A 288,358-nucleotide genomic window follows, 5' to 3' on the forward strand; every position below is an offset into this window, starting at 1 on the left:
ACGTCCGTTAGTTCGAACTAACTTTGTAGTGTAGACATACCCATGGGGATGCAGAATGAGGTTATAACTTATTAGACAAGACTGTGCTTTCAAAATCAAACAGGTAGAACTAAGGCATTCATGAGGCTGCACACAGATCTATGGAGATCTTTAGGAAAACGGGTGGTGAATAAAGTTAGAACCTCAAGAAATATTATAACTAGGAAAACCATCATTTAAAGAAATTCTTCCATAACAAGACATTTAATCTAATTTGTGGGTGTGTATAGACCAGGATTTCTCAAAGTGGTCCTCAGACCTACTCTGAGAAAGCTGCTACCGGGCCTCTCTGGTTTGTTCACTTACTGGCTCTGCAGCCACAGAGCCTCACAGCTCCCATTGGCTGCGGTTCGCCGTTTGCAGCTATGGGGAACCGTGGGAGCTGGACCACTTTGAGAAACACTGGTCTGGGGAAACAGGGGGGAAGATAAGGATGGGTAAGATCATAGAAAAAAAAGTTGATATAGGCTGATGTTACAAAACTGCAGCACACTGCTCACACTGTATGACACAATTTACAGTTGCTCTGGAAGAAGCTTATCTCCAACTGAAATAGCAGAGTGGCAGTGTCATGTGTGTTAGCTGCAAATGCCGGGGGAAGTACTGCAACTCTAGTTGTCCATATCCTTATTAATAAAGGACACTTTTGAAAATGTCCTTCAACCCACCACTGTGGATGCCAGGCTAATCAGGGTAGTGAAGAAAACTTTTCTGAGATGCTTCTACTGATTTGTAGTGGCCTGTTGTGATGAGTGCTACATTGTTTGGGGTTCTGCTTGCATGGAAAATATGGAACTGTACACTGACATCTGTGAGCTGTGCATACAGTTGAAATGAAGATTAACTTACTTTACCTTCCATTTACTTAATAGAGTTGTATCTCACTGGTGGAACCACAACTCTGCATTCTATCCACTTTTATCCCAGCAGGAAAACTGATGTTGGGTTTTGGGAAATGGTTGGGAGCTTTGAGATTGTTGATATTTAGCACACGGGAAGCATAGAATCATGACAAAAAAAATCTGGTAAGTATCACGATTTCTGCTTTTCTATATGCATTCAAAATGGAGCTCTAGGAAAACATTTCCTGGGATTTTTTGGGGGGTGGGGGTGGGGTAAAAAATGGGGCAATTTGGAAGAAAGCTTTAGACAAATCCTAGGGCTGGTAGAAAGTTTTATTAGACGTTTGGATGGAATATTCTTCAGTAATACCCATCTATAGCGTGTTGGGTGTTAAATAATGAAAAACAATGCCTTCTAGCCTTTGTTCGTTACTTGTTTTAAACTCTTTTTCCCTATGTGTTGGTACAGCAACTAGCACAATAGGGCCCCAGTCCAAATAGGGGCCCCTGGGTAACATACAAATTTAATGGTAAAGATGATGGAGTTCAGACTTAAGTTTTGTACTGTTGGACAAAGGAACAGACTTTGGTATAGGGAAGGGGAGCTATTTGAGCTCTATCTGGTAATTCAGTGTTTTGCTTGTTTTTTATATATGTTATCTTCCTTGACACCACATTGATGGACACCTAAAGACATTAAAGAAAATAAATAGCACCCATCACTATGAAATTAAGAGGGCCTGCTAGAATTTCTTAGAATTTTTTGTCTAAAACATTCAGAAGAAAAGTTATGGATAGCAGTGATGGTATAGTAAATTAAAAGGTTATCAAAGCAACAGGCCAGGCTGTCCACAAATAAGGAAGCTGTGATCCATAGCACCAGGCAGAGCCATATGAATGCAGGCGTGCTCTCCAACTGTTGAAATGTCAATAACACGATTTTCTTAAGCAGCCCATAGGAGAAATAGCTTGATTATATAGATATTTTGGTTTGTTTGTGAAGAAATTATTGAAGAAAATATAATTCAAAGAACTGAGTTTTGCAGCTATTTTTGAAAAAGGTTACTTTTGTAACTCTTTCCTCTTGTGGGAGTCAGTTCTGTACTCTGAATCCAATTCCCATAAAAATTCTATCTTCCAATGAGCTTTCTATAAAGCCCAACAAAGGGCTTTGAATATAAGGATAGAGACTTTTGATTTGGACTCTGTATTCAAAGACAGGCAGGGTAAAGCTCAGGGGCAGTGTTCACCATGATGTGCATGGCTAAGCAGATGGATTGCTGTGCTCTGTAACCGTTGGAAATTTTGTAGGACACATGGCTTCATTTCTAGATACAAGTTGTAATAATTAAACCTGCAGATTTGTGCTTGGTAGGCTAGGGAGAAACCTTTTGGCCAAGACCAATCAGAGGGGGGCCAGCAGGGCCATTTGGCCTGAACCTCAAGTTCAAAAGGGGTATCATACTTAGACACTTGTTCATATTTTGGCATTTTATAAGTTTTGCAATTTGTTTTTATGTGCATCCCTATCAGATCAAAATGTGACCCACTTTAATGAGGCTAGGCCCTAAGGCCAAAAGGGCCATAGAGAAGTCCTCCAGGCAGCTAAAGTAGCTAGGAAGAAACCAGCCAATCAGGGGCCAGGAGGGGATATAGAAGAAGCCGCAGGACTAGAAGCAGCTCAGTTGCATCCCAGACCTGGAAGGGAGAAGGTCGGGGTGGCTGTCTGGCAGAAATGAGAACAGCTCAGAGAGGAGAGCTGTTGAGAGACTGAGGCAAGGGAGAGGACATGTCTTCAGAAGGGGAAGCCCTGGAGGCACCACTCTTGTTCAGACTGAGGCAACAAACTGGGGGAACAGGATTGAACTGAGACTCACTCTAGAGAGGGCACTGGGATGGGTTCCTGTTATAAGTGTACCCTGGAAGGGGTTTGTGAACACACAGAGTGTATGACTCAGCCAGAGGGCTGAGTAGCCAGAAAGGCTGAAGACTGAGGGCAGTGCAGGCACACACACTTGTCCAAATGGGGGCGCTTGCAAGAGATGAGTGCCACCCCATTTATACACACTCTCAACTTAGAGCTGCAAATTTAAGCAAATAAGAGATGTGATTTGGTAAAAGACATCTTTTTTTGTTAAATGCTACAGATTTTGTCATATGAGTTAAAATGTTCATAAATATTAATAAAAATATATTGGTTCTGATGGCACAGGATTAGACCTTGATAAATGTGTCCTCTCTGATCTGCTGATTATATTAACAAACTGCTACTAGTGGCTGGTGCTGGATCAGTGTTGTCAGTTTTTGTTTTCATTATGGGCAGGGGCCTCAAAACCTGGAAGTAGCCCGGGTTTCTCTGGATCTCACAAAGGGCCTGCTTCTGGCCAGTCATAAATGGATATTTTTTGCTTCTGTGACTACTTGGGTGTCCAGTAGCACTGAGGAGTCCCAAAGGATCCAAGGCTCTAGGCTGACTTAGCAATCTTCAGGCAAAGGCCCTAAATAACGAAGGATATTACAGATGAAATCCAATTTATTAAAGGTTTTTCTGCTTCTTTCCCACATTGCTCCAGCTATGTCCTTCCAGCACTGCCCCAGCCTTGCCTGGCTTTAGCCTGAGCCAGCTGATGGTTTTGGCCAAGCACTGAGAAAGCGTGGATACAGATGGTGTTTACATTTGATGTTGTAGACATGGGAAGATGCATACGACAAGTTAGTCAGCCCACACTGTCTCTGTAAGTCTCCTAACAATTTGAATAATGTGTAGGAGAGTACTGAGCCTTATGGAATTCTGCAGGAGATCATTTGGAGGTGGAGGAACAATTGCCAGTAATAATACTGTGGATTCAGTCTGAAAGGAAGGACATGAGTCGTTGGAAGGCATTTCCATTTGTCACTGCAGCTTCTTAGGGATGGGACAGTAGTACTACCTGATAATCAATAGTACCAAATATTGCAGAAAGGGGTGTGGCTATACTTTCCTAGATTCTGGAGACAAAGAAGACATTTACTGTTGTGCCTTTTTTATATCAGTCCTTGGCCTGAAGCTTGGCTGAAAGGAATACAGAACACTGGTGGTGTTAGCGAGTATGTTTGGCTACCTTCTTAATTAGCTGCCTACAAAAGAGAGAAACAAGACTGGTCTTTCACCAAAAGGAGTTGGTCCAATAAAAGATATTACCTCAGCCAACTCCTCTCTCTAGAATCCTGGGCCCAACACAGCTCCAACAATAGAAAAGGGAGGATTGGACTATTGTAAATTTTAGGGTAGATTCACTTTATCGATAAGGATCGAAAATGATCTCCTCTTAATATTCTGATGTGAAACCAATCTAACTCCATTGACTTCTGTGGAGTTACAACAGAGAGACTGGAATCAGGCCTGTGATAGGCTAGGGGGAGAGAAAGAGAATACCACCACAACAAACAACAGACTCATAGTAGACAATTCTGAAACAAATAAAAATAATTCAGGAAAGGCCAAAAACTCAAAAAAGCTAGAACTAATAATAAAACAAAATAGTTAGCTACTTGGACAACACAAGTTATTTTAACTACAGAATCATTTATCCACTTTCTCTCTCCGTGTGTATGTGTATGTATTATATAATATTGTGGTTTATATATAAGTAACCACAATATTTAATGTCCAAACCACATATGTGCAGCAAAGAAGTGATTCTTTGTTCTAACCTTTTACTGTCTGTGCCCTGGACGCCTTGCTGGGTGATTGGCTGGCTGACTGCTAACTTCCTGATGATAGTCTGTCTCCCTTTAGGCTGACCACTGTCAAAATATTTGGCAAACTGGCATCATTCCTTTCTTGAAATTCAGAAAGCTTCTTATGTGTGCTTATGACATATAATTTTAAAACACACTTCTTATTAATTGAGTTCCACGTCCAGTTACAGCACAAAATAATTAAACTCCAGCTTCCACAGCAACAATGGCCTTGGTTTTGTTGTCTCTTTTTTCCTTCCATTACTTTGCTTTGTTTCTTCCTTCTTCCCTGGTTTGTGTTTCCTTCACTTTCTGCTGTGTTTTCTCTGCCTTCACAAATCCAGTGGCCATTTTCCATTCACCTCTTTAGTATTATAGTTGGTGGGCCAGATCCTCAGCTTAACAGCTTGGACTACTTAACTTGATATAAAGAGAAAAACTGCAGAGAGGAACTAGCAAGAGATTCCAGCCTGTAAGAGCATCTGCAGAAGCAGCGACCTTCAAAAGTTCAGAGAACTTTCTCTCTAGTCTGGCACCCTCAAGACCTGACCGATGCTGAACCAGAAAATTTGCTGAATCATGGGAGGTCAATATACTAACAACATTACCAACACTTTCACTGCTTATTGGGCTCGTAGAAGACATGTAGGGGTAAATTAGAGCTAAGTAATAGCACAAAACACTGAGAGCTAGGATTGCTGGGTGTAAACAAACTTTATAGGATCATGAGAAATTTGGCCACCCCCTGATAAGTGGACATCCAGCTAACTAAAATCATACTGGACTATGGATGTTACCAGACCAGAGAGTGCCAGACTAGAGCAGTTCAATCAGTATTATGTAAATTATGACTATTAATTGATTATATTAACATTATTCATAATTTTTAAAAGTTTAATTTATGTTTAATCAAGAAAGTGTGATAATTATTGCTTATATTGTAATTATATTAATTATAGAGCCCTGTAAAAAAAGTTTGCAACTCTGATGTCACAACCAGAAATCCTCCTTATGCCACAGATGTTTGAAAAATGTGGCATTTTTGCAAGTGAAAACTAGTGATGGGTGAACTTCAAACCTTGGCATGGGGAAGCACCAAAGACTTCATACTCTCATTTTAATCTTAACTTAGTATTATAAACTTCCTGTGTATCACTCCCTTCCCCCCTGTTGGGCTGCCTTGACTTGCTTTTCCTGGGTCTGTTCCTGAACTCTTGGGCTACGTCTAGACTGGCCCCAAATTCTGGAAAAGGGATGCAAATCCGGTAAGTCAGCATAGGGAAATCCGTGGGGGATTTAAATATCCCCTGCGGATTTAAATAAACATGTCCGCCGCTTTTTTTCCAGCTTGGGGAAAAGCCGGAAAAAAAGAGTCTAGACTGGCGCGATCCTCCGGAATAAAGCCCTTTTCCGGAGGATCTCTTATTCCTACTTTCAAGGAAAAGCCAGTCTAGATGCTTTTTTTCCGGCTTTTCCCCAAGCCGGAAAAAAAGCGGCGGACATATTTATTTAAATCCGCGGGGGATATTTAAATCCCCCACGGATTTCCCTATGCTGACTTACCGGATTTGCATCCCTTTTCCAGAATTTGGGGCCAGTCTAGACGTAGCCATGATGTCTAAAGGCACTCAAGTCAGCTTTTCTGCTTATCAGATGTATGTTTTGCTACTACATGTGGTGTTTTCTGGTTCTGTGTATGGATTTCAAAACCATCTGCTGGATATATACAGGGCAAGAAATAGGGCCACATTTTTTGCTGCTAACTCTATTAAGAATGATTGGGAATGACAGTTAAGATCGATGGCCACGATCTACCTATCACACAGAGCTTTACATAATTGGGTAGTATTATCAGACAAGATGGAGGCATCAGAAGTGATATCCTGAGCAGACTCAGTAAAGCCAGAAATGTCTTCATGAGTCTGAAGGCTGTATGCAAGTCATCACAATACAGCATCCATACCAAACTGAAGTTTTATCAAAGCTGTGTTTTATCAACACTATTATGTGGATCAGAATGCTGGCGGATGACAGAGTACGACCTCAATAAATTGTCAACTTTCCACACCAGAAGTCTTCGGAGGATCCTCCATATTTTTTAGCCAAGAATAATTTCTAGTCAGGACTTGCTTGCACAGTGTAAACAAGATGACATGGCAACCATCATTATGAAAAGACGCTGGAGATGTATTGGGCGTGTGCTCAGGAAAGATGGAAGCTCCATCACAAAGACTGCTGTGCACTGGGCTTCTGAAGGGAAGCGGAAACAAGGATGACCCAAAACAACATGACGCCGGATCATTGAAGTAGAAATGAAGAGCAAGAATTATACTTGGGGCACTATTGAGAGGCTGGCCAGAGATAGACAGAAGTAGAAGACCTTTGTTGCTGCCCTATATGCCAGTGTGCGTGAAGGATGATGATGATGATGAAGTAGTTTATGTCTGGGTACTTTTTTGGCTCTGTCAATCTGCTTTTTCACTTTTCCAGGTGGGTATTTCAGTTCTAAGAATGATCTATATAGATCCTGTAAGTGTTTGTCTCTGTCTATGGGATTAGAGCAAATCGGGTTGTATTTTAGGGCTTGGCTGTATACAATAGATTGAGAAAGGTGTCTGGGATAGAAGCTAGAGGTATGAAGGTAAGTGTAACAGTCAGTAGGTTTATGTACAGGGTGGTGGAAATTTGTCCAACATTTAATTGTACTGTAGTGTCAAGCAAGTGGATTTCCCGTGTGGACTGATCCAGGGTCTGGTCGATAGTGGGGTGGAAGTTGTTGACATCCCTGTGAAATTCTTCAAGGGTCTCTTACCCATGAGTTCATATGATGAAGATGTCATCAATGTAGCATAAGTAGAGTAAAGTTGCTAGGGGGCGAGAGCTAAGGAAACGTTGTTCAAGGTCAGCCTTAAAGATGTTGGCATATTGTGGGGCCATGACAGTTAGTTAGATAGCTGTGCCGCTGACCTAAAGATACAAATTGTCTCTGAAACGGAAGTAGGTGTGGGTGAGGACAAAGTCACAGGGGGTATGTCTGTACTACCCCGCTAGTTTGAACTAGCGGGGGTAATGTAGTCATCCACACTTGCAAATGAAGCCCGGGATTTGAATTTCCCAGGCTTCATTTGCATGAAGCCGGCCGGCGCCATTTTTAAATGCCGGCTAGTTCGGACTCCGTGCCGCGCGACTACACGTGGCACGGACTAGCTAGTTCGGATTAGGCTTCTAATCCGAACTAGCTGTACGCCTCGTTAGAAGCCTAATCCAAACTAACTAGTCCGTGCCACGCGGCATGGAGTCGGAACTAGCCGGCATTTAAAAATGGCGCCGGCCGGCTTCATGCAAATGAAGCCCGGGAAATTCAAATCCTGGGCTTCATTTGCAAGTGCGGATGACTACATTACCCCCTCTAGTTCGAACTAATGGGGTAGTGTAGACATACCCAGAGCTCTGTAACCTGGTGTGTGGTGCTGTCATCGGGGATGGTCGTTCCTGATAGTCTGTAATCCATCTTCATGAGGAATGTTGGTGTAAAGAGCTTCTGTGTCAATGGCGGCCAGGATGGTGTTTTCAAGAAGATTACTGATGTTTTGTAGTTTCCGCAGGAAGTCAGTGGTATCTTGAAGATAGATAGGAGTGATGGTAGCATAGGGTCTGAGGAGAGAGTCAATATAGCCAGATAATCCTGTTGTAAGTGTGACAATGCTTGAGATGATGGGTCATCTCAGATTTCCAGGTTTGTGTATCTTGGGTAGCAGATAGAAAACTCCTGGTCAAGGATTAGCAGGGATGTTAGTGTAAATTTGGTCCTGAGCAGCATCAGGGAGCTTCATGAGCAGTTGTTTCAGGGTTTTTTTGGTGTTCTTTAGTGGGATCACTGGAGAGAGGCTTGTAGAATCTGGTGTTGGTGAGTTGTCTGGTCATCTCCTGTTCATAATCTGTTCTGTTCATGATGACTACAGCACCCCCTTTGTCAGCCTCTTTGATTATGATGTTAGAATTGTTTTTGAGGCCATGTATAGCATTGCATTCTGCATGACTGAGGTTGTATGTTATATGTTGTTTTTTTTTAATGTCTAGTTTGGATTTCTCTGCATAATTAATTGGGGTAGGTTATTTATCCACAGGGCAGGTTGTACCTGTCATTTCCTGAGGTCTACTCCCAAGTAAAGGGAAAATAGTAGTCTCTGTGCTAAGGGGTGGTGTGTACAATGACTGTTCACTCAGTGCTCCACAGAGGAATGCACCAGGACCCAAAGAGGAGTGCTGTGGAGGAGGAAAGCCATGTGTTAGCCTGCAGAGGTAGTGGGTAGAAAGAACAGGCTGTACCTTCCTTAATGATGGTGCTGCTTAGGCAAGCCACAGACACATCAGGAAACTCAGCAAGGAGGTAAATATCTTATTCATTGCTCCCCAGAGGCACCTCCACACTGTTTCCCCACTTCCCCAGCCACAGAGGAGCAGAGGCTCCGATCCTGCAGAAGCTGACATATGCAAACAGTCCCATTGAACCCAACGAGGGTACTCATAAATTTACAAGTCAGTGGGAGTTGGGAGCTTACCTGCCATTTGCACCTTTGAAAATCTCCCCCTAAAGCTAACTAATAAGGACTGTTTCACTTATAAAATATAAAGGGATCTGCAGCTTTTATTAAAATAGCATGTTAAAAGATGCCATTAGTATGGTTTCTAGATGAAGATATAAAGTGAGTTCCATTGTTGGAGAGTATATCACAGATCTAGAAATAAACCATGGACATTTATATTGCAGGATGCTCTCAGATATTCTGTAGGATATTTCACCATGAGGGCAATCTACAGTTCCAGAGACTTCTTCCTTTAAGGATTTTGTGAGAGAAGACTGCTTATTAACTGGTCCAGTATGAGGAATTAACGTACAATGATGTATTATATTTTGCCACGCTGTAAGCTTTCGATAGTCTGTTTAAAAAAATCAAATCCGTGCCATTTTTTAATATATAATGGCTACTATAGCAATAGTAGAAGGAACATTTCTTGACTCACCACCAAAAATATATATATATATATATTTTGAAGATGCTGAAATACTAATCAATAATTCTTTGGTTTTTGTTTTTCATATATATTAAAAAAAGTTCAAAGTGAATGCTTGAATCCCCCAAAGTCTCTAGAAAAAATGAAATCTTCTTCTCCCAGACCACAGTGTGGTGAAATAAATTAGTATAATGATTTATGTTTACGGTTTTAGTCAATTCTGATAGAGATTATAGAGACAAAATGACAAACTGCCTTAGTGGTAAACTTAAATCATGTCAGCCAATCTTTAGTTTTTCCTTACTCTAATTGCTCCTCCTGTTCATTTATCTTCCTATGCAATCTTTAGAAGAAATACTAGTTCAATCAGTGCATGTGCAAACCACCAGAGATAAAAAGTTTAGCCTAATTTGTCTCACTAAATTGTAATGCCTCTAGTAAACAAATCTTGGTTTGAAAGAAGACCAAAGAAATCTAAATAAACATTGCCACAAAATGTTTCCCTCCTATATTTCCACATAAATTATTTGTTGATGTTTTGTATATTTTTTGCCTTTTGATGCAACACAGAATGAACACATGACTGTACATAGAAGCATGGATGCTATTAGGATAGCTGCATTCAGCTACTTTTGTCATTCTGACAAAAGATAATGAGTGGAATCATGGAAAAAGAATGCAGTATATCACAATAAAATGCTCTATTCATAATATTAATATTACCTAATTACACAGACTTCAACTTTTCTTTTCACAGTTGAGGAAAACATTTTGTTTTACAACCTAATTTAAAGAAGTAATCTCATTTTTAATCTATTTACATCAAAGTACAGTCAGACAAATCATTCATTCCACTGAAGTCAATGGCAACTTTTTTGGCTGGCTTTGCGGGAAGCAGAATTAGCCCTTGATGCCACAAAGACACACATGCTGATTGGAGGACTACTCACAGTGTTTAAGATAAAGCTGATGCATTTTTGCAGAATTGAGGCATCAATTAGTAAACTTAGATTAGTAGCACATACTGCTCCATGTAGGGTTAAAAGCATCCTTAGTACAGGCAGTCCCCGGGTTACGCGGATCCGACTAATGTCGGATCCGTACTTACGAATGGGGCTTTTCTCGCCCCGGAGGACGCGGGTGGCGGGACCGCCCAGACGCGCCGTGGTCCTGCCGCCCGCGTCCTCTGGGGCGAGAAAAGCTGCTCCGCGTCTCCCTGGTCTGCTGGGGGTCTCCCCCAGCAGACCAGGGAGACGCGAAGCAAAGCCGCGTCGGACCCGGGCAGCGGGACTGCGGCGCGTCTGGGCAGTCCCCCCACCTGGGTTCTCCGCGGCTTGCTCCGCATCTCCCTAGTCTGCTGGGGGAGCGGGGGCAGCAGACCAGGGAGATGCAGAGCAGCTTTTCTCGCCCCAGAGGATGTGGGCGGCGGTCCCGCGGGGTCCTCCGCGGCTTTTCTCCGCGTCTCCCTGGTCTGCTGGGGGAGGGACGCAGCTAGTGCACCCCCCCCAGAAGACCAAGCTTTTCTCGGGACGCCTGTGGTAGAGCAGCTGGGGCGCTGCCGGTTGGTCCCACAGCGCCGCTCTTGGCACTACTGGACCAACCCGGCAGCACCCCAGCTGCTCTGCCCCAGGCGTCCCCAAGTCAGCCGCTGACCAGCGGCTGACTACAAAAAGCCTGAGGCAGAGTTGCTCTGCCCTGGGCTTCCTGGAATCAGCCGCTGATCAGTTTCAGCAGCAGCTGACTTAGGGACACCTGGGGTAGAGCAGCTGGGGCGCTGCCGGTGTGGGGACCTACCCGGCAGCGCCCCAGCTGCTCTGTCCCAGGCGTCCAGATTCAGCCGCTGTTGAAACTGATCAGCGGCTGATTCCAGGAAGCCCAGGGCAGAGCAAACTCTGCCTTGGGCTTCCTGTAGTCAGCTGCTGGTCAGTTTCAGCAGCGGCTGAATCTGGACGCCAGTTCCGACTTGCATACAGATTCAACTTAAGAACAAACCTACAGTCCCTATCTTGTACGTAACCCGGGGACTGCCTGTATAAACAAATGCTGCTCATTTGACTTCAATGGAGTTATGACCCTGGATTTAGCCCAACAGCTGTGCTTCTGCAAGAAATTGCTGTGTCTTTTAAAGGGTCTGATCCTGCAATCCTTTCTTAGGCAAAACTTCCATCAATGGGAAAAATCTCAGCCAGATAGATTCTGCAGATACACTTGTGTAACTTGACTCATGTGCATAGTCCTATCACTTATCAATGATTAGTCATATGAATAAACTTACATGCAGTTTTAAGCATTTGCAGGGTATGACACCACATCTCTCTGCAACCAGTCAGGAGTCAACTAGACTATTTTCAGCAGAACACACAGAGAACAACACTACTCTATAAAATGTGTTTCCATGAATGGTGCTCATAAAGAAAGGGGGAACATTTTAAGTCAAAACAAAATCATCACAATAGTATTCGTAATAAGGGCATTGCCTGGGCTAGCCTCTTGTTAGACAACATGCTTGCCAAATACATATGTGCCGGGTGGAAAATACGTTTTCTTTGTAATTCAGAAATAGAGAGTTAAAGATAAAAAGTGAGAGCATCCCTGTTTCTGGACGACAGAGACATAACTCATGCCAGATACCTGAATTCTTATCACTTTCTCATTATGCACATTTATCATGGTCATTCATCTACTTATCAGGTCTGCATGATGGCGTGCACATCAAAAAGCCTTAACTGCCCCAAGACTTCACAGACAGCCTGACTTTGGGCCTGACCTTTCAAAATGTATCAAATGTACATCATGTTTCATCTATTAGACAACAAATGATAAACATTCTGCAGATTAAAGATAATAATATTGTGTGAAAAAGTCGATGCAATAACAACATATTTTTAAAAAATGGGTTATTTCTGTTTGGCGCTGGCTTTGATTTCCTGTTACGCTGTATGGAGCCAGATTCTCAGCTCTGAGTTCTATTAAAGTGGGGGTGGGCAACCTTTTTTTGGGTCAGAGGCCACTGACCCACAGAAAAAACAGTTGACGGCCACACACCAGAGAGATGCAACAACAAAACAAAAATAAACCTCTTACTGATGTGGCCTCCCAGCTGAGAAGGAGAAAGATACTCCCCACATTCCCCTCGCACACCAGAACCTACTAGGGCCCTGGCTAGTAGATTTTGTGTGCTCCAGCTTGGTGGGGGAGATGGAGCATCAGCAGGCTCCCCAATGTTTGGGGGTGCTGCAAGCCTCTGGGGCTGGATCCAGGCAAGCTAGGGGCCACATCTGGCCCCTGGGCCTTATTTTCCCTACTCCTGTATAAAAGCCTCAGGAACTATATCAGGCAAGACTCTGGCCCATGGTCTTTATTAAGAACAGATATGGCCATTTCTATCCTCTGTCACCCCTAATACTGTAAAGAGATCTGTGTAAATCCAGAGCAACTCCACTGGAAATGGCAGAGCAAAAGCAGTGTGACATCAAAAAGCCCTAAACATTTTGCCTAAATACAAATAAAACCTCTGTAAACCATTTTTATCTCTGTGATCAGTTGCTGGCCAGGAGCTCTTAAACTGACTGCACAGAAGACACAATAAGCAGGGGATGTCAGGTTTTGTCAAAGGATCAGCAGAGTGAACAAAAACAGAATGATACCCACTGAGACAACAACAAATTCCAGATAAACCGTATTTCCAAGAACCTTTGACTCCTAACTTTTAGAATTATTAACCCTGAGTACAAAATTTACTCATCAGGTAGATTTGAAATACCAAGTAAAGCTAGGAGAGAATTTTACAGTCTCGCTTCATATGCTTTTAAACAAACTTTTAGTGTAGGAAATGTGTCCGGGGGTAAGAGCAAGGGACTTTACAGTAGGATTAAATCCCATTTCCAGCACTGCAGCTGCTATGTAACCTCACACATGTTCTATGCATTAAAAACTATTGACAGATGTTGCCCTTTTTGCCTGATTACACGTTGTCGGTAAAGAGTTCACAACTTAAACAAAAGTATTGTTAAGTCAAAATTGAGAGACAAATTCTTAGGCTGCATCTACACCATAGGCTGCACTACACTGTACTGCTGCAGCTGCACTGCTGTGAGATCCTCCCCTATAGCCGTTCTATGCTGGATGAGGAAAGCTCACCTGCTGTCATAATGAAACCACTCCTAATAAACAGCAGTAGCTCTGGCTATGTCTAGACTGCAGGCTTCTTTCAGAAGAACCTTTTTTCAGAAGAGATCTTCCGAAAAAACTTCTTCCGAAAGAGAGCGTCCACATACAAAAGCGCATTGAAAAAACTATCTGTTTTTTCGAAAGATAGTGTCCACGCTGAATGGACGTTAACTTGCATGTAAGCTGTGGTTACTATGGACAGAGTAGCCACCAGTGCTTTTTCCAAAGAACTCCCTCTTCCCCGTCCACACACGCCTTTTTCTGAAAGAACTCTTTAGGAAAAATGCCAGAAAACCCCCTCTGTTCTTTCTATTTTGGAAGAACGTGATTGCAGCAAGGACGTAACTCAGGTTTTGTTGGAAAAACAGCGCTTTCCGACAAAACTCTGTAGTATAGACATACCCTATGTGGCCAGGAGAGTGTCGCCCACTGACATAGTGCTGTCCATGTCCACACTACTGCTTTTGTCGGTGAAGAGTTTGTTGGTGAAGCTTTTGTCAACTGGGGAAGTGTTACTTTCATACCTCTGACTGACCAAGTTTTACTGACTAAAGTGTTAGTGCAGATAAAGCCTCAATGGGAATGAACTTCAGGCTAGCAGATACTTGTAAACTGTTGCAAAATTCAAGTATTTGATACTGATAATTAAGGGAAAGTCTATACTAAAAGGGAAGGTCGACTTAAGATACACAACTCCAACTATATTAATTATGTAGCTGGTAATCTGCACCACATGACATGGTTTCTGTTCCCTTACTGGATAACTTAACCTTTTATAAACATGAGTAGTGACCAGAGAACTCAATGGGACTTAGCTACTTTCCTATGGAGGATGGGAGCACTTGGGGGAGGAGGAGAGAGAGAACAGGAGATGATTTTTAGGAAGTTTTAAAGTGTTTCCTTTCATTTTATTACATAGAACAGTGTTATATTTGTGTGTAGATACTATAAAAATAATACCCCAGTTCCCTGATTTTGAGAAAGATGGACACGAGCAAGATTAGTTATTTAGCAGACTTTACACTTAATTTTTCTTTCTTTATTCAATCACTGCATTTGTGTATGGCTGCACCGTCCTGTTTGCCAAGGGTTGGGCACCTTTTTCTCTCTTTCATTTGAGCAACTGCCTGTGTGAAAGGGCTCTAAACAGTTCCCAACCTCTCTGGCGTGCAAGCGTACATGGATTTCCATCACTGGTCTCAATGTTTAACATGCATTCACCAACCACTCACCAGTCATTAGCTGGGTGTAGAGGTACAGTCCTATTTGCCATGGGTGCAACTGCTTATCTTTACCGTGCTCATCTGAGTAACTGCCAGGCCTCTGCAGTGTAAGTGTCTCATCCCATCAATCCCTTCCCATAGACAACAGCATTTCAGGTCACTGCTAAGTGTACCTGCTGAATTTTCTGACACTGCTGTCACATCCATTACAGCCCACATAAAACAATTTTATACTTACCTCTGTCTGCTTGCCCAGTTCTGTTTTCAAGGAGTGCTCCGTGGTTTCTGTAATGGCAGATGAACCAGGCAGCTGAGAAAAAAGAGCATCCTTCAGTTATATTAACATTAAGCAGCATCCTGCATGGACCATCATCAGCAATCACAGGATGAAATCATGCTTGAACGTTGAGTGGGTGCCCTCTCCCTGCTCTTTGTCTGCTGCATAGAGGCAGGGCACAGCAGGAGCATTTCCTTAGTGCCAGGACAAGAGCTACGATAGTTTCACTATACCATCAGCGCTATCACCGGGCATGGGGCTTTCCACCTGCTGTGGAGGGGAGCATGGGATGTGCTCCCTGAAAGGATGGCAGAGTGGTTGTGCTCTCCGGAGGTGTTCGAAGCCTGGTGTCTCAGTGAGGGACAATGCCCTATGGGGTTCCATCTGAGACAGTGCATCTTGGTACACAGAAAGCAAGTGTTGTGCAGCTTCAAATGCGACATTTTGTGATGGAAGAACAAGTAAATGTTTTCACCACCAGGGCCCCACTCTCCTGCCTCACCCCACAGCCTTCTCCTGTTTTCAGAACCCCTAATTTTTGGCCCTACCATAAATCCTAGGGGCCCGACAAAAGAGTTAATCCAGACCTGCAGCTGAGGCCTCACCTCAGTAGACAGGACACTTATCTCTCATGCCATATGTATGAAACTCCTGTTAATACACCCCCAAATTATATTAGTCTTTGTAACAACTGTCTCACATTTTTAAGTCAAATTCAACTTGCGATAATTAAGGATAAAATTATGTCACGGAGGTCATGGAGGTTATGGATTCCAGAGGCCTCTGTGACATTTACCGCTTCAGCCCTGGGATGCTGGAACTGAAGCTGTCAGCCAGCAATGGAGGGCCCCCATATGTGTCAGTCACCATGGGCAGTGGAGGGACCTGGAGCACTGAGCTACTAACCCTGCAGCTCCTGGCCATGGTGTGCAATGGGGGGCCACTGCAGCTCTGAGCTGACAGCTCCAGAGCCCTAAGCTGCTCTGGGTGATGGTGGTGGGGTCCCACAAATCTGAGCTGCCAGGGGCATTTCTAGCAAGGGGGCCCCACATCTCTGAGCCACTGACCCCAGACCTGGCAGCTGCTTCAGGCAGCAGAGGGACCCTGCAACTCCCAGCTGCTGGCCCAGGAACTCAAAGCTTCTGTGTGTGGTGAGGGGCCCCATGAGCTCTAAGCGACTGTGACCAGTGGGGAGACATAGAGCTCCCAGGTGCTACAGAGCTATCAGCTGCAGTAGTGGTGGGTGCTGGACCTCCCCCTGCCTGCCCTGCAGCCATCTCTCATCCCTCTTCCCCCATCAAATCCATTTTATCACAATTATTTGTATTAAAAGCCTGGAACAGGTCACTGGTTCCCACAAAGTGTTGTTTATTGCCTGTGACATGTCCCTGACTTTTAATACAAATAACTGTGACAATCTTAACCTTAACTCTAACCCTCAGACCCTTTTAATGAGTACTAATGTCTTGCCAGTTATTTCCCTTTCTGTAGCTGAACATTCATTTTTCCTTCTTAAGTGTGGTATTTTCTACTTGTCTTCGCTGAATTTCCTCCTATTGATTTCAGATTAGTTCTCCAATTCACCTAGGTCATTTTGTTTTGTAATCCTGCCCTTCAAAGTGCTTGCAACCCCTCCAAGCGTGGTGTCATCTGCAGATTTTATCCACATGTTCTCCACTCCATTATCTAAGTCATTAATGAAAATATTGAATTGGATTGGACGCAGAACTGACCCCTGTGGGATAAGTCCTTTTGACAACAAACCATCGATCATTGCTCTTTGATTATGGTTTTCCCACCATTTTGCATTCACTTTATAATAATTTAATCTAGACTACATTTTTGTAGTTTGCTCATGATAATGCCACATGGGACTATGCCAAAAGCCTTACTATGCCATGTCTATGACTTCTCTCTTATCCCCATGGCTAGTAACCCTGCCACAAAAGGAAATTAGTTGATTTGGTGTGATTTGTTGTGGACAAACCAATGCTAGCTATTACTTATCACCCTCCTTGGAGGAAGTCTTGGGATACTGACAGTTGGGTGCGGGGGTTGACATGAAACTTTTCACATTAATTCAGGGATTGATGGGGAGTGCCTGGGGAAAGGACTGCTGGAGGAACATGATGGAGCTTTCCTAATTCTACCCTTCCCGCTAAACCTTTTCAGTTTTGCTTCCCACTTTGTCCGTTCCACTTCCTCATACCTTGTCCTAAGACCAGTTCACCATTTCTGTTTTTATTTCCCAGCCAACTGCCCCCCAAGCTACATCTTTTTCCTTGGCTGGATCCAGAACGGGGAGCAGAGAAAACAGAAGAAGAGAGGTGATCTGCCTGCTTAAATCCAGCTCAAACTGCAGTCACCAGCAACTGCTTCTGAATATAAGGTATGATGAGTCTGTGCACTATATGTCTGTCATATCAGGTGCATAACCCTTGTTGGCAGCTGTGACGCCTCAGGCCGCCCCGCGGCGTTTGTCCCGAGGCCTCCCTTCTGTCTTAGAGCTCCGAGTTCTTCAGTTTTCCCTGTTTGCACGTTTTATCTTTGTTTTCCCTCTCCCTGGCAAGGCGGGAGGGGAAGGGGGGCCCGGGCCCGCCCACTCTCACGGGCCCCAGTCCAGGGCCCTAAGGGTTCTGGTTCAGTTGACCCGAACCCGGCTGACGGGGTGCGACCCCTTAACGCGTCAGCCCAGCAGTCAATCCTGACTCTGCCCTGGGCTGCTTCCTTCCCCTCCGGCTCCAACGTTCCCCGACACCCCTCGGCCTGGCCCAAACCGCTTACCGGGCTGAGTGCTGCTGCCGCTGCTCCTGTCGACCGGGGCGATCCACTCCGTTCCTGCTCGTCCTTCCCTCTCTCGGTGCTGCGGGGCCATTTTAAAGTTGGCGCCGGGGTCGCGACCCCGCCGTCCCTGGGCGACCCCGCCCCTCGTGACGGGGCGTCCCTCCGTTGCCGGGGCGGTGCGACTCCCGTCTCCCCGGCGCTCAGATGACGTCATCCGGCACGTCTAAGGCAGGCGCGCTCTGTGCTGCCGCCGAACACCCCGGACAGAGCCGGGCGGCGCACGGCCTCCCGCTGTACAGCGCGGCTTGGGCGGGGGCCCCCGCCATGAGCGGGGCTGCCCCGTCACAGCAGCCCAGTCTGCACCATCACCAGTGTATGTCAGTGATGAAGTGGCGTAGTCCAGCTCATAACGAACAGGGCCGGCTTTAGGAAGTGCGGGGCCCAATTCAAACCAACTTTTGGTTGAGCAAAAAAAAAAACCCCAACAACCCAGCACACAGAGAGTCCCGTCTTCCAGCCAAACCCATGGGCCGACTCCCGCTCCCTCAGTGCACAGTCGCCACGCTCCACCTCCGGGGCCAACGCCCAGTCCCACAGCACACCCGGCACACTTCCAGGTTTAGGGCGCGGGGCCCTCTGGCTTTAGGGCACGGGGCTCTTTTAGGCACGGGGCCCGATTCAGGGGAATCGGGTGAATCAACCTAAAGCTAGCCCTGATCATGAATAGCCCGTGTTGTCCTAGTAAAAGTGGAGATAAAAAGCCAAGAACAGAGAAGTGGTCATGGAAGTGTAGCAATAGGACAGTAGCCAGCCTCTTTCCATGGATATAAGACTCTATTGTTATGGTGTTGCCAGCTTTTCTTCTTCCTGCTGTACTCCCTCTGGGGAAAGATCCCACTCTGCTACTCTGGACTGGAAAAATCAGTTTGAGGAGTGAGGCCATGCTCAGTCTCCAGGATCCAGGGGCGGATATAGGGCAGGGCGAACGGGGCGGCCGCCCTGGGCCCCGCGCTTAAAAAAGCCCCGTGCATGCCCCGTGGTGCTACCGCGCATGCGCATGGCGTCATGGCGCATGCGCCGTGGCAAAGGGGGGGCCCCGCGGAGTTATGCTGCCCGGGGCCCCGCAAAACAGTCATCTGCCCCTGCCAGGATCTCAAGTCCTCAAGCTTCTCACTGAGCGGGACAGTGAGTGTGCTAATACTGATGGTTGCTTTTGTTAGGTGGTTACTTTTCTTGGTTAAACAAACAAAAGGAAGTTTTTCTTCACTCAGTGCACGGTCAACCTGTTGAACTCCTTGCCAAAGGATGTGGTGAATGCTAGAACTTTAACAGGGTTCAAAAAAGAGCTAGATAGATTCGTGGAGGTTAGGTCCATCAATGGCTATTAGCCAGGATGGGTAGGAATGGTGTCCCTAGCCTCTGTTTCTCTGGAGGTGGGTAACAGGGGAGGGATCACATGAGGTTTACCCATTGTGATCCCTCCCTCTGAGGCATCTGGTATAGGCCACTGTCAGCAGACAGGATACTGGGCTAGATGGACCTTTGGTCTGACCTACTATGGCCGTTCTTATGTGGACATATGGCCACTAGAGCTGGACTAAATCTACCACTTCTTTTAAATAGCTCACCAAAAAACCATCTTACAGTAATTACTTTCAGTCACTAGAGAGCACGGCACCATACCAAATTGAAAACCTTTGTTTCTATTACCAATTCCTCAAGCCCACACAACCCATAGTTCCTGTTTTCAGGCTTTTAAAGGATTTGGGACTTTAGCCTGGGATAATCAATGCAGATACTGAAGTGCAACTCTGAAACTATCCAGATAAAAACAAACTGACAGTCACAAACAAATAATACGTGTATTTCAAAGAAAGACCTTTAAAAGGACTGGATAGAGGGGTGGTTTCACTTATCCAGACACAAAGTTAAAATGCACAGATAGGAGACAGATTACTAAAACTACTAATACAGACTTCTATACCTACAAGCTGTTTTTATTAGACACAAAACAGAAAAAAGGTTAAAACAGAAACAGTTGGGGTTAAACTCCAGTGTTTTAGACTTTAATGCCTGGACAGATGGGCAAGCATTTGACTGTTCCACACCCTCTTCAGGAAAGTGTATGATTTGTAAAAAATAATAGGTTAAAAAGAAAATTGCCTGAATGTGATTGTATAGATCAATAGTTTTCTTCTCCCTCATTTTGGTTTTTGCTTACACTGTTAGAGAATATGGCACCCAATCTGTGGCATTTCCCAGAAAACAGCCTAAGTTTTTTAACCTAAACTCCAATAAATTACATTATAGCTAGAAGAGGTTTAATGAAGAAAAATAAGCTTTAACGTGTATTTCATTGAAGTTTTTCCAAAGCAAGCGTTATGTTCTCTAATGCATTTAAGTGGATTTTTTCAAGCCCCAAAATGGAGGATGCTTAGAAATGTCATGGCTGTATTAATGGCTTAACCATATTAAAAACAAAACCTTTTGAGAGTCTAAATTGTAATTTTTATAATTCTGTTATTACCATAGTTGCAGTGCCCACATTACACATACTGCGTCCCCTAATTTTTGATTCCTGAAGGGCATTTGGTGTCTTTAAACATTAGTCCTACATAGAACTTAACCAGTGATTGAGAAGATAACTATAAAATCATAGCTATGTAGGGCTCGGCGGGGCCTCAAGAGGTCACCCAGTTCAGCCCTTTCTGCTCCAAGGCAGAACCAAGTTTATACCTAGATCATCCCTGACAGGTGTTTGTCTATCTGTTCTTAAAATCCTCATGTGATGGGCATTCTATAACACCAATTGCAGTACTTAGCTATCTTTATAGCTACAAAGTTTCTCCTAATTTAATTCTCCCTTGCTTCAAATTAAGCTGACTATTTCTTGCTGCACCTTTCCTGGATATGGAGAACAGCTGATCATCATCCTATTTATAGCAGCCCTTAACATGATTGAAAACTTTTATCAAATCCCCCCTCATTCTTCTTTTCTCAACACTACCCATGCCTTTTTTAAAAAAATCTTCCCTCAATAAGGTAGGTTTTTAAAGCCTCATCTTGTATGTAGTGTCTAAATTTAAAAAAAAAAAAATGTAGTAAAAAGAAAACCACCAAATAGCAAACTTAATCCATGCAAAACATCAACTGAAATAAACTAACAGTCATACCTGCAATTAAATCTGGTAGGGAGATAGATGCAAAAACTGAACTGAAAAAAGATTCACAGTTGAACTAAAAATGTACAAGACAATATTTAATCAAAACAAAATTTGTTTGGATATGAAATATTCAACATTCAAAATTAACACCTGGAGATTGGTACAGGCATATATATACCATGGAATTTAAAAATAAATGCTATTTTGACCAGTGACTGAAACCCTCAGTTGTTGTGGGCAACAAAATGGCATAACCAATATAGACAAAGCATGATGGGGCAATAGATCACGTTAATAACATTTGCAATAAACAATAACAGAACAAAACAGACATCTATAATAATCCCACGAGGAATTTGCCTTATCCATAATTTTTCTTTACATTAGAGAAACTATGTCAGGGAAGGCCATTACATTCAATGGCACCAATTAATTTCTGCAACTTTTAATGACATCTTTCTGAGTAAAAACCTCAGATAATACCCCAGGCACATGATTGATAGAAGCTTATGTTTGATTTGTACTGGATTCTTGATTTTTTTACTATTTTTAAAGAGTCCCACTGCAGCCAATCAAGCAATCAACATGAAATACTCAGATCCTCTCTTGTAAAGTAGAAGAAAACAGAAAGACAATGTGATTTCCTTAGCTGGGTTGACATACTGTTGGTGATTTTATTTAAGTAATTTTCTGGATGATGGATTACAGGAATTTTTATTTCAAGAGCAAATGATAGACAAAAGGAAATGTTCAATTCTCTTTCCTTTCTGGATATTATAATGACCTTTAAAAGACTATTGAAATGCAGTGAAGATAAATATAATTGATTCTGAGAAGTAAAACACATAATAAAATGTTTGGTTTTCTGTTCTTTAGCTATCTAGCAGACTTCATGTATATGCTGTAAAATTCACTTTTTTTAAAACATAAATCTTCAGAGAATTTTAAAAAATTCAGAAGCAAAGCAAGCTAGACTCCTAAGGTCCATGATTTTCTACAGGAGTTAAGCGCCTATCTTACTTAGGCACTTTTGTAAATCCTTCTAAACACCTATCTCCATCTTTAGAGTGCTTAATATTTTTGTAAATTTGCCCCAAATGCCCTTTTTTTATTACAGTAGTGGGTATGTGCTTTCACCATTTCTTTGAGTAGACCATACACAGTGTCATTTTCACAGAAGGATAGTAAGCCTTTTCAATGGTAATCTGTAATTCATGTGTATTGTTTGTTTACCACCTTCAGACATGCATGGGGAAAATGCATGTTGTTTGTGAACTGCCCTGAATGTTTGCTGGTAGCATACATCTTACTGAATTATTTTGAATAGCCTTTTTCATCTGCTAAATCATGTTTGCACTATTACACTAACAAGCATAACTTTGTCACTCATATTTCTGGCCTCCTGATGACATGCAAAACCACACTGTAATAATATTTTTATAGATGACTATTGTACTTATTATATTTTATACATATTATATTATATACATTTCTCTATGTTAATGTTCCTTTTTTTCAGTGAAGTAATAGTAATGATACCTTCCCCCATAGGATTAAGCAATCGAATGGCAAATATTAATTCATTTTAAGTATTTTCATCTGCAATTCTATTAAATATTGTAACAGTTCAATGTAGTATGCTTAATTTAGCAAAATAGTAAGCTGTGGGGGAGTCTTCCACAAGTGTATAATCCACAAAATGATAATATTTCATCCCTGTTATGTTTGAACTTCATGACAATTGTTCTGATTATTTTGTTAAAATGCCTTTCAGTCTATGTTTCTGATCACTCCTTGAAAGCTCATACAAATCAGACACTGACCCTTTATCTTCTGTTTTACAGCAGCCTTGCAAAATTGCCACAAAAACTTAACAGACCCATTCCCCACTCCCCAGAACTACTCACATGCCACCCACTATTGTGATGAAGATAATGAACAAAAATTACATTTTTACTTGTGCACAGACTACTGGCTCTGGACAAAGAGAATTTTAATGGCTGTTTTATGGTGAATTTTTCTTTCGTTACAGGAAATAATAATCATAAATACATTATTATCAGGCTACATTTACTCCTATTGCCCATCATTCAGCTACTATATAACTATACTTATATTCAATGCCATGACTTTACCTTCAAGGCATGTGTTTTGTAAGAACACTCAAATTCTTCCCATCCCAAGAACTTCCCTCTACAGATTCTTCAATGACAACCTTAAGAGGTGTAATTATTTATTATATGAAATAATATGATACAACAAATGTAAGAAGAGTTGGAGATATAAAAAATAATTCCGTTTATTTTAACTGGCAGAGTTAATTGAAAGAATCACTCATGAGGTAACCAGAGCACTGATATTAATTACAGTGTAATAATTAGGAATGAGACATATTGTACACAATGGTCTCCTCCCTCTTTACTCTCCTGCCATCTTGTGAACAACTGGAAATGCTCAAAATAAAATGTGTATGTCATGGGTACCTTGAGTAAGCATGCGTATGTTTTTTGAAAAAGTTGAGTTTCATCCCAGGGCCTAATTCAGTAGATTTATCTGCTACAATTACAGTGCTTTGATCACTCCAGAATAGGTGGTGTAGTGCGGGGTGTAGCTGTCCTTTTCCAATTCACTCTCCTTATCAGGATACATGTCTGTTGATTTGTGGGAAGCTGGCTGTTTTTCGTTCCTGACAAACTCCAGTGATTAAAATGTAGTGGCTTGCTCTTGTTCCCCTGATAAAGGTGACAGCTGCAGAGTTTCCAGTGTTAGTGGATATGGTCCATGCAGATTGCTTTTTAATGAAAGCAATATATTATCTTACCTAGAGACCTTGCAGCCTTACCTTGTTAATGCATTTTAGCTTGGCACCACATTCATCTATAAATTAGTTGTATTAAAAATGCTTCTTACTATTTATCCAGTCTTTAAGGAGTTGTTTTAGTTTATTTTGTTTCAACTTTGCTTCACACTATTACTACCACCACCATATACAAGAATGCCTAGTGCCTTTGATTTCTCATAAAATATTTCTAACACTGAAAAATGTCATCTGACACACCTCCATACTTGATGAGTTGATAATCCTTCTAATTTAATCCTTAAAATATGCACTAAGAGATATGAACATAACAACCTTTGATAAAACTAGCAACATCTGCAAAGGTTTTCCTTTTCCAATGCAAATTTATGATCAAAATAATGAAAATAATAGACAAATATAAGGAAAGTGAAACCATTAAAATCCAACTGTATTTTGTACATCAATATCTCTTTTCAAATTGTCTGATTAAAATGTTTAATATGAAGCAAATTGGAAATCTCCGTTTTGCAAAATAATGTAATAAAAGCTTGCAGATTCTTTAAACAGTTGTATGCCTAATTCAAAATCACTGTGAATGTTGTGATCATGAAATATCAACAGTACATTCATTGGCAATAATTTCTATTGTCTCGTTAAACCACGCTGGTTTAATCAGATGTCCAGAAATGGATTGGTGAATGAATATCACCTGGCAAACAAATTTTGCTCTTCTTCTATTGAGATTTAAAAAAAAAATCCTGGGCAAATATTTTATCTCAATATCACTACTAAATGATGGGGAGGAAAAGATGGAAATTTAATGACATTCTTAATCTGCATTTGTAAAATAGAACAGGAACTTAATAAAGTAGGACTAAAATTATCTTCAAATCTGTATATGAATCAAATTCAAACAGTAATAAAAGGGATGTACCAATTAGGAAGAACTATAATTATATCTGTTAATATCCCAAAAAGCATGCTACGAAGATCAAAACCAAAATACAATCTGTCCAGTCCTAACATTTTTAACATGTGTGCGCTCTACATTTTATCTTTGAAGGAGCAGTATTCAACTCTCTTAGATCTTGTATATTTCTTCGCCCTATCTGTATCTTTGTTGACCATGCACACACACTGGGGCATATAAGTAAAGGATTAGTAAAGGATTACAGGAAAGCCCTTGGTTTACATACACTATAAATTCTGCCTCTGCAGTTAATTTTTTGAATTTTTAAGTTTTCTTAGAAAGATAACAAAATGCCATAACTGATTTTTCTCTCTAAGCCAACATTGCAGTTTTCTTCTAATCCGCGGCTTAGAAAATAATTCTTTGTTATCTAAAAGAAAAAAAAAGATTTGTAAAATTAGGAATGCTCAAATTTTTTCTATATAATTCCTATTAGAAATTGCTTTGGTGCAAGAGATCTATGTATCTCTATTCCCCTCATTAGGTTTTTTGAACTATTCTTAGACAAATTTGGAATGGAGAGAAATATTTTTCTTCTTGTAATAACACTGTTTTCAGTTTTGTTCCTTCACAGGGGGAAAATCTCTAAATTTATAGTTAATTTATGTTTTTCAGTGAGTAAGAAAATACAAGAATAGAAAAAAGGACACCACAGGAACATCTAATTATGGAAAGGGAACAGCATTGTGTCACCAAGGTCTTCCTATCACTTAACAGGGACATACAAATCCATAATCTAGCTAGTAACTCTTCTCTTGTACTCCCTTTTCTCTGGTAAAAGTTCTTTGCTAAAAATAGTCAGTCTCTCTCTCTCTCTCTCTCTCTCTCACACACACACACACACACTCACACACGATGTAAGCTATATTAAAGATATATTTACCAAACATTTGTTGAGGAACACTACTTTGTTCTCTGTTAACTTCCCTGTTCTTACTGTAGGGCATGTATATGAAAACAAATTCTTTGTTCCTTTGCTGATTTTTTGTATCTGATGTCATAGTTCTCTAGTTGTGACATCACAATCGCTTCTAATTCAGATTTCAAACGAGGAATAAATGCTAGGGGTGAAATCCTGTCCCCATGAAATCAATAGGAATTTTGCTCTTTACTAAGATTAGGATTTCATGCCAGGAGCAAAATGTTTGAGAGATTATACATATTGTTTTCAATTAATGTTTGTGTTCCTGTTGGTAAATTATGTGAATTGCACATTCACAAACATAACAATATCATTAGATGATACAAAAGGATGATAGGATGGGCATATACCTCAGCAGAAGTGTTTGTAAATAAAATGATGTTATTAAGCGTCAAGACTGTTTCCTTTTCTCTGATGCTTAATATTACCAATGTTACTCTTAACACGTGATCCATATTTAGTAGAGAATATGTAGAATTAAAAATCCAACTTTGTTCATAGTTCTAAAATGCAGCTCTCATTTTATTGAACTCCAATGTAGTGTTGGCTTGCCGTAATTAAAAATATCAGTAAATAAAATGGTCAATAAAATATGTGTAAAAGAAAGGTCTATTACAAAATATAAAGGTTGTGAACATATATAAAGTGAACAGGAAGAGAATCTGCTTTTATAATGTTTTGGATCAAGATGCCAAAACCCTATCTTTATCATTCAGGACCTTGCTCAGAACAAATATTCTCTGAAACACTGTGGCTACGTCTACACTGTGGGTTTTTTTCCAGCAGAAGATATACAAATGGAGTACTCATTTGCATATCTTGTGCTCTCATTGCATATCCTCTTCTAATCCTTTTTGTGGAAGAGGTTTTTGCGATAAAAAGCCCCATGTAAACGGGGCCATTTGTTGGAAAAACTCCCTTTTGCACAAAAGCCTGTAAACCTCATTTTTTGAGGAATAAGGGATCTTGCGCAAAGGGCTTTTTTTCTCACAAATGTCCCTGTCTACATGGGTTTTTTTAATGGCAAAACCTTTTCTGCAAAAAGGATTGGAAGAGGATATGCAAATGAGAGTGCAAGATATGCAAATTAATGCTCTATTTGCATATCTTCTGCCAAAAAAACAAAAAACTGCACAGTGTAGCTGTAGCCTATGGGGCAGATGCTTCCAGAACAGTCTGGCCCCTTTTTAGTGCTTGAGTGGTATAAAGGAAGGAACCACAAAGCAGCCAGTCTTGGCAAACCAAGAATTCTACTAGTGTGCAAGGGCAGTCTGCTGGTGCAGAGCAAATGTAGCTCCATGAGGGCAGGGGACTGGACTTGATAATTTCTCCGGCCCCTTTCAGTTCTAGTATTCTATGATTCTATCTGCATTGCCTGCTTATATGTCACCAATCCTGGCCAGAGTGTAATGAGAAAGTCTGAAGTAGCAAGGAATTGGGGTATGACTCCACTATCAGGAGAGCAATTGGAAAAATACAAGAGCTCACATGAAAAAAAAATCCACTTTGTGATCATTAATCTTTCAGACAATTATGCAGTTCCACAAAACATATGCAAGTAAGTCCAAAGAGCGCTGACTGCAGCACTTGTTCTTACATATAACCAACCACTACTTTCTGAACTGCCTTCTCCAATATATCACCCTGTAAATAATCTGTGTGAAGTAAACATATGACTGGTCTCTAACAGTCATTCCTTGCTATCTTTTTTGCTATATTCCTGTTGCATGAAGACATTTTGATTGACAAAATGACATACTGATATAAAACAAACATGGATTTTGTGATGTAAATCACTAGGGAAAGGAAAGATTATCAGGGAACTAAATAATGCAACCTACAGCAAAATATATCAGTAAATCATACAAACCAGGGTAAATTAGATAACGCTGTCCATATACAATTACACTGTTTGGCTCCCATGACAGCCTTTAAATCTGACATGTTATTTGACATGTATGCAATTAGAGCTTAAAATCAATGTTTTCCTATTTCATTTAAAATAAAAAATGTACCACTTCCAAATCAAATGCTACCTTTTGAGTCAAGACAGACAAAAAGTAAATATCAGGTTAGGAGCACCGTATTTGCAGTGTGGACACAGACCAATAAGGATCAGCTTTATTAGAGTTGATGACAAAAGAGATCCTTGGGAGTAATTACTACTGTGTGTTATTTCCTCTCATTTAGAATCACTACTCATTTTTCACAGGCTTTTAAAAAGCCAAGAATTAGAGGAAACAATGCAGTAAACTTGAACACACAGTAATGTATATAGAATGGGGAATGCTAAAGGAGATTCAACAGTTTCCAAGCATTGGAGTATCTTCCTACCTCCTACAATACAAGCCCTGTAGTATAAGAGGTGTGATTCAGTATAAATGTATTGAAGAAGCAGCTTGGTGCCTTGTTGTTACAGCATAGTATAGGGAATCTCGTTGCTACAGACTTGCTGTTTGGTGTAGGATATGTCACTTCATTTACTTAGTTCTCTCATTTGTAAAATGGGGATAATGCTACTACCCTATCCACCTCTCAGGAGCATGGGAAGAATTAATTAATGTCTGTAAAATAATTTGAACATTTAAGACAATATATAAGTGCTCAGTATTATTACTGGTATCATATTGAAGGACAGGAAATTCCTCTTCCCTTAGACCTACGGGCTACGTCTACACTGGCCCCTTTTCCGGAAGGGGCATGTAAATTTCAGCAGTCATCGTAGGGAAATCCACGGGGGATTTAAATATCCCCCGCGGCATTTAAATAAAAATGTCCGCCGCTTTTTTCCGGCTTTTAAAAAAGCCGGAAAAGAGCGTCTAGACTGGCCCCGATCCTCCAGAAAAAGCGCCCTTTTCCAGAGGCTCTTATTCCTACTTCAAAGGCTCTTATTCCTACTTTGAAGTAGGAATAAGAGCCTCTGGAAAAGGGCGCTTTTTCCGGAGGATCGGGGCCAGTCTAGACGCTCTTTTCCGGCTTTTTTAAAAGCCGGAAAAAAGCGGCGGACATTTTTATTTAAATGCCGCGGGGGATATTTAAATCCCCCGCGGATTTCCCTACGACGACTAGTGAAATTTACATGCCCCTTCCGGAAAAGGGGCCAGTGTAGACGTAGCCTCAGAGTGCTGTTTGTATGGATACTAAATAGCAATCATTCTGGTCTGTTAACAAAGGTTCAGATATGAATCCAGAATGTGTACAAATGATTCAGGCTTCCTCCTACACCAACCTCTACTTGTCCGTTTACTTCCTCCTCTTCAGCCTAATCAACAGTTTCCCCAGGTTTCCATCCCAAGATGTCACCATCCACAATGCCCCATCTCCCTTCACAATATTTCCCTGTGTAGTAGGCCCCAGCTTCCAACCCAGCTACCTTCTGTAGGCTCCTCCTCCTACATGATTCCTTCACCACTGAAGACTGCACAACAGTGACACAGTCACAAGTCAGTGACCCCACTAATTAAGTGGAGTTGAGACAGATGTCGTATTTGTAGAATAAAAGAGTTCAGATTAATACACATAGTTCATAACTTGGGCAGACAAGAAACATGGCTAATATTTAGAGATTTGATAAAGTAGTTAACAGAGCCCAAAGAACTGTGTGTGTAGTATAGATTATGAGTTTCCTGGGTTGTAACATGCTGCTGTCTCAATTCCAGCTCGGACTCCACGTAAAATTCTCCTCTGTTGCAAGGAATAGAACTATGGCCTAGTTGCCCAAGCAGAGGGTTGAGACCCAAGGAAGCCCAGTTTGTAATCCTGGTAGTGACATGGATTTACTGTGCAATTTTGGAAAAGATCTGTAATCTTTCTGTCTCAAATTTCCCATCTCTTAATGGGGGACTAAAAGAGTATTGTGAAGATTAGACAATGTTTGTAAAGCACTTTGAGTTTCACTGAGTTTATTACAAGGCAAGTTTCTGTCCTGATAAATATACTGGGATGCAGTATATGCTGATCAATTGCAAATTAACACAGTTCTAGTGATTTCTCCAAAGGGAGAAAAAAATAAACAAGAAAAAAGAATGCCTCTATTCCGAGTAATTACCTGAAAGCTATGATGAAGAAGTGTATCAGCAAAGTGACGCTTTGTATTATAAACTCAAAATATAAATTAAATGGGATTATCTATTGGACACTTTTATTCCCTCTTCACTGCCACCCCCCATCCCTGTAGTATCTGAGCACAAAAACAAGCAAAACAAAACAAAATACACACACCCAATAGCACCATACTGTGACAGACCGGGCTGTGTCTGGGCACAACTGAGGGCGTCCGCTCAGGGCGAATTGCTCAACTTTGGGGCTCCTTACAATCCCCAGACTGGTGACCTCTCCAAACAGGCCACAAACCAGTCCCACAGAGCGCTTCAGCTGCCTGCCTGAAGCCTCACGAGCAAAACCTCTCCGACACCCCAGCAATATCCGTGCCCCAAATGGCCCCGGGCCTATACACAGGTGCGGGAGGGTCCTAGCACCCAATCCCACCTACCCCGAACAAGTTCTGTCCAGTTCCAAGAAACCAGCCACAGATCCCTGGTCAATTTACCCTCTGGATCTTACCCACAAATCACGCTGGGCCAATCCTTTAGAATCTATATCTAAAGGTTTATTATCACAAGTAAGAAAAGTATGAGAGTAAGGTTGTTAAAGAATAGTACGTTATATGCACCGAATCTCCCAGTCCTCGATGCAGGCTCTAGCAGAGATGTTACAGCTGCTGGTTTAAAAGTTCTTGTTGCACATCCTAGCATCAGGATGGGTTCACAGGTCTTCCGGGTTCTTCGATCCCTGCAATGCTGCCTCTGAGATGAAGTGCTGAGCTGAGAACAAAATGGCATCGACCACATGGCCTCTTTATACCTCCTTCCTGGCCTCTTCTTGTATGCAGCCAGTCACCTGGCCCTCAGCCTCTCTCTGCTGGCAGCTCTTAGGTCTCTGCCCTCATGCTTTAGGTGTGTCCTTGGCCCATCGAGTGCCATTGTCCCACAGGGCCTCGCTAATCAGCCTGTCCATAGCAATGCTCAACCACATTCAGAGAAATATTCAGCTTTCACACAGATTACAGATTCCTACCTACACACACAGACATTATACACTCACATAAATAGCGTACACAGGATCAGCAAACAATAAGCTCCCATTCAATACCCCACATGGCCCCCTTTTATATCCTTGTTGGGGCCAGCAGCCCCACCTATGGGTGCAGCCATGACCTGGCTGCTTCCCTCAAATTCCAGTAACATGACACAAACAACAAAGTACTTTGCAAGAGAAAATAAACCAATTAAATTATTTTTCAAACCATCCATGCAGTTTTAACATGGAGCCCTCTTGAGAAGGAAGCCAGTGAGAAGTGAGACATTTGCTTTTGAATGGACAGATAACAAAACAAGACCAAAGAGCATGGAACTGCTACAATGTTTGCTATAGACACTTTGTTCACGCTACTTGTCTGTTATATGCTTTTACCCTGCCTTTTCTCTGTGTTTTATATGTAGCTCTTTGGGGGCAAGGACTCTCTCTCACTCCATGTTTGTTCAGAGTAGCACAATGACTAATAATAAATTGTGACTGTTCTTTCTTTTGTCCCCCTACACTATATTAAAAACCAGGAAGAAATAGCTTTTATTTAAAAAAAAAAAATCTATGTAGTACTATAGGTCTACACGGCAGAATTTACAGAATTTACTCTGCACCCTGTTCACGTTAACGCCACAGCAACTGTAAGTGTTTGTAGGATCAGGATCAAAGATAAAACATGTCCTCTGCCCCTAAGTGCTAAATGAATTTCTCTCCTTCATACCCATCTTTTTAAACTATGACCTTGAATGTATTTTTTACTTATTACTTTTTCTGGCAGTAATTAATCTTAGTGTTTGACATCAGTTTAGAAAGAAATTTTGATTTCATTTGGTTGAAGTAAAATGTGGATGAGATATATTCTGGAAAGTTCTAAGTGTAAGGAAATTGGGTTTTTTTTCTCACAAAGGACCTGAGCATCCTTAACTCCCAAGGGAATTAAGAGGGTTGCACTTGCAGGCACTGCCTCCTTCCCACCGCTATTCCCATTGGCCACGATTCCTGACGGTGGAGCTTGCAGGTGAGTGCTGCTATTGGTGATGCATACAGCTCCAGTCTCAGGATGGGGAATGACAGCTCACAGAGATGCCTCTCTCCCCCCTCCCTCTTACAGGCAGAGTTGCAGCTGCAAGGGGCTGCAGCCCCTAAAACCCTCTTCATATTATGTCCCTGCTAATCGGGAACTCCAGCCAACATAGTACAATAGTGGTACCTCATCTCCAAGGGGTTAAAAAATCATGCGCCATTCACTGGGATACTAAAATATTGGGGAGCTTCTTGTTTCCTAGCCTCCTGTTGCTCTGGGGGAGCATAGCTGCTCATGCTAATAAATTCTGCATAGATGTTAACATGTCTTTTAAAGATATGCAAGGGACAGCTCTCCGAAGAAGGCAGGAATTTGGGGACCACTTGATCCCAAGCCACTAAAGAGTTTGTGTGCATTCTGGTGAATCTTAGAGCAGTTCTTGACCTACTTCAATGAATAAAACACCTGAAATATTCATATTCCCAAACATTGTTCAGATAAAATAGTAAAGTAGTTAGCTAAGTTGGCCAAAGCCACAGGGATGGGGGAGGGAAGGGGGGAGGAAAAGTCAGTGGAAGAGCCCGGATTAGCATGCACAAGTCCCATGTTCTTTGTCTCTTTAGCCTATTAGATCACACTGCTTCCTATGCTATTGAGCTGGCCGCGCTTTGAACAGAAGTCACATCTGATGCTCAGCCAGAATACAACCAGTTTACACCAGCCTTTATGTCTTTTTTCTATGTCATCCCCTTTTAACACTCCAGATACTGAGCTCCTGAGGCTACTCTTATGAAAAGGGCTCAGAGTATTGGCAAGCAGAGGGAAATGACTACAATATGCTTTTGCACTGATATTATTTCCTTATTCTGATCAAGGTAAGGGTGAGCAAGGGAAAAACATTTTCTCATTACATGGCAACAGCTCCCTCTACTGTTTTACTAGGGGAAATTTGCAAAGGGGTTTCATTGTTAAAGATGACACCTTGGGATGTGGGGTCTTAAATTGGTTTAAATGTTTAAACCCCCTCCACTGACCCCCAGAAATCTACCCTGCCAGTAGTATGAACAGGCCACAGAATTGGCATCACATGTTCCATGGCAACAGGATGGTATCAGCTACCTAAAGAGAGAAGCAACATACGTGACCTTTTTTCTGAGAACTCAGGGCAGGAACATACCCAGTTCCGCTGATGGGGGTATCCAATCTTATGAGACTGTGTTTGTTTCTACCTGTCAGAAACACTAAATCTTGATTTATAGAGCAATGCTGGTTTGATTTCCTGTGCCCGACATGTGCAGGAATAGAGAATCTTCATTTGAAGATTCCCTCCCCTCAATCCACTTAATAGCTGGAGCACCCAACTAGTGTTTACTAACAACTGATACATTTCACTACAAACGTTACCTTACAATTATAATGGCAGCGGAGTTGCTCTAGTGTGTGTGTGACAAGTTTCCACATAAGGAAATTAAGTTCTAGTATCAAACTTGCTCATTTCATTCAATGGGCTGGGAGTGCTAAGATCCCTCTGCTCAGAAGGGCCTTATGACACCCCAGTGCTTTGCTGTTGATGCTTGCAGTAGTCCTGACAGACTCTAGTCTGGGGGGAGTCATATCTAGCTCTCTTCTACTAGAGTAGGGGAAACCACAGTGTAGGGCTGTGGTTGGGACGATAGGTCTTTCAAAGGAGTCTTTCAGAATGACTGTAGAACCACCCTGTAGAATTAACTTGGATTAACTGAAGGGCTACCACACTGCACCAAGAATATAGTGCACCACAAATCAGAACACTCTGTGATGATGAATGTTATGGGGAGACACAAGAGACATTGCTTACCTGATGGCCTAGGCCCTATTTTGCCTACATTTCAATAGGGCTGTATTGTAGGGCAGAGATGACTAATCACTTCAAAGGCATTTTATTAACAATTTATAAATTTAATTAAAAAACCACCTTATCTGGCCAAGACACAGTGCCCTGATGTACAGGTATACATTACTCAACACCCAGCCAATACCAAGCAGAGAAAACATTTTAGGACAGGTGTGGGGGACCTCTTTTGGGTTGGGGGCTGCTGACTCACAGAATACTCAGTAAGGGGCTGGTGGCTGTGGGGAGGTGGCAGGGCAGCTGGAATGCCAGTGCGGGTTCCCCAGTGCTGGGGGAGGCCCTAAGCCTCAGAAGCCAGATCCAGCAACCCAGAGGCTACATCTTTTTACAGCTGGAGTCAGAAAGTTAAAACTCATCACTGCAGTTCCCAACCCCATGATTTGACATAACTGACTCTTGAGGCAAAACATTCATACTAGGTCACCAACAAGGCGGGCTGTTTAAAACAGTCAGATCATCCTCTTTGCCCAGGAAATGAGGACACTGATCTTCAAATTGTAAAAATATTCTATTCCCTATCCTGCTTTCTTGTGTTTGTTGCTGCATTTACTCACTGTGTGACATCACATTTCCAATGTCCATTCTTACTTATAGCAGTTGGCGTTGGGTGCAATTACCTGTTAAACACATAGACAAGGACTTGTGTAATGATGAAGATGGTTCCAAGGCTTAAAGAAAACACCTGCTACCCTGGGTACAGGTTTACCAGGAAGCAAGATATGACATACTGAATTTCTACCTTGGAACAGGTTTCTCCCCATTGCTGTTGCCATGGGATGGGAATGTTTCCAGTGCTCACCATTGTTCCTCAGCTCCACCAGAATGAGAGAGAGCTGAAAATGACCTCTTCTACTGAACGTAGCTTCTCAGAAGGCTGAGAGCAGGAGGCGAGCTAAAATAGCACATTACTAAAGAGCATCAATATAGGGTCTCAGACCACAGCCAAAATAATATACAGTGAGAGTCATCACCTCCACATTTACTCTTCTCCTTCTGCTTACCTCCAGTGGTGTTTTTTCCCCTCTTCCCTTCAGTTTATACCTCGGTGATTTATATATGCATGATATATGAGCTTGAAACATTGCGATGGACATTAATACAACAACAGGACTCAGGAGCTGCCCCGGGACCGGGTGGAATATGACTTTTCTGCTTCTTTGTTTTACCCCCATTAATTATCTGAAAAATAGGAGGCAGGGAGGAGGAAGACATTTGAAAAGGGATGAATTTCAGATCAAAGGAGGAATTGCAATGCAACATCAATAGTGACATAGGTACATCTTCCTACACTTCTCCCAGCTCCTCAGTTTGTGAATATCATCCAGCCCTTGGAAAGCCACATTCTCTGTGCTGGCTTCAGCAGATAAACTGTGAGGGCAAAGTAGAAACATGAGTTGAATGTCCTGATTAGAAAGAGACCATATAAGAATGTGCGCTTTGTCCCTGGCCAGCTAACCACGATGAATTTCTGCTCAGGAGAGATCTGGAATCAGATTTAAAGGATGAACGCTTCTCAGACAAGGGTCCTTTACACCTCTTTTTTTTTTTTTTAATTTGTTGGTCTCAGTGTGCTTGGATATGACAGTAATAAGCTCTTTACAAATGCTGATACAATTGTTGGTAGATTAACAGTTTTAGGCAGTGTGTGTGTGTGTGTGTGTGGCCATCAGAGAGGCTTAAAAAACAGAAATGCAGATATTGTTAATCCATTTTCCAGGAGCAGGACTGGTGGATGTTTCAAATAGGAGCTGCTCCCTAAACATGTGGCCAGAGTTTCAGAAAGTTTCACAGAACTTTTTTTTTTTTTAATCACACTCCTGACTCTGTCCTCTACCAATTACAGGCCTCTTGTTGTGGGGTAATCAGGTAGCGTCCTGTCATCATCCATTGTTTCATAATCTTCTCTGCAGATTTTATCAACTTTTTTTACTCCTGCTTTGCACTTTTCTTTTTGACACCGAGTTTTGTATTTATCAGTACAGAAATCGAACTAGGTTTGCAGAAATACTCTATTTGACAACCAGTTCTCGGTCATTCCAATCAATTAAGATTAGTAGTTCATGATTGGATGAAGTAAAGGACCTGGGCTCAGGGGCTGCAAATGCCAACAGGGCCCCAAAAAATTCTCTTGGCAGTCTGAGCTGTGAGCCATTTCTATCTGATTACATTATTTTATTTTTAAAGTGTGGTTTGCCTCATAGATTTCTTGAGTGGGAAGGGATGACTTGGATTATTTTATAATGTTAACAGGTCTTCTACTAACCTCTGGATTTCAGGAGGGGAAAGTGTTGACAGAGAAGAGTTGTCTGCCGTTTACCTAATGGCCAAATTACAATCCGCTTCACCAGAACATGGTATGCTATTATTATTCAGTATTTTTTGCCTGCCGATTATATTGCCAGCCTAATGCAGGGCATCAATTTATTGCAGCATCACATTAAAATAGCTAATGTCGGTCACTGAAATGGTGCATAAGGAGAGATTAGTACCTACAATCTCAAAGAACTTGAGGGCTGCATACGTTAGACTCAACATCATGATTGCTCCAAGGTTCTAGAAGCAGATGGGCAAGTAATAGCTTGCAGAACACAGGCAGAATCTATTCATATAGCCCACTCCATCAAGCCATTAGGCTGCCTTATTCGGTACAAGTTCAACTACACAGGTGGTCTTCCAAAGTAGCTCCAAGTAGAGTGCTATGCAGTAGTGATAAAGACAAGAATGTCTGGGATGAGGACTGAATCAGCAAGAGACTACAATCTCTTAGTTTGATGGAAAACAAGTGGTATAAGTTACCGCATCACAAAATCAAGAGATGCCATGGTTCCTAAAAACTGTTGGACTGCAAATATCTTTGGCAACAGGAAGAGCTACTCCACCAACAGACTGAACAGTCACAGTTCCACATGTTTCTTCTACTTGATTCTCCCAGCATCATCTCCATTGTATACCAACTAAGCTCTGGGCAGTTTGTCTTTATCTAAAACATCCATGTCCTTTATATGCCAGACCAGGTGAAAGTTCACAAGTGAAGACCCTGTGCACCTCTCCTCCTGTTCTGATATTGCTACCAGAGAAACTGCCAAATCATTCTGGAGCCAATCAATCTTGTCTATAAAGTAGATTGGAAACTCCCCTTACTCAGAAATGCTTGACTCTCTTACCAAGTGAAGATGGTATGGATGCATCAGGATGCTCAATACATAGAACAGCCCTTCTGGTCTGAACTTCACAAATGGCATAATGGATCGGAGAAAAATACTTGCCCCCTTGTCAAAAACACAACGAAGGAATGCAAATTCTCTCAGTGCTGCAATCAGTCAGTAAGCGCACTTACAAGCATACATGCAGTAAGTACTGTACTCGGAACTGCATATATTACATGGATACATGGACAAGCTGTCCTTTATAACAGATTGTAACAGAATGTCATTCACTTTTTAAAAGCCAAATGGCTGGAAATTCATTTATGGTCCCAACTTCTCTGCTTCTATTTATGTAAATAACCTTTCAAAAACAACCAACAACCCCAAAACAAGCAAACAAACAATTCATTCCACAGCTCCAAAACCCCTAGGGTGTTCATAGGACTGTGAAGATGCCTCTGACTTAGCACTGAAAGGCTACGTCTACACTGCAGGCTTCTTGCGCAAGAAGCCTTTTGCATAAGAGTTTTTGTGCAAAAACTTGCACAAGAGCACATCCATACCTCAAAGTGCATCGCAAAAGTGATATGCTTTTGCGCAAGAGAGCATCCACACTGCATGGATGCTCTTTCACAAGAAAGCTCAGATGGTCATTCACAGAATGGCCATCACAGCACCTGTGCTTTTTCCCTCTGGTGTGTCCACACTTGCCTTTTTGCACAATAGCTGTAACGCAAAAGGGAGTTATGCCTCGTAGAAGGAGGTTTACCTACACCAGCAAAAGCCCTGTGTTCTGCCGTTTTACTGTGATTTACTAGCGCAAAAGCACATTTGATGTGTGGACACTCCACAGGTTTTTGCACAAAAACGGCCATTTTTGCACAGAAATCTTGCAGTGTAGATGTAGCCTAAATGTATTTTCTCCTGGTCCTAATAGTTTCGTTACAGATGCAATTAATTTTCACATCCTCATGAGTCTAAGACCAATATGCTAAGATCAGAATCTAATCCTCTGATTTTGATCAACTTTCAGTCTAATCATGTTTCTTTTCTTTGAGACTCATCTTCATAGGTGTTACTTGATGTTACAATTTACAATCCCACTAGAACCTGACATTTTCATAATTGTTTTTTTCAAAGCAAGCACAGTTATTTTTTTAAATGACAATTTATGCTTTTGCATGACTAAATCTATTTCACCTGTTCTTACTTCTTTTCTAGTGAGGAGGAAGAATACATGCACTTTATTAGCCCCTTATTCAGTTTCAATAAGTGTTAGCTTGCTTATTTGTTCAACAAATATAGGGGCCTCATTTACCTTTTACAGAAACAAAAACTGAAATTATTGATTACCTGTTTCCTCCAGGACACATTGTTAAACTGCTTCACTTCCAAACAAGAGAAACTACACAAAGAAGAAAATCCCCCTGAAAATGTAAAAAGGTCAATGGTGCATTTGATGACATATGTGCTTATAAAGCCACATAATTCATCATTTGTTACTACGGAACTTGTTCCTGGGGGGATCAGCATTTGCCAATAAATATACCATATGGTGGATTCTGTATGGAGATTTTTTAAAGTTACCTTCCTAAATCGTTAAGGATTTCCCATGACAACTATGACTAACATAGGCCAAGCCCACCAGGGTTTCCTAGAACAGTAATGCATATGGATTAGAAGATGAAGTCATGTCTCACTCATACACCCATTTTTCAGTGAGCCATTTACAATTAAAATACTTTGCTTCTTATTTGTCTTTCAGGAAGAGCCATTACTCCTACTTTTAGATGTCAGATTCAAAAGTTGAAAACTCCTTTTAAAACACACAAGAAAATGAATCAGCAATTGAATTGTAATTAGTGACCATGACAGCTTGGATTTCTGGCCTAGATCTGTGAAAAGCTTTAAAAGGGGCAGCTACAATAATCTGACTTTTCTCCCTGTCAAGCAGTCAAAGGCACCATTTTATGTACTTTCTAAACCAATTTGACAGGTTGTGTAAAAAGCTGCTTCAATTATTGATGCTAGACTCTTCTAGGAAATGTTCATGATTTGTACTTTCATTCCATCAAGGTTCTTTGCCTTAGCAACAGCGCTTAAAAGTGAAGAGAGAGAGAAGGGGATTTCCATGTACTTCACTTACACTGTGACAAGAAGCTCTGTATAACAGATAGAAGTATTATTTCACTCAAGCTCTGTAATGGAGTATGCCAGTCAGTCAGGAAAACTGACTTACAGATGACAAGGGAAGCATCATTCTGCTTCTCAGTATCCTTCCTCTGAAGTTTTATTTGGAGGCACCTTTTTTTTTTTTCACTTCCCGTCCTGCACTGTTAAATGGTGTTGCTCTGCACTATAAAAATCTGTGCTGGGCAAGGTACAAATCTCTAAGTAAAGAAAAATACAATAGGAGAGTAAATTGCAAAGTTAAATGGAAGGATTGCATATTTTATACCTTCAAAAGCATTCATTCTTCGAGATGGATTTTGTTCTTAAAATCCAGAACTTTGCACTGGTGTTGGAATTTCTTAAATCAAAACATATTGATGTTGGCAGGAGAGCTCCCAACTTGCCTAATTCTAAGAGGCTAAATGTATTTATTAGCTAAAAAAAATCTAATTTATTTTCTTTATTTGCAATGTACAATTGAATTAGGGAGAAACACAGCAAAGAGGGAACGCAGCAATCTAACAAGAAAGGAAAGTTTATTGATCTTGGGGTTTGTTTGTTTGTATAACCTAATTCTTTACAACTAAAACTTTTCAAGATCTCCCCTTTAATAATGACAAAAAGCACTGAGATAATACTATTGGCAAGGGGAAAGCCATGACTGGAGAACAAATGATTCCTATACCCACAGTGTGAGATGCCATAGTCAATATGGTGGATGGACTAAAAACTAAGGTCAGGGTTACATATGAAGCCATCTTTTGATAATAAATTAGAGTGAATATCTCATATTACAATGGTTTTTCCCTAACTCTGAGGAAGGAACACTAGCCACTGGCTAACTATTTTTTTCTTTCCAGTACATATTTTAAACAACACATTTTATTTCTAAGTTGTTAATAGCCATGGTAACATTTAAACTTTTCATTTACTAAATAAAATTTAAATAGGACTATTAGGAATGGATTACGTTCACATTCCTTTAAGAAATATATTATTTTTAATGTGGCTTGGAATACAATATACGCTTAAGGTTCGGCACTAATTGCTACTCTGAGAAATGATGTAAAAATTGGCAGTGAATGGGATTGGAGCTAAATCTGGCTGTTTGAGAGGCCCAACCCAGCAATGAGTTTGCAAAAAGCCAAGTCTTATCTCTAGAGGGATTTAGGAAAAGAGCAAGCAGGCCATCAAGAGTCCCCTAGCTTATGTCATTGCCACTAGTGTGAGCAGACTTCATGGAAGTAATATTCTGTGATGCAGGTGTAGGACAGCAGTGTGACTTGCTAGTCTAGAAGCATGCACATTTAGAACATTGGAATAAGATTGTGTCTATGTACCCAACACTTAATATTTAAGGGCAGTATTATCAGATAAGTAGCTGAGTCATAAGAGACCTAATAAAATGCTGATTCAATCTGTCAGGGTACGTCTAGACTACATGCTCTGGCAACAGAGGCATGTAGATTAGGCTACCGGACATAGTAAAATGAAGCGGCGACTTAAATAATCGCCGCTTCATTTAAATTTACATGGCTGCCGTGCTGAGCCGACAAACAGCTGATCAGCTGTTTGTCGGCTCAGCGCGATAGTCTGGACGCTCCCCTGCCGACATCAAAGGTATTTGTCGACCACCCAGGTAAACCTCATCCCAGGAAGCATACCTGGGTGGTCGACAAATACCTTTGATATCGGCAGGGGAGCGTCCAGACTATGGCGCTGAGCCGACAAACAGCTGATCAGCTGTTTGTCGGCTCAGCGCGGAAGCCATGTAAATTTAAATGAAGCGGCGATTATTTAAATCGCTGCTTCATTTTACTATGTCCGGTAGCCTAATCTACATGCCTCTGTCGCCAGAGGCATGTAGTCTAGACGTACCCTCACTGTATACCAACATTTCTTGAAACAGTAAAACATTAATGTGTGTGCTAACTTCTATGCATTCAAATGTTTACTTCACATTTAGTCAAGAAAATATTTTCAATTTTACCAACATGAGTTTTCAAATTATACATTGTATTTCTGATAGCTAAATTGACATGTATATTTTTGTTTCCCTGTGCTAATGCACAAGTTATAAGATCCATGCAAACATACTTTTATATTGTTGTATAACATGAACATATTTCTAGTTCCTCTTACAAGTAAGAAATTGAAATTCAATAGCATTATAAAAAGGTTGTGAATGTGATCTGGTCTCTCTTTATTACATCCTACTATTAATTAAAATCCAGTTGAAGTATATTAATCCTAAACAACAAGGAAATAAAGATTTTACTTCAGCAGTTTCTCTGTGTTACTCTGTTCTCTTTGTTGAGGCCTTAATACATAACATGCAGTCTGGTAAGTGCCATATTTGGATTCAGTATACTCTAGTCTTAAAAAGACTTGTTATCAATGTTTAATAAAAATGCCTCTAATACCATTTTTGAAACTGTGACTAGAGAAGAAGGAAGACGAAGGTATTAATTGTGTGGGGAGTACAGATGAATTGTCTGTTGTGAGTGAAGGGGGAGAATTTAATTATTTTGCAGGAGGGCACAGTTTTCCTCTTTAAGTATAATAATATGACAGACCAAAAATCAAAATCCATGGAACTCACAACAACGTACCTCCTTTTGTTTTTTTCTTGGCTGCCAGTCTTTGCTGACAGAAATGAATAGTTAGTCATCAAATGTCAAACACTGGTTAAGTGTATCATATTTTTACTTTCTAACTCCAGGGGTGAGTTTAGTGGCTTCCTCATATAATGGACCGTACATAAAGACATCCATATGCCATATATGCTGTGATGTACACGTTATACTTTCTAGGGTGCAACATTTCTTATGAGGCCTGGCTATGGTTTGGAGTTTTTGGTCAATGGAAGTGCTTTTGGCAGTGCTTTTACTAATATGCTCCTATATTTAACTGAGCAAGGAAATGTAAAGAAAGCCATGTCGCCAAGGTGAGATTATACTACCAGTGAGTGGGCAGCAAGGAGGCATGTGTGTATACAAATATCAAACTGTCTGCTATATCCCTACTGCCAGTATACCTAGAGCCAGAACTGGACTCTCTTAAGGTACATCTCTACACAGCAGCGTTATTTTGGAATAACTGACGTTATTTTGAAATAACAAAATGCGTGTCTACATGGCAAGCCATTATTTCGAAATCATGTCGAGCTGGAGGATTTCTTACTCAGACTCTTGTCACCCACATTTTACAAGGAGTAAGGGAAGTCAAAGTCCTTCCAATTAATGTGGCTGAAGTTGCATAGCTAAATTTGACCTCATCTCATAGTGTAGATGTATTCTTACAAAATTTCAACAGCATCAGTAGAAGTTGTGACTGTGGTATACAAATATAGGTAAACATACTTTATTTTAATGCAGGATTTGAATGCAGCTTTCCAGATGTGAATCACTATTAAGCTACTCATATCCTTTCATAATGATTTTTAGATGTCAGTTATCCTGATGACAACAGATAAGATACATCAGTAATAAGGTTGCAATAAGCTGCTTTTGTTTTGTTCTGTCAAAACAAGTGATGTTGCATAACTATTCCGTGTGGTCTGTGTCCCTGGCCTCTGAATGCTAAGCTTCTGGAGTTTGCTCAGCACATGTCTACACTGACTTCTTATATCATATTCTAACATGTTAGCTAACATGATTAGACGACAGGCCATGAATATTTGCCCCAATGTTCTTTTTAACAATACAATATTCACTCTCATTCATTAACATTTATTAAAACAATTAAAAATCCAATGTAGACCAGTCTTTATGGCAACAACTAGCAAAAGGGTGTATAGAAATGAACACTATTACACTTATCTAACTCTGTCCACCGCTAAACCCTAATCCAACCTTACATAAATGCATGCATATCTTTCAATTAAGGGGGCTTCAAACACGTGCTTAAGCATTCTGCTGAGTAGAATGGGACTGCATATGCGACATAAGTGACTTGCTGAATTAAGACCTATCTTCTCAAAGATGGGTTCTCATTGCACCCAGGAATTCTCTCTGTTGCCAGGCCTCTTGTCTCTTGCAAATGCACACTGATAAAATGGACAATTATTATACATTTCTAATTACATATTTCTAATAGTATTTAATATGTGGGCCTCTTAGAGACAGCACATGGATGGGCCCATTTCTATCTCGAAGTGTGAGGTCATCGGCCTGCAATCTCTTTGAGCTTTCCTTGCCACTTTATTCTTAAAGCTCTTTTTTCAGTTCTGAAATGTTACAAACTCTGTCTCCCTCCGCTGGTCAATTGTGCCATATTGCAGAAAGCTTCTCAGTACAGCTGCAGTCTGTCTATAGCTCCTTTTCTACATTCAGAATGCAATTATCTTTTTCTTGAATGCTCAAGGATCTGAAAACCTCTCTTTACAAGCCATGCCACATAACAAGTCAAACCCCTGCAGTGCTCAATTTGTTGACATGCTGCTGAAATAGGCTTCTTTAATGCTCAAGATTGGGCATTACATTCAAAGTTATGCCCTACAATAATAGTTGGTGCAAACTGCATACACTGAAAGCACCTGGAATACAGAAAATTAATTCTCTAAAGGGGAGATGCTGTATTGATGAGCATACCATTCACTTATAAATACCAAGATTTAAAATCTCTGTCAATACTGTTTTGTCCTTTTTAATATTGTTTGGATTGAAAAATCTTTCTTAAGTCCTGTGACTTGAAGCCCTAGATATATCATTAAGAAAACTCTGGTTCCCATAATTTGGGAGAGGATAGTTATTTGAAACACTCATTCCTTCTTGTGTATGATCAGATATGGAGGTTTCCAAATCCTGGAGAATGCTAGACAATGGGCACACAAGTCAGTTTGCAAGTGCCATGTATATCCCACCATAAAGATGGTTCCAATTTCTTTTTCAGTGTGGGGAGTGGGTGAAGGAGAAGGAAACTAGTAGCCAGGGAGTAGGCCACAGAATCCAGAACTACAAAAAAAAAAAAAACCAAAAAAACAAAAAAACAACAACATCCTACTTTTATAACGTTATAGCTAGCACTTTCTCCCTAGAATAATGTGAGTTACCTTGACTATAATTCTGATCTTTAAAGTACAGCTAGTAACAATGTTGGATTCTCTCATATCTGTGGCAGCACAAAATTAGTTTGTATCCTGTAGTTGAAAGCATCTTAAATGTGTGCTACAATTCATGGCACTCTGAAAACACCATGCTGGGATCCACTAATCATTGTTCAGAGCATGATTGGAGCCATCATACTTTTGGAATGTGAACATACTCATCTTCCCCCTCTAGTCAGTCTGTGTTGTAAGCACAGAACATATCCATCCACTTCCTGCATTTTGCTTTTCAGCCTGCAAGATGGCAATCAATCCCCATCGCAAAGCTTGGAAATATGCCTCTCCAGGAGAAATATGAAGTTGCTGTCATGCAATACCTTAGGAAGCAGCCATAGAGATTCTCCAGCAGATTTACATTTATTTTATTTTAATCAATCCCACATTCCCTTCTCCTTTGTCTGTGTCACACACTAACTGCTTCTTATTTTAAAGACTGCTCTGAGTAGATAGCACTTACATTAAGAACAGTCAGTTTCTGGAATTCAAGTTTCTGTCAAAATCTTTCCTCCATTAATGTTACAAGCTGGAACTGAAGAAATGATACTTCCCTAGAGATGCCCCTCTATTATTTTCCCTATGGTGTAAGAAATTTTTTTACCAAGAGAAATTAGGAATCTTAGAAAACAAAAGAGTGATTTTTTTTGGGTAGTGTGAGAATGGAATTTTATAAGAGCAAACACAGGATTAATTTTATCCCCATCTATATGTTTTACCTAATCAGTGTTTGTATCATGAGGTAATGTGGGTGTTTTATGGTTGTTGATTCTATCCCCTCCCTTTGGCTTGATCATTTGTAAAATACTTGTGTAGCTCCACAGATTGGTGCAGTTTTGGGGAGCACTAGTTCCCAGGGTTCCTGGGGCTGCTGGCAAGGCATGAGGAAATGGTGAGCACACCTTTCTGTCTTGTTCCCTGATAGGCTACAAAAAATAGTCTTACTTGTGGCTGCTGTGTTCCCATGTGGCCAGGCCAGTGACCAGCTGTAACTCCTCCTTCTGTTGGGTCTATCACTGGACTAGGTTTGTGTCTGCAAAATCCAGGACTCCAGAACTCTTCAGTCAGAGTTTACTATGGCTCTCACTGCCACGAACTGCACTGCAGGGAACTCAGGGATCAAACTCTGCCATCATATTGCAATAACAAAGAGTGCAGGGAATGCAGGCCAACTTGAACAAACAGAACCTTGTTGAACCTTGTGGGTTGCTCTGTCCATGAGGTGAGTTGCTTCCAAACAACCTCCCCACAGTCCTTGTTTTCCTGACAATAATGGTCCTTCTAGAAAACATGGGCCCTCTGACTCATGATATAATGGAAACCTGAGCCACCTCTTCACCCTCAAAGTTGATCCTGCCAGGTCATGATGTGGCCTATTGTTGGAGTAGTGTGTATAGGTGGAAAATTCCCTCACCAAAAACCCTTACGTTGTCCGTGGAGTTTTGATGGTCAAGGTTATGTTTAAATCCGCACTTCAAACTCTTTCTAAATGAGATTCTGGTGGTTGAATTAAGCACCCAAACATACTCATCTTACCAGCTAACTGAATTTCCTAACATATTTACTTAGGCAAATATTTACCAATGTTGGCTTTGGAAATATGTACAAAGTAGGATTTTTTTATTTAAAAAAAATTTCCTAACAGTGTTATACTTTCACAATATACACTTAGCAAACACCCACCCCTGCACACCTCTACCTCCTCATCACACTTGTCTGCAAGCACAGAGCCTTAGTTCCAACCTTGTAGACTAATAAAAGTAGTAAGCCATGTATAGACTAAATGACATAGTTTTGTTCTTTTTAGGAGGAATTATAAGAACATAAGAACGTCCATACTGGGAGTCAGACCAAAGGTCCATCTGTTCTGTCTGAGGACAGTGGCCAATACCAGATGCCCTGCAGGGAGGGAGCACAACAGGTAATCCTCACGTGATTTGTCTCCTGTCATCCATTTCCAGACAAGCAGAAGCTAGGGACACCATTCCTACCCATCCTGGCTAATAGCCATTGATGGACCTAACCTCCATGAATCTATCTAGCTCTTTTTTGAAACTTATATTTGAACTATAGTTTGAAATAGTATTAATAGTTCTGCTTGGTGAGTCAATGGTGTGTTTCAAGAATGGGAATGTATGGACAGCTAATGTTGTATTACTATGAATTATGTGCAATGAGATGGAAGTAGATGTGCTTATTAAGATAGATCTTAGTCTGAAAAGGTGATGTGTCTGGTGGCAAACTTACTTTGTTTTTTTTTCTGGTTATAAGTGGGAATTTGGATGTGGTAGTTGGTTAGTTAAAGTTGTGTGTTTGCTGGCTAGTCCGATGGAGTTAGTAGTTATGTTGTGGGAAGCTGATGGGTATTTTATTCTTGGGGAAATACTGCACACAAAATATATTCTGTACTAAAAAATAAAAAATTCTGTGCACAATATTTTAAAATTCTGTATATTTTAATTGTCAAAATTATACAATACAATCACAACAATTTCAATTATTTCGGTAATTTATTTCAAAATACCTTTCAACAAGTATGCCTATAATAAAATAGACGGCAACAAAAGAAATCGGGAATTTTTTTTGTGACGAATAGGTTCCTTCTTAGCTTCAAGGGGTAGTTGAGTTAGTCTGTAACTGGAAAAACTTAACACACAACAAATAGTCTTGTGGCACCTTAGATATTAACAAAACATGCAGATGGTATCATGAACTTTCATGGGCAGAAGCCACTTCTTCAGATGAATGGAGTTGTTAAAAGTCCAGTTTCTAAATAAATAGGGGATGGGGAGAGAAGGAAAAAAAGGGGAAAGAATTAGTCAATTAGAGTGTCCATGCTACATGAAGCTGATAGAGAAGGTGCTAATTGTTCTTAAGTACCCATTGTTTGTTTTTTTATGTCATTAGGAGGTGGAATGTAGAGGGCCATCCAACCAATATCTTTATTCATACCTATCACAGAGGGCCCTGCACCTACACTCAGCCATCCCCCGTCCCATCCCCATGTGACCCTGCACCCCTACCACTCAGCCATCCATGCCTTCATGTAACCCTGCACACGCACTCAGCCTCTCTCCCACTTGTCCCTACACCCCTTGCCTGCCTCACATTTCCCTGCATCCCCACTCCCCTACCACTCTTGGTTCCCCATATGTCCCAGCACCTCCTCCCCAATTTTCATGTGGCCCTGCACTCTCCCCCCATTCTCATGGGTCTCTGCACCCCCACTCTGATTGAGCCCTCCCCCAACTTGCTCACCCTAATAGTGATTCTCAGCCTTAGTCTGTGCCCCCCATTGATCCCCAAGTGTCCCAGATGGTCCATCCCCCATATTCCCCTCCTCCTGACCCAGCCTCATAGGCAGGGCACTGTGAAGAATGCAGCCGTTTTTGTTACCTATCTGCAGCTGGAGCTGCTTCTACCCAGAAAAGCTGCTTTCTGCTCTGGTGCCACAGCAGTCCCTGGTGGCCGAAAGGCATAGTCATAGAGCCTCTTTGGCAGAATGGATTGTCTGTGGAGGAAAAAAATCTTTGAGAGACATGAATTCTGCATGTGCGCAGTGGCACAGAAGTCCCCTGGGAATAATATTTGTATATTTGAGAAAGTGATATGAAAGAAGCATTATGTAGGATGGGATTACCCAAGGTTCATGTTGATAGTTGTTGCTCTTCACCAAATGCATCTTTGCAGCCTTAACTTCATTTTTTCGTGTAAGACAGAGGACTTTAGTTAGACCACATGCACTGCACAAGTGAAAATATTATATGATTTTTTGGCACAATTACGTAATTAATTTTGCTATTCTGCATGTTTCAAAATACATTTTCTAAAAATATACCATGATTTAGTCATAGCTCTTGTACTATAGCTACACCTTAAAACAGGTGCTGGTCACATTTGATGAGCAGCTAGAAGAGTCTTTCTATATCTTATTCAAAACTGAGGACAGAAAATGCACCTTAAAGCAGAGAACTTATTCATACTATATTTTGTCATTGGGAAATTGTTGAATGATAGAAATTTAAGCCTTGTAGTAAAACATCTTTTATAATATTAATTCAGTGACTATACCGTAGATCAGTGCTTTTCAAATTGTGCTTCGCGGAGCCGCAGGGCTCCGCGAGACATTTCCAGGGGCTCCACAAGGTTGACAAACTGGAAACATCGATAGATTCAACACATACAATCAGTGGACCGCTGGGGCTCCACATACATTTTTACGCATGTAAAGGGCTCCGCAGCCCAAAAAGTTTGAGAACCACTGCTGAGATAATTCTGTTTGTCAAATTTCAGTCAAATAATTTTTAAAAGGTTAAGAAACATTGCCAGTTTGTAAGGGTAGTAGCATCTGTGTCTTATTCCACAATCAATAGACAAATACTCCATCAGCACTAATTTATTTACTAACACATTAATTTATATTCAGCACATAAGGTGCTGACAATTTCAGTTCATTTAACTCTGCTGCTTTGCTGTATTCTGAAATTACTTCGCTTGAAAGGTATGACGAATGCTCTGAAACATCTTTTAATAAGCACATTTCAAGCCAGTTACTAGTGTCACAGATAAATGGATGCTTGAATATTTTTATTGTTATGCTGCCATTCATATTTTGTTGTACCATTGATCTTATGTCAGACTGATGGTACAGGAAAGTTTTTGACTGACAGCTCTTCAGTGGAACAAATGTTAAATTTAAACTGATGCTTTTTTTGCCTTTTTAACTTGTCTTCTACAGTTCTTTGAATTAGACCTTCACAAACTGATTGTGCTGGATCTTGTGTGTTTCATTTATTTGTAACCTACTCAAACAAAATTTTTTTTTAGTGTACAAAGACAAATAAATGATGTTATTACCAAGCTGCTTTGCTGATATTCCCGAGAGAAGAGACACACTGATAACACTATCACCCCACGTCTACCCTACCAGTCCTCACCTCCCCGAATCCCTCAAAACATCTGTAGCAAACAAAGCAGCTAACCAACATTTCTAGCAGTGTTTTTAATATCTGAAAGACAGGAGAGCCAGAGTTTACATGACTTCATGACTGCTATTTGATTTTGTATGTCAACACTAGGGCTGTCTACATTTAAAACTGGGGTATGATTCTCAGCCCACAAAGATGTACCTATGCCAATTTTGCTCCAGTTAGAACACTGAAAATAGCAGTATAGGCAGGGTAGCTTAGGCAGTACCTTGGCTTAGCTGCTATACCCCAAGGTCCAGGTAAGTATGCACTTACTCAGAGGGGCTAGTCCACGCCACTGCCAATGCTGCCCCAGATTGGCTTACTAGGGATATTTCAGGGAGCTGTGCAGCTTTACAAACCCCACGCAGAAGGGAATGGGGGCAAGAATGGTATAGATGGGCAGGAGAGGATTTTACCCGCACAAATTTCCTTATCTCTTCCATACTTTAGGGACACTCATCCTTACCAAATTCCTAGGGTTCAGGGCATAACTTCCTGTGAGTCTGCAGGATCTTTTGTCACTGAAATAGCCTTACACAGCAATATTCGTATTGTCTATTTATTGACAATAACCAAGCAAGCAGCTTATCCATGCTAAGCATGCAGTGCTATGCTCACCAATCCTGATCAAGGCAGGCAAACTTCCCATTGGCTAGGCAAGGTCAGCCTCTCTGGATCCTAGTTGCTGCACGTCATGGTTATATAGAGGAGTTCTGGCAGCTCTGGTCTTAGGCTCTGTCTTGGAGAGTTCTTCCAAGTCTTTCCTCCTTCTTCTTCTTGCTGTTCTTTTCTTCCTTTCCTCTTTTTGTACCGGTCTTCTTCTTGGACCCCAATTTATATAGTGAAACTTGAGCCCTGCTTAACTACACCGTAACCTATTATTTTAGTATAATTTTACTAACCAACATAACATACTGTAACAGAATTACATAATTATATACCCCGCCACCTTATTTGATTTTCACCTAGCAAAATTAATTACACAGCAGAGAGAAACAATTACAAACCAGACAGAGATCATACAAACAATAGGAAAGTCAGGACCATAATCCTAGAATGAGGATTCCACAACTTCAGCTATTGATAACAGTTTCTTGCCAGACTAAATGCTGTTAAGCTAAGTTTTCTCTACCCATCTTGAGATCTATTTCTTTATCTGGTGTCATTGGGACAGGATTTCCTTCTAACAACCTGGTGTGACACCTATTTTAATGCAATTTAGATAGAATGTGAATGTGACTTTGAGCTTTACAGCTAATGGTTGCTGGTTACAGTGCTTCCAATATGGCTACAGAAAAATCATATTGTTACAAGGAGGATGGAGTTACTGAAAACCAGACCATCAGTTCTCTTCCCGTATAGCCCTATTACTGATATGTGACGGAATCAGGTAAATTGTTTCCTCCTTCTCTAACCCTTCTACCAGATAAGAAGACAGAAATGGCCTGAGAGATGTAGAGCTTGCATAGGATCAAAAGGATGGGCATACAGGAGTGGGACTGCTTACTTTGTGTAAGCTTAAGGCTGACACAGGGTACTGATTTCTGCCAAGCGAAACAGCAAATGATAGCCCAGTTACTCCTACCTTTGCCACACACAAGCATATGTCTACACAACAGCGTTATTTCAGAATAACTGATGCTATTTCAAAATAAAGTGTGTGTCGATACATCAAGCCATTATTTTGAATTGATTTCGAGCTGGAGGACTTCTTACTCTGACTCCTGTAACCCTCATTTCACAAGTAATAAGGGAAGTTGAAGGAAGAGTGTTCTATCTTCAACTTCCTAATGTGTAGACAGCACCAAAAGCTGAGTTAAGCTATTTCGACTTTAGCTATGCAATTGACATAGCTGAAGTTAGGAACATGGAATAACGTATGAAGTGTATGAGGGAACCACCACCCCAGCTCTTCTCTACCATCCCCTATGATCCAATTATCTCAGCCCCTTTAAAACAGCAATAGGCAACCAAGGCTAGTAAGCGAGTTGCATGATTGGCCCTCCATCTCTATGGCCTGCAAAAGTGAAATCGGACATGTGCACTAATCATGACCCCAACAATAAGATTAAATAAATTGCATTTGATTTCTTTTTCTTTATCATGCCTTTTCAACACAAAGTGATCCATTATCGGGCGAATTCCCAGCAAAAGTAACAAAGAAGCAGTGAGTGTGCATGATTCTCACAATGTTGTATGCAATCCGCATGCACATCACATATACCCCTGCTTTCAATGTGTGTGTCACTTCTCATTTTGCCAGAGGTTACTATACTCCCCCCCTCCATGCCCCACCATCACTCCACTCCTTTGCTCAAACCTCAACCGGGCCTCTTCCCTCTCCTGAGTGTGACCTATCCTTTCTCCTCCCCCCACCCCACTCTTCTGGAGCACCGTGAATCAGCTGATTTGCACCCGTCTCCTATAGCTTGAAAGCCACAAAACAGCTGAGAGGGAGGGAGAGGAATAGGTAAGTGTGGGGGCCCAGAGCATGATAGGCACAGAGGGAGGGGCAGAGGAGGGTACATGGGCTGCCCATAGAACCTGAAGGGCTGCAGCTGTCCACCAGTGCGTTGGAATCATCTTCTGCCAGAACTACCCATAGGATCCTTCTAATCAGAAATCCTGAACAACTCAAATCCTAGACCCATGAAATTTAGCAAATCGCATGTGGTTTTGTAGTACGCGGGTAATTTCAGTTTACCGTGTAATGCACCTGCTTTCTCCAAGATACAGATTGCAAAGATCTTTACTGTGAATTGGAAGCTGACAGCCAGTGTCCTCTAAAGCCAGTGCCCAGAATACATAATTTACTTCTCCCAGTACTTGACAATATTTACATCGTACTTGCTAAAATCCTTCACCGAGGCTCAGCTCGTCTCCTGCTGCCACAATATGTTATAGATAGCTGCCATGGGTTTCATATGCATCAAATCAGTCAAGAGAGTGCTACACATTTTAATCACTTTTTGGATGCAGTGTCCCATGGGAATAAAACTGTCCTTCAGCCCTCTGTCCATCAAATACTCATGCCAGGCATTCTACCTCTAGAATTTCAGACCTGTCATCTTTAAGTGCAGTTATGGTGCAGTCATTGTTGAAGGGTAAACATTTTAAACATGCTTCATATTTAATTTTGTTTCAGTTGATTATTCATTTATCCTTCATAAGCCACGTTTCATTTGTGTGCTTCTTGATGTTCACAAGACAGTTCACACACTTCACATTCTCACAACCACAAATCTGTCTCAAGAAATCCATGCAGATACAGAAACTGTGTTTACCCTTTTGCTCAGACATTATCTTTCAACACTCAGACAACTGGAGCACACAGTATCCCTTTACTCTTTGCATTTTTATTTCTCATAGATAAATGGAGGATTGGAGGCCCAGTCAGAGGTATTGCTATTCCTGGCTTTCAGATATTTTGGAGGTTTCATTGTTTTCTTAAAAACCGCATTTCAGGTCAGCTGGAGTGCTAACTTTGTTACTTCTATTTGAAAATAAAGTCATTGCCAAATGGAAAATAAGAACTGGGGATATTGACACGAACTCCGAATTTTACTTCTAAATTTCACTTCTAAATGTGCTTGCTTTTTACATTTCAGTTTTATTTTTCTGATCCCTCCATCAGCTACCTTCTGTTTGACTCTCACTCCCTAACACTCTTATTCTACTTACACTACATCGATGACATCTTCATCATATGGACCCACAGGAAGGAGACCCTTGAAGAATTTCACAGGGATTTCAATAACTTCCACCCTCAACCTCAGCCTGGATCAGTCCACACGGGAAATCCACTTCCTTGACACTACAGTACAATTAAATAATGGACACATTTCCACCACCCTATACCGTAAACCTGCTAACCGCTACACTTACCTTCATGCCTCCAGCTTCCATCCCAGACACTTTTCTCAATCTATTGCAGGGGGTGGCCAATCGGCGGCTTGTGAAGAAAAAAATTGCGGTTTCTGATGGAACTGGGATGGAACCCGGAACCGCTCAGGTCAGCTTCTCTCACGGCCGGGCCGCTGTGAGCCGCATACGTGCTCACGGCCCCCAGTGCACTGTATCATATCCTGCACATGCAGTCTGGGTTGCACACAGCATCCCATCCTGCACAGGCTAGCAGCTGGCTACTGAGCACAGGCAGTGGCAGTGGCTCCAGATGCGGTGGCAGTGCCAGTGGCGGCTCTCGGACCTGGGCATAAGGTTAGTGGGGGAGGGGAGGTGTCTGGCTCTGAGGGAAGGGCAGGGGAAGGCGGGTGGGGGGGTGCGCACGGTGTGCCAGCTGCTCAGTTCATGTGCCGCAGCAGTGGTGGCAGCTCTGGGACCCAAGAATTAGGGGGAGGGGAGGCTGCCTGGCTCTAGTCTGGGGGAGGGGAGGAGTAGGGAAAGGGGTTGGGTTTGGGGGGAGCGGTGCGCACGGCATCCCAGCCAGCACGTCTCAAGGCTGGCTGCTCAGTGCACGCGCCCCAGCACCTGGAGGGAGATGCGTGTGGCTGCAGTGGCGGCTCCGCCTCTGTGACCTGAGAGTTACGTTAGAGTGGGGGTGTAGGGGTATTGGTATAGAGGGAGGCTGGTGCCTGGCTCTGGGGGGGATTGGGTTAGGAGTGTGTGTGTCTGGCTCTGGGGAAGGGGATTGGGTTAGAGGGGTGTGTGTGTGTGTGTATGTGTGTCTGCCTGGCTCTGGGGAAGAGGAGGGGGATTGGATTAAAGCAGGGGGGGTGCCTGGGAGAGAGTAGGAGAAGAGCAGCCAGAGCGCTTCCTGAGACCCAGGATCCCTAGATACTGGTCCCAGCTATCTCTGTCCCCTCCTCCTGGCCAGACCGCCCTCCCTCCCCGCCCCGAGTACCCTGCTCCAGCACCCACCAGCACCCTGTCACAGCAACCTGTCCTCTGTCCCTACCAGCACAGTTGGGGCCACATTAGTGAGGCTTGGGGGCTTTTGGAGTGGTTATTTTTTTGCATCTCACTTGTGTGGCCCCGACTGACTTTTCTGTGGGTCAGTGACCCCGACTCAAAACAGGTTCCCTGCCCCTCTCATAAATAAAGACAATGCTGAAACATTTGGTGTTTGACATATTTAATTTAAAAATGAATCCTGGCCAACAAGCCCCCAATTGGGGCCAAGCCCCCATCTGGCCACAGCATCATAACACTTCTGCACCCCCCACCCCCAATCTCCAGCATACCATGTACTGGAACCCCCTGTCCTGAGCCGCTCACGTCCCCAAACTCCTGCACCCAAACATCCTCAGTCTTCTGCCACAACACTCCTGCACCATCCACACACTGCAAATCTGTGTCCTGAGCCCATCATACTCCCAGCCTCCCTGTCCTGAGCCCCTCATGCACCCCAACCCAAACTCCTGCACCCTCACAGCCACAAGCCTGAGGCTTGTTCAGCACCCCAACCCTCCATCTGACCCCAACACTCTCCAGCCTGGAGCCCTCTTCCTGAGCCAGCATCCTCTTCTCTGCTTCCTCCTGCACCCAAATTCCCTCCCAGTTCTTGCACCTCTCACCCCTTCCCAGAGCTTTTTTTGTGAGCCAGAATAGCAGTGGAGATAGCATGAAGAACCAGGACAAAGTTGTTGAGCCAATAAATAAACAAATAGATAAATAAAAGGCAAGGCTGTGAAGACCCGGGGAAAAGTCATGCCCTGGGACGTATGTACCAGCACCTATTTTCCCCCAAGCGCAGCACTTTTTTTTTTTTCCCTCAACAACTTTGTCCCGGCTCTTCACGCTGTCTCCACTGCTATTGTGGCTCTTCATCTGGAACGTATTGGCCATCCCTGATCTATTGTATACAGACAAGCCCTAAGATACAACCGGATTTGCTTGGTTCGAACCAAGAGATACAACCTCTTGTTTCGAACTAACGTTACTCCTCAAAAAATTAGGAGTAATGTTAGTTCGAACCAAGGGGTTTGGTTCGAACTAACGTGTCCCAGCGCACACTTCCTGCTTTGAATCAGCAGTTGAGTGGAGTAACGTGCTGGCGAGATCATGCTACTGAAGCGCGGGATATTTAAATCCTTGCTTCATTAGAAATTTTGGTCACCTACATTTGCATCCCTAGCTCGAACTAGGGAGCAAGTGTAGACATACCCTTAGAGACAACCGTCTAACCTCAAACAAATTCTTTCCAATAACCACTCAACACACCTCCATCATAATCATCCAGGAACCCATCCCTGCTATCAGCCCCGGTGCCAACTCTGTCCACACATCTACACAAGTGATTTCATCATTGGACCCAACCACATCAGCCACCAAATCAGAGGCTCATTTAACTGCACATCCACTAATGTGATCTATGCCATCAAATGCCAACAATGCCCCACTGCATTGTATATTAGCCAAACTGGACAGAGTCTATGGGAAAGAATTAATGGACACAAATCAGATATCGGAAAAGGCAGTACATGAAAACGTGTTGGAGAACACTTTAATCTTCCTTGACACTCATTAATGGATCTCCAAGTCGCCATTTTGTTTCAGACCAATTCCACAAGCCAAATACACAGAGAAGAGTTGGAACTTAATTTCATTTACAAGTTTAATTCTTATGCAAATGGTATGAACTGGGATATCGGATGGCTCGCACATTATCTTCCACATGTTAATGACTTAAACCAAGAAACCAAACAATGATAGTGCTAATGGTTCTTGATGTCTGTGTAGAATCTGGTGTTGGTCATCTTCCTTTCCAAGAGCAAACTAATGGTTATCAGCCTCTTGTAACTATTTAGTCTTTAAGGTGCTACTAGACTATTTTTTTTTTAGTTTTTCCTGTTACAGACTAACTCAGCTATCCCTCTGAAGCTTATCTACTCACTTTCTCTTTTTTTCTTCCTTCCCTCCATTTTTTCCTTCTTCCTCCTCCTCCCTCCTTCTCTTATTTATTTTTGGATCTGGACTTCTAACACTCCTGTCATCTGAAGAAGTGGGTTGTGCCCACAAAAGCTCATGATATCATCTACATGTTTTGTTAGTCTTTAAGGTGTTACTAGACTATTTGTTGTTTCTTAAGTTTTTCCTGTTACAGACTAACTCAGCTACCCCCTGAAGCTTTTTATATGACAGAACTGCTGTGGAAAACCAATAAGCAATGCAAAATGGGGTTAGCCACTTATCTCCCTTAAGTCAGTTAAGAGTTACACAATAAAACACTTTTGGAAAACTGATCCAAACTCACTCCATTTTGCTCCATTAAGCCACACCCAGATTTCTCACATTATCTTACCTGTAAATCACACAGTAAGTGATGGTAATTTGTGCGATTTCAGTGTTGCAGCTTGTCTGCTACCAGGAAACCACCTATGGCTAATCATCTCTATATTTTATTATGCTGTTTGGAGTCTATTGTCGTAATAAGATCTGTCTCACCTAGTCCACGTAGCACAATTCATGAAAAATAGGGGTGAAATGCATCATTTAACCATTGCTTATTATTCTTCTGTAGAACTATATACTGCAAGGAGTGCCAAATGGAATGGTTTGATAATTTATAAGGAATCTAGAAGAGAACTGAACGAGAAACTAAAAACTCACTTCTTCCATGAGGTTGCTAAACACTAAGGGTACGTTTTAGACTACATGTCTCTGCCGACAGAGGCATGTAAATTAGGCTACCCGACATAGTCAACAAAGTAGGGATTTAAATATCCCCTGCTTCATTAAAATAAAAATGGCCACCGTGCTGTGCCGGTTCAGCTGATCATCAGCACAGCCTACAAGTCAAGACGCGGATCGGTCAACAAGGGAAGCCTTTGTCGAGCGCTCCTGTAAACCTCGTTTCATGAGGCATAAAGGAGTGGTCGACAAAGGCTTCCCTTGTCGACTGATCCGCATCTTGACTCGTGGGCTGTGCCGACGATCAGCTGAGCCGAGCTGGCACAGCGCAGCAGCCATTTTTATTTTAATGAAGCCGGGGATATTTAAATCCCCGCTTCATTGACTATGTCGGGTAGCATATTTTACATGCCTCTGTCGGCAGAGGCATGTAGTCTACACGTACCCTCTCAGACTAAAAAAGCCACTGTATACAATGCAGAGCAGGAGACTAAAACAACACCCTTCTCTAGGTCTGCCTGTATGACTTGTATTACCAAAATTTGTCTTTCAAAGACCCAACTGACTCTGCACATTTGACTCTTTGCATGGAAGTGTAGGTGGTTGTTAACTGCACTGATGAAGTATCATTCAATACTTACTTTAAAACCAAAAATCCAGTATCAGAAAGAAATAAACCACAACCAACTCCTCCCCTCTCCCACCAAAATAGTGAAATGAGAAATATCTGGGCACCCTCAGAGGGCATATTGTTATTAACACTGTTTTTATTTCCTTTTTACAAAAAATAGAAATAACAGACAAAAACGTACTTGACAAAAAAAACCAACAACAAAAAAACAATGCTATTGCCTTGGTCTCATTGAGGAGCTCAGCAGGCAGAGTCCTGGCTGAAGTTTTTACAGGATATGTCACTGAGAAAGGGAAATACAGACATAGTACAGTATATCCATGCAATAGACGAAGTACAAAACATATTCAGGGGCCAGATGAACATTCTGGAGGTTGCCTGTGTCACTGCAAATTCCAAACCATTACTTTTGCTCACCCATGCCTTTGAACAGAATCTCTTACAAACAAGTTACAGACACACATATAGCATAAAAACATTTTGTATATGGGCTATCTGCTACAAATTTAAGGCATCCTAACAGTCTTGTTTTGCTGGTGAGAGTTACATCCCCTACTAGTGTCCTTAAAAAATTATTTCAGGCATTTCAAGCTATGTCTGAAGGCAGATGAGACACCATGAGATGTGATTTACAGGAAGAATTCCTGCAGCTCTGGCTCTTCAATATTTTTTTGGCTGTAAGATTTCAGACTTTTCCTATTGATGTCATTATGCCTGTGGAGAAAGAGAAGATAATTATCTATGATCGTACTCATGATATGGAGGGTTTTGGTCTTGTTTACCTGATTTTATTCAGAATGCAAGCTTTGTGTAGTGAATGCACCTTTCTCCACAGCAAGGGTGGGGAACTTTTTTTGGGTCAAGGGCTAATGACCCACAGAAAAATCAGACAGGGGCTGCACAAAAAAGTAAGAAGCCAAAAACAAAACAAAACAAAACAAAAAACCCTGCCCTCACTTACATGGCCCCCAACTGTATAACCTTCATGGCACTCTAGATGGTCAGATTCTGGTGTGTAGCCAAACTTCACAGAGCACAGGTCAATGGTGCATGACTGAAGAGGTGGCTTCAAGCTCACATTTGCACAACTCTATCCTGCTGCAGATCTGTGCAGCCAGACAGCTGCTTTAATTTAACCCAGGCTAGAGTGGCCTCAAAGGGCTGAGTGCAGTCAGGGGTCAGCCTGGTATAGGGGCATTGTAGCTATACTCTCCCTGTGGTTGGTTTCATTATCAGAGGGAACTTATGGGACATGACTGCTTTCTTAAGAGCTGCTAGTGAAGATGATTGGAACAGGGTATCAGAGACCAATTTTAAAAGCCTCTTTTCACTGCTTGAATGCTGCTGGCCAGTTCCTCCTCATTGCCTGTGCCGGACATACCAACAGAAAATAGGCTTTGAATAGAAAAAACAAGAAACATCTTTCTGCGGCAGACTATTCTTCAACTTCTCTCAGCACCTACCAGTAGCACTGACCCCCAACAGTCTGCAAAGCATTCAGAATGTAACCAGTTTAAAGAGTGCATCACAAATGTGAATGAAGACATTTTGGGATGACTCACTACTGCTCTGTGCCACTTTTATGCCCAGGGTACTCTACTGGAATCTACTGATATATTGAATCCCTCAGCTTCTCTCATGTGAACGGCCATGCAGAGCCCAAAAGAAGCCATATGGCTGAAATACTATCCATGCTGCAGCTCTATGGGAAGGATGTAGCTTTGCTAGAGGAAGATGTCATCCAGAGGAAGACCACCAAACTAATGGCAAAATACTATTCATTCCTACCTCTCCTCAGTGTGCCGCACAATGCACCATTTTCTATGTTTTTATATCCCTTCACGTTGAGGGATGGGAGGAAGTGCTTTACTGTTCCCAGTTCCTGACAGCCTGAGGGGAAGATTTGCATAACAAGTTTCTACCATTGGTCCCCTGGCTGGTGGTAGAGATGATTACCACTGTGCCATGAGACTAGTGCACTATGGGGGCACTTACAGGGCAGTCACTGATGAATGGCCATAACTTATCTTCAGTCACTTTATGCTTAGGAAATATAACTAAATATAGTTAATTAGTGGTCACTGGATTTCATGGTGCCAATGTCTATTTTTATTATGCATTTGTAATTTTAAAAGGGTGGTCTATTTAATAACCAGGGACACTATGATGGTGGATTCTCTATAATGCACTAGCACAGCCAAACAAAGTACTTCTAATTGCTGATGGCTAGCAGCTAACACAGAGCTTCCTACTGATAAGCTGAACCAGTGCTCACTTTAATGCATTACAGATTTCAAATGAAAAACTGTGGGAAGTGAACAGTTCATTGGCATCTAAGACACAAGTAATTGCAAACATTTGTTTGGACTTATAATAAATAAAAAGTGAACCAGTCCTTTCAAAGAGAAAAAAAATAACCCTCCACATTGAAATCTCTCTTCAGATATTCAGAGAAAGGGTGAATCTAATTTTATAACGGCCCTGGAAATTTTAATAATTTCTTCACCATCAAGCTGTGAGCAACTTGGAAAAGCAAACCACAAGCTGAACCCCTGACACAGAGGAGATTTTTTAAAGTTGGAGTTGGATGGGGATGTTAGTTGATTCCAAGTCTATCTCAAATAATTATTCACCATTTGCTAAAACAAATTACATAGGCATAGGTTAGAGTTAGAATGAATTTGAGATGTCCAGACAGATAAGCCAGAGATTATAACAACAGCACTGTTTCTCAAAGTGGTCCGTGGATCCACACTGAAAACCAGCTAACTGGCTGTGCTGGTTTGTTTATTTCACAGCTCTGCAGCCACAGAGCCTTGCAGCTCCCATTGGCTCTGGTTCACTGTTTGGAACCAAAGGGAGCTGCAAAAGGTTATAAAGGCAGAGGGAGCACCCTATCTGAAGGGTGGTTCTTTTTTGAGAAGCATCTGTACGATGTTTCAATCAGAATTACAGTCTTCCAACACATTCCAGAGGGGGAAAAATCAGACTCTGTTCAGAAAACATTTGTAATGGGAACGATGCTGATACTTTCCCCCAACATATTAAGCTGCACAGGTTACGCAACACTAGGAGGTAGGGTTGCAGCTGAATGGGAGAATGACAGGAACAGTCTTGCCAACCTTGAATGTTCCAAAATCATGAGAATCACCACCAAAAAAAAAAAAAAAAAAAAAGTTTGACTTGAACATCACGAGAAGCTTTTTAATTAAAAAACAAACAAACAAACAAAAAACACCACACTTCTTTTAGGTCTGGTTTCTGATTTCTGACTTGTAGGGTTAATTGCCCCTTTTTCAAATTCAGGAAACTCTCCTGATATACTCAAAAACACACACCTCAACTGGGGGACCTCCTCTCTTTTACTCTTGGTGAACAGGGGACTTGTCTACAAAACCATCCCTTTCCGAAGCATCAATCCACACCTCATTCTTCCTTCTTCTGCTAGACACTGCCCCAACCAGCTCTCATGCCAGGATACTGTTCCCTACTCAGCTCTTTCTCCCCTTCACTGGATGCTACCCCTTGTGAATAATCTGAGTGAATGCAGCCAAGTTGACATTGGCTTCCTGAAGACAGGAGAGGAAGAGGGAGACACCCACCCACTGAGCCATCCACCCACTCCATAGATCCTTTTTCTAAATCACATACCACTGCCTTTGCCTCTCTAACCCCACTCAGTGCTAATTAAACACTCTCCGTAAACTGGTTCCCTGTTTCTCTCTCTGCTTGAGGGTCCAGGAAGTATGAACGTGATCTGATTCACTATGCAGGAAATAGCAAGGAGAACAACAGCATCTGGTATGACTTGAATTGCAGTTCAACATCTGCAGCTCAAACAATGAAAAGTTCTGTGGCACCTTAAAGAATAACAGATTTATTAGGACATAAGCTTTCGTGGGTAAAACCCACTTTATCAAATAAATCTGTTCTCTAAGGTGTCACAGGACTCCTCTGTTGTTTTTGCAGATACAGACTAACGTGACCACCCTTCTGAGACATCTGCAGCTCAGTCTCACAGTAGAGGCCTCTCAACAACTGCAACACAATCTGCGCACAGCTACGGCCTAGAAGACATCCTCAGGACCATATAGATAGTATATATTGTGTGGATGCATAGAAAACATATTGAGAGTTGCATATGCAGCCCCACAATAGTGAATAGATTGAGAGCCACCAGTCTGAACTATAAAAATCAATGTGGGTATACGTGAGAACAATTCAGATGGTAAGGCACAGACAGTTACCCCCGCGCATATATATATATATATATATATATATATATATATATATAATCTCCTGACCTAAAAAACTGCTGAAGTCATTCAAATTCCTAAACTGTTAAAAGATTACTTTCAAGCTTTCCCTAAATTTGCTAGCACCAGGTCAAAATAACAGAATAGTTTAAGGAATATTTTCTTTTAAAACAAACATATATCTTATCAAATGCTGCATTTTGCTGCATTCATTTATGGCTATTGAGAGATTGTTCTGTCTGCATGACAATCTCATAACACAGTACATTTAAATAAGAAAGATTAAACAAATGGTCACAATCATGAGACTTTGTTTTAACATATATTTCTTTTGAAGTGCAAGGCCAGGTGAAAAGAATAAGGAAGGGTGAACGCAGTACTTTATGTTCAGATTATGACTGGAGGTTCACTTGACCTGCTCATGAGAGGAAATTTAATTTCCATTCTCATCTGGTATTTGACTTTCATTCAACAGAGACCGAGTGCTATGCCAAATGGAACTAAATTGTGTGGTGGATTTATGACTACGACTACTTTTATGCATGCTCAGAGCTGAAGCCTCTAAGCTAATTCACCTGTGACATTAGCAGAAGTCCATCATAAAAGAGTGTGTTTTTTTATTTTTTTAAGGAAATCAAATATTTGCCCTAGTTTTTTATCCCTGGCACCAATCACTTCATTTATCTCCGCTGTGAATTATTTTAACAAGCACATGCAATTAGGGGGAAAAAGCAACAATAATGAAGCCAAACAATTCACTCTGCATCAGCACATACCATGCATAGTTATATAGATGTTCTTCAATCAGCATGCTAGAGGAAAGATTGGTGTAGCTGGAGTAAGGCCCCTAGGGAAGTGCAATATATAAGTCAGTTGAAAACATGCAATGAGCTTATCACATGCATAGTTCACACAGACACATTTATAGTAATTGTGCAGCCAAAAGGTTACAGGAGCATTTTAACAGTGAAGACTTTAAAAAAATATATTTTAAAACATTATTAAGCTGTTACTTTTTTTAAAGCAGAGAAAGCCCATTGCTGTGATGTATTTCTGAGCCATTGTGAAATAACATTTCCAGATGAGTTTGGTGTTTGACAAAGATAACATGCAAATGTGACATCTGACATTTAACAGGGTGACCTCTCAAGGTCCCTTCAGTCCTAGGATTCTATATAGAGCAAGTGTCAATACTGCAAGTAATGATTGATAGCATTAGAATTTCCTTCTCAACTGTTTAATCTTCCTAAGTGAGCAAAGTAAACTATTTATGATACCACTTACTGTCAGTTTGCAGTGTTGTAGCTGTCTTGATCCCAGAATATTAGAAGATGGGTGAGACAGTATCTTTTACTGGACCAACTTCTGTTGGTGAAAGAGAAGGCAAGCACGAAAGCTTGTCTTTTTCACCAAAAAAGTTGGTTCAGTAAAAGATATTGCCTCACCCATACGGTCTCTTTTTCTGCCAGAATATTTTTGAAGACAATTCTCTCTCTCTAATATCTGAATCCATATTTTTGAAAAATTTCACTCTGATGGTATAAATCACTTCTGTATTTCAATGGCAGTCCAACTATTAAAGTTATGACAATCTACAAGCTATTTGAAGGCCCAAATCTGAAATCTTTAATTTAGTGTAATAGTTCTGAGCAAATAGAATTAAGAGTACCCACTCCTCTCCCTCTAACCTATCCTCTTTAATTTACATTTTTAAATTTTCATTTAATGTTTTGGCACTACATGGTCTATTAATAATAGAGTAACATGTAATCTCTTATGAGATTGCTTTTTATTTTTGCTTTTGCTTTATTCTTTCCTTTATTCACTAGTTTTCACTGACTGTATATTTGTATGCATCTTTTCCTCCTCTTTTTCCATTAAATTATATTTTTCTAAGGTACATAGTTCCTCCATTTTTCTCCCTTGTTTTCTGATGTTTTCCTCTTCAGTTCCTTCATCCTTTTCTCATCACCCATTCATCCCTTATCTCTTGTCCTTCTCAACCCAAGAGACCCTGACTCATCACTTGTACTCAATAGGGATGTTAGTGTATAATCGAGTAAACGATTAACCGATAAGCCTGGACATACTGGTTAATCCTATTGACTACACACACCTCCTCCCATCTTGCTGGCAGCAAGGGGGGGATTGGGAGCTGGTGCCCATTAGGAACTGCTTTTAAATCGGATTCTCACCAGATCTGCCTGCCCCCCATCCTCATGCTGTTGTCTCTGATAGAGTCAGCAGCGTGGAGGTTGAAGGGGGCAGGTTGGAGCTGATATGCAGGGGGAGCTGGCTTTCAAGCCAACTCCCCACATGTATCGGCTCCCACGGACCTGCCGCCCCCTCTTGCTGCCTCCTACAGAGGCAGTGGGGGCAGACAGGCAGGAGCCAGTGCTGGGGAGGACCAAGCTTAAAAGCCAGTTTCCTCCCAAAACCAGCTCTGCAGTGCTGCCTGCTCCCCCAACCCTGTGCTGTTGCCTCTATTAGAGGCAGCAGTGCGGAGGGAGGGCAGGGGAGGCTGCTGTGAACCAGCTTCCATCTATGTGGGAGTCCAAGCTCCTTATGGACATAGGCTGTTCCACATCTGGCCTCTGTCCATGGGGAGCTTGGACCCTCCATGGACAGGGGCTGCTGCCACCCCACACTGCTGCCTCTGTATCAGAGGCAGCAGCACAGGGCAGCTGGACTGTGCAGGGAGCTGGTTTTTAAGCCGGCTCCCTTCATGGACCAGCTCCTGCCTGCCGCCCTGCACTGCTGCCTCTTAGAGAGGCAGCAGCACAGGGTGCAGGGGGCTCCCCGGGAATGGGGCCAGAGCACACTAGCTACCGGCTCTGCTGCCAGGGACTAGCAAATAGTCATGTAATCACTAAAATTTCATATGGTTGCACAACTATTCAATTATACAATATCTAACATCCCTAATGTTCAGTGCTCCACCATGTCCTGTCACTCACACATTCTATTCTCTTCCTTGCCAGACATGCCTGTTGCTCCTTTAAGCCATCACCTGCACATACAAAGTGCATTCAAACTGCAACCACATATACATTTCTTTCTTTCCCTACTCCAGGAGGAATTCTTTCTCCCTCCTTCAAACAAGGGAGGTGGTTTCTGAACAGACACATCCTTCTTTCCCCTGGTCATCTCAGGAGGGGCACATATTTGGGTATCCAGGCCACATGCAGTGATTATGGCTCAGCTCACTCTGACACAATGGCACTCATCAGCTGCTCTGGTATGAAGAGGAGGGAGTGTAGGGGAAAGAAGGTTACAGCGGGAGGGTGTGAGGAGTTCACTGAGCAGTGGCTGCTCAGAGGGATCACTATAGTGTAGAGCAGTGGTGGGCAACCCATGGGTCTCGACCCCCAAGGGGGTCGTGGATGTCTTCCTGGTGGGTCGTGGTGCTAAGATCCAGCCGGCCAGGAGTTGGGCCTGGCTGTTGGCGGCCACGCGGCGCTTAGATCTGGCTGGCCGAGGGCTGTGGTGGAAAAAAGTTTGCATACCACTGGTGTAGAGAGAGGCAGAGACAGGCAGCAGCAGCAGGAAGAGGGAATATTTACATTATTTTCTGGCACCCACTCAATCCTGTCACTGTAGGTAACCAGATCTATAATATTGGGGTGTCCCTGAATGTATTTATACCTTCAAAATCCAAAGGTTTTTAAGTTAAAGGTCTCACTATCACCCGTCACCCACAATAAGTTTAAAAATTAAGCTTAAAAATTTATTCTGGGTGAGATTCGCCTCTGAAGAGCACAGAGCCAATGCATCAATTAAGAGCACTTGTGGACTTAAACGGTTCCTAGATTTTGTATTGACTCTCTGCACAGGGGGGAATTTCACCCTCAGCAATTCATCCTCTTTCCTTAAATCTTCAAATAAAAGCCAACTATGATCTGCAGCCTGCATTTCTTTTTACCAGTTAAGCAGAGCATATTGTTATGGTTATGGGGAGGGAAGAACACGAGGTTGTCATTCTTAATAAAAAAGAAATTGTTCATTACTTAAAAAGGAAAAGAAGTGAGAAGGGGTAAAAAGGCTTCCTTCCCCACACCCTGAAAGTACTCACTGTCTTATGTTTTCCTTTAGTAGGAGCTACTGGATTTCCTTTGCTGTCCGCAGCCTTTCTTCCTAATGAGGTAAAGGGCAGTGTTGATGAGGTTTTTATCAGGTTTGCTGTTTGACAGTTGTTATTGTTGTTCTGGTTCCCACTCAGAGTCTCCATTATAGATCTCAATGTTCCAAACGGCCTTTTCAGCTGATCGCCAGGTTCAGCGTTGGCTGGAGCCCGCGGAGGCCCTTTGCCCCGGTCTTTGTCTTTTTCCTCATTAAGTTCAGTCTCTGTTTGCTCCATCTGCACTATGGGCTCCTCAAAGGTCACTCGGAGTTTTAAATTCTGGGAGGTTCTGCGTTTTGAAGAGGGAGATTTGAGGGCGCTCTTAGGACTAGTAGCAACCTTTTGAACAGCGACACTGTCAGTGCTGGACTGAGAGGTATCTGCAGAAACTTGGCTCTGAGAAGCAATACCAGATTGATACTGGGATTCGTTATCAGGATCGCTGCTCTCTGAAGAGGGAGATGCGCTGTGGCCATCCAGAGATTTGGAAGCCCTAATGCCAAAAGGAAACCTGCGCCCTGCTGCCGAAGTGTGTTTCTTAATCATCAGATGCAAATTCTCAGTATTTTCAACACCTTCTACTATGGGTTGTGGCCTAGGTTTGTCTGTTCTTTTCACAGGAGTATTCTTCAGATCCTCAGAATTATTTGAGTCTGTATCAGACTCGCTGAGGGATCTCTGCATAAGATGCCTCAGTCTGGCTAACTTCAGCTCCCTTTTCTCTGGTAGAATCTTCTTCACATTCTTGGAGGAATCATGAAATTCCAACGTAAGTTTCTCCTGCATACAGACATTCTCAGAGAGTTCTTTTCCCAATAATTGGCGCAGGATTTTATCTGAGTCCTCATCTTTCGTCTTGGATTGAGTACAGCTGGAAGTTCCCATGCCACCAAGAATCTGAATCCCATCTTGGGTATTTAATTTTCTTTTGGGCAGAGACAAATCATCTGCACCAGAGGGTTTCCACTGAGATTTGCCAGAAGCAGGGGACAATGGTGAACTTAAAAGAAAAAAAGAACAAAATGTTCAATACAGGATGCCACAGTCCAATATGTATAGATATAAAATTCAGTGCTGCCATTTCCAGAGCAAGTCTGTCTGAGCACACTGCCATTCTTTAACCCTTGATCTTTGTCCATGTAGAATGTATAATTATGGAGTAACTGCAGTGACTCCACAATGAGGGCTCTGTTTCCATAGCAAATTAGATTTTGACTTCCTTTCTTTCCTAACTTTCACAAATAAAAGCCTTTACAGCCTGAAATTGTGTATGGATACTTGAATTCCAAAAAGAGTTTGACAAAAAAAAGTTGAAAGAAATATTTATTTTTTTCAGTTATAGGTCATACACATTTTTCAAAAAGGTAAAAAGTCACTTCTCTTCTCTGTTTGCTCATAATAAAAGGACAGTTTGTTCTAGTTACCACAAACACACCTTGGCTATTTCTACACTGCCCCCTCTTGTGCAAAAAATATGCAAATGAGGCAAAGCGTGGAATATCGCTGTGCCTCAATTACATAATTAATGAGGCTCCGTTTTTGCGCAAGAGGCTTTTGCGCAAGAGTTGTTCTTCCTGAAAAAAAGAGGAAGAATGGCTCTTGCACAAGAGGGGTTTTTTTTTGCGCAAAAATGGATTAATTATGCAGATGAGGCATGGTGATATGCCATGCTCTGCCTCATTTGCATATTTTTTGTGCAAGAGGAAGCAGTGTAGACATAGCCCTTATGTTAGCTCTGGGTGCATTTCACACATATTAGATTTCACCCACCACTAATAATATACCATGTAAGACTACATAAAAAGCTAGGGCCAGTCATCCCCCTTCACTTATAATTAGAATACTGAAAAGGATGTAAGTATACATGAAGTTCAACATTATTAGGACATTAAACTAATAAAATGAATCCAAATACTGGAAAGTGCAGAAATGCTACTTTAAGTCTGGCTTGCACGGGATTTAGGTTACAGAGCCCCTTCCCAGAGGAATGGGTTAGGGTCCACAAACTCCATATCCTAATTACAAACCACACAGCACCCTGCTTTTACTTACAGCTAGATGCAAAAGGACACAGCTATGGTTAATTTGAGGCAGGGTGGGAGTGAATGTTTCCTTTTCAAACAACTGTAGCTTTAATCATATTTCTAATGTGGTTGTACTAAATTAGTATACTATTATTTATCACTTCATCATAATTAAGAATTTTTTGACTGGGACTATATATAGTAATAAGTGAAATAGACAAATTAAAGCTGCTTCTGGCCTGCTGAGAAATGTGCATGCAATAAGTATTTGGGTCTAGCATTGAGATTCCTATCATTTGGGTGAAAGAGGGTTAGGTTCTCATGATCTTCCTTGGCTCTTGGAATGTGTGTTTCATCCTAACCCACATAATAAAGAAGAGGTGAGTCGCTAGAATTAGTGAGTGATGAAGAACATCTATCTTCCTCTCTCATTTGAAAAAGATATAATAACCAAGCAATCCTCAGAAGGTGTATTTGCACTATTTCTACTTCAGAAAATAATATATATAATAATGATTTGCACTTCTATAATTCCCTGTCCAGTGTACTTTACAGATACTAAAGATTGCTATTTGTTTCCTGTAATGTACTAGATGCTGCATAAATAGTGCTCTAAGGGTTTAATCCTAAAACCACTGAGGTCAATTGATTTTAGTTAGCTCCATAATACTCCTGTTATGTATAATCTCAGTTTTACAGATAAAGACATTGAGCGAGAAAGATTAAGGGAAGAACCTGCATATATTTTAAGTATGCGTGTTACTTTGCTTCCTTTTACAGTCCCACTGAAGTCAACTGGACTGACAACTAATTAGAGGTAAGCACATAAGGTTTTGCAGGTCAGGATATAATTGGCTTGGCCAAAAACACATAAGAAGTCTGTGGCAGGGCTGGAAACATAAAACAGCCTGCATGCTCCCAGTTTGTCTCCTTCCTCCGTAGTGCTATTCAATTAATGTCAAGCGAACTATTCTAGCGAAAGGCGTTGATCTACTAAATTATATGTTTCTGGTTCTGTGGCTTTTTTACACTAACTAGGGTTGGCAAAACACATGATGAGTGTGAGGAGCCATATTAGTCTACACGCTTGTTTTGTTAGCAACTGGTTTTATGAATTATAGCCAGCAAGAGGTTACAATGGATCACATAAAGTGAAGCTTTACAATTTTGCCAAGTGTTTCCAGTGTTAGCTGTGATTCATCTTATACAAAATGTACTCTGCTTCCACAATAAATCAGATTTTACACTGGTGAGGAAAAGGCATGATTAGTTCTGCTTACCTTTTTCTAAGACCGTCCAATATTTACACCTCATTACAATATGACAACTTAAAATATGTGAACTTTATATTAACAGTGAAATAAATGTATTTAGTTTTAGCAGATGTTTTACTATTTTTAATGTGTGAATGATTAGACATACCATGACCCCTCATGATAAAAGTTATACAATAAAAAGGCTCCAAGTTACACTACTTTAGAATTCCACTCCTATAAATTCTGTTACCTTGGGGATGTTGGTAGTGATTTGCCCTCTGATCTCTGGGCTTCTAAAAGCTGCTGGAGTTGATTCTGTAATGTTACACGTTCTACCGTTTGCCTGCAAAGGAAAATTAAACCATCAAATCCATTTTTTCTATACATGAGAATAAATGACACCACTCATTCAACATCTCATTCAGAAGAAAGGCTCTGTTCATCTGTAACTGAAGATACAAATAAAGAGCATATAAAAATATTAACATGGACAAAGAGATTCTGTGCTCCTGTAAATTGCTTCTAATACCTGCGATCACTGGATAGCACCTTCTGAAAGCTGCCTAGTTAATATACATTATTTATTACTACAGGTTGTACCTCCCTTAATCAGGACTCCCTGGTCCAGCAACATCTGTGGTCTGGCATGGACCACGGATGTCCCTGGACCACAGAGCGCAGGAAGAGGGAGGTCTGGTTCAGGGCACTGGCGATGCAGCTGGGAGCCAAGAGAGAGACAGACGGGGGAGGGGGGGAGAAGGGGAGAGGACGTGGTGGAGAGTTCTGGCCCTAGCAGAGCTCCCTGGTCCCAGAGGCTGGGGAGCTCTAACTTACCTGCGGCCATGCACCTCTGGCCCCATCTCTGGCCATGGCGCTCCGGCTGCATTCTGGTTCCAGCAGCCAAGGAACTCTAGCCCCAGCCTCAGCCAGGGAGCTCTGGTCCAGACCGTGGAGCTCCAGCCCTAACCCTCCACCCCGGATGCAGAGCTCTGGCCCCAGCCAAGTGGCTGCAGAGCTCTACCTTGGCTGAGGAGCTCTAGCTGTGGTGCTCCGGCCCCGGAAGCAGCTGGATCAGGGAGAGCCCCAGGGGGGCTGAGGCAGCAGCAGGGGCAGGGTGGAGCCCTAGTCTGGTGGCAGCATGGCCACAAGTGGAGGGACCTTCCCTGTTCTGGCAAATCCCCTCGTTCAGGACCAGTCAGGTCTTGAGGGTGCCAGACCAGCGAGGTCCAACCTGTAGTAGTGACTGCTGTAAGCTGCAAGTTTAAAATTTTAATGTGCAGTTTGCTGAAGCTGAGAGATGCAACTATTATCATAGAATCATAGAGCTGGAAGAGACCTCAGAAGGTCATCAAGTCCAGCCCCCTGCCCAAGGCAGGACCAATCCCAACTAAATCAACCCAGCCTGGGCTTTGTCGAGCCAAGACTTAAACACCTCTAGGGATGGAGATTCCACCACCTCCCCAGGTAACCCAATCCAGTGCTTCACCATCCTCCTAGTGAAATAGTTTTTCCTAATAGCTTACCTAGACCTAGACCTGTAACTTATGACCCTTGTTCTGCCATATGACACTACTGTGAACAGCCTTTCTCCATCCTCTTTGGAACCTCCCTCCATCCCTTTGGAACCTCTTCTCTTCTGCAGACTAAACAAACACAAATCCCTCAGGTCTCCCCTCATAGGTCATGCGCTCCACTCCCCTAATCATTTTGGTTGCCCTCCGCTGAACCCTTTCCAATGCGTCCACATCCTTTCTATAGTCGAGGGCCCAGAACTGGACACAATATACCAGATGTGGCCACACCAAAGCTGAATAAAGGGGAATAATCACTTCTCTGGATCTACTGGCAATTCTCCTCCTAATGCACCCTAATATGCCATTAGCTTTCTTGGCTACAAGGACACACTGTTGACTCATATCCAGCTTCTCATCCACTGAAATCCCCAGGTCCTTTTCTGCAGAACTGCTACTTAGCCATTTGGTCCCAAGCCTGTAACAATGCTTGGGATTCTTCCGTCCCAACTGCAGGACTCTACACTTGTCCTTGTTGAACCTTTTGGCCCAATCCTCTAATCTGTCCAGGTCACTCTGGATCCTATCCCTGACCTCCAACTTATCTACCTCTCCCCATAGCTTAGTGTCATCTGCAAACTTGCTGAGGGTGCAATCCATCCCCTCATCCAGGTCATTAATAAAGATGTTGACTGGTCCAAAAACAGATTCTTGGGGCACTCTGCTAGAAACTGACCACCAACCTGACATCGAGCCATTGATCACTACCTAACAGTCTAGCCAGCTTTCTATCTATCTTACAGTCCATTTATCCAATCCATACTCCCTTAACTTGCTGGAAAGAATATTGTGGGAGACCGTATAAAAAGTTTTGCTAACGTCAAGGTATATCACATCCACTGACTTTCCACAGAGCCATTTACCTCATCAAAGGAGCTAATCAGATTGGTCAGGTACGACTTGTCCTTCATGAATCCATGTTGACTATTCCTGATCACTTTCCCCTCTTCCTAGTGCTTCAAAATGGATTCCTTGAGGATCCCCACCATGATTTTTCCGGGGTCTGAGGTAAGGCTGACTGGTTTGTAGTTCCCTGGATCGTCCTTCTTCCCCTTTTTAAAGATGGGAACCACATTTGCCTTTTTCCAATCATCCAGGATCTCTCTCGATCTCCGCAAGTTTTCAAAGATAATGGCCAAAGGCTCCGCAATGACATTTGCCAACTCCCTCAGTCCCTCGGATGCATTAAATCCGGGCCCATGGATTTGTGTATGTTTAGTTTTTCTAAATAGTTCCTAAGTTGTTCTTTCCCCACCAAGGACTGTCAACCTCCTTCCCATACTGCATTGCCTAGTGCATTTGTCTGGGTGCTGACCTTGTCCGTTAAGACAGAGGCAAAGAAAGCCCTGAGTACTTCAGCTTTTCCCACATCATCTGTCACCAAGTTACTTCCTTCATTCAGTTATCCACACTCTCTCTGATCACCCTCTTATTGCTAACATGCCTGTAGAAACCTTTCTTGTTATCTTTCACATCCCTTGCCAGCTGCAATTCCAATTGCGCTTTCACCTTCCTGATAACTTCCCTGTATTCTCAAGCAATATTTTTATACTCCTCTCTAGTCACCTGTCCAAGTTTCTACTTCTTGTAAGCTTCCTTTTTGTATTTAAGCTCACCATGGATGTCCCCGGTAAACCAATCTGGTCGCCTTATATATTTGCTTTTCTGGCTGCGCATCGGGATGGTTTCTTCCTGTGCCTTTAATAAGGCTTCTATTAGTGCATCTGGTGCCAGCTTAAGATCCCCAAATATCAAGTGACAGCAAATTTAAGGTTAGGTCACAATGCCTCTTCCTCAGCTGTGCCTGGGTAGGGAGAAGGGGGAGGGGGGACTGCTCTTTGCAGAAGGTCCTAGCTCTGGAGTTTTGCTATTATTCCCTTTGCAGAACAAATCGCAGAAGGTCAAGAGGAGGGGACAAGGACATTGACCACAGAATAGGACTAATGCATCATTAGAACAAACATCCTCATCTTAAAGGACAGTACAGATTGTGTACCTGTGGTGTACCAAGAGCAACACGGATTGGACCGTTTCTCTCTAAGACACAATCTCGCCAGTGCTTCTCTGCTGGTCTCTGCAGCACTTTCCCACAGAACAGTGGTGAAAGCCAATAGAATGCAGTGCAGCTGACAGAATACACCACTATAGCCCATACACCACCTCTTTAATTTCCTGTTTTACTTTGTATATGATTTATCAATGGTCTGCATGCATAGCCATCACTTTGGAGAAGCACAACTAAATAAATATAAAATACAGTGCATGACTGATAGTGCTTGTATGATTATAGGATAACCCTACCAAAGAAATAGAGAAAATCCATACATGAATACAGACACTCATTCCTGGTACAGACAGAGATCAATATAAAACAAAAATATAAAGATGGCATACATGATACATTGCATTTCTCTTGTACTGTGTGGCTCAGGAAAGACAATATTTCTTATTTAAATTCCAGTATCTCCAAACTTTGCAGAGCTAAAAACGGTGACTTCATAACTATAGGAAAAGAACTTTCCAAAAGCAGATATAGTTTTTCTTTCTCCTTTGACATATTCCCAAATACAGTAAAACTCCAATAGTCTGGCATCCAATAGTCCGGCACTCCTGATAGTCCGGCATCAAAATGGCAAGAGCCTAGTGAGTGAGCTTTGGCAAAAAATGAGTCACAAGGTAACAGCGGCAGCAGCTGAACTGAGCAAAAAGGGTAAAAAAGGCTTAAAAAAATGAAAACATTACAGTATACTGTATACAGTATGTACAATAAAAAAGGTTAAGAACACTTTATATACAGTATATAATGTATACAGTATATATATATAACCAGTTTATAGTACCTCCTGATAGTCCGGCATATTTGATAATCCGGCACCTCCTAGGTCCCATAGGTTCCGGATTATCGGAAGTCCACTGTACAACATTTTACTGTTGAGATGTTTTTATGTACATATAAGAGTTTAAGGCCTTTTTAAGAGGTGTTTTAAGTTTATTTGTTTTCATTTTTCTTTCCTTCAACAGTTTGTACAGATGAACTCATGGTAACTAAAACACATGTAGAATAATATAAGACAGGGTGAGCAATCATTTTAGAAGGGGGGCCACTTCACAGATTTTTCGAAGTGGCTCTGGGCCGCCCCAGAAGGGATGGGGCCTCGGGTAAAAGCGACAGGGCTAGGACACTTCCATTCTCCCCTGCCCCCAGACCCTGACTGGCCTGGGGACAAAGGAAGCACATAAAGTCCTTTCCCCACCCCACCCCTTGCCTGTTCTAAACAGCTGGTGGATCCCTCTAGGTGCTGTGTGCCCTGGGTGGCAGGAGGAGACATTGTGAGCTCCCCTTGCCCTCAGGCCAATCCAGGTCTGGGAGTGCACGAAGTCTCTCACCACCTGCCCTGCCCTGCAAATGCATATAGCACCTAAAGTGAACTGCCAGCAGATCAAATCCGCTGGCGGTTCACTTCATATGCTCCCCCATCTTGATTGGCCTGGAGGTGGGGGAGTGGCAGGGCAGCCATGGGCTGGATCAACCTGCTTGGTTGACCACCTAGCCCAGCCCTGATATAAGAACAAATCCCAATACATTTTTAAAAATTAATTACAAAATGTCTAGAATAGCATTTCTGTAAAATGTTAGAGAATACATCGTGGGTTGGGGTAGTATAATAAATATACTACATTTAAAGTGCAGAGCTGCATCAGGGGTAGCTTCCGGGGCTGATGCGAGCTGGGACTAAGCAGTCCTGGCTCTAGGACCACTGCAGCTCTGCCTCCCCTGACTCCTCGCTCTCCCCCACCCCCTCCCAATAATGCAGAGACAGAACTAGGGGGAACCAGCTTCAGCTTCTGCTTCCCTCCCCCCTTGTTCCAGAGGCAGAGGGGAGAGAGAAGCAAGTAGTTGACTCAACTACTCCTTTACACCCCTAGGCAGGGGACTGGACTTGATGACCTCTCGAGGTCCCTTCCAATTCTAATAGTCTATGATTCTATGCCGGCCGCTAAGTTTATGTGTATACTTCAATGAAAAAAACCCTTTCTGGCCTATGCCAGCTGACTTGGACTTGTGGGCCTTGGGACATTTCATGGCAGTATAGGCTTCTGGGCCTGGACTCTAGGACTCTGCATGTAGCAGGGTCTCAGAGCTCAGGCTCCAACCCAAGCCCAGAAGGTTATGAAAGAATGAAAGAGCCTTGCAGCTTGAGCTTGCGAATTCAAGCTACCTGGCACGGGCTGTGTAATTGCTGTGTAAACATACCCTAAAACTGAAGCATATTTTAGCCTTTTACTCCACTTAAGAGGAAGCAGTGAATGAAGATTCTGTCTCAAAGAATGTCCATGAGTCACAATTCATAACTTTAGGAGCTGCACTTACCTCCCTTTTGCTCTAAAATTACTACAATCCCAAGACATACTCCAGACATGGACAAATCTGAACTACACTGATCTAATGAAGTACAAGAAAATGGATTCATCTACGTTCCAAAAAGGTAAGTATAGCTATTTTCTAGGAGCAGCGCTCTGGATTCTCCAGCCCTGAGGGGGAGATGGGAGGAGAATGAGGCATGGAGCTTCTTATAGTGTCCTAATTCAGGGCTACCAACTTGGATGCAAATTAGGGCATTGCGGGAGAAGCCCTAATTTAATGCTGGCAGATGATAACTTGTAGCTGAACTCTGCTCCTCTGTACCCCATCTTTTACCTTCCCTTATGCTGGTGGCTGGGGATGGTTAATGTAATGACCAGCTACAGATGTGACAGAGCCATGACTACCAGTTTTCTGTTGCCTCAAATTTCTTCTTGCTCACAAGAATTTAACCACTGGAAGTTTCTGGCTAGTTCAAAGCGTATTACTTACGAAGTGGCCTAAGCAGACTACAGAATCTGGACCTAAGTATCCAGGGATGGAAGCCTTGATTCCTTTCTCCACTGACAAAGGTATCCCCTGACATATTTTCATGTTTTTAATCTTGTTGTGCAGAACTAACATAGCTCTGTGACAATGAGCTGGAATCTTTCCTAGTTCAAATACCATCAACAGAATTGTTAACTTAGTTCCAAATACAGTCTTTATAGTGGGAAATGTCAGAGCCAGAAAGAATCCAGATGTCTTCTCATACCCCAAGTTGTTTTAGCAGAATTGACAGAAAATAAAATGTTTTTTCTTCTAAAATACCAAGTGAATCTGGAAAGCAGTAAAGCATCTGAGGTGAGATCCCAACATGCCATACCATACTTTAATTTATATACATCTTCTCTTCTTTTAATTTTACCTCTTCCTTCTCTTCATCTACACAATGCTGAGTACTATTTTAAAATCACTCACACAATCTGTCCTCAACCCACCGGATAATACAATCTGTCCACACTGGAGTATACTGTAGGCTCCCAAAATATACCACTTTGCAGGGTCCAAGCCAATTATTTTCAGCTTTCTCCAATAGCTATATATCTATTCACTTACCTTTTACTCTTTTCTCAACTTCCATTTCAGAATATTAAAATAAGAAACACAAATCACATACAGAGAGAACTAATCTGAAATAATACAAACTGTTTCATGGATGTAACTAAAAATTTCCAATAATAGTAACCTTTATTTATGTGTTTCCTTCACAGTTATGCCTTCCCACTCTCAATTACTTTTGAAAAGCATTATACTAAAAAGTTGTATTTATACATTATTGTATTAAACTTATTAAAGCTTACTCCATTTCCTTATTTCCTTTGTTTCATTACATAATGAATACTATGCAATAGACATGCATGTGCACACACACACAACAGGAATGATCCTTGTGAATTACAGGATCATAAATTCTAGAGTAATACTTTTTAATGCAATATCGTGAGTTTTAGTACAGTATTAAAATACATAATTACAAATCACCTTCACTGCTTTGCGTATAGTTAAGGGTTAATTTATTTCTAAATGTCTCAAAGCTGTATTCTGGGATTCTTACTCAGCTTTTACTTAGGCAACATGTCCTGTGAAGAAATGAATAAGGACCTCAGGATGTGGCCCTAACTATGTGCACTACCTTGCTCCTAATTTAGGCACAGACTTTAGTCATTGATTATAGTGGGAACAAGCTAAGACCCCAAATGCTGTCAAAATGTTTCAATGTACCCAATGTATTGTTTTGACCCTTCCACTCAATACTTTAAACAGTAGAAAATGAAACACATGAGTAAGTAAATGATGGATAATTATTTAAAGGTAATACCCTGTATCTGAATATACTTTTATAATTTTATAACAGAGTATCACACACAAAAGAATAAAGCATGCTGCAAGGCTTCATTTTGTTCTATAATTGTGTTTATTTGGCTTCATCTGCATGATATTATAAAATGATACATATAAATCCCAGTGTTTTGTCTACAGAATGTAGAACAACAGGGGCAACAAAAGGATAGGCTGCTTTCTGATGAAAACCTGTAGTCCATGCTTCACTGATACAAGGGTATGTTGGCCTATATCTTTCCCCCCCCTTTATTCATTGCTTTGACAAAAAGCTTGCCCCTTGAGTCTTTCAAAGAGGCCAGTAAGTGCTTAGATTGGGTAGATGATTTCCACCTCCGTTCAACTAACGTTATCTAGCTACGGTAATAGGTCCAGAGCAAACTACAGGGAGACTACAGAGGTGTCTGCCATGAAAGGACACTGTCAAAGAGATCTAGAGAAGGGCTGATTTAATGTCTTTGGGCCTGAGAGGAAAGTTTAGTCGTGATAGCTCAAAACAAATAGGTCAAGGCTGCTAATGCCAATGGAAGGTTAAAAGTTGGTTCATTTGTTCAGTAGGATCTCTTCTAATCTGAAGTCCATGGGTGCCTTAGGCCACAGGCCTACTACAGGTTGGACCTCCCTGGTTTGATACCCTTGGGACCTGACCAGTCCCCAATCGAGGAAATTTACTGTATCAGGAGAGGTCCCTCACCACCAGTCCCCACAGCCTACACCTCTTCTCCACTGCCAGCTCCACTTCAGGCCAGTAGGGTTGCCAGGTGTCCGGTATTCACCCGGATAGTCCAGTATTTTCACCTCCTGTCCGGTAAAATAATTCAGAAAGTACCAGACACCTAAGATGTCCAGTATTTTCTGATTATTTTCCCCCGGCCAGGAGGCGAAAATGCCGGGCACCTGGCAACCCTACAAACGCTCAGCGCCCGGCCTCCCTGTCCCATCCCTCGGCCCCCAACACCTCCAACTCCCTGACCGCAGACTTACCTGGTTCCACAAGGCTGATGGCACAAAATGGCTGCCGGCAAAAAAGACCCAGGCGAAGCAATGACTCCCCTGGGTTTTAGTGCTCAACTGCTCCCCTGTTCCTATCCCTGGACTCACTCTTAAAGAGGACATGCAGTTTGAATTTAATTTTTTTTTTTTTTTTTTTTTTTTTTTGCTTAATGGCTGTGTCTACACTGGGCCACTTATTCTGGAAAAGCAGTTGCTTTTCTGGAATAAGCTGCAAGCTGTCTACACTGGCCGCTTGCTTTTCCGGAAAAGCAATGATGATCTAATGTAAAATCATCATTGTTTTTCCGGAAAAACTATTCTGCTCCCGTTCAGGCAAAAGTCCTTTTCTGGAAAAACTGTTCCAGAAAAGGGCCAGTGTAGACAGCACAGTAGTCTTTTCCGCAAAAAAGCCCCGATCGCGAAAATGATGACGCCAATGTAGACGCGCTTTTCCGGAAATACTTATAATGGAAAAACTGTTCTGTTTTAAGCATTTCCGGAAAAGGGTGCCAATGTAGATGTAGCCAAAAAGTCTTGGAGTCGCTTTTTTTTTTTTGCTCAATAACTTTTGTCTCCCGGTGTTTTTTGGGGGGGGGAGGGAGAGGAAAGGTGTTTGGTATTTTCGTTGGGTGGCTGAACCAGGCCAACCCCCCGGATCCTGTCTGCTAGCCCAGGCAAGGGCTGCCACTGATGCCTGGCCCTACTGCAGCAGATGGACTCCCAGGACCCCAGCCAGAGCTGCTGCAAACGCCTGACCACGGTGCCAATGGGCTTGGCCCAGGCTCTCTTGTCCAGGAACATCTGTGATTCTGCCAGAATGTTGCTGGACCAGAAAGTCCTGGTTTAGGGAGGTACAACCTATCCTGAGGAAATCAGTCTGATTAACTGAATTCTTAAGACCCTTGATGTTCTTAAGAAGTGCAACTGAGACCACTTGATACGGGCATCATGAAAAACTTTTGTGACTGTCTTGGTAATCTCTTTCTGAGTTGCTTAAGTTCAGCTGGCCATGCTGAGCAGCAGAGATAGTGCTCTGCTTTCACACAACCAGATCCCATGTGTATCTGGGATAGTCTGGCTTCGAAACAGGCTAAGAGTGGTGCCTTTTCCAGAGAGGCAGATGATGTGGCTGAAAAGGAAGGTGATAAGTGAACTACTGTAACTGTAAGACACCATTAATGACTTCGGATACACGGGGGGTTTCAGAGAGAGGCTGATGAGAAGCACAGGTGGTTAGCGGAAGTGAGCTGTAGACAGTAGCAACTGAAGTTGGGGACAGAGGAAGGTGTCAAATGTTATGCTGTGATGGCATGATATATCAGTTCAAGATTTGCAGCAAGTGTGGAAGGTTGCCATTCTGGAAGTGTAGAGAGTCATGCTTGGCACTGCTGAGGAAACGTGAGAGGCAAAGGTGACTCTAAACCTCCTTTTAGTCTCTTCCAATACTGGAACCAAGCTTACTCAAACTAATGCAAGATGGAAAAGTAATCTAGGGACCATTCTGCCAAACCAGGATCACAGGAATAGAGCACACACCCAGGGTGGATGGTGGGGCGGGAATCTCTCCTGCTGCAGGAATAATCCCTATTATATGTTGGGGAGAGACAGTGGAGAAAAAACAGCTTAGTAAGCTTTGTGCCAAGAGGAATGTCACCTTTAAGTATTCTTGGCTGAGTATCGGGCCTTGTCAGAGGGGGCTGGGGCCTGCTGAAGTTGAAATCTTAAGTACCGGAGTCACTGAGTCTTCCTGATAGTCTGGAGCTGGGGCTCCTTATGAAACTAACTCCAGGGAGCCTTTTCATACCAGTGGTATCTCTGTGTGTTTCTGTGCCACTGCCATTGCTGCTGGTTTGTGGGGTAGGTGCAAAGCCAGGCCTGAATTCTTGTCCTTTTCCAGAATATGCCTTGACTGCTGGGTGGGGGCACCTACTCATAGTGAGCAGTTGCTCAGGTCAGACACAGTACTGGGGCTGAGGCTGGTAACCCAAGCAGGGAGGCAGAAGTTGCTTCTTCAAGCCACCTAGGCTGTAAGACAGCCCCACAAGAAGCTCACAGCATTTTGCCGAATCAGAGATGGGGAAGCGGCAGCTGCTGCATGCAGTGGAACAAGCCACTCAGGCCTGGAAAGAGAGACTCCTAAAGAACACAGATCCAGCTGGGTCAAGCACAGGAACCGATCTGGAATCAAGTTTAATGATTCTAAGGGTTTCCTATGCTCTACAGATCAAGGGAAACAGTGGCTCTAGGAGGTGCCTGTTGCTGTTGTCAGGAAATAGACTGAGCTAACTTATATTAGCCATATGTGCCCCCAGCTGCTGGCTGACAGGTTTAGTGAGCCATCAGAGATAGAGTACAACACTGGTCTGAGGATTATGGATAAAAAAGAGTTCTTCTGAAAAGAGAACTGAAACAAAGAATTGATGGTTGCCCCTTATACTCTCCATTTCTATTTTTGTTTATTTTTAGTGAAAATAAAACAACTGAGATGAGTATCCGAATCACAGAAAAAGAGTGAGTTTTCAATACTGAATGACAACATACAAAAAGTGTGACAAGATACAACATTCTTCTATTTTTAATTCATTGCTTTGGAAGATGTTTCTCATTGTGTGTGTATGTTGGGGGGGGGGGGGGGGGGGCAGGGAAAGAGAGGCAAGAATATAAGCAGCTGAATCTAGTGCTTGCTTATTGACCTACTTCTTGAGGGTCACATTCAAATGATCAGAAATCAGGCAAGAGTTAAATGAACTCATCTAAATGGGATGAGACACTAGACAGGGCACTAGGAATCAGAGCAAGATGAGGATACCAGTAATCAGAGGCTGGGGCCGTGGGACAAGGTGTCCAAGCAGCAGCCAGGTAAAGTCTACTTGTGCAGACAGACCTTCTTGTGCCTCTCTATGTACCTTAAATAGGAATGTCTGAGCAATTAGAGAATTCTTGGTGTTCCTCTAATCAGGACCTCACGGATGCAGCTTGAGGTTTCTTGTTCTCTCCCTTTGGCCAATGAGCAGTGATCAACTGGTAACCAGCTATCTTGAAGGTTCAAAACCAGTGGGATCATGACAATGTGTGTGAAAAAATTTAAACTGAGATGTTTCAGTAACACACACACACACACACACACACACACACACACACACACACACACACACATACATTTACATATATGTATGCAAAAACCAAATACATCATATGAACTCAAATGAGTTCTATAATGAAAAGGATGCAAGTTGCTATTGTATATATAACAAAAAGACTTTACAAGTCCTACACGGCAGATACACATGTACTTACAAAAATGGATGAATAAATATTATGACCGTCAATCTTAAGGCATTAAATTTGTACTTAATCACATAAATTATGTGATCCATTTTTCCATGTTTGCATGTCTTATTGGGAAATGGTATTCACTAAAAACAGGATTTTCAGTATTCCTTTTTGGTCTAATTTTACCGCTCATCTCAATGGGAGCCAAGTTAGGCCAATACTGAATGCTTTTGAAAATTTCACCCTGACCAGACATTCTGTTACAGTGACTGCTTATACAAAACACAGCCATGCTATCACACCCCTTAAATTTTGAAAATCAGGCCCTTATAGCTAATTCATTTGCTATGAGCCATAGTGATGCACTCAAACTTGGACATGTGCAGAAAACAACAGAACATACAGTATTTCCAGAAAAGCTGCTGTGGATGTTGAGAGGCTCTTAAGAGCTAAAGATTTTTCAACTATTATATCCATTATTCTTCACAACATCAACATTCAACACTGTAATTGCAAATAACCATTTTAATGCATCTAACTGTATGCACAGTAAACAGAAAAATGAGATTAGTGGTCATTTGGTCCTTACGCTTTTAAGGGGAAAAGTGTGAGGTGATGACTTACACACATGTGCATATCTGGATAGTGTCACACATACCCGCACACAATAAAAACAGCAAACTCTCACCAAGATCAGCAGAAGAGCAAAGCAGCTAAAGATGAAGGAGCAGAGTTTGAGAGAGTATGGTGGTGGATAGAGAAAGAAGCAGAAAATGTTAATTGACTAATTTTACTGTAAAGAAAGCAGAGGGTCCAAGTTAATAAACAAAAGATAAGGGAGAGACTTTTTTTGAAAAACAATCCCTGAAAAGCCACTGTCCCCGCCCCCCCCCCCCCCCCCCCCATGATAACAGCTTTCAAGTACCTAAAAGGGTGTTACAAGGAAGAGGGAATAAAAATGTTTCTCCTTAACCCCTGATGATAGGACAAGAAACAATGGCCTTGTTTCTTGCAGCAAGGGAGATTTAAGTTGGACATTAGGAAAAACTTCCTAACTCTGAGGGTGGTTAAGCACTGGAATAAATTGCCTAAGGAAGTTGTGGAATCTCTGTCATTAGAGATATTTAAGAGTAAATTTGACAAACACCCATCAGGGATGATCTATTCTAGATGGTGCTTGGTTCTGTTGTGAGTGAAGGGAACTGGACTTGATGACCTCTTGAGGTCCCTTCTAGTTCTAGTATTCTAGGATTCTATGAATAAATACTTACTCCTTTAATTGTTTAGTTAACTTCACCACCTGAGATGCCAATGACATGCATGTCTCCACCACCACTAAGTAACGGGAACACATGGTATGTCCATGTCGTTCAGCAGTTTGTGAGGGCTTCTCTCCAGCACGGTTTTGCATAGTGACATTTGCTCCATATTCAACCAATGTCTGCAAAGATGTAAGAAAGAACACAAATGTAAGTCAATGGATTTTCAAATCAATGGAAATTGCTAGATGTTCCTATTTAGGTTCCTAAAACTGGGTTTAAAACCGTGAGTATAGGAACTCAGTTTTGAAAATCCTGGTCTAAATTATTTTTAAAAATCATTCACACAAACAACTCTTCAGTAGGTCAGAGTTCCTCACCTGACAATCAAAGTTAACAATGAGGAAGAAATGGGAGTAATTTAGAATACTGAGCTATCCGATAAGGGGATTCTGAAGATCAGATAAAGTATTTTCCTCCTTTTGCTTTTCCTGTCCTGGAGGTAACTTGATTTTACACCTTTTGTTACTTTTTGCAGGGTAACTTTTATCACAGGTTTTAAATCTACAATATACTGTGGGGTTGAGACTAGTGAATAAAAAAGTTTACATCTGGACACTTGCCAATTTTTGTTTGTGATAATACAATAAATGCTCTTGTACAAAAATCTGTCTTTTTGCGAATGACCAACTAGCCTGATTTTAAGAATGCCTTACTATGAAATTATCCATCCGATCTTTTCAGCTCAACACAAGGACTCCCTGGGTATGATAAGGTCAGCAGAGCTAGCTTTCTGTCCTGGACCTCTAGCATAGGAACATGTTGGGGATGGAAGATGTGACAGACTCAGCGGGATGAAACAAACACTCAAAGGTCTCTAGTATATGGGAGTGGCACAAATTTCCTTAATAGAAGCTATGATTTTTTTGAATAAATCTATTTAATTATTTCTTTTTTTTATCAGTTTTCCTGACACTGAAATGAAGTTTGTTGGTCTCTAATTGGTAGGTTTTTCCCCTACTGGTTTATCTAGCAAAGAAAGAAATATTTTCAAAATATCATGATTTTTTTTGAAATTCTTCATTTACTGGAATGGACTGAAATTGTTACTATCCAAGTCAAAATAATTTGCTAATCATTTCTCTTTTGCAATTTATTGCATAGCTCTAAGGGACACTGTCAAAGTTGGTAGCCTTAAACATTGACCTACCATGACAGTGCTCCCATCTGAAGGTCCTACATATTTCGTATTCCTTCCATCTATTTCTTTTCCAACTGATCGTTGCAACTATCTGAAAAATAATAACAAAAACTAAGATGGGGACTGTGCATGTGCACTGATTCATTTAATAAACTGGGCAAAGTCTACTTCTGACGTCTGTCAAAGCAAGACAACATCTCAGTAATAAGAAAATTTAGAGATCAAAGTTTTGTTATGGTCATGTCTCCAAATTTGTTTGATTGATTTCTGACCTAAATGTCTACTTGTTCAATCTTCTGCTCTTGCTACTGACAGATGCTTGAAATGACTTCCCTGAAATTAGTGCTTCTTTTTTATGATTCTCAAAAAATACTACTACTGGTCAGATACATTTTCTCTTTCTCCTTCTTCCTCTTGTTCCTATATCTTCTTTTTCCCATTTTGGCTTCTGGTTTTTTACTCTTCCACCCAGTTAGTGGATCTTCTGTTTCTCTTTTTTCTCTATTCTCCTTTTTTCTTACCAATATCTTTCTCAGATACTTTCCTTTTTAGTACAATCCTTTTGCCATCCATTTAGACTAATTCTTTCCTCCTTCGTTATTCTTCTGGTCAACAATTTTGACTGTCTACCACAAGAAGTGCTAGCTGCACTGAACACCAGAAACTATTCTTGTGTATAATACTGCTAGTAATGCCCAGGGATTAACACTGCAATGTTGGATTCAGCAGCTTGCTCAGAGTGCAGTCTTTCAACATAATGTACCCTGGCTGTATATGGTTTCCCCCATCCCCTTTCTGGATAGTTGCAATGGTTCGCTTGAAAGAGAAATAGGTGGCAAGAATTGGAAAGGCAAAACGCTTTTAAAGTAGGTCAATGCTAGAGTAGGTCTATCAATCCCTTTTAGCTCTTTAGAAGTACATTAACAGGTGGTCTCATCTTAATGCACAAGGAGTGATGTTATTTTTCTATGTACCAATAAAAACTATGAATTGAGTGTTTAATTCTTGTCTTATTACAGCAGAATTTGTATTTACGTAAGCCTAATTAAAAATGGAGTTTAGCACTTCAGATACATACATTTTTTACACATTTCACTTTGAGGACTACTTGTTCAAGCTTTTTTTTATGGTTTACATATCTTTTAATTACCAGGATTTATTTCTTACTACGAGATTCTCCATTTGGATGTTAAGGACTTTTAATCTGCAGATGTTTTAAATGTAAAGCAGATTTCTGAGTTAAATGCAGTTAGTACTCTACCTGTATACATCCTAAATAGCCATGCTGGGCAGCTACATGTACAGCACTGTTGCCATCCTGGTCAACTTCATCCAGAGAAATCCCTTGTTCTTGCATAAACTGGAGAAGCCACAGAAGTATTTTCTCCTAGGGAAAAAAATTAAGAAATAAGTAAAGCAAAAGCAATATGCATTAGAGATGGGGCTGGCAGTACTGCTTGAAACTTCTCATAAGATCCCATTTTCAGTTCACGTATCCCCTTTAAAATTCTTCCTCTAAGCCCAGCGCCATGCATAGGAGAAGAGCAACATATGGCTCAGCTGGGCTGAGGCAGAAGGGGGAGGCTGGGAGCGGCTCAGCTGACTGCTTGCAGGGGGGCACAGGGCTCAGCTGGGCCGCACAAGGAGAGGAGGGGAGTGGGATGTCTGGTGTACGGCCCAACTGGGCCACCCAGAGGAGTCTGGTGTGTGTGTGCGTGGGGGGGAGGCGGCAGCAGAGGAGCCAGAAATGACCTCCCCTGTTCTGGCAAAATTCCTCATCAATTCAACTATGGCATTGTTCTCCTCTGCTTCAACTTGATGTTCTGCTTCCAGAACTTTCATCCCCTTCAACAGCAACCAGGCTGCCAGACTATAGATGGGACCGCTCTACTGAGCCCCTGAAAGTCTCCCTTATGTACTTCTGTGTCTCCCTTAACTCCTCCATTTCAACCACTCTGTCTGAGAAGGAATAAAACATTTTTTCAAAGACAGTGGCTGCACCTTTTTTATTGTTTTTATCACTGGGGGAGCAGTGATTCCAAAATCAGTAATGGGTTCTATGCTATTCCCAGTTATACAGGGTAAGATGAGGGCTGCTTGTGCACCTCCCTTGACAGACTATTCAGCAGAGCAGTGAGAGAGGGTTAGCAGCCTATTGGTTCATTCTCAAAAGGGACACTGTAGAACTAGGGTATGATGAAGGTCCACTGGGAAGGGTTCATTGTAGAGTTTTATTTGGGGAAAGAGGACCATATAATAACAGAGGGCTGCGTAATCTAGTAGTGTATCCTCCTCCAAGCTAGGGATGTAAGCGACTAGTCACTCAATAAGCCTAAACTGCATCAGAGGCTGCAAGGGAGCAGAAGCCAGTGCTCGGGGGAGCTGGCTCAAAAGCTAGTTCCCTAGTACCATCTCCACAGGGGAGGCAGAGGCGCAGCAAGGGACCTGGCACAAGCCAGGACTGAGCAGTCCTGCCTGGCGCCGGGCCCCAGACCTCTTGGCGGCTCTTACTACATGTAAAAAGCAGAGCTGCAGCAGTTCCAGAGCCAGCATACGCTGGGACTGCTCTTAATTCCACTGACTACTTGATTAGCTTATTAACCGCTACTTAACATCCCTACCCCAAACACCCTGCAATTCAGTATAACTGGTGTAAGCATCCAAACAATGAACCATTTAAGGTTAGCCATCACTAGATTTAGATGTAGATTAAGTGTAGTATAAAATAAAGTTAGGTTACATTGTGCTTTTAGATAAAGAGCAACTAAAAGGGCTTGAGGTAGGCAGATACTGTTCAAGTTTCCCCACACCTTGAACCATTTCTAGAGCATTTAATTCCTAAATTGTCACACTTTTGCCAAATGATTTCAGGCTTCTTGTCTCCTGGAAACAGCATGTCAACTGTACCAGATTGCTTGGTGGTTTTCTGATGAGTCCAAAAGTTGATTAGGACCACGACGAGATGACTAACCAGAGCTGAGAAAGTAATATACCTAGCTAATGTGTCACTTAACCCTTCCCACAACCAATAACTGACACCATGATGGCAGGAACCATAAGGAGAAATAGTTTTAAAACACATTAATTAAAATATGCAGTTTTATGGGGACTTAACATTATGACTAATCAAGAAAGTTTGTATTTAATAATTAAGAGAGGTTGCATTTAGTAACAAACATAAGTTATGTTAGGAAACATTTGACTTGAACAGTATAAAAAGAAATTACTGTGAATGCACTGAATCAATCTCTTTTAAAAAGTAAAAACATGAATTTAAAATAGAACCATACCTGACCATAACAACCTGCATAGTGAATAAGGCTTGGGTGATCTTTTGAGCAACTTAATTCCGCAATGGCTTCAGTTTCGCTCACCATCCACCGTACACATTCCAATTGACCATTCTAAATAGTGGGAGAGGCGTATTAGAAAAATTCCAGCTGTTTCAGATTCCACACCTCATCTACTACATATGGAAATGCTAATCAGAATCATATATGCATGTGGATGTTCATGGAAATCATCCTAATTTGTTTGCAAAGGCTGTGTTTAAATGTACTGATAACATACTTGTTAACCCAAGTGGCCTGGCCTAATTATAAACTTGATACTGGCAACATTTTCCTTACTTAAATTTACCCTGGAGATTCATATGAATAAATTATTCCTCCCTTTTCCTTCTAAAAGCTTGTTGTATAGTGGGGTGGGGAACCTAAGGCTAAGGGACCAGATAAGGCCCCTGATTTGCCTAGATCCAGACCCCAAGGCTCAGGGCTCCTCCCCCAGCATTGGGGAGCCCACAATGGTGCTCCAGGCTCTCTCCTGTCATTGCCCCACTGCAGGGCTGAAGCACACAAAATCTACTAGCCTGGGCCCCCCATGGCTCTGGTGTGTGAGGAGAATGTGGGGAAATGTCCTCCTTCTCAGTTGGGGTCAATGTCAGTGAAGGGTTGTTTCTTTCCTTTTTGATTTCCACTTGTGTGAGGCCCTGACTGGCCCCAGCCCTGTTGTATAGAGTTGCTGGCCCAGAATAACCGCTGAATGACACCACAGATGCAGCTACATTTCAAGAGTAAATGAAGTGATACTTCAGTATACAAGTTGTACAATATTTTGGGATCTTTCAGAATGGAACTCTGCTTTTGTTATTCTCAAAATTAGTCCCAGCAATTTAGAAGTCATATCAATGGGACTACTGCTTGTATGAGCAAAGACAATACAGTTTGGCCATTATTCTGTCCAACAGAGGGATACTCTCTGGGTACGTCTAAACTACATGCCTCTGTCGGCAGAGGCATGTAGATTTGTTTGTTCAGGAAAGGTAAATGAAGCTGCGATTTAAATGATCGCGGCTTCATTTACATTTACATGGCTGCCGCGCTGAGCCGACAAACAGCTGATCAGCTGTTTGTTGGCTCGCCGCTAGTCTGGACGTTCCCCCTGTCGACATCAAAGCCCTTTGTCGGCAGCCCCAGTAAACCTCATTCCACGAGGAATAACGGGCTGCCGACAAAGGGCTTTGATGTCGACAGGGGGAACGTCCAGACTAGCGGCGAGCCGACAAACAGCTGATCAGCTGTTTGTCGGCTCAGCGCGGCAGCCATGTAAATGTAAATGAAGCCACGATCATTTAAATCGCGGCTTCATTTGCCTTTGCTGATCTGTCTAATCTACATGCCTCTGCCGACAGAGGCATGTAGTCTAGACACAGCCTCTAGGTTAGATGATACAAAATTTGACTTTCTTCTACCTGCCATTTCTTATTTATCTTTTTGTATAACCTATTAAGTTACTTTACTTACTTTCATATATTTCTCTCAATTTAATTAAAAATAATTAAAACTGTGAAAATATTTTAATGTATACTTTTAAACAGACCTTTGAAAGAAATCTCAGATCCTGGCTCTAATGCAGCCAAATATAACTATTTGACAAAACAGTATCTTTTTCACCACTTTCAAAGACAATATTCTGTTTTTAGACTTTTAAAATCAGAGCAATGGATTAATAAATCATAGTGCCTGCTAGTTAACTAAAGTCATCAAGGGAACACTTTGTAATTTGCAGGGAGTTTCACACAAGTTATAACAAATTATCAACATGGTAGTAGGACTTGTCTGATATAGCACTTACTCCAGTTCCACTCCCTAGTTCATAAAAAAATCAGAATGAGGTCATAAATTGCATGGTTTGGTTGGAATTCACTTAATCCTTAATGGAGAATGTTATGCATCACACAAACATCTTGTTCTGAAGCATGCAGTATTGGTCATTGTCAGAGACAAGACACTTAGCCATTATGATAAACTGAAATGGGAATTCCTGCTATTGAGACATTGAGGCTGTATAATGGTGTAAATCAGAATTACAGGCAGTCCCCGGGTTACATGGATCCAACTTACATCAGATCCCTACTTACAAACGGGGTGAGGCAACCCTGCACTAGCTGCTTTGCCCCAGCAGACCAAGGAGATGCGAAGCTAGCACCCCCCGCAGCAGACCAGGGAGACGCAGAGCGGCTTTTCTCAGCAGACACCTCAGCTTGAGAATAAAGGACTGAGGGAAGTGAGGTGTGGGAGAATAAAACTGAGCTCTGGAGAAATGTTTGGCTAGAGTTTCCCCTACAATATGTACCAGTTCCGACTTACATACAAATTCAACTTACGAACAAACCTACAGTCCCTATCTTGTACGTAACCCGGGGACTGCCTGTAATTCCATTGGAGATATACTGGTGTAAAACAAGTAAAAAGAGAATAAAACACACAATAAATTAAATTGTGTCTAAAGAGCTGTAGGGATATGGATTGAAGACTATCAAATTTAGTTATGCCAGAACAATTTTACAACTTCAGAAAAGTGATATCACATCTACCATATTTGTCTATATGATCCTGATATGCAGGGCAAAACCAGCATAATGCATTATCACTAATGGAACTTGTGCCTGAGTCTCTTACAATATACAGTACTCATGACTGCATAACATAATAACCTAGCACATTTACCCAGCATTGCTCGGGTCCTTACCATTTTTTGTGTGTATGTGGAAAATTAAAGGAAAATTCAGACCAGGGATGCTTGCTTTTCCTCTTCTTGTCTCTGGCAAGGAGTAAGAGCAAAATGCATAGCTCATCTTCTCCCTACACTCCCCAGCCAGAGTGAGGAATGCAGCAAACTGTGCACTTTCCCCTCGCTCCCTAACAAAGGGGGACACGTGTCAACATCCCTGTATGAATCAGGGAGGAAGGAGGGCTTGAGGTTAGGGCAGTCCCCGCCAGGAGTGAAGGGGCCTCCCAGCCAGCCCCTTTCACCTGCCTGGCAATTCTGTCTCTTTTCTGTATGGTTTTATGAGATGCAATCCCATTCCAAGCACATCCCATTGTCCTGGCACACCAAACCCTTACATTGCTTTAAGCCAGTGTTTCTTAAACTATGGGCCACGGCTTGGGAAAAAAATACCGGGCCTCAGTGTGGCTGCCGGGAGGAAAGCGGGGCGGGCTGGGAGGAGGTGTGTGTGGGGGGGGAAACCGGTCACTGGGAAGCAGGGCTGGGGCAGTGGGGCTGTCCGGCAGAGATGGGCGGGGACAGGCTGGGTGGATGGTGGAAGTAGGGCTGGCTGGGGGAGATTGGGAGGAGGAGGACAGGAGACCCAGCCTCCAGAAGCAGGGCTGGATGGAGGCAGCGGGACTGGCCAGAGGAGATCGGGAGGAGAAGTGGGGGAGAATCGGCCGGCTGGGAAGGGGTGGGAGGAGCGGGGATGGTCGGGCGGGTTGTCGGGGGGTGCGGGGCTGGCCAGGGGAGATCAGTGAGGAGCAGAGGGGAACCAGCCGCTAGAAGCAGGGATAGATGGGGGCAGCAGGGCTGCACAGGGGAGATCGGGAGGAGAAGCTGGCGGGGGGGGGGGGGAGCGAATTGGCCGGCAGGAAGCGGGACTGACCCAGGCACATGCAGACCTGGGCACATGAGTGAGTCTTGCCCCGGGGATTCCATTTTGCCCCTCCTCATACCATCCGTCATGTAGTTGCGAACTGCCTGGCTGGTAGACACACTCATGCAGCGTTAGCACATCTACCAGCCAGGCAGTTCGCAGCTATGGACTGATACATCTAATTATAATAAAACTTGCCTAATTAGAAAATACTGGACATTTTATATGTCCGGTATTTTCTCAATTTGTTTCCCAGACAGAACCGTCAAATACCAGACTGTCCGGTACAAAACCGGACACCTGGCAACCCTACGCCTCCTTGCACCCTCCCTCCTAACCAGATACCCTACCCCCAATCTGCTCCTGCTCCCGCCTCCTGGAGGGCCCGTGCAGCACCGGGTCCCCGAAACCCTGACCTAGGCTGGGCACAGGATGCAGCCGGGTGAAACACCGAAACTTTATTCATTTTTAATTATTTTTTATATGCATTTATATTTTTTGGCTGCAAAAAACAGTACTGAAAAAAAAGTGGGTTCCAACTAAAGTAAAAAGTTTGGGAAACCCTGGTCTAGCCAGCTTTCTATCCATCTTACAGTCCATTTATCCAATCCATATTCCCTGAGCTTGCTGGCAAGAATATTGTGGGTGATCGTATCAAAAGCTTTGCTAAAGCTAGCACTGGGGGCTTTGGGAGGACCAGAAACAACTTATTTGAATATTCATCATTTGCTTAATGAATATGCAAATATGCAAATGAATGTTACCAGTCCTCCAAAAGCTCGTGAATGGATTTACTGGTCCCCGTGTCAAAAAGTTTGGGAACCCCTGCTTTAAGCTATGATAAGAGGAGGCTGCATACAAAATTTGGAAGTCTTAGCTCTTACCATTTAGAAGGCGTTCTTGAACAAAGAGAGTAACAGAAAGACAAACACTCTCAAATATATAGTAGATATATATATACACAGTATTGTGCTTTTTATCTCAAAGGATGCTTGCACATTTTATAAACAAACAGAACGGCTTCATCAACTAGTGAAAAATAACCACTCATTCTAAGAAGGAAGACAACAGACATTAAGAGAGTATAGCTGCACTATCAGACATGTTAGGATAAGAAATAAAGAAAAATACTCAACCCAAGTGAAACTGCAAGAAGACTTTATGTAGACAGAATGTAGATATGTAGTACTGAAGTTTCCAGGACAATGAATCTAAGGCTATGTCAAAGAAGCGCTGCCCATATCAGTGGTTTTCATCATTAAAACTTTTGTCATTCAGGGATGTGCTTCTCTGACACTCCTGAGTGACAAAAATTAATGACAAAGTGCAATGTAGACATAGCTTTAGATACCTACAACTCTGAAAAGAAATTCACTCACCAAGATTACTTAGACATCAATTTAATTCCTTATTTGAAAGATGACAGTTTAGTTTTACTGTCAAACTTCCTGCACACCATTGTATTTTACTACAGTACAATAGCACTATAAAAATCTCATGTTTAGCTGTATAATAGATTTTTCCCATAAGCTTTAACTTTTTCCCAGATGACATTAATTTTTGTAGTTTCTGACATGCTGCGCTCTGCAAGAGGTAAATTTTAACTTTGGTCTGATACTCCAAACTATTCTTGATATTTATAAAAAGTTTCAGCTTCATATGTAACACATTAAAACAAACAGCATTAGAAACTATCAAAACTGCTGTCATATTTTACCAACACATATTTTGCATACAGGCAGTCCCCGGGTTACGTACAAGATAGGGACTGTAGGTTTGTTCTTAAGTTGAATTTGTATGTAAGTCGGAACTGGTACATATTGTAGGGGAAACTCTAGCCAAACATTTCTCCAGAGCTCAGTTTTATTCTCCCACACCTCACTTCCCTCAGTCCTTTATTCTCAAGCTGAGGTGTCTGCTGAGAAAAGCCGCTCCGCGTCTCCCTGGTCTGCTGGGGGGAAGCAGCTAGTGCGGGGTTGCCTCACCCCGTTTGTAAGTAGGGATCCGATGTAAGTCAGATCCATGTAACCTGGGGACTGCCTGTACTTGTCTTTAATGCTATACTTATCTAAGTGAAAAACAGGTCACAACCACAGACAGTTAAGGAATACTAATCTGAATCTGAGTTAGTATGAATAACATTTCCTTTAAATATATGATTTTCTTAATACCAGTTAAACTGACAATGTTAGGTTATGTGGAAAAACATCAAAAACCCATTGACTAAAACAGTGGATTATGGCTGATTAGTGATGTTAGCTGTTGCGTATTTGTGTAAACGTGTAACCGCTTGAAATTTTAGCAGTTACATGTTTACACGTTGGGGTAGGGATGGGGAGGCAGGCAAAAGCTGGTGCTTGCAGGGAGCTGGCTTTTAAGCTGGCTCCCTAGAGCACTGGCTTTCACCTACCCTCTCCTCTTCCTCTGATAAAGAGGCAGCAACGCAGGTGGCAGGTGACTCCATGGGAGCAGAAATGCATGGGAAGCGAGCTTGAAAGCACTTCCCACTTGTACTGGCTCCCATCTACCCCCTCCCCCACACACACCGCTGCCTCTCTATCAGAGGCAGCACCACCAGGGGTGGGGGCCAGATGGGAGCTGGCTTTTAAGTCAGCTCTCCCCGAGCATTGGCTCCTGCATGCCCCACTCCTGCTGCCTCTGAGGGAGGCGGGGCAAGGTGGCTCTGTGGAAGCTGGCTTTTGCTTCCCACGTATTTTGGTTCCTGTCTCCCCACCCTTGCTGCCTTCGACACAGAGGCAACGGGATGTGTGTGCGTGTACGCATGTGTGCATGTAGTCAACAGAATTAACCAATAAACCTAGTTGACTACATATTGACATCCCCATGGCTGACATTAACTCTCTAAAAGAAACACATTTTTATTTACTCATGTGAATAAGTAATCATTAATGATAGAACTACCCCATTTTTTGCTTTAATTTAGCAAAAGGACTGAAAGTAGCATCATCTTGGTATAAGCATTATTTATAGCCATCACAGATTAAGACCAAGTCACCTTTATTGCTAACCCAGCTGGAGTTAGTTGTTCATTGTTCCGCTCATTCAAACAGTCTTCTCCCATCAAAGAAGTGAGATGTTGTAAGCACTCTGCATGTCCCTGTGATGCTGCTATGTGCAATAAGTTGTTTTCACTTTCATCATGAATTTTATCCAGATTGTCTGCTGCTAGGTGTGGCTGTGCAAAAAGGAACAGTAGAAAGTCAGTATATAAACTATGCAACTTAAGATAAAATTTTAAACAGAATATCAAATCTCATGGTTCAGGATATAAGCTGAAGTCCTAGTACACGAGGCCACAAAGAATCATTCACCATTTACATACATTCATGAAAAAAAGGATTTTTCCACTTTCCTCTAAAACACCTGGAGCTGGTATAGCAGAGTATAGCAGGACTATTGGTCTGATTCAGCAATTCCTAACAAAATTCCCACATATATAGAAAGCTCGTGTTTTCTGATTTGAACTCTTTGTATTGTTTCTGGTTACTTTATCCGACAGAATACGTGTTTCAATTTCAACATGTTTTTAAAAATGTCTTCCTTTTGTTTTTTTGCCATTATCTTTAGGAGTAATTTGGTATAGTGTCCCTTAGTGAATTTTCCTATGCACCTCTCTCCACCTCAGGTTCACATATCACCAGGAGGACAAATAATTGAAAAAAAGGTCAGATTTATCCTACTTCATGGTAAAAGATATAGCATAAACTAAGCAGAGTGAAAAATGTAAGTAAGCTCTGAAACTTCTGAATGCTACTTTAATGTGTTAGCTAGTTCCATTAATATTGTTTTTACTGCAGTAGTGCTTAGAACTGTTCTATTGACCAAAGCACAGACATATGACAATATGTGATCCTGGCCTGAATCTAATTTTAAGGCAAAATACAAGTGTTTTTCAGAAACAACAGGAGGAAGAAGGGAGGAGAAAAGAGAAACCGTGATAAGATCATATGGTTATTAGCAGAGTAGCTAACACCAACTCTATTTCAATTGGATATTTTATATAAAAATCCTTTGCCTTTGTTTATTCCAGTTTGAATTTTGTTATTTAGTATTGTGATTTATTCCTCTGCCTATTTCAAGTCTTTGAATAATTCTGCTTTTGTATTTGTTGCTGTGTTAATTATATGTTATTGTTTTTGCTTTAGATTGGTAAAGCTAAACAAAAAGACAATAGAAAATAGTGCATGCACTGCTATTCTGATAGCATTTCTGAATCTTGCTTTCCCTGCATCATGATGTTAATTTGCAACTAGTTACTCTGGAAACACCTATTCATGGTTTTTAATCAAAGCGCTGAAACTAAATAAAACTTCATATGGGTCAGAGGGCAATCAAGCTTTAGTGGGAGCTCCCATTTGTGAATGCTGCTGCAACAAACTGGTATAAACACTCCTGAATAATAATCAGAATATAACAGAAGCTTCTCTGTTTCCATGGTCAGCATCTGAGTAGAAAGTGATGTAATCCACAAATAACTGAACAAAGTGAACTGCAAACATTCTACAAGGCAGAACTTCATAAAGAAATAAATTGTAATTTATTGGTATACAAGCATATTTTAAGATGAAAGCACCTGCATTTTATATTATCTCAGTTTAGTACCTACATTACTAATCTTATCAATCATGACTACCTAAGGTTAATAATACTTGTATATAAACTCTTCAATTTTTATTTGGAATCTCACAGAGTTTCTAACTAAGGGAATCAAATGGAGTTGCAGCATATGATATGCATCCTAATTAACTCTTGCCTTAATGTGTTACCTTGCAGACGTATTTTATTATAAATGCCTAATGAAATGGATGACACTTACCAGTAGTGATATCTGCCCTTCTTTCACAATGTTTAAGATGCTTTTATTTTTTTTCATGTCTTCACCCTTTTCTTCTGGGGCTCCTGAGCTGCTCCAGTTCATATTACTGTTCTGTTCCTCAAGTTTGTTTTCTGTCGCTGCTGTTGTCTGAAGATGAAAAGTCCTCAGATGGCAGTTTGGCATTGTCTTCTCAGTTTTATGAGCTTGGGGATTGGTAAATGTCCTGTTGAGGAAGCCCTTGTTCTGAGCTTCAGTTTCCTGGACTGAGCTACATTTAACGAGAGGCTGGGAAAGCTCTAATTCTTCAGCTAAATGCTTGTTCTGATTAAGGACAATGGACTGCGCATTTCTCATCTGAGAGCTGTTCACAGGGGATAGAACACAAAACTGTGTTGTGCTGGCTGGCAAGTTCTCACTGTTTCCTACAGAGCAGGTCTTGCCACTAAGACCATTCACTGTTGAATATACACCCAAAATCCTTTTCTCTGGAGTCACCTTGGTAAAAGCAGCAAGTTGCTGGCTTGATTTAATGTAAGGCACATCCAAAATTTCATCCATGTCCAGGTCATAGTGCTCCAGCTCCCCAAGCAAAACACCAGATTCAACGCTTTTGCTTTTAAGTCCATCTCCATTTCCTGGACACTGATCATCATTCTGAGATGCAGAGTGAGAATCGTTACCTTTCTGGTACTCCACCTTCTGGTTCTTTTGATCATCACTTTCATTGTTCTCCGAGCTCTCCGGCTGGTGTTTTAGTGGGGAAACCCTCTTCACAGGTCTGAACTTACTGTACACGTCTGCAATTCCTGTTGGTTTTTGTGCGTTTCCAATAAGAGTTGAAACGCCACAGCTCCAGTTAGTGCTGGAAACTACAGAAAAAAGGAAGTTGATTAAGAATAGAATATTAGTTTGAGATGTGTATGTTTATCAGGATTATACTTTGAAGATGTGATATTGCAGACCAAGCACAAGGAACAGAAATTTACCAGAAAACATGTTGCACACACAAGCAGATTTGCAGTTAACCATACTTCTACTACAGTAACACCAAAATTAAACAGTCTGGAAAAAAACTCCTTTCAAATTAGACATACATCCTAAACAAAAAGAACACAACCAAATGTACAGGCAGTCCCCGGATTACGTACAAGATAGGGACTGTAGGTTTGTTCTTAAGTTGAATCTGTATGTAAGTCGGAACTGGCGTCAGCTGCTGCTGAAACTGATCAGTTTCAACCGCGGCTGAATCTGAACGCCAGTTCTGACTTACATACAGATTCAACTTAAGAAACCCAGGCGTTCCCAAGTCAGCTGCTGCTGAAACTGATCAGCGGCTGATTCCAGGAAGCCTGGGGCAGAGCAACTCTGCCTCGGGCTTCCTGTAGTCAGCTGCTGGTCAGTTTCAGCAGCGGCTGACTTGGGGACGCCTGGGGCAGAGCAGCTGGGGTGCTGCTGGGTTGCTCCAGTAGCGCGGCTCCTCGGCGCTACTGGAGCAACCCAGCAGCACCCCAGCTGCTCTGCCCCAGGCGTCCTGATTCAGCCGCTGCTGAAACTGACCAGCAGCGGCTGAATCAGGACGCCTGGGGCAGAGCAGCTGGGGTGCTGCCGGGTTGGTCCGGAGCGGCGCTGCGGGACCAACCCAGCAGCCCCCAGCTGCTCTACCTCAGAGGTAGGCAAGAAAAGCCTGGTCTCCTGGGGGGGCACTAGCAGCACCCCCCCCCCCCAGCAGACCAGGGAGACGGGGGTGGCGGGACCGCCCAAGTCCTCCACGGCTTTGCTCCGTCTCCCTGGTCTGCTGACCTGGGAGACACGGAGCAAAGCCGCAGAACACGCGGGCAGTGGGACAGTCCAGGCACGCCGCGGCTGTCCCACTGCTGGCATGCTCCGAGGCTTTGCTCCCCATCTGCCTGGTCTGCTGGTCAGACCAGGGAGATGGGGAGCAAAGCCTTGGAGCACGCCCGCAGCGGGACAGCCCAGGCGCACCCGGGCCGTCCCGCTGCAGGCGTGCTGCAAGGCTTTGCTCCCCGTCTCCCTGCAGACCAGGGAGACGGGGAGCAAAGCCGCGGAGCACGCCCGCAGGGGGACAGCTCAAGCACGCCCAGGCTGTCCCGCTGCGGGCGTGCTCCGCGGCTTTGCTCCTGTCCCCCTGGTCTGCTGGGGGGGTCCAGCAAAGCCGCTGGACCCCCCCCCCCCCCCCCCCAGCAGACCAGGGACACCAGAGCAAAGCCGCCGCCTGGGCAGCTTTGCTCATTTGCCCGGGAGCAAAGCCACCACCTGGGTGGCTTTGCTCTCGGGCAAACGAGCAAAGCCGCTCAGGCGGCGGCTTTGCTCGGGTGTCCCTGATCTGCTGGGGGAGGGGTCCAGCGGCTTTGCTGGACCCCCCCATCAGACCAGGAGAAGCTTTTCTCACCCCGGAGGACACGGGTGGTGACCCGCCGCCCATGAGCTCCGGGGCGAGAAAAGCCCCGTTCGCAAGTGCGGATCCGACATAAGTCGGATCCGCGTAAGTCGGGGACTGCCTGTAATGAGAAAAATAAAATCCTCAAGTAAACGATGAATATAACATCAATTGGTAAAGACCCATTGGCATCCATATTAGTCCGGTCATAAAGCCACACTAGTGTATCCTCTGCCATTTTAATCTTATTGCACTTCGCTGAAGAAATGGGATATTCTTCTGGGAGTTCAGCATTAGGACTATTTGGAAATTTCCCGTCACAACTGGTGTTCATTGGTAGATTTCTGACCTAAAGTTTTTCACTAACAATGGTCTTCTTTTTGAGAAAAAAAAAATAGTCATCAAAGAACTGAAAAGTTTTTGGGCTCTGGCTGAAAGCGAGTTATATCTATTTAGATATGTCATTATGGTAACTCAAGGGAGAAAAGAACAGCTATGCTGGGTCAGACCAAAGGTCCAGCTAGCTCAGTATCCTGTCTTCTGACAATGGACAACGACAGGTGCCTCAGAGGGAATGAATAGAATCCTGTTCTCAAGCTGAGGAAGAGAATCTGAAATGAAGAGCAGTGCCATTAGTTATAGCAGTGCCATACTGGGTCTGACCACAGGTCCATATAATTCAGTATCTTGTCCTCCAACAACGCAATGCCAGGTACCCCAGAGGGAATGAACAGACCAGATCATCATCATGCTTTTATCTAGTACTTTTTAGAACTCTGTTATATTCTTGGCCTTCACAACATCCTCTGGCAAGAAGTTCCACAGATTGACTGTGCATTGTGTGAAAAAAAAAATACTTCCTTTTGTTTTAAACCTGCTGCCTATTAATTTCATTTGGTGATCCCTAGTTCTTGTGCTTTGAGGAGTAAATAACCACTTCTTTATTTAATATCTCCACACCAGTCATAATTGTATAGACCTCTATCACATCCCCCTTAACCATGTTTTTCAAGATGAAGCATTGAACATATGGGTATACCATACATATACAGAGATAATATGATATTTTCCATCTTATCTATCCCTTCTAAATGACTCCTAATGTTTTGTTAGCTTTTTTAACTGTCACTGCACATTGATTGGAAGTTTTCAAAGAACTATTCACAATGACTCCAAGATCTCTTTCTTGAGTGGTTAAAGCTATACATAGCAAATGATGGGAGTCTAAATTAGTTGGGATTATTTTTTCCAGTGTACATTAATTTTCATTTACTGTACTAAGTCTGAATTCCATATGACATTTTCTTGCCCAGTAACCCAGTTTTGAAAGATCCCTTTGTCGTTCTTCAGTCTGCCTGGGACATAATTATCTTGAGTAGTTTTTTAACATCTGTTTACCAGCATTCCATCGAATCACAGCTTCACAGGTGATTAATCAGCCCTGCCCAGGCAGAGGCTCAGGGCTCCATGCAGGGAGCTGACTGACTGGACAGGGCTGATTAATCTCCTGTGAAGCTGTGCTGCTGCACAGTTTAGAGGGAACACTGCTGCTTACCCCTTTTTCAGGATCTTGTTCTGGATAGTACCAATACAGACCCTTGGGGGACACCACTATATCTCTCTTTATTCTGAAACCTGATCATTTTATACCTACCATGTGTTTCTGATCTTTTAATCAGTTACCAATCCACGAGAGGCCCTTCTCTCTTTTCCCATGACAACTTACATGGCTTAAGAGCCTTTGGTGTGGGACCTTTTCACAGGATCTCCTTTGTCCACATGCTTGTTGATGCCCTCAAAAAATTCTAGATTGGTGAGGCATGATCTCCCTTTATGAAAACCATCTTGGCTCTTTCCCGACACATTGTGTTCATCTAGGTGTCTGAAAATACTGCTCTTTACTGTATGTTTAACCAGTTTGCCCAGTACTGAAATCAGGCTTACCGCTCTGTAATTGCTCTCTGGACACATTTTAAAATTAGCATTACATTAGCTATCCTACATTCATTTGGTACAGAAACTGATTTAAATGTTGGGTTACATAGTACAGTTGGAAGATCTGCACTTTCACACTGGAGTTCCTTCAGAACTCTTGGGTGAATACCATCTGGTATCATGATTTATTACTGTTTAATTTATCAAATTGTTCCAAAATCTCCTCTGAGACAGTTCCTCAGATTTGTCATGTAAAAAGAATGTCTCAGCTGGGAATCTCCCATACATTCTCATCCACGAAGACTAATACAAAGAATCCATTGAGTTTCTCCTCAATCATCTGATCACCCTAGAGTGCTCCTTCAATATCTCAGTTGTACAATGGCCTCACTACAGGTTGAATGGCTCTTGTCCAGCACCCTTGGGACCTGACCAGTGCCGAACCAGAGAATTTGCCAGACCAGGGGAGGTCAATATTATCTAGCAGCACTGGCACCATTTCCACTGCTGGGGCTCTAAGAAGACATTTAGGGCTAAATTAGAAATGAAGAACAGCACAGAACACTGAGAGCCAGGACTGGTGGCTGTAAACAAACTGTATGGGACCACAGAAAACTTGGCCACACCCATGGTAAGTGGACATTTGGCTAACTAAAATCATGCCAAACAACAGATGTTGCTGGACCAGAATCGTAGGACTGGAAGGGACCTCGAGAGGTCATCGAGTCCAGCCCCCCGCCCTCAAGGCAGGACCAAGCTCCGTCTACACCATCCCTGACAGATGTCTAGCTAACCGGTTCTTAAATATCTCCAGAGAGGGAGATTCCACCACCTCCCTTGGCAATTTATTCCAATATTTGACCACCCTGACAGTTAGGAATTTTTTCCTAATGTCCAATCTAAACCTCCCTTGCTGCACTTTAAGCCCATTACTCCTTGTCCTGTCCTCAGAAACCAAGAGGAACAAATTTTCTCCTTCCTCCTTGTGACACCCTTTGAAAACCGCTATCATGTCCCCCCTTAATCTTCTTTTTTCCAAACTAAACAAGCCCAGTTCATGAAGCCTGGCTTCATAGGTCATGTTCTCTAGACCTTTAATCATTCTTGTCGCTCTTCTCTGTACCCTTTCCAATTTCTCCACATCTTTCTTGAAATGTGGTGCCCAGAACTGGACACAGTACTCCAGCTGAGGCCTAACTAGTGCAGAGTAGAGCGGCAGAATGACTTCACGAGTTTTGCTTACAACACATCTGTTGATACAACCTAGAATCATATTTGCTTTTTTTGCAACAGCATCACACTGTTGACTCATATTCAACTTGTGGTCCACTATGACCCCTAGATCCCTTTCCGCCATGCTCCTTCCTAGACAGTCGCTGCCCATCTTGTATGTATGGAACTGATTGTTCCTTCCTAAGTGGAGCACTTTGCATTTCTCTTTATTAAACTTCATCCTGTTTACCTCTGACCATTTCTCTAACTTGCTAAGGTCATTTTGAATTATGTCCCTATCCTCCAAAGAAGTTGCAACCCCACCCAGTTTGGTATCATCTGCAAACTTAATAAGCGTACTCTCTATCCCAATATCTACATCATTGATGAAGATATTGAACAGTACGGGTCCCAAAACAGACCCTTGAGGAACTCCACTTGTTATCCCTTTCCAGCAGGATTTAGCACCGTTACCAACAACTCTCTGACTATGGTTATCCAGCCAATTATGCACCCACCTTATCGTGGCCCCATCTAAGTTATAGAATGCGCCAGACTAGAGAGGTTCAACCTGTAGTTATTTAGCAAGGATCCAGCTTTTGATGTATTTACATTTTTGTTGCTATTGCCTTTTGAGTCTTTGGCTAGCTGTTCTTTCAAATTTTTTGTTGGCATTCCTAGTTATATTTTTACACTTCATTTGTTAGAGTTTATGCTCCTTTCTATTTTCCTCACTAGGATTTAACTTGCACTTTTTAAAAGATGCCTCTTTGCCTCTGACTGTTTCTTTTACTTTGTTGTGTAACCACAGTGGCACTTTAGTTCACTTACCAAGTTTTTTAATTTGATGTATACATTTAAATTGAGCCTCTACAGGTTGAACCTGTATTAAACAGGACACTCTGGTCCGGCAACATCCATGGTCCAGTATACATGCTGCAGGACCAGAGAGTGGCAGTGGAGAGGGATGGTGGCCAGAAGTTCTGCAGGCTGGGAATCCTGGTGCATGGCAGTTGGGTTGGTAGTGGGGGGGGGGGGGGGGCAAGGGACCACAGCTGGTAGCAAAGCCAGGGCTGAGGGGAGCTGCTGGCAGTGGGGGACAGGAAGACCTCCCTGGTGCAGCAAAATCCCTAATCCGGGACCAGTCATGTCCCAAAGGTGCAGGACCCGGGAGGTCCAATCTGTATTATGGTATCTTTAAAATATTTCCATGCAGTATGCAGGTGTATCACTTTGGCATTGTATTTTTCATTTCTGTTTAACTAACTCCCCTGATTCCTCTGGGATAGTAATTTTTGTGTAATTCCCATTTCTGAAATTAAATGCTGTAATTGAGTGTCTCATGTCCCCATTTTCTTTTCCAGCTGGACTTTATGCCCCATTATATATTGCAGGCATGAAGAGGGAAGACTGTGATGCCTCATGGGAAATACACTTTCACCAGGGAGCCTGACTTATAGAGGAGAATGGGAGCATGACGAACCTGAACCACAACTCCCATGAGGCACTGCATCAGAATTTTGTATCAAAATATCAGGCTTTTTTGATAGAAATACTTCAGTGCTATATTTTTCATGGAAAATTTCAAATTATTGATTGTCCTTCCATTTTGAGTGAACCCTCAAAGTTTTATGCAGAACCCTTCAATTTTTCATCCAGTTCTAGTCTGGAGAAAAATCCTCCTCCCTTCCATAAGTACATCCCCAGTTCATAATACCCAAAGTTCCTATAATTAGTGGAATCCCAGTACTAATCTTCCTTTATATTTTTAGAATGTGTGCGCGTGCATGTGCATGCACGTTCAGGAAGGGGGGGAAGAGGGAGCAGAACCTCACCAGATTCTTTCACTAAAACAACTTTGATGTTTTCTTTAATGTATATAAAGAATTAGCACATTCTGAAGATCAAGAGGCAAATTTCAAACAAGATATATTTATTACACAAACTAATTGTAGTCCATCAAAGAGTATGTGATCGCATTTATAATCTGTAACAAACACCTTTCTTAAGAAACAGCAATATAGAGTTTTCAATACATTACTGAAGATATGAATCAAAAGAATAGCACTGCTTAGTAACTGGAGTTGTCTGATATCACCTTGATTTCTTTGAAGGCTTTTGTGACTATATATCAAAGGAAATATTAAAATAAAAACAAAACTAGTAATTTAGAGCGCCAATACAAAGAATGCATTGTACTGATTTATTTATGTACTGTATAAAATTCTGGGTTCAAAGGGTTACACTTTTATGTTGGTTTTATTTACATGTGAAATTTTTTCCAAGTGATACAGGGAAATGGATACCATATGTTTTCCAGCTGTTTTATTCTGACAGGAACCCATAAGGGCTCTGAATGGAAATGAATTCTGCCTGATTCTTAAGAAAACACTTCTTTCAATGGAAGGGTCTAGACAGAGAAAACGGCATCAACAAATTGTTTGTCATCACTTTCCTTATGCTTAGATCCAATATTCTCTTCTTAGACTGAAGCAAGCCACTTTTTAATCTTAAAAACTGAAATTTACACATAACAGTGATAGTAAAAAATGTAACCCTGCTATTAAGAGAAAGCTGATTTCTACAAAGCTTTGTTGACTCACCACATGTTCATTTAATTCTCTTTTCCTGAATTACATGCACTGTATAAGTAAGCCCCCTTTTGCTCATCACTCATTTCTCCTTCTATTTTGTCCACTACGTAACTGGAACATTTCTTTTATACAGGCAGTCCCCGGGTTACATGGATCCGACTTACATCGGATCCCTACTTACAAACGAGGTGAGGCAACCCCGCACTAGCTGCTTCCCCCCAGCAGACCAGGGAGATGCGAAGCTAGCGCCCCTCCCCCCCCCCAGCAGACCAGGGAGACGCAGAGCGGCTTTTCTCAGCAGACACCTCAGCTTGAGAATAAAGGACTGAGGGAAGTGAGGTGTGGGAGAATAAAACTGAGCTCTGGAGAAATGTTTGGCTAGAGTTTTCCCTACAATATGTACTAGTTCCGACTTACATACAAATTAAACTTAAGAACAAACCTACAGTCCCCTATCTTGTACATAACCCGGGGACTGCCTGTACTTATTTCCTACAGAGAAGCAGATTTAAACACAAAGATTTATATATGTTTCCTCTAATTTACAAATATACGTACTCATTTTAACAGAAAAATGGATTGCTATTACACATAATATAGGACTAGAAGCCCTAAGCCCTGTAGCCCTAAGCCCTGATAGTGCTAATCAGATAGGCAGGCACAGTTTCTCCTGGTGCTACCTCCTGTGCACAGGGATGGCGTATTTTGCACCACTCCCTAGAGGGGCTTGGGGCTACAATCTATTACACTGAAAGAGTGTTGATTCCCCCATGCACACTGGCCCCACTTTACAGACCTGTGCAGAAAGGGGCAGGGCTATGATCTTGCCTCCTCCCCACCCCTTGTCAGGGACTTCTTCCCAGAGGAATCAGGAGTTAGTGGGAGGTTTGATTTCCAGAGAGTTAAGGGCTGAGGGATTGCTACTGTGAGTAACCTTTACAGAACTGCTCCAGTGGGAGAAAGCTCTTGCTCACCTTTCCACACTCATCAGGTCATGCAGAAGCCATTGACAGTCTGGGTCATAGAAAGGCTAACTGCTTTACTTCTCTATGAATCATGTCATAGGCACTGAACTGGCACCAAGGAGATTTTATTCAGTGCCAAGATCTGTCACACACTTACATAACACTTGGTACATCACTTACACGGTGCATCTTCATTTCCCAGCTGTAACAAGGAGATAATTCTTCCCTACTTTATAGGGTTGTTATAACAATATACTCATTAAGGACAGGGCCAGTATTAGACTCAGTGGGGCCATGGTTAAAAACTAAGACAGGGACCCAAATAGAATGCGCTTGGGATAATTTCTGGTGGCAAAGCCAGTGGTTAACACTAACCCACCAGCAAAGAGCTAGGGGATAAAGGTGTTGCTCCCTTTCCGAACATCACCCCTAGGGACTAACAGTCTCTGCCTAGTCCCCATCACTCAAGGATGACAGCCCATAACTTAGCTTTTTTTGTCCTGCTTCCCACCCCCTAATGCTGGCCCTGATTAAGAATTATTAGGTGCTCAGTCACAATAGCAGTGGGTGCCATATTAGTACCAACACAGAGGGATAAAATAAACCATTTTGACATACATTGAATATGATTACTTCCCTGATAGTTGGAAAGTAGGGATATAAGCAACCAGTCAAGTAGTCGACTAGTCATTCCCCCCACTTGGGAACAGAAGCTGGTGCTGGGGGGAGCCGGGTTAAAAAGCTGGCTCCTCCCGGCACTGTCTCCATGGCATGGCAGGGGAAGCAGACGTGCAGCGGGGGACCTGGCGCGATCTGGGACTGCGCAGTCTCGGCTCGCTTTGGGTCCCAGACACTGCACCTCTGGCTTTTAAATGTAGTAAGAGCCTGGCGGCTCCTCCTACATTTAAAAAGCAGAGCTGCAGCAAACCCCCTAATTGACTAATAAAGTAGTTGGTGGAAATTCCATCGACTACTTGATTAGCTTACTAACTGCTATTTAACATCCCTATTGGAAAGAAAATTAAACTGTTGACACCAAATTTGCAAAAGTAGCAGTCATGACCGAAAAATAAGTGCATTCTTGAACAGGTAACAAGTACATATGCCAAATACACAGGGGTGGGTGCTTAAGAGTGCCTACGTATAATTAACGGTTTTGAGGCTCCAAAGCTGTTCCAGGCTGACTGTGGATTCAGAAGGATGTCACTGTTTCAATTAACTTTCAAAATGGGAAATGGATGTAGCTAAGTAATAATTGCCAGGACTTTAATTTTAAATGAAAACTTAAGATTATGGTATGTTAGGAAGAAAACATATATTAAAAAAATTATGAGGCAACTTCAGAGGCTACATAATCGCATTATACATGTGGCACTATATCAAAATTTGTCTGGAATTTATCAAAAAAAGGAGTAAGCTATCCAAAGAGGGATCTTTCTGCAGACCTTTACCTGCCTGCACATATTGACTTTCATGGTACTCTACAAGTCTCATCTATTTATCCAAGGTGTGAAGGAGGGGCGGGCATGGTAAGGGCTGGTATCTTTTTTATATTTATTTTGACCAGACAACTGAGAAAGGTCTCCTGCACAGATGTGATAGACAGTTCTATTGTAGCTGGGCAGTGGCGCTTTCTACCAAGTTTCTCATCCCAGAGCTTTAGGTGATCTTTAAAATACTCTGCACCAAGGTCACTGAGTACCAAGAAGACAAAGGACTGAGACCTTTAATTTTACTCAGTGTTCTACAGGAAACCAGCGAGAGCAGAGGACAGGTTTCAAGCACTTGCAATAGCCCATGCTGCTGAAGAGATGTGTTGCAGGATTCTGAACTAGCTGGAGTTTAAATGTTAATAGCTTAATGCTCAGGTACATCAAAGTGCTGTAGTCCAGATGGAAGGTGATGAAGCCTTGCACACCTGAGCCCACATCACCTTCATGCAAGATGGGATGAGCTAAGCAGAGATAATTGAAAGTATTACTTGTGGATGGATGCCGTCTCAGGTGGCCACTGAACTACATGATAGTCTCATTTGGTGCTCCCGCCATCTCTCAATCTCTCCAGGTAAAGGTCCATTTTGGCAAAAATAATTAGAGAGTCACTGGAGCAGGAAGACTGGAGGCTGGGTCTCTCGCCTCTCAGGTGGGTACTCTAACTACTGGATTAAAGAACCACTCTTACTCTCTCTTGCTTTGGCCCAGTATCTCTGAATATTTTCACACAGCAAAGTATTTTGAGCGGAAGAGACTGAGGGAACCCCACACCTGAATATCCCATAGCTCAGTGATTACAGCACTCTCCTGAGAGGTGTAGGACACTCCTGTCCAAATCTGCGTTCTCATAATTAGGGGTCCCTTGCAACCCAGGTCAGTGCTCTAACCACTGGGAAAAGGTTATAAGGTGAGCAATACCACCATCTCCTTCAGCCAGGTTTTGAACAGGATCTGATATAACAGGCATGCTTAGAGGCTGCCTACTGGATCAGATCACACATGAGCTGGGGAAGGGAAGACATGTGGTTTCTCCTCCAGACAAGAGTTAGGTTGAGAAATACTCATCTTTCTCCTGTTTGTGGATCATTCTGAGGTTCAGGCTGCAGACAGAAATTTGGAAGACAAAAGTAGGGTGGTGGTGCATATGGCTAGAGGCAGAAATGTAGGCACCTTGGGAACTTTTACAGAGTAAACTTAGGGTACGTCTAGACTACATGCCTCTGGCGACAGAGGCATATAGATTAGACTACCAGGCATAGGAAAATGAAGTGGCAATTTAAACAATCGCTGCTTCATTTAAATGTACATGGCTGCCGCGCTGAGCCGATCAGCTGTTTGTCGGCTCAGCGCGGTAGCCTGGACGTTCCGCGGTCGACATCAAAGGCATTTATTGACCTCCCAGGTATGCCTCATCCCAGGTATGCCTCATTCCTATGCCTGGTAGTCTAATCTACATGCCTCCGTTGCCAGAGGCATGTAGTCTAGACGTACCCTTAGGCACTAAGGCTACGTTTTTGCCGGCAGTGAGTATGCAAATGAGGCACATATTAGCAGATTACTACACCTCATTTGCATAATTTATGCAAGCTGGTTTTGAGGGGGAAAAAGGTAGTGTGGACGTTTTCTTTTTGCGCAGAGACGCCTTTTCCCGCCAGATCCTTATGCCTCCAAAAAGGAGGTTTATCTGGCAGGAAAAGGGGGTTTTGCGCAAAAAGTAAACGTCCAACTCTGACACTCAAGTTTCAATTCCTCTCTTCATCTAACACTCTGGATATTAAAAATGATGCAATTGAGTAACCATGTAACTGCTGAAAATTTCAGTATAACCCTTAGCTACCTACTGCAGAGCCTGCAGCAAACCCTGCCTGGGAGTGGGACCACCACCCCTTTGCTGCCCTGCTGCTGAGACCATTAACCAATAAACATCAGCTTACTTGGTTAAACAGTTAATCGATTATACTCCAACATCCCTATCTAATACAGCATGGCAGAGACCCAACGAGGTCTTCATAAGTGGTGAGGATGAGGATACTGTGTGAAGGCCACAAGGTCAATGGTCAGGACCAGAGCATGACGTCGATGGGATGCTGCCCTTCAGTATGTTTTGCAATTTGATGGATTTCATAGTCATATCAGGGCCCTGAGTCTTTCTTGTTTCCTGAGAACAGGGAGAGATGACTCATGAGATAGTCAACAACATTTAGCAGATGACCTGTGAAAGTACTAGGAAGGCAAGTCAGGAAATGCTTTTTGGACTTTTGAATCTGAGGTGTCGTCAGCGTGGAAAAGTCTTGCAGGATGGCAAATCTGGACTATTCAATTCATCATGACCAGCAAAGAAGCAATGACCTCCTTTAATTAACCTTTTTGGCTGTTGTGGTTTGTAAATGAGCACATCATCTTTGTTAGGCTTGGGTTTAGTTGGCTCTCCACTCTATTGTCAGATGAATTCATTCAGATTCCCTTGCTTATATGCAGCAAATCTTCTTTGCCCCACAGGACTCGGTAACAGCTTCCAATTTCCTATCATGTGCAAATTCCCTTATTATGGCCTTTACTCCCTTTCTGAGATCGTAATAAAGACTTGGCCTAGCACTGATCCCCATGGTATCCCACTGGAAACCTGCACAGCATTTTAAAAATTTAGCCTTTTGTGTTTTAAAAGTTACCATTTATATACTGTATAACCACTAGAGAGAGAGGAGTAAATATATTGATGATTTTACATTTGGAGTTCTGCTGCCATCTAAAAGAAATGCCTTACTTTTCCTCTTGTGGTTCATTACTTCATCCAAGCTCCTTGAATGAATTAAGGCTTGTATTTATTCCAGGTCCAGCTGTCTTGGACTTTGTATACAGACACTGAGACGCTGTCTACACTAAGAATTTTTTTAGAAAATTCCTCACAGTTGTTAACACTGATTCATCTCTACCAGTGTTAGCAATATTGGGGCTCCAAGTGACAAAGGGATGCTATATATAACAATGGAATAATAAGAACCAGTTCTGAAGGCATTTCTATTTAAAATTTAATTAATAACATCAGTGCAATATATTAACTATTTTAACTGAAGGTGGTGCTGTTTTACAGTTTTAATATACCAGCAGCTTCGAAGAGCACAACTTGTACTTTGACACAAAGGCTCTGGAATGAGAAATTTGATGCATAGGGATCAATCACGAATGTGAGGATGTCTGTTTTCAACTCCTTGGATTTCAATTCCACTTATCCAGTGGGACAAAGCAAGGTTTGAGGTTAGGATATGACAGAAATAGGTATTAATATTAGCTCACTCTACATCACTGTACAAGTGATCCATAGCTTCAGTGAAGGAATCACTTGTTTTATTTTGGCTAGAGGAAGAGCATTACAAATGCTGTCAACTCTAATGGATAAGAGACAGAGAAAGGAAGGAGAGAGATGGTAATTCTCCAAAGGAATCTTCTAGACTTTGGCCTGATTGTAAGATATGGCCAGGTGATGTGATTGAAAATCCACACACAGATGTGTAGGAAGGAATCACAAAATTAGTACAGATACAAACTATCAAGTGGGGAAATAAGGTTAAAAAAAGATTTTAGGCTGAATAGGTATCACAAGTATAACTGTTATCCACCTATTGTTCTAATTATTGTTTATTGTCCAGGCCCCCCCTTTTATTTAAGGCTATTATTCCAGGAATTTCAAACATATTTAGTTGGGATACACTTTCAAAGCATGATATATACCCAGAATTTACATCTACAACTGCTATCAAATCACAAATGAATATAATTCACATATTGGTAAACTAGCAAACAGCAAGATGCATAACTCGTGTGAAGCACCTAACCTGGAAAAATAGAAAAAATTCAATATTTACTGATAATTTCCCCAATAGGAAAGCAATCTCCTAGATATTCTTGTGAACCACACTAAATTTAGTTCAGTGACTATACAGTAGCATAGGTTACTGAGCTAACCTTTCACTGCTGGGGACAAAAAGTCTGTTGGCTTGCATCAGTAAGTGAATGAAGATCTCAAGTAGGATGCTAATCTCATTCTAGCCACCTATTTATCAACATCAAAGTTATCAGAGCTAACAGAATTTAGCCTTAGAAAATCAACCTGTATCCCCAGTGGTCACACACAGTGAGAAAAAAACCAACCAATTTCCTACTTTACATCAAAGGCAAGAAGAGCCAATTTCTACTCAAGTAAATCATTTTTGCTTAGATAAACTCAAAATCAAGTGACCTATGCTAACAACACCATATCAGAAACTTGGCTAGCTGGAATTATGTTTAAACGGATTACTTTAACTTAGATTGGCCCCAGGATATATAAAGTCATAAGGTCTTTGGGCCTATTATCCTGGCTATGAACAGCCCATCCATGATGTGGGATGGGACAGATCACCCACATGGGATATGTCTGCACTTCAGATGGGAGTCAACCTCCCACCTTGCATAGACAGACTCGCACTAGTTCAAGTGGAGCTAGTACACTAAAAATTATATAGTGTACATTGGAGCTCAGGCAGAGATTCTTGCTAGACACCCATGCTCCAGCCTAGAGGGCCCATCACCCAAGCAACAATGTCCACACTACTATTTTTAGTGATCTAGCTTGATCCCCCTAGCATGAGTCTGTCTACTTACCCTGGGAAACATACTTTCAGCTGCAGTATATAGACATATACACTGAGTTCTTCCTAAATCATGTCACGTTCATGAAGGAGAACTGAGTGGGGCTAGAACTTGCCTCATACCCTTTTCCCACAAAATGGAATGTGCTTTCTCCCTTAAATCCTTAGGAAACCTCAGGGATCTGGAACCCCTGACTGTGGGGCCCCTCACAATTTTGTGGAACTCCTATGCTTCTCTTAAACTCCTCAGTCCCAGCAGTATGATCATTAAACAGTAACTCCCTGCTGCTAAGTGGCTCGCTGAACAGATAATGCCCTCTCTGGTGTAGGATGTGGGAAAAGGTGAGAAACTAAAAAACGCACTTTCCCTTAAGCACAGATCCTTGACCTTAGGAAGACAACAGGAGAAAAAGATACCAAGGAGGTGAAAGACACAACCCTCTCACACCTGGGGGAAAAATCCATGTCCCCTTTGGCCCCTTGTCATCCAAAAGAACGGACAGTGAGGGAGGAAAAAAAAAAGATACATTATTGGACTTTTGAAAATAAGAAGTGAAATCCAGATCACTGTGGGCCCTGAAAGAGCAGCAGTCAGACATAAAGGACAAAAAAAATAGGTTGAAAAGTTTGAGTGGAAGCCACAAAAAAGCATGAATGGCAAACAATGTTATGTTTTCCTAGGGTTAAAGGTTTTTAGAGCAATTTAAAATCAATATAACCAAATGCCTTCTTACGTTACCACCACATTATTAAAACATTTAGATAAAATATAGCGGTTTTCAAAACATGATAGCGGTTTTCAAATATCTAAAAGGGTGTCACAAGGAGGAAGAAGAAAATTTGTTCCTCTTGGTTTCTGAGGACAGGACAAGGAGTAATGGGCTTAAAGTGCAGCAAGGGAGGTTTAGATTGGACATTAGGAAAAAATTCCTAACTGTCAGGGTGGTCAAATATTGGAATAAATTGCCAAGGGAGGTGGTGGAATCTCCCTCTCTGGAGATATTTAAGAACAGGTTGGGTAGACATCTGTCAGGGATGGTGTAGACGGAGCTTGGTCCTGCCTTGAGGGCGGGGGGCTGGACTCGATGACCTCTTGAGGTCCCTTCCAGTCCTATGATTCTATGAAAATGGATCAAGAAAATGATATTGACAAAATACTACTCTTTCACCATGAAAAGCAGATTAGTAATGATGTAATACAGGATTTTAGTCTCATCAAGTTCTAGTGATACAATTCAGTTCAAATTGTCATCTGGTGACACTGCTGTACACGTCTCATTTTTTTAATATAAAATAAAAATGTATCTATATTTTCCTGGATTCTTGACCCTCTGATTGAATTTTTTTTCTGTCCTATTTTAGTTCAGCAAGCTCAAACACAAAAATTGAAAGCCACAGCTGGAGAGCAAAAAGTGGCAACTTGTCTTTTCTGCATGTACACCTAATCGAAAGCAACATTACTGAGGTAGTGAAAGTCTTGAGTGCAAAGTAGCTATTATATTGCTAGCCTAGTAAGATCTCCACATTTAGAGCCCTAATATTTAGATATGTTTAGCTTTCAGTACATTTCAGAAAACAACTCTGGGATAAGCTTTATTTCCAGTTACCCTTTTGAATATATGTTTAAATCTAATATGATTTTGAGGCAGAGGACTGGACCAACTTCTTGTAGGCATAGCTTGCTGTAAATGACTCCCTCCTCATTTCTTATTGGGCACTACTGGGGAGATGAATAGAAAATTAAGTTCTTAGAACTGGCAATATGCTGGAGTTAGGATAGAAGAGCAGCAGAAACATTTTGGTATTAGTAAGCAAGGCTAAATGTAAAATAAGGTAGAGGTCAGATTATGCATGAACTGCATATGGACAGAGCTTCCTTAAATCAGTGGTCACCAAACAGTAGATCGGGATCTACCGGTACATCTTGGAGCCTCCAACAGGTGATCCTGACTGGTTTGACCAGGAAGCTATCAAGCACTGGCACTTCAATTGCTCCTCCACCCACTGTCATGCAGTGCCTGCCCTCTGCCTTGGAGCTGCCCCACTGGGAGCCTCCTGCTTGCTGTGTAGGGTGCGGGAGGGAGAAGGGGGCTGCTGATATCAAGGTGTTCCTCCTGAGCCCACCTCTATGCCCTGTCTCCACACAGAGAGAAGGGGATGGAGGGAGCTTGTCAAATCAAATCTCTGTCACACTCACACTGTGTGTGTGTCTAATATTCTCACAAACACACACTGTCCTGCACGCTTAGCTCCTGACCCAACGCAAACATAGGGGGTTGCGGTTACTACTTTTACTTCTTACAAAGTGGGTTATTTTGTGTTTTCACTGGTCTCTGCATTTCATAATTTTCATTTCTCTCTTATGCTTACATTTAATTGAGTAATGTGTTCTAAAATGCCTAACCTGTCATAGCTGGAGTAATTATCCCTATGGTGATTGATGCTCCTGCAAGTGGCTGGCATGTCCCTGCAGCCCCTGAGAAAGGCAGAGCAGGGGGTCTCCACATGCTGTCCTTGCCTGTAGACAACTCCTGCATCTCCCATCGATCAATAACGGGGAACCGTGGCCAGTAGAAGCTGTGGGCTCAGGGCCTGTAGATGAGGGGCAGCACATGTCTCCATGGAGCCATTCCTGTACATGCCAGCTACTTTCAGGAGTGGTGCAGGGCCAGGGCAGCAATAAGTCTGCCTTAACCCCACTGCTCTATCGTCCGGAAGCCGTCTTAGTTAAATGGTGCCCAACCAGAGCCTGCTTCCTGAACCTCTGGCCCAGTCCTGAGCCTCCTCCTACACCAAAACTCCTGCCCCAGACATGAGTCCCCCTGCACCCAAATGCATTCCCAGAGCTTGCACCCTGAAACCCCGCCTGGACCCCACACTCCAAAATCCTTGGACCAAGACAAGAGCCTGTACCACAACTCCCTATGCCAGCCTGGTGAAAGTGAGTGAGGATGGGGGAGGAAAGGGGGTGAAGTGAGCAGAGTGAGGCCTCGGAGAAGAGGGTGGAGCAGGGGCAGGGCCTCAAAGAAGGGGCGGAAAGGAAGTGGGGCAAGGGTATTTAGATTTGAGGTAGATCTTACACTTAAATGGAAAAAGTGATCTTGTAGTTAAAAAGGTTGGAGACCAGTGCTGTACAGGAATAGATTCCTACAAAGTAGCCAAGCCAATCATGAAGCATGTGCTGGAATGTATAATAAATGTGGTATGTGTGTACATGTATAAAAAGGAATAGTTTTTTTCAGTATTCAGGATCTGTGACATATCCTGTGTGCTTCCACCTCCTGAGCTCAAGACTAATCAACTTTACTGTTTTACCATTGTATTTGCTAAATAAATGAACCTGAATTATGAGACAGTTACTCCAAAACTCAGTTGGACTCCAAAGTGGAAGAGGTCTTGGGAATTCCTCAGTAGTTCCAACAATGTACTGTTGTTCTGTCTATAATTATAATTTAAACTGACAATGGAGTGGAGACGGTCAGGTTGTCTTCACTTACAGGTTTTAGTTATCTTTTGAAGGGGTGGAAATGTATTTTCTCTTTTCATGGAAATAATACATAATAAATAACTCTTGGAGAGCTTAATAGTTTTCCAATAATCTGCTGATAAAGTCAGGAGGATGGGAGACCAACAATGGCACAGACTAAAACCTGGGATTTTTCCCAGTGAGTGGTGTCAAATCATTTACCCATATATAACAGGATTGGTTTTGCCCCCTAAGCTACAGAACAGGAAAACCCCATTGTCTGAATGGAGAGCCTGTGTATGAAGAGATAGGAGCCGTAGTTTCCTTCTGCAAGATGTGATGAACCCAAATTTTTGTTCTGGGATCCATGCATAACTGCTAACATTTTTTTAAAAATTTGCAATAATTGTCCACTTAAACCAAGACCCTATAGGTTAGGGTGCCCCTGGATGATGTGTGTACGTATCCTAAAGTTTAGCACTTACTTAGTGCCATATAGTCACTGATTAATTATTTATTGCAATTCTTTATGAAGATAGGTAATTATTATTATTAGCAGAGATAAAGGAGGGACAAGGAAAAACTGGGGGGCAAAATCAAATCAGTATCTTAGATGCCTACATACAAATGCAAGAAGTATAGAGAATAAGCAAGAAGAATTTGAAGTGTTAATAAATAAACACAACTATGACAGAGTTGGTATCTCAGAGACTTGGTGGGATAATACACACAATTGGAGTATTGGTATAGAAGGGAACAGCTTCCTCAGGAAGGATAGGCAGCGAAAAAGGGAGGAGATGTTGCCATGTATATTAAAAATGTATACACTTGGACTGAGGTGGAGAGGGACATAGGAGACAGACTTGTTGAGAGCCTCTGGGTTAGGTTAAAAAAGGGGGTAAAAAACAAGGGTGATGTCATACTAGGGGTCTACGACAGACCGCCTATCCAGGCAGAAGAGGTGGATGAGGCTTTTTTTAAACAACTAGCAAAACAATCCATTTGGTGGTGATAGGGGATTTCAACTACCCCGACATTTTTGGGAAGCTAACAGCAGGGCACAGACTGGACTGTATTGGAGACTTTTTTATTTCAGAAGGTTGAGAAAAGCCACTGGGGGGAATCTGTACTTGATTTGATTTTAACAAATAGGGAGGAGGAACTGGTTGAAAATTTGAAGTGGAAGGCAACTTGTGTGAAAGTGATCATGAAATCATGGCATTCATGATCCTAAGGAATGGTAGAAGAGAGAACAGCAAAATAAAGACAATGGATTTCAGGAAGGCAGATTTTAGTAAACTCAGAGAGCTGATAGGTAAGATCCCATGGGAAGCAAGACTAAGAGGAAAAACAACTGAAGAGAGATGGCAATTTTTAAAGGGAGATTATTAAAGGATCAAAAGCTAACTATTCCACTGCTGTAGGAAAGATAGAAAGTCTGGCAGGAGACCATCTTGGATCAACCAGGAGATCTTATATGATCTAAAGAAATCAAAAAGGAGTCATATAAAAAGTAGAAACTAGGTCAAATTACAAAGGCTGAATATAAGTAAACACCACAAGCATGCAAGGGCAAGATTAAAAAGGCAAAGGTGCAAAACGAGCTCAATCTAGCTAGAGACATAAAGGATAACAGAAGACACTCTACAAGTATATTAGAAACAAGAGGAAGCAAGAGAAAGACCAAGGACAGAGTAGGCCCACTGCTCAGTGAAGAGGGAGAAACAATAACAGAAAATTTGGATATGGCAGAGGTGCTTAATGACATCTTTGTTCCAGTTTTTGTCAAGATGGATGGTGATGGGATGCCTAACATAGTGAATGTTAGTGAGAATGGGGTAAGTTTAAAAATTAAAATAAAAAAAGAACAAGTTAAAATTTACTTAAAAAAGTTAGATGTCTGCAAGTCATGAGGGCCTGATGAGATGCATCCTAGAATGCTAATAGAAGAACTATCATCTTTGAAAAATCATGGAAGTCGGGAGAGATTCCAGAAGACTGGAAAAGGGCAAATATAATGCCCATCTATAAAAAGGGAAATAAGAACAACCCAGGAAGACACAGACCAGTCAGTTTATCTTCTGTGCCACGAAAGATAATGGAGCAAGTAATTAAGGAATTCCTATGCAAACACTGGGAAGATAATAAGGTGATAGGTAACAGTCAGCATGGATTTGTAAAGAACAAATTATGTCAAATTCATCTGACATCTTTCTTGGATAGGATATCAAGCCTTGTGGATAAGAGAGAAGTGGTAGATTGGTATATCTAGACTTTAGTACGGCATTTGACATGGTCTCTCGTGACCTCCTTTTCAATAAACTAGGGAAATACAACCTAGATGGGGCTATTATAAGGTGGGTGAATAACTGGATGGATAATCACTCTCAGAGTAGTTATTAACGGTTCACAATCATGTTGGAAGGGCATAACAAGTGGGGTTCTGCAGGGGTCTCTTTTGGGACCGGTTTTGTTCAATATCTTCATCAATGATTTAGATGACGGCATAGAAAGTACGATTATTAAGTTTGCAGATTATACCATGCTGGGAGAGTTTGCAAGTGCTTTGGAGGATAGGGTCAAAATTCAAAATGACGTGGACAAACTAGAGAAATTGTCTGAGGTAATCAGGATAAAGTTTAATAAGGATAAATGCAAAGTACTCCACTTAGGAAGGAACAATCAGTTTCACACATGCAGAATGGGAAGCGACTGTCTAGGAAGGAGTACGGATGAAAGAGATTTAGGAGTCATGGTGGACTACAAGTTAAACATGAGTCAACAGTGTGACACTAATGCAAAAAAAAGCAAGCATGATTCTCGGATGCATTCACAGGAGTGTTGTGAGCAAGACACAAGAAATAATTCTTCTGCTCTCTCTGTGCTGATTAGGCCCCAATTGGAGAATTGTGTCTAGTTCTGGGCACCACATTTCAAGAAAGATGTGGAGAAATTGGAGAAGGTCCAGAGAAGAGCAACAAAAATGATTAAAGGTCTAGACAACATGACCTATGAGGAAAGACTGAAAGAACGGAGCTTGTTTAGTTTAGAAAAAAGAAGACTGAGGAGGGACATGATAGCAAATTTCAGGAATCTAAAAGGGTGTTACAAGGAGGAGGGAGAAAATTTGTTCTCCTAGGCCTCTGATGATAGAACAAGCAGCAATGGGCTCAAATTACAGAAAGAGAGATTTAGGTTGGACATTACAAAAAAATTCCTAATAGACAGAGTGGTTAAACTCTGAAATAAATTGCCTAGGGAGCTTATGGAATCTCCATCACTGGAGATATTTAGGAGCAGGCTGAATAGACATCTATCAGGGATGATATAGACAGTGCTTGGTCCTGCCATGAGGGCAGGGGACTGGACTTGATATCTCAAGGTCCCTTCCAGTTCTAGAATCCTATGATTATCTCTATTTCCTGAGCGTATGTCTACACTTACACTCTAGTTTGAACTATGAATGCAAATGTAGGCATTCAAAACAGTCAATGGAGAGGGGATTTAAATATCCCGTGCTTCATTAGCATGATCTCGCTGGTGCGTTACTCTGATCAACAGCTGTTTCAAAAGTGAAAGTGCGTGCCGTACAAAAAATGTTACTCCTCATTTTTTGAGAAACTAAGAAAGAAAAGTTAATGTTTCTCTCTCAAAAGAGCAACTATGTAAATATAGGGTTATATCTATTTATGCCCATCAAGGATATGGCATGGTATCTTCTCTCTCAACAGTTCTGTTCTCCATGTGTATTTCATTACACCTTTAATGAAAAAACAGAACCAGAACTGAAATGGTTACCAGCTCTGAGAAAGTAAATTGCATTAGTTTCTGGATCAAGTATCTTCAACAGAGTTCTTGGTTAAACTCCAATTACAGGGGGCCCCTTATGCTACTGCCTGTCTTGCAGAAATGCCTATACAGGTTGAACCTCTCTAGTCTGGCACCCTCAGGACCTGACCAGTGCCGAACCAGAGACTTTACTTGACCATGGGAGGTCAATATTTTCTAGCAGCATTACCAACACTTCCACTGCTTACTGGACTTTTAGAAGACTTGTAAGGGTAAATTAGAGGTTAGTCCAACCACATTCAAGGCAATAAGTAGTAATAAAGGGCATCACTGGAAGACGACAGCAAAAGAGACTTTACAACTGAAACTTAGATAAACATTCAGCTGCATAACAAGCTGTGGATACTCCAGGAGCTAAGAAGAATCAGGTGTAAATAACACCAATAATTATTATTCTTTTATATTAGGGATGTAAATATTGGTTAAAACAGGTAAACAATGAAAACTGTATCATTTAAACAGATAACCAAGGTTTCTCTGGAAGGCTGGAGCAGGGCACATGTGGCCAAGGTCCTGCCTGCCTGCCAGGGCTGGTCCAGCCTGCCTAGCCCACTGTGGCCAGGGATGCTCTGACTCGGTGCAGCTGGCTGGCTGTTGGGTTAGGTCTGGTTAACTAGGATGCCTTCTGGTGAGCCTAATGCTTACCAGTTTACCAATTAACTTTTTAACTACTTTATTTAAGTTTAAGTTTGCAAGGCACACTCTGAAAATAAAAAGAAACATTTCTTAAAAGAGAGCTGAGCAGACCATTCTAGCTGGGAGGTGACTAGAGAATTAATAGTGACTTCTAGCTGCATTTCCTGCCCTGCTCTCCCTTGCTTTATGACTTTTTATGCAGCAGTTTATGTAGAGATATGTGTGGAAGATTATAATTTAGACACACTCAATCATAGACAATATTATTAACATAACCGTTTATGTGAGTGCCCTGGAAGCTGGGATTGAGAACACAATGTAACTGTTTACAACAGTTCACCAAAGAGGTTCTCTAGTTTGTTTTATTGAAAGTTTTATTCCTCTCTCATTCACTGGTTTGCTGTTTAATGAACCCCAAGATTATTACAATTCACATCCCATTCCCTGGTCCTTCTTCATCCACTTGCTTGTAACAGAAAGTACTGTCTGAGTAGCCCCTGCCTTCCCTTCTGCAGCCAGTCACAATCTGAGTAGAAAAGAAAGTGAGGCTTTAATTCCCTTTAATTTCAAGTCCAGCTGCCAGAAAGACTGTGACAATCAGCTCTTAATGATTTTGGCAGGAGAAACAGCTATTAGAAAGCTTCAATTTATCTACAAACCTTGGTAATTTACAACTATGTAAAAGAAATACAGAAATAAGGCTTGCAAAGTCTGGCATGCTCCATCTTCCCATGAATTTCAGGTCTCAGGTTTCTGCTGTAAATGTTTTAGATTCAACATGGAAGCACAATTAAACCATCAGATGAAAACATAAAAAACTTTTCATAGCTCCACACTAACGTATTACTCTCATCAATACATTTTTGTTCATCACAGAAAGAAAAACAAAAGAGGCTTAATCTGATTTAGAAAGTGAAAAACAACACAGCGTGCACTTCTTGTCAGCGGGGGGAAAAGGTCTCCAGCTGGTTCTCATCTATATGCCATGATTCTTCATTTAGTTTACACTATTAAACTCAAAAACTTTGCTTTAATCTTAACTGTTACAGTATGTCTTAGAGCAGAGTACAGTAGAATCTATCTTGTAGCATCTCTGATAGGATTTCAGGACCTGGCAAAATATCATCCCTCAAACTGATCATGTCATAGGGATAGTAAATGTATCCAACATTCTTTCATTGGCGCCTTCATCATTATGTCTTGTCACCAATGGTTTCTTGGTTTTAAAGTAAATTGTTGCATATATTGTGGTTTGGAGCTGCTTGGATGAAGCCTTACATTTATACAGCAAAATCCTTTTATGGATTTTTTTTTGTTGCTAATGACCTAACATCTGTTGAAAAAAAAATCCATGTTTCCAGAAAGCAGTACAAAAATAACAGAAAACAAAAACAACAAGACAAAGTGCAGTGTTAAGTATTACACTTTAAGAAGCAGCCTAAAGAGGATGGGAGAACAAAAGTGGGAGGCATACCTGATCTGTCTTCATTTTGTGAATCACATCTCCTACATAATTCTGGGATAGTCTTGAGAGAAGTTACAGAGTACTGAAATAGAGAGAGGTAAAAATGCATATAAAATACAAATTTGATACATTCCCCAAGTTATACAAAAGAAACATGCATTAGTAGTAGGCACATCCAGGGCCAGATTAAATCTTCTGGGGACTCGGGGTTATTAGATTTTGTGGAGCCCTCTAGGCTTCAAGGTGAGGCCAAAAATAAGGTGTTCAGAATATGGAAGAGGATTGCAGGCAGGGGCAGAAGATTGGGATGCGAGAGGGGGTAAAGGCTCTGGCTGGGGGGTGTGGGTTCTAGGGTAGGGCTTGGGATGAGAGGCTTTGGGTGCAAGAGAGGACTCCAGGCTGAGGCCCAGGGGTATGGAGTATGGGGAGAGGGCTCAGGATAGGAGGTGCAGATGCGGGGCCTCGATGAGAGTTCAGGTGTGCGAGAGGCAGGGGTTTGGGGTTCAAGATGCTTCCTTTTGGTGATGCAGGCCTTGAGGAAGGGAAGGGGCAGGTGTCTCTGTGTGTTTCCCTGCATCTCCCATTGGCCATGATTCTCAGCATAAGGGAGCTACAAGGGTGGAACCTGCAGGCAAGGGAAGTGCACAGATGGAACATCTGGTAGCTGTTGCTCCAGCCCAGCTTTAGTGGCTGCAACTCAGATCCCTGGATTGTGGGGGACTCACATAAAGATATACACTTTCAGTGGCCTAGAGATTTTTTTGCAAGGTCCCACTTAGCCTGTGACCCTAAGATCCAGCCCCTAAAGCTCCCTTCTTAATCTGGCCTTGGGTACAAACTCTTTTCAAGTGTCTGATGTCAGGGCTACCCCTACTCTGCTCATGAAATGGAGTAGCTGGTAACTGCTTATGAAGGTAACTGCATGCCAGCATTCACTGCCCCATCAGATATCAAGCTACAGCATTTCTTGAGGGGACTTATCATCCTTTTGGAGCTCAACTGCTTGGGTCATGATGATTATCACATATATTAATTATAGTCACAGCTTGCACAACCATATTAACATTGAAAGAGAGTTTAGAAATCCAGGGACTACTTTGGTCATGTGTGCTATGTGGTATAGTGTTTGATTTTTCAAGATCCAAATTACCTCTCTAACATAATTTGTTTTATACTAGGCAACATTCAGATTTCTACAAGGCTAACTGAAAAAAAATATGCTTGTATACTAAAGACCTAATATATAGATACCTCCCCAAAATATACTCATAAAAACAAGTCAACTCATCCAAGAATAGGTTTCATGAAAACAAACACGTATTAGCACTTTGATATGAAAAGACTACACCTGATATTGATTAGCATGTTATTCTTTGGATTCAGCTTTAAAGGGAGAAAAATAAGGATGACATATTCAGCCGATTAAGCTGCAATCACTTTCTTGTAATCATGTGGAATGCCTTCAATCTGCCATATGATCCAACAGTATAAAAATACAATTTCCCACAAACAGAAATCTGGTTATCAATATCAAGAAGCCCTTAATCTAGTGTTAGAGTGTCACAAGAGTCTCCTTCCAAACCAACACATTTGAAAATCATTATGCCTTTGGGAAAAAAAATCAATGGCTTTTGAACATTTAAAAGATCTATTAAAACCAGTCACAAGTAAAAAGTATTTAGGATTAATATAGCACAAAATTTTGAGGAATGTATAAAAGCCATATGTTCTTAAAGGAAGGAATATTTTTAGCTAGTCTGCTATTGACAGATGAAGCGGAACAATAACATACAAAAACATGGCAGCTTTCCACACAAAAAAGCAACTGTCATACCAGTTTTGTTTTTATGTTGACAGTTTGCCAATTGCATGTCTGAAGCAAATTAAAGTTCAAGTGACAATATGCCACTGAATCATACAAAGTAAATCTCAGGTGACCAATTACAGAAATAACTTACTCTTTTTGAGTCAAATGAACTCAAGTAAAATATGGCTACTTCTCTCTTTCTCTCTCTTTTACACACACACACACACACACACACACACACACACACCCACCCACCCACCCCCTCTCTCTCTCTCTCCCTGACATACTACTTTTCTCCTTTATGGCCTACAAATCCTGAGAGATATTGGGCACCTGCATTTATGTCCATGGGAACTGAAAATGTTAAGCATTCTCAGCCTCAGAACTTTAATTCATGAATATTTATATTGCAGTGCTACCCAGAGAACCCAACCTGGACAGACATCCTATATACTAAGGAGTAGTACAGGCATATAAAAATATTTGGTCCCCGCTCATAATCTAAGGGTATGTTTATGTGTAATGCCAATAGGCGGAGCTGAACCTGAACCCGGCATTTCTGGAGCTTAGTGCAGGAGCCTCTACAGCTTGAGCTAAAAGCCAGCTGGCTATCAGCTAAGGCTGTAGAACAGACTCATTCTCTCTCTCTCTCTGTAGGTGATTTAAGTGCCACTACATGGAACAGCGCACCACATCCAGCAGGTGTGTAGTTACTGACTTCCCCTAGCTGAGGAAGTGCATCCTGAGCTTCAGAAACCCAGAAAACCAGCTGGCTTTTAGCTTATGCAGTAGAAGCTCATGCACTAAACTCTAGAGCAGTGTTTCTGAAAATGTTCCACCGAATCACTCTCAGAAACACATTAACTGGCCACCCTGATTCATTTACCTGCGCTGTGGTCACGGAGCCTCGCAGCTCCAATTGGCTCGGTTTCATCCTTTGCAGCCAACGGGAGCTGCGGGAAGTGGTGGCCCGGCCCACACTGCTCCCCGCAGTTCCCCTTGGCTACAAAGGATGAAACAGAGCCAATGGGAACTGCGAGGCTCTGTGGCCATGGCGCGGGTAAATTAACCAGGGTGGCCGCAAGGCTCCATGGCTGCAGTGCAGTTAAATAAACAAACCAGGGCATCCAGTTAATGTGTTTCTGAGAGTGATTCCGCAGAACAGTTTCAGAAACACTGCTCTAGAGGTTCCCGGTTGGTTCTGCCTGTCGGTGTTACAAGTGGGAGCTCATTTGGGATTTCCACTGGGACATCACTGAAGCTCAGGATGCGCTTCCTCAGTTAGGGGAAGTCAGTAACCCACACGCCTGCTGAGTGTTGTGTAGCGTTCCATGCAGTGTGCATGAGACCACCTACAGAGAGAAAGAATGAGTAGCCTTTACAGCCTTAGCTGAGAGGTTTTTAGCTCATGCAGTAGAAGCTCATACACTAAGCTCCAGAGGTCCCAGGTTCACTTCCATCTGTTAGTGTTACATATATTGCAATCAAACACCTATGGTTGGTCCATGTCAGCTGACTCTGACTAAGGGGCTTGGACAAAGGGCCTGCTTAACTTCAGTGTCGATATTTGGATTGAGACTGCCGTCTAAGCTCTGGGAGCCCTCTCACTGCACAGGGTCCAAGAGCCTGGAGCTCCAGCCCAAGCCCAAATGTCTACATCACAATTAAACAGCCCTTTAGTCTGAACCCTGTGAACTGGCATTGGCCAGCCAAGGTGTCAGCTGGCATTGGCCAGCCAAGGTTTTTAATTCCAATGTAGATATACTCTAAAATGGTAAGTGATACGTGAAGGGTGGTGAGAAAAGGATACCATCAAATACAAATACATACTAGGAATGTTAAATGTCGGTTAATTGAACAGATGATTAACCTCAGGAATTCTTATCAGTTACTTGCCTATTCTCTAGTCCCCAGGGGTGGAGATGGCAGCCAGTACTCTGGCCCCACTCCCGAGGAGCCCCCTGCCACTCTGCGCTGCTGCCTCTGTATCAGAGGTAGCAGCATGTGGTACCAGGCAGGTGCTGGTTCGTGAGGGTAGCCAGTTAAAAAAAAAAAAAAAACAGCTCCCCTCATGGACTGGCTGCCTGTTGCCCCATGCTGCTGCCTCTGATATAGAAGCAGCAGCATGGGGTAGCAGCAGCCCCTCTCCAGGAGTGGGCTGAGCTCCTGGGAGGGATGAGGCATAACTGAGCCGGGTTGCCTGACCGCCTGGCTCCTAAATACACTAAATGCAGAGCCACATCGCTGGGTAGGTCCCTGACCCAAAACAAGCTAGGACTGAGCCAGGCTGCCTGCCTGCCCACCCGGCTCCTAATACACTTTAAATTCAGAGCTGCATCGGGGTAGGTCCTTGACCCACCATGAGGCAGTAGAGCCGGGCTACTAGCCAGCCTACTAAAAAATTTGCTGACTGGGGGAGAGGGAGGGAGAAGAAGGGGAGGGAGATTGCGTGTAGTCTATAGCATTAACCAATAAGCTTTTGCTTATCAGTTAATCGACTATACTATTGCATCCCTAACACACACACACACACACACACACACACACACACACACACACACACACCCAAAAAAGATAATGTTGAACCAGCATATTAAGATACTTAATAGAAGCATCTTATTTCCAAAGAAATATGGTGGCTTTGTAACATCAGCTAGTATAGGTTAAACTGTTACACAGTCTGTATTTCATTCTGAATTAGGCCTTTTGTACTCCATAGTTATGTGTTTTGCCAGGCATCCTCAAAAGTGAAAATCCATTCCTTTTCAGGATTTTTTCCCTTCTTCTCCTGGACGTACAAAGTTTCTTGTCAAGTCTACATTGTATTAAAATATATTCAAAAAAGTCAACTGAATGTGTTATAAATCAGATGATGATGTTTAAGGATGTATGCTTGATTTCATTAACAGATTTCCTCCCACCCACCTCTGTTCTCAGAAATATTTTTGCACTTTTGCATTTCTGCTATCTGCATTTGTGGTCAATACAGAGAAGATGCTTTCAGCTGAGAAACTACAGAGCTGCTAGAAGGTAATAGTATTTGCTTCCTGTAGCAGACTTTTCCCAGCCCTAAAAGCATAAGCCACTGCCAGTTCTTCCCCCTGCAACTTCCTTCTCCAGTTTTCTAGTTCCAGTCCCAATCCACTCCTGTTTGTTAACCTTTCTTCCAGCCAGAATTTCTAGCTTACTCAATGGATCAAACGGTAACGTTGATTGCTGTGGGCCTCCCATTCTGAACGCTATGTTTGCTATTCACAATCCTGTAATGTTATTTTCCACTTCTTAGTCAAGGATCTTAAAATGTTTTATACGTACTAATTAAGCCTCTCCTCAACCAACCACACCTTCACAGAGTGAAATGGAGGAGACTTGTGGATGACCTATGCTCCACTCGGAGTACAAGGGTTTAAGAAGAATAACTTACTCTGATCAGTCTTATCACGTGCAACCACTTAAATCCTACTTTTTATATTTAATAAAATCACTTTTTGTTTTTAAGAACATAAGAATGGCCATAATGGGTCAGACCAAAGGCCCATCTGTCCCAGCATCTTATCTTCTTACAGTAGCCAATGTCAGGTGCTCCAGAGAGAATGAACACAACAGAAAATCATCAAGTAATCCATTCCCTGTTGCCCATTCCCAGCTTCTGACAGAGACTAGGGACTATTACATCCAGTGTAAAAAATGGTTATCTAGGAAGGAACAAGAGCTGTGTATATCTCTTCATCGATGATACAGGGAGCATATTTTGTGAGCTTGTTCTGTGTAAAAACTTTTATGCAGGGTAAGATGTATTTATCTAGGGCTTTGATCCCATTGGGACAATGCACCTGGATGCTGTGTTAAGGCCCTGCAACAGAGCCCTCCTGGAACTGAGCTGTTCTAAGTGTCCATGTTACTCTGCTGTGGGCTGAAATCCCAACTCTGTGGGCCTTTCTGGGGGACACCAGAGCTTCTGGCTCAGGACAGGGTGGTGGGGTTCAATGGTATGATCAGGTCATCAAGTGATGCCAACCTGTCACAGTGGTGTAGTCAAGCAGGGATTATGAACACAGCTGGTTGCCCTGCAACACTAGAAGTGTTTTTAAGTGAGTTTTAAGCGTGGGGGCTGGAGAACAGAAAGTGATTCTCAGTTTGTTAATTTCTGTTTCTTGTTTTGGGTAAGGGAAATAGGGACAGTTTATGCATGGTCATTCAAACTTAAAATTAATTGCCAGCCCAATAACAGAAGAAAGAAAAGTAATGGAAGAAAAATTAAATCTTAAGCACCGATAGGCAACAGAAACAGTTTTAAAAATAAAATTAAATAAAATGTATAGTGACAATAATGGCCATGGCTAGTCTATCACTTGTCTAATGTGATAACTTTCACTACAACTTCCCAAGAGACACTCAGCACCTCAATGGGAACATGACAACCACAAATATCAGGTCCATAGTGACTGCTGAAACCATCAAGGACTTTGTCCTGCTACTAATGAAGTCAATGGTCAAACTCTAACTGATTTCACTGGCAATGGATTGGGTCTCCAGTGCCTCCATCTTGATCTCAAACTCATAACTCCTCTGTTTTTAGCTAGATGATACAGACAGCTTCTTGTTCACATTACAATTATGTTTTTATAAGGTGTTATTAACATTACAGAACTTTTCCTAGAATAAACCATTCTTGTTTAAATACTACTCTGGAAAATGCAGCAATCTAGTAGTCTTTTATTCACATGAAATCACCTACAGAAAATTACATTTTAATTCCAAATTCTGACCTACCATTCAAAATTCTTGATGGATACTAAATTCTTTAAGTGATATACTATATTGTAACTCTGGATATTAACACTAACTCAAAAAGATCAGAGTTAACTACCAGAGTTAAGATTAAACTTTATCAAATTATGAAACTGTAAACATTTAAAGTGTTTTAAAACACTTTAAAATTAGCTACTTCATGGTTTACAACTGTGCAGTACCTTCCTCATTCAGGACACTTTTAAAGGGTTGCTATTTACACAGCTTTACTAGTTCTAGATCTCAATACATAGAAAGCATCATCATACATAGTGCTTCCATAGTAAAATGAAAAGCACTCCTTTTCCCCCCCTTGAGAGACAAGGTTATAAATGCTAGCTCAAGTCGCAACTGAAAATGAGTAAGGTGGTCGACTCTTAACTATTCCCTACTGTAGGGGTGGCCAACCTGTTAGAGATGAAGAGCCAAAAAAGTGGTGGATATATCTATCTATATAGGTGCCAGGACTCTGGGGGAAAAGTTGTTGAGAGGGAAGGGGAAAAAAAATGTCACGCCAGGGCACCCATTAAAAGCTGCATGTCCTAGCTGCCCCAGGGGTGCATGCAATTCATTTAAGTTATGCATATATATATTGTATGCAAAATATAGTGATAACAATAACATTACAGAATGTTTCAGAAAAGAGCCACTCTCACTGGGTTGAAACAGGAGGTGCAGGCTCTGGGGTGAGAATGAAGGATTTGGGTGTGGGAAGGGGTGAGAGGTGCAAGCTCTGGGAGGTAATTTGGGTACAGGAGGAAGCAGAGAAGAGGATGCTGGCTCAGCGAGGGGGCTCCAGGCTGGAGAGTGTTGAGGTCAGGTGGAGGGTTGGGGTGCTGTGCAAGCTGCAGGAGTTTGGGCTGGGGTGCATGAGGGGCTCAGGTCAGGGAGGCTGGGAGTATGATGCGCTCAGGACACAGATTTGAAGTGTGTGAATGGTGTGGGAGTGATGTGGCAGAAGACTGGGAATGTGGGGGTGCAGGAGTTTGGGGATGCGAGTGGCTCAGGACAGGGGGTTCCAGTGATAGGCTGAGGTTTGGGGCATGGGGGGGGGTACAGGAGTGTTATGATGCTGCGGCCAGATGGGAGCTAGGTTCCAATTGGGGGCTTGTTGGCCAGGATTCATTTTTAAATAAAATATTATGTCAAACACAAAATGTTTCAGCATTGTCTTTTTTTATGAGAGGGGTGGGGAACCTGTTTTGAGTCAGGTGTCATTGACCTACAGAAAAGTTAGTCGGGGCCACACAAGTGAGATGCAAAAAAAAAAAAAAAACACACCACACCCCACACACACACCCTCCAAAACCTCCGAAGCCCCAACTGCTGGTGGGGACAGGGAACAGGGTGCTGGGGCAGAGACATGTGTGGGGGGGGGGGGGCGCGGAGGGTCTGGCCAGGGAGAGGGGACATGGTGCTAGGGCAGAGTGCTGGGGCAAGGTGCTGGTACTGAGGCAGGGAGTCATGGGGGGAGGGGAGTTCTGGTTAGGGGGAGGGGACACGGTGCTGGTGAAAGGGGAAGGGTGTTGGTGGGTTCTGGGGCAGGGTGCTGGAGCAGAGGACAGGGTGCTGGTGCTGGGGCAGGGACTCGTGGAGGGGTCTGGCCAGGGGGAGGGGACGGGGTGCTGGGGCAGAATGCTGGGGCAGGTGGCAGGGTGCTAGGGCAGGGCGCTGGTGTGTGCTGGGGCAGGGGACAGATGGGTGCTGGGACTTGTGTGTGTGTGTGGGGGCGGTCTGGCCAGGGGGAGGGGACAGGGACAGCTGGAGCCAGTACCTGGGGATCCTACAGCTGTGTGCCAGGTCTGGGATCTCAGTAAGCACGTGCACTGCTTCCTCTTCCTCCAAACAGCCAGCACGTTTCCTGAACAGCTAGTTCTGTGGTGCGCCAGCAACTTCCTTCCCCTGCTGCCTGCCTGTGGGGAGGGGGAGGGGGAGTCCCAGGACTGCTCAGGAAGCACACACCATGCTCCTCACTCCCCACGACAGCCACGCACATCCTGAACAGTTGGAGCTGGTGAGGTCCTGGGACTCTCCCTCCCCACAGGTAGGCAGTAGGTGAAGGAAATTGCTGGCGCATCACAGAACTAGCTGTTCAGGAAACATACTGGCTGGTTGGGGAAGGGGGAAGCAGCGCACGTGCTTACTGAGACTCCAGACCTACTCGCCCGCAAGCCAATCTCCTTCTCCATTCCTCTCCCCTCACCCAGAGCCAGTCATTCCCTCCTTGCTCTAATCCAATCCTCCTCCACTCCCCTAGAGCCAGGCTCCCTGCCCTGTGCCAATCCAATCCCTCCCACCCCGCTCTAACCTAAGGCCCAGAGCAGCAGCTACTGCCATGTGCGTCTCCCTCCAGGTGCTGGGGTGCGTGCGCTGAATGGCCGGCCTTCAGCACATGCTGGCTGGGAGCCATGCACATGGGGAAGGAGGGGAAGAGACGGGAGCTGTGAGCAGAGCAGCAGGCCTTGAGCACGCACTGGCTGGGATGCTATGAACATGGGAGGTGCTGCGAGCAGAGCAGCGGTCCATGAGAATGCGCTGGCTGGGATGCTGTGAGTGGGAGGGGGGAAAAGGGGACGGGCTGTGAGCAGAGAGGCGGGCTGTGAGCACATGCTGGAACGTGGCTCAGAGCAGCCCGGCCGTGAGCAGCCTTGTGCAGAGCGGCCAACCTGAGTGGTACCATCAGCAGCTGCAATTTTTTAATCAAAGAGCCGCATGCGGCTCACGAGCTGTGGGTTGGCCACCCCTGCCCTACAGGATTTTTGAATGCCTTACAGCACTCTTATTCACAACTCCACAAATTCACAATCTAAGTCCAGAACACACTGTGGGTGATGCAGGTCAGGAACAAGATTATGAAGTAGCAAAGCAGCCTTACAACACATTTTATTAATTCACTTGTTTATACTGCACATCTGATCCAAATGGCTGCCTAAGCACAACAGATTTGATATAAAAAATGAACCAAAAAGCTTACACACAAACTTTGCCTATGTCATGTCAGTGGTCTCTGTGCTTTTGCAAACTCAGAATTCACTTAGCTAAACATTAAAACAATCAAGCATAAAGAATAGCATTCATAACTGAAAAGAAAATAACAGGCTGGTGGCGTGACTATAAGAAAATAATCTACTTCCCAAGAGGATCAACTATGAGCCAACTGACTATGATTAACACATTTACAGCCCTATTTTGAGTCTTCATGCTTATGTGTGTGATTTGTATCATTTGATGTACATATATTTTATTCTGTATTTTATTCTTTACTTGTAACAGTCAGGAGTTGTTTTTATATTTTATTATGCAAATCTTTTGTTTGAATCTGAAAAAGTCTAAGTCTTAACTGCCTTCTACTCTGTCTCACTGTAAAAGGATGATAATTGATTCTGCCTATTGCTCAAAAATTTCAGAATTCTAGCCATGTTAGTCTGTAACTTTAAAAACAATAAGTAGTCCTGTGGCATCTTAGAGGCTTACCAATATATATACAGGCAGTCCCCGGGTTACGTACAAGATAGGGACTGTAGGTTTGTTCTTAAGTTGAATCTGTATGTAAGTCGGAACTGGCGTCCAGATTCAGCCGCTGCTGAAACTGACCGCCAGTTCTGACTTACATACAGATTCAACTTAAGAACAAACCTACAGTCCCTAAGTCGGAACTGGCGTCCAGATTCAGCCGCTGCTGAAACTGACCGCCAGTTCTGACTTACATACAGATTCAACTTAAGAACCCCAAGCTTCCCCAAGTCAGCTGCTGCTGAAACTGATCAGCGCTGATTCCAGGAAGCCTGGGACAGAGCAACTCTGCCTCGGGCTTCCTATAGTCAGCGCTGGTCAGTTTCAGCAGCGGCTGAGTTGGGGACGCCTGGGGCAGAGCAGCTGGGGTGCTGCTGGGTTGCTCCAGTAGCACTGCTCCTCCGCGCTACTGGACCAACCCAGCAGCACCCCAGCTGCTCTGCCCCAGGCGTCCTGATTCAGCCACTGCTGAAACTGACCAACAGCGGCTGAATCAGGACCTGGGGCAGAGCAGCTGGGGTGCTGCCGGGTTGGTCCAGTAGTGCCCAGAGCGGCGCTGCAGGACCAATCGGCAGCGCCCCAGCTGCTCTGCTCCAGGGTCCAAAACAAAAGCCTGGTCTGCTGGGGGGAGGGGGGCACACTAGCCGCGCCCCCCCACCCCCCAGCAGACCAGGGACACGGGGAGCAGAGCCGCAGCGGCAGCGGGGTGCCGCGCCTCTGAGGCTTTGCTCTGGCAAATTCTCAGAGGCGCGGGACCCCCCCGCGGCTGCGGCTTCAATCCCGGTGCCTGTGGTCGGCTGGGGACGGTCCCCAGCAGACCACAGGCACCGGGACTGAAGTGGCAGCCGTGGGGGGTTCCCGCGCTTCTGAGGCTTTGCTCTGGCAAAGCCTCAGAAGCGCGGGAACCCGCCCGGTGCCCCTGGTCTGCTGGAGACGGTCTCCAGCAGACCAGGGGCACCGGAGCAGCTTACGAACGGGGGCTCTCTCGCCCCGGAGCTCGCAGATAGCAATCCGCTACCTCGACCTCCAGGGCGAGAAAGCCCCGTTCGTAAGTGTGGATCCGACATAAGTCGGTTCCGCGTAAGTCGGGGACTGCCTGTAGTATCATGAGCTTTCATGTGCTAAACCCACTTCTTCAGATGAGCTGATCAATGTTTGGCTTGGGTGAGCAGCTGTTGAAGACAGCCAATTTTTTTAATAAAAGACAAAAGGCTTGGACATTATTTCCAATTAATCAAGGAGTGCAATAGCTAATCTATGTAAATACAAAATTTTATTGCTGTATTTAATTTCCTCTTACTGTTAAACTCACATGCAGCATCTTCTCCATCTCCAATCCAGCACTGACACGAAGCTGACAGACCCCTGTATCCATGCAAAGCTTGTTGGGAAACAGAATGTCTTCCTGCGTGCATATACAATACCTAACACATCCTCTATCCTAACTGGAACATTTGGTATTAATAATTTCAAACTGCTTAACATGGAAGAGTAGTGAACAGCTTGCAAGAAACCATAAAGGGACCACTAGACCAGTATACAACTTACTAATGGGACTTATTTTATCTGTCCCCAGAGGACTGACTGGGAAAGGGTGAAGGTTAAACTTGCATATACTGGTTTTTATAGGTCTATCTGAGATTAAATGCTATTTACAAGTTTCAAATTGCTCCATTTCCTGCTTTTCTTGTCGACTATACGCCCATGTCACTTGCTCTTTCATAACAGTAATAAGTGAAGATGTGCCAGTTGGGGACCAAATGTAATTTTAATTTTAAACAGAATATCTCAGTACAGTATAAACTAGAGTTACATTACTGTACTGACTATAAACTCCACCCAAATAAATCTGTGATTTGTGATACTTAATGGATGGTATCCTAAGAGTCTAAAAAATGGGCATTTTATGGAACAGAAAGTTATAGTTTCTATTTACTGAGAAACACACGTAAAATTAAGACAAAATAAATATTTATTTTATATTTAAAACAGCTTTAGTATTCCAAAGGCAGTCCCTCTGTGGCCATTCAGATCTGTACATCTTGTCCAAGATGATCCACAAGGATTTCATCTGGGATAGTGACTTTCTGGTATGGACATCAGTACACTGAAAATGGACTGAGACCACTACAGCCCTTCACATAAGCCACAGAACAACCACTGGATTGTAACTACTTATCTGCTTTGGATCTTAACAGGAAGTCTAGCAGGAAAGTTGAAAATGTTAACAAACGTGCTCTGGAGCTGCTCTCTCCACAGCAGCATGGAGATGAAATATGAAGATTCAGAAAGCCACAAAAGCTTGACAGCAAGCCCTAAACAACAACAACCCTTCCCCCCCCCCCCCCCCCAAATGTACATAACTGGAAATTAGAGGAGCAGCAGCATTAGTGTTCTGTGGATTGATAAAAGGGAGAATTCTGCCCAGTTCTCATGTCTGCACACATTTCTGTGCCAAGCCTGTGTACTCATGCATTTGACCACACAAGAGATGAACATAGTGGTAAAACCAGTATCACTCAAGCTAATCTTGCCTTTGACATCAACTCCTTCATTCTCCTACCTAGGGATGGGGATAGAATTTCTTCTTCTATAATCTACGCCATTAGATCAAAGGTTCAGCAAGAGGTCAGAATACTTCCTAACAGCATGGGCAATCTCAGCTGTACAACAGTGTAACTGGTAGTGAAATCCACCATTTAGTAGCATCAGGCACAATGGGAGAGGCAAGAGGAGGATACATCTATTCTGCTCTATGTTTTTTGTAAAACTGGGACTAGAAAGAGGTTACAGGACATAATCTAATTCGGAAAAGTGATAACAAGACAGATCTCCAGAATAACCTATCCTTTCAAGATTGGATCACTGTCTTGTAATGACTCAACAACTGGCCTACTCCCCGCCACTCCCCCCTTTAAATATAAGTCAGTATAAACATAGATACAAATCAAATCCATTTTAAAAGGAGGCTTCATGTGAGTAAAGCATCTGGAGCTTTTGAAAAAGGAAACACCTTCCAAAATGCTAAAAGGAAAATACAATCCTTTACAAGAACTTATGTTATTTGACAAGAGCACTTTGCCTCATAACGGTGACCTGAAAATCTAGATAAAAAGTTTCATTTATAACAGAAATGTGTGTATGTTGAAATACCTTCTCTAACCAGATAGTCAGCACACACAACTTTTCTTTTCCATTCATAAGAGAAATACTTGGGGAGACAGATGATTAGGGAGGGAAGAATGAATTGCATTAGTTGTTCCTATAATAACAACAAAGAGTGCACTAGGGATGTTAAAGACTAGTTGACTATCTGATAATCATTTGCTTATCGGATAGTCTGTTGACTACTCAACTAGTTGATTCCCCCCAGCTTGGCTGCCTCTGTAAGACAGAGGCAGAAAAGCGGTGTGTGTGGAGAAGGGGTACTTAAAAGCAGCAGCACTGCACAGCTGAGCTGGGGATCAGCTGTGCGGCGCTACCATTTTGAAACCTCAAGGCAGCGTTTCAAAGGGGAAGCCACTGCCACCGCACAGTTGAGCCACAGCTCAGCTATGCAACGGCACTGTCCCTTTAAAATGCTGAAGGGCCATGGAGCTCAGGGTCAGATGGGAATTCCCCAGCTAACCCTGGGTTTCAAGCGGCATTTCCCCAGAACCCGGGGTCCCAACTGACCCCGGGTTCTGGGGAAATGCAGCAGGGAGCCGGGAATCAGCTTGGTGTTTCAAAGGGGCAGCGCTGCATAGCTGAGCTGAGGATCAGCTGTGCAGCAGCTGCACCTTTGAAACTCAGCCTCCGCACATTTCAAAGGGGCAGCTGGGGAGCCCGAGGTCAGTGTAGGACTTCCCAGCTGAATCCGGGCTCTGTGGGCATTTCCTTAGAACCTGGGGTCAGCTGGAATCTCCCCAACTGAACCTGGGATCTACTGAAATGCTGTGCAGAAATGGGGTCAAGTGGGGAGTCCCTCGCTCATCCTAGGCTCCATGGCTTTGAAATGCACAAGAGCCCCTGCTGGGAATTCTCATATATTTCAAAGCAGGCACTCGCGTGCAGCCTGAAGTCAGTGGGACTTCCCGCTGGCTCTGGGCTGTACACGGAGTTCCACATTCCTCCTTTGAAATGTACAAGAGTCCCCATTGGGCTACATTTCAAAGGAGGAATGCGGAAGTGCCTATCGACTAGTCAAGTAGTCGATGGAAATTCCATGAACTACTCGACTAATCAATTAACTGCATTTTAACATCCCTAGTGTGCACCTTACATGAACAGCTTTTTTGCTTACAATATTTACAGCTGCAAGTTAGGGATGTGAAGGTTTAACTAGTTAACCAATAAGTCTCAGCCTTAGTCAGGGATGTGAACATGTATCCTAATTAACCCTCTCATCGTTACAGATAGTACCTCTAATAAAGAGGGAGAGGGAGGGAGGAGCCAGTGTATGTGGGAAGCCACCTTTGAAGCCCACCTCAGTATCTACTTCAAACAAACCAACCAACCACCCAACTAACCAGTAGCACCTTAAAAACTAACATTTTTTTTTATTTATATATATATATACACACACACACACACACACACACACACACACACACACACAAATAATCATGAGCTTTCATGGGTAAAACCCACTAGAGCTCATGGTACTATATATATATATTTGTTAGTCTCTAAGGTGCTACAGGATTGCTCTTTTTTTTTTTTTTTTTTATAAAGTTACAGACTATCATGACTACCTCTCAGACTTTTCAGTATCCCTTCTGTTTTTCCTGGTCCAGATCCAGTCTCTTGCAACTAGCTTCCTCTTCATCTGGAAAAAGCGGCAATGAGTCCTGTGGCACCTTATAGACTAACTGAAGTGTAGTAGCATAAGCTTTCATTGGCAAAGACCCACTTCATCAGATGCATGTGACTCTCTCCCTGAAAAACTCAGAAGGCCTTGATTGGGGTTCTCTGTGATGGAGTTGTGTCTCCTCAGAGCAAGGTGGAGACCAGATATGTCACTCCAACTCCGAGCCACGTACTCTGGCAGAATGAATATCAGTTATCTGGCAATAGGCTGGATAGAATTCACCCTCTGTAGCTGTTGTCAGGGCTGCTTCACATATGGAACACCTCATAGATTTAAGTCAAGTATTTGCATGTTAGCTCTGCCTGGCTCGAATAAGGGCAGAGGAGCCCAGCAAGGGAGATACTGCAGTAGCAGATTCAGGTGGCTGAAGTCACCATGCTGCTATTTACCAAACCAAAGGAGGAGGAGGAAGAATATTATAAACTACAAATGGATGAAATTAATACAAATAAAGATTTAAAAACAAAATGATAGGGAGAAATTGAACCACCAACTTGTTCCACCTCTGGAGGCAGAAAATCCTGAGCTCGAGGATAGTGCTTAGTGCTGGAGCCTCCAAAAGTAACATTGGACTGCCTCAAGTCCATATCTACGTGGAGGGAGGCATTAGCCCATAAATAATGGCTGAGGAGAAAAGTGGTTCAACAGAATCATTCTCTCTTTAGATCGGGGTGGGGAACTTAAGGCCTGGGGGCTGCATCCAGCCCTCAGCTTACCTGAATCTGGCCTCCGAAGCTCGGGGCTCCCCTCTAGCATTGGGGAGCCCGTATTGGCATTCCACCCCCTCCACCACTGTCCCCCATTACCGCCGCAGAGCTGGAGCACACAAAATCTAATAGCCTGGGCCTGGCTCCACTCTGATGTACAAGGGGAAAGTGGGGAGTCTTTCTCCTTCTCAGTCAGGGGCCACATCAGTAAGAGTTTGAGATTTTTCCTCCCCCCTCCCCTTCTCACTTGTCCAAAAAAACTTCCCACTTCTGCCTTAGACTCCCAAGAAGTCCTACTGGCTCTAGCTGTATTAAAAGGTTACACAAAATTGCGATAGGGTAGGGGATAGCACATATGTCACTACTTTTAATTCTTTTAAAACTATTTTTTGGTGATCATAGGTAATAACTTAATGGGCAATTCACCAGAAGAGTTAATCAAGGCAGTTCAGTACAAGTAAAATAAATGTATTAATCTAATTTGCAAATCATCTTTATATATGCAGACAAAGTGCAGGCTCTCCTTTCAGAGATTTATGTTTCTCTTGGAAAAATTTTGATTTTCATTCTAACACATGGGGTCATTGCTTATTTTTTCTATATATCAGAATTCAATTTGTGTATATTTGAAGCAAAGTAAGTAGCTTTCGCATGAGGTAAAAGCCTTCTTTGGTCTCTAATGACAATGAGATGTGTGTCTTATGTAGAAATCAAGACATTTAAATCATCTCTCTCTAAATAAACAAAATAATATTTATACTTACAGATATCTCATCGCTAAAGTCTATTTCATCCAAATCAAGGTATTCAGGGGCTTCCATTATTCTTCTATGCACATTTTGGGTGAGTCAGTACAGCAGTAAAGTCCTATTAATATACAAAAAATGAGGTATTATATATTAAAGAATATAAATTATTTTAAAACGTTTTAGCATGGTCACCATATAATTGAACAAGTACTGAAGCTGGATTGGAAGTACCCTTCCAAATACCTTAAATTTAATTTGTCTGCTCTTAGCTATGTATCATGTGTTGTGTGTGCATATGCCTATTTCAGCTAATACAGTACAACAGCTACCTTGCATATAAACAGGGTGTGACAGACTTAAATTCTGCTACTTGTTCTGGCAGCCCCCCAGTATCCCTGGAGAGCCCCCCTGAAGTCAGAGAGGATGCCTGCACAGAGACAGTTGCAGGATTAAGTCCTTAAATAGTAGCAGTCCACTTGATGCTAAGCTCCCACTGACTCAATGGGAGTCAAGGGTACTCAACAATCTTGATCTAGCTTTGGTAGAGCAACTTTGCTGGTGCTAAAAATGTAGCTTTTTCAGGCCATGAATCCATTTACCTCTGTTGCTAAACAATAATAATTAAGATGTAAGGCATTAAGTGCTAAACATTATTACAGTATCAAATTCACTCATCCAGCACTTGTGTGTAACAAAGGAAAAGCTGAAAGAAAAAAAATCAGCCCCAGTTCATGAATATGACCAACTGGTAAATAATCAAGTGGTAAACAACACATTTACAAATAATGGAAATTAAGCTGTGATGGTCTGAAGAGAATCATCATATGCTAACCAAACGTTAACATACAAATTTCAACAAAAAACAAAACATTCTGCAGGTGTTATATTCTTTGGCATAAAAAACTAGTCATTGATCTCCTATACACTGACCTCTGCAAACTAAAAGTTGATCTTAAAACAGCTGTTCTTGAAACATTTATAAAAAGAAGACTGAGAAATGTACTCAAAATAGTTTTTAAGCTTGGAAAGCTGAATGCTTGATTCTCATCAAATTACTGCAAATATAGCATCTTTCAGTACTGTGTTCTCTTTGGAAAATTAAAATTCTTTTTCCCCAAATGCACTCAAGCTATTACCATATTTCTCCCTCACAGTAATCTACAAGACAGCTGTTTAAGAATGAACAAATCTTACATATTTCCCACTTAAAAACAAAATAGGTTTTACCTCATTTAAAACAGTGTTCGAGGAGTGAAACACAAAATTGGGTCAACTTCTGCAACAGAAGTTACTCTAGAACAAATTCACTCGTGACTCAGTTAGAGGTTTGTATTACATGCATATATCCAGGGGAGAGAGATGGGGGTAAAATAATATAAAGCAAACCACATCTTTTTTATCTGAGGGATCAGAACGTGCTATATAATGGGAAGCTATTGGGCAGAATGATTGCACTCATTTTGTTCTCTTGCTGAATAGCAAATTGATGTTCAAAGTGCGCACACATAGTAAGGTCCTAGTCAATGTAAGGGTGTCATGAACAGGCCCTTTAGAGTTTTCCTCCTGTTTATTAATGGGCACATAAGACTACAGCATATTTCTTAAGGCTGTTACATAGTACATTTTGAAGGAAACTATAGCTTAGTCAGGGCAAAATATTTAGCTGCAGATATTTTCATCAAACTCTAGCGTTGCAAGCTTAGGTCCCACAAAATGAGAAAAAAATCCTACTTCATTTTGTACATCAATTTGTCATTGACTAAATGTGTCAACTTACATGTGGCCAAATTATGCAAGATATCCCTATGCTTGTAACGTGCATTCTGGGAAGCAAAGCAGGTGCAGAAGTAGATTCTGCAAAACTGCTAAACATCACACTACACTGGTGGTAGAAAGAACAGGGCAGCAAATGGTAAAGCATTGACTCTGCCCCCTCCATCATGCCCAGCAACGTAGTTACAATGGAATGTTTCACAGCATACACATGGGAGTACAGACCAAATGCAGTTCTCTCCTTCCACAAAATAATGGGGGAAGAGGGAGGGGGATTATGAATCTGAGTCACAGCCTCCCAGACTGCTTCAAAGGCAGTGCAACAATGTACAGTACTATCCTTTATTCTGCAAAAACCATTATCTCTGGACATAGGCCATAAGGAGGAGTGAAAGGCATTGTACGTAAGAGCAAAACCAGCTACAGGTTGAACCTCCCAAATCCAGGATTCTCTGATCTGGCAACATCCGTGGTCCAGCAGGGGCACAGATATTTGTTGGAGCAAAAAGCCCTGAGGTGGGAGGAACGCAGGAGTTGGGGAGCCCCCGCCCTGGCTGGGGAACCCCCGGCATCAATTGGGCCAGGTAGGGGCCAAGGAGCCCTCACCCCGGCCAAGGAACCCTTGGTATCAGCAACTCCAGGTGGCTGCTGGGAAGTCCTCGCCTGGGATGGAGAACCCTTGGCATTAATGGAGTAAGGTGGTCGGGAAATCTCCGGCTGCAGTAGAGCTGCCTAAGGCCAGACAGTCCCAGCCAGGAACCCCAGAAAACCCCCAGTGTCAGAGGGGCCGGGATGACTGGGCAACATCAGCCAGGGAACTCCCCAGCTGAAGCAGGGCTGGCAGACGTGGGTGGCCTTGGCTGGGAAACCCACAGAATCTCCTGCAGCAGTGGGGCGGCCTTAGGGATGGGGCAGAGTAGCCGGGTGGCCCCTGTTGGGGAACCCCCGGAGGCTGCAGGGCTGGCAGCAGCTGGGTAGTCCCAGCCAGGAACCCTGGGGAACATCCTATGGCAGCAGGAGCAGCAGCAGCCAAATGGTCCCTGACGGTAACTCTGGGAGACGTTGGGGCAGCACGTGGGCAGCAAGGTGGGGAGCCGTTCCAGGCAAGCTTTAGTGGAATCAGCAGCAGGGCAGGGAGCCCCAAGGAGAGGACCCCGGGTGCACTGACCTCTCCTGGTTTGGCAAATTCCCTGGTCTGGGACAGCTCAGGTCCCCAGGGGTGCTGGACCATAGATGTCCAACCTGTATTAGGAGGGGAGGTAGAAAGAAGATGGCATATTATGTGAAGTTGGGATGGCCCACTTAACATTACTTCTCTATACCCATTTTTTCATCACTATTGATAACTATATAAAAAAAAGGATTAAAAAATGTAAATCCACCTGCTCTACACCCATATTTCACTGCCATGCAACTAAGTTTGTATAATTAGATAGTATAAAGAGATCTACAGCTTTAGAAAAGGTTCATCATCATAAATTCCCCAAGCAACGTATAGGAAGGCCTGAAATATGGCAGCACAACCGTCCACATCTTTCAAGCATTCTACTGCACGATGAGGTTACTTAACTATTTGGAAGTTGCCACCTGCTCATTGCCCTGTCCAGACAGGTTAATAGTGGAATGGGTTATCTTCTGGAGCTGGAAGCTGCTTGATGGTAATGGCCAAGCATTCGTTTTAGTCATATGACAATGAGACAAAGTGCATTGCTATTTACCTGACCAGATTGGCTCTTAGTTACTGTAATTTACTGAACTGAATTCCTACTTCAGCCAACAAGATAAAGTCATGAGTGTATTCAAAATCTCAAGGAAAAATAGTGTTGCGCTCCATGCCACCAGTCAACACCTCCTCATGCTTAAATATCAACCAATCAATGATGATGACAGAACACACCCCTTCTGAACTCCCTGGTGACAGGAATCCATACAGTGTATCTGACATAGAATGGAAAATTGAGTTAAAATCAATTATAGAGCTTTTTTTAATCAATGACATTATTTTCCCAGGGTGCTTAGGTGCCTCCTCAGATCCCACAAACTTGCTTGTGTCAACTCATAGGGCCATGGCGAAACAGGATTATGGATTCACTTAACGACAGAGTTGATTAGGGATAGTTGCTTTTATTAATTACATCACTACTATTACCGAGTTAATACTGCCAAATAATTCCACAGCTATTGCAAAGTGACACATCAGTAAGCACATGCAGAGCAATACATAAAAGAGTAGCAGGCACTGAGAAATGCTTACGCCCCTTCAGTCTGCTGGGAGTCCCGTTCCTGTCACCAGTGGATATGGCTCCAGCTGGGGGAATCCAGGACACCTTCTTAGGTCTAGGTCTCTGGTGAGACTCACCAGGCACAGGACTCCCTACGCTAGTTATACTACAGTTGTTTACTGGGTGTGGGCGCACTGGCTCAATGCCACTCTTAACATTCTCATGAGCTGAGCCCGAGGTCAAACTTGTTTACCACTTAGTAGTTTCCCAGCTCAAGTGCATGTGTTAAAGCTGATAAGGGCCAGCTGCTGTTTGCACTTGCAGGGTCCCAGGCTATTTACTTCAAGAATGGAAACTTTCATCCTGGGCCTGATGAGCTGCAGGACCCACATATGATTTTTTATGTGACAGCTTGATGCACTGAATAAAAGGCCTGACAGAAGTCTATACAAAGTTTGGTGCACATCATATTGAATTCAGTTATCTCCTCAAAAGTCTGTCTCAAAGTAAAGATTTGGTCAACAGAACAAACAGGCCTAAAGCTATATTGAGGATCCCAGTTTGTCACAAAGTGGATTGCTGATTTGAGATATTAGCCCAAAAGTGAAGACTGCTAAAAATATATATCTGAGAGAGTTTGTCTGTCTGCCTGTGTGTTCAAGAACTCCTCCTAAATGGTAAGAGTTAGGACCACCAATTTCAGTATATAGCTTCCTCTTGTCATAATTTAAAGCAAGATAAGGGTTTGGCTGTGCCAGGACAATGGGATGTGCCTGAAATGGGACTGCTTCTCATAAAACCATACAGAGACAGAATCACCAAACAGGTGAAAGGCGCAGGCTCAGGGCATGTCCCTGATCCTCTCCCCCATCCAGGACTGCCCCAGCCTCAAGCCTCCCTCCCTCTGTGTGTCCATGAAGGAGTCATGGGGAAAGGGAAGTTGAAGCCTCTCCCAGTCATACAGGAACATTGCTGGCTGTTCCCCTTCATCTAGTTTGCTACATTCCTCACTCTGGCTGGGAAGCAAAGTGGGTAGATGAACCTGGACTAGTCCCAGCTGGGATACGTGCACTTCTCCCCCAACTATGCCCACTGGAGATGCAGTGGCCATGGAGAGGTGCTTCTTTCTTGGCCCCAAGTGGCTGTGGTGAGAATCATAGGACTGGAAGGGACCTCGAGAGGTCATTGAGTCCAGACCCCCGCCCTCAAGGCAGGACCAAGCTCCGTCTACACCATCCCTGACAGATGTCTATCTAACCTGTTCTTAAATATCTCCACAGAGGGAGATTCCACCACCTCCCTTGGCAATTTATTCCAATATTTGACCACCCTGACAATTAGGAATTTTTTCCTAATGTCCAATCTAAACCTCCCTTGCTGCACTTTAAGCCCATTACTCCTTGTCCTGTCCTCAGAAACCAAGAGGAACAAATTTTCTCCTTCCTCCTTGTGACACCCTTTTAGATATTTGAAAACCACTATCATGTCCCCCCTTAATCTTCTTTTTTCCAAACTAAACAAGCCCAGTTCATGAAGCCTGGCTTCATAGGTCATGTTCTCTAGACCTTTAATCATTCTTGTCGCTCTTCTCTGTACCCTTTCCAATTTCTCCACATCTTTCTTGAAATGTGGCGCCCAGAACTGGACACAGTACTCCAGCTGAGGCCTAACTAGTGCAGAGTAGAGCAGCAGAATGACTTCACGAGTTTTGCTTATAACACACCTGTTGATACAACCTAGAATCATATTTGCTTTTTTTGCAACAGCATCACACTGTTGACTCATATTCAACTTGTGGTCCACTATGACCCCTAGATCCCTTTCTGCCATGCTCCTTCCTAGACAGTCGCTTCCCATCTTGTATGTATGGAACTGATTGTTCCTTCCTAAGTGGAGCACTTTGCATTTCTCTTTATTAAACTTCATCCTGTTTACCTCTGACCATTTCTCTAACTTGCTAAGGTCATTTTGAATTATGTCTCTATCCTCCAAAGAAGTTGCAACCCCACCCAGTTTGGTATCATCTGCAAACTTAATAAGGGTACTCTCTATCCCAATATCTACATCATTGATGAAGATATTGAACAGTATGGGTCCCAAAACAGACCCTTGCGGAACTCCACTTGTTATCCCTTTCCAGCAGGATTTAGCACCGTTAACAACAACAACAACTCTCTGACTACGGTTATCCAGCCAATTATGCACCCACCTTATCGTGGCCCTAAGTTATATTTGCCTAGTTTATCAATAAGAATATCATGCGAGACCGTATCAAATGCCTTACTAAAGTCTAGGTATATGACATCCACCGCTTCTCCCTTATCCACAAGGCTCGTTATCCTATCAAAGAAAGCTATCAGATTAGTTTGGCATGACTTGTTCTTCACAAACCCATGCTGGCTATTCCCTATCACTTTATTACCTTCCAAGTGTTTGCATATGATTTCCTTAATTACCTGCTCCATTATCTTCCCTGGGACAGACGTTAAACTGACCGGTCTATAGTTTCCTCTCTCCCCGTGGCAGCCTGCATTCTGAACCATTCATCTCCAGTACCACCCCAGATCAATGATTTTAAATGAAGCATGTACATTTTAATTCTATTTTCCCTGAAAAAAAAATTGAGTTAAGGACCTGAGCAACACTGGGTAAATCTTCTAGTACCTCTATAATTGTTACATCAGCCTTTTCAAACTGAGGCAAAGTAACCCCAGTCATCGGGAATTATATAACTGTGCAAGATAGTCTGAAAAGGCCCATGTAGCCATGCGACAAAAGTGTTCTCACTGGTCTTCAACAACTCAGGTTAAATGTCAACAAATCTTAGATTTCAGTTTATGTAAAGAGAACTGGATCTCTTCTTGGTTAAGTAAGGTGGCTCTCCAGAAGTTCCTGTCCCTCTTAAAATGGTAGAGAAACATTTTGATTCTTGTTATCTTTGAGAGATGGTTCACATTAAATGGCAGGACACGATCAGAAATAAAGCTAGTTTCTATATTTGGCATCAAATATCTCCATTAGTATGGTTAAGATTTTGGTGGCTTTCTTGGTATGGACATATTATTAGGATAGAAGACCAATAAATTCTGAAATGTGTTGACCAAGGAATGGCTCTACCCAGCTGGCAATAAAAAGTTGACAAAACATTCCCAAACCCATCTGAGACTGCCTAGGGGACTGTGCCTTATCTGAACCATACACAGACCTGCACACAGTGAGGTAACATACATCTAAATATGCAATAAATAAATTACAAGACAGTTTGGGTACACACAAACAGATATAAAACAAGTGTCTACCGCAGGGGGCAACCAATCGCATGCACACCATCAGTGGCATGCAAGCCAGTTTTCATTGGCACGTGGGTGGGAGCTCAGCCCTGCCCTGCGCCATGCAGCAAGGAGCCTGAACTGCTGCTTGAGCCTCACAGCCGGCCCGGCACAGGCAGGGAGTTCACCTGATTGGTGGGGACGGGGAGTTGTCTTGCTGAGCAAGCAGCTGCTAAAAGAGTTGCTCCATGGAGCAGCAAGATAAGGAAGTGTTAATGGCTTAAATTTACAAACACCTAGGGCTCGTCTACACTGGCCCCTTTTCCGGAAGGGGCATGTTAATTTCACAGGTCGTAATAGGGAAATCCGCGGGGGATTTAAATATCCCCCGCGGCATTTAAATAAAAATGTCCGCCGCTTTTTTCCGGCTTTTAGAAAAGCCGGAAAAGAGCATCTACACTGGCCCCGATCCTCCAGAAAAAAAGCTACTTTGAAGTAGGAATAAGATCCTCCGGAAAAGGGCTTTTTTTCCGGAGGATCGGGGCCAGTGTAGACGCTCTTTTCCGGCTTTTCTAAAAGCCGGAAAAAAGCGGCGGACATTTTTATTTAAATGCCGCGGGGATATTTAAATCCCCCGCCGATTTCCCTATTATGACCTGTGAAATTAACATGCCCCTTTCGGAAAAGGTGCCAATGTAGACGTAGCCCTAAAGAGACAGACAGGTGCCTAATAGGAATTGCATTTATCTTCATTTGACTTTTAATGGGAGTTAGACATTGGGGTTTTCTGGAGTGCAAAGCAGGTTAGACATATATCTGCCTCTTCAGGTACCCAAATACCTTTGTATATCTTGGTCTAGATCTAAAAAACAAAGCTAAAGGCTCTGATGGGGAATTGTCAACAAAAGCATAACTCATGTTTTTCCCTGTGTTACCAGAACTGGATGAAATATGAGGACCTATTTTCACAGGGGAAAAACAAAGTATTAACTTATGGATTCATTTACATTTCGAAGAGTGACAAATGGACCCATTTTTAAATTTTTTCCTCTTTTTCAAAATGCCCTACATCTTTTCTATTCTCTCCTCTCCCCCCCAAAGAAATTAGTGAAATTTTTCCTTTACAAAAAGCCCCTCCAAAAACTGGTAGTAACTAGTTATAATAGACTCTGAAATTTGAGTTAGTGAAAAGGCATGGCATTTTTTGTACAAGAGGAACCATTTTGACAATGTCGACAGTTTGGGATGAGACAGTTTTGTGTTAGAAAAGAGTCCTTTCCTGTGCCCTAAAAGAAAAAAAATACTTCAAAAATTTCAGCTCAGTGTTACACTCAGACACTTGGGTGCATCTTCAGCTCCCCTTAGTGCCACCAGGAGGTGTGTGTGCTGGACATCTTACAGAGTGAATTTTTAACTGCAAAGCAGTAGTTCAGCCCACTAATTCAGCTAAAAGTACTGAAACAGAAGACGGGACTATGCAGCACTTTAAAGACTAACAAGATGGTTTATTAGGTGATGAGCTTTTGTGGGTCAGACCCACTTCCTTAGATCAAATTGTGGAAGAAAATTGGCATGACCATATATACCAAAGGGATACAATCAAAAAAAGTGAACACACTAAAAGTAGTGTGTGGTATGTCTCCTTGAGCTGTAACATACACCTCCAGCTGCTGTGTAGATGTACCCTTGTGGACTTCCCTGAGCTCACTCAAGAAGTCTCTGATGAAGCCAAGAATTAAGCCTGCGTATCCCGAAGCAAGTAAGAAAAAGATTCTAACAGAATTGTTTTGGAGTGTTGCAGATAAAACTCTGATCTAAATGATTTTTTAAATCCTGTGTTACTAAAATGGTAAGATCTGCATCTTAATTTATTAATGAAGTTGCTGTAAGTAGGAATATTATTGACTTTAAAAAGTATCAATGGCATGCAGAATCGTAAATAGAAGTGAGTAAGTTAAATCTCAGCATGCCATTTCTGAAAGGTTGCTGGCCACGGTCTACAGGTTCACTATCCTTACACCACAAGAAACTCTGTTAACAAAAGTGTGTCTTATCAGAGATTTGCTTCATTATATTTTATGTTTTTATTTTATTTTTAAAATCCATCCCTCTTTGCATTGGAAAGAAGCATTTTAAGAGATGAAAGCTATCTGACAATCTTGTCCTTCAGAAATAATTTTACTTCTGTTATTAAGCCACCACAGACTTCAGTGCTGCAGACCAATTTGTTTTCATTTTGGACAACAAAAGGACGGCAGCTTTATCCTCAATTGTAATTATTCAATGTAAGACAATAAGGACTGAAAGAGTTATGAGAAACCTGAAGACAGAACTGTGAGGAACACCAGCCTAAAACAGGAATCTAAGTCCTTTTCAAAATAAACAAGGATAGAGTAAGAAACCTCAAAGGGCAGAAATAAGAAACATCAATTATACAAAATGTAGGTGTTCTAAGGAGTTTAGTTTCTGCAACATCATTTCTGATCTAAATGGCACCATATGTTGCCTGCTCATGGTTTCAAAGCAGAAGGGCTATTTGAAAACAGAAAAAGAATAATCATCAAAGGTAGAAAAATCAATATTTTCTCATGGGGGGAAAAAACAACTTTCTTTTTTATTTCTATACTCAACCTTACATTCTGCATAAAGAAAATTGCTGGAACACTGGTACATTTAGTTTCCTGCAGGAAGCCACACACTCTTATACGCTAAAACTGGGCAACAAACTGCAAACTAGCAACTCAAATAGTGAAAACAAAGACCATGTAATGTTTCCATTGATCCATGCATGAAATGTCATACAGGGATAGACTACTTGATATAGTTTAATACAACAGAGTAATGCTACATACCCAGTAAATCATATGACAAGTCATAGTCAATGCTGCTGTGAAGAGAACTTTGCAGCCATGTGAATCCAACATATCACCAGAGAGGTTAACAATCTTCAAAACATTTACCACCAACTGCTTAACAAGATGGATAAGTGCAATGTTTAAAACAAGCATGAGTGGCATTTCCTAATGTCCAGTGAAGCATCTCCTGGTAACAGGGGCGGCCTGAGGCGGGCTGCGGCAGCTGGCGCCCCAGGTGGAACATGCGATCGGCGCCCCCGCCTGCACAGCCATCAATGGCATGACATCATCATTGGGTGCCCCGGGTGCCCCATTGAAGACGGGGTCTTAGGCAATGGCCGAGTCGGCCTATATTCACGGGCCGCCTCTGCCTGGTACAACAGATTAACAATATATTTCCAATCAATCTCAAAGCAATCAGGTGAGCCACACAGTAATCATCTCTGATGTGCCAGCAGAAAATTCCATTTTTTTTTAACTGGTCAGTTTTCCCAAATGTATTTTTCTCCTTGGAAAGGTTTTGGACCTCAAGAATTTCTATAAAAATTTCAAACGGAAAAAAGTGTTTTCTTTCTGGTGCATTATTTCACATACATATGACTAACAGCTGAAAAAAACCCATAAAATAATCTAGCCTGTTGATGAAATGCAAAACAAAATCACAGCATGTCATATGTATATACCCAACAGGTGTTTTTATCGTTTTATGGGACACTGCCATTGTAAGAAAATACAAGGATATTATTTAACTAAAGAGGATGGAAATAGGGTGATACTGTTAAAATACATAAATAAAATCTCTCATATGCACTTTATTGTTAAACATTAAATATTTTAGGGGTTGTGCAGTTTTGTTAAAAAAACACCTTCCCCTTCGTATTCAGGTATGAGAATCATTTCTTTTGTTTTCCTTAAAACATTAGGTTTTCCTTTGCTATCCTTCCTCCCAAATAAAACTATTTATCAGAACTTAAACCAGGTTGCCTATACTCACGTAAATACACACACACACACACACCCACCCACCCACCCCAATCTAAGGACAAAGAGAGAAAGAAAAAAATAATTCACGATAAAATGGTTTATTTAAAAAAAAAAAAAAAAAAAAAAAAAAAAGGGCAACTGGGGAAATCCTATTATCTGGTAGCTTCTGCCAAACAAAAGTACAAGTGAAATTTAATTATTTATTACCTACTGGAGAAACAACTGACTATTACTTAAAAATCTTGGGTGCACTGATTACAACATTTTTTCCTGAGACTGAAGATGAAAACTGGAATCCTGCCTCAATTTCCTTTAAACACTCCCATAAAAAAGAATTGGATGTGGTGGCCTCTAGTTTGTTATGTGTCTCCTTCTGGCTCTAACCAGGTATCTACCATACTCCACTCTTTGAGAAAAGAGCAGTTACAGTAATGTGGCTAACAAAACCTTGAGACACTCATTTTCTTACTAGAAAAACAAATCTGTCAAGTAAGTTGCCTTTGAACAAGTTATGTTTAATAAGTTTTCCTTCTGGAGGAGGAGGGATGGAGAGGCAAGAGACACGAAGCTATGAGGGAAAACATTTTTTAAATAGTAAAACAGTGGTGATGCTTAGGTAATACTAGAGTGAAGAAAGACATTATAATAATGTCAAGTGAAATAGCATAAAATAATTCTTTACCTTTTTGATACATCAGATAAATATGTGTCCTTTGATAAATGTGTGTCCTTCCACAACAAACTCCGAGGGGGCAGAAAGTGTCCATCACAGATATCTCTAGTGTGACTTTCTGCTTCATGCATCTCACTCTTCTTTATTCATTCTGTTTGTTGGTGTGGGTGGGTGAGAAAGAGGCTGACAGAGTGAGGAAAAAGAGGAGTGGGAGGGAAGGCAGAAAGAAAAGAGCAGCAGATACATCATTTAGTTTCAAAACTAAACCTGCGTCTACACTACCGCTGAGATCTGTCGACATAACGTCGACAGAACTCAGCAGTTTTGTCGATGCTGGTAAACCTCATTTTACGAGGCATAACGCCTTTTGTCGACAGAGTTCTGTTGACAGATGGTGTTATTGCATCTAGGGTTGCGTCTAGACTGAAGGGTTTTGTCGACAAAGCAGCTTGCTTTGTCGACAGAACTGAATGTAGTCTAGACGCTCTTTGTCGACGGAAGCTGTGTCGACAGTATCTGTCAACAAAACTTCTGTCGACAAAACCCTGTAGTCTAGACGTACCCTGTGTGTGTATATGTGGGGAGGGGGGGAGAGTGGGAGTAGGGGAGAGAAGTACAATACAGAACCAAATGGAGGGAACGTGGGTAGCAATGTCATAATCCAAAACCCAGGGAGATCAATGGAAAGACTCCCAATTAGATTTGGATATGGTTCCATATTAAATTTTGCTTGTAGGGCACCCAAGTATGACTTTAAGCGCCATATACTGAAGTTTTCTTGCAATTTTGGGTACAAAACATAGAAAGAAGTATATAATCGCAAAAGTGTATAAGTATAATGCTTAGTTCAATGAGGTCCCAGTACTGACTAAAGGCTCTAGGTGCTACCACAACACAAAATATTAATAGTTTATAGCTTGCAGCCCTATTTGTGTGCCGTGTATATGGATTATAATTTAATTTTCCCAATAGAGATGAATTAAACCACAGAAAAAATATAGCTTATTTATTTATATATTTACATTGTCCCCAGTAACTCAAAGGGAAAATGACTGTTTCATCATTAAAGATTTAAACAGGCCAGACTGGGAATGAAAACTCAGAAACCGTTACTCAAACTGACAGTTGATTTGCAGCTAAAGTACTTCCTTTCAGCTTCACATATTCTGATAAAATGACAACCTGACATACTGTGACACTATTTTGAAAATAATAAGTCTAATGAGGAATCGTTGTGCTACAATCTAATCTCTAGTGTACTGTTTAACCCCTCTTTCTGGGTTTGGGGAAATCACATAGGGTTTTTTCTTTTAAAAAATTATGTTAAATCACATTGTTTCTATTACTTGTCAAGTGTAATGTCTGGATTTTCTCTCACTGACTAAGCATCTCTCTAGTACTAGCTTGTTTTATTTACTTTTTTCCTCCCTTTTAAGCAAGCCAAGAAAAATACATAGTACAAAGGGAATTATCTACTTCAAAATGCAGAATAAAGAGGGTATTTTAAAGACCTTAGGTGAATTTGAAGGAACAATTTATTGTAAGAAAAATGAAAAGCTAGGTTGAAAATGACGTAATTTACTTCACTGGAGGAGTGAACTCTGAGACTAGGATTACCTTATCCTTTATCACATTTATTCAGAAGTTTCCTTGAGTTCAAAAGTTCACAGCAGTCATTTATAATGGCATATTACTTCAAAAGCAAGTCAGAGGGAAAGCACTGCTTTTAATCAGCACACAAGTACAATCATTATGCAAATCTTACTAATAGGGCTAGTTCTAGGAATGGGACAGAGCATGCCGATGTTCAAACAATTAACAGATGCTATTTAAAAAGATAACGGAAAAAGAAAAACCCTGAGTTATAGCCACAAGAGCCTGTATAAATACCACACTCAGCCCTGGAAAGAACAGAAAATTATGGGCCTGATTCTGCTTCTATTGAAATTAATAAGAGTTTAGCAGTGGTTGCATAGGGAGGGAAATGACAGGCAAGCCTTTATTGTTTTATGTTGTAGAGCAGTGGTCCCTTCAGCAAAAGTTTACCCACCCAGGCCTGACCAGAAGAGACAGAAGCTGTGCTAAGTGGTCTCAAAGAAGGTAAAAACATCAACTCATGTGCATGTAATCCTCAAGACTTTGTCAGGCATACAAAGCTTCCATCCACCATTACATGGAAAATCCTCCACAACCTGATTTATTTTAGTATTAGGCACTTTGAGGGAACATCAAGATTGCACAGTCCTTATAGGGGCACAAACTATGCACACTCCTAGCAGGGGTATAAATAGTAGTATAGACTGCGAGGCACTGTTCAGATTAGGGATGTTACATAGCATGTAATTGAATAGTCATGTAACTGCATCAAATAGTAGCGCTTACACAACTATTTGATAGTCCCTGGGGGCGGGGCCAGCAGCCAGTGTGCTCCCAGCTCCACTCCCAGGGAACTCCCTGACACCCCATGCTGCTGCCTCTCTATCAGAGGCAGCAGCACAGGGTGGCAGGTGGAAGCCAGTCTGTGAGGGAAGACAGTTTAAAAACCAGCTCCCTGCCAAGGCTGGTGCCCACCTGCTGCCCCCCACACTGCTGCCTCTGATATAGAGGCAGCAGTGCAGGGCAGAAGCAGCCCCTGTCTGCGGGGGGCCCAAGCTCACCACAGTCAGAGGCTGTGCTGGCATCCCACGGAGCTGGTTAACCAACTGAACAGAATGTTTAACTAATCAACTAATTAAATGGAACTTTACATCCCTAGTAGAGAAGGGCTCCAGCAGGCAGAGCTGAGCCTACTAGTGCTTGTATCCTTCTGGGCCCAGAACTTCCCTCCCTGGGGGGGAGGAGCGGGAAGAGGAGAAATAGGGATGGGGGTGGCCAGAGCCCATACGCAGCATGAAGATGCCTAGGGCACTGTCATAAATAGGAGCTGCTAAGGAGAGTCAGACTTACCGGGAGAGTGAAGAAAGGGTTAAGCAATTGGAGATGCACCTGAGGTAGGGGACTCAGGCATTCAGCCATTGAAATGCTAATAGGAATTTCAAACCGAGAGAGAAGGGTTTTTCTTCCTCTCTTCTTTGTTTGAGATCAGAGCAGGTTTTTTTTCCAGGTTTGGAAGGAGACAGGCCTTCCCAGGAATGGACTTCTTGGATTGTGTAAGGAAAAGTTTAGATAGTCTGTCTGGTTTTATGGTTTTCCGTGTTTGGAAATCATGTCTGAGCTGGCTAATTGTTTTTCCGCCTTTGAAACGAAGGATTATAGCCCAGGGGTTTTCCCTGACTATGTCACTTCATGGCTATTTAACACCTAGTCATTTACTATGCTTGCATCAGTAGTTTTGTTTTCATAATAAAAGTGTTTTTCTTTTTGTTTTCATTAACCAGTATTGGTTGATTGTTGTGTCCTCAGGGGGACTGAGATCAAACAAGTCTGTCTCTGAGAGTCACAGAGACAGGTTTTACAGAGTTTATCCTAAAGCCAGCCACTCATCTCTGCACTCGAAGTGTCAGGCTGGGGAACTGAGCCATGACAGGCACCATGAAATTTGGGTGCCCCATATTTCATGGTGCCCTACACAGCTGCGTGTTTTGCATATGGGCGGGGACAGCCCTACCATCAGATCTCTGCTGTTGGGGCCTTTCCTCGCTGCCTCCCCTCATCAAAGCCTTTCAATGCTGCATGTAACTACATACCACAGTGTGGGCACAAACTGATTTTCACTTAGTTACACACACCCTACAGGCTGCTGCTAGTAATGTTCAGTGCAGGCATAATCTTAAAGACTAGCCAATTAGCCCGGCATAAGATGGGATTTTCAGGTCTCTCCTCCTTGTCAGTCTTCTCTCCTGAGCCTCCAGTCTCTCTCTCTCCCTCCCTCCCTCCCTCCCTCCCTCCCTCCGCGGACCCCAAATAGCCTTTTGGGCTCCACGCTCCTCATGCTGCATGGAGCCCAAACGGTCACTTGCACCACTTGCTCCCACGCGGTGGCCTGGCTGAATGGCGCAGAAGTCAGCCAAGCACCATGGCGGGAGGCGAAGGAGGGCGGGGTGGTGACGTTCACGGCCAGAGGGCGGGACCTGGAGCTGCTGTCACACCACCCCGCCCCCCTTCCCCTCTTGCCGTGGCACTTGGCTGACTTCTGTGCCGCTCAGCCGGGCCGCCATGGGGGAGCAAGCGGCCGTTTGGGCCCCACAGTCCCCATGCAACATGGGCCGCCCAGAGGGAATAGCCAGCATTTCAGACAACAGCGTCGCCCATAGGGAACAGCCAGCATTTCAGCATTACAGACTCTCAGACACTGGGCTACTATATATATGATTACTGTTCAGAGACAATTTTCAGTCTGTATACAACTTGCATATCAAGAAGGAATGAGTATAAGTATGCTCATAAGGGCAAGATCTTGATGCTGATACTTATGCAGGGTAACACACTCTGCATACTTACAAAGGGACGTTCAGGGCTGGCCTTTGGGCAAGGTGAGCAAAACGGCTGCCTTGGGCTCTGCGCATTCAAGGCCCCACGCTGCCCAGCTCCCGGTCTCGCCCACCCAGCTCAGCCATGCTGCCTTGGGCCCCGCAAACTCTTTGTCTGAGCCTGGGGCCATTATATGCTAGGAATTTACATTGGTACAACAAGATCTCTCAGGGTTATGAAAAATTCATACCTGAGAGATGTAGTTATTCCAACTAATCCCCAGTGTGCTTTACAGCCTCTTAGGCAAATGTATTACCTATTAGAAATGTGAAAGGTTAACCAGTTAACTAGTAAGCATCACCCTCAACATCACATTAAACCAGCTAACCAATTAAACAGGATTTTACATTCCTATTACCTATACAGATGGGAAAATCCAATGTATGTAGTGTCTACATTAAAGTGCTGCAACTGAACTACAGTATCATCTTAAGTGTAGATATACCCTGACTCTAGAAGTAAATAACTACTCAAATGGTGAAATCCTGCCTCTGCAGAAATCAATAGGAGCTCTGCCATTGACTTCAATGGGGCTGAGATTTTACCCAGCATGAACTGAGAAGACAGTATGAGACCTTCAGTTAGCATTTGATGATTCTTCTCTGCCTGCTTCTCATTACTATTCCTGTAAGTTCTCTTATGAACAAGTTTTAACTGCATATTTTAAAGATTTTAAAAGAGAAAAATTCACCTTTATAACTTTTGAAGTACCTTTATATTTTTAAATAAACAGTCAATGGTCGGGCAACTGAGGGAGCTGAATTGTTACATGCTTTTGAAGATGAACCACAAAGTCTGTCAAGTACCAATATGCATTTAACAGTAATAAATACAATCAATTTCCAGATACACATTTGTATTTCCTTTGAAATTTAAGCAAAAGAAAAAATGTACTCAAAACGTTAAACCAAAATGCATACACTTGCCCATTTTGGAATGGTATCTAGAAAAATAAGCTTGATTGTTTTAATTAGCCCTGAAGAAAAAAACAAAGAGATGGAAATTAATATTTGTTATTTTAAAATTGAAGTAGCATGCATGGTTCATGCACTCTGCAAAAACTGATGTACTATATTATATATTAAATCTTAATGAAAGTATCAAAATGAGTAAAAAGGTTAGCTAATCCATCTGAACACAGATATTTGATTTGCTGTATTTGATTAATTCATATTTGTATACACTTTGAACTATTAAAAGGCTATTCAGTGATAATTTGAAATATTCCACAGTCATAGGAAGTTAACACGCTTACTTTGCCTCACCACATATCAAAACACAATTGTTTTAGACAGGGTGACTTTCATGTCAACTGCATTTGCAGAAAAAAGTGTGTGTAAACATTTTCAATCAGCTAATTCTTTCCATAGACGTTGAACCTCATTGACATGAAAATGAGTTAGATGAAATGACCCACAACACTCTGTAAGTGATGTGTGTGTGTGTATTCATAAAAATGAAGGGGGAAACCATACAAAAACTTCATCAGAACACATACTAGAGGCAGAATGTATTCCTGTTATTATAAGTCACATTTATAATACCATTGTATTACTACAGACTACTGCAATGTGTAGATACAGCTTGTTAGCTGTATTTGACACCAGATATCAGGTAACTCTCCTCCTAAATAGTGGTGGAACATAGTTTTGTCTCAGACATAAGCCAAAGCTAAACTGCATTGAACACCAACTGCAGAAAGAATGATGGGCTCCATGTTTTAAATCAAGCCTTCTACCCAGGTACTTAATATAGTTTTCCTTATCTCAGGTGGGCAATAATTTTTAATAGTGGGGCCACTCTAAGATTTTGGCAAGTGGTCATGGGCCATACTTCTATGGAGGGGGTGTGGAGTTGGTGCAGAAGAGAGTTCAGGGTAGGGAACAGGAGTGTAGGGGGGAGTGTGAGAATTTTGAAAGAGAATTTTGGTAAAGGAGGGGTGTGTGATCTGGGGCAAGGACTTGGAGTGCAGGAGAGGGTACTAGCCTAGGGGAGAATTCTAGGAGGGGGTTCAGGGTCTGTGGAGAGGTGAGGAGAGGGGTACAGAGCATTTGGGTGGTGACCTGGGGCAGGAAGTTGTGGGGAGGAAGGTGCAGGGGTGCCTGAGGCAGGCTCTGGCTGGGAGGCGCTTATCTAGGTGGTTCCCAGCCAGTGGCTCTGCAGGATCCCAAGGTTGGCTTCCTCCCTATCTGCTCCAGTCCCAGGCTCGTGGTCTAGCTGCACCATGTGGCTCTGCTCTGGGCGGGGGGGAGGGGGGGAGGCAGGATGGAGGCTTCACACGCTGTCCCTGCCCCCAGTAAAATTTCTCAGCTCCTACTGGCCAAAAACTGACCAATGAGAGCTGAAAGATTTTTCAGGGAGGGGCGGGGCAGTGCACAAAGCCTTCCTCCTTCCTCCTCAGCACTGAGAGCAGATCTGCCTATGGGATCTGAGGAGGTGGCTGTGGGCTGAATCCAGCCCATTGACTGCCTCTTGCTCACCCCTGCCCTATCTTCTGTCTATCAAGGCCAGTGGAAAAGCAGCATTTGCAAAGAAAGAATTATACTTCTAGTGCTTCTTTATTACATAAATACCCTTTTCATAACAGCGCTTCCTTCAGTAATATTTCTTTATATTATGTGCACACAGGGTTCCAAAGCCATGGTTAGTGATAACTATGGAATATGCATTCTTTGGTTCACAATTCTCTGTGTAAAAAAAAGTAGTGTTGCCTCAAGAGGAGAAAGTGAAGCTATACATTGTAACTTCTCTTGTTCATTTTTCTGTTAAGAAGAGGAACATGTTTTATTGGCAGTTGGAAAATATGTTGGAGGAGAAACCCCCTTTTCCCATAAAACACGGCAATCTGTCACCCCTACCACAACAAAACATTTTGTGAGCATTCCTTCAATATGTTTAAGAAAGTGTTCTTTAATATGACAAAGAACTTCCATTTATTCCACAAAACAGGACTGTAACTATACACTTACCTACCTATTATATTAACTTGAGTTGTCACATGTTCCCAAGAAGAATTTTTTCCAACTAGCATATTAAAGACTTAGCTACAGCGTGACTCCCGGCTTATCTCCACTTACCAAGAGATCGATGCTGCGGAGATTGATCTCCTGGGGTTTGATTTAGCATGTTTGGTAAAGACCCACTAAATCAACTGCTGATGACCACCTTGGTACTCCTCTTGGTTGCAAGGAGTAAGGGAAGTTGACAGGAGAGTTTCTCCTGTTAACCTCTCACAGTGAGGACATCATAGAAACCAACCTAAGATACATCAACTCCAGCTATGCTATTCATGTAGCAGGAGCTGTGTATCTTGCATCGATTTTCTCTGCCAGTGAGATCTCTGGCTTCAATCTAGGACAATCTTAAGCTTTTTAAGACAAAGGAACACCAAACAATTTTTTTTTTATGCAGAACACAAAGGCTGTGTCTACACTGGGCCACTTATTCCGGAAAATCAGCTGCTTTTCCGGAATAAGCTGCGAGCTGTCTACACTGGCCCTTGAATTTCTGGAAAAGCAACAATGCTCTACTGTACAAAATCAGCCGCTATTCCAGAAAAACTATTCTGCTCCCGCTCGGGTATAAGTCCTTATTCCGGAACATTGTTCCGGAAAAGGGCCAGTGTAGACAGCCCAGTAGTCTTTTCCGGAAAAAAGCCCCGATCGCGAAAATGGCGATCGGGGCTCTTTTCTGGAAAAGCGCGTCTACATTGGCCACAGACGCTTTTCCGGAAAAAGGGCTTTTCCGGAAAAGCAGCCTGCCAATGTAGATGCTCCTTTTCCAGAAAAACTGAAAACGGAATAGTATTCCGTTTTAAGCATTTCCGGAAATTCATGCCAGTGTAGACACAGCCAAAGGTTTTTTGTTGAGCAAAAAAAAGCACAGGAGAGCAGGCATTAGGCATTGCCCCTTTTAAAGGCAGCCATTTTGAACTCTTCTCCACAGCACACCTCCAACTGCCTTGTGGCACACTGGTATACTGCAGAACACACTTTAAGAAACACTGATCTAGGAGGTAAGTGTATTTATTCAATACAGAACAACTTACAGCTTCTAAAATATTGCTGCCATTACAGGAATATTAACTTCTCTTTGAAATTATCTGCTTGTACATAAAATCAAGTCAACAAGATGTAGATGAGTCTCAGGGGTAGCCGTGTTAGTCTGTAACTTAAAAAAAAACGCTTAAAAAACAATGAATGGTGCTGCAGCACCTTGGAGACTATCGATATTTTTTTGTTAGTCTCTAAGGTGCTACAGGACCACCTGTTTTTTAAGCTTTTTTTTTTTTTTTAAGATGTAGATGAAGTATTCATAATGGAATCTACTTGAAGTATGAGGGGGTTTTCATTCAATTACAAACAAACAAAAAAAAGGCCCATTTTTCATTTACAAAAGGACTAATTTTCTAATGAAAACAGGCTTGCTTTAATTACATGGAGACAATTTCATTGGCTTCAATTATACCATTTGCATTATGTGATTAGGACAGGCCCCCAAAATGAAAGTTTGTTTATTTCAAAAGAGAATGAGCATCAAAGACATCTATTAGTCTGCAGAGTTGTCTCCAAAAGAAAACAGCGGAAATCCCTTAACTTGGCGCACATGAAATTACAGCAGGAAAAGTACTTCTGGACTAAGTGGACATAAGAACATATATTTAAGGCAACTGTTTGTGTAACTACTTTTTAAACAAGCTACAATTGGATATGCTTATCAGTTTAGTGTGCTCTGCATTACTACTGATATCCTCCTAGATTAGTCTTTTAAATCAATCAGTCAAATAAATAGCCATTCATTAAAACAACTATTACAAACATTCGAAAGGAAGTTGGTATGGGTGAACAGATGTTCTTTATGGTAAAAATGCCATAATTGTCACTATATACCAGCTGGTTCTCAAACATGCTTCTCAAATAGTCCTTTCCAAAAACTGTAACATAAGGTATAAATGGATATAATGAATGGAAGCTGAATTTAGACAAATGCAGACTAGAAATATGGCATACATTTTTAACAGAGAGGGTAATTAATCATGTGAACAACTTATCAATGGTCATGGTGGATTCACTATCATTGGAAATTCGTAAATCAAGAATGGATGTTTTTCTACGAGATATGCTCTATTCTATTCCAAAGAAGAATTGTTTAGATTAGGGATGTTAAATTTCAATTTATCAGCTAATTGAGTAGTTGATGGAATTTCTATTGACTACTTGATTAGTCAATAAAGGGGTACTTGCTATCCAGCTGCACCTCTGCCATTTCAAAGGCAGAGGTGTAGCAGGGAACCTGTGCGGAGTCCCAACTGCTGCCCCTCTCTCTCCAGAGGGGAGGTTCCTCGCGGGCTCCCATTTCAAAGGGAGAAGCACAGCAGTGAGGATCCTGCACAAGCAAGGGACTGTTTCAGTACCCGCTTGCACAGGTACCCTGCTGTGCCTCTGCCTTTGAAATGTACAAGAGCCACAGGTGACTCTTGTACATTTCAAAGGCAAAGGCACAGTGGGATAGCGAGTGCCCCCTTTATTGACAATCGAGTAGTTGATGGAAATTCCATCAAGTAGCTGATTAATCGAAATTTAACATCCCTACTCCTGAGTTGCCGGCCAATGACTGTCCTTAAACTCTTTTTTTTTCCTTTTTCAAATTTTATTAACTCGGACAAGTCCTCAGAACACTAAATGTATGGTGTCCTTCAAACTTCTACAACTACTTCTCAACTTCCCCATTCCAGGCCGGTATGTGGGGGTGGGGAGGTGCGAAGGGTGCAAATGCACCCTCTCCCCCTCCCCCCATGATACCCTAAGCTGGCCCAGCTGAGCTGCATGCCAGCTCCTGGATACTCCTCAGCCCAGATGAGCTGCATGCAGACTCCCACCCAAATAAGCTGTATGCCTGTTCTAGTTCCCACCTCCCCCGCGCCCAGCTGAGATGTGCTAAGCTTCCCCGCCTCCCCCCTCAGCCCAGATGAACACACACCAGCTCCCGTTCCCCTCTCCCCCACAGCCTAGCTGAGCTGCATGCCAACTCCCAGTCCCCCCCTGAGCCCAAACCTGTTTGGCCCCCAAACCTGAAGGGGAAGAGAATGGTCAAATTTCAATTAAGAAATTGCTTCACTCCAAACTTTCCCTGGGCCCACCCTCACTTAGCAGAAGTCTTTTCACACTTGAAAAGTAATACTAACTTTACTGTAGCAAATTATTTAAAAATAGCATTGTAACCAGAGTGGTAGACATTTTAAAGAGGAAAGCTATACGTATCTCCCTAATATTTTTTACATATCTTGATGATCTTTAGAATGCCTCTAACTATAAAATGCTGCAGAATATTCATTTGAAAAGTACTGATGGAGATAAAGCCAGTATTGAGATATGGTGTTTCATGGTCTAATTCCTTAGCTGGAGTCAAGATCAAATGGCCAAAAAATCATTATGATCTGATTGTTGTTCAGTCATGCACTCTTGTGGAATGAGATGATGGTCTCAATTCACTTCCCAATGGACATGTCTACATCAAACATGCCAACTGTATATTTCCATCTTGAACACATCACTGGAAACACCACATAAACCTCCTCTCAAGAATCTGAGGGCTGTATTTTAAGTGGTCTACCTTTCACAAGAAACAAGTAAAGGAAAGTTCTCTTCCTGAATAGAGCTAATAGGTCAAAGATTACCTTGTATTAAGGATGCTAAATTGCAGTAAATTGACTAGTCAAGGGGCACTTCTGCAATTCTCCTGCTGGGGCTCATGTACATTTCAAAGGAGGAATGCGGAACTCCGCGTACAGCCCAGGGCAAGTGGGAAAACCTGGGCTGCACATGGGTGCTTGCTTTGAAATGTACAAGAGTCTCCAGAGGGAGTCCAAAGCCACAGAGCATCCACACCTCAAAACCAGATCAAAAAAAGCGATCTTCTTTCGAAAGAAGCTTGCAGTTTAGACGTACCCTCTTATTCACTATACTTTCCAAGTAGGGATAGCACATACTTGACCCATCATTAGAAAGATACAATATTGATGGCGACAACTTACTTTACTCTTTTCAAATTTAAATAAAGATAATGGGTGTCATTCTTCACTGGCTTGCATTTGGTGTAGTTGTCTAAAAATGGGCAAAGTGGGTACAGAACATTCCCATTTTGATTTAGTAGCATTTTTATATCCACTTTGTATAGGTTTAAAGACTATACAAGGTTCAGAAGAATGGAAAATCAGGCCCAGTGTAGTATGCAGAAGTGTGCAGCTGCTGCCCTCTATTTCAAAAGAGAAAAAGTAGTCAGATTTACCCTTTAAGCCATTTGGTGCTGCTTCATCTTGTGAAATACTGAAATATTATTCTGTGTGTTTTTCAGACACCAAGTCTTCCTAGTGCAGTTAAAACTAGGCCACAAGTGTCGTCTTAAACTTGAATCCCTCATGGCATACATGCCATACTATAAAATGCTAAAACCAACAGTACAAGGATCTTATAGTAGCCATTCTGTAACTTTTCATCTATTCATATTTTATTCTCCATGCAACTACTCGGATTCCTCTGTTTTGCATTACACATGCGTGGTTATCAGGGACCAATCCTGAAAGAGCCCAGAGAACTCCAGTACATTCAGTTGGAAGTTGCATGTATTGAAGATCCTCAGGAGCAGACTGAGTATTCTCTAATTATCACTATTAACAACACATGGAGAAAGTGAAGAAGTGAAAAAGCCAAATTTCGCCCTTCTTGGCTGGGATAGTCACTAAGATACAGGAACACTGGTGACAACAGTAGGAGAAATAAGAGGAACTTTTCAAGCTGAGAAGAGTTGAATTAAATGTCTTGTGTTCGAACATAAGCAGGAACTGCAAGGCTAAAGGATTATGTTCAATGGAGACAAAACTTCTCAGGAGTGAGCTCACCATTTTTAAGGTGACTGAGAAAGAGATAAGAAATTGTTTGCACATCTAAGCACTTAAACTAGTGAGATGCCTTCTAATAATTTGTAAAGGGAACTGAAATAGTTCTTGCACTAAAGTATATCACTGACAAGTAATAATTTACTAATAATTTGCTATTTAACTAAATAGTAAAAATGACAGCTAGAATTTTTAATAATGAAAGAGGAACCATAAAGAGAAACCAAAGTGAAACAAACCTGTCCCTTCATAATTGTTTCTGAACCATCCTGCTCTGCTTTATCACCAAACATCCTTTCACTCACCAGGATTTTATTTATGCTTTCTGCAGAACAAAATCTCCACATGGGAAAGGGTATTCTGATCAGACTGCAGTTCAGATGAGGTCAGGGTGTGGCATTTAATTGTTTGTCTACATTGGAAAAAACAATGTTGCCTAAAGGCAATCCAGGAGGGACTGTGCTTCAGAAGCCAATTCCTACCTGAGCTGCTTGGAATATAGAGGAAGAGCACACACTCAACCAAGCCTTTGAGTGAGACAGCCTGTGACCACTTATTGTGTGCCAGTGTCTGCAGCACCTGGAAGCACTGGGGAAATCCCTGCTCTCTCAAGGATAGGGTCTGCTACTATGCCAGGCCTAGGTAAAATCTGCTGAAGCAATTACAGGAAGTAAAATGCTCCATATTCTCCTCTTCTCCCATGAAAAAGTAGTAAGCAGTACGCCTGTTTTCTAACCATGGAAGAGCCTAACTAGTGAACAGAAGTTGGAAATAGTTCTGTTTACTGACAGAAAAATGCTAACAGAAAATGTTCAGCAGACAGCAGCTCAGCTTTAAAAGAAAATATTTAGTTTTCTACAAGGGACAAGTAAGCAAAAAGAGTGATTGGTTAGCTTTAGTTTAAAGGCTGAGCACATAATTTGGTTTTAACTGTATAATGTTTAGTTTTTAAGCAAACAATGTCATAGAAAAGTTTGCTTTCATATGAAGCTCTACAATTTCTATTAAATATAATTTTCTGTATCTATAAAACACACCATCAACTTTGGCACATGACCAAAATAGAAGTGTGATCACTTTACTGGAAATATATGCAGCATTGGGTAATGCTGTTAAGACAGTATTCAAGTTTTCCAGAATACTACAATCATAGAACTCAGCACCACCTAGATCAGGGAGGAGCAATAAAAAAAACGGCAGCCTGCAGGGTTAGTCACTAGTGGACCTCCACCACTACGTTTACTTGCACTTCCGCTGCTCCACAGGTATCAGAGGACTGTAGCTCTGGTTGGCTGCGAATTGCCATTTGCCGCCAATTGGAGCAGCAGAAAGTGTTGAGGACCAGGATGCCGATTCCTGCCACTTGCATTGGCCACGAACAGCGATTCACAGCCAACAAGACCTGTGATCCTCCGATACCTGTGAAGACGCAGGTAAACATGGAGGTGGGGGCCCGACAGGGACTAAGCCTGTGGACCAGATCCGGCCTGCAGGCTGGAATTTGCCCACCCCTGATCTAGACCATCCCTGACAGCTGTTTGTCTAACCTGTTCTTAAATATCTCCATTGATAGAGATTCTACAATCTCCCTAGGCAATGTATTCCAGTGTTTAATAACTTTGGGTATGTCTACCCTTACTTCCTAGTTCGAGCTAGGGATGCAAATGTAGGCGACCGAAATTACTAATGAAGCAGGGATTTAAATATCCCATGCTTCATTAGCATGATCTCACCAGCATGTTACTCCACTCAACAACTGATTCGAACTAGGATGTGCACGCTTGGACGCGTTGTTCGAACCAAGGGATTTGGTTTGAACTAACGTTACTCCTCACGGTCGCCTACATTTGCATCCCTAGCTCGAACTAGGTAGCAAGTGTAGACATACCTTCTCACAGCACGTTTTCCCTAATATCCAACCTAAACCTCCCTTGTTTCCATGTAAGCCCATTGCTTCTTGTCCTTTCATCAGAGGTCCCTCCTCCTTATAACCATCTTTTCGGTACTTGACTAGAGACAGTTAATCCCCTATGGGTGCAGAAGGATATTTTTTACATTCACATAAGCAATTTTCAAGACAGAATTTATCTCAGATTTCATTTGGAGAAGGAGTTTTCAATTCCAGCTACAACTGACAGGAAATGTCAGGGCAAAAGCTGCCTGGGAGGTGTGCAGGTTCAACCATCTCATGGGGCTTATCTAGACTACGCTAGAGTGTCGAAAGAAGAGATGCAATCTTAAGATCTCACTTTCGAAAGCGGGGCTTTCAAAAGCGAAAGTAGTTTAGATGCGGCTCTCTCAGTGACCTCCCCCCCCTTTGTCGAAAAGCCATGTAAACGTCATTTTTTGAGGAAGAGTGGCTTTTCGACAAGGGTGGGAGAAGGGTCACTGAAAAAGCCACATCTAAACTATTTTCATGTTCAAAAGCTCTGCTTTAGAAAGTGAGATCGAAAGAATATATGCAAATTCCCACGGAATCTGCATATCCTCTTTTGACACTCTAGCGTAGTCTAGATGAGCCCATGGATATGTCAGTAGATGATATGCCTCTCCCTCCTCCAATCTGTGGGCAGTAGTGTCCTGCTCCCATCTCTTTCAGAGCCAAGGCCAAGGGCTGCTTGTGTCACTGAAGCCTGAAGAATTTTTTTTTTTCCAGGAAAAATTTTTTGCTGCCACATTTTTGTTTCTGCTGTATATTATGGAAACCACTTCAATTCAGGGGAGGCACTAGCACTGTGAGTTCTAGCACTTACATCTGAGCTTCTACCAGGTCTAGATGGCATTAAGCTGAACTATTTTTTTCATTTATTTCAAGGACAAAGTCCTTCTTTGTAGTGGATGGCTTTCTGCTCTGTGTGAGAATTTTCTGAACAGCACAGGAGTAGTTTCCATCAGCAGCACTCAACCAGCCAATAGCCAAGCAGTTAGGTGCAAAGACTTTAGGTCTGCATGCAACAAAGACCATCACTGTAAGCTATTATGTTCAGGCCATCTAGGAAATGGAAGGGAAGCTGGCAGGACATTTGCATTAGCGCTGATGGTCAAAACACGTCTCAGTCGGACAAAATTAGGATGACTGTGGCTTTGTCCCATCTGATCTGGGGAAATTATTGGAAAAACATATAAGTGGCCTGGACGACACTAGAGCAGGAAGACACATGGCAAGGAAACACTGCACAGGTATCCTCTGGATTCGTACACACTCGGAATCTTGGAAAGATTTGTAGTTGGACAGAAAAGCTCTTCTACCACTTCTATCTTTAGCTTGCTATCTTGATTAGCACTAGCACAGATCTCACTCCTCAAGCTGTCAGCCCCTCTTAGTGCCAGATTTCAGTAATAGCGGTGACAGCACTACTTTCCATGCTGATGGCGTCAGTATTAGGAAAAAATATTTCACTAGGAGGGTGGTGAAGAACTGGAATGGGTTACGTAGTGAGGTGGTGGAATCTACATCCCTAGAGGTTTTTAAGTCCTGGCTTGACAAAGCCCTAAGTGGGATGAGTTAGTTGGGGTTGGTCCTGCTTTTAGGAGAGGGCTGGACTCGATAACCTGCTGAGGTCTCTTTCAGCCCTATGATTCTAGAGTTTTATTTGGAACTACAGACCAGCAGATGAGACACCCACAAGATCCAAGCTCACTACTAGAGGTCAGAAGGAACAGAGAAGGTTGTGGGCCACTCCACCCTTTGTGCCCTTGTACAGAGGCACAAGATACACATGGACCCTTGGTGAACACTGTTATTTCAGCAACTGACCTCATGTGCATAAGGGACATGAACAAGTGCATTTACCCTGTCATATAATGGAAGTACCAGCATATTTCCAGTGCCCTCAGAATTAATTCCCTACTCTGTGCTTTTAACTCTATCAAGGGGAAGGCAGAAGGCTCCAAGTAGAAAAGTAAGTGGTTATACATGTGTCTCTCTGAAGTGTCCTGCTGGTGAGAGAAGGACCAAAAGAGTCATATAGAAGGACCAGTTCCTCATATAACTGTCCTCAGAATGGCAAGACCAGAACCTAATATTACCATGGAAACTAGAACTGTGCAAGGATTACAAGCCACATCTTCTCCCTCTGTGCATGCTCAAAAATCCTTCCCTGAGGGGGGAAACTAGAAGCTTCCCAGAGTTGGTTGTACACACTATTCTGCTAAAGATTCATACACAGAACTCCCATTACTAATAATGGGAGTTATTGTTGAACTTCAACAGGGAAGCAGACACATCCACAGTATTTTAACTGTTAGAAACACTAATGAGTAAGGACTTATCCCTCTAATCCACTGTTTCAAGTTCTGATAGAGCACAATGCCAAAATATTCAACAAACTATATTCCATTTTGTAAAGTGATATTTTTTCCAATCTCTTATTTGTCTGAACATTATTCATGGCCTGTAAAAAAAATCTGTAAGAATGCACTGGGATCATTTACATGGTTATTTCCAACAGGAAGCGCCTGAAGCTGTATACAGAGTTCTTTTGATCTATTACAATCAGCTGATAGGCCTCCCTGGTGGGAAAACAGATTGCTCATATTTGGAAGGAAATCTAGAAGTGCACACAATGAGCAAATCTATTAAATAGCATACATGAGTTCATATGCTATAGAATTTGAACTTAAGAGTTACATTACACAGCTAAAACTGATTGGCTGCTAATATTGCTGAGATGCACCTAGCAGACTATGCTGCCAAATCAAAGGGTCAAGTACAATTAAGTTGTTGTCCAGAGCATTCAGACTATACAAATCAACACATCTGTACAAATACCAATTCAACATTTAAAAATCCACCTGAGTTTACAGGAGACAAGGTGCTGATTTGCTCTTGCGCATAAGCCAAAGAATGAAGTCGTAGTTCTGAGATTAACTGCACTAGCTCCAAATCACCATCTTTTTCAGACAGGGCCAAGCACTGTAGAGAAGTCCATACTGTATGAGTGGAGTATTTTTTTTAAAAGACCAACTACATTTTATTAAATATCTAAAATCTGTCTGAAAGGCTAAAGAGAGAACTTTCTTCTTTCCCTCTTAAAGGTTATGGCATAGGCAAACACAATATTTGTTATTCAGTTGTCTTCTCCATTTTATGGTGATATTCTCCCCCCTCCCCCCAACACACACACACACACACACACACACACACACACACACACACACACACACACACACACACACACAGTAGTAGTTATGGATTGCTTTCCAGGTGTCCAATGTCTGAGGCAAAATTAGGATTTGCAAATATTCTGAACTGATTTTTGGAAGTGCTTTAATTTTTCAGCTTCCTGGCTGGCTTCAAACATTTCTTGTAAAGGGAAAAAAAATCTGAAGATTGCTTATAAAACTTTCATTTTCACATTAAATTTAATTTTTATTTTCAATGATAGTATAGTATCACCTCTTAATATAGTTCTCTCTCTTCTCCCAATACACCAATCAACTCAAATACATTTTAAAAACTGAAAAAGGAAGGATAAAACTTCTTTGGATTTTTAACTTTTCTGCTTGGATCTTAACCTTCAGTTGTAGGTATGATGGTGTAAAACAGGGGTGGCCAACCCGTTCCAGATGAAGAACCACAAGAGCATGAAGAGCTGGAATATAGTTGAGGGGGAAAAAAAGGAGGAACACAAAAACCCGGGGAAAAGTTGTTAACACCCCCCCCCCCCAAAATGCAAAAGTGCTACCCTGGGGGAAAAATAGGTTCTGGTACAACTTTAACAACTTTTCCCCTGGTCTTTGCTGCCCCGCCTCGCCCCCCGCCTTTTTTTTTTGTGCTCAACTTTGTCCCAGCTCTTCATGCTGTCTCCACTGCTATTGTGGCTCACAAATAAAGCACTGGGAAGGGGTGAGAGGTGCAAGATCTGGGAGAGAATTTGGGTGCAGGAACAAGTAGAGAAGAGGATGCTGTCTCAGGGATGGGGCTCCAGGCTGGAGAGTGTTGGGGTCAGGTGGAGGGTCGGGGTGCTGAACAAGCCTCAGGCTTGTGGCTGTGAGGGTGCAGGAGTTTAGGTTGGGGTGAATGAGGGGCTCAGGGCGTGGCGGCTGGGAGTATGATGGGCTCAGGACACAGATTTGCAGTGTGTGGATGGTGCAGGAGTATTGTAGTAGAAGACTGGGGATGTGAGGGTGCAGGAGTTGGGGACATGAGAGGCTCAGGACAGGGGGTTCCAGTGTATGATAGGCTCAGGTTTGGGGTTGGGGGCTGCAGGAGTGTTATGATGCTGTGGCCAGATGGGGGGTTGGCCTCAATTGGGGGCTTGTTGGCCAGGATTCATTTTTAAATAAAATATGTCAAACACCAAATGTTTCAGCATTGTCTTTATTTATGAGAGGGGTGTCAGGGGTCACTGACCCACTGAAAAGTCAGTCAGGGCCACACATGTGAGTTGAAAAAACACAACTGCTCCAAACCCCCCCAAGCCTCACTAATATAGCCCCAACTGTGCTGGTGGGGGCAGAGGACAGGATGCTGGGGCAGGGTACTCATGGGGGGGTCTGGTCAGGAGAGTACAGACACAGCTGGGGCCAGTAGCTGGGGATCCCAGTTCTCAGGAAGTGCGCTTGCTGGTCTTCCCCTCTTCCATGCACTGTCCTCCCCCTCCCTCCACCGCTCTAACCCAATCCTCCTCCCCTTCTCCAGAGCCAGGCACACTCCCCCCAACCCAATGCCCCTCCCCTTCCCCAGAGCCAGTAACACACACCCCAACCCAATTCCCATCCCCTTCCCCAGAGCCAGACACACACACCCCTAACCCAACCCTCTCCCCGCCCCTCTCCGAGCCAGGCACCAGCCCCCCTCTATACCAATCTCCCACCTCTCCCCCGCTCTAACCTAGTTATTGGGTCCCAGAGGCAGAACCACCCCTACAGCCACACGCATCTCCCTCCAGGTGCTGGGGCGAATGCGCTGAGCGGCCAGCCTTGAGATGTACTGGCTGGGACACCGTGAGTATCCCCCCAACCCAGTCCCCCCCCCTTTTCTTTCCTCTTCCCTTCCCCAGACTAGAGCCAAGCCCCCTCCTCTCCTCTCCCTCCCCCCCTCCCCCCCGCACTGCTACAGCCGTGTGTCTCCTTCCAGGCGCTAGGGTGCATGCACTGAGCGGCTGGCACCATGCGTACCCCCACCCTAACCCACCTCCCCCTTCCATGCGTACCCCCACCCACCATGCGTACCCCCACCCTCCCCTTCCCTTCATTTAGTTTCATATTTTATATTGTGTGTATATATACATACATATACCTCCCATCAGTATGATTGCCAGGTGTCTGGTATTGACCCAGACAATCCAGTATTTTCACCTCCTAAAAAAATTCAGAAAATACCGGACACCTAAAATGTATTTTCTGATTTTTTTCCCTGCCAGGAGGCAAAAATACCGGACACATGGCAACCCTATGTCAGCAACCAGGCCCAGTCCCAACCCCCACTTCCTCGCATTCAGGATGTGATCAAAAGTGATTAAACCTTCGGATCGCTACCCCCCCCCCCCCCCGCTTCTCTATGTAGGAACTAACGATACGGCCAAGAATGACGTTGAGTGGATCACTGCAGATTATGTAGCGCTGGGAAGAAGGATGAAGGAATATGAAGCGCAAGTGGTGTTCTCGTCCATCCTTCCAGTTGAAGGAAAAGGTACCGATAGGGATTGTCAAATTGAGGAAGTAAATGCATGGTTTTGAAGGTGGTGTCAGAGAGGGCTTTTGTTTCTTTGACCATGGAACTCTGTTTCAAGCACAAGGATTGTTAGGAAGAGATGGGATCCACCTAACCAAGAGAGGAAAGAGCATCTTCGTGGGCAGGCTTGAAAACCTAGTGAGGAGGGCTTTAAACTAGGTTTGTTGGGGGGATGGTGACCAAACCCCTGAGGTAAGTGAGGAAGTCGGATACTGGGATGAAACACAAGGAGGAACAAGCAAAAAAGGAGGACCCCTGATTCGGATGGAGAAGGTAGGGTGATCAACTGGTTATCTAAGATGTTTGTACACAAATGCAAGAAGCCTGGGAAACAAACAGGAAGAATTACTCAGACTCATAGACTTTAAGGTCAGAAGGGACCATTATGATCATCTAGTCTGACCCCCTGCAAAATGCAGGCCACAGAATCTCACCCACCCCTCCCAGAATAATCATCTCACCTATATCTCAGATATTGAAGCCTTCAAATACTTTGAAGACCCCAAGATGCAGAGAATCCTCTAGCTGTGATCTGTACCCCATGCTACAGAGGAAGGCGAAAAATCTCCAGGGTCTCTGCCAATCTACCCTGGAGGAAAATTCCTTCCCAACCCCAAATATGGCGATCAGCTAAACCCTGAGCATGTGGGCAAGACTCATCAGCCAGACACCCAGAAAGTTCTCTAGTAATTCCTATCATCCCTCCATTGACCTATTTCCCACTGATAATGAATGGTCAATTAGTTACCAAGATCATGTTATCTCATCAAACCATCCCCTTCATAAACCCATCTAGTTTAATCTTAATTAGAAGCCTTGGCCCAGTCAAAGGACTAAGATTTGATTGGAATAACGGAGACTTGGCGGGATGACTCGCATGACTGGAGCACTGTCATGGAAGGGTATAAGCTGTTTAGGAAGAACAGTCAGGGGAGAAAAGGAGGAGGAGTTGCATTGTATGTAAGAGGGCAGTATGATTGCTCGCAGCTCCCGTATTTAGAGGGAGAAAAGACTGTTGAGAGTCTATGGGTTAAGGTGGAATCAACAAGGGTGATGTTGTGGTTGGTGTCTGCTTTAGATCACCAGATCAGGTGGATAAGTTAGACAACGCTTTCTTCAGACAACTGACAGAAGCTTCCAGATTGCAGGCCCTGGTTCTCAAGGGGGGACTTCAATCACCCTGACATTTGTTGAGAGACCAATACAGCAGTACACAGAGAATCCAGGAAGTTTTTGGAGAATATTAGAGATAACTTCTTGGTACAAGTGCTGAAGGAACCAATCAAAGGCCATGCACAGCTTGACCTACTGCTCACAAACAGGGAGGAACGAATAGGGGAATAAGAGATGGGTGACAACCTGGGAAGCAGTGATCATGAGATGGTAGATTTTAGGATCCTGACCAAAGGAAGAAAGGAGAGTAGCAAAATACACACCCTGGACCTCAGAAAAGCAGACTTTGACTCCCTCAGAGAACTGATGGGCAGGATTTCCTGGGATGCTTACATGAAGGGAAAAGGAGTCCAGGAGAGCTGGCAGTATTTTAAAGAAGGTTTATTAAAGGCACAGGAACAAACCATCCCGATGTGCAGCAAGAAAAGCAAATATGGTAGGTGATCAGGGACATCCTTGGTGAGCTTAAACACAAAAAGGAAGCTTACAAGAAGGGGAAAATTGGACAGATGACTAGGGAGGAGTATAAATATATTGCTTGAGAATGCAGGGGAGTTATCAGGAAGGTGAAAGTGCAATTGGAATTACAGCTAGCAAGTGATGTGAAGGATAACAAGAAAGGTTTCTATAGGCATGTTAGCAATAAGAGGGTGATCAGAGCGGGTGTGGGGCCCTTACTGGATGAGGGAGGTAACCTAGTGACAGATGATGTGGGAAAAGCTGAAGTACTCAGGGCTTTCTTTGCCTCTGTCTTCACGGACAAGGTCAACTCCCAGACAAATGCACTAGGCAATGCAGTATGGGAAGGAGGTGGACAGCCCTTGGTGAGGAAAGAACAACTTAGGAACTATTTAGAAAAACTAAACATACACAAATCCATGGGCCCAGATTTAATGCATCCAAGGATACTGAGGGAGTTGGCAAATGTCATTCCGGAGTCTTTGGTCATTATCTTTGAAAACTCATACAGATCAGGAGAGATCCCAGATGACTGGAAAAAAGCAAATGTAGTGCCCATCTCTAAAAAAAGTGAAGAAGGACAATCCAGGGAACTACAGACCAGTCGGCCTTACCTAAGTCCTTGGAAAAATCATGGAGGGGATCCTCAAGGAATCCATTTTGAAGCACTTGGAAGAGGAGACAGTGATCAGGAATAGTCAACATGGATTCACCAAGGGCAGGGCAGGCCTGACTAATCTGATTATCTTCCATGATGAGGTAACTGTCTCTGTGGATATTGGAAAGTCAGTAGATGTGATATACCTTGACTTTAGCAAAGCTTTTGATACGATCTCCCACAATATTCTTTCCGGCAAATTAAGAGAATATGGATTGGATAAATGGACTGTACAATGGATAGAAAGCTGTCTAGACTGTTGGGTCCAACAGTTCTAAGACTGGTTTTGTTCAACATCTTTATTAATGACCTGGATGAGGGGAGGGATTGAACCCTCAGCAAGTTCGCAGATGACACTAAGCTTAGATGAGAGCTAGATATGCTGGAAGACAGGAACAGGGTCCAGAGTGACCTGGACAAATTAGAGGATTGGGCCAAAAGAAATCTGATTAGGTTCAACAAGGACAAGTGTAGAGAACTACACTTGGGATGGAAGAATCCCAAGCATTGTTACAGGCTGGGGACTGAATGGCTAGGTAGCAGTTCTGCAGAAAAGGACGCGGGGATTACAGTGGATGAGAAGCTGGATATGAGGCAACAGTGTGCCCTTGTAGCCAAGAAGACTAATGGCATATTAGGGTGCATTAGGAGGAGCATTGCCAGCAGATCCAGAGAAGTGATTATTCCCCTTTATTCGGCTCTGGTGAGGCCACATATGGAGTACTGTGTCCAGTTCTGGGACCCCCACTATAGGAAGGATGTGAACGCACTGGAGAGGGTCCAGCGGAGGATGACCAAAATGACTTGGGGGCTGGAGTGCGTGACCTATGAGGAGAGACTCAGGAATTTGAGTTTGTTTATTCTGCAAAAGAAAAGAGTGAGGGGGGATTTGATAGCAGCCTTCAACTTCCTGAAGGGAGGTTCCAAAGAGGATGGAGAGAGGCTGTTCACAGTAGTGATGGATGGCAGAACAAGAAACAATGGTCTGAAGTTACAGTGGGGGACGTCAAGGTTGGATATTAGGAAAAACTATTTCACTAGGAGGGTGGTGAAGCACTGGAATGGGTTACCTAGGGAGGTGGTGGAATCTCCATCCCTAGAGGTTTTTAAGTCTCAGCTTGACAAAGCCCTGGCTGGGTTGATTTAGTTAGGATTGGTCCTGCCTTGGGCAGGGGACTGGACCTGATGACTTCCTGAGGTCTCTTCCAGCTCTGGGATTCTATGACCAGGGTGCCTCACAAGCAGGGGCTGCTCCAGTGTCCTGAACAGAGCAGCCCCTGCCTGTGGGGTACCCAGGCCCACTACATCTAAGGGCTGCACTAGAGCAACCCCTGTCTGCAGCAGCCCACTCCTCCCACCATGGGACTGGTGCAGCCCCCTGCTCACAACAAGTGAGGAGCTTTTCGAGCCCTACCAGTTAACCCCTCTCATCCCTAGTTAAAATAACACATCTATATACAAATTAGCAGGGCTCGACGATTGCGGCAAAAGCCACTCTCCAGCCCTACACTGCACATGTGCGAGACCCTCACTGCGCATGCGCAGACTGCCGGTGAACGGGGCAACAGGCTGAAATCTACTCGCCATAGGTGAGTAGATAAGCGTATTTGTCGAGCACTGCAAATTAGGGATGCTAGATAACAGGTAACAGAATAGCATGAATTCTTAGTGGTTATTTGACTATTCTATAGTTCCAGGGGGCTGGTCTGGCAGTCAGTGTGCGCTGGACCCCGCTCCTGGGGAGCCCCCTCTACCTGACACTGCTGCCTCTGTATCAGAGGAAGCAGTGTGGGATGCTAGGTGAGAGCCAATCTGCGAGGGGAGCCAGTTTAAAAACCAGAGCTCCCCGCAGACAGAGGCTACTGGCGGGGAAGGGGGGGGCAGAGAAGTGAATGGCAGCCTGTGTCCGGGCTTTTAAGTCAGCTCTCCCCAGTACCAGCTCCCGCCTGCCCCCCTCAACCCGCTGCCTCTGATACAGAAGCAGCAAAGGGAGGTGAAATGTGAGGGGAAATCCTAGGCTAATTGGTTAATCATCTACTCATTGACATCCCTAATACAAATCAGTACACAGTGTCTGACAAAGTTCTCTCTAGAATCTGAGTGTGCAAAAACACTATAACTAAACAAATTTATACTTTTGTCATTCTCGAGAATTGGACACAGACTTCAAAATATTTCTTAATAAAATGGGCTTAAAAGATACACATGTTTTCCTTCTCCACTTGCTATGAAATTTAAGATCTTTAAGGCTGGCAACAGTCACTCTGAGTGAAAATTGCAACTCAAAAAAACCAAACAAACAGTTTCAGATTAAATTTATAACTTTGCAAGTAAAACACAGAAGTTGCATTCACAAAGAAAGACTCAAATTGATAGTCTCAGATCAAAAGCCTGCAACCTTGCTTTCCTTCCTTCTTAAGCCTGCCACTAAGTCTTAATAATATAAAACAGCATTTATAACTTATCGACATTTTCTAGGCTACTTTAAATATTAGCAACAATGCAGAAAATTCACAAACAGGAATCCTTGGGAGCTTCTAAACATCAATAAAAGTAACAAAATTAATGGGCAAATATCTACAACTTGCCTTTAGAGATTAATACTAACAAATTGTCAATGTGTATTTTCACAAATATGCACACAATATATGCATATACACTGAATGCCACTTACTGGCAAACCCAATATTAACAACTGGCTAACAAACATTTTGCTGAGAAACAATCCCATCCTACTGACTTTAATGTTAATGGGATTCTGATGTTGATAACAGGTAACAGGTGCCTGCCATTTATGAACACCTATTTGGCATGTGTGCCCTGGTCACAACAACCCCACAAACACGTATATATCTGGAAGAGGGAGCTGAAATCAAGACAGCCATGGGAAATGCTGAGCCTTGTCCTGGTTCTCGTGCCCCAAGGCTTGGTGTGTCCCCAATACTTCTTTCTTGGCTTAAGCTCTGCATATCTGCCTTCCACCTACTGGCAACCTTTGGATAACAGCAACTTTTTGAATAGTAATAGAGATGTAGCCATGTTAGTCTGGTCTTGCTGAAACAAAAGACAGGACTATGCAGCACGTTAAAGATTAACAAGATGGTTTATTAGGTGATGAGCTTTCATGGGCCAGACCCACTTCCTCAGATCAAATTGTGGAAGAAAATTGGCATGACCATATACACCAAAGGGATACAATCAACACTTCCAGCTACCTCCAAGATACTACTGACTTCCTGAGAAAACTACAAAACATCAATAACCTCCCTGATAACACCATCCTTGCTACCATAGATTTAGAAGCTCTATACACCAACATCCCACATGAAGATGGATTACAAGCAATTAGAAACGCTATTCCAGAGGATACCACTGCCAATCTGGTAGCAGACCTATGTAACTTTGTTCTCACCCACAATTATTTCCAATTTGAGGACAACGTATAACTCCAGATCAGCGGCACAGCCATGGGTACCCGCATGGCCCCACAGTATGCTAACCTCTTTATTTATCTGTTTGCTCAGATCCTGTCCCCTTTTACCCCTGCTCTACTTATGCTACATCAGTGACATCTTTATGATCTGTACCCATGGCCATGAAACACTGGATGCATTCCACAGAGACTTGAACAACCTACACCCCACCATTAGTCTCAGCCTGGACCATTCTACATGAGAGATCCATTTCTTGGACACCACAATACAAATCACCAATGGTAAATTAGATACCACTCTACAGAAAACCCACTAACTCATACAGTTACCTACATGCCTCCAGCTCCCATCCAGAATACACCATACGATCCATCATCTATAGCCAAGCCCTTCGATACAACCGCATCTGCTCTAATCCCACTGACAGAGACCAGAAACTTCAGGATCTCTACCAAGCATTTATAAGTCTCAATTACCCACCCGGAGAAATAAAAAAAGCAAATTGAAAGAGCCAGACGAATACCTAGAAACCATCTACTTCAAGACAGACCCAAGAAAACCAACAATAGAACACCACTTGTCATCACCTATAGCCCCCAACTTAAACCCATCCAACACATTATCAATAAACTACAACCTATACTGGAACAGGACACTACACTCCAAGAGGCTCTGGGAGACAGACCCATAGTCTCCTATAGACAACCACCTAACCTCAGGATAATTCTTACCAACAACCACAGAACATACCACACTAATACCAACCCTGGAACTTTCCCTTGCAATAAACCCCGGTGCCAGCTTTGTCCACATATTTACTCTGCTGAAACCATCATTGGACCTAACCTTTTCAGTTATAAGATCAAGAACACATATTCCTGCTCATCCAGAAATATAATTTATGCTATCATGTGCCAACAATGTCCGTCTGCTACGTACATTGGACAAACTTCTCAGACACTTCACCAAAGAATCAATGCACACAAAACAGACAGTTGCACAAAGAAAAAAGTTTCTTGCCATTTCAACCAGCCTGGGCACTGTCTCAATGACCTGATTATGTGCATCCTGCTTCAAAGAGATTTTAACACAAGACTCAAAGAGAAGCCTCTGAACGGTCATTCATGCTTAAATTTGAAACTTTACGAATGGGCCTTAACAAAGATGCTAATTATCTTACCCAATTATCACCTCTTCACTGCCCACGAAACCTCATCACCTAATAGTCTATAAAGTACTGCATAGTCCTGTCTTTCGTTTCAGCAAATTTTTGCTGAGAGCAGAGAGGTTGCTAATAAGTATACATCTCCTGTGCATGTATAATAATGCTAAAGCTATCTGTTTTTAATACCATAACACCAAATATTTTATAATGCAAAAGTATATAGCATGTACAGAACACTACATCAATCATACACAAATACTTGTGCTGGCCAACATTTCTGTAAATCCTCCATTAAACTCATTTGAAAGTGAACCAAAGACTCATGTGGAATAAGTCATGGTTGCTTAGAACACTGGAAGAAAGACACAAAATGCTGCACTATTTCATGTCAACGTTATCTATAGTTCACTTCATTATTTCAAAGATTACTCGCAACTGAAACATAGTGCACTTCACATAAAATCCATTACTTATTCCTTTTCCTTAATACAGAAGGCAAGCTGCTAGAAGATAATCAGATCAACTTACAGTGCTCCTACATATCTGACACAAAACTGTATCCTAAGGAATGAAACAAGAAAACCTTGCATATCTATTTAAATGTAAAGTAAAAAAAAAAAAACCAACAATCACCACCACCACCCCCCTGAGGAAATTAACTATTTAAATGCAAAAAAAAAAATCCTGATTCACAATGTCCACTCCAAGAAACAAAATTAAACACAAATCTACCATAAATCATTACCTATTTTATATCAAAGACAACACTGTCAAATGTTAATTATGCCATGTCTCCTGAATAGCTGATGAAAGTACATAACTCATGCCCAGCCCTTTGGGATAGAAGCTGCTAATGTGGAGTCAATACACAGTGGGCTTTCTCTCCAATTCCCCACCATTGGCCCTACCTTTCAACACTTGTGTGCATTAATGATGTTAAGTATCATGTAATTGACTAGTCGAGTAGTTCAGTGTTTCTCAACCAGTGGTATGAGTACCCTTGGGGTACTCGAGAGAAGTCTGGGGAGTACATCAACACAACTGAAATTTGAAGAAAACTGAATTTTTGTTTTAAGTTTTACAGCACTTTATTATTCTGTCCTTTTTACACCCAAAAATTTCTGATTAAGTTATTTAAACAAATGTGTTGCAATGGCAGAAGAAAATGTTGTGTGTCTGAAAACTATAGGTACTGGGGGTATTTATAATTTTTTTTAAAGGGGGTACTTTTTTTGAAAAAGGGGTACTTTATAAAAAAAGTAGAGAAACACTGAAGTAGTCAATGCATTGACTATTCGATTAGTCGATAGAGCAGTGCTGCCCCCTTTGAAATGCCACAGCAGTGTTTTAAAGGGGGCAGTGCCACATGGAGCCTGGGATCAGCTGTGTGGCGCTGCCCCTTTGAAACACCACGGTGGCATTTCAAAGGGGCAGCACAGCGTGGAGTCCGGGTTCCCCCCGCTTGCTGACTCCATCTGATAGAGGCAGGGGGCGGGAGGGAGGTGACTAGTTGGCTAGCCTGTTGACTATTTGATAAGCATTTGCTTATTGGATAGTTGACTAGTCCTTAACATCCATAGTGTGCATACTGATGCTGTGAAAACTAAACTATTTACTGATTTTTCTGTGACTTAGTGTTTTCTCCCCATGCACCTCTTCCATGAAATTTATTAAAACTTTCCATGCTAAAACTGTAGCCTTAATGCAAAAAGTTCAGCTAAAAACTATAATTATATCTGAAATATTTTGAAATGGTGGCTTAACTTATGTCTGTTTCTGTCTGTCTTTCCAATACTAGGCAATGTCCTAATCCAGCAATTCTCTTAGGGTACATCCAGACAGCAGGGCTAAAGTCAAATTAAGCTACACAACTTGAGCTATGTCAATTGCATTGCTTAAGTCAAAATAGCTTAACTCAACTTTAGGTGCTGTCTACACAGCAGGAAGTCGAAGGAAGAACACTCTTTCTTTGACTTCCTTTACTCCTCGTGTAATGAGGGTTATTGAGTTGTTGTGTAGACGCGCACGCTGTTATTCTGAAATAGACACAGGGCCACCCACAACATTTTGGCACCTGAGGCACAGAGCTCAAATGACGTCCCCACGTCTCCTTGCTTGGGCCAAAACTTTGAAAGGTCTCAATTCTGCCTTCTTTCTGTTTTACTCCTCTCATGGCACTCCACCATCTCTGTGCATCTAGAGCAGAGAGGATACATATGCACCAGCAGCAGGCACAATTTTCTACACGCTGGGTCCTACTGGTGCGGCGTGCTCCCCCTGTCCCCAGTCTGGCACCTGAGGCGGCCACCTCAGTTCGCCTCATGGTAAGGCCAACCCTGAATAGACATAGCCTTCAGTATAGACATAGTCTTACTGATCATAATGAGAAAATCTGTTGTTAATTTCATTAAAAAAAAGTTAATCTCCTCCAAAAGTTTCCTTAGATACATTTTATGTTATGAAATGGATATTTGAACTAGAACTTTTAATGGATTCAATAGTTAAAATTCAACGAATGTCAAACACAAATAGCTACTGTTGAGGCACAGATTGTTTTTGTTTGTGAACTTTAAAACAAACCAACTAGCCAAAACAAACAGAGGTATTTCATTGTGTCCTCTATGCTCCCTGATCCAAATTAAATCATTATCCATTAGCATGTCAATGCCTTTTAGTCTCTCAATGGTTTGTGTGATTACTTTTTAAAATATTTTGTGAACAGAATTAATGCCAAATGGCATTCACTGTGACATTAAAATGGTGTATTAAAAGTTATTAATTTAGTGTTTTTACCCATATACATTTGCTTGCCAAAAATGCATGTCCTGTATCTAATACTGAAATGATTTTTCTTTCATATTACCATTAATTATGAATTTAAAATAATGTCTCTCAAGTAACATTATGTTCAGGTGTTACAGTATCTCCCAAATGTAACCATAATTCGTGTAAAATCCACTGTATCTTCTTGCTCATATGTAAAAGAACTGTATGTTAGCAACTCTGCTGTCATCAGGTCTATTTCCATATTGTCCCATCTGTTGTACCATCCTTCTTTCCCAGTCCTGCCATTCTGTTACTACAAATTCCTTTCCTTTTGCACACTCATTTTTCTGACTTGAACAACCTACTCCATTATAGTCTGTCAGCTCCTCCATCTGCAAAATGAAAATTACAGGGATATTCTGTAAGTTTCATTTGGCAAATTCTAATAGACAAAGGAAAAAAGAGAAACACATCATTGCATTGCAAATGAAACTTACTTGCAAGGTAGTAAAGTGTATTTATAAGAAGGACACGAGGATGGAGCAAAAGACATTTATGCAGAATGAGTTACTATGAGGCAGGGTACAGTATAAAGGTTGCAAATCTATGCATATCATGGCCATGGACCAAAAAAACCAATCAACCAACCAAAAAAATATCCACAACACCAAACCAGCCATGATTTTTATGGCTTTTCTAAATCTTTAGCACTTAAGACCTGCTCCATTAATGTTTACAAATTTGTCTGTGTGTCCAAAGAAATTATTATAATTTCTCATTATATACTATGATTTTTCTTCATTTTAGGAAAATGTAAATGACTGTCACTTTTTTAAGAACAACCAAATGAACAACCTTATATAAAAGAGAATTTTTTGAGAGTTTGCTGGAGTACTGAAGAATTCATTAGTGTTATTTTCGGTTAATTTTAAGATATAATCAAAAATAATAAATATAATCAGAGAGTCTCTCCACTCAATAAAAAACTGGAATCATTCCACTGACCTCTCTGGTATTACTTCAGCTTTACACCTATATAATTAAAATAAGAATATGGCCTTCTGGAATCACTTCTTAGCTCAATATTTTTCATTATATACTGTATTAATGAGAAAGAGAATGCAACTTGTACTTCTGCAGCCATTTTGGTTTTATAGTACAGTATTGCTAGTGTTAAAAAATGCAAACTTGTTTTGAAGAGACAGTAGAGAGGACTTACATAAAGTAATAGTTTGTACTTTTGCCATTAGAGAATCTCAAAACACTTCACAATTATATATTTTAATAACTTTGCTAAAAATAACTTTATCTGGGTTTTGAAGTGAAATACTAAAAAGTTTAGAAATGGCTGAATTCATGTTGCCTATGCTTTCTTAATTCAGTCTGTTGTACATATACATTATGATACAGTCTTCATTACATGTCACATAGCATTTTTTCCACCAGACCCCTGCCTCATTCAGTGCACAAGCAAGGGAGTACTCAGGGGGAAAGGCCACTGTTCAGAAACACTAGTCCTTCACATGTGCTGAATCCTCCCTGCCCTACCACCCCCAACGACAAAGTTTGCTGTGGCAAGTGAAAGTGTGAACACTGCTTTGTCTGCAGAAGAGCTCTTTTGCTGACAAAGCAAACTCCCCCCTCCTCCCCCCACAGGGGTGTAAGTATTTTATTGGCAAAAGTGCCAACAGAGTTTACAAGCTGACTTTTTGGGACAAAGCTGTGTGGACAGAGCTTTGTCACTAAAAGCTGTGCAGTGTAGACATACCCTAAACTGCAAACAATGGAGGTCTTACGGCTTCTCTCAGGACAATGTTGCAAGAGTCATTTCTAATGGAAAGTGCTCGGCAACTGTTAGGTCTCTATAAGCTCCCCACATCAGAAACTGATGTTGCTATCAGCACCCTTTATAACAAGTAAATTCAATATACCGGTGAGCTTTTCTCCATTTTACAAATGGGTAAACTGAGGGAGAAAGATTTACTTACGATCAAAGAGTCAGAGCTAGCATTCCTTGCTGCTAGTTAATCCACTAAACATTGCTGCTATTTTTCCTCCACCCACAGATGTCAGAAACAATACAGTAACATTTTTACCATCACTTCTTTGGTTGCTGTGGTAATTTGAGGAAGGATGAGAGAATAATAAATGACTAAATTGAAATAAATGTATCTAAAGAGAGTATTTTTATATTTGCATAAAAACAAGTTGTGACCAGCCTGAAAAACTCAGCTTCACCTGCTGCCTAGGCGCATTATTTTACAAAAACATATTTTATTGCAACCTATTTCTTAATTTCTGATTTATCACCATAGCCTTTGCATAATATATTTCTGTGGTTCATGGAACATGTATACAGGCAGTCCCCGGGTTACGTACAAGATAGGGACTGTAGGTTTGTTCTTAAGTTGAATTTGTATGTAAGTCGGAACTGGTACATATTGTAGGGGAAACTCTAGCCAAACATTTTTTTTAGTTTTGGATAGCATAGGGAAAGGTTAACTCCCCTCTAATGTTTGTTTTGCTGTCTGTTCCCCTGTTCAGAAGATTTCACATCTATTTCTGTCCCTGTGACAAACTCAGGACTAAAGGAGTAACTCATCAAATACCAGACAGCTCTGCACCATGCTTTGAGCTAATAGCTTTATTTCCACACACCACCCAGGGTTCTAGGAGGAGGGTCCTTTTTTTGCTAACACAATGAGGCCAGCACTTTGTTTGTTTTGGTGGAGTCTTTGTTTGCCCAGGGAGCCCAGCATGTATAGGGGGAGGAGGGGCGGAGAGGCTGCTTTTGTCTGCTGTTCGGCAGCCTGTTGCTCAGGGGAGGGGGCAGCCTGTTGCTGGCAGGGGGGGAGGGGGGAGGCGTGCAGGATGCGAGGCCGCGGGGGGGGGGGGGGGCAGCGGGCGTGGGGAGGCACTTTTCCTCTGCCCGGCAGCTCTGCGGGATCCCTGTCCCTGTGGCCAGCTGCTGCAGGCAGAGGCCAGATGGAGCCGGCAGGCCGGAGGAGCCGGCCGAAGAGGAGGAGGAGGTGGATTCTAGGACCCAGGTGAGCGAGCCCCTGGGACGCTGCTGCGCTCAGGGAGCCCGGCATGTATAGAGGGGAGGAGGGGCAGAGAGGCTGCTTTTGCCTGTTCGGCAGCCTGTTGCTCAGGGGAGGGGGCAGCCTGTTGCTGGCAGGGGGTGGGGGGGGGCAGCGGGCGTGGGGAGGCACTTTTCCTCTGCCCGGCAGCTCTGCAGGACCCCAGTCGGAGCCAGCTCGAGGAGGAGAAGGATCCTAGGACCCAGGTGAGCGAGCCCCGGGAATGCTGCTGCGCATGTGCGGGAGTTGCCTCACCCCGTTCGTATCTAGGGATCCGACGTAAGTCGGATCCACGTAAGTCGGGGACTGCCTGTACAATCTTTTTTCTGTTCCATCCTCATCCTTAGAAACTATGGTTTCTTCCTTAACTTTCTTAAATTATATTTAGTTATTTTTATGGGAAGGACAAACATATTTCTATTTCAAATATACCAACATTTGGTATGGAAGTATGACTTAATATCAAATATTGTCATAGTGTCTTAAACAGCAGTATACCTAAATATCATATTTTTGAGAAAAAAATACTAGCACTGAAAGTGTGGGATGTTTTCTTAATAATGATAGAGAATTTTACTGACAATAAAAAGAACAAGTCAGCTCTTTATAATGTGGGGTCTCTTTCATGACATATGCAAAAAAGATAACAAACGTCAATAAAGTTAGATATATACAAGTTTTTTTCAGTTCAAATGAAGTCACTGCTTTATTCAAGACCACATGTTTATGTCTTGTCCTAAATAGACACATAATTGCCCTTTTGGAAATTGTGGCATAATTGTACTCCAGGTTCTAAACTTTTGTTTAAAAAACAAGTCTCCAGTCGTAGTGGTTCGGAAGAAAAACTTCATTGCAAGAACCAAATGTACACTGACACAATTTTCAAAGGCTGCAGAAAGCATGAGGCAATAGTAATAAGAGAGGTGTGAATTGTTCCCATTTAGCTTCATGGGGTGTTAACGCAGGAACCTAGAAGATAATGTAAACAGCCACACTAATACCAACTATCGAAAGGCCAATAATTTTAGTAGAAATATCAAACTATCAGTAACATGCTTCTCTGTTGGATCTACTGGCAGTGTGTGGAATAATATGCGGTGGGAAAACTAGTGGTTGGCAAAAGCTGCTGAATTCATTACCTTTAACTCCAAGGGTTTTTTTTAGGGTTTTTTTTTTTTTGGCATTGGCCTAAAATTAAGAAGGAAAAAAAGAGCTACCCAAAGCCTCTCCTGCATCATAACCCATCCCTCATGCCTCCATGGATTGTGTTTCATAAATAATACCACTATTTTTAATTTACCTGAATTATTTAGTTTCCCCTCACCAAAAACACCTCATAATAAAGAAACCACTACTGCAGATTCTAAATCCATCTTCTTAGGAACTACTACGGAATAGGACTGTGATCCTCTGGACTGAGGGTTTCACCTGGGTTAGAGGACCAGTTTGGAAAATAAGTGACCAAAGGAAAGTACGTGAATTTAAAATTAAGCACATGCTCAAATACTCGTGTTTAAGTGCTCTGCTGAATCACAGCTAAAATGCACATCTAATGCAGGTATCCTGAAGCCTTTGTTTCAATTCATACTCCCTGGTAAAGGGTTAGGGGAGAGCTCACATAGCATTACTAAGGTCTCTCAAAGGATTAGGAGAAAAGAAACCATGGGAGTTTGGATGAGGATGGTTTGGAAAAGCTCCAGAGTAAGAGGACCTACTGATAATTAAACAATAAAAGATTTAGATAGATTGCACATCTATTTATTCACAAACTGGGTACAACAGAAAATTACAGTACAAATTTCGCTATACTATTTACTAATATGCTAAGACTTTGAGGCACTTTTAAGTGGTGAGTTTAGGGATGTAACTGATTTATTGGGTAGTCGAGTCACTACTCAACTAGCTGCTTCTCTCCCTCTCCACTCTGCTTCCTCTACCACAAGCAGCAAGTGGGGGCAGGGGGAGGAAGCAGGAGCCGGTGCTGGGGGAGCCGACGTAAAAGCTGGTTCCCCCCAGCACTGTCTCCACAGGGGCAGGGAGGCAGAGGCACAGTGGGACCTGGGCATGAACCGGAACTCAGCTGTCCTGGCTCGCACCGGATCCTAGATGCTGCGCCTCTGCTTTTTAAATGTAGCAAGAGCTGCTCAGATCTACATTTAAAAAGCAAAGGCACAGCATCTGGGACTGGGCACGAGCCAGGGCAGCTGACTCCCAGCTTGTGCCCAGTCCCCCGCTGCACCTCTGCCTTTTAAATGCAGTAAGAGCCCGGTGGCTCTTACCGCACTTAAAAGGCAGAGGTGCAGCAGGGTCAGCTCCCAGAGCCAGAAGCTAACCCTGCTGACTTCTCTGCAGTTTCCCCCCTTATCGACTGATCGAGTAGTCAATGGAAAATTCCACTGACTATTCAATTAGCTGATTAAATGCAGTTTACCATTCTTAGGTGAGTCAGTGGTTCGTTATTTATATCCATGAAATCTTTGATTATTCTAAAAAGAATACCAATTTAAGGTGCCAAATTTGACATGAAATTCTATCTGCTTGGAATTAAACAGACGCCATCAATACCTTTCATAATGGCTACCGAACGATTATGTGACAACTACTGCTTTTGGTCATAATGAACAAAAGGAAGGTTTATAGAGCTGACCAAAAGACATAAGGCTTAGTAGCCTCCTACCAATCCTTGAGGTGGTCAGATCCCTGAAGATCTTATGTTCAAGAATCTTTCCATTAAAATTATTTATAAACAGAGCCATCTTGCTTCCAATTTTTTTTTAAATCAACACATGAGCAAAATTACAACTTGATAGACTAATATTAAATAAACATAAGCATACACAGGATCCTGTCCTATAACGTATGGACTGCACCATTTATTTTTTAGAAGTGTATCAGACATGTAAATATTTTTTAGACTTCTGGATGCAGAAAGCAAAAACTGGTTTGCAAAATAAATAGATATGGAGATTCTTGGAGATAAGTCTTATATTATGGGGTCAATTACAAAAGTAGGCCAATTAGAGCCTGAGGGGCGGGGGAGAGAGCGAAGCCTTCTGCACTCTGCTCCCATCCTGTGAGCAGTGCACACAGCGCTTGAAAGCAAAGCGTGCTCTTGGCAGGGCAGGAGGAAGCTTCGTGTGCTCCCCGACCCAGAGGCCTTAATTGGCCTGGGGCAGGGGAGCACGCAAAGCCTCTTCTTGCCCTGCCAGGAGCATGTGGCACTGAAGTGCCACACACTGCTTGCAGGGGGACTGAGGAGGCTTTGCTCGCTCCCATGCCCACAGGCCCTAATTGGCCTAGGGGCAGGGGAGTGAGGGAAGTCTTCTCCCACAGCAGGGGCATGGGTATCTTGGGGGAACTTGGAGTAGGGGCAAAGACACTCCCTCACCCCCCAGACCAATCATTGTCTGAGGGTGGGGAACCTGGAAATATCTTGGCCCCGCTCCTGCCGCTCGATGCTCCACCCCTTCCTGTGCTGCTTGGGGCCACTTCAAACATTTTTTAAATGGCCCCCATCAAAAAATTATTACCCACCCCTGGGTTAGCCACTTTGCTGGTGCCTTTCTAATAGAATGTTAAATCATCAATTACCATCATTATACACATATTTTAAAAGCCAGCTCCCCTTTTCCTAACGATCACTTAAGATATTGTACACAGATAACAAAAAGAATACAAGAAAATAATTAATAAACCACCATCATGCAGTTTATGTCAAATTACTTTGGGTAAAACATTCCACCATAATATAGTACAAGTTCCATACAATAGGGTACTCAATAGCTGATTCTCTCTCTCCTTCTTCTAATGAACTGCCTGCATGTTTCCCTCCCAGTTATACTGACTCTGTTGATTGAAACCTGTTATTAAAACACCCATTAATTCACACATATTAAGTATTGATCAAGAAGTCCCGGTTATCACAATTCTACTGAAGAGAGAGGAAAAACAGGCACCATGTTTAAAGGATACAGTGTAAATTCAAATTTGTTTTTTCCTAGCCATTATGAAATGCATTTACTTCTTATTTCAAATTTGTTTTAAGTAAAAATAAATCAAATAAATAAGTATGTTAAGCATAGATAATATTTCCTGGTCATTCGTTTCTGTAATACAAGACTAGTTTTTGCCACTGCCCTAGCAACAAGCACAAATATTATATTGTATCCAGTGCTCAAAATATGCATTTCCAGAAAGGTATGCTAGCACTCAGCTTAATTGAAGAGTATTCTTTAAGAAAAATATCTGAATGCACAACTGCAGGAATGATAGCATTTGATTATTATTAGTCTAAATGTGTTTAGAATAATGATTTTTCCCATTTATACAAATAAAGAGAAAAGGAAACAGTCCAGCACAAACAAGAAAACAACTAACCTGAAATTATGCTGGATGGAGGAAATATTTATAAAGAAACAATTTACATAGAAACAGTATACAATAACCTTTAGCATCTTAAAACAGAAAAAAACAAAAAGCTGTTAAAAATACAAAACTCTTTTGAATACAAATTTGGTACAAATTTGTTTACAAACTTACAATTAAAAACTAGAGTAAGCTTTGGGCAGAGCATAAGGATGATCTCAGTACTAACCAACCTGTTAATGCTGAAATGCATATCAGGTATTTTTGGTAACAATACCTCCTTCATATTGTATACTGCTGGTAACTTTACTCTTGAAGATACAATTACAAGACAAGTAAACAGCTGTTGGAATTTTAACCAGAATATTTATGTGCTCATTTCTTCCCACCACCAAAGAACTCCTTTGTGACCCTGGATCAATAACATATCAGATGCATGTATCCTATTTTACATACTGACAACAGTCATGATGTTAAAAGACTATACCCTTATGTTTTTAATGATGCACCTGCTCCAAGTGAAGTGAATCATCCTTTACCCTTTGACAAAAAAACCCTTGTATTTGGCAAAATACTACCACCACCACCGCCCTGCTCCAAGCTCCCTTTCCTTATGTCAGTCCACTTGTTTTCTTATTTCATTCATGATACTTCACTTGTCAATTACTTTTTGACATTTTTCATTTTGATGGTGAAACTGATTATTTCATACTATGTTAAATACTTAAGAATTCTGAATTATATACCACAAAATGCTGGTAATTCTGATTTACTATAAAGACTTTATTAAAATAACCGCATGTCAGCAAGCCTCTATTTCAGGTCAGAGTAAAAAATTATGTTTAGCCCTAATTGAGTCAGACTCAGCTACGTCCTTCCATCACCTTTAGTGCCTCCTGGATCACTGCTCCTGGGCTGTGTCTAGACTGGCCAGTTTTTCCGGAAAAACTTGCCAGCTGCCTACACTGGCCACTTGAATTTCCGCAAAAGCACTGACTTCCTACTGTAAGAAATCAGTGCTTCTTGCGGGAATACTATTCTGCTCCTGTTCAGGCAAAAGTCCCTTTTGCGCAAAGCTTTTGCGCAAAAGGGCCAGTGTAGACAGCTGAGATTTGTTTTCTGCAAAAAAGCCTCGAATGCGAAAATGGCAATCGGGGCTTTTTTGTGGAAAAGCGCGTCTAGATTGGCACAGACGCTTTTCCGCAAAAAGTGCTTTTGTGGAAAAGCATCTGTGCCAATCTAGACACTCTGTTCCAAAAATGCTTTTAACGGAAAACATTTCCGTTAAAAGCATTTCCGGAAAATCATGCCAATCTAGACACAGCCCTGATGTTTAGTGGATCACCCAAAATGTTCCTTCCTCTGGAGCAAAAGGGTGTTTAGGGGGTGGGCAGTAAGCAGAGCCATAGCTCCCCTACATCCACCTTACACTGACCAGAAGATATGTTTAGGAGCATGAAGGAGAATGCTGCATTTCAAAGGCGTGTTGCAAATTAGTTGTCAAAGTGCACAAGGGGAAGCACAGCAAGCACTGTCCTGCTAAAGGGCACCTCCCTCAAACACACTGCCTCCCAGTGTTCCATTGGATGAAATGCACCTACACATCACCCTTACATCAGGGGTGGGCAATATTGTTAATGGGGGGGGGGGCACGCCAATATTTTGGTAAATGGCCAAGGGCTTCACTTATGTGGAGGGGGCACAGGCTCTGGGATGGCAGGTAGGAGCTTGGGATAGAGGAATGGGGTACAGGAGGGAGTGTGGGGTCTGAGAGGGAGTTTGGAAGAAGAAAGGGGGTTATGATTTGGGGCAGTGGTTTGGGGTGCAGGGTCCAAAAGGGGGTATGGGTGCAGGAGATGATTCTGGCCTGGGGAAGTGGTGTAGGAGGGGGTGCAGGGTCCAGGAGGGATGTGTGACCTGGAGAGGAGGTGGGGAGAGGGGATACAGAGGGTTTGGGTGGTGGCCTGGAACAGGTGGTTGGGGGGAAAGAGTGGGTGGGGTGCCAGAGGCTGTCTCTAGCTGGAAGACGCTTACCTAGGCAGCTCCCAGCCAGCAGCTCCACAGTCACCCTGCCTGTGTGCGGGGTGGGCTGCTCTGCGTGGCTCTCCTCCAGCACAGAGAGGAAGGAAAGGAGGGAAGGGAGCGAAGGAATGAGGAGACTTCATTCACTGCCTTTGCCTTCAGCAAAATTTCTCAGCTCCTATTGGCCAGAAACTGGCCAATGGGAGCTCAGGGATTTGCTAGGGGGTGGGGACAATGCACAAAGCTCCCTCCTCCCTGCCCAGACTGCGTAGCAATTAGCAGCTTGCCGTTTCAAGTGGCTGCAGCTGCTCTCTCGTAAGCATGCCAGCAAGGCGGCTGCAGGGCAGATCCAGCAGGCCGGATCCAGCCTACTAGCCACCTCTTGCCCATCCTTCTTGCCTTACACAGAGCTTTACCTTAAGGGCAAAATCGAGCCCAAAAGAAGTCATAATCATGTTATTTTTCCCATTACAGGAGAATCACTGATATAAAAAAACAGATTCTACTGTACAATTATTCCAAATGAGAGCATTACCTGAGCTACTTATAGGAATAACTTACCACAAAGCCACAGCTGAGATCAGCAAGGATGCCCAAGCTGAAACTCACTCATTTAAAAAGGCATCTAGCAAAAGATTCTCTGTGATGGTCCCTCAGCTTTGGATATAATTCTCCACCATTCCCTCATTCTGACTTCATAAACCTTCAGGGCATGCTGCAAGGCACATCTGCTTTTCCTAGCTTAGCGCAACGAGGCAGGGAAGACTTAGATGGCAATTCTGAAATATGTTTTTAGTTGCTTGATTATGACTTAGTTAATGATCATATCTTTATTACAAAATGGCATTTTCTAACTAAAAGGGCTAATAATGAAAACAGTTTTATATAAAATTTTATGTATTGGACTAAATACTGATCACCCTATTTACTCAAGTAGTTCTATTGACTTGACTTAGATCCTACAAAGGTTTGCTACTGGATCTTGTGCCATTGGACTGACTAGAACAATACATGAAGCAAAATGCAGGAGAATGTAGCACTTTAAAGACTAACAAGATGGTTTATTAGATGATGAGCTTTCGTGGGCCAGACCCACTTCCTCAGATCAAAAAATCTGAGGAAGTGGGTCTGGCCCACGAAAGCTCATCATCTAATAAACCATCTTGTTAGTCTTTAAAGTGCTACATTGTCCTGCATTTTGCTTCAGCTACCCCAGACTAACACGGCTACATTTCTATCACTATAGAACAATACATGTTTGCAGAATCATGACTAACTACACCAAGTGGAATTTTTTTATTTTCTAATTGGAGGATGTGAACCTGTTCCCACTGACTTCGAAGGAAGCAAGACACAGTACTGCCAACCTCATTGTTCAAAAGTCACGAATCAGGCCCTTAAAAAAATCAAGGCTTAAAAATCAGGAGATTTTAAAGACTAATAAAATGTGGGTTGTTTTTATTTACCTTCTAGTTTGGGGTGTTGTTTTTTTTGTTTGTTTGTTTTTTAATCTTTAGGGTATACTGCTATCATATTTCAAAGCTTTTCTCTGCAACCATAACACTAGAAATTTAGGGCTTATTTACATGGTGGGTGATAGGCATTATTAAGTGTGTGATTTCTATAGTGTACTAATGTCATGTACATAAATTAGTCTGTGTATACCCTGCTGGTATACACTGAAGGCTCTTTCATACTGTGCATTACCCTCTCTCTAGTCAAGCCCTTTCTTAAAAAAAAAAATTCACAATCAATTGTCTCCATGCGCTAAGGATGTAAATCAAACATCAAATATCATGAGCTGGCAACACTGATTTAGATCAAGCATTTGTATATTTCAGAGCTAATTTATATTCTAAGAGTCTGACCCTGCAGCCCTTACTCATACAAGTTTTTTTTACTCACACAAGGACTCCCATTGATATCAGCTTAAGTAAACAGTTTGTAACATTCAACCCTATGTTATTAGACTAGCCTTGGATTAATTTAACTATAATCTGTGCTGTAGTCCTCCCATTAGATAGACCTGTAATTAATGTTCTTAGAACTAAAAAAGAAAGGAATAAGCTATTTTCACTAACATTTCCTTAAGGTATAAAAACAGTGAACTTTTCTTCAATTTTCTTTTAACTATCAAAATGTACCAGTAGAATATATAGTGTTTAAAGCCATTTCCCCACAAGGGATATATGGCTCAGAACAGAACACAAATAAATTTGTATTGGCTTCAAATTTCATAGAAAATGATTTTTACAGTGCCACTTTGGAGAACTGACATCATTCATATACATGCTTGAGCTCTAATTAAATCCCTCGGATAAAACCATAATTTCATTTGGAAAACACAACCCTGGGCTGCTCCACTTCATAGGGTGAGAGAAGAGGCTCTTTTATCTGCTGTCATTCTTTTCTTTTACAGAGGAGGGTGCTTTTCTTCTTTGAGGGATACCTGTCAATCATAAACTGATAAGAAGCACAAGGCTCTGTTACTTGTTTTTAAGAGGGAAACAACGGGAATGGCATTTTTTTCACCAGCTACTCAGAGGAAAGCCAAAAATACAACAGGAACAGATAATTATATTGCAGGATTTTGTTCAAGGAACACTGAAAATTGTCAACAATAGTTATTTCTGAAGCCTATTTCTTCTCTGCAAGCAGAGTTCAGCGAAGAATGCTAGCATTTCCTGTGGAAATTGTGTGGTTGCCAGTAACAGCCTCCTAATTTTTCTTCTCCCATTTTTATTGTTTTGTTTTGTATTTAAAATAAACACACCCTGGCATTTCGACAACAGCCACAATAACCCTTTACCTCATTCACCACCTGCAGATGAAAGTCATCAGCAAAGGAAAGCAAAGGAGTCACATTTCAGCAAACAGCAAAACCAAAGCACACTGTAACCCAGCAAGAGAGGTGGCTGAGGATGTCCAAGTCCTGCATGCTGGTTTAGAGGTGGGGTAGGGGGGACAGACTCTTCCCACAGTATCCTTCTGTGCATTCGTTTCACCCAACCCTTCACGTCCCCCTGTACGAGATGGTGCCCGTGTTGCACAAGGCGGCTCGTTAAAAGCCAGGATGCCAGCGACAATACAAGCCAGGGTGCCAGCCAAGAAAGGGGGGCGTCCATGCCCCACAAGGTAGCGGGGAAGCTGCTGCCTCTTGTGTGTCAACCATCTCCCGGCTAAAACCACCTCTTGGCTGCAGCGTTACTATAGACACCGGCTGGGTCCTAACCCTTTCGCAGCGAGGCGCTCCTCTCCGCGAGACCAGCCGCGCGGTCCCCTGCCTGCGCTGCCGGAAGGGATGGGATCCCCCTCCTCGTGCTCAGGGAAAGGGGGTGCTGCTCCTCCCCCCCATGCAAACTTGGAGCCGCAGGCTGGGCTGCTCCCCTCCCGCGGGCTGCGCCCGGCCCAGGCTCCAGGGAACTTTGGCTCACTCACCCGCGGCTCCGCCGGCCAACGTGCTGCTGCGCGGGGCCGGGGCTCGCGCTGCTCCTGCTGCCGCTGCTCCCGCTCGGGTAGAACGCGGCCCGCCGGGCGGGGACGCGGCCGCCCGCTGCTTGCGTCACAATCACGCCGCGGCCATTCCCCACGCCGGGAATTCGGGGGGCTGGGGGGAGCCGCCACGTGATGAGCAGCGAGGCGCCGCCGGGCGGGGAGGCGGGCAGGGCGGAGGCGCTGGAGGCTGCCCGCCGCAAGCCTGACTGACGGGAGCTCCCCACCCCCGGGCCCCGCCGCAGCCCCGTCCTGGCCCTCGCCTCCCGCTGGATTCCCCCCGCCCCCGCGCGTGTTTCTTGCACTTTCTCCTTCGCCCCGCTGTGACAGCCCGCCCCTGCTCCCGCCCCGCCGCGCTGCCCTGGGCACTGGGGCGTGCAGGGGACTGGAGGAGGTTGCAGCTGCAGGGGGGTGTGACCCCCCCTTTTAGCCCCGGAATCGCCCCTACACACGCGGGGGACAAACGCTCTTCACGCGGGGCGGATGTGCAGGTCGAACCGTTGGCGGGTGGGGGCTCGTCGCTCCTTGAGAAGACTCGGTCCAGGTGAGGGCTGAGGGGAAAAGCCCGCTCCTAGCACCATCCCGCTCGGCAGGATCCCTGCAGCAGCAAGGAAGGACCGGCGGCGCCTACCCTGGTGCTCACAGTATTCCCTGCGGGGCTCCTGCTGTCACACAGCCCACTCCAGCAGCGGGCCCAACTTGTGCAAAAAGTAGCAACATAGGACCCCGTGTTCTAATTTGCTGGCAACATCAGGCACAATTTTTTAAACAGAGGTTTAAACTATCTTTAAGGTGAAAACACACATCAACTCATGCTATAAGGTATTAATCACATGGCATCATACTGCACTAAAAATACCTGAAAATGTTGGGTTTAATTCGTTCACATCTGTTTAAAATAAAACCGTGGGTTTTGGCTTAGTATAAAACCTGGAAAGCACACATCATGCTTTCCTTCCAGTAGATACAGATGGAGTTGGTGGCACCCTTGCAATGTATGGAATATGTTTCCATTAAAGTCATGTTAACTCCCTCTGTTAGAAAATCATATTTTATTTCATGTTATTGAGGGTTAGCATAGTTACAAACTGTTTCTTTGCTTCTGAATGTAGACTATTTTAGTCAAACATGGGCCAGGTGGTCACTCTATTTAAACATTACGGTAATTGTTTGTTACAAGGTTCTCAAGTGGTAACCATTGTGATTTCAGTGTGAGGTAACAGGAAAACACTACCCATAAGCTAAGTGGTAGTTTAGCTGCAGTGAAAGTTCTTTTAAATGCATTTCCCCTCTTTTTCATAATTTAATTTTATTCCCTTCTGCCATGTTTTCTCAGAAGTGTCTGGGATTTTTTTAAATCACTGTTCACACACATTTTCTAGTCTACCTTTTAGACTTATCCTGTTTTCTCACTGACTCCCCAGAGATTTTATACAGTTTTACATTTCAAACATAAATCAGGACTTGGATTTTCAGTCTCAGATGAGGCAACACTGCAAAAGCCCCAAAGATGCATACTGCAAATTAAAGTGAATTTCACGCATGTAAAAAGATTCTGGTTTGACATTACCGGTAACTGTTATCTACAGAACAAATATAGCACAAACAGTAACAAGTTTCCTCCAGTGCATCACTAATATTATTAAACCCATTCTGGATTGAACATCTCCAGGAATTCAGAGTGGTATTTCAGTCTGCATGTTCATTTACTTCTTGGCCTTCATGAGAGTTCCAGAGAAGCCAGTGAATCACAGTTCTTGGCCCATTAGGAATGGAATTGAGACCACCATTCGATGTCATCCATAGAACAGCCATCAGATAATAACTACTTTGAAACACTTTTAATCTGATCTGCATTTGCACCAGTGACTTGGAGATGAAAGACAGTATAGCGTTCCATCAATTCACTTGAGGTATCTAGTCCCTGTAACATAATGTATTCTCATATATGTCACAGCTCATTCAGTACACTTGCCCAAAGGATGAAAAGTGTTAATTTAAAAAAATTAATGTATATTGTTAAGATGGTATGAAAAGAAGCTTGCACGTTGATTACAATGAATTCTAGGTTTTCTATTCAGGCCATGCGTGCTATGCCTAAAATGTTAAAATGGTCTCAACGCTATCTGAGGAGCGTGTTGATTCAGGGAGAGGAAGAGAAGGGTTTTATTTTGGAAAGATTTCACTATTGCAGTGTTTTTAGGAAAAGGCATATGCAGAGACTGCCCATTTCACACTCATACTTACATAGAGATTAAATAACTGTTTTGGGGTATTTCAAATGCATTTGATTAGGTGGTTTTTTTAAAGGAATTCTGGTCAGCTGTGTGTGATTAAATGGTTTTTAAAAGAATACAGGTCAGCTTCAGAACACAATGTCACATATAGCTCATGCCTGGTTGAAGAACATAGTGTCTATGGAAAAGAAAAGCAGTATATTTTGTAATTTAGGGGCCATAAATACACTCTATATTTAAATGCAGCCTTTTAGCCTGCCAAGTATATTTTTATGTGTTACATGTGATAATATCTCATGTAGAGCTGATATTCCTGTTTATGGACTTGCTCCTGCACTCTTGGTGGGAGTTTTTGCTTGAATGAGGAGAGCCGATCATGCCCTATATGTCCATATAAGCAATAACTTGGCATACAAGGGTCAGTTCTTATAAGGATTGCAAGATATACCATATCTGTACTTTATATTACACAGTACTGTTAGTACTCTTTTTAAAAAAATCACAGGACACCAGGGCTGTGTCTACACTGACATGAATTTCCGGAACTGCTTAAAATGGAATACTATTCCGTTTTCAGTTTTTCCGGAAAAGGAGCGTCTACATTGGCAGGCTGCTTTTCCGGAAAAGCCCTTTTTCTGGAAAAGCATCTGTGGCCAATGTAGACGCGCTTTTCTGGAAAAGAGCTCCGATCGCCATTTTCGCAATCGTGGCTTTTTTCCGGAAAAGACGACTGGGCTGTCTACACTGGCCCTTTTCCGGAACAGTGTTCCGGAATAAGGACTTATGCCCGAGCGGGAGCAGAATAGTTTTTCCGGAATAGCGGCTGATTTTGTACAGTAGAGCATCGTTGCTATTCTGGAAATTCAAGGGCCAGTGTAGACAGCTCGCAGCTTATTCCGGAAAAGTGGCTGATTTTCCGGAATAAGTGGCCCAGTGTAGACACAGCCCATCTGTATTTTTATAGCATACAAACAGGTACACGGCTTTATTGAAATGTAGAATATTTCCCTCTTACCATCTTATCTCCAGACAAGATTTATTGAAAAATAGGCACTAGTATACTTTTTTTTAAAAGATAGTTTACCCAAGATCAGTTCAGTAGTACATGAAAATGCTCTAGTATTACAGACAGACTGATCATGGTAATGCATGTGATAAGAGTAAAGAGTATCTTTCATGTGTGTATGTAAGAGACCAGTCTTGCTTCCATAATAGGGAGTGGGAGCTGAAGGTAGACAGCGGATGGTTGCAGGGCTAGATCCTAGGGGCCTGAACAGGAATCATTCCATCAACTTCAGTGGACAATGGATTAGGGCCTGTGTTTTTAACTGTGACCTTCAAATAAATATCGGGTGTTTTAGTCTAGAACTAAAATATTTTGCAATTTAATAATATTTGTATTTTCTATCCCACAGCTTGCAAAATTAAGCAATTACAAAAATTCTACAAGCTGTAAATAAAGGAATGTACAGTACTTTATATCTGTAGTCAGCCTCCAGTTTCCAGTATGGTAATCTATGACTTATGGTGAGTGTGATACAATCATGTGTTCTCATGGGTGTCACTTTAAGTAAGAACTAGTTATTGCAGAGAAACTGCATTAACATCTTTTGAAATAACAAAGGGTAAGTTTTAACTTGCACTATGAATGCTTCCTTTTTATATTATTTAGGGGCATTCAGGAATTAATTGTTTGTTTGTTTTAAGTTTGCCACTCAACTTTAATTCTTGGTGAAAAATATTCCCCTCTAAAAGCCTAACTTATTTCAGACAGGTGAGCTAAAATTAAAGACATTTTCCCCTCCTAACTTTGAAAGATTGAAAAAAATAGGACAGATTCAAATTAGCCCTGATTTTAGTCTTTCAAACCCATTCTGTATTCTCCCTACTTGAAATTTTTCATATAGTAGACTACATTATTCAAACCATGTAGGATATGGGAGAGTTAATCCAAAACTTTTTGATGCACATTGAGTAACTCTCAGAATGCAAGTCGCACCAATAATGTTTGCACAAAACCCCTGTTCGTTTCAAATTGCATTGTGTGAACACTAGGGATGTGAACAACTAGTCAAATGATGCTTATCGGACAGTCGATAGGCTAGTCGACTAGTTGCTTCCCCACCTTGCTGCCTCTATCACAAAGAGGCAGCGGGGGAACAGGGGAAGGGGTGCTTCAAAGCGGCAGCTCCGTGTGGAGCCAGGGGTCAATGAAGGAGTCTCCAGCTGACCCTGGGCTCCATGTGGCACTGCCGCTTTGAAACGCCACGTGGAGCCCAGGGTCAGCTGGGGACTGTTGAGTCCCATGCTGGCCCTGTGCTCCCAATAGTGCTTTCACTTTTGAAGTATAACAACAGCCCTAGGGCTGTTGCTACACTTCAAAAGCGTAAGCACCCTTATTGACTAATTGAGTAGTTGATACAAATTGCATCGATTATTCAATTACCAAATAATCAAAATTTTACATCCTTAGTGAACACATGGAAACAGTTGGCAGCAAAGTGAGGGCATAGCATTCTCTGACAATATCTTATGATCTTTTACTTCTCTGCTGAGAAGCATGCATCCCAGGATTGTTTTTGCTGAGAATTGTGCAAAGCCAGGTGGATCCAATTTAAAAAAACAACAACATAGTTTTGGTGTCTCCACCCCACCCGTTCTGGGCTGCTTGCACTATTTTCAAATTGCTATTGTCCACAATTGACCCAGCAATGCTCTGGTATCATTATGGTGGTTATTAGGATGAAGACATTGCAAGCACTGGTGTATTTTGTATGAATGCATCTGAAGTTTAAGATACTCTATATAGTTTTTTTAAAATCTTATAAATTATTTCAGTTTATTTTAAGGAGGTTTTTTTGTTAAAACTCATAATGGATGTATTGTAATGGTATTATCATAAACAAACAACAAAAATAACAATACAATTTGAATAAAAATAATCAAAAATAATCTTTATATAGAGAAATATATTTAACTAACCAATTTTCTTAAGTAACCAAGTATACACAAACCTTTCATTACTGCAACAGTGCAATAGTAAAAATATTACAAATACAACTTTTTTATGGGGGTTGCATAAATTTAAAGGTGAGTATATGCTTTGCCATTGCCTCTTCTACACATGAGGAGGTTGCATGAGTTCTGGGGTCAAATGCCTTGGTTAAAAATTCTCAGGGGGTATGGTAAAGATCAAAAAGACCTGGACTCTGAGGTGCAAGTGTTCTCATTGCCAAGAGGTTGGATCTGAGACAATGGGAGTTTCTAGGAGCCCTGCAGTGTAGATGCAGAGGTTAGGAATTGTTGCTAGTCCCAGGAGCCAGCATTGTCCAAGAGCTAAAGGACATTGCTATGTCCCAAATTAAAGACTTGCATGGCCTGCTGGCCTAGCAAAAGCATGATTTCAAGGAGGGCATTCTGGCTCAGGATAATATCCATGAGTTGCCTTCACATCTCTGTCTTTTCCCCATGTTCTTGTGCATCAGCATGGTGATGCTGTCTTTGGTCACAGTGACACTTTCTCTGGTCACTGTGATTTTGTCTTTGGCCACCGTGAGAGTCTCTTCGGAGATCTGCACATCTTTCTCCCTCCATGTCTTCATGTACAGCCTCCATGTCTTGACCAGCCGAGTTTTCCTCTGTGACTCTGCCTTGAGTTCTGCAAATATTTTCCAAATCTTCCTTTTTCTCCCCCTCAAGCTAGCCCGCCTGTAAGCAGTACATAGAATCCCTGTTCTTAGCAGTCTGTCTGTTGCAGGTGTTGTGGGAGTTGAAAGGGAAGAAAAACAAATGAAAACAACAGTATATTGCATATAACCCATACAACTCATGATACTATTTTTAGAATGCATGTGTGACTTCACTTTCCTGAGATTCTTCCCATTCTTGGGTGAAAGGAACCTTAGTAAAAGGTAAGTGGTCTCTGTGTATGGAAGGTTCAGGGTACGTTTAGATTTCCGTCTTCTGTGCCTGCTGTCGTGGTTAGAGTGGGGTCAGAGCTCTGTTCCAGACTTGTTTTTGCAATGGTGTGTGCCTGCTGGAGATACTGGTATTGGAGGTGTAATGGTTAGATAGTAATCTCCTCTACATCCCTTTTAGGCTGTCCTCACTCTTGAAGATGTTATAGAGACAGAGATGACTAAGAGGCATCAAAAAGGCCGGGGGGAAACCAGCAAGATAGGCTGTAAAGTTATTTACCAGGATGGTCCCCACACAGAAGCAGTAAAGGAGTAGAAAGGACTTGCAAGCTATAACCGCAGCATGAGTGTATAGTTATTGCCTGTAATGTGTGAAACAAAATTGAGCTGGTTCTCTGTCTTAAGTCCTTCTATACCTAGGATGACCATATCTTCCAAGGGAAAAATGGGACACCGTAAGTGATTCACTCAGTTCCCCCACTCTTTAATTATTCTTGTCATTTTCTGAACTTTTCCCAGTTTGTCAACATCTGTTTTAAAATGCTGAGACACCAAAACTGGACAGATTATTCCATATGGTCTCTATAATGCCATGTACAGTAATATTGCAATATCACTCCCTTCTTCTACTCAGTATTTCCCTGTTTAAACATCCAAGGATCACCTTTGCTGTCTTAGCTATCACGTTGCACTGGGAGCTCAGGTTCAGTCCGTTGTCCATAGTTACCACTGTTCCTTTCAGTCACTGTTTTCTGAAAAGCAGTCTCCTGTCTTTTAACTGGGACTACATTCTTCATGTGATCTGCGTAGGAAGAGAGATGGAGTAAAAGAGAAGAACTATTGTCTTATATGGAGAGAATGTATATACACATGCTCCATGGCGCCAATCAAGGTCAGATAAAAAAGTCAGAAGTCTCTGAGTTAAGTTAAATGTCAATTCAATAGGGTTATGAATGAGTCACTTTAGGAAATCCTGACCACACAATGAGTTTAATTGGATTAAGACCATGAACAGTAAGTGGTTGGTTTCATTTGAGCTTTAAGCAAAAAAGCAATAGAGGGTACAAATTAATTCTAATCAAAGAAATCCTGTGATTTAACGAGGAATTTTTCAATGATAGTCAATAAACTGATTAAGCCCTCTGTCGTATTTTTAAGAAAATATTTTTAAGAAGAGCCCTGGAAAAATAGTCTAAAAGAGTTTCATAAAAATAGTCTAAAAGAGTTTCATAGTTCGTTGATCTTCCATTTTTGCTCCAACTCGCTCTGAGATAGTATATTTTCAGGAGGAACCATTCACAATGCAAATTAAGCAGGAATACTGCTTGGTATTCTCATGGAGGTTAATTCTTAACAAATTCATATGCTTTTTCCATTGTCTGTTTTGGTCCTTACAAGATGTAAGCTGAGAATGGTGATGTTGTGCCAGAAACCCCACACAGTTTTTCAAAACCTGACAGAAGTGACAAGCATTTATTTGAAGGTGTATCTACTCTGCAATCGGAAGGAGTGAATGGAGCACCTAACCTAGCTGGAGTGAAAATTCTTGATATGTACAGGCAGTCCCCGGGTTACGTACAAGATAGGGACTATAGGTTTGTTCTTAAGTTGAATTTGTACGTAACTCGGAACTGGCTCCAGATTCAGCCGCTGCTGCTGAAACTGACCAGGGGATGACTACAGGAAGCCCGAGGCAGAGTTGCTCTGCCCCCAGCTTCCTGGAATCAGCCACTGATCAGTTTCAACAGCGGCTGAATCTGGAGCCTGGGACAGAACAGCTGGGGCGTTGCCGGGTAGGTCCCCCCAGGACCAACCCGGCAGCACCCCAGCTGCTCTACCCCAGGCGTCCACAACAAAAGCCTGGTCTGCTGGGAGGGGTCCCCAGCAGACCAGGGACACCCCGAACAAAGCCGCAGAGGCGACGGGGTCCCATGCCTCCAAGGCTTTGCTCGGGGTGTCCCTGGTCTGCTGGGGACCTCCCCAGCAGACCAGGGACACCCGGAGCAGCTTTTCTCGCCCCGGAGGATGCGGTGGTGGGACCACTGCGTGTCTGGGTGGTCCCTCCGCCCACGAGTTCCGGGGCGAGAAAAGCCCCGTTCGTAAGTGCGGAGTCGGATCCGCGTAACTCGGGGACTGCCTGTACTCAAACTAGCCTGTGAAGCCAACCATAGTACCTTGGCTTCACTGTTACTGTTACTTGAGCTAAGTTTGGTCTAGCTAAGTTATATACTCATTGCAATCAGCTCCCAATATCAGCACACACATATTCCAAAGCACAAACAGCCTTGTCAGAAGGAAAGGAAATAGGGCAACAGGATCACAGTGCATAATGGAAAGGGAACTTCTCTTAGCTTGCAAGAATGATGCCTATTTAGTTCTCCTAAAGAATAATTACAGATATCATCTTCGTGATCTTGCTAAAAAAAACACTCAAACTCTTCATGCCCAAACTAATAATATTACTTTAGGTAAAAACAGCAACAAGCTTTCAGTTTGTCAAAATGGACAATAGCAGATGGTCTGACAGTTGTATAATACAAAAACAGAATAGACAGGTCATCAAAAATGGTCAACAGCAGACTAGAAATGTGAGCACTGGACAGACCATTTTCCAAAGAAGGAACTAGTTTGCCCGTAGCAGAAAAAAGAGACAGTTATATTTTGAGGATCAGTTCCTGAGGGATTTCATCTTCCTCTTAGATTTATTAAGATTTTTCTGAAGTAAATAAGATCCCATGTTAAAGTAGCTTGTGAGGTAAAATTAGGAAGACTTTTGTTTGCAGAGTAATATCAAGCAGCGTTACTAAACCAAGTTATTTTGTGGATCTTCTCATTAACTTAACTAATAGAGAGTTTGTTAATTTTGTTCATTCAGTATGTTGGTGTCTTACCTGGGGTGGAGGTGGTTGGAAACAAATTAATTACAGAGTATAGTTTTCTTTGTTTCTGTAGTATTAGGCTATTGTTTTCTTTTTCTTCTTGCCATCTCTTGTAACTGGAACACCAGCTATTTAAAGGATTGCTGGCTAAAGGAAAAGTTGTCGTTTTTGCAATTTAACCATTGCTACTGAGCAGCGTGCAGGCTTGTTTGGTTGAAATAATTTGTTTGTAATAACATTCCCAATGAATTGTAGTGCTCTTTTTAAACAACCATGAAGGACAGTGCGTGGGGGTAAGTTTGAGGAACAAGATATTGTTCTCTGTAATGCAGCAGAAAAAAGGAAAGCAAGATGTATTCTCTATGCAAAAACATTGTTCAAGACTGCTGCTACTCACAGTGAAGTCAGAGGCTTAGTTCTTGCCATGGTGTATAGTGGAGATTCGAAATATAAAATGGCAATAGAACAGAACTGGGTTGGATTGATTAAATGTTGCATGGAGTACAATCCAGGAAGCTGAATTAGATGCTAATTTCCGAATTAGATACAATTTTTACAATCTCAGGCAAGAAGAAATGCATAGCAGGCACATATCAAAGGAGGCCAACAAGTGATAGTGATAGAAAAATATGACCCTTCTACAGGATGAAGGAGGAAGAAATAAGCATGATATGTGTGCTTTCACCCTGCATCCCTTTGCCCACCAAAGATTCAGGACTTCTCAAATAAAAGAAAATTAACTTATACAAGAACAAAGCAGCACCTATCCAAATCCACAAATGTGGAACTATGAATCAGAAACATATAGTTCAGTGTTTCTCAACCAGTGGTACGAATACCTTCAGGGGTACTCAAGAGAATTCTGGGTGGTACGTCAACACATCTGAAATTTGGAGAAAACTGAATTTTTGTTATAGCACTTTATTATTTGTGTACTTTTTACATCCAAAAATGTCATCGCCCGCCTGGCTATGATTAAGATATTGCAATAGTAGAAAAAAAATGTGTGTGTCTGAACACTGTAGATCCTGGGGGTACTTATAATTTTTTTAAAGGGGTACTTTATAAAAAAAGGTTTAGAAACACTGATATAGTTATTTTCAATGTTGTTCTGATTCCAACTAAGTTTTCTTCCAAAGGTGACATTTTTAGTAGTCATTCACATAACAGCACAAACATTCATTACACTGTGCAAGACACATAAGACAAGCTCCTTGCCCCAAAGCATTTACAATCTCTCTCATCCACGCCTCTGCCCTGTGCTCAGTGGAGTACGTGAATGGTTTGAAAACTGAAGCCAGCAAAGTTTAAAACTGTTTGGGCCATATATTTATCTGGTGAGGATTGGCACAGATCCATTGCAGCAAATGGAACCATGCTGGATCTATAGCCACTGATGTTCTAGACAAGATTGTTTGCTTTCTCCATCCTGACCCTGCCTCAAACTATGTAGATAGGGAAGTTAAATAATAGCAAATAATATTTTAGAATTTATCTTGTCTAGATACATTCTTCATGTTTTTTCTCTGGAATCTTCTATTGTGTTATAAAAAAAAATTTCCTTCCTTTCCTAGGTACATTTCTTTTTGTCACTTCTCCTTTGGGAGGTGGCTAGAATTGTGCAAAGCCCTGGTATAGGAATGGGTTCATCACTGTGTTCCTGAGTCAGGATGTTCCACAGCTCTGGGCTCCCTTGACAGCTCTAGACCCCTCTCTGATGAATTTCACTTTTATTGACAGTTCCATTTGTTCCATTGATTGCAGTCATGATGGGTTATGATGATGGAGAGAGTTGGTCTTTTGAGAGAGGTTGGGCCCAGTTCACTGAAAGCTTTGAAGATCAAGACCCAGGGATGATAAAGTCTCTTCCTTTTATGGACTCCACACTTCTGGAGCCACAGAAGGTTCCCAGAAACTTGTGAGATCTGGGTATGTCTGAATTCCAGTGGCCTGGGAGAGCCTTAAACTGTGGTATATACTTGGCGTGACTGACTTGCATGCACTTCCCTCTTCCCACCTCAAAATCAGAAAATAATAGTCTGAGTACCATGGCAGCCAGGGCATAATAAGCTGACAAATGGCATCTTGGGACCTGTTACCAGCTTGTGTCATTTAGAATTGCCATTAGACAGCTTTAAATTGCTTTGGGGATGGAATTGGACCAGCCTGAGAATCAGGGAGATCTAAGTATCTGCTTGGTGGTCTCTACTCCTTTAAAAACAGTAATTAGTCTTGTAGCACCTTAGAGACTAACAAACATGTAAATGATATCATCTACATATTTTGTTAGTCTGTAAGGTGTTGCAAGACTATTTGTTGTTTTTTAAGATTTTCCAGTTACAGACCAATTCGGCTATCCCTTTGAAGCTTTTCTACTCCTTTAGTATGCCAAGAGGAAAGGGAGCACAGAGAATTGATATCCAGGCCTTTGAGTTTGACCTAGAAACCTAAGGAGAGCAAATGCTGCACCTGCAGCACGAGCATGTTTGCTGTCTTGTATTGCTGAGATGGGGTGACACATCCTGCACCAGCTGGAGACTCTTCTAGGTTATCACATTCATTACCAGATATAGCACATGGCAGTAATCAAGCCTAAAGGTGACATATGCATAGATCATTATGATGGGCAAACTCTTGGCTAGTCACAGATGAAAGCAGGCATTGCTGGCACTTGTTCTTATTTAGGTAACTAGGAACATGGAAACATCTGGAGGTTCAAATTTGCAAATACTTTTGATGCATTGAGGATAGCTGCCTTAAATTAAGGATAATGGTAACAAAAGGAAAACATGGGAAACACTTCAAGCCTGAAGAAACGTGTGCAGAGATTATGAAAGAATGGATTTGTGGGACAAGTAGCTTTATGGAGAAGAGCAAAGGTATTTGAGGCCTGAGTTGCTGGATCCCTACATAGTCTTTTGAAGCCACCGCATTAAAGGAAATCATGGGAATTGCATGTGGAAGATGGCACAAAGAGGGAAAAGAAGAGGAAGGGGCAGTAAATAGAGAAGGCTGGAAGGTGTGAAAAGAGGCAAGGAAGAATTGGTTGCTAACCGTATCTCTGCTGAGAGATTATATAGGGCATCAAATATATGGACAAGAAGACTGAACATGACACCTTTAAGGACAGAAATCCATCAGCAAAATCCTCTGAGTTTATACAGCTTCAGCTATGTGAATAATGTAGCTGAAGCTGTTGGACTTAGATTTACTTACTGTGGTGTCTTCACTGCAGTATGTCCACAGGAAAAGCTCTACCATCAACTCCCCTTGTGCTTCTCATTCTGGTGGAATACCAGCATCGCTGAAAGAGTAATGCCATCGATTTAACAAATCTATACGTAACTCAATAAACTAACCCCTGCTGAATCAGTTGCTGCCTGTCAATCTGGTTGGTAGCGTAGACATACTCTAATTGAATTTAGCACTAACAGTACATCAAACTATGGGGACAAGCTGTGATGCATACCTCTCACAGTTCTCTTACCTCCATTGTGAGAGGTGCACAACATATTAAGGATGGATTGATGTTTATATGGAATATGAATGACTCATTAAATAATTTATCCTGTTGACTAAAATCTAAGTTTGCATGCAGTATCAGACATCTGTTATCTGAGCACTAGTCTCATATCCTGGTGCTGCTGGTATGTGTTTTAAATGCCTCATTGACTTAGATGAGTTATAGTCCAATTACTGAGTGATTGGTCAGGTGCAGGTCTCAAACATTTTTATTTACTGTTTTTTCCCGTCTATGGTGAGTTTGATCTGGTTGTTAGGTCTTATATGAAATATTCTTGACACAAATACCCTTGCTCTGCCTCCTTTGTGCCCCTTCTCCAAGGCCCCACCCCAGCTCACTCCATCCTCTCTCCCTCCCCCATCCTTCCTCCCTTTCATCAAGCAGGGGCAGAAGGTTGAGGTGCAGGCTCTGGTCTTGGGTTAGTGTCTGAGCTGAGCCTGGGGTAGGGGGTAGGGTGCAAGAGGGGGTTTATGGTACAGGGTCTGTAAGGGAGTTTGGGTCTAGGGGGAGCTCAGGGCTATGGCTGGGGCTTGGGATACAGAAAGGGGTTTATGACTGGGGCAGGGGTTCAAGATGCAGACTCCACCTGGACACTGCTTACCACAGGTGGCTCCTGGGTGGTGGTACAGGGGACTAAGGCAGGCTCACCCCTGCCCTGGCCTGGCACCACTCCCAAAAGCATCCAGCAAACTCCCTCCATCCCAAGACATGTTGTGCCCACCTCTGTTCTGTGGGGATAGACTATGAGGGGGGGGGGGGGGGAGAGAGTGGGCACCCTGACATCAGCGCCCCTTTCACTCCTTTCCCTGCCCTGCACAACAAGCTGGGGAGGGCGGACAGCTCCACAGAAAAGGGCAAGAGGTGCACAGCAGTCAGGGGAAGGGCAGCTGAAGGGCCAGCATTTGATAGCCACTTGGTCAAACGAGTTAAGATCACCCATCAGAGGCTCCAAGATCTACCAGTAGATCCCAATCTACTGGTTGGTAACCACTGATGTAGTTGGTATCATGAACTTTCGTGGGCAAAACGCACTGGGTTTTGCTCATGAAAACTCATGATACCATCTACATGTTTTGTTAGTCTTTAAGGTGTTACTAGACTATTTGTTGTTTTTAAGGGTTTTTTTTTTTGTTATTTTTATTCTCTCTGATAGCCCTTACACCCACCAAAAAAAGAAACACATATAAAATAACATGTAACAAGTTTATAGATTTTGACCATTGAAACAAAAGCAAAGCTAAAAAAGAATTGAAAACTTTACAGATTGGTTATTCAGATTTAATTATCAAGTGCATTGCTGATAGCAAATGGAAGTGATGTCTTTTTCCAGATTTTCCATTAATATGATAAGGATTTTTCCACTTTCTTTGGAGCAAATTTTCATGAGAAAAAAGAGTATAATTTTAATGAGGAAACAGTTACCAAACCCTAACCAGAGGATCTTTAGGTTCATGAAAGGACATTAGGAACAAGCAAACAGGCAATATAAGAATGAGCTCTAGATCATAAAAAGTTTTTGATTATCAATACAATGAATGACTTGCAGCCAAAGTAAAGATTTTTTTTAAAGTTTTCTTATAAGCTCCATAGGATTTTTAAGACTAGATCCATCAGCCTGTAGTGCACTAAGTATCTTCTGTGTGGAGCTGAGTGTCTGGAATTCTCATTTCTTTCAGTCTTGACTTTTGATTTTGTGTCTCTCCACTATTACTACAGATCTTAAGCTGTCTTCATGGAACCAAATGATTAGAATAAGGATTTAAAGTGTTTGGAGGTGAGATTGAAAAATGGCTTGCTTGTGCTTGGTAGGAAGTTACACTAAGATAGCTGTATGTTATAAGCTATTAAAAATGTCAGATAAGCAGCTGAAAAGAATACAAGGATACTAGATAACAAATGTTTTCTTTAGACTCAGGAAAGTGCCTCACTTTCAGATGTTTGAATTTAAACTTTAACCTTGCCCTTGAATTTCCAGGCTTTCAAAATTTGCTTTTAATTAATATAACATTTTAAAAATGTTCTAATGCCATTGATATTTGTTTGCAACACTGAGTCTTTGCAAGGCTTACTCCTACACCATAAAATATGTACCCAATAATTCTAAGTTCAATGTTAAGTATTTAGTCAACTTTCAAAATATGCACAGTTGTTTGCATGTGTATATGGGGTTTATCACATATTTGTAAGTATTAGCACACGTCATTTGGTGTGTTTTAGAAATTAAAGCACAACTGTCTGAGCTGCATTTGGCTTAGGTCTGAAAGGTGTGTGGGGGAGTGGGGAGGCAAAAGAGGGCATTAATTCACTTTTGTAGTTCCTAATTTGGGGGATTGGAGGCTGCTGCCCTAATCCCTGGTCACCTATTCCTAAGTGCCCTCATGCTTACAGTTGAATGTTTTGGACACTACTGATTGCCTTGAGGAACATACAAGAGACAGAACTATGTAGCACCTTAAAGACTAACAAGATGGTTTATTAGGTGATGAGCTTTCATGGGCCAGACCCACTTCCTCAGATCAATTTGTGGAAGAAAATTGGCACGACCATATATACCAAAGTGATACAATCAAAAAAAGTGAACATATATAAAATTGACAAATCAAATTTTAGAACAGAGTGGGGGTGAGAAGAGAAGGTTAGTGTCTGTGAGGTAATGACATTAGAGGTGATAATTGGGGAATCTATCTTTGTATTGGGTGAGATAATTAGCATCTTTGTTGAGACCTATACATAAAGTGTCAAATTTAAGCATGAATGACAATTCTGAAGCTTCTCTTTGAAGTCTGGAGTTAAAATCTCTCTGAAGCAATACTCATGTTTTAAGGTCATTGAGAGAATGGTCAGTCCAGCTGAAATGGTAGGCAACAGCTTTCTCTCTGTGAGAGAGTCTGATGTCTGTTTTATGTGCATTGATTTTTTTGGCGAAGCGTCTGAGAAGTTTGTCCAATGTACATAGCAGATGGACACTTTAGGCACATGATGGCATAAATTATATTTCTGGAAGTACAGGAATATGTATTCTTGATCTTGTAATAGGCATGGTTAGGTCCAATAATGGTGTCAGCAGAATAAATATGTGGACAAAGCTGGCACCGGGGTTTGTTGCAAGGGAAAGTTCCAGGGTTGAACATAAGTATTGTTGTGAATAAAGATGCACAGGAGAATTATTACATATTTTGAAACTTACTATCTAATTCATATAACATTACTTCCAGGGAGTACTTCTCATTAACTTTCTGTTGTATGTTGATTGTTTCTTTCTTTGTTGTCTTAACACTGGCAAACAAAACGCATATGCAGGCAATGACTCAATGCTTTATCTCTGGATGTTGTTAAAGAGCAGTTGATCAGCTATACAAAGAGCTCCTTTTCAGCAAGACTGCACTTTCTTCTGGAGATCCAGTGGGCTTCAAAGAGGAGGTATGAAGGCTTTGTAAATCCCTGTCTGCAACATGAAGTCACCTGGGATAAAATCCTGGCCCTGTTGAAGTCAAATGGAGTTTTGTCATTCACTTCAAAGGGACCAGGATTTCACCTCATTTCTGTATATTGAAAGTCAACTCAGCTCTCATGGAAGGGTATCTAGCCTTAGAGTAGTGGTTCCTAACCTTTTTCAGATGGGGACCCATTTTGACAATTCAAGGAGACTTGGTGACCCAAGGCAATTCAAAAACGAGGGGAGGGGAGGAGATAGAGCCAACTGGCGGGGACACTTGGTGATCCTTTTGAAATGTAATGGTGACCCATATTTGGGTCCCAACCCATGGGAAACCCTGCCTTAGAGTTCAGAGATCTTGGGACCAGAGAGTGCTGAATAATTTCTGGACAAGAAAGGTTTCTTATCAATATATTTCTATAATGTAGGTATTGAAAATATTCCCACTGTTTAAAATAAAGTGCCTGGAAGTGGAACTAATTTCAACTGTGTCAACAATTACAAGTCTAAAATAAAATGCATCCAAGAATTGTAAGGATTAGTTTAGATTGTGATTTAATCCCTTTCCACTAGGATTGAAACCATCAATCCATCCAGAAGACTTTTAAAAAATAAGTTTATTTTAGAGTATGAAATTTAAGTTTACAGACTTATTCCTTCCTTTGGTTTGAGGCAGGGTGTGATGTGGCAACAGAAAATAAAGACACAGGACAGAAACAGCCACTTACTTAGTCCATCCATGAAGTTGTCATTTTTATACCTTGGAATAAGATCAATGTCATTCTATTTTTTCTTTTAGATGTCTTTGATCTTTTTGTCTATTTCCAGCATGCATAATGCTGCCTACATGGTCACACAACAGCAGTTATAAATATCTGTGTGCTTGGTTTAGTCAAGTGGAATTGTTTGAAATAAGTATCTATCTGATCTGCTGTTTGTGTGCTGAGAGTAGGGGCAGTATGTATGGGGGTTGTTTAAAAAGATGTGTTTCTAAGAAACGGTGACAGAGCTTTTATACAGCGGTATTAGGGAGCATTGCCATGGTAACTTTATAAGCTGTGCTAACAGAGTCCATAATAGGATCAAGCTGGATAAACCTCTCTCCTTATGCATGAAAGAACACCTCTGTAAGTCACTATTTGTTCTCAGTTATAATCCTCAAAGCCCAATTCATGAAAAGTTTATCATATGGGATTTTCACTCAAGGAGAGACATGCGGCCTTAAAACTAGGGCAGGACTTAGATGAAAAAAAATCTTCTGTGCCTGTGTCATGTTCCAGCCTGCAGAGAAATTGTATTTGCTTTTAAAAGGATGAGTAGAAGATGATAGATAAATGATAAACAAGGGTACTTATGACCTGCTATTTGTTTGTAATCTGTTATATGTATATGTTAGAAAGAGAGCAAGAGCAAGTGCTCGTGCTCTAAAACAAACCAAAAGTCTCTAAGAACCCAATTATCCTGCATATTATGAATTTGAATTTAAAAAAATAAAAGAGAGAAAAGAAGTACAAAAGCACATGGAAAAGAAAGTGTTATGCTGCTACAGAGTATATGGAAGTGTTCAAAGTGCTTTGGAAATTGAACACACTCGCCAACAAAAACAACCACAACCAAGTATCGAGTCTTTAGAAAATGGAAATATGATGATGAAAGTACATCTGTAGCTCATGATCACTTTCCTGAATGCATGGGTGAAAAGCAAAAGATTAAAATATTCAGTAAAGCAGCCCAGAAAGCTTTTAACTGAATTCTGCACTCTAATCCACTCGGATTAGATTCAAAGCCAGAACCATAAAGTACAGGGTTGAAGCTTTTAAGACCTATTAAGGGTCTTCCATAAGACAGTTCAGAACCACGGGAAACCCACCACAGTTAGACAGACACACTCCGAGCAGCCCCTACAGGGAGGAAGGGTACAGAATGTGAAATGGGGTGATACATGTGGCCTGGAGGCTCAGGTCAGGGTTAGACAATATGGCATTACTATTTGAGCACTTCCTATTGTCAGATTACATTTTTTGTGAGCCTGACACCAAACATAGTTGTGGGCCCTTATAATGCCCAGGTTTAAAAATCAGGCCCAAACCCACCTTAATCCAAAGCAGCATTTTTCTCCCTTCATCCCCTCCCAACTACACAACCCTATTTCCCTGACCAGGTAAAAGGCAAGATCCAGGGGGTAAGCCCCAGTCCTGAGCAGCAGCATGCAGAGCTTGGGGGAGGGGACAGCTTCAGGCAGAAGTGGCTCTGGTGAGCCCTGCAGGCAGGGGAGTGGCTTGGGCAAGCCTGTCCCATTAAATATCTACACATCCACTAATGTGATCTATGCCATCAAATGCCAACAATGCTCCACTGCCATGTATATTGGCAAAACTGGACAGTCCCTATGGGAAAGAATTAATGGACACAAATCAGATATCCGTAAAGGCAATACAAAAAAACCTGTTGGAGAACACTTAATCTTCCTGGACGCTCATTAATGGATCTCCAAGTCACCCTGTTGTTTCAGGCCAATTCCACAAGCCAAATACACAGAGAAGGGTTGGAACTTAACTTCATTTACAAGTTTAATTCTCATGCAAATAGAATGAACAGAGACATCATCTGAATAGAGACATCGGCTAACTCCCACACTACCTTCCACATCCTAATGACTAAACCAACCAATGGAGGTGCTAATTGTTCTTATCAGCCTCTTGTGACTACTTGAACCATCTACTCACTGTCTCTCTTTTTTTTTTCTTCTCCTTTTCTCTCTCTCATTTTTCCTTCTCCCCTCCCCGCCTTCCCTTATTAATTATTGGTTCTGGACTTCTAATACTCCAGTCATCTGAAGTGGGTTGTGCCCACAAAAGCTCATGATCCCATCTACATGTTTTGTTAGTCTTTAAGGTGCTACTAGACTATTTGTTGTTTTTTAAGTTTTTCCTGTTACAGACTAACTCGACTACCCCTCTGAAGCCATTAAATATGGCCCAGCCAAGCTCACCTCAAGGCCCAGCCAAGCTCACCACACTGCCCTTTGCACTAGCTCAGATTGTCCCAGCTTCTCCAGTGGTCCCAGGCAGCACAGCTCTGGGGAGGCAGGCAGAGCTTCCACAGATGTTGGGCAGCAGAGACCTCCCAGAGCCGGAGCTGCACAGGAGTGCAGCCAGGCAGCAGAGAAGAGCTCTAAGCCAGCCTGCATGGGCAAGCAGAAGAGACCAGGGGGAGGAGTGGAAAGAAGCCAGGGGGCTGGTCTGGTCTCAAGGTGCGGCACAAGTAGGCTGGGACCCTTTTGGAGTCTGGGCCCAGTGCCACTGTAAAGCCAGCACTGGCATAATCCACTGAGAATTATGAGCAAGACAAATTCTAGGATAAATACAACCACAGATTGCATTTGGACAGGGATTCTGAGGTTGGCTGCATTCTCCAGTTCCACAGCATAGCACTTCTCTCTACATACAATGGGGATAATCAAGACTATACCATATTTCAGAACATATAGCTCTTAACCGCTAATTATTTGAATTCTGATGACATATAACTAGTTTCATAACTAAAAAATTCTAGTTTTGCCAGTGAAAAATGTGAGACCTCCCTCTAATACTCTGTCAGTTAGCATTTGAGTTTTAATATCAGCCAAAAGAAATATATTTGACAATTGCCACTGTGATAAGGAAAGTTACCCCCCATCAGCTGGATGTGCTCATGGTGAATGATCTGTTAATCAAATTTAGCCCTTTCTTTGGTTTCTGAATTGTCCACCATCCAAGTGCTGAGTCCAGGAATACATTCATAGTTCATGTACTGTGTGAGCACACATAATGTCAGATGTTACCTATGTCAGCCTTTAATTTGCTTGTAAGCTGTTCTTTGTGAGGGCTTGCTTCCTACAGTCCCACCTCCACCGTGGGGAGGCAGGACAGTGTGCCATGCATCCCTCCAACTAGGGATATAATAGTGTAGTCAATTAACCGATAAGCAAAAGCTTATAGGTTAATGCTATAGACTACATGCATTCCCGTCTCCCCTTGCAGTCATTTTTTAGCAGGCTCAGTCCTGGCTCATGCTGGGTCTAGGAACTACCCTTGATGTGGCTTTGCATTTAAAGTGTATTAGCATCCAGGTGGAAAGGCAGCCCAGCTCAGTTCCAGCTTGTGCTGGATTCAGGAGCTCAGCCCCTCTGTGCTGCTGACTCTACTCCAGAGTAGGGGAACTGGCAGCCAGTCCACGAGGGGAGCGGGTTTTTAAACTGGTTGCCCTCATGGACCAGCTCCCACCTGGCACTCTGTGCTGCTGCCTCTGATACAGGCAGCAGCACAGAGTGGCCAGGGGCTTCTTGGGAGTAAAGCCAGACTGCACTGGCAGCTGGCTCCGCCCCTGGGAACGATAGAATAGTCGACTAACCAATAAGAATTGATGAGGTTAATCAACCATTCAGTTAGCCAATATTTAACATCCCTACCCCCAACCATGGAGAGGGGAGGAGAATGGGTGGGTGCACACTCGCCCCAGCCTCCCCAGCTCTGGGGCACTGGGGGAGGGAGGAGGGCACACCATGCAGCCCCAGCCCTAGAGCACCAGGAGTTGGACACTGGGGGCAGCAGCACTCTGCCTCCAAGACACCTACAGCAGGCGTTCCGGGGGCCGAGTGTGGTTGGGGGCCATGCCTGGTAGTTTGGAAAGGCAAAGCCTTCCCCTGTCTAGGCTACCGAATGCCCATGTTATCTGAGCTGTGTTGTTTTAGTTTCACGGTATTGTCTCTGATCCCAGGCTGGATGTCTCTTTTACTCTTTCAGGATCCTGACAAGAGCAGTAAGGATCAAGAATCAGAGCAGGGTCATACCTAAGACTGAGAGCAGCAGAGAAGTTCATAGTCAAGCCCCAGTCCAGTGTCAATACCAAGGATCAGAGTCCAAGTCAGGTTTCAGGGTCCTGGTCAAGAGGTGAGGTGGAGGGTGAGCTAGTTATAGCTGTTGCTGAGTAGCACCATGAAAATGGCTGGAGGCAGCTCTATGGGCCTGGGTTTGAGACTGACTGGAGCCTTCAATTCAGAAGACTGGACCATTTTAGGGAAAGGTAGCAAGAGATTATAGACCAAAGAAATTATAAGATATTTTATTTTCCTTTAAGGTGCATCTATGCTGCACCCTTATCTTGAAATAACTTATTTCATAATTTGGCCTGTCTATACAGCACCAAATTTTGAAAGCAACTGCTATTCCGAAACTTCCCTTAATTCTCATGGAACGAGGTTTACAGGGATGTTGAAATAGTAAGCGTGTTATATTTTGAAATAACGGGTTTGCTTAAAAAACACAGAATAGCTATTTTGGGATTCTGGCAGCTTCCCGAAATAGCGCTGCTGTCTAGATGTACCCTTACTGATGTGAACCCTATTGGACACAGGTTTACAGGGATGTTGGAATAGTGAGCCAACAAAAGCCACTAGGGTAGATTCAATTATACCAGTACAATTGCCCTTTACCAGTATAACTTGTTTTGTTTGGGAGTAGGGAGTGGAATAGTGCATGAAATGTACAGTTTTGCTGATATAAGTGGCATCCATATGTAATCTCCTTTTTCCTCCCCGGGTTACTCAGGAGCAGCTCAGATTCACAGCTGTGCCTGGGCGCCTGATGGTTTTAACTTAAAAGGAGATCCTGAGTACCCCAGTGGTGATGTCATTTAGTTGGGGATTCCCTATGTACCCCCTTGCTGCAGCCCTTGGCTCATAAAGAATATACAATGGCAGTGCCTCCACCTGGCGGACCCTGTACACACTTAATGGTGTGCCTTGGGAGCCTCCAGGAATAAAATTATTCCAACAATAATCTGGATCTAACTCCAGGACAACAATTATAAAATTATAAATAATATACATCTAATTTATTACATTAGAATTAATACACCTTTACTTAATTTAAAGAAACAGGGTTTAACAGATTAACAGTGAATAAAATTAACAAAGTAGACAGAAATAATAGGAACTTATCTATCTGGCATTTGCACTGCCACTATTTATCCCACCCCAGAGTGTGCACTCCTCTGGACTCAGAGTCTCAGACACTTGCTTGCGTGGGTGCGCTTGAAGATCTGCAGTTGGAGTGGAGGTTCTCTGTAGGTTCTATGTGTATTAGTCTAAACTGTGCAGCCACCTGAAAACTCCCTCTGCCACTGGAGCAGACTCCACCAAATGCCAGCAGCTCTGGTTAACTGGACTGGACACTCTGCCTCTCTTTGGACCCAGAGTTAGTGTATACCTCTGTGGTCTGTCCCAGGCAGCACTTTTCCAAAGAGCCCATTTACTTACAGCCTCTTCCTTTGTGCTGGTTTTTGTGTAGTCCTTCTCAGCCACAGGTGTAGCCATAGTCTCTCCCCCTAGGGCAATCAGCAGCCTGCTAGATCCAAACACCGCAGACTTTCAGTCCCAGGCTGTACTTGCCACATAACAGCTCCTGGACTGGATATAAGGCTCTTCCACAGCAGCCTGGCTCCTCTCTTCCAAAATGGAGAGTCCCAGACTGCTGAGCCCCTCTCTCAACATGCCCAGACAAGCCCCCTCTTCCTGGTTTCCTCAAGGACTCATGGGAGTTGTAGTTTCTAGGGCTAGATTGCAGCACACAGGGTCCTCCCAGAAAAAGTCAGAGGCACCTTTAGTAAAGGGACTACACATAGTAGAAGCACTTTGTGGGCAGAGCATACCAGTGTTACTATATCAACAGAATGCTCCTAGTGCAGTCAGTAAAAAAATCAGAGGAAAATAATCTTAAAACAACCCCTTTTGTTTGGATAAATACCATTTTATGAATCAGCCAACATGTTGAGCAAGCTGATGAAAAATGCCATAGTAGCTGAGCCAGCTAGTACTCATTTCTTCTAATATGTGGCACAGAGATGAGTGTTGTGGTGCCACTCCTGAATCTGAAACTCCCAGATGATTCCACTAGCCATGAGGTTGCCTTGTCAGCTGTATATTCCACCACAGTTATGCTATTTAATGTACTAATTCTCAAAGATTCCAGCTCTGAATATGTCATCAGTTCATCTGTGGCAAAAGGAGAAATTTCTCCATGATCACATTTGATTTTTATATCCAACTGCATGTTAACCACATTCACCCACAATGCAGCTATTTTGGATATTCATAATTCAGCTTGTATCTTAACTTGGTCAGCATCTGCAAGGAAAATAGCAGGTTATAAATATGCTTCTTTCTTTCTTTCTTTCTTTCTTTCTTTCTTTCTTTCTTTCTTTCTTTTATAGTTAATTTCAAAAAGTCATCTCATTTGAGTAATGGTTAATGTATTATGCAATTATAATAATATAAAACACTTCTTAACATCTAATTTTCATGAATTTAATGCTAGGTTTTTTCCACATTGTATTATCTCTAAAAGAAACCCAAGTAATTTTCAGGAAACTATATTTAGTATAATTTCAAGTTTAACAAATTTGAAAATTCTAATTGAATTATACATTCTATAATCCTATAACAATAAGAATAGTCTCTGATTTATTCATGGATTGTGAAATTCATCCCTCTACAGACAATCAATAAAAACTTCTTTATACTACCTATGTCCCTGACACTGAGTCCTTAAATGGGACTAGAGTCATACTCAGAAATCATGCTAGCCCTCTACTGAAAAATGAGGGTGAGTCTACACAGGACCCTAAACTTGAAATAAGATATGCAATTTGTGCTATGCAAATTGCCTATCATATTTCAAATCTATTTCTAAATAAGTTATTTTGAAATGTGGCATGTCTACACAGTGCCAAATTTTAAAATAATGTGCTATTTTGAGCCATCCCTTATCCCTCATGCAATGAGGTTTACTGGGATGGCAAAATAGCACCCGATATTCTGAATTTTTTTTTTAAATAACAGGCAGCTTGTGTACATGTGGGGTTGCTATTTTGGGATACCTCCAGTATCCCAAAATAGCCATACAGTGTAGACATACCCTTAAGAAGTATTTGTGTTCCTTTCACATGATGTGGCTGAGCAAGTTCCTCAAAGGTACTGCAAAGACAAAGATCATGGCCTTGTTTCCTTGTTTCTCCACTCTATCAAAGTTCTGCTCAGATGGCTTGGAGAGAGGGGGCCCTGGAGAAGGTGGCAGGCACAGGAAGTTGCAGGACCATCTTTGCCAGCTTTCCACCAGGAAAGAGTTTCTCTGCACAAAGACAATTTCTACTGGCTAATAGAGAGAGATAAAGATACCAAAAACTCTTGGACATTGTGCAATCCTGCTGCATTTTGGGATCATTACTCAGGCTCATCAAAGAATTAAGAAGAGAGAGACAACTGTATCAGATACAGACTGACTTTAGGCATAATGTACCCTTGTTAGAAATCTGGAGAAAAAAATCTCTGTTCAGCCTGCTATATCCTAACCCAGATTCCGACTATAAGAAAGAATGAAATAGTCAGCATTTCAAGAGCTTATAGAATAAATTACTAGTGAGTGCCGTGCCTGGTAGCACTGCTGTAATTATGGGTCAGCTCCTAATATTGTTATAAACCACACATTCCAGGGCTTTGCAAGCACTTAAAAGCATATTTTGCTCTCATTGCTTAAAAGGGACAACCCGTGGCAATAACAAAAGAAATGCAGACTATGGCTCTTAGTTCTTAGTGTTGACTGCTGCCTTTCACTACTTTTAACTAAAAATTACAATCTGTATGCACTTACATATCATCATCCTAGCCCATTTCTTGGGACATTGTCAGCTACATTGTGAAAATATTCAGTGAAGTGTTACATTCATTCAGTATCTCAACTCCACTGACATAGTATCACATCTGGAGTACCTGATAATAAAGTCAGAAGGAAATTTCTCATAAAATATATGAGTTGTAATGGACCCACTAACATACCAGATCCAAAGAAGCTGCAGGCAGGATACAGTGTCAACAGTAGGGTTTTGTTTTCAATGGCTGTGTGTCATATTCCTGGATTTTGGAACTGGTACAATGTCAATAGAAGCTCATTTAAAAAAAAAATTGGATATGATGTTCAACAAGAAAGGAAAAAATACATTAAAATAACAGTAACACTCTGAGTTAAACCTAGAATTGCAAACTTTGACCTTAATGAACCCTGCTTTAATGAGACATTTCAGCACATATATTATATAAAATCTACCTCTTGACTAAGATGCCTTTAATGACAGTCATTAATATCTGCACATAGAAACACTTCAATGCATAGGCATAACAGGGTGAGTTAAAATGCTTTCTTGTGTGATTTTCTATTATTAATGATGATCAATTACAATATTTACATATGTTTTATTTGTATTTCAGTAAGGCCTATGAACCTCTGTCATGAAATATGACTGCATTGTCCAGTCATTGTACAAACACAGAACCAAAAAAAAAAAAAAAAAAAAATGGCCCTGCGGCCAAAGAACTTACAACTTAAATGTACAGTAATTTTTTTAACTGTCTATTGGTAAAACATGTACACCTGGATCCTTAGTTGCATTCAGTAATTATACGACACCCCCCCCCCCCCCGCAGAAGATTGCAAAAGCAGCAATCCACTGTTATACTCTCCATCTCTGGACTGGCTGGGTGCCAAGCCAATACTCCATGGTTAGTAGTAAGAGCAACCTGAGCCTTTGTACCAGTTGCCAGCATCCCCAAGTAAGTTGGAGAGATATCATCCAGGGAATGCCAAGGACACAGAAGCTCAGGCCTCTTAAGCTTGCTTTTGGAGTGGGGGTGATGTAAAAACTTGTCCTCTGGAACTTAACCATCAGAGGATCCTGATACAATAGGTTGAGCCTTCTGTGACTCTCTACAACAGCATTAGAGTCTTTTTTTAACAGGAGTTTGATGCAAAGTGGCTCCTAGGCAAGGAGCAAATGTGACCTACAGTATGCTTTTGTGTATGTCATAGACGTAACTTATCTAAATTATTGCAACACATAAAATTAAATTACAATTAATCTCACTACTCTGCACAGAAATATAAGATCACAAAGACTTAGCTATAGAAGATAAATGTAAAGCATTTTGTCCATTGGCTTATATAAGAAAAACATAGTGAACCTGACATTGCAGATAAAACTGCCCTTAGCACCCCAGAGGAAAGTTGGCCTGAGGAAGGATGGTGGCATGCAGCTCAGATTCCACAGTTGAGTCATGACAATCATTTAGATTCTCGTCTGGAATGCTCAGCAAAATTGCTTCACGCCGGCACAATTTCTGGTCTCCTATTCTGGTCTCATTTTCTGGTTCCCTACATTTCTTCCAATGGATTGATTGTTTTCCTGTTATTTTATTGAAGCTTTGCAAAAAATCAGTTACATATCCATAATTATCATTATTATTTATTGTATATACATTCAGTAGATATAGCACAGTGGTGGGGTTTCGGGTGGTGCTACAAACAGCTATGAAACAGCTATGTTCATTAGAGAAGGACACAATTTGTGTTCCTACCAACAGACGATCCAGTGGTGAGGATATGTTTCAGATCCCCCCATCCATGTGATCTACAAAGGGTATGAGTGTTACAGATCCCACCAGCCAGTTAAGCTAAAGGTTCCTGGTTTGTCAATCAAGAGGGTTGTAGTCACTCTGCCTGTGGAATCTCCAGTGCCTTCTATCACAGTCATCATGAAAGCAACATTGCTTTTGCCAACAAGGAATCAAGAAATTGAGAACATTTATTTTTAATAAAAAATAGCCTCCCCATATTAAAACAATCCCCAGGTTGGGGTTTATTGTTTCAACTTTATTACAATATGACTAGTGTTGGTAGGGTAAAAATGAACAACAACCACACTTAAGTACAATTGCGCTTTGTACAATTACTTTTTTCTTTTATTGCTGCACAAGATGTGCAGCCTTTCCCATTGTAATTGAGACCTTATAGCAGCAAGAATCAGGTGCCTGCAGGAAATACAGGAAATTTGGTCATCTTTGATGGCAAGCAGTTCTACCCATTTGTTAAATGAGGAGATATTTGTTTAAATGAACCTGGTGTGAGGTTGTACTGGCTTGCATCAAGTTGCATCTAAGATGTGCTGGAGTTTATGTACTGAAAAATGATGAGGTGAATTACAGGTCAGGAAGATACTGTAAATGCTATTCCTGCTGTTCTTTGGAATATTGCATGCATTTATGGGAATGCATCCAATTTCTTTTTACACTTGTGAATATTTAATATACCAGATCCTGACTGGTGCCGAGCAGAAGCCAAACACAACCCTACCAATTCACCTCTGTTCTCTTTTAATTACACATGGGCCTGAACGAAAACCCCAGAACAAAATACCCTTGAACACTGAAAAGTGCAATCTGGATTTGAACTTTGTGGCTCAGGTCCATTGCTAATTATTAAACTTTTAATTTTTCCATACTCCCTCATTGCGAAATACTACATGCAGACTGGGAAATTTGCACATCCAGTGAGTCAGATGTTTGATGAGACTAAATACTTGATATGACACTGCACCACCTGCACAGGAAAAGCAGCCTAATGGTTTTATAATTGACCACTGTCCCAGAGGTGACTGTGGTCGTCTTCCATTGACAGAACATATACTATAGCCAAATTCTGCTCTCACTTATACAGGTTTAAATCCAGAAGAACTTCACTGAATTCTCTAGTGTAAAGATGGGGAACCTCTGGCCCATGGGCCGGTTCCAGCCCCCTGCTTAATTTGATCCATTCTGTGGCACATCTCTGCACCACGGGAAGTCCTGAGCCTTGCCCCTCTCCACCAGCAGGTCTGGAGCCACGAGCACTGCTTCTCCCTGCTGTGGAGGAAGTGAGGGTGCCAGGCTGGTCAAGTGTCCACATGGTCTCTTGGCATAGGGATGGATGATCAGGGAAGCCCCGAGTATATGTGTACCTGTCCCCTGCAGCTCTCATATTTTTAGTGCCATATAAATGGCTATGAAACTTCCCCAGAGACACTTGGCCACATTGTCAAGTCTGAACTTCCTTAGTTCAGATTAACTTCCGACTGCTGCGTGTAGCCGCAGGCAATCAGTTCGAACTAAGGGGATTTAAAAATGGCGCCCACCTGGGAATATGCAAATGAAGCCCGGGATATTTAAATCCCGGGCTTCATTTGCAAGTTCGAATGCCTACATTAGCCACCCTAGTTCAAACTAGGGGGCTAGTGTAGACATACCAGCTACGTCTACACTGGCCCCTTTTCCGGAAGGGGCATGTAAATTTCACCAGTCGTAGTAGGGAAATGCGCGGGGGATTTAAATATCCCCCGCGGCATTTAAATAAAAATGTCCGCCGCTTTTTTCCGGCTTTTAAAAAAGCCGGAAAAGAGCGTCTACACTGGCCCCGATCCTCCGGAAAAAGCGCCCTTTTCCGGAGGCTCTTATTCCTACTTTGAAGTAGGAATAAGAGCCTCCGAAAAAGGGCGCTTTTTCCGGAGGATCGGGGCCAGTGTAGACGCTCTTTTCCGGCTTTTTTAAAAGCCGGAAAAAAGCGGCGGACATTTTTATTTAAATGCCGCGGGGGATATTTAAATCCCCCGCGCATTTCCCTACTACGACTGGTGAAATTTACATGCCCCTTCCGGAAAAGGGGCCAGTGTAGACGTAGCCACCCTGTGTTAGGAACGGTACTATCTATTGACTTTGATTCTTATCTGCTTCGTTTTAACAACCCAATCTTCAGGTGCTTACTGATTCCCAGCTCTGCCTTCCTGTTTTTCTCTTTGATTTTCCATACCCTCCGCTCCTTGTTTTCTACCCCCTCTCTTCCCCCCTTCCTCCTATTTATTTTGGGTCTGACATCCTAAACTCAAAACTGCCCATAAAAGCTTATGATACATGTTTTGTTAGTGCTCGCAGACCATTTGTTGTTTTTTCCTGCACAGACTATCTCTGCTACCCCCTGAAGCTGGTAAACACATAGATAGTCTTGCATTTTCAAGACAGTCAATAGGCCAGAAAAAGAATGTACAGCTCTGGTTGGAAAATTGTTCCCAGAAAATATTTATCAGTGGTTCATTCTGGAAGGGCAGATCAAGTGGGGTCCCTGAGAGATCAGTTCTGGGTCCAGTTCTGTTCAATAGCTTCATCAGTGATTTAGATAATGGCATAGAAAGTGCAGTTATCTAGTCTGAGGATGATACTAAGCTGGTGGGGTGTGTGTGTGGGGGGGAGAGTTGCAATTGATTTGGAGAACAGCATTAAAATTCACAATGATCTGGATAAACGGGAGGAATGCTCTGAAGTAAATAGGATGAAATTCAATAAGGAGAAAGGCAAAGTACTCCACTTAGAAAAGAACTATCAGTTGCATACATAGGCTAGGTCTAGACTACAATCTTTTATCGGAAAAAGCTATGCAAATTGTGCTCTGCAATTTGTGTAGCTTTTTCTGATTGCTTTTCCAATCTAGATGGGGCCAAATGGTGGGAAAGCCTCCTCTTTTGGTGGATAACGAGGTATACAGCGCTCCCTGAAAGAGCAAAAAAAGAGGAAGAGCAAACACGTTCCCTGGATGCAGTGGAGTTTTTCCGGGATACCTCCAGTATCCCACAAAAACCCACCAGTCTAGATGTACCCATACAAAATGGGAAATGACTGCTTAGGAAAGGAATAATGAGGAAAGGGATCTAAGGCTCATAGTAGGCCACAAATGAAATATGAGTCAACAGTGTAACACTGTTGCAAAAAAAGTGAGCATCATTCTGAACTGTGTTAGCAGGATTGTTGTGAGCAAGACATGAGAAGTAATTCTTCCCCTTTACTCTGCGCTGATTGGGTCTCTACTGGAGTATTGTGTCCAGTTCTGGGTGCCACATTTCAGGAAAGATGTGGAGAAAATGGAGAAAGTCCAGAGAAGAGTAACATAAATGGTTAAAGGTCTAGAAAAAAACCTACAAGCAGTGTTCCTTCTAATTTTTTCCATCAAGGGGCACAATATATTTTGTTATGTACACTGAGGCATGTGCCAGATGTGTACACTCAATAGAAACAAATGCTGCTGACTGTGGGCATTCTGCTAAGCAGCTGGGTGGCACCTGAATCTCTTCTGGATGGCTGCCCAAGCGCTCTCTTACATGGAACACTGCCTATGAGGGAAGATTGAAATAACTGGGTTTCAGTATGTTTAGTATGGAAAATAGAAGATTGAGTGGGGACATGACAACAGTTTCCAAGTACATAAGGTTAACAAGGATGAGAGAGAACAAATGTTCTTCTTAACCTCTGATGATAGGACAAGAAGCAGTGGGTTTAAATTGCAGCAATGGAAGTTTATATAGGAGATTAAGAAAAATGTCCTGTCAGGGAGGTTAAGCACTGGAACAAATTGCCAATGGAGGTTGTAGAATCTCCTTCACTGGAGATTTTTAAGAACATGTAGACAAATGCTGGTCAGGGATGGTGCAGATAAAAATTAGTCCTGCCATGAGTGCAGGGGACTGGACTAGATGACCTCTTGATGTCCCTTCCCGGCCTATGCTTCTATGAATTTATGCCTAGAGGGAAGTAGCAGTGCACATGCCCACAGGCAAAGATGACATCTTACTTTAAAAATGTTGGCACCAAGTAAATGTATGCATCTACATATTTCAGAGGGAGTTATATGGGTCACAATGGAGCCAAAACTGGAACATAGTTGCCTAAATTAAGATTTATGCTTGTAAATAACTTTGTGGATCTGGACCTTAGATACTATCATTATGAATGCCATCAGGGCTTCTCATTCTTAAGAATAATCAAAGGATACAATTATTTACTGTGGGAACCTAACACCCTGTTCAAGTGATCACATAGGAGCACAGATGCCAATTCTGTATACTAAAGTATCTATTTACGTCCCAAACTTGCAATGCTTTGCACATGTGTAGGACCGTACATCCACAGAGAACCAGGATCATTTTAGTAGGGCTCTTGAGGGGTACAGGAATCTAACTGCATGCAACTCGTTGCAGAATTAGGCCTTAGTGCTAAAATGTGGGATTTCAACTCATAGTTTGGGCTGTATAGTTTGAAAATTAAGATTACAATTTCTCCCTGCAGGGTCCCATTCAAACAAGCAGTAGAGCTTTGTATTGTGAGGGAGCAGGGTCCAGTGTTGAGAGGACATGATTAGGCAGCATGTAAGTTGGGCTGTGTTGCTGGCTCTAGTATCAACTTGACATGACCTATGGCAAGTCAATTAACTTTTCTGGACCTCAGTTTCCTTCATTTTAAAACAGAGTGAATAAGACGTGCCTGGAAAGGACTATTAACCTAGTGCCATGGTCACCAACAGGTCGATCGCAAGGCCTCGACCAGTTGATCGCGAGGCATCCAGGTTCCCCCCACCCACCCCCGAGAAGCCCCAGTACTTACCTCCAGTGAAAATGGAGGTAGTGCCGGCTTCCCGCGGGTGCACTGAAGTCCCGCAGCTTAGCGCCACTAGCAGGAGTTCTGGAAGTACACTAGCTGCTTTGCCAGGTGCGCTGCGGGAGGGGGCCCTGGCTCTGGAAGAGAAGCATGGTGACTTCCCTGCACCGGTGCAGGAGGCATGAGTTGTCCCCAGGACGGGCGTGCACAGGGTTTTCCTGCGCCGTGGGGGGGGGGAGGTGTTGGCCCCAGGGCAGGCATGGACAGGGGTTTTAGGCCCGGAGCAGGCGCGCGTGGGGGGGGTCACCTGAGTTGGCTTCCCTGCTCAGTGGGAGGGGGTGATCAGGCCCGGCAAAGGCACACAATGGGGCTTCCTTCCTTCACGGGGGGGGGGGGGGGGGGGAAGGAGGGTCGGCCCCAGAGGGAGCGCGGGACTAAGGCTTCCCTCCATGGCTGGTGTAGGGGACTCCCTGCCCCCGAATCTTGTTCCCTTTCCCCTGCCCCAAACCTGTCCCCCGCCCTCCTGCCCCCCTGTTCCCTCTCCCCTGGAAGCCTGCCGCCCCCCCCCCCCCCCGCAGAAACCAGTTCCCTCTGGCACCCTGTCCACTACTGCAGAAACCTGTCCCCCTGCCTTCCCCACTACAGAAACCTGTCCCCCTGTTCCCCTCTGTAGAAACCTGTCCCCCCTCTCCCCCAGCACCCTGTCCCCTGCTGAAGAAATCTGTCCTTCTAGAACCCTGTTCCCTGCCCCAGAACCCACTAGCACCCCTCCCCAGTACTGTGTCCCCTGTTCCCGACTGATTTTTCTATGGGTCAGTGACCCCGACTCAAGGCAGATTCCCTGCCAGTCTCATAAATAAAGACAATGCAGAAACTTTTTGTGTTCGACATAGTATTTTATTTAAAAATGAAGCCTGGCCAACAAACCCCCAACTGGGGCCAAGCCCCCATCTGGCCACAGCCACTCCTGCACTCCCCCTTCCCCAGACCCTAAATCTGAGCCTATGATACACTGGAACCCCCTGCCCTGAGCCCCTCACATATCCCAACCCAAATTCCTGCACCCTCACATCCACAAGCCTGTGTCTTGTTTAGTACCCCAACACTGCCCAGCCTGGAGCACCCTCCCCAAGCCAGTGTCCCCTTCTCCACCTCCTCCTGCATCCAGATTTCCTCCCAGAGCTTGCACCTCTCACCCCTTCCCACATCCAAATCCCTCATTACCACCCATAGGCGTGTGCAGCACATTTCATTAGGGTGTGCACTCAAAGAATTTTTTTAAAATGTACTCTTTGACCCCCATTAGCCACACCCCTGACCCCAATTAACCACGCCTCTGGAGGTAATATTTTGGGGGCAATTTGGACACATGACCAGAAATAAAAGGTGTCATGTGACCGCTCCCCCCCCCCCCAGGACTTTTCCCACCATCCTCTTACCAACAGGGATTAGTTTGGCCATCACCAACCCCCGCCCCCATGCAACTATCCTGCAATTCCTTTAACCCAATGTGTGTGACATTAACTCGGGGGGTGGAGAGGCTGGGGGAAGTATCCCCTCTAAGAGTTTCCTCCCATGAGCACAATAAATTTTGTGCTGTGCACCAGTACTGAGTTTGTGGCTTGTTTGGATGTGCCACTGTGGCACCCAAGTTATTAATAAGTATCTTATAAACCTCTACCTTTTCCCTCTGCTGCCATATCTCCTCCCGTTGCTCCATCAGCGCCTCTGGCGCCTGCTGCCTCCCACCCCAAACCTCTCCTAACACCTTCCACTACACACCTGCCCTGCCTCTCTCCTCTGGTGCTGGTCCCTCCCCTGCAGGTGTCTGCCCGTCTGCTTCACCCCCAGAATCCCCTGGCACCTGCACCTTCCCTTAGCCCTGCACCTTCCTGGTGCCTCCCCCTTCTCTCACTGTTCCTGCCCCCTTTGCCCTCTTTTTCTCTGATGCCCACCCCCTCACCACCCTCTGCCCCCGTTCCCCTCATTCCCCTGTGCCCTCACACATGCCTTGCTCCATCCCTGCCTTCCTCATGCCCACCCCTTCTTTCAAGCCTTCTCCCGGCACCTCCCCTTCTCCCCTCTAGCCCCCCAAAGCCCTTCCTCTCTCCTCTCCCAGCATCATCCTGTCCCCCCTCCCACTGACACTTCCCCTCCTGCCCTTTTCCTCATTGTCTCCACTTGGCTCCCTGGCATTTGTCTCTCTCCTCACTCTGTCCCTTGGTGCCTTCTCCTTTCTTCTCCTGACCTGCTCACCTCCCCTCAGCACAAGCCCCTTCCTCTCTGACCCTTTCCCCCTATTTTTCCCTCCTCCTTCAGCAGCCGTCAGGAAGGGAGGGTGGGAAGCAGAGCTGGTGGGGGGTCAGGAGCCGCAGGGCTGGCTGTGAGGAAGGGGGGGCTGGGAGAAAGAAGGTGCAGGAAGCAGAGCTGGGGGGGTGTCAAGGAACATGTGGTTGGCAGGGAAGAGGGGGGGGGGTTGAGAGGCTGGAGAGATGGGAAGCATCTCTGAGGGGGCCGGGGGCCGCCGCTCTGCTCCTGACCCCTCCCTCCCTGGACCAGCCACGCTGCCCCCTCCCTAGGCCAGCCTCGTTGCCCTGACCCAGCTGCGCTGCCCCCAACCCTTCGAGCCGGGCCAGGCCAGGCTAGGCCAGCCATATTGCCCCAGACCCCAGGCCAGGCCAGGCCAGACACGCTGTCCCTGCCCCCGACCCCGGCCCTGACCCCGGGTCCCTGATCCCAGCCGCACTGCTCCTATCCCCTGCCCGGAAGCGGGCACAGCCCCCTCCCCCCGCCTTCCCGCCCAGGGATTAAACTTACCTCGCTTGCTGGGGAGGCAGGGTGACGATTCTGCTCCCTCCCGCCTGTTTCCGTGGGGTCCTAATATCTACCAGTTTTAGCCACGCATGCGTGGCAAACCCTGCTCAGTGTCCGTTCCCCAGCGCACCAGGGTGGCCCTTTGAAACATTAGGATGTGCCTGGGCACACCTGGCACTCTCCGAGGGCACGCCAGTGTTCCCACCCCAGAGACTATACATCCTGTCTCAATCCAGCGAGGGTCCTGCTAGACTGCAGAAGTTTTTCAGGATTCTGGAGATATCCCAGAAAAACTCTTCTGCATCCAGGGTTGCGTTTGTTCTTTGGCTTTTTTTAGTGGAAGAGCAAACATGATCTTTCAGTCACCCCCTATATTCCTCTTTCCACGAGGAACAAGGGAGCTTCCAGAAGAAGGGTTTTTTCCTGACATTTGGTCCAGTCTAGACAGGCCAAATGTTGGAAAAACCTCTTCCTACAGAAGAATTTTTTTTTAAAGCAGCAGTATAAGGATTGGGGATAGCAAGTGATGGAGAGGAGGAGAATAGAGAGGGTGGGGCTTCAAGGAAGAGGAGGGGGTTTCAAGGAAGGGGCGAGGCGGTAGATCTTGGCTTGGTCTGTCATTTAAAAAGTGATCTTGGCTGTAAAAAGGTTGGAGACCACTGATCTAGTGGATGGTCATAAAGCACGTTGAGAGTCTTGAATGGAAGATACTATGGAAGTATTGTTACTAGATACAGACTGTCAGATCTCTTAACAGAGCTATCAAGATTCCAGAGGCTCTCCAGCATCCTTGGTTCTTAATTTCACCCCAAGAGACTCTCCAGTTACTTCAATACCCAGAAGCCTGGAAGAAACTTTCATATTCATTGGGCTCATTTTTTCTCTGTATATCCCTGAGCACAAAAATATACAGAACTTCAGATCACTGCTAAAATTGTCTTCCATAAGTATATGCTGTGTTATATGCTTACTCCTTTTCCTTTGGACTCTCTGACAGGTTAAAAAAATATATCCAGGCCCTACCCATCTTTAAACAAATGATAATACTACAAATAATTAGTGATCAGTTGACTAATCAGGAGACCTTACTCCAGAATCAAACTGAGCTTTTGAAGAATGGTTGATTAATTAAGGACAGAACATGCCTGTTTGAAATCTTATCTGGATGAGAATATTTGCTTAGGCAGGTCAAATGTAAAATCCATTAACAGCAGTACTTCAAGACAAAGCTCTGATCAGAGCTAACTCTGTTAGCCTTCAAAAGGCCATTTAATAAAGAAAAACTGTGGGATGTTTTTCCAGATGTACTGTGCACTTCTGAAATGGAAAGAAACTTTGTCCCAATCCAGGTTAACAAAACAATATGTGGTAACTCCCCCTCCCCCAATATACTTATGGCAAGAAGGATAAAGTGGCGTAAATAACGCCAAACCCTAACACACGGAATTTGCATTATTTTAGTGAATAAAATCACTGTCAGTGTTGAGACTTTTATTTTCCATGTGAGAGATACAGCCACATGTGACTAGAATTATATTTTTCTTAAATCTTCTTAATATTATTGGACGACATGAGTTCAATGATTTCAGAGTACGACAAGTGCCTATATTGCCACCTGCTGGGCTTTGTTGATTCATCAACATCAAAACCAACTGCTGTTTTTCAAACACATGCTGGTTTTGGGTTGGTTTTTTATTCGTTTGGTTTTTTTTAAATACCACTTGCACTTGTCAGTGTTTGGTTTCAGGTTGGCTGTGTCTACATTGGCACCCCTTTCCGGAAAAGGGATGCTAATGAGACACTTCGGAATTGCAAATCCGCGGGGGATTTAAATATCCCCCCGCGGCATTTGCATTTACACGGCTGACGCTTTTTTCCGGCTCGGGGTTTTCGCCGGAGAAAAGTGCCAGTGTAGACGCGATTTTCCGGAAAATAAAGCAGGAATAAGGGATCTCCCGGAAAAGGGCTTATTTTCTGGAAAATCGCGTCTACACTGGCGCTTTTCTCCGGCAAAAACCCCAAGCCGGAAAAAAGCGGTAGCCATGTAAATGCAAATGCCGCGGGGGATATTTAAATCCCCCGTGGATTTGCAATTCCGAAGTGTCTCATTAGCATCCCTTTTCCGGAAAGGGGTGCCAATGTAGACACAGCCGTTGGCTATACCTACATGGATTTTAATTTACCCACAAATTGCTTGCAGTATTTTAAACTTAAACCACAAAAATGTAACCCCTTCTTCATTAAACTAATTTACCTTAAACTATGCTTTTAATTTAGATTTAAGTGAAATATTTTTTTAGGATCCACTTTTGAGGAGTATTATTAGCAACATAGCCTGGTAAAAGCTCAAATGGGACAAAGTACAGAAAAGAGGTCACTGAAAAGTGCTGCTTTTCTGCTCCATTGCAATATTCATTAATAGAAGAGACTGCATAATACCAAATATTTTGATTTCCAGCCTTGATCACATTGGGATTTCTAGGCACTGGTGCAGCTACACTAGTGCAAAGTCCTAGAGTAGTTCACATGCTACACTGGTGTAAACCATGATTGGTACCAATGTAGGTCATATTATTTCAAACTGGAGTAATCTGAACTAATGCAAGTCTCATCTTGTCTATACTACTAGGTAGATCGATGCCGTAGTGATCAATCCTCCACCATTGGTGGTTGATTTAGCTGGTCTTATCAGCTGATTGCTCTCCCATTGACTCCAGTACTCCATTGGAAGGAGAAGAGTAAGGGAAGTCAGCAGGAGAGTTTCTCCTATCGACCCAGCGCAATGTAGACCCTATAGGAAGTAGATCTAAGCTACATTGACTTGAATTACTCTACTAATGTAACACAAATTGCATAGTTTAGATCAACATTTCACAGTACTGTGTACCCGGCTTACACAAGTGCAGTACATCTGTACTTGGCATTTTCACAAATGCAGCTACATTGGCATAAATACACTTGGGTTAAACATCCACCAACTGACAAGGACTTGGTGAAAGGTAGTACATTTCATACATCCCTTATGTTGTATGTGTTACACTTTACAGTACTTTAGACTTCAAAGTTTACAAGGTTTGGGGATTAGTGAGAAATGACTGAATATTTATATGATTTTGACCTTCAAATGTCAAAGGTATTGTAATAATGGTGGATTAATTCTTCATCATGCCTTTTGACAGGAAACAGGGTTTTTTTTAGATGAACATTTTAATGGAAAAAATATTTTTAAATTTTTTTTTCGAACCTTTAGAGTAAATAAAAAGAGGAAAGAAAATGTTGACACTTACTGCCAATAATTGGGTTGGGTGGGTGGGTGTTTTTTCCCATTTCCTCTCCCCTTATCATCTTTATTTTTGTATACCATTTCACAAATGAAAAAGAGAGCAAAAGGAAAAAATAAGAGAAAAATTAAGAAATCCCCAAAATAACCGCCCCTTAATCTACAATGTTCACTTTTTTGTAGTGTTTGGATTTGGTGCTGATTTTTCATTTTGGTCTTTGAAAAAAAAAAGAAAAAAAAAAAGACCAGAACATTCAAAAAAGTATCAAAAACTTTGAAAAATACATATGAAAGCATGAAACATATTTTTGTTCAATGTATTGTATAGTTTGCTTCTGCTTTGAGGGTATTTTAAGTACATGTCCTGTAAGGGTTCAGAATTAGGCCAAAGTATGTAGAAAGTATAATTTCTACATTGTGATCAGTTTATTTCTGGTCTGTAAGGTATAGAGCAAGCTTACAATGAAATTACCTAACATTGTATAATAAATATTTTTACTCTTTCCATCACAAAGAGCTTCTTCAAGGATTATGAGGGGAATAGATTGCATATAAAATAAAAAGACAAAAAGAAACTATAAGCTTTCTATTTCTATATAAAGTTTATTTACAAATAAATGATTTAGTAATTTTTTGTATATAAAATAAACTGATTTTTGCAGATAAAATGTTTACTAGAAAAGATTTGAAATGAAATAATTTTGGCAAAACATTGATGTGTATATAAGAGTGTTCTTTCCATGTACACGAACAAAATGAATTATTGGACTGCCACATTTTCTCCTTCATAGGCTATTGTCATACGCATCATATATATAGTAGCCCAGTGTCTGAGAGTCTGTAACGAAATGCTGACTGTTCCCTCTAGGTGATGCTGTTGCCTGAAATGCTGGCTGTTCCCTCTGGGTGGCGCTGTTGCCCGAAATACTGGCTGTTTCCTCTGGGCGGCCCGTGCTGCATGGGGAGTGCGGGGCCCAAACGGCCACTTGTGTCGCTCGCTCCCCCGCGGCGGCCTGGCTGAGCGGCGCAGAAGTCAGCCGAGCTCCACGGCGGGAGGCGAAAGGGGGCAGGGCAGTGACATGTGGTGTGGCCCTGCCCCCTGGCCGTGAACGTCACCGCCCCCCTTTGCCTCCCGCCATGGCGTTTGGCTGATTTCTGCGCTGCTCAGCCAGGCCGCCGCGTGGGAGCAAGTGGCGCAAGTGACCGTTTGGGCTCCACATCCCTTATGCAGCATGGGCATGACCATTTGGCCATGCAGCATGGCCATTTGGGCTCCGCGGTCTCCTGAGTGAGAGGCAGGAGGGGGAAGAGAAGAGAAAGAGAGAGACAGAGAGAGAGGCAGGAGACGGAGGAGAGCTGAGGGGGGGGGAGGCAGTAGGAGCAGGAGAAGAGAGAGAGAGAGAGAGATGGAGCGAGAGACCGGAGGCTCAGGAGAGAAGACCGACATGGAGGAGAGACCTGAAAATCACATTTTATGATGGGCTAATCTGCTAGTTCAGTAAGAAAGTTGAGTACATAGTAAAGGAGTCATGCCCTAGATTGTTTTGATCATTTCCAAAATGAGCTTTGCCCCTAGCATTTGAGAGAGTGAGGGTATGTCTACCCTGCAGAGTTTTTCCAGAAAAACGACTGTTTTTCTGGAAAAACTACCCTTACTTCCACACTGCTATTGCGTTCTTTTGTCAGAAAATCAAAAAATGGAGGGGATTTCCGACAGCAGTAAACCTCTTTCTACAAGGAAGGAGCCTTTTTCTGAAAAAGCTTTTTCAGAAAAAGACGTGTGTGGATGCAATAGAGAGGTGTGTGGGGTTTTTTTTTTTTTTTGTTTGTTTTTTTTGTTTTTTAAAGAAGAGGCCTCCAGGAAAAAGCACAGGTGCCCTGGTGGCCACTCCATCAATAGTAATCACAACTGAAAGGCAAGATACCATCCAATCAATGTAGACGTTATCTTTTGAAAAAGCACATCACTTTTTCATTGTGCTTTTGCTGCATAGACGCTCTCTTTCGAAAAAAGATTTTCCAGAAGATCTCTTTGGGAAAAGCTTCTTCCAAAAGAAGCTTTCAGTCTAGATGTAGCCTTAGAGATCTTGTGCAAGTAAAGTTCTCATAGCTATTAATATAATATAATTAATATAATGTGTCACTCTGAAACTAGACACAAACATTTTAGAAACATTATTCATTTGCAATTGATCTTTTTTTCTTTTCTTGTTAGGCCAATATTGAAGTCCATTCCGCAGAGAATGGAGGATTTACTTGAGTAGTGACTTTGGGATTCCTTTCCTGGAGTGAAGATTTTCATTGCCTGAATGGACATAATGCTCCAGCTCTTGACCTATGTTTTTCAAAATAAGTTTGTTTAAAGGACATTTATTCTCTTTGCATGTTCTGAGACTTGAATGTGGATCAGTAATATTGTAGATTTTCTATAAGCTTTGCCTAATTATGTTTTTAGCTGCAATCAGCTCAGTCATAGCAAACCCAATGGATTTTCTGTGTTTCTTTAAAATGCAGGAAAATATTTTTCCGGTCTTTAGAAAAGTTGTGTGTTGGGTCAGCAGAAATATGGGATTGTTACATTATTTGCTTTTTTGTTTCCTGTTTCCTCTTCTAAAAGAAAGTTGAAAGATGAATTCCAAGCAAATATGGAAAATGCTGGACAGATCACAGCATTGTGCTGCTGAAAAAGGAATTAAATTGAGAAATGAGTTGATGGCATTAATGTAGAGGTCACTGGAAAAGTGCTGACATTAAAGTCGCCACTGCACTTGGCAGAGATCTAGTATCTTTGCTGGCAGTCTCAGCAGAGAGGCCAGTTACAAAGATTAGAGAGTTATCCTCCCCAGCATCACTTTTGAGGCAGATTGCTTGGATTGTTTGAAGAATCCTGCCATGCTACTGCCTATTAGGGATACAAAGGGTTAACCACTGCCTTACTGTTTTGCTTACTGGGGAAGCTTCCCCCCTGCAGCGAGAGTAGGGGGTGCTCCAGCCCAGCTGGGCCCACTGTGACATGCCAATTAGATGATTAAACATATAATTTAACCAGTTAACATTTTAAACGGGAGTTTACATCCCAACTGCCTTTGCTGTACCTCATATATGGATAAACAGAGGACTGTAGTCTCTAATAGTGTCGGTGTGCGCGCACCTGCACACACACACAGAGACACGCACATATATAATCAGCAAAAATGGTCAAAAGATCCATGGCATTCCTCACCCATGCCCCTCTCAGATGCTTTCAGTTTCTTTTCTGGGGAATAGACCCTTCCCCATCTATGCCTTTTTATTCTGCTTATCACACTAAGAAAGGGGGGCACAAAGGTAGTTTGAAGACACTTTGCCAGTTCCTCCAGTCCCGATGGTGTTTTGCACAGGGCCAGTCACCAGAGTAAAATAGAATAGCTTTCAGGCTGCCAACAAACTCTGGGAGTGGACCTTATACTTACAGTTGGCTGGGGCATGGGAACATCCTAGCCAAGCCCTCCTTCCTCTTGTTACACTCCCTCCATTAATCCCAGGGAGGAGAGGTGAAATAGCCAGGTCCACTGCTGGGGGAGGGAGAAAGGGGCTTATTTTCCCCAGGGCCTGGCAATTCCCAAGGGCCTGGGGCTCCCAACCACTGCTGCAGGAGCAATGGTGGCTGGAGACCTGAGCCCTTTAATTTGCTGCTGGAAAACCATGCAGTATGCTCTGGGAGACTCTCAGGGCTGACTAGGGGTAGAAGGGCAGCATGGTGTGTTGCAGGCAGCACAGAAGGCAGTCTGCCTCTACCTCCACCCCTTCTGCCTGAGGTCCCACCCCTTTTAGGAGTGTGGAACTACCCCACTGCACCTTGCCCAAGGAACCTGCAAGCCTGTCAGCCACCCCAGGAAATACAGGTTGAAACTCTCTTAACCAGGATTCTCTGGTCCAGCAACATCCATGATCTGGCAGGGGTGTTGCAGGACCAGAGTTGGAGGACCAGCAGCAAGGATCCGTGCTGGCCCACCCAGCGCATGGCAGCGGGGATGCCCAGCTGGGTTGGAAGACCCTGCGCATTGCTGCCCAGCACGTCTGGGAGCTGCAGTAGCTTGGTGGAACAGAGATCTGCAGCATGCAGCTTCCCGGTGAGTCCCAGAGCTCCATTGTGGCCAGTAGGCTGGGCCAGGGAGGCCAGTGGCAGGGGTCCAGAAATGACCTCCCTTGTTCTGGCAAAATCCCTCATCTGGGACCGCACAGATCCCCAGGGTCCCAGACAAGGGACATCCAATCTGTAGGTCTAATGCCACCCAAGAATTCCATACAATGCAGTGGAGATCCTGAAGGGGCTGATTCTGTTGGGTTTATGAAACTTTGCATTGCAGAGCAAGAACTGGCTTCAGGAAGTATGTAACAAGAGATAAAAAAAAACCTTCCCTCCTGGAGATGAAAGGGCTGCTGAGGTGCTTGATAGTTTTGGAAATTATTTTCAGCAAAGAATGCTAATACCTCTCCCAGTTCACATTAACTTTGGATATTCCCTTAGTAGTGGAACAATAATACTATTTCTTGTTGGCTTACATGGCACATTGTGCAGCCTGATAGCTTTGGGGAAGGGGAAAGGTAGTTAAAGCCCATCCGTCATTTCAGAGTACATAAAGACATCCAGTTCCTTACGTCTGATTTTTATAAATGCAACAGTATGTGCAAATACTCTAAGTATAGACATATTTTGTCACAGGATACGCACAACCAGCTTAATGGTATTGAAACTGAAGGTGAAAACTTATAGGTTTCTTTCTGCAGTTCAGGAAGTTTGTCTGATTGCTTAACAACATGCATTGGATTTTGTCATAAATTTCCCAGTAACCTCCCTGGCCACTTAATAAAACACTTTAGAGTAAGGTTTTTAAAAAAGCGCTCTCTGCTGTAATTCTGTTTTAGTGTATATTACTTCCTTCCCATGTTTAACTCTTTCACGGGTGTTCTTTTACTCTGATTCTGCTCTGGAATACAATAGCATTCCTTGAAATGTTGGCTGCAAGAAATATTTCTGGATCTGCCTATATCTTGTGCTGGCTCTTTGATCCTGAACCACTGAAGTCAACGGAAGTGTAGTCATTGACTGCAATAAGCATTATGCCCCTACCACAGACCATCATTATGGTGTGGAATAGGGCAAAACACACCTTCATCTACACTCACATACCCATCCTGTGGTAGATATTGCTGGCCAGCCTCTCCCTTTGCACCTAGCAGCACTTTGTCACCCGATTGGGGATGCTTCCTCCATGGTTGCAATGGATGGGGACAGTAAGTGCCTGTGTTTTTTGGTTCTGATCCAATCCCATTGAAGTCAATGGGTGTCTTTCTCATTGATGGTGGAAGCGTACTTTAGGTTGGGTGCTAAATACTTAGGCCAAGGTAAAATGGGCTAAGTAGCTTTGTCTTACAGTGTCATTTAAAATTGTGGGTTTATGGTAGGCTGCAAACGAGTTCTGTGTTTTTTCCGCTTTAATGGAGAACGGGCTTAATTCAGCATAATATACCCATGTCCTCCAAAGCCATATAAACTACATGAGCCCAAGGTGCTGGAACTGCTGCAGGCCGATTTATTTATTATTCCTAGGAAAAAGAGCAATCTGCTACAAAGGAACCAGCAAAGCTTCAGGAGAGGGAGTAATATTGCTGCTGATGTGAAGGGAGGTTACTGTGTTCTGCTAAACTTTATGCTCAGCCTACAGTTGGCTCCGCTAGCTGGCTCCTGCCCACTAAGACTACTAAGCCTTGTGACTCATCCTTCTTCTGACACCCCTCCACAAGCCACAGCGAGGAAGCTTTATAGTCCCTGTCAGAGCTTAGCTATTTAGTAATTTACATGCATCAGGGAAGCACAGCCCATCTACCATCAGTGAACTCATCATTATCTCTATTGATAGATGATGTATTTGGGTGCTTCTCTTCTGATTCCTGGGGTATTTTTCTCTAGAACAAAAGGTAAGCTTTACCTTTTATCTGTCTCTCTTCTATAGGACCACCCATTGCCACAGTACCTGAACTCCTTCTATGTAAAACCAGAGGCAACTGTGAAGTCCGAAGTGGATTTCATGGAGTGTTTTTTGCAGGCACTACGGAAACTTCCCTTTCAAGCCACTTGCAAATCCCTAGCATAGGTAGTAGGTCAGAGCGGGTGCTGGGGAGCATACCAGTGGCAGGGCTGTACTATTTAGTGCACTATGGCTCATAGTACAGCACAGAGATGCTTCAGTAATTGAGTCCCTCCAGCATCCTGAGAATCGCACAGGCTTAGGGGGTGAAAGGGTGGCTTAAAGTTACTTTATGGGCACCCCTGAATGTCAGTGGTGAGCTGCACCTCCCAGAGCACAGAAATGATGAGGTATGTCTTCCATTCTTATAATGGGCCTGCTAAAAATCACTGTATTCGGCCTATATTATAGTCAGTGGCTACTGTTAATTTTACCTAGGAGATGATCTGAACATGTTTCTACTACATCACTGTGATTTTACAGAGCCCCTGAGCTATGCCTTTTGCTTCCAAGAACGATTTTATTCCTTTAATGCATTGGCTGGAAGGTGTGTCCTGGGAGGGGGGTGCTTTACTTTGCCGGTTTCGGTTTACAGGACCGCTGGTGGACAATCAGTCTGTCTGGCAGGAAAGTGCGTCCACAAATATCACATGGAACTAACTGACTCTGGGCGCTGTTCCAGGCAGCCTCATTTAGAGAATCAAGATCATAGAAACCTTTGGCTGGAAAATTAAAAAAGAAAGCATCAGTTTTCATTCTGGAGAACCTTATTCAGCTCTTTATGGAAAATATTTTCAGGAAATACCTGTTGACTGAGCCTTTCAGTCTTAACCAAATCAGACTGCTTTCACAAGAAAAAAAATGCCTTGCTTACCGTCCCAAGGGTTGAATAAAGTGAGCTACAAACTCAATCATTCTATATTGTATTAAAGGAGAAAACATAGCACTAAGTGTTATGGTATGCATTCTTAACTAATTAATAACATCTTTGCATACACATTATTATAAGCAAATTTTGCTGTCCTGCTTAATGAATCTGTATTATCTGACCACAGGGATGAGAGGAAATGTTTGATATGTCTCATCTGTGCAATTCTGAGCAAAAGACCCAGTTATTCTCCAATTTAAGTCAATCAGAGTATTACCATTGACTTGAATAGGAGTGAAATTAGCCCAAAAACTCTTATAGACCAAGCCTGCAAGTTTTACTCAAGGAAAGCTTCCACTTAGGTCATTGAGACTGATCCTGCAGTCCTGGCCTACACACGTGTCACATCTTGTTCAACTTTTACTCACAGTAATTTCAGTGTGGAGTTTGCCTGCAGTAAGACTACAGGATCAGACTCCCAAGAGCTAGCTGAGGTGTATTTCAGCTACTTAATTTGAATCATAAAACCTTGTTTTCTGTCACCTTGAAATAAATGATTATTTAAACACATTTCCAAGCAGCACAGCTAGGTTGTTTAACAACTGGTTTAGTCTTTGCATCTAAATCCCATTTGAAGGGCAGGAGGAAAAAAGTAATATGGCTTAATTTCAAATGCATGGGTTTCAACCTAACCAGAAGTTATGATGGATAGTGGCTATAAGGGACTAAATACATTTTGTCTTCAAACTGTGAGCATCAGTCTATTTAGAAAAGGTCCCATGCATTTTTTAAATATTCTATGGTTTCTGTCACTGGCACTGTATGGATCTCTTCATTAAGAGCCTATGCAGTTTTAATATGATTCATATCCAACAGTTCACATAACCACAATAAGCCTTAGATCTCTTACTACGCCTGTTCCTAATGTTCTTTTTGTTAGATGAGCAACCAATTGGTGTTTCTTTCTTTGGCTGAGGCAAAAACTCCTTTCATTTGCAGGAAAAGAATGTGTATTTTCTGTACTTTGGAAAGCGTATTAAATAAAAAGAGAGAGACAAGGAAAGGAGGCGATTTTCTCCATACTGGCATGTGTGCTGCATTCAGAAAATAAAACAAAACAAAATACAAAAATCCAGTAATCAATCCAGTGGTTCTCTCTAGTCATACTTATTTTTAAAAATATGAAACTGAACAACATTTTATTTATACAGATCTCATTTCTGTACCTCTTTTGATTTAGAAAATTGATTGTTCCGTTTACTGAAAAGGATTACCCACCCCCACCTTTATAAAGTTCTGACACACATGGTGTATCTATGTAGTTAGGGAGTAGTGAGCATTTCCTGGATGAAAGGAATTGTCTTAGAAAAAAGGACTAAAAAGAAGATAATTTTCTTGGTAACAGGGCAGTGGGGAACACATAGTTTTTGCTCAAACACACAGCAGCTGATACTTAGGACCATATTGTTGAAGCTGTTAAGGGCCTCCACAGGAACTGTGGGCACACAGCACGGCACCTCTCAACACCTTAAAGAGCTGCACAGGAGTGAGGCAATATGTAGATTCATAGCTAGGTTTCACAGATTCACAGCTCTGTAGTGCTGTTTTCTTTAAGAGTAGATAACTTGCTTTCCTCCCACTTCTCAAGACATCTAGTGGCCAGGAATGATGCTGTTCTGCAAAACCTGGAAGACTATCCTTCTTTTACCCACACAGTGCTCCTCTGTCAGATCTAGTTCCTCTCCCCTCCCTCCCCGCATTTTCACTCCCATTATGTGGTAGTAAACGTAGCTATCATAAAAAGAGCTAATGAAATGAAAATGCTTTCTCAGAGCATGGCTTCACTGCAGAATTAATTCAGGTAATCGCCTCTCAGGTTCACCTAGCCTGGGTGAGAGCAGCTACACTGCAAAACTGTACTTGAGTTACTATGTTCTCACTGTTGCTCCACTCACCTGCATGCGTTTCTGAGAGTTCTGGAGGGTGTAACCTACGGTTCATTATGCTGTAATCAGCAGAGTCACTCTCCAGGGGAAAATGAGGAAGGCACTGGAGGATTACTAGCACTTGAATAAGTTAACCTATATTCTCACGGCTAACCAGCTCCAGTGAAAACAGAATCATGGCTGTAACCTCCACCTGGGCATGCCAGCAAACCCAGGCTGAAAGCATCACTGATCATTAGAAAGAGGGTTTCATGTGTGGACAGGAGGGAAGTTACAGGCAACACTCAAATAACAGTGAAAGCTAATATTGCTGTGAAGCAAAAAGCAAGGAATCAGATAGCAACTTCAAGATTAACAAATTTATTAGGGCATAAATATTCATGAGATACAACTCACTTCATCAGAAGCTTGAAGAAAGAGGTAGAGATATATAAATGAGAGTGTGACATCACAGCTAATTAAATCAGGGTGGATGTGGCTTGCCTCCAGCAGTGAGGAGAGGGTGACAGTATCTGATGGGGAAATTAAAAACTTCAAAAACAGACAGCAAAACAAAACTCCCAAGTTGGAATTCATATGCAAATTTGATACTGCCAGAAAGGGTCTGAATAGAGCAGTGGTTCCCAATCCTTTTTTTACACCAGGGACCAGCAAACCCATTAATAACCCTTTGGCAGACTGATAACATTTTATTTTCATAGTTGCATATTAATTATGCAACTAATGAATATGCAAATATGAAAATAAAATGTTACTGGTCTGCCAAAAGCCCCAAAGCCATTGCAAACTGCTGGCTTCAAGTCCCCCATTCCTCCACACTTTAGAGCCCCCCCAGTACCAGCCTCCTGTTTCAGGCCTCACAGCTTTGCGGCTCCAATCCCCGGTGGCAACTGCCACCTGCCATGCAGCTGCAGCCATGACCCCAGCAGCAGCCACCCCACAACGAAGCCCCATCTGCCACATAGCCCAACCCCCAGGAGAAGCTGGGGCTGGGAACATGGTACCAGCTCCAGTCCCGATACATGGGGTATTCTGCCCTGTGGGCTAAGCCGAGAGGCAGGGTTGCAGTGCTATTTTTAGTACTGCAGTCCAGCCCCAGAAGCTGCTGGCCCAGCTGCTCCGGGGGGCAGAGCAACGCAGAGAGGGTGGGAGCTAGGAGTGGAGCAGCTCCACTGAGGGGGTGGGTGGTGGAACCCTGACCCAAACCCCAAGAGTTCCCATAGCCCAGCAACGGGCCACAGCCTGGTGGTTGGAAACTGCTGGAATAGAGACATGGAAAGGTTCTCTTATTTCAATAAGTAATTTCCCACAGGTATTTCCACCTTCTATCACTGTTGGAGGTGAGCCATGTCCACCCTGATTTAATTAGCACTGATGTTACAGAGATAGGAGTGTATCTCTGCCTTTCTTTCTCTTCAAGCATCTGAGTAAGTGAGTTGTATCTCACAAAAAGCTTATGCTATAATACATTTGTTAGTCTCTAAAGTGCCACCAGACTCCTTACTGTTTTTGCTGAAACAGACTAGCATAGCTACCTCTCTGAAATCTGCCATGAAGATGTACCCACAGAGTAAATATATGGGTCCAATCCTGCAAGGCATTGATTTGGAGAAGTGAAGTGAGGAAAGTCCACACCTTATAGAATTGAGCCCAAAATTACAATGATTGAGTAACTGAGCAGAGATAAACATTTATTTTATATCATAGATAGTATTTTCCACTGCAGTTAGACTTCTATGCATCACAAATAAACATCCCAGTGTGTTAAGCTATTAGGGTTTAGAGACTGTAGAAAGATTGTATCAACTTTCTAGTAGGGTAGGGTTAAAACTCCACTATCCCAGAACCCATTTTGTGATCACCATTGGCAAATGTTAGTTTTTTTCTTAATAGCCAACATTATAGGTGTAAAACCTGGCTGAGGTACCAGTCCTCAAGCTGTTCTTGCCTGTGGATATTCTGTTCTGATGAATGCACATGTGAATGTAACACTAAGTGTCCCAATGTATTCACATCCTACATACTGTAGTAATGCCCTTTGTACAAAATATGCCTTGTGAGGTATCATTTGAAAACTGACTGATCATTTATATTCCTGTGGTGTCCAGTGGGTACTAAAAAGTTATGGAAATATGGTTAGAATTATGACTAAAGAATGTTTAAATCAAATCTGCCAGGAAGAGTTGATAAACAGGTCTATCCTAAACAAAGAAAAGTGCATTTGCCTTGGTTTACATACAAGCAGTAAACAGGATCATCAAGACAGCAGGGGGAAGAGAGGGCAGGAAACCAAACAATTTGCATTTTAGTAAACACAAGTGGGGGAAGAAAGAACATGTAGTTCTTTCTTTCCCCCACCAGATTCTATGTTGCCTTCCTCACAGCTTGAATAAGTTTTACTCTGATAGGTAACTCTCAGAAAAAAATAATTTCAGAGGTTTATTGGCCTATAAAGACAAGTAGTGAACCCCAAATGATAAGCAATTGAATCAACTGATTGTATACAATATTACTGTATTACTACAATGTATAGAGCAAGGTCTTTTCTCAAAGCTAATTACACACTCATGATTTATATGATTGTGAAATGTCTGTTTTAACACTATACGAGGAATTACAGAGACTCACTCAAAATCTGTGCCCAAACAGGGAAAAACAAATTCCTTTCCAGAGAGGAGAGAAGGCAACACCTGTCTCTGATGTATACTTGTTGGAAAACACTTTAACCTGCCCTGGCACTCATTAATGGATCTCCAAGTCATTGCCTTGTTTCAGGCCAATTCCACAAGTCAAATACACAGGGAAGGGTTGGAACTTAACTTCATTTATAAGTTTGATTCTTATCAGAATGGACTGAACAGAGACATTGGCTGGCTTGCCCACTACCTTCCATATCCTAATGACTTAACACACCAACCAAACAATGGATGTGCTAATTGTTCTTATCAGCCTCTTGTAACTGCTTTAACAATCTATTCACTGTCTTTTTTCTCCTTTTTTCCCTTCTCCTTCTCCCCTTTCCCTTTTTTATTCTTGGATCTGGACTTTTAATACTTCTGTCATCTGATGAAGTGGGTTTTGCCCACAAAAGCTCATGATATCATCGACATGTTTTGTTAGTCTTTAAGGTGCTACTAGACTATTTGTTGTTTTTAAGTTTTTCCTATGTAAGTAAGCAAGGTGAAATCAAAACATCACAAGTTTGTGATGTGTCATGTTCCCCATGTAACCGAAGGGGATACTGTAGGTCACAGGGGCCAGTTAAGCTGCAAACTGGAGGATATGTAGACTGAGAGGAAAGCCATAATAAAGGGAAATTTATCTGTTCAGGAAAGGTAGAGCTTTTATAAAGCTGAGGGAGTTGGTAGTAGAAAGGAGGCTGCAGGGAGAAGAGCTGTAGAGATCCAAAATCAACCTTAAGGGCATATTAGAGAAGTATTGAAATGGTAAAGAGGGCCACTGTAGATAGTTATCAAAGCCATGTTAGAGTAAATTATTTGAAATGTAAACCTGTATTGTTAGAGAGTTAAAGAAGATACTAATTGTATTTGTCTGTGTTTACTTTTATCTTGTTAGACATGAACAATGTAACCATATTAGCTTGCGGACAATAAACAGCTGTTCCTGTCTTACTTTATTCTATGGATTCAGAGATCAAAGGGAACACTGACATTAAGAAATAGTAACAACAAAATGAAAGTTGTGATGTAACATCATTCTCTTTATGTCTCTTTGAAGTTTGTCACATAACTACCTATGAATTGCTTGAATGCATAATTACCTTATGCTAATGAATGCAGCTACTTGCCCCTCTGTGTCTAGTAAATAGAGATTTATTTCAAAGCACTGATGCCCAGGGGCAGATGACAGTTTTGCGGGGCCCCGAGCAGCGTAAGTCCGTGGGGCCCCCCCTTTGCCACGGCACATGCGCAGCGGCACCACGGCGCATGCGTGGGGCTTTTTGAAGCGCGGGGCCCGGGGTGGCTGCCCCGTTCGCCCTGCCCTATATCCGCCCCTGCTGATGCCTATTGCCTATTCTTCATTCAAGGAATGTCTGCAGCATTATCTGCTGTTAAAAGGCTATCCTAGCCTGCTAGAGGACTGTAAAAGAGCTTTAGGGTTGATCCTTGCCATCCCAGTTCTGCTTAAATTTTGTCAGGGGATACTCAAGCCAAACACTGAGCTCTCCAGGTACCCTGGATTGTCCCTGCGCATTTTTATGGAAGAATTGAGGCAACCTCCATACATATACTGCCTATTGTTAAACTGATTCTGGAATGCGTTTTTGCAAATCAGCAGCTCACCATCTTTGCTATGAAACTGGCCCAAGAACTTTATTAATATCTGTATTTATAATCTTTCAATTGCAGCAACTCTTCTTTACTTTTAAACTAATCTAAAATGTATGTAATAAGAATTGGCCATAAGTGTATATTTGGGTTAAATCTGATATAGTCATTGACCTCATGGTTATGTGTCTGATCTCTTGGGATTAGTAGAACTCTATATATGGTGAATAAGATTTTTTTAAAGCAGACCTTACCATGTTTGACTTGGCTGTCTAGCTGCGAGCTAAAGGCTAGATTGCTTAAGGGGAACTGCATTATAGCTTTTTGGTAAATAGTAAGGTGTTACATAAATTGTTTTGTGACTAGTTTGGTGACTATAATAAGACTAAACCATCAGTTTGGGGGACTGGCCCTATTCTTTGCAGTTTGTCCTAACTGAAAATTCTCAGTGTGGCCCCTCCATTGATCAGTCGCACCTTCACTGGTCTGATTTCACCTCAAACCCTATAGCAATTGAACTTACTTTTATTGCTTTTGGATGAGCTGTCTTGATTAGAAAAGTAATCCCAGTGAAGGGCTTACTAAGGAAGTAGATGTCTAGTTTTAGATTCAGAAGAGATTGACACAATGTCCTGTTACATAAGAGGCACAGAGCACCCTTAACTGACACTGATTTGACAAAAGCAAAAATAGACTGCTTAAAACAAATTAAACTGTATCATGAATAGATTGTTTGTTTCATGTAGATCACTTAGCTGTCTTTAAAACTTACATTCGTCTTTTTTTTTTTTTTTTTTTTTTGGTTCACAGTTTACCTTGTAAGGATCTGACTTCTGGCTTTTTAGGTTCAGGTCTTCGTAAATGTTTGGGTAGCATGTCATTCTCATTATGCCATTTTTTCAGACATTGTGGTTCATGGATGCTAATAGATTTAGTTCCAAACTCACGGCCACATATGTAACAAACAACGGTGGGTGGCCGTCTGATCGCTGGTGGCTGCAAACAACAATTACAGTAAAGAAGCATTATTGTTTTCAGAATTCATTTTAGAGAGTAGTATGGAAAATTATATTGGATCTGATCCAAAGTTAATGAAAACCAATGGGAGTCTTTCTATTGTCTTCAGTGGGCTTTGGTTCAGGCCCTAAGAGCCCATAAAGAGCCCTCCTTTCTTAAATGGCCACTTGAGCTGAGAGGTTGAAAATTCACGGATGTTAGTCCATTATTCTATGACTGACTGGTTAGTACATCAAAAGTAAGCACGTGACTAAACAGAAAAAGAGTAGTTTGACTCAGGAGAAAATAAGATCCCTCTAGTGATATAGGGGAGGAACACAAAAGGGTCTACATTGTAGTACATAGCTTTTTCTTTTTAAAAATGTTTTCCCGGAGAAATGATGTGCCCAGATCCACCACACTTTCATTCTGAAGTGACTGACTGTCATTACCATTGGATGGAGACCAGATGAGTGAAGTAATACTTCTTAATGGACCAACTTCTGTTGGTGGAAGGCAGAAGCCTTCAGACTACACAGAACTACCACGTTGCAAAAACTTGTCTGTAGATGGCTGCTTGGTGGCTTACGTGACAATGAGTCAGCAAGTCTCTTTGGGTGATGGTGAGTTTTAAAGCCGCTGGTATTTAATTTTCATTTCTATTCCCCCTTAAACTCTCCTGCCCAAATGTCACATCTGGAATGATCATTGTATGGAAGTAAAATATTTTTGGAAATCATCAGATCCCAGTCAAGGAATTTTCCAAGACAGACTAGTCACAGGACAGTGACTAAACAGTCTGCTACTTACTGTTCAAGGTTTTGTTTTTCACTTGTAAAAAAAGTGATCATATTAATGGCCAGTGTCATGAGGAAATATGCCCTCATAAAAATAGCTACAAATTCCTGAAAAAGTTGTTCAGACTTTCTTCCCATGAGTGTTCTTTTTTTACACTGCTCTGACCATGTATTAATTCCAGCTGAGAAATATGGTTTATATATGTGGTAATGAAAACATATTTAATTATTGAACTCAAAGGCTATACATTTGTAGCAATGAACAAAATATGTAATTTATTTTTCCCAGCCTGTTTGTAGAACATGGTGCTAACTTTAGTGGTATATTTTTGGTTTGTTATGGTGTGTTCAGTATGACTGAATTGCAAACTTCTCCTAAGAGCATAATGATTTATCATCTAGGACTAGAAGAGACAATAATTCCCATTCATAAAATTATCTACCTAACTGAATGTCAGGAGACCAGAATTCTGACCAGCACTGCTCACATATGAACAACAGAGCAGATGAAGACGTATAAAAGATTAAAAGCACAATCAGACTCCAGTAAAGCAGAGTTTTTTCATCCATCCCAACCCATCCGACAGTTAAGGACATTAGCGTAAGGGATGGAAGTCTCTTTTATGAATCTTACTAGTATCAGATTGTCTCTTTGTCACACCCTCTCATAATGACCTCAGTCAGGGATTGGCCATAATGACAGAAATGTTATAGAAAAGAAGCCAGAACTGACTCCTATATTTATCTAGTTGAGTGTAGTGTAGTGTTTGACGGCATAGATAAATACATGTGTAACCATATGGGAATTATCTGAGTTTTCCATTTCACTCTAAAACTTCTGACTCCTTAAAACTCAGAAGTGAAGGGCTCAATGCTTATGTGGAGAGGGGAACCTCCACACCTACCATGCTGATATTTCTTAGTAAAACTAATTCAAATATTTTGTTAATTTGTATCTACCCTTTTGTATTTCCTCCTCTTGTTTTTGTGAACTACCTTCTATCAGTGTCCAAATTGGCTCCTATTGAAATTAATGGAAAGTCTGTCATTGACTTCAACGAGAGCAGATACAGGTTCATGTTGTTTGGAAATCTATGCTATTTGAAAAAGTTCTAATTCTCTGAACCGATTACACTGTTCACCTGATTTTACACAAAACTATGTAAAGATTTTGCTTGTGTACAGCAAGTTTTCAAGACTGGCTCTGTGTTAAGATGCATAAAAAGAGGAGACTAACATTTTTATTTTGTGGGTAAGGCATTACAATAGGAAATAGACAGCAGATGGCAGCACCAGATGCTAGAGATCCAGCTGTAAGGATTCTAGGATTAAAGTCGTCACCATCTGTTGCCAAAGAAAGAAGAAAAAAAACATTTGTAGCACTTAATTAATGTCAATCTGCATAGGAAGTAGCAACCAGGTTTTTTTTTCTAAGAGTAGTGCATTCTCTTTAGTACAGGACTGGATTTAAAGAATATAATTACGTGACTTGCAGTATCTAATGAATCACTATAATCCAATGAAGTCCAAGAAGAAGGATTTCTGAATGGATATAATTCCTGAAAGTCAATTAAGCATACCTTATTGTGTGGTTTATACACAATCAGATTTGATTAATACAGAGTCCATAGTTTCTATTAAAATTCATACTTCGGTTTAAAAAAGAAACTTTGGGCTAACAAACCAGTAATACATTAACTAGCTATCTCCACAACTGGCCAAATGATTTGATTGAGGATTAGAAGAAAATCAGAGCTAACAAAAACAATGGTCCAGATCCTTTGATCCCTGTGGTTGCTTTGGTGGCAAAAGGAAGCCCTAGAGCTGCTTTAACCAGCTGATTCAGGATTTCCCCATGTGGTAGAACCCCCAAGTGGCACAGAATTTGTATAGCTCTCTCTGCCTCACCCTATGATCCAACTACCTTCCTTCATTTCAGTGGCCCTCAGATGCCATAACAGCTCCGTTAGAACTAGGGATGTTAAATATCGGTTAATTCAATAGTCGATTAACCTCATGAATTCTTATCAGTTATTTGACTATTCTATAGTCCCCAGGGGCAAGGCCAAGCAGCCAGTGTACTCTGGCCTCACTCCGGAGTAGCCCCCCACCCACTCTGTGCTACTGCCTCCGTATCAGAGGCAGCAGTGCGAGGTGCCAAGCGGGAAGCTGGTCTGCAAGCGGAGCCAATTTAAAAACCAGCCCCTGTTCAGGGTGGGGATGGGGGGTTGAGCTCCTGGACCCATCAGAAGCCGGAACTGAGATGGGCTGCTTGTCCACCTGGCTCCTAACACATTTTAAATGCAGAGCCACAGTGGGGGTAGGCCTGGACCCAGTACAAGCCAGAACTGAGCTGGGCTGCTGGCCAGCCTTCTAAAAAATGTACTGGCAGGTGGAAGGGGAAAATTAGAGCAGCCCATGAGATTCCTCTCACCAGTTCTGCCCTGGAACTGGGATTTGTAGGTTTATGCACATAGGTGTGTAAAAACACTATACAGCCACCTTTGCCTTTCCCCTCAAGCTGAGCCAAACATAGCTTGGCTACAACCCTGGATGTGGGCCAGTGAGTTCATTTTCTATATTCAGAGTAGAGAATGGGACTTGGAGTTTTGATGGTCTTTGATGATAGATGCTGAGGTAGAGAGGCTCTCATGTATATATAATTACAAAGTAGTCATAAAAGGCCTTGGTTCAGCAAGGTTTTAAACATGTGTTTAACTGACTTGCTGATTCTGGAATGAAATGCCATTTGGATAAACATAAATAGATGCTCTAGGATTATTTCCTCCACCAAGAAGTCTGCTATTAATGTTTTGTGATCTCTCTCCTGTCCATCAAATGACATGCTCTGAAGTAATATTCCTTCAGATGAACAGGACTGGCATGTAGCTCTTTCTACTTTGCATCAGCCAAGCATGATTGCTTGTTGTACTTTCTGACCTACTCCTGTCACCAGTCCAGCACTTTCCTTCTATATAACAAAGCTGTTTGCTATAACTTAATTAGCCATTATTTATTTTTAATAGAATATTACACATTAGTAAACCCTTGTGTAGCTGACAAAGTGAACAATATTTGTAAATATTTGCTGGAAAAAAACAGTGAAAATTAAGCTCCACCGATGTTTCTTGTGTGGTCTTTACGCTGCTCAGAGGATTGGGTTGATGTTCCCATTATGATTCTCTCTCTCTCTCTTTCCACTATTATCTCTGCTTTTAAAGTGCAGGTCTACACAAAAAAGAGGATCTGAAAATGTAAAAATGCAGTGTGTGGTTCCTTGAAGAACTTCCATACTAGATATGTTCAGTTTACCCGTGATGGGATTTATTTTCTAGTGGCTAGCGCTGAGAACTCAGTTTCAGACCTAGAAATCAAGGTAGAGTCTTTCCTCTTGTGCATCATCACAAATATTAGGGCTCCCTGGGACAAATTACACTGTCAGTCATAGGCTATATTGCCTTTGTTAGTGGAATAAATAGGTGTAACTGACTGGAATTAAGTAAACAAGCCTGGTGATGAAACATAAGAAATAATAGAATCCAGATCACATCATCTTGGATGTACTGGCTGTGCAGTATGAAGAGGAGTAAAAAACAATTGTAACATATTTTTGCCAATCTAGTCAGCAGATGTGACTGAATGTACACCACACATCTGTTGAGTAAGAGGATAACAGTTTTACAAAGTCACTTTTCCTGTAGAATCTTTTCTGTGCATGACTATAGTTATGGACTTGTAGTTTTAAAAAAAAATATTTTCTCAATGTTTCTTTAGTAAACATGAAATTATATACAGAGAGCAACTAACTCCTCCCTTCACTCATATAGATTATGATATTATTTAATTGTATAATTGCACTTACATAATGATAAAATGTAATTGCTTGATAATACAATGTAACAATACAAGGTTAATGCATTTTTCTAACACTATAGATTCTCTCTTTCTCTCTCTCTCTCTCTCTCTCTCTCTCTCTCTCTCATATTTTACATTACTTCATATATCCTATGCCTGTGAACATGTGGTAAAGAACCTATTGTAATACTTAGATAAAGGGAATTAGGCCCATCTATCTTCTATGCTTATATAGCTGCTAGTAGTATCTGAGTGACTTTCAATCTTTAATTTATTTGTCCTCACAGCACTCGTGTGAGTTTGAGAAGTATTATTATAGCCTCCTTCACACATACACTGTTTTAAACAGATGGGGAAACTGAGACTCAGAGATAATAAGGCCCAGATTTGTAAAGGTATTTAGATATTATCCCACTCAGCACCACAATGCCTAAGTAACTTTGTTGCCTAAGTTCTATTGTCAAAAGTGACTAAAATGGGACTTAGGCACTGCAATGTTGCTGAGCAGGGCAACAACTAAATATGTCTAAAAATTGGTGCCTATGTGACTTGATATCTTAGGAAATCTGTGGCAGAATAAGGGCATGAATGTGGGGCTCCCAATTGCTAGGTTCATGTGCTAACCACTAGATGCATGTTCCTTTTGTATAGGAATGTGACTCTTAAAATCAAATGAAGTTGGATGCTCAGCACTTCTAAAAATCAAGCTGCACATTTGGGCACCTAATTATGGAACTAGTTGCTTAACTTTAAACGTTTTTTCTAAAATCTAGGTCAAAATAAAGTACCATTCCAAAGCTGGTACAGAAACAAAAAAAATATAGGCTATTTTTTTTTAATGTTCATGTAGCTTCTTACATATAGAACAGGTCCCATTAATCTGGGCTCCTTCATCAAATTAAGTGGAAAAACTATGTAGTCTGTTGACTTATTTTCATTGTATTCTGAGTTGCTGACTTTGAGCATGCAAACCCCAATGATTTTATTCATGGATAAGTATAACATTTAAAAAAATCTAAATCTCTGGAATGATTAACGCATAAGGAAACATCATGGTTTGTGTTAATTAAATACAAACATCTGAGGTCTGTTAAACCATACTAGGAAAATGTAAAGTCTGCTTAAGCAGCTTGACATAATCTTTTAATGACCTATAGCACAAAATGGCCTCTTCTGAGGATACATGTCCTCCAGGAACATGAGAAATTATAACTCAAATTTCTCCTTTCAACAAGAAAGATCAAAGAAACAGGGATAAATAGGATTAGAAAAATTTATGCTTCCCTTCTGAATGCATTATCCACCCTTGCTCAACTGGGAAGAGTGTGTGTGGTGCAAAAAAACATATTTGAAAGTAGGCCTTGAAATTTAAGATTTAGTGAAAGTTCACTCATCTCTAGACTCTGGGGTATCTATATCAAAACAATCACGTCTCGGTCAGAGCCCATATGCATAATAATTTACCTTGTCTGGTATGGCTGGAGCAGCCCCACTTTTTTGTTGACCTTTACTAGATTGATCAGTACGTGCTGCAGATACTAGCCCAAAGTTAGGGCCTTTAACAGATTTAGGTGGGTTAATGTTTGAAGGGCCGAGGCCACCATCCTTTGGTCTGCAACTCCTTTGGTGCACTGGGAGGCGATCAGGAAGGAAAGTGCGGCCACAGTTTTCACAGGGCAAGAGCTGAGCTTGAGCACTCTGATAAGCTACCTCATTCATAGCTTTAGTATCATAGGAGCCACCAATAAGGGACTGAGGTTTAGAAGGCTCTGCTCTTCTGAGATGCTTTGGTAATTTGCCATTTTCAATATGCCACTTCTCTAGGCATTGGGGTTCGTGTATGGCAAGGGATTGTGACCCAAATTCTCTGCCACAGATATAGCACACTTTAAAGCCAGGTCTTTTTGGTGGAATGACTGGTCGAGTCAACTGACTCTGAGACATGTTTGCAGCATTTGACCGTTTTGATATTGTTACAGTGCCTGGTCTCCTTTTCCCAGGACTTGCTTTTACTATGGAATCTAAACTCACTGTTTCTGGCAAAGCTGTGGGAAGATCTGACACACTGGATGTTGCAATCTGTTTTGAAGGCAGGATGGTAGAGAGATTAGCAGGGGCCTTTCCAGTACTTGGCAGAGTTTTATTATGCTTGCTCAAACTCTTTTTCTTTACAGTTGTTTCCATGAAGAATACAATGTTCCATGAATGTTCTCTCTACTTTACTTTACTTGAGGTGGCCTTTTTTTCAATGTGATGCTCATTTTTGTTGACTTTGCTTCTCAGGGCAGAAGTTACCAGCGTGTTTTAAGGGCTGCATTGAGTTGAGGCGTATTTGCAGCAATCCGACAGTGAAGTTTCAGTGTCAAGGGTTTGGATTTTTTTTTTTTGCAGTTTTTTCGTTTGCCTTTTTGTTTCTTTGTTTTTTTTATCCTGAAACAAATTATATAAAAAGAAATTTTAATAAACTCTATCTCTTGTAAATGTTGGCAACCTGGGGTAAAGTAGATTCCATTTACCCTATTAAGTTGCTATGTTGTCAAGTCCCATACAAGTAGGCAATGATATATAAGATGGTCAGCCCATAATTTCATCTGCTAAATTATTTTATTTAGAGTTCTGAATTTAAGAATTATATAATTCATGGAGTGCATTTTTCTGGATATCTAATATATAAAGGAGAATATTTGTACGTTTGTGTGCTAATAACTTGGACACTATAAGAGCTACTGCAACCAAACTTTGCATGGGATAACCTTTCATCCAGGAGAAGGTTTTAAGGTACTTTTAGACCCAATCGGGCCTGAGCTCAAGCTGTAAAAATAAAAAAGTAGTCCACAACGCTGCGCTGCAGGGGCTGCCCCGCCCACCCTAGGTCCCATGACCACTACCTGCGGCCCCCAGCGCTGTCCGGGACTCTCCTCCTCCCACCCATGAGGTTACATAAATGACCCTCTTTCCCCCTCCACACTGGCACACAGTGCCCCAACCCCTACACTGCTCAGGCACCCGCTCTGCCCCCCGCAGCACCTGCTGTCCTGGGCACAAGCTGGGGCGCCCCTCCCGCGTGTAACCTCCCCTCCACCCGGAGTTGCACGCTCCCCGCTCCGGGGATGATGCGGACCTACATTTTAATCCCTATAGAAATCAATGCAACTTTTCTACCATTCAAAAAAAAGATAATGGGCTACTGTTTTTCAACATTTTGTTCATCTGGTTTCCCGAGCAACACTGGGTAACTCCAGCTAATTTTCTATATCTAGAAGCAAAACATGGATTAAAAAGGTTTGTATGAATGACCTCGGATAAATCAAAACTTCTGAGCCTCACAAAACTGTAAATATAACTCAGAATTTGTTACTTTCATTCCTGACCAAAATGATACTTCACGAAATTTCCCAGTGCTAGTGCACAATCATCATCAGCAGAGTCCACCCTTCAGCCCATGACCCTGTATCCCCTGTAGCTCTGTGTAGATTCAGGGAGGAGTGTGGGATTGATTGACAGTTTAGGGAGACATGCATCCTGTCCTCTTCCATTCCATGTAACTTTAAAACGATCTAACTCATTACTAAATTCCTTTTCTGTAGGGCTCCCTCAGTAGTGGGAGGTGTATTTCCTTGAAACATAGCTTACTGGAACCAGGTTCCAGATAATGGAAAGGGGCCCTCAGAATCAAAGCAGAGGCACAAAAGCTCTGTTCAGAAGGCTTCCTATGGAAAACTGCCTTCTCTTCTCCAAAGAAACAACGTGAAGTAACTCCATAGGATTTCCCTTATAGATTTTTTTTCTCCTGAAGTTCCTTGTGAAAGGAACAATCTGGCCCTCACTCATTTTCCTCAGAGGTACAAGTTGGTATCTCTCCTGTTTTTATCTTTATTCTCCTGTGAAATAATACTTTATACTTCTATAGCACCTGCAATGAAATGAATCTCAAAGTGCTCTCTCTCTCTGTCTCTCTCTCTCTATATATATATTTGTTAATACAGCATCCTTGTGCTCCACATGGAATTATTAATCTTATTTTACAGAGAAAGACTTGCACAGAGAATCAAGTTCAGAAGTGCTACAAGTGGGTACACTCTATTGACCTAACTACTTATAGCTGATTTGAGTTTAACCCAAAGAGATTAAGTGGCCACACAGCAAGCAGATAGGGTGAAATCAGAACACAAATCTCCTGTTTCACAATCTATTCATCCTGTTGGGCAGTTTGGTCATGAAAGATTACCATACTTTACCCAATTATAATAAACAAACAATAATACTACCAATGACTTTTAAGTTTAATAAACAGAAACTCTAGAAGTCACACTATGTCTGAAACTATGCATATCAGCCAGGAGCAGCCCTAAACGAGCTGCTGGCACTGGTGCCCTAGGCAAAACGCGCAATCGGCGTGCGGTCAGCGCCCCTGCCTCCAAAGCGCTCAATGGCTGTTTATCTTGGAGCCCTAGGCAACTGTGATCGCTTGTATTGACAGGCCACCACTGATAACAACGCAAGGTCAAAGGGTCCTCTCACTTACACTAGTCTGTGAAGTAACTCTGTGGTAGTCAGTAAAATTATATTGATGTAAAGCTAGTAAGCAAGAGGAAAATCAAGCCCCTGCAATCCAAAAGGAACATAAAAATAATGAAAAATTTGACCTGTCATAAAATCAGTTTTGGAAGTCAACCATGGTAGAAATACTATGTTCCTCATCTCAAGAAAGCACAGGAAATATTGACCATTCCATCTGATCTAATATTTGTATTTTATATGTAACATTTAAACTAATGTCTTGCTGTAAATTACTTTTTATCTCCATGACACCATTCTTCTGATTTAGTGTTGACTTGAAGACACATTTATGGACACAGATGTAACAAACTTGAAAATCCAGACAGCATTCTGGCAGATGAAGGTGATTCTGCATGAAAGAAAAGAATGCAAGACTTGTAACTGGTAGACTAGATAAAACCATTAATATGAAGTTTTGAATTAGGTGAATTTCTTCAATTGAACTTTAAATTCACCATCAAACTGGGGAATAAAATTAACAACGAAGTTTGGACTGTAACACTTCTTTGAGCATGCAACAAAAACTACACAGCCTTTGATACAAGATATTAGGCTGTAATTTTAGCAAGGGTTTCTGGGGGCAAATAAATAAAAAATAAACACAACCATATGTTTTGTTCATTTTATTTAATATAGAATGATTGAATACCAATAAAATACAGATTCCTGCTGGAATTGTAATTTTTAATTTAATCACTTATGATACTGCTTGAGTCCAATTTTCAAATATGGTTTCCTAAAAGTGAACTTTCCAGTGAAAGTTTGTGGAAATGGAATTGTAATGACAAAAAACACCTTTTTAAATAATTTGTTCCTGTTAGCAACTCTCCTGTTGTGATGTTGTGTGCTGGATTCTCCTCTAAGTTCCATATCATCAAAAAAAAAATTGCAAACCGGGTTCTAGTAGCAGGGCCTAATTTGGCTCTCAGCTATGCTTGAGCATGGAAGATTAACTTAATTAATGGGAGTGATATGTAAGCAGGATAAACTTAATTTTTTTTTATCTTAAGTGGAACTTGCAAGTTTTACTTGTAAACTGAATATGCAAGAAACAGAGGCATTAAAAACAAGGAAGAACAAAAAACCAGAGATACATGAGGCTTTTTTATGGAGTCACTGAGTAAAACTACACTGTGTAAGCTACACTGTCAAGCACCCTCAGCATTCCCTATGGTCATGCCTACAAAGCAGGGCTAAAGTCAAATTAAGCTATGCAACTTCAGCTATGTCAATTGTGTAGCTGAAGTTGAAATAGCAGAATTCAGCTTTTGGTGCTGTCTACACAACAGGAAGTTGAAGAACACTCTTCCTTTGACTTCCCTTACTCCTCATGAAATGAGGGTTACCATGAGTTGGAGTAAGAAGTCCTTCATCTCGACATTATTTTGAAATAAAGGATTGTAGTGTAGACATGCACCATGTTATTTTGGAATAACATAGTTATTCCAAAATAATGCTGCTGTGTAGATGTACCCTATATTATCAAGAGTTCAGAGACCTCAGAGCTGCACATGAAATGACTCGTGTGATCAGAATTATTATTAGGATAGCCAAAGACCACATCTGGATACTCAGGTAGACATTTAAATGTATACAACAGGCATGTTCTAAGAAGACAGTTAGATTCTGATGAAATTACCAATTTTCCATGCCTAAGTGCTGATTTGAGCTTTCAGATATAGGTGTGGGTTACCCTGTTTATTAATGTGATCATTTATATTGCAACCATTGCAAAATATATTGCTAACAGTTGGACATAAGAGACCATTCCCTTCTATTATCAATACCAAACACAATAAACATCACAGCAGCTTTTAGAATGCTACTTAGCCTTTATATCTAATTTCATTTTGCTTCACAATTTTATTAACTGGTTGAAAGCTAAGCTTTACTGTCCCAATATTACAGATAGGGAAACCGATGAAAAGATGTTAAGTGACTTGGCCAAAGCTTCAGAGTGTAAGAAGAATAGCCAAGTTTTGAACTGTGTACTTCTAACTACTAGTCTGTGAAAATCAGCAAAATGCCATCTTTGGAAATGCGTCTTCTGCTCCGTCTACATATATAACCAACATAATATTTTACAGCTTTATAGTACTTGACGTTAGATGATCGCAACACCTTTTACAAACATGAATGAACTAAGCTTCATAACAAGCATGTAGGATAAGTAGTTATCCTGTTTAAACAGATGAAGAAACTGAAGCATAGAGAAGTTAAGAGACTAACAGGAGACCTCATTGCATATCTCTGGCAGTGCAGGAATAAAATCTAGCTCTTTCAGTTATGTGACCATGCTCCCTCTTAATGACCCTGGAGTCAGGCTTCAGCCAGTCCTGGGAGGGAGCAAACGGAGCCATGTAGTCTAGACACATCCTAGGTGTCCTTGCCATTAACTAGTAACAGAAACACATAAATGACAAAAACCACCATAGAATAACTATTTTTTTAAAACATTACCGTTAGCATTATACAGGGACGTAGTTCAGCCCAGATGTTTCTCACAAACTATTTGCTTGGACTTTTGCTTCAGGCACTTGGGTTTTGCAATTTACTATTTATACTGGCAGTGATATTCACTCCCAAGTGAAAGGTGAAGACAACACTTTTGCATCACTCAAGTCTTTCAGGGTAACTAACGCAGAGCATAGGCCTTCTGCAGGTGTACTGTATATGGATAAATTTAGCACAGATTGTAACCTCTTTGGTGCAGGGACTGTCTTTCAATTGCCTGTTTGTACAATGCAGAGCACACTGGGCCTTAATTGCTACTTTAGGCCTCATGTGGCCAGTGTAAAATACATACAAAGTAATAAAATATGAGTTATCACCAGAGTCATATGTTATTCTTTTTGTTGCCAGCCCCACAAAAAGCTGTCAAGTTGGTTGTACTATCACTGCTGGCATGAATTGTGGCTGTGTATCCCCAGAATATTGTGATCCTTTCTCATTTTGATAAACTCAAATTGGCTTGTTGACAGGTTTGTGGAAAGTGAATATAAGGGAGTGTGAATGCCATCAAAGCAAATCTATAATTTTTATAAGGACAAGTGTCATGAATAACTGTTTTGTATTATGCAGGCAGCTCTTCTGCAAACACAGGAAAGAAAATATGCTGCGTAGCATTCTGAGTTTAACATCATCCTCTCTAAAATTCTAATGTATCATTACTGCTCATATAATGACACTGTAAAGTACAAGATTGTAAAAGCCTGTAATTTCTGAGACTATATTGGTATTGTAGATACATATGCACATTAAAATACATTACTGTGATTTTTTGTGTGCAGTATCAAAGGGTTTCTAGCCAGCATACACCAATTCATCACAATGTGAAACTGTGAATGTCCAATGAAAAAAAAAACTTTCTACCAAGTGATGACCATATAATGGTCTTAAGCAGATTAATTCCAGATACTATAGTAATCAACAATAAACAAGAAGCTTAGTGGTTTTGCAATATGTCTGGTCCTTTTTAGAGAAAGAACTTTCACTATGGAAAACATCTACTTCACTCTCTGCCACTATCTAGCATAGGACAAAAGCTGACTGTATAATGAGTCTCAGGCTCTGTCTAGACTACGGGGTTTGTCTCAGCTGACTGTATAATGAGTCTCCTATGTCTAGACTATCAGGAAATGCATCTGCTCTTCTGCTTTTTTTTGTTGAAGAGCAGACGTGCTCTTTCAGAAGCCCTGTCTTTCTCCTTCTACGAGGAATAAGGGCTCTTCCGAAAGAGGACGTTTTTCCAAAATTTAGACCAGTGTAGATGGGCCAAATTTCAGAAAAGCCTCTTCTGACAAAACTATCAGAAAAAGATATGCAAATTGCAGAGCACAATTTGCATATCTTTTTCTGATAAAACCTTGTATTCTAGACATAGCCTCAGAGGGGTAGCTGTGTTAGTCTGTAACTTTAAAAACAAGTAATCCTGTGGCACCTATGTGGGGAAAACTCATAAGATAAAGTGCATTTTGCCCACAAAAGCTCATGATACGATATATATTTTTGTTAGTTCTAAAATGTCACAGGACTACGTACTATATAATGAGTGTGCAAGCCCCTTCCCTTTCATAAGAATCTGAATTTTCTGGCCTGCACTTCCCTGGGTTTCAATTCTTCACCTCACAAATGACTAGTGTCTGTACATGAGCTGGGGTGCACTCCACAAAAGGTGCACATGGTTCCAGAACATGTGAAATTTGAATTCACTGGCTGACACAGCCTAGCAGTAAGGCTAACTACATGGCCCTTTCAAATAGTGGAATGGGATTCCGAGGAGGAGGTCCTATTGAATACAAGTTGGAAGGTAGCCAAAGCTTTTTAGCAGGACGAAGGGAATGAAAACACTAACCGGTCATGTAGAAGGAAGAGATGCAGCTTTTTGGAGGGTCATGCATAGTGAATGTCAGAAAGTTCAGCTAAGTTTCAGAGGACCTTTGAACCTAGTGAGGTTGTACTCATCACTGATTTTTGTCAGATTGATTATTACATTACCTGAAAGGATTTTAAAGGAACATCAAATACACTGATTCTCACATAAAGAATGTTGGGTGACTCAAGCTATGTTATTATTAAAATGAATCAAACAATAAAAGAAGCTTTAAACAACCTATTAACAATATAACTTATTGTTGGATTTCCAAACTTTATGTTGAAATGCTTACAGAATTATTCCTCCATATGGGGATTTATTCCAGTTGGGGATTACACCATTTGGTCTATACTTCTTCCTGCCAAATTGGCTATTGTTTGTTAGAAAGTACAAAACCCCTTTTCTCTAGCTTAAATCATAAAATGCATTGATTTCATTCAGGTTTTGGAATTAATGTTTGTGTGTAAAAGATCCATCTTTTTTATCTTTTCTAACTGATACAGTATTGGAAACCAGTTATGGTTTGTGATCTAATATAGTTCTATTAGCCAATAATAGAGCCCCCCCTGTAATTCCCACTGAGTGCAGCAATTTTTAAAATAATGAACTGCAGGTTGTCCCCAGTCAAGGAATCTGCCAGACCAGGCGACATCAATACCAGCCCCTCTGCTGCTGTCTGCTGCCATTCTGCTCTGAGCCAGCATTGACTGAGTGAAGACTGGGGGGGTTGGAAGGGACGTTCAGGGGAAGAGACGCTCAGGGGAAGGGTGGCTGCAGAGCCCCATGGCTGGGGGCCAGAGTTCAGTGCCTTGGGAGTACACCAAACCCAAGTGCTCCCAGACAGTGCTCCTAGCCCACAGCCACAGGAGTCTGCAGCTATCCTTCCTTTCCCCGCAAGCGCCTCTCCTCAGTGCCTGCTCAGTTAATGCTGACCCCTCTGCTGCCACTAGCAGCTGAGTGGCGACTGGGGCAAGCACTTGGGGAAGATGCAGTGTGACTATGGTGCACAATACCACACGGCTCTGCAGCCATCTAAGTGCTCTTTCAAAAAAAGGCGCTATGTAATGCAAACTGCTTTTTCGAAAGAAAGCATCCAGACTGCCTGAGTGCTCTCTTTCGAAAAAGTGGCTTGCCTTTTTGAAAGTACTGGTTGTAGTCTAGATGCTTTTTTTCGAAAGAGGCTTTTTCAAAAGTATATTTTGAAAAAGCCTCTTTCGAAAGAGGCTTGCAGTCTAGATGGAGCCATAATGTTGCCAGGAGGTCCGTCACATGAGGAATTAATATTATTATAAATAATTATTCATATTACAGTAGCAATTAGAGGACAAGGACAAGATCAGGGCCCCAAATATGCAGAGCAATATATGAATAGGTAAGAGACAATATCTGCTTTGAAGAGTTTATAATATAAATTGGGGTGGGCAAAATATAGCCTACCAAGCCACTGGATCCAGCCTGCAGGAACCTCAGCCAAGCTTCCTTCCTGCCCTGTTCCCACATGCTTCTCAGAGTAGCTCTCTGAACATTGTGAGCCCAGAGGGAGGGAGGGAGAGGCTTCACATGCTGCTCCCACTCCCAACCCAATCTCACAGCTCCCATTGGCCAGTTTCAACTACACATGGCCCTTGCAGTCAGTGCAGAAGGCTAGAAGGCAGGGATCTGGGCTGAGGAACCTGCTGGGCTGCTGGCTGGGAGCTGCTTAGGTGTCTCTTGCCCACAGCCTGCCACTGGCACCTGAACTCCCTTCCAGACCTTGCACCTCAGTCCTCTGAACTCCCTCCTGCACCCCTGACCAAGGACACAACCACCTCCCAAACTTTGCACCCCTCCTGCATCCCAATCTCTTACCTCAAACTCCCTTCTGCACCCAACTTCCATCATACACCCTGCATCTACTCCATTAATATAATGTGGCCTTTGACCACTTACCAAATTCTTGGAATGCCCCCCCCCCTAAAAAATTATTGCCCACCCCTGCTCTAAACGGACAAAACATACAAAAAGTTGGAGGGGAAAAGCAGTCGAGAGATGTGATTTGCACAAGGTCATACAGTAGATCAGTTGCAGAGTCAGGAATTGGCATATCTAATGATAGAATAACCACCATTTTGGAGTGAGTGTGCCCTGTGACTCACTGAGAAAAGGTAACACAGAGAGTACCCCACAGGACTGATGCCAGGAGACCAGAGACCCACCATGCTCCAAGAGGACAAAGCCAGAGTCCCCAGTGCACCCACGGCAGCTGAAGCCTGGAGCCCTGCCCCCCCTCCTCTGACCCCTAGAATTTTTACAGTATGTTTTGGGAAGAAAGAAAACAGTTGAGTACCCCTGGATTAAATGGTTTTATCCAACATGGCAGTGGCTGTGTTCCAAAATAGGATATCCCTGCTCTTAAAATCAAAGATAATCTGTCTTTAATAGTGTACAGAAACATCAAGCAACAATTTTGGGAAGAAAATGAAGATGAACAGCATATTGATTTGAAGCTTCAGAGGAAATTGAGGCAGGCAGATGTTTACCTGCAGTGTAATATGTCTAGGCCAGAAGATTTAACACCCTATATTTTATTTAAAATGTTGTGATTCTTTATCAATACAAATGGCGCAAAGTGCACTTTCGCATCTCATCTGAACCAACAACAGAGCACTCTCTAAAGCCCTGCTGGGACACTGGTATTATAGAAGGAAGAGTCCTCCCACTATAAGTAAACAGTGTTTAGGAGACTAACATTCAAATATTAATCCAGCCAGGTGCCACATGAACTTTAGCAGGATTGCAGTTCAAGATCATATGGTCATAGATAGCAGATCAGTCATTCATGAGAGGTCCTACCTGGTAAGTAAGTCCTTTAACGCAGGATTTCCTAAAATTTTATTTTTTATTGTTTTTAAAAACTGGGCTTCTGCACCAAGCACAGTGCAGTCTTTTTGCTATGAAGTTGATATTTTTGATGGCTGTGGCAGTGACCAATGTGGGATGCCACAGATTAGCTCTACTGGATTGAGTCCTTACTTGCTCCCTTGTGGCTTGGTGATGTCCCAGTTTTCAACTGTGGACTTTCCTTTCTCCTCATTTTCTTCCTTTCTCTGTGTTTAAAGTTGTTTCATTTATTTATTTACATTATCAAACTTCCTGTTTTATAATTCTTCAGATATAAGGGCTTTTCTAAATTTCAGGAGCCTAAGAAAAAATTACATTTCCTCTTTGCAGTCAAATCGCAGGTCACTGGATTAATGAAAATGCCAATTGGATTAAAAAATTGGTAATTTTCCATTAAAGACAACTATACTAAATTATTTGGGAAACATTCCATCAGATATAATCTTAGAAGGGATTTTTTTTATGTACATCTGGATATATTTAGTGCGCTTAAGGAATTTTAAAACGAGGAGCGCATATATGTACCTTTATTTTTGTTTCTATATTAATCATTTTTGCCTTCTAGAGAAAACTTATCAGCATCTTACATATATACAGCTGATAAACAGAACTGCAAGATCCTTAATATGATCTGGTGCAATCAATTTATGTGTCAGTGATGGCTATCCTTTTATCTACACTCTAGGTAACATTTCTATTTCTAACTTTCAATGTTCACTTGCACACACCACCTAAAGCTTTTTTAAGGATACTTATCCAGGTGAGCTGCACAAAATAAATACACTGCTTTCCCAGTAGGTAAGCCACATGCCTAATTATCACCAATTAAGTAATTTTTTGGGAATAACCACCAAAATCTTCCCCCATCACCACTCAACAAACTGAGAAATCTGTAGGAATCTTTCCCACTGGATTACTTGGGCTTGATATGCTGGGCTGAGGGCTTAATTAATTGATTTTTACAACATTTGTGTGAGTTAGGGAAGTATTATTACCTGAGTCTGAACTTGTGAAACAGAGGCACAGGCTTGACTAAGTGATTCACCCAACGCTACATAACCAGACAGTAGTAGAGATGGGATTAAAACTCAGGTATTCCTAATTGTTGGGCCTACATTCAGTTTGCTACATAACACAGCTTCCTTGAAGATTAGTGAGATGGAGGATCACAAAGTACATTAAAAGATTGTTACAAGGAAGATGGAGAAAAAAATATTCTTCTTAGCTTCTGATGATAGGCTAAGAAGCAATGGGTTTAAACTGCAGTAAGGGTGTTTAAATTGAAAGTTAAGGAATGACCTGGACAAATTGGAGAAATGGTCTGAGGTAAATAGGATGAAGTTTAATAAAGACAAATGCAAAGTGCTCCACTTAGGAAGGAACAATCAGTTTCATACATACAGAATGGGAAGCGACTGTCTGGGAAGGAGCATGGGAGAAAGGGATCTAGGGGTTATAGTGGACCACAAGTTGAATATGAGTCAGCAGTGTGATGCTGTTGCAAAGAAAGCAAACATGATTCTGGGATGCATTAACAGGTGTGTTGTGAGCAAGACACGGGAAGTCATTCTTCCGCTCTACTCTGCGCTGGTTAGGCCTCAGTTGGAGTATTGTGTCCAGTTCTGGGCACCGCATTTCAAGAAAGTTGGAGAAATTGGAGAGGGTCCAGAGAAGAGCAACGAGAATGATTAAAGGTCTAGAGAACATGACCTATGAGGGAAGACTGAAGGAATTGGGTTTGTTTAGTTTAGAAAAGAGAAGATTGAGGGGGGACATAATAGCAGTTTTCAGGTATCTAAAAGAGTGTCATAAGGAGGAGGGAGAAAACTTGTTCATCTTGGCCTCTGAGGATAGAACAAGAAGCAATGGGCTTAAACTGCAGCAAGGGAGGTTTAGGTTGGACATTTGGAAAAAGTTCCTAACTGTCAGGGTAGTCAGACACTGGAATAAATTGTCCAGGGAGGTTGTGGAATCTCCATCTCTGGAGATATTTAAGAGTAGGTTAGATAAATGTCTATCAGGGATGGTCTAGACAGTATTTGGTCCTGCCATGAGGGCAGGGGACTGGACTCGATGACTTCTCGAGGTCCCTTCCAGTCCTAGTATTCTATGATTCTATGAAAACTTCCTAACTGTAAATATGATAAAGCACTGTAATAAATTGCCAAGAAAGGCTCTGAAATCTGTATCTTTGGAGATTATTAAGGGTAAGTTAGACAAATTCCTGTCAGGAATAATACAGGCAGTCCCCAGGTTATGTACAAGATAGGGACTGTAGGTTTGTTCTTAAGTTGAATTTGTATGTAAGTCGGAACTGGTACATATTGTAGGGGAAACTCTAGCCAAACATTTCTCCAGAGCTCAGTTTTATTCTCCCACACCTCACTTCCCTCAGTCCTTTATTCTCAAGCTGAGGTGACTGTTGAGAAAAGCTGCTCCGCGTCTCCCTGGTCTGCTGGGGGGGGGCGGGGGGGGGGGGGGGGGAGGTTGCTAGCTTCGCATCTCCCTGGTCTGCTGGGGGGAAGCAGCTAGTGCGGGGTTGCCTCACCCAGTTTGTAAGTAGGGATCCGATGTAAGTCGGATCCATGTAACCCGGGGACTGCCTGTATTTAGTCCTGCCATGAATGTATGGAACTGGGCAAACTGACTTCTCAAAGTCCCTTCCAGTCCTATGATTCTAATGCCCCTTAACTGTCTGCAAGTGTCACAAGCAGGAATGTATTTTTGCTTTGCTCTGTGGGTGATTGGAAACTTCACTCCCCCTCTTCCCCTCCTCCCCTCCCCAGTTTCTCTTGCTGCCTTAAAGAAAGCAGCAGAATTAGCTGAACCAAAGGTCAGAAGGGGCTGGATGAAATACAAACCTTGTAATGAAACAAACCTATCAATGACTTTATTCTAAATACTTATTGTGATTTAAAGGGGCGTGCTGCAAAGTTTGGATCCAGATCCCAACTTTCCCAAGACTAGGAGTTTTCTGATCCTCAGGTTTATCTCTGTAAAAGAGAAAAAACCATGCAACTTAAACAGCAGATTTAGAACACAAAACAAAACACCCTTTTCCTGCTCGGCATGGGTAATTTTTTCACACTTACCTTGTGATTTCAGCACCTAATCCCCCACATACTGATCCCCCCTGTGGGCATTCAGGAACTGGCAAAGAACTAGCAGCAGCACAGCCCCTTCTCTCTTTCTGGGCTTGAAAGGTTAGCATTTTCTGTTGCTATGGTAATGGGAGTTTCCCTTTTGTCTTCCAGAGGTTGCTCAGCAACATGTCAACAAATGTAAATGTACAGAGCTCCTCAGAAGCTCATTGGCCAGCTTTATTGTTTGGCTAAAAAAAAGAACGAGGAGGTGTGTTTAGGAAAAAAGAACAATGGGGGAGTTTTTGCAGTCCCCATAAGCATCATCAGTGGAGTGGGAAGCCATGGAGCAGCAACTGGAATTCCCAGTTTCCCACTTGCTGCTCAGTCACTGACCTAAACCAGGTAAAGAGGAGGGGACAGAACTCTCCCCACTCTGCAAATACTCCATAATCACTGACAGGCATGAAGGAAGAGTGGGGCGGATGCAGGAAGAGCTGCTTTAGGAGAACCCATCCACACCAGCTGTAGTTATAACATGTAGGATGTTAGTGTGTGGTAAGAGATGTAGATGGATATGCTTAAATTATGTAATCAGCCAACAGTGCCTGTGTCATGACTTGTCCTTCTTGGGCACACACATTCTTCAACGCTGATTTGTCTGGGCTGCTAGGACAGCATTTTATCCCTCTAATCTTCTTTATGGGACACTTGCCTATAAATGTTAGGGATCTTGACTGCTTTATCTTGAGAGCCCTGCAGATCTCCTCAAAACCCACTGACTGACTATGCCTCTGATATCTTGGTTTGACAGAACACTAAACTTTTACTTTACCTGAGTAAACATAAAAACAAACATAATCACGGGCATTCAATACTTTGCCAAATAGTTGAAATTTTTCTTTGAAAATAAGGAATTTTCCCCTGCAAAAATAGGTTTATCGCAGTATATGAACAATTATAATAATGCTGAGGGCTTATACATGAGTGCTGAGTGCTATAGTTATTTCCTTACTTTATTAATAAAAAACAAATTTGAAACATTTCAAATAATATTTAATAGATACTATTTGATTAAGATATTTGCAAGAACAATGTTTTGTGTTCTCCTAGGCATTAAACATCTGATGCAAACAAGCCCATGAATCAAAACTGTGTTGAAATGATCCGTGATATGCTGCTAACAAGGAAGCAAAAAGAATAATGAAGTCAGTTTTTACAATATTACCCTCTCTTGCTATGCACCGTGAGTGTGTATAATTACTTAAATTAGAAGAGCAATTACCAATGATAAATTAGAATACCAATTACCAAACCAATTAAAATATTACTTCCCAATTACAGTACCATTAACCAGTCAGAATACCGATTTTAAAATCAACTTCCAATTTGTAATATAAAATAAAAATGAATTATAAGTCAATTATTTCAACTATTATGTCATTTATACATCTAAGCCTTTCAGAATTTTTATTATGATATACATTATGTTGTAATGTAAAAGCTAAGCTGATAAAGTTAAACCATGATTTTTAATTTATCCCAGATAAACATTTTCAAAAGGTTGAAATGAAATGCTGTTTTCCAAAACAAAACTTTTGAATTTTATACCATGGAAAAAAATTTTTTTTCGGTTCTCATTTTGGAATAAAAAAAAATCAAAATACCTGAATTTCTCATGGAACAAGAATTCTAGATTCCAATCAGCTCTAGAAGTAAGCATTGGATACCCACCTTTGTTACTCCCCTGCAAACACCCCTTATGGCTTATGGTTCTATTCTTTTTCTGTGTGGCATGCAATCTGTGACATTCACATTAAAACAGTTTCAAAGCCTCATTTCCCATATTATAAACAAATGTTGCTGTGCTGATGTTAGAAGAAACGGAGTTTACCTTTACCTTTTTTAATTGAAAATTGTGTGGAACAGTGAAAATGGCAATGAAAGCTGAGGGTACTCAGCACTTTGCAGGTCCCTGGAGAGTTAAAACTCAAAACAAGACTTCCATATTTTCTTTCCAGGGCCATCTCTCCAAATAGCCTTTTTCTGATGGTCGACTTGCATCAAGGCATCCATTCTCTTATTCACATCATAATCCTCTTCCTCCAATGTTGCATAAATACAATTTTAGCTGTGGATAAGGCAATGCTAAATTTTAATTGTAGAGCCAATTATATACAGGTAGTCCCCGAGTTATGAACGCATCAATTTATGACCGTTCGTCCTTATGACCAACCTCCCATTAAGCATGTCCCCAAGTTACGAATGCGCGATCTGTGCTTATGAACAGCGCAATCACATGTAAATGAATGGGGTCCGACTTATGAACAGATCGAGTTACGACCAATTGCTTGATATGTAACTTGTTTGTAAGTTGGGGACTATCTGTTAAAGGTATTTATTATAACTCGCTAAATGAATTTAGGATGGATCACTGATACTGCAAACTCATTGATAAAGAAAACTTTACACATATTTACAACATCTGTAGTGTCCAACCACAACAATCCTGAACTTTGGAATTCATTAGCTCAAAACAACTTTCATGAAGCCACCAATTTATATGGAACAGAAATCACTGTTCTGTGCATGTATTTTATATATTTTTCCTGTAATCCAAAGCATACAGTGAATACTGTAAAAGGACCACTTAATGTCATTTCACATTATGGACCAAGCTATCAGGAGCTATACTATGTTCTCAAAATGCTTCTCTACTTTATTCTTATTATACAATATGCACTGATAACTTATACACATTGGAATAAGACTGACATTTTCTTTGTATTCAAATAGATTAACAAATCATTCTAATCTTAAAATCTTAGTCAAATAATGGAGCAAAATTAGTAATTTATGTTAATTAATGCCTGTATTGTAAATGTTTATAGACATGAGTCCTAGGAATGCAAGTGGTGTCCAGCCCATCAAAGATAATTGATGTCTCATTATATACATTTTGAAGGATCATAATCCCTATTTGTTCCCATAAAGAGGTGCCCTGAAGAGCCTCCAGCAATTACAGGCTATGGATTAAATCCAATATGGCTATTTTACAGATTTGTTTAAGAATTAGGTCCAGATGCCAGTAAATGCATTAGAAACGATGCTATTTTATAATTTCCTTGACTTTAGCTTTCATCAACATGTTGAGGACACTTTTGGAATCATAACATTTAAGAAACTCCTGAGCCAAATTAAAGAGGAAATTCCTATCCTCTGTAACCAAGAGACTAGAAATTGCTTTTGTGAAACTCACTAGTAGAATTTTGAAGAGTACAATGCAAGGCTGCCTCTGTCTGATTGCATGACAAGTGCCTCAGTGTTTTATGCAAAATGCAGGACAATGTAGCACTTTAAAGACTAACAAGATGGTTTATTAGATGATGAGCTTTCGTGGGCCAGACCCACTTCCTCAGATCAAAATGATTTTGATCTGAGGAAGTGGGTCTGGCCCACGAAAGCTCATCATCTAATAAACCATCTTGTTAGTCTTTAAAGTGCTACATTGTCCTGCATTTTGCTTCAACTACCCCAGATTAACACGGCTACATTTCTATCACTAATCTTCAGTGTTTTATAGCTGTTGAAAAGTTATTGCAAGACTAACCCATTTAATTAATTATTTTTCAAAGCAAAACTATTACAGCAAATTTTATGGTAAACATTTTATTAGACTCCTTTAAAAAGTTTGTAGTTAACATCATATGTAATTTACTGTATTTATTATTTCTTTTGATCAAACCAGTGATTGTTATATTTTCTAGCAAGGAGAATCAGGAAGTTTTTTCTGTGTTCACCAATGTATTGTTATCATCATTCTCCTTAGCACGTCCAATGATTGGTGCTATTTTTGGTATTGCTGGAGTAGAGACAACATCCATGTTTTGCCCTCAGATATATACAGTGATGGTCAATAGTATAAAAGCCTAATATAAAAAGTATATTTTCAGCTGCAACTATGAAGTGCAAATGAAGGTCAATACATGCCTAACTGTTTGTAGTACTGAGACCTTATCTATTTCTGGTTGGCAAGGGGGTACCGGAGGGAACCTTTTCCTTTGCTTTAAGGCTCTGAGATATTCATCAATACATTATTTATATGTATGCAGGACAATACTGGTCACAATTAATTGATTTTATAAAAGTATGTATATCTGTCTTTCTGTATAACAATTCACAGTTGCCATGTTTTGAAGTGAAAGCTGATCTAGAGGACCACTTGGGACAAAAAAAAGCTAGAATCATGGAACAATCTTAAAAAGAAGCAAGGACAGGGAAAGGAGAGAGGTCTTTATTTACTAAGACTCCGCTATTTTTACTACTTGTTACTGTTTATTGCCCATGGAGGAAGGCATATTGTAAATATGCGAAGAGAATATTATGTGATGCACCATTCTTGGTTTCTTCATTGCTTCATTCATAACTAGCATTTACCTGGCTTTGCTCAGGTCCTTAAGTAAGGGGCTTGGTTATGTGGGAAAAGGTGCAGGAGTCAGGAATAGGGTAGGAGGAGGGGCTCTGGGCAGGGGAGTATGTGTGTGTCTATGTGTAGTAAAAGGGTGGGGAAAGCAGTGGGGCAGAAGTCCCTTGTCCCCTGAGATTTGTACCAGGCCTGCGTGCTCTCTTCCCCTTCCTGTCCCTGTCAGGGAGTGAAAGCAAAATACACAGCTCATCTGCTCCCTCGGCTTCCCAGCTAGAGAGAGAAATGCAGCAAACTATGCACTTTTCCCTCACGCTATGATGAAGGGGAACAACCAGCAATGTCCCAGTATGAATCTGGGAGGAAAGCTTCAGCCCTCCCTTCTTAAAGGGTACCTGAGGGTTGGGAGGTTCAGGGTTGGGGCAGTCCCAGATGGGAGGGGAGCACCCCCAGCTAGCCCATTTCACCTGACTGGTGATTCTGTCTCTTTTTTTTATATGGTTTTATGAGAAGCAATCCCATTCCAGGCACATCCCATTTGCCTGGCATAACCAAACCTTTGCCTTGTTTTAAGTTATGAAAAGAGGAGGCTATATACTGAATCTAGTAGTCCTAGCTCTTACCATTTATGAGGCGTTCTTGAACAGATACACAAACTTTCTCAAATATATAGTAGATCTGCTCTCCCATTTAGCAATTTATTTATTATGTATTGCACATCATTACTGGACTCAATTGTGTTTAATACAACGATTTTGGATGGATGAATATGTAAGAGTTTGACTTTTCTTGTCATAAAATACAAACCTATACTATAGGCTTGTAGCCTTGAAGGCAATAGTTGTAAGAATTTTCTTTTGCTTCCACTGCCTTATATATGTACCCCTCAGTGCTTTATCCTACAGATTGGAACATAGATACTATTGCAAAAGGTGCATTCAGTGTATTTCGATATACAGAGCTTTATTATTCTCCATTGGAGTTAATGTTGAAGGAGTAGCTGTCATTTACAGAGTAAGGGGAACACATGTCACTGCGGTTGAGTGTACACTGAGTAGGAGTTTAATTACTATTTCTCATGAGGAGTCCGCAGATACAAAAGATCACATTGCTACTAAAAACAGTTCAAATGTGCACCACCCACATTCTCCTTTGAAACTGGCAAGCTTCCTAGGGAGATGAATGTGGCTGCAGCTGAAGAAACAATAACTTTTCAAACAGTGAAATACTGTCAAGCGTTCCAAGTCCTGGACTTCACCAACCAAATTACACAATACTGTGAATGTGATTCCATTGTTGTGATCAACTGAAAATACCTGGTGCTTATTTTAATCTTTATTTATAATGATACAGTTACACTTATATAGACTCTTGTATCCAAACTGAAGAGTAAGGGTAATAGCTCAGAATACTCATGATTTCAGTCACCAGTAATACAAACACATAACAGCTGGTGGAAGAGAGAAGATGTCATTACCATTGGTATAATTGAGAACAGAATAAAAGAGTAGATTTGAGAAGGAATTAAAATGAAGAGAATCAGAAAAAAAAATGGAGGAAAAAAATGCCAGAGAGGAGGGCTAGAAAAGAAGAGGCCCAGTCTTTAAAAAAGAGTAATAGAAGAATAAGTCACAGTAGGAAGATTGTGAGAAGATGAACTTTGTAGAAATACATCTTTAATGATTTTTTAATTAAACCAGAACTTCTCAGACTTGGCAAGCAAGGGTAAAGCATTACTTATAAGTGACATCCATAAACAAATATTTCTCATCCACTGCCCTGGACATCACTCATAGTGTCAGAACTGCTCATTCCACCATAGTTTAGGCTGTCCTCACCCACGTACTACTCTGAGTTCAGACTCACTTCCCTGGAATGCTGCAGCACTGCACTCTAACCCTCCATTTACTTGGCCTCCAACTACAGCTGTTTAGGCTTGTTGCTCTCCAGAGCAGAGAGCTTTTGCCTGGAAGAATTTCCTCTCACAGACTTCCAGAAACATTCAACAAATTGAATTTCCACAAATTGGAAGCTACTGGACTTATTTTTATGGCAGCCTGAGGATCTTGTGTCCTCAGTCTGCATTCCTTCCAGCTTTCTCAAAGAGGGTGTGTTTGTGCTGCCTGACTTAACCTGCCATTTTACTCCATTTCTCAGTGACTTTCCTCACCAATGCAACTGCCTCTACCTGCAGCCCCTGTTACCAGAAGCCCATCCAAAGTGATGGAATCACTAGAAAAAGATAACTGCGAATTTCCCTTCTCCCAGGTTACTCCATGTTGTCACCATAGCAGTCTGGCCTAGCCTGCTATCTTCTTGGACTAGCTGGCAATTGTTGCAAGGACACTGTAGAAAAGTGATCTAGTAGCCCATACCTTTAGCTTACAAACGTGCACAAATATCTGAAATCTTTGTGGGAGAGGTGCCAATTGTGGGGGCACAAGTGTTGGGGAGGAGTGCTGAGGTTTTTTTTAATATGTGCTCCATTTTGTATCCTCTGCCCTCCATTTTGTGTTCTCTCTTTAAGATGGCAGCTAGCTTCTTGGTCACCATCTCCTGTCAGGAGGAAGGTAGAGGCAGGGGAAACTGGGCACGTGACTCTAATCAGCCCAGCAACCAAAGCATTTATAGGAGGCGCTCACTCTCCCTTCAGGGCTCTCTGCGTGCATGTCAGCAGCACAGCTAAATGGTGCTAGGGTGACAGGTATCAACTGTCAGGCCTTGAAGGCCTCTGAGACAGAAGCCAGTCAGCATTGCTAGGGCAGCCGCCAGCAGACTGCTTGGTCTTTTAGGATGCTTGAGCAAAACAGTGCTAGGGTGATAGCCAGTAGGCTGTTTGGCCTTTTAGATTGCTTAGGCAGAAGTCAGTTGTATTTTATATCCAGCGTAGTGACTGTTGGCATGGGGTTTAGTTTGTTAGTTTGGGGTTCATAATGAGACGAGTCTTACACGCATGCACACTATCCATTTGGTTGAGGGTCCACATACCACACTCAGGACGGAGTGTCAAGAATAGAAGACTGAAGATCAAGGAAGAGGGCCCCTGTAGCCCGTTTCTGCCTCCGCTGCAGTTTTTCAGTCCGAAGGCATCCACTTACCTTTCCAGCTCCAACGTTGGGATGGTAGTAGGGTTGTTCTGTTACGGGGTTCTGGTTTTTCAGCCTTGATTTTATGACAACTAGATTTAATTTATGTTTGTTCCTTAGATTTATAAATAAACCACTTAGTTTAATTTTCATTTGTCTGTCTTGACTAGATACATGGTGATACAGATACAGAGCAGGTGGAGGACCTGTGTTTAGTAATCAGGACCCAGTCTTGGTCTAACACCAGTGTAATGCCACTGCAATAGAGCTTATGTGGACATGTTGCATTTTAGAATGAGTAATGCTTCCTAAGCACTAGTGCTCCTGTCCATTCCTTCTAGTGTCCCATAATTTCAAACTCTGCTTTGGAAGATGCTATTCTTCTGTTCCTAATATTTTTCAGCTCTAACCAATATCTTTCACTTCATAAGTACCACCACAGGGAGAAAGTCATGGGCATGAACATTATCTACCCATGCTCATTACTCACTCCACAAAAAACACACACATATCTATCGGCCCACATAGGCCCATGTACCACCACTTACTGGGACCTTCTTTTCTGGATTCTACACCCACCCCACCCATACCCTTTCTGGGATAGTAAGAACTCTCCAAATACCCCTGGGTCTCCCAAGACCCAGTTCCTTTTTGAATTTTCATGAGCTATCCCATAACCTCTTTCTTGTTCTCTGAGCCCTCCCTCATAGGCCTTTCGGTGCATCTCTTATTCCATTTTCTGGGCATTTCTGTAAGATACACACACATACAACTCCCTGCCCGATGGCCCTCAGAGTCTCTCTGTTTCATCACCCACCCCATAAGGCTACTATATGGACCTCTTTAGTCCTCTTCTCAGGCCCCCTTATCCCATATACCTGTCATGCTCTCTTTGACCGGGCCACATCCTCACTGGCCTTTTCCACATAGGCCTGTACTCATTCTCTAATTCTTTCACTGCAGTGGCCATGGGCAGGAGTAGGATACCTGCTATGGGAGGCATCTCTGATCTGCAGGGCAGGATGAGAAAGTACAGGAGCAGCACCTTCTTCTTTGTTACAGTCTGTGACTGATCTGGAGGAGGCAGGAGAAATTTGGCTGCTGACCAGGTAAAAGGGGTTGGCCAGTCCAGAAGCTGGGAAATGGAAGGGCCCAGGAGAAAGCAGCAAAGAACTTTCAGAGCCTGGAGTGGAACAGCTGCTGCCGAAGGCCAAACTCTAGCAGTTCAAAGTCTGGAGAACTTTAGAAAACTCGGCCCTTTTTTTACATTAGCTGCAGGAGGGGGGAGGTTTTGCAAGCTATGGAACTCATTTGATTCACCCATGACAAAAAGGCTAAAATCACCATAATTCAGTATAGTGATGATGAGATTTATCTTTTACCCAGTTTCTCCTCTGAAGACCTTTTTGGCTATGTCTAAACTTCACTTACATCCACACTATAATCGAGTTCTTTTGAAAAAAAAAAATCAAAAGAACAGAGAGGTTTTGCCAACATTTCTGAAAGAGCTCTTTCGGAAAAAGGTGTGTGTGGATGGAGAAGAGGGAGTTCCTTTGAAAGAAGAGGAAAGAAGAAAAAGCACAGGTGCCCTGGTGGCCACTCCATCCATAGTAATCACAGCTTAAATGCGAGATAGTGACCATTCAGTGTGGACGCTATCTTTTGAAAAAGCAGATCACTTTTTCGATGCACTTTGGTAGTGTGGATGCTCTCTTTTGGAAGAAGTTTTTTCAGAAGAGCTCTTCCGGAAAAGCTTCTTCTGAAAAAACCCTGCAGTCTAGACATAGCCTCTGGCTGTGTCTAGACTGGCAAGTTTTTCTGCAAAAGCACTTGCTTTTGCAGAAAAACTTGCCAGCTGTCTACACTGGCTGCTTGAATTTCCGCAAGAACACTGACGATCTCATGTAAGAAATCAGTGCTTCTTGTGGAAATACTATGCTGCTCCCATTCGGGCAAAAGTCCTTTTGTGCAAAAGCTTTTGCGCAAAAGGGCCAGTTTAGACAGCTCAGATTTGTTTTGCGCAAAAAAGCCCCGATCGCGAAAATGGCGATCGGGGCTTTTTTGCGCAAAAGCGCGTCTAGATTGGCCATGGACGCTTTTCTGCAAAAAGTGCTTGTGCAGAAAAGCGTCCGTGCCAATCTAGATGCTCTTTTCCGCAAATGCTTTTAACGGAAAATTTTTCCGTTAAAAGCATTTGCGGAAAATCATGCCAGTCTAGATGTAGCCTCTCTGTCCCCTAGTATTTTCCCACCTCCAATCCCTATCAGTTTTCCTCTTTTCTGTTTTTTGAAGCACTTGTCGCTCCATAAGCCAGGCCACTTGCTCTGTTCTTTAAGCCTGGAAGATTTCCACAATCCTCCCATGTCCTACAGAATGCAAATATACTGGGCAAACACCCAGCACAGACGTTTGCTCATCTGGCCTGCCTTTCTACCATTGTGTGGCTCTGAAGGATTATGCAAGTAAGAGACCAGAGAAATTCATTCAGAAACAGGATCTCGCAATTCCAATCCCACGCTGGACATCACAGAGCCACACAAACAGTCAGAATCCATGATCACATTAAATAAATATTGTCAGGTAAGTTCATTCTCTTTCCTCCATTTGCTTCCTTTCCTCAAGCTCCTTGACCATTGTGACCTTCACTGGCTACTCCAGAGTCCATCAGCACCATTACTAACTTTGGCTATTGCATGCCATGAATTGCTTCTTCCCCCAGCAGTGAAGCACTCATATAAAAAACAAGCACAAGACAGATCAACACTGAAAGGAGCATTCCATTCCATACTGCAGTGTTGGTTCTCTCTACTGAGGGGTAAAGGAAAGGTGGGGAGGTGGGCAGGAATGATGGTATTTCCAAATATTTTCCCCCAAAGCATTGGAAAGAGTTGCAGGAGGGAAACACAAATAGTAGTAATACAGAAACAAAGGATTTAGAACAATATTTTATTCCACTTTGCTGGGGGTTGTTTTTTAGGTCTTGGCTCCAGTCTGCATATCCCTGTGGACCTATCAACATCTGGTACCTGTAGCACTGTTTGCTGTTCTGAGCAGGAGTTTATAGGTTTCATTTCATGAATCATTCACAAGCTGCATGGATGCCAAAGTTATTTATCTCTTTATCCTTTCCCAGTATTCTTCTCTGTCAGACTACGGCAGAAATGCTGAGCAATACTAATAAGACATGATCTAATACATGATCTAATTCCCTTCTGCATTTCAGTAGTTCCTTCAGGTTCCAAAACAGCCCTGCTACCTGAATTATACATGAATTTATATGAGTGATTAGGGAAAGAGTGGTAGCAAACATATCAGATAGAAACACAAACATACATGGGATTTCTGACACGTAGAATGACAGTGTAGTAGGACATCCCCTACTTTCCCACACTTCCAGGTAAGTAAAACTCTAACATCTATTAAATCTTCTGACAGCAAGAAGCACCAAAGCTTTATTCTTCCACTTAACCAACACAGTTTTCCCATGCCCCCAAAGTGAAGTTGTGTTTGAATTCTAGTTTATCCATGAGCAGGACTTTGTCACCATCATATTTCTGAAAATAGCAGAAAGCCCAGCATGACTATTAGAAGTTTTCATATAGCTCCTGAAGCAGTGAGTAAAACATTTCCAAACCCAAGCATATTAAAAAATTCCAAACCCAAGTACATTAAAAAGTATATTACTAGATACAAATAACCCCTCAAAGAAAGAACAATTTACATTTGGCATGACATGTGCTATGTAATAAATTCATTTCATCTTGATTTATATGTAATTTGCTATTTACTAAAAGTAACTTTAAAAACAACCAGATTCATTCATCATGACAAGTACTATTTACTTGAACTTTGAAACTGGCTCCATTTGTATGAGGATGGCACAATTTACTGGGGGTTATTACACCTTTGGAAATACATGGTACAACATGTTTCTCATCACTTATCACTGACTCTCATATGCTGGCCATTTTATTTCCCCACAGAGTTATGACATTTATATTGGATATTTTTATTGAGATGAGTGATGCAGCCATAAGGACTAAAACAAGGCTTCTGGGTTATTATTTTTAGAGGACATTGTAATTATTTTTAAATAACATTGTATGGTAAAGTACTTTAAAAAGGGTTATTCTCTATTGTTTGGAAAGCCTTCTTAAGAGCCTGAAAATGAACTCTTTGCCTATAATTTCTTTTTCTTATGGCTCATATTCTTTTTGTTTGTTTCTTTTGGTTTGCTATGTTACTAAAGAAACTTGAAATGTAGAACATAATCTCTTTACTACCAATGTACAAGAATTTTTCAGAGGGTTATATTTTAGGAACAAATGGACTGGCAGTGACCCTCTAAAGGTCCATGTCAGTGTTGATAAAATGCAAGGTAATGTACATTGGAAAACATATTCTTAACTATACATAGAAAATGATGTGGTTTGTGGTGGGACGATTGCTCAACACTGGCCAAAAGGGGGTAAAGCAGGCAGGAGGGAGCTTGTGCAGAGCCCGGGCCAATCAGGGAGAGGGTTTCAAAGAGCCCCTCAGGGTGTAGCTTGCAGGGGCAGCCCTGTATAAAAGGAGCTGCTCAGTACAGAGTTGGCAGTTGAGTCCTGACCAGAGAGGGTGTAGGACTGGTTCCCTCAGAGAAGGCACTTTTGATAGAGCAGTACTGGCCGGGATCAGTGGAGCTAGAGAGGAAAGCTGCTACCTGATACCTGCCAGGCTGCTGGCCTTGCTACTAGGGCCAGGAGCTGCAAAGGGTCATAGGGGAAGTGGCCCAGGAAACAGAGGCAGTGAAGAGGAGTGGAGGAGGGCAGGACAAGGCTGCTGCCAGAGGGTACCTGGGTTAGGACTAGGCAAGTTAAATATCGGTTAATTGAATAGTCGAGTAACCTCATGAATTCTTATCGGTTAATCGACTATTCAATAGTTACCGGGGGTGGGGCTGGCAATCAGTGTGCTCCGGCCCCACTCCCGAGGAGCCCCCTGCCATTCCACACTGCTGCTTCTGTATCCCTTCAAGGAGCTTCACTGTGTTTAAGCTATCTCTTTCATATTCAGGTTCTCTGCCTGTCAGCAACTTCTTAGAGATATAAGAACATGTCTGCCCAATGGTCTTTCTGACACTGACCTGTGCCAGCTGCTTCAGAGGAAATGAAAAGAACAGGGCAATTTCAAGTGATTCATATGTTGTCTAGACCCCGCTTCTGGCAGTTCAAGGTGTAGAGAAACCCAGAACATGGAGTTTAATCCCTGATCTCGTTTTAGCTAATAGCCATGAATTGACCTATCCTCTATTAAATTGTCTAATTTTTTTTAACCCAGTGTACATTTGGCCTACACAAAATCCCATGCCAATGAGCTCTCTAAGGGTACGTCTAGACTACATGCCTCTGTCGCCAGAGGCATGTAGATTAGGCTACCCAACATAGTAAAATGAAGCGGCGATTTAAATAATCGCCGCTTCATATAAATTTACATGGCTGCCACGCTGAGCCGACAAACAGCTGATCGGCTGTTTGTCGGCTCAGCGCGATAGTCTGGAAGCGCGGGTGTCGACATCAAAGGTATTTGTCGACCACCCAGGCAAACCTCATCCCAGGAGGTTTACCTGGGTGGTCGACAAATACCTTTGATGTCGACACCCGCGCATCCAGACTATCGCGCTGAGCCGACAAACAGCCGATCAGCTGTTTGTCGGCTCAGCGCGGCAGCCATGTAAATTTAAATGAAGCGGCGATTATTTAAATCGCCGCTTCATTTTACTATGTCGGGTAGCCTAATCTACATGACTCTGTCGCCAGAGGCATGTAGTCTAGATGTACCCTAAGTTGATGGTGCATTGTTTGAAATACTTCCGTCTGCTTGTTTTTAACCTCCTGCCCTAAATTTCATCGAGTGACTTCTGATTCTTTGTGTTATGTGAAAGGGCAGACATCACTTTTCTAATCACTTTCTCCATACCAATAAGGAGCGTATACACTGCTATTGGATGCCCCATAGTTATCTCTTTTTTAAATGAACAGTTGCAGTCTTTTTAATCTCTCCTCATAAGCAAGCTATTCTATACCACTATACATTTTGTTGTCATTCTCTGTGCCTTTTCCATTTTATTCCTATATATTTTAATGGGGCAAGAGGAACTGCACACAGTATTCAGGGTGTGGGCAAACTGAACATTTATATAATGGCATTAGGCTGTTTTTTCTTATTATCGAATGGTTCCTTTCCTAATGGTTCCTAACATTCTCTCATTTTTTTTTACTGTCCCTGCACAGAGTCTGTTTGTAGAGAACACACTGAAACAACAATAACTGCAAAATCTCTAGAGTTGTAACAGCTAATTTAGACACCATCATTTTGTACGTTTAAGTGGGATTTATTTTTTCATTGTGTATTACTTTGCACTTATCAAAGTTGAATTTAATTAACCATTTTAGTGAGAGCCCTTTTTAACTCTTCAGTCAGCTTTGGACTTAATTATATTGAGTAATTTTATATTGTCTGCAAATGTTGCCACTTTATCCATTGTTCTGATCATTTATGAATATGTCAACAGCATGGATGCCAGTTCAAATCTTTGGGAGGAGCCCACTATTTTCTTCTCCACTGTGAAAACTGATCACTTACTCCTAGCCTTTGTTTCCTTTTAACTAGTTTCTGATCAACAAAAGGCCCTGCCCACTTAGCTCATACCTACTGCTGAAAAGAAGAGTACACCAAATCAACTGATCTCCCATATCCATGTTTGTAGACACTTTTAAAGATTCTAGTAGATTGGTGAGGAACGATATCCCTTTATAAAGCCATATTGTCTCTTATCCAACATACCACGTTCATCTATGTGTCTGATAATTTTGTTCTTTACTAATTTCGACCAAGTTACCTGATACTGAAGTTAGGCTTAGTGACCTGTAATTGCCAGGACTGCCTCTGACGCCTTTTTTAAAAATCAGCATTACTTTAATTAACCCCCCACCTTAGCCAACTTTTACAGAGGCTGATTTGAATGGCAAGTTACATACTAAAGTTAATAGTTCTGCAATTTCATGTTGAGTTTCTTCTGAACTCTTTGAGCACCAGTTGGTCCTATTGACTTACTATTGTTTAATTTATCAGTTTGTTCCAGAACCTCCTCTAGAGCCACCTCAGTCTGTGACAGTTCCTCATAGTTGTTACCTAAAAAGAACATCTCAGATATGGGGCTCACCCCCACATTCTTTGCGGTGAAGAGGAATACAAAGAAATCATTTAGCTTTTCAGATGATCTTGTCTCCTTTGAATGCCCCTTTAGCACCTCCATCATGCCGTGGCCCCCTTACTGTTTGGCAGGCTTCCTGCTTCTGAGGTACTACTCAAAATAATATGTGCTGTTAGATTTTGGTCTTTCAGTCATTACTCTTCATAGTCTTTCTTGGTCTGCCTTACTATACTTTTACACATGATCTACCACTGTTTTTAAAGGATGCCTTTTGCCTCCAACAGTCTCTTTTACTCTGTTTGACCATGGTAGCATTTTTTGCTCTTACTTTTTTAAATTTGGGGTATGGTGTTTAAACAGAGTCTATGCAGTTTGTAACTGTTCCTTTTAATTTCCATTTAACTAGCTTCCTCATTTTTGTGTAGCTCCCCTTTTTGAAATATGAAGATATTTAAGGCTCAGTCTTTTGAAAAATGCTCTTTCAACTTTTTTCTCTATCCCTCTTCTTCCAGAAGAGCATTATGTGAACCCATTGGTCTGGAATGGTGTGAAGACTGAGCAGAAGGGAAATTCATAGAGACGAAAATAAATGTCTCATTTACTGCAATCTTGTGGTCTAAACAGAGGAAACCACAGCCAGATGTCAGTGTTTGTGTGCAGGGAAGGGGGATAACATGAGGACTTTTGCATTCCTGAGATTACAGAGCACTGCAGACATTCAAAGTGTACAACTCTTATCTATGGCAAAGGGAGGCTTTTAGAAGTACAGAAGCTAAGTTTGCACAGTAGGTACCTGTCTGTTACTCATTCTTTCAAATTATATTTAAAGCATCCATCCATTGCTCTGTTTACGTGCCAAACCTGGCAGGAACTTAAATTATCCCTTTCTTTTACCTTTAAGAGTTGTACTCTATTCAGCTGGGGATTGCAGTGTATGGTGTCAGTTCTTGGACTGAAAACAAGCAATCTGCTGTGGATGGTGGTGTTTAAAGAATATCTTATTGAATATAATGCAGTACATCATGGAGAAATCACCATCTGTTTAACATTAAATCTATAATAAACATTCTAAGGAAAGGAATATTGAAGGCAAATACATACTTTAAAGCAAATTTTTGAGCTCTTGGGACTAGTAATCCTTCCAGTAATAGCCCCCTAATGCTTACTGGCTTGGTCTTTACAGAAAGTGCAAGTAACAAAACGCACGGTATCATGATGGTAAGGAAGCATCAGATTCTGCTGTTGGGAAGCTGATGAAAGCTAAAACTTATATATTTAACATACAGACATTATGCGGTTATATGAATACCAACCTTCATATGGTGCAATGAATTCAGAAATAAGGATATCACATTTCATTTCACTTTTTGAAGTATATTGTTGTTTTTATAAAATATGTTATCAGTCTCAAACTGTTTGGTTACATCCAGGCCCAGTGAAGGGGGGAGGGAAGGGGACAACTCCCTGGGGCCTGGCAATTCAAAAGGGTCCGAGGCTCCAGGCAGCTGAGCTCTTTAAATCACTGCCAAAACCCTGCATGACACGCTCATGACACGGTCTGACTGGGGATGGGAAGGGGGGGAGGTACGACCCACTCTGAACGACGCTGAGGGCTGGCTGTGTCTAAATCCATCCCTTCCACCCAAAGCCCTTCCCCATCTGGGAGCACAGAACCACATCCTCCCTTATCCAAGGCCCCTTGGTTACATAAGATATCTTCCAATCAGCAGATTTATTTCATAATACCAGTTTTTCTTGCTGTTTTCCATACTCAGTTCTCCTATGCTTAGATAAGGAGGACTGGTAATGGCATATGGATTATTTAAATCTACAGGCTACAAGTTCAAATCTAGTGCAAGCTGGGGCCACTCGAAATTGGTTGCTCTCTCACAGTATCTTGCTGGTCTGTGTGAACTGTGCAATGCCACAATGAGTATGCGCATAACATAAAACTAGTCTCCCCTGTGGCACTAACTGACATGCACATAGGGAGTCACAGAAAGTCTCAAGTGAGTTCACTATGAAGGAAGTATTCATTCACCTCTAGAGATGGTCCCTAAAGGTCAGAGCTGAGGCAAACTGGCTCGGTAGTGAAGGGAAACCTGCCTTGGTATGTGGTGGATCCATTATGTGGATGAAGACAGAACCTCAATTTCAGGGCTCTCTCTCAGTTTTTTACGGTGCTATCTGTTTAGGTTGTACCTCTAAAACCCGGCACTCTCTGATCTGGCAACACCTGTCATCTGGCAGGACCATGGCTGTTCCTGGACTAGAGATCCCAGGAGCCTAAGGGCAGGAGGGCCAGCTTGGCTGGGGCAACAGGACTGGCAACCCGACTGGGAGCAATTTGAGACCGGAGCCAGAGCCCGGAGGAAACCTCCAGCAGCCTGTGGCAGTGCGGGGCCATGCTGGAGTCTTTCAGCAGCACAGGTTGGCATTGGGCTGGAGCCCTGTAGCAGCTCTGGAGCCTGTGCCAGCGCTCGGGAGTTCTAGGCTGAGGCCAGAGTCCTCCAGCCACATTTTGGAGCATGGGGCTGGGGCGGGAGCCCAGTAGTCCCCTGGAGCACAAGGCCAGAGCACTGCAGCAGCCTCTGGGACTGTTGGGCTGGAGTGGATCCCTGTAGCAGCATGGGGCTGGGGCTGAACCCCTGCAGCAGCCCTCTGGAGTGCAGGGACAGGGCCCCATGGCTGCCCCCGGATACACAGGGCTAGAGCGCAGTAGCAGGAGTCGGAGCCTCTGCTGCCCAGGAAGCTGGCAGCAGCTGGGCAAGTAGCCCAGCCAAGTTGAGAGTGGGGTAAGGGTGAGGCAGAGTGCCTGCTGGGACAGCCTGCTAGCAGCAGGTGATGGGCTTGGGAACTGGTGGCATGAGACCTCCCCTGGTCTTGCGAATTCTCTTTCAGGAGAGGACCAGTCACGTCCCAATGGTGCCAGACCAAGGAGGTCCAACCTGTACTTCCCCTCTCCGAAAGAATCTTTAGACTGAAAGAAATGTTACTTATATCTGCTTAAAAATTAACTTACATTTCTTAAAATAAGTAATTTTAGAAATATTTAGAAATTCATACTAATGGCTAGATATTAACTAAATTACACAGTATTGCTGCCTAATTAGTTAAAAATCATGAATTATGAAATATTACTTTCAGAACATTGGTTTCTCTTTGAGAGATAGGGCATGTCATCTTCTCCAGGCTCTGATACTTCCCATTCTCTCCTCCCCCCCCCCCCCCCCCACAGAGACACTTTATCCTGCTATGACACCTCCTGTTTCTCTTTCTTCAAGCTTGTAATCCTAATTTGCAAGGAGATAGACATACCGTGGTTGTTCAAGAAGGCCATGTTCTGTCGGACCAGAGAATAAGGCTGTATCCTGATTGGCTGGAGGTTGTTTGCTGTCTGCTTTGGCATTTCCATCTTTAAAGGCAGCTGGATGGAGGGTTTCCCTCCCAATTTTTGTATTTCTGATAATGGTTCTGGGAGGAGCTGTAAGGTATAAGCTGGGCAGGACAATAGGGGGTACTCAAAGTAAAGCGCAACATCAAATAGAATCACTAATACCACCCACTACAGCATTTTACAGGAAGATTCACTTTCAGATCCCCCATCAATCATAAACCAGTGAGGCCGAAGCCAACCCTAACTTGTGAGCACCAACAATATCACAGTACAAAGAAGCATTACTGTACTCCCAAACCTGTTTTCTACAGAGCACACTTGATTTTGCTTCTTATTCCATTTTTTAAATCTTACCAATTAATTTTTGGGTGTGGAACATTGTAGATTATTTTTAATCTTGGTATTCTACAGCTATTGATTTTCATGTCACTGTTATGTTCTCAACAAATCCCAGAAAACTGATTAAGTATGACATAAATGCATGTGGACTATCTGTTTTCCAGTTATCCTACAACCAAATTACTTTGGATAATTACCAAAACAATCTCAACAGCTTTACACATCATGCTGTACAGTGTTTCTGAAAGTGTCCTGCGGAATCACTTTCAGAAACACGTTAACTGGCTACCCCAGTTTGTTTATTTACCGGTGCCGTGGCCACGGAGCCTCGCGGCTCCTATTGGCTCCATTTTGCATTTTGCAGCCAAGAGGACTCCACTGTCATCTTGTACTCCACTCTCTGGTGGCTTTGCTGCCACCCGGAGCTCTGTGCTCCCGCTGGTGGCCAGGGGCTCCTCTTTGTCAACAGCAGCTCTGTCACTGGGGACTCCGCTACTGCCCACCGGCACCACACTCCCACCAGCAGCCCTGCTGCCACTTAGCAGTTCTGCACTCCACCACGCAGTTCTGCTGCCACTTGAGGGGCTCTGTGCTCCTTTTAGCATTTCGTCTCCCCTCTCCTCCACCCCAGCATGCCAATATGGCCGAGCCATGCTCATGCCCGCCACCATGACAGGGAGTTATGCTCCCCCTACTCCCCAGGGACTGGTGGCTCCACATTCCCCCCAGCAGCCATTTGTGCATCCTTCTTATAGTAATTTCATTTGAAAAACATTTCCCTAGTTTGCTTATGAGACTGTGTCCTGTCTACTGCTTCCCTCATCATCTACCAGGCCAATAATCCTGTCAAAAAGGAAATTAGGTTGATTTGACATGATTTTGTTCTTGACAAATCTATGTTGGCTATTATTTCTTAATCTGTTATCTTCTAGATGCCTATAAATTAAATTTTAAATCATTTGATTCCAATTATCTTTCCAAATATTGAAGCTAGGCTGACTGGCCTATAATTCCTTAAGTCCTCTTTGTTCACCTAGTTGCAGGAAATTAGTGTGTATCAGATAATGGGGAGAGGAGCAGACAATAATTGAACGACCATAGATGCTGATATTTAGGAATGAACAGTATACAGTGGTGGAATATAAAAGATTTGTCAACCTCAGTGGGTTGGACAGTGGTGTGCTCGAAGCAGATCTAACTGAACACTGAATCAACCAAACAGTTGTGGGAGGAGATGATATCCTCTCTATTCCCTAAGAAGTCAGTACCAAAAGGAAAAAGGCCAGATTTTTAAAAGCAGGTCTTCTCTTTATGCTCACAGTTATGTGCAGGTTCACTTTATGTCAGTTGCTACATCTGATTAGTAAGCAAAATGTAGCCAACGTGCCAATTATTTGCACTCACAAAACTACATATTTAAAAAGTGTTTATGAGATACTAACAATGATCTTAAATATCATGTCCTGAAAGTATCTCTCCCAGATGTAAAATTATATCAAGTTTTGAATTTTAGAGCCTCCATTCCATCTTGTTTTACCACCATAACTACAACAAACACTCTCCACTGTACGGAGGTTCTTTACAGTGCTATTTCTAGTTTCTACTGCAGCACTGCAAGTTATGTGACTGCCTACAGCAATGATATCCACCCAACCAGTGTTTTTTGGACCCTCCTCCAACCCTAGGAAGAAACATCAGATGCCTTATTAAACAGCCTAATTAAACAAAAATAAAATCTGTGTAGAAAAATAGAAATGGAAATAACTTCCCTGGATATTTTAAAACTTCAATATTTAGTCCAAGTTTCTATCAAAGTTAGTATAGCCAATATCTTCGTGGAATTCACCAGGAAGAGATTTGAGTCTGTTACCCAGCTCCTGACCCACACCATGTAACCTACTACTTTATACCAATAGGCTGGAGTTTCTGGTCATCATGGTGGTAACCCTAAACAAGACGGTGATTTTCTCTCCAAACCAGGCATAACTGGCTCAGCTTCTGTTTCCAACACTCTGATGAGAGACTACTCATACATTCTGCTGTTGCCAGGTAGCATGGACCAGCACCTGAAAAATATGCTTACCAAGCAACCCCCTGACTGGGCTAGAGAAAGTGTCAGGGAAATGAGTAACATTCTTAGGAGACCTCAGTCATACATTTCAAACCTGAAAATTACCATCTCAGACCAGGAGAGGGCAACAAGGACATATAATGTTGATGATGGTTAGGGAAGACTAAGTTACGGAATGGTATGATGGTTTTCCTCTTTTTACTCCAAAGTCAATATTTATTTACCCACCTTATTTGATTCTGATGAGAGAGACTGGTAGACACCAGTAATATATTTGTGACAGCTCTAAATTATCTCAGAAACATATGTGCATGGAAGGAAAGTTTCCAGATAAAACTTGCAATTGTAAACCACTCTCCACCCCCACCCCCATTCAGATTTTTCTGTGGACAGTTTGCTCTTGAGCAGGAGGAAAGCATGTGTTTAATGGGACAGGCTCCCATTATTCCACTGAAATTTACATTAAGTAAAAACTAATAATCATTTCAAGGTGGGACAAGGGTTGCAAAGAACTTCTGTTTTTAGGAATTGCTTTCATAACACTGATGCACATATAAACACTCTCTCTTTTTTCCTGATCTAAGCTTTTATAAATAGCATGTTTACTCCAATTGGGGTTCTCTGAGAGTATTTACCTTTGGGTGAACTCCAGGGGAATAAAAACAATCCACCCATTAACAAAATGGGTACACTATTTGTTAGTGTGTCCCCCCCCCCCCCCTCAGAAAATAATCACAGTGCTGTTTATGTTTCTTCTAGGACCACTGTAGACATAAACAACAATAAACTGTTCTACTAGATTCAGGCATGTAATTTTCTTTGTTTTCCTTTAAGAGGAAACTCCCTTTAGAAAGACGGGATAACTTAATTTTAAAGACCTTATGATACAAAATAAAGTGAGGTTACTTTGGTTAAAGCAAAAATAACCTTTTCCAAATGCAACTGAATGAGTACATCATTGTCTTCAGGTGTAAATGTGCAGTTTGAAACTCAAGACTGACATTTCCCTTTCAGGAGCTTTTTATAGTTGGAATGGAAATATATTTGGTACATGATCAGGCAAAAACCTGAGTACTGAACTTTTTATTATTACCCTTCCTTCCCCCATAGTCTGGTTGGCATTTATTGGATTCTGTTTTGTCTCAAATGTATTAGTTTAACATTTTATATACATAACATTTGAAGCCCTTCTGAAGAATTCAGAATAACTTCTGTACCAATAGGGGCAAACACATACATATTACTCACATATCTAAGAGTCTGGTGGTTTACCATAGCAAGAAATTCCCCACTGTATATTATGGTTTAACCTCAGTGATGAGAGTTTATTCATGAGTTCAAATGAGCTTAGCTTGCTTTTGCCCAAGGAAATTATTGCTTCACATTTACGGGATTATTTTGTTCACTGCTGGGATATATTGCCATGTATAAAATATGTAAAATATTTCTATTGTATAGTAAAATAATGCTCTCATTTCATAAGAACAGTGACTCATTCATTTTCAGCCTCTCTCTGGTTATTGAATTAAGTCATTCATCTTGCAAGAGCTCAACATTAGCCTCTGTTAGCCAGTACCTAAGAATGAGCAACAGCGAATGGATCACGTGATGGTTACCTGTTCTGTTCATTCTCTCTGGGGCATCTGACACTGGCCACTGTTGGAAGACAGGATTCTGGGCTAGATGGACCTTTAGTCTGACCCAATATGGCCATTCTTATGTAAACTGGTTTATTAAATTACTATTTACAATTTGTATAGGAACACTCTATTTATTATTTAAAATAAATTTAATTTATTAAATTATTACTTACTATTTATATAGGGCCAGAAGCTCTAGAAATAAGAATGAAGGCTAATCCCAGTTTGGAATATTTTTAGAGCATAAATAGAACAAAAGTAACCCAAAGATGGTATCTGAGAAGTAACAATCAACTGATGGTTCAAGGGAGAAGAGATGTGTGTCTTATTAGTCTCATGTATGTTTGTATGTTTTTGAAGTAATATGTCTTAATTGGGAATTTAAAGGAAGAGAAAATGGAGGTCAGTTTGAGTCAGGAAGGAGGCTCCAGATGTAAGGGATTGGATGGAAGAATATGGAGAGGACACAAAGGCCTAGTCTACACTAGCCTGCCCCCACATCGATCTGAGATACGCAACTTCAATTACATGAAGACCTTACTGTGGGGTCTTCCACACAGTAAGGTCAGCAGGGGCTGCTTTCCTGCTGGAGTATAAGAGTCAATGGGAGAGCACTCGGAGGTCGATCCATCGTGTAGTGCAGATAAACCCAAAGAGTGGGTTAAACTAGCTACTCTGGATGCTCCATGCAAATATAACACAGACAGATCTGTTAGTTTCTCCTCTGTAATTTAAGCATGTCCAGAAAGTCATAATTGGAGAGAGACGAATAAATACAGTGTCCTTCCTATGCCCAATTATCATCAGGCTTCTCTTGAACAAGCAGAGACTTGTGGCAACTGTGCTTTTGTTTTGCAGTGTAGATCTTGACTTTACAGGGTAGGAGCCTGGTTTTTAGCAACAGCATATAGGGCTAGATAATAAATCTGTGTTCAGACCATAAACTTCTTGTGGTTAAGAAAATTAAATCTTTTCAACCTTGTAACGGGGTCGTGACTCACTACCTTGGCACCTCCTGCTGATCACTCAGGGAATCAGCTCTTCAGCACTGGAGCGGCTTCTACTGGCTGGTGTTCGCCCTTAGTTATCTGTCTCCCACACTCTGGGGTCCTCCCTCCCAGAGAACCTCAATCCCTTAAACCCACCCTGCCTCACTGACCCCACTACCAGTCATCATCTTGTCCCTGCTTCATTGCAATTTGAAATGGCTACTAATCATTGGCAAGGGTGTGGACCTGTTGCCTTCTTCCACCCTGGCTGCCTCTCCACAGCCTTAGTGCCCTCAAGCCTTGAGAGCAAGGCCTCAGCTTGGGTGTTTACCAGGCCAGAACTCCCCAGCTCTACCTGCCCTTTCCAGCACTACTCTGTCTCAGGAAGCTTATGTAGCTTCCCTGGCAGCCAGACCCCACCTGCTCCACAGCTGGAATAAGAGTGCCTTTACCTCCCCTCCAGGAGCCCCTATTTATACTACCACAGCTGGGCCTTAATTGTCTTCTGCATGTCGCAGCTGTAGGCACCACAATCTCAGCCCTCTCCCAGAGGTGGGTTTAATTCTTGTTAGGCCAGTACAGGGCAGCCACCCCCTCTCAAACCTGCATAGGATTCATTCTGATCACAGTGTTTAGAAACAAATCATACAAAAGATGAAATGCCTAATTATTTCCTTCCCCTTGTCTCCATGACCGTTCCAGTTTGTTTGTGACTATCAGAAGATGGGGTTATTTTGGGTTTATGTTTGGATTTGAGAGCCTCCAGGAAAACTCAGATGCTATAGGAAGTGGTGTTCAGGTATCAGGAACTGGCACTCGTCCCATGGAGGCACCCGAGCACTGCATTGCCTCAGATCACAAAAGCAAAATAAAATAAATATGTCCTCCTCACACTTCAGTGCATCATTCAAAGCTGTCAATTTAACTGCACAGGTCTCCAGAAGGATCTGTGCAGGGAAGTTGCTCTAGTGCAGTGTTTCTCAACCAATGGTATGAGTACCGTTAGAGGTATTTGGAGAAGTGTGGGGAGTACGTCAACACAAGTGAAATTTGGAGAAAACTGAATTTTTGTTTTAAGTTTTACAGCGCTTTATTATTTTTGTACTTTTTACATCCAAAAATTTAATTGCTCTCCCAGCTGTGATTAAGTTGTTTAAACAAATGTGTTGCAATGGTAGAAAAAAAATTGTGTATCTGAAAACTGTAGGTCCTGGGAGTGTTTCTAATTTTTTTTAAGGGGTACTTTATAAAAAAAAAATACAGGACTATGTAGCACTTTAAAGACTAACAAGATGGTTTATTAGATGATGAGCTTTCGTGGGCCAGACCCACTTCCTCAGATCAAATAGTGGAAGAAAATAGTCACAGCCATTTATACCAAAGGATACAATTAAAAAAATGAACACATATGAAAAAGACAAATCACATTTCAGAACAGAAGGGGGATACAGGGGAGGGGGGGAAAGGAAGGTGAATGCCTGTGAGTTAATGATATTAGAGGTGGGGAAGGGTAGATGTCTGTGAGTTAATAGTATTAGAGGTGATAATTGGGGAAGCTATCTTTGTAATGGGTAAGATAGCTGGAGTCTTTGTTCAGCCCCCTGCGGAGAATGCCAAATTTTAGTATGAATGCCAGTTCAGAGGATTCTCTTTCAAGTGCAGATTTGAATGTCTTCTGAAGTAGGATGCAGGTGAGTAGGTCATTGAGACAGTGTCCTTTCTGGTTGAAATGGCAAGCAACTGTTTTTTCTTTGGACACTACTGACTTCCTAAGGAAACTACAAAACATCGATAACCTCCCCAATAACACCATCCTTGCCACTATGGATGTAGAAGCACTATACACCAACATCCCACATGAAGACGGATTACAAGCTATTAGAAACACTATCCCAGAGGACACCACTGCCAACCTGATAGCAGACCTATGTAACTTCATTCTCACCCACAATTATTTCCAGTTTGAGAACAACTTATACCTCCAGATCAGCGGCACAGCCATGGGTACACGCATGGCCCCACAGTATACTAATATCTTTATGGATGACCTAGAACAATGTTTCCTCAACTCCCGTCCCCTTTTACCCCTTCTCTACTTACGCTACATCGATGACATCTTTATGATCTGGACGCATGGCCAAGAAACACTGGAGACATTCCACAGAGATTTCAACAACCTACACCCCACCATTAACCTCAGCCTGGACCATTCCACACGAGAGATCCATTTCCTGGACACCACAGTACAAATTAACAATGGAAAATTAGACACCACCCTCTACAGAAAACCCACTGACTCATACAGTTACCTACATGCTTCCAGCTCCCATCCAGCACACATCATACGATCCATCATCTATAGCCAAGCCCTTCGATACAACCGCATCTGCTCTAATCACACTGACAGAGACCAGAAACTTCAGGATCTCTACCAAGCATTTATAAACCTCAACTACCCACCCAGAGAAATAAAAAAGCAAATTGAAAGAGCCAAACGAATACCTAGAAACCATCTACTACAAGACAGACCCAAGAAAACCAACAATAGATCACCACTTGTCATCACCTATAGCTCCCAACTTAAACCTGTCCAACACATTATCAATAAATTACAGCCTATACTGGAACAGGACACTAAACTCCAAGAAGCTCTGGGAGACAGACCCATAGTCTCCTATAGACAACCACCTAACCTCAAGATGATTCTTACCAACAACCACAGGACATACCATACTAATACCAACCCTGGTACTTTCCCCTGCAACAAACCCCGTTGCCAGCTTTGTCCACATATTCACTCTGCTGACACCATTATTGGGCCTAACCAAGTGAGTTATAAGATCAAGAATACATATTCCTGCGCCTCCAGAAATATTATCTATGCTATCATGTGCCGAAACTGTCCGTCTGCTATGTACATTGGACAAACGTCTCAGGGTATGTCTACACTACCCCGCTAGTTCGAACTAGCGGGGTAATGTATGCATACCGCACTTGCTAATGAAGCCCGGGATTTGAATTTCCCGGGCTTCATTAGCATAAGCGGGGAGCCGCCATTTTTAAATCCCCGCTGCTTCGAACCCCGTGTAGCGCGGCTACACGGGGCTCGAACTAGGTAGTTCGGACTAGGGTCCTATTCCGAACTACCGTTACTCCTCGTGAAAC

At 42.3% G+C, this 288,358-nt stretch overlaps 2 protein-coding genes and 1 long non-coding RNA gene across 13 annotated transcripts; all 3 read right to left on the minus strand.

The window, feature by feature from the left end:
* Nucleotides 1–57,655: 57,655 nt before the first annotated feature.
* On the minus strand, nt 57,656–191,780 carry SNCAIP (synuclein alpha interacting protein). 7 transcript variants are annotated; one of them, XM_075931950.1, is made up of 14 exons: nt 190,938–191,780; nt 136,575–136,677; nt 134,988–135,061; nt 131,567–131,619; nt 120,153–120,225; nt 95,503–96,371; nt 93,682–93,861; nt 87,025–87,138; nt 84,996–85,121; nt 82,546–82,715; nt 69,444–69,536; nt 65,866–66,913; nt 62,570–62,640; nt 57,656–58,251 (listed from the first exon to the last, which is right to left on the minus strand). In XM_075931950.1, exons 4-14 carry the CDS (start codon nt 131,582–131,584, stop codon nt 58,167–58,169), a joined length of 2,847 nt encoding a protein of 948 aa, XP_075788065.1. In that variant the 5' UTR covers nt 131,585–131,619; nt 134,988–135,061; nt 136,575–136,677; nt 190,938–191,780; the 3' UTR covers nt 57,656–58,166. The 7 variants fall into 7 exon arrangements, with proteins under 7 accessions (XP_075788065.1, XP_075788060.1, XP_075788063.1 ...); XM_075931945.1 differs by lacking the exons at nt 131,567–131,619; nt 134,988–135,061 and adding an exon at nt 139,501–139,574 and having other exon boundaries at nt 190,938–191,778; XM_075931948.1 differs by lacking the exons at nt 131,567–131,619; nt 134,988–135,061 and adding an exon at nt 148,345–148,518 and having other exon boundaries at nt 190,938–191,778.
* A 4,419-nt stretch (nt 191,781–196,199) lies between these two features.
* LOC142829872 (uncharacterized) lies at nt 196,200–214,184 on the minus strand. The gene is made up of 3 exons (XR_012904751.1): nt 213,282–214,184; nt 203,241–203,328; nt 196,200–197,947 (listed from the first exon to the last, which is right to left on the minus strand). It is a non-coding gene; the product is annotated as an uncharacterized LOC142829872 (long non-coding RNA).
* A 14,813-nt stretch (nt 214,185–228,997) lies between these two features.
* On the minus strand, nt 228,998–262,209 carry ZNF475 (zinc finger protein 475). Of its 5 annotated transcripts, XM_025187653.2 has the most exons (6): nt 262,066–262,166; nt 261,835–261,966; nt 251,953–252,067; nt 248,623–249,588; nt 242,326–242,506; nt 229,558–235,129 (listed from the first exon to the last, which is right to left on the minus strand). In XM_025187653.2, exons 4-6 carry the CDS (start codon nt 249,340–249,342, stop codon nt 234,978–234,980), a joined length of 1,053 nt encoding a protein of 350 aa, XP_025043438.1. In that variant the 5' UTR covers nt 249,343–249,588; nt 251,953–252,067; nt 261,835–261,966; nt 262,066–262,166; the 3' UTR covers nt 229,558–234,977. The 5 variants fall into 5 exon arrangements, with proteins under 5 accessions (XP_075788069.1, XP_075788068.1, XP_075788067.1 ...); XM_075931952.1 differs by lacking the exon at nt 261,835–261,966 and having other exon boundaries at nt 229,549–235,129; nt 249,190–249,588; nt 262,066–262,208; XM_014576440.3 differs by lacking the exon at nt 261,835–261,966 and having other exon boundaries at nt 262,066–262,209.
* Between the last annotated feature and the right edge of the window lie 26,149 nt (nt 262,210–288,358).

The sequence above is a fragment of the Pelodiscus sinensis genome, chromosome 6, assembly GCF_049634645.1.
Source record: "Pelodiscus sinensis isolate JC-2024 chromosome 6, ASM4963464v1, whole genome shotgun sequence".
In the NCBI taxonomy this organism is placed as follows: domain Eukaryota; kingdom Metazoa; phylum Chordata; order Testudines; family Trionychidae; genus Pelodiscus; species Pelodiscus sinensis.

Bases quoted from the DNA above. Each gene is read 5' to 3' on its own strand.
- ZNF475 (XM_014576440.3), bottom strand. From the start codon at position 249,342: ATGGAAACAACTGTAAAGAAAAAGAGTTTGAGCAAGCATAATAAAACT. The intron at 242,507-248,622 runs GTAAATTATTAT...TGTTGTTTGCAG, and splicing joins CTCCAGCCATACCAGACAAG to CCACCAGCGATCAGACGGCC. The intron at 235,130-242,325 runs GTAAACTGTGAA...TTAATTTTCCAG, and splicing joins AGAAGTCAGATCCTTACAAG to CCAAAGGTTTCTATGATCTT.
- SNCAIP (XM_075931945.1), bottom strand. From the start codon at position 136,631: ATGGAAGCCCCTGAATACCTTGATTTGGATGAAATAGACTTTAGCGAT. The intron at 93,862-95,502 runs GTAAGTGTCATC...CTTTTTGCACAG, and splicing joins AAGGGCAGATATCACTACTG to CCACACCTAGCAGCAGACAA. The intron at 69,537-82,545 runs GTAAGTATTTAT...TTTCCTTTGCAG, and splicing joins TTAACTAAACAATTAAAGGA to GCAAACGGTAGAACGTGTAA.